Source organism: Macrosteles quadrilineatus, unplaced genomic scaffold, assembly GCF_028750875.1.
Source record: "Macrosteles quadrilineatus isolate MER2022 unplaced genomic scaffold, UCM_ALF_1.0 Scaffold_134__1_contigs__length_289700, whole genome shotgun sequence".
Taxonomy (NCBI): domain Eukaryota; kingdom Metazoa; phylum Arthropoda; class Insecta; order Hemiptera; family Cicadellidae; genus Macrosteles; species Macrosteles quadrilineatus.
In genome coordinates, this window is record NW_026542727.1 from 5,437 (window position 1) to 289,701 (window position 284,265).

A 284,265-nucleotide genomic window follows, 5' to 3' on the forward strand; every position below is an offset into this window, starting at 1 on the left:
AATTCGCTCATCAGTGGTACAATGTTAACATTGTCTCACTCTAATTAACTTTGTCTCACTCACTCCAGATTTGCAACGTGAAGGCACAAAATAGTGAGCGCGTAACATGCAGACAAGGTCGTTTGCGCGCGAAAAACGTTGGCAGCACTGGCTGTAAATCAGTTGGTCAGCTGTTGTACTGTTGTATCATTAAATGTAATATTAAAAGTTTACTTCTGTGTAAAAATATGTCACGTTTCTTTACCAATTTATTTGCTTTATGGTAACTGTAGGAAAAATATAATGTGCAACTCGAGTGCAAAGTGCAATTGCCTCTCTCGAGAAACCATTCCTCACTCGCCTACGGCTCGTGAGTAAGTATTTCTCTCGAGTGAGTCAATTGCTCCCTTTGCTCACTAGTTGCACAAATAACTATTTATTGAGGCAAACTTTATTACATGTCTAGCTCGGGATTTTTTTGCACATTACTTCAGGCTAGGCTTTGCAGAGTTGTGGAATTATCATTAAAATAATATAATCCGTTGGTGATTGGCGGGATTTGAACCCAGGATCTCGGGGACTAAAGTCCCGAGCTGTAGCTATACCACTATAACAGGTTATAAACCAGCTCGCTCCCCCAGTAGGTGAACATAAGAACCACAGGCTCTTACAATTAACGTTCTGAAATACTAAATTTAAACTATACAATGTACTTTTATTACAAACAATTTTTTGTACCTACTCCAAAATATTAACTAAAAAGTGTAGACTAAAGCAACAAATTATAGTCCCCAATATATATTCACAAACTCAATCACTATCCCCTACACTTAGGCCGAACGGACACCATCTTGCCAAGTCAAATCTTCTGATTGAGTTAGTTAGCCTACGCTTTCAACACGGTCATCAGTCTGGAACGGGATTCTAGGCAACCTGAACCTGATGGTGAATTATGGTGATGGTGGTATTAAGGTGATAGCAGGTATTTTTTGCGCCTCTTTCTTTCGAAAATCTAAGATGGTTCGCGAGATAACTTTGAATTGAGATTAATGTTTGGATTATTGACCTTTGTGAGGGCATCATTGATTGTTATTTACTTTACAGATAAACTTGTTGAACAAAGTGCTGGGCATTGTGGCGGGAGTGCTGCTTCAAGACCATGAGAGTCATCAACTAGAGTTCCAGCAGCTACCGTACCATCGTATCTTTATAATGCTCTTCTTGGAACTCAACGCACCTGAACCCATCTTGGAGGCTATCAACTACCAGGTACAATATTCTTTACCTTAGTTTTTTTATATTAGTAATATTTTTCCAAATCTTCCACTATAAAAACCCTTCAAATTTTTGTTGATATGCTATGGACTGAACCCTTCTCTGAACTCCCAAAACATAAGCTTAAAGATTGTGCATGCACATTCACATGATGTCCACTACCAGCACCGCTTTAAAAACACCTATTCAAATCTTGTATAATATCGAGTATGTGCAACTTTCCTATTTCAATAGAAGAAGGAAATCTTATTAATGAATTTCACCATATTCATGCTAACAATCGTTTAGTTTTCTTCGGTTAAAACTAACTGATGATTTAACCCACAGTTCAAGGAAATCTGATTTCACCAATGAAAATATGGCAAAATTAATGTTGGATTTATAATCGAGTGTAAAGTAAAATCCAGGTGGCAGTGAACTCAAACTGTTATAATACCGGGCTGTCATGGGACCAAGTAAACATAAACTAGAAAATTAATCAGTGTTTATGAGGTAGTGAAAAAAACTAGAGACAGCAAGATTACAAGAATACAATAGATTTTGAGCAACAAGAACAAGATAAAAACAAGAATAAATAGCAACACAATTCAATGTTGATAAAAACAGATACAATTGAGGAACAAATTGATTTAAGTTTTTTTTGTTGAGTCAAGTCTCAAAATCTAACTTTTTACAGGGAAGTTAAACATGTCTGTTTGTTAACTATTAACTAACCAGTTTGGTACATTTGAAGTAGTGAAAAAACTGGAGGCAAAAAGAGTTACAGACAACGTCACAAAATAATAGGGATGGATGGGTTCTGAAGAAAAATTAAGTTAGAAAAATTAAATTAAAATTAGGGAAATTTTCAGGGAAAAAATATTCCTGATTTTCGGGACGGGATTTAATCCAATCATCGGCGATTTATTTGGTAATGTTGGTAGAAAAACACTTTGCCATAGTTAAATGCAAAAACCTAGACGCTCTTTTCAGCCCGGATAAAAGAGTGGCTCTTGATCGCCAATCAGTTCAACGCGATCGTTGACGCTGATCACATACCTAGAAATACGCTTTTACTAAAAACCTTGTGGGATAACCTAAGGAAAAGGTAAAAGTTTTGATAATTCATATCTATTAATAAAATCAATATCTTCTGAAATATTCAAATCATAAGCCCAATACATTTATATTAATTGAAAATATGAAAAATATGCCGTTTTGATCCAGTTAAAAATAGCAGGCATCACAAATTCTCACATTATGGAAAAACATATCAGATATTATAAGTGAATGGTTTTCTGTAGGTATTGACAGCATTCTGCCACACTCTACATATCCTCCGACCTGCCAAGGCTCCGGGCTTCTCATACGCTTGGCTAGAACTGGTCAGCCATAGAGTGTTCCTTGGCAGACTCCTGGTGGTAAGTATCAATGTATAATCTTACTCCGGGCTTCTCATACGCTTGGCTAGAACTGGTCAGTCATAGAGTGTTCCTTGGCAGACTCCTGGTGGTAAGTATCAATGTATAATCTTACTCCGGGCTTCTCTTACGCTTGGCTAGAACTGGTCAGTCATAGAGTGTTCCTTGGCAGACTCCTGGTGGTAAGTATCAATGTATAATCTTACTCCGGGCTTCTCATACGCTTGGCTAGAACTGGTCAGTCATAGAGTGTTCCTTGGCAGACTCCTGGTGGTAAGTATCAATGTATAATCTTACTCCGGGCTTCTCATACGCTTGGCTAGAACTGGTCAGTCATAGAGTGTTCCTTGGCAGACTCCTGGTGGTAAGTATCAATGTATAATCTTACTCCGGGCTTCTCATACGCTTGGCTAGAACTGGTCAGTCATAGAGTGTTCCTTGGCAGACTCCTGGTGGTAAGTATCAATGTATAATCTTACTCCAGGCTTCTCATACGCTTGGCTAGAACTGGTCAGTCATAGAGTGTTCCTTGGCAGACTCCTGGTGGTAAGTATCAATGTATAATCTTACTCCGGGCTTCTCATACGCTTGGCTAGAACTGGTCAGTCATAGAGTGTTCCTTGGCAGACTCCTGGTGGTAAGTATCAATGTATAATCTTACTCCAGGCTTCTCATACGCTTGGCTAGAACTGGTCAGCCATAGAGTGTTCCTTGGCAGACTCCTGGTGGTAAGTATCAATGTATAATCTTACTCCGGGCTTCTCATACGCTTGGCTAGAACTGGTCAGTCATAGAGTGCTCCTTGGCAGACTCCTGGTGGTAAGTATCAATGTATAATCTTACTCCGGGCTTCTCATACGCTTGGCTAGAACTGGTCAGCCATAGAGTGTTCCTTGGCAGACTCCTGGTGGTAAGTATCAATGTATAATCTTACTCCGGGCTTCTCATACGCTTGGCTAGAACTGGTCAGCCATAGAGTGTTCCTTGGCAGACTCCTGGTGGTAAGTATCAATGTATAATCTTACTCCAGGCTTCTCATACGCTTGGCTAGAACTGGTCAGCCATAGAGTGTTCCTTGGCAGACTCCTGGTGGTAAGTATCAATGTATAATCTTACTCCGGGCTTCTCATACGCTTGGCTAGAACTGGTCAGTCATAGAGTGTTCCTTGGCAGACTCCTGGTGGTAAGTATCAATGTATAATCTTACTCCGGGCTTCTCATACGCTTGGCTAGAACTGGTCAGCCATAGAGTGTTCCTTGGCAGACTCCTGGTGGTAAGTATCAATGTATAATCTTACTCCGGGCTTCTCATACGCTTGGCTAGAACTGGTCAGTCATAGAGTGTTCCTTGGCAGACTCCTGGTGGTAAGTATCAATGTATAATCTTACTCCGGGCTTCTCATACGCTTGGCTGGAACTGGTCAGTCATAGAGTGTTCCTTGGCAGACTCCTGGTGGTAAGTATCAATGTATAATCTTACTCCGGGCTTCTCATACGCTTGGCTAGAACTGGTCAGTCATAGAGTGTTCCTTGGCAGACTCCTGGTGGTAAGTATCAATGTATAATCTTACTCCGGGCTTCTCATACGCTTGGCTAGAACTGGTCAGTCATAGAGTGTTCCTTGGCAGACTCCTGGTGGTAAGTATCAATGTATAATCTTACTCCGGGCTTCTCATACGCTTGGCTAGAACTGGTCAGCCATAGAGTGTTCCTTGGCAGACTCCTGGTGGTAAGTATCAATGTATAATCTTACTCCAGGCTTCTCATACGCTTGGCTAGAACTGGTCAGTCATAGAGTGTTCCTTGGCAGACTCCTGGTGGTAAGTATCAATGTATAATCTTACTCCGGGCTTCTCATACGCTTGGCTAGAACTGGTCAGCCATAGAGTGTTCCTTGGCAGACTCCTGGTGGTAAGTATCAATGTATAATCTTACTCCGGGCTTCTCATACGCTTGGCTAGAACTGGTCAGTCATAGAGTGTTCCTTGGCAGACTCCTGGTGGTAAGTATCAATGTATAATCTTACTCCAGGCTTCTCATACGCTTGGCTAGAACTGGTCAGTCATAGAGTGTTCCTTGGCAGACTCCTGGTGGTAAGTATCAATGTATAATCTTACTCCAGGCTTCTCATACGCTTGGCTAGAACTGGTCAGCCATAGAGTGTTCCTTGGCAGACTCCTGGTGGTAAGTATCAATGTATAATCTTACTCCAGGCTTCTCATACGCTTGGCTAGAACTGGTCAGCCATAGAGTGTTCCTTGGCAGACTCCTGGTGGTAAGTATCAATGTATAATCTTACTCCGGGCTTCTCATACGCTTGGCTAGAACTGGTCAGTCATAGAGTGTTCCTTGGCAGACTCCTGGTGGTAAGTATCAATGTATAATCTTACTCCGGGCTTCTCATACGCTTGGCTAGAACTGGTCAGCCATAGAGTGTTCCTTGGCAGACTCCTGGTGGTAAGTATCAATGTATAATCTTACTCCAGGCTTCTCATACGCTTGGCTAGAACTGGTCAGCCATAGAGTGTTCCTTGGCAGACTCCTGGTGGTAAGTATCAATGTATAATCTTACTCCGGGCTTCTCATACGCTTGGCTAGAACTGGTCAGTCATAGAGTGTTCCTTGGCAGACTCCTGGTGGTAAGTATCAATGTATAATCTTACTCCAGGCTTCTCATACGCTTGGCTAGAACTGGTCAGCCATAGAGTGTTCCTTGGCAGACTCCTGGTGGTAAGTATCAATGTATAATCTTACTCCGGGCTTCTCATACGCTTGGCTAGAACTGGTCAGTCATAGAGTGTTCCTTGGCAGACTCCTGGTGGTAAGTATCAATGTATAATCTTACTCCGGGCTTCTCATACGCTTGGCTAGAACTGGTCAGCCATAGAGTGTTCCTTGGCAGACTCCTGGTGGTAAGTATCAATGTATAATCTTACTCCGGGCTTCTCATACGCTTGGCTGGAACTGGTCAGTCATAGAGTGTTCCTTGGCAGACTCCTGGTGGTAAGTATCAATGTATAATCTTACTCCGGGCTTCTCATACGCTTGGCTAGAACTGGTCAGTCATAGAGTGTTCCTTGGCAGACTCCTGGGGGTAAGTATCAATGTATAATCTTACTCCGGGCTTCTCATACGCTTGGCTGGAACTGGTCAGTCATAGAGTGTTCCTTGGCAGACTCCTGGTGGTAAGTATCAATGTATAATCTTACTCCGGGCTTCTCATACGCTTGGCTAGAACTGGTCAGCCATAGAGTGTTCCTTGGCAGACTCCTGGTGGTAAGTATCAATGTATAATCTTACTCCGGGCTTCTCATACGCTTGGCTGGAACTGGTCAGCCATAGAGTGTTCCTTGGCAGACTCCTGGTGGTAAGTATCAATGTATAATCTTACTCCGGGCTTCTCATACGCTTGGCTGGAACTGGTCAGTCATAGAGTGTTCCTTGGCAGACTCCTGGTGGTAAGTATCAATGTATAATCTTACTCCGGGCTTCTCATACGCTTGGCTAGAACTGGTCAGCCATAGAGTGTTCCTTTGCAGAAAGTCAAAAGTATAGTTTATCATGTTCATCAATTTTAGCAAATTTCCCATATAGGGAATAAGCTATTACCGTAGTACTCGTGGTAAGACATGGATCCGGGACTAATCTACTTTTTCGTTTCTAGGTCCCTAGAGGCCAAAAACACCAACCGTTCAAATTCATATATTCATATATATATATATATATATATATATATATATTTATGTCTGTTGCACGATAACTCGAGCAAAAATGATCCGATGAAATTTGGTATAAACCTACATTTATTCAAACAAGCTTGTGAACCAGCATGCTTGGACAATGGGTACAGGGGTTTATGGGGTAAAAATTGGGTTTTCTCATTTTTGACCCTAAAAACATAACATTTAGCAATTTCTTTCCAAACCTTTCTCTAGCAATCTAGCAAATTTTGTAGATCTTAAAAAAACAAATGACTTAGTATATTGAAGCGTTATTATGCGCCTAATGGTTATGGAGAAAATTCAAAAAAATTGTAAACTTAAAATTCCCATGTTATTCTTATGGAGGATAAGTAAACCGTTGTTTGCTTTGAGCATATTTTGATCGCATTTGGAAAATGCATTTATTTCATACTAAACTATTAACATTTTACAAAAAACACTTTTTCCCTGTTGCAGCAAAACCTAGAGTAGTTGTTAAAGTAATGCTATTTAAATAGAGAATAAATGTGATATTTTTAAGGAGACATTTCAGTGTAAATCTAATTAAGCAAAAGGAAATTGGCTTAGTCTGCAGGGTTGCTGCAGCAGGGGTATTTTAATAATGACTTTTAATGGCAATTATTTTTCCAAAAATTGGCAAAAGTATACATTAATCAAACAAACTCATTAACACATATTCAACTCTTGAACTGTGTGAACAATATTTTAACTATTATAGTATGAAATGTTTTTGTATAGGTTGCTTGTAGCACTATTTCTGTTTGTCCGGCAGGTGACTCCGCAACAGAAGGGCTGGTCCATGTACGCTCAGCTGTTAGTAGACTTGTTCAGATACTTGGCACCTTTCCTGCGCAACGCAGAGCTTGCCAAGCCAGTCACTCTGTTGTACAAAGGAACTCTGCGTGTTTTGTTGGTGCTGCTACATGACTTCCCCGAGTTCTTGTGTGATTACCACTACGGTTTCTGTGACGTCATACCTCCCAACTGTATTCAGGTATTGATTTTATGTTTGATGTTAAGCAATCGTGGTTTTTCTTTATCGTAGATTAGTGTTTTCGATTTTTGTCATCTAACACCAATACGATTGCAGCACACTGATTGACATTAGTGTTTGTCAACACTATCTATACAACTATGTATACAACTTTCCACTTAGGTGTAGGCCTAAATCAATTTTGAACAAATTCATTGAGTGGAAATCACTCTGATCATTTGTTTCAAAAACTATAAGTTTAACAATTGGATTGAAATAAAATAGTACTGAACTCTAATTTTCTAATTATATTGTGTTTCAACACTTCTAATCCCCAGACAAAGCATTTAACATGTTAAGTTACGATGCAAACAAACTGTTTAGCTCTGTCATTATTATTCACATTGTTCTTGTTCATTGTGCTGATGGCAAATTTTCAGATGCGCAACCTTATTTTGTCGGCTTTCCCGAGAAACATGAGACTGCCGGATCCTTTCACTCCTAATCTGAAGGTGGATATGCTCCCAGAGATCAGTCTGGCTCCTAGAGTTCTCACCAACTATGTCTCAACAATTCAACCAGTCACATTCAAGAAGGTAACATTTAGTCATTTCAACCTGATTTCCAGGTGGTATCTCTAAAAATATTATGAAGTTTAATGGAAATTTTTTTCATCCGCCATGTCTTGGAGTACATTTTCACCCTACAAATACACTCTAGTTTCCTGGGTTTCTCATCGTTTGAATCTAATATCTAATATTTGTTTATATTAAAAAGAATTGATTTAGTTTTGGACTATCATGTAGCCAGTTTCATCCTGCAAAGACCAAGTAAGTTAAACACTTTATCCTTCTAATAAATTTAATTGTAGCCTATAGAATTCATTAACTAACAGATTTAAAACAGTTAGTGATGCAAATAAATTGCTTGTTTATGCTACCAGCTGATTATAGAAATCAAGATGCTCTTAGGAATAGCTTTGAAACTTACAAATTGTAGAACGGAGCCTTAAAAAAACTTTGTTAAATTTTTGAAAGTTTGTTATGATTGCTTATTGTTTTAGCTCTCCTAGTAATCAAAAGGTTGCCTGTCAAATCCTGAGAAAAGTCAGTAGGTAATTATTGTTCAACTTTTGAACAGATTGTAAATTAAATCAAGTAAAAAAAATAGTTAATTATTGATGGGAAAAAACTGGACACAGCTGTCCTTGATTATTGGGCTTATAATAAATTATCCCGACTAATGAAACAGCTAGTCTTAATCTGTAACAAAGCTGCACAGATCATCTCACTCCATTCTACACTCACTTTGCATTCATATACAGCTTGAAATACACACCCAAGTGTACATTAAGGAAATTGACAGGAAAGCAGGCTTACCTTTAAATAAGTCCATAGAGACACATAAAATATACAACACAAAAGTAGAAATTTTCACTGGAGAAAAATCGTTGTTTGTTCTCTAGTAGTTGAAGAAAATTTCTACTTTTGTGTTGTATATTTTATGTGTCTCTATGGACTTATTTAAAGGTAGACCTGCTTACCTGTCAATTTCCTTAATGATTCCTAGCAAATGACCTATCTTTTTATAAGACACCCAAGTGTACGTTGCTGTTCCAAAGAATTGATAATTAATCGATGAATACACCATACAAGGATTTAGTATTCAAAATTTTGTGCTTCTCTGCCATAGAGCCTGTGCGTTGATTTTGATTCCAATTAGATCGATTATAACTTATGTATAGATATCCTACTATGTCAGTGTTGTTTGCCAGGACCTGGACTCGTATCTGAAGCTGAGAGCTCCGGTAACGTTTCTGTCAGAGCTTCGCAGTAACTTGCAAGTGTCCAATGAGCCTGGCATGCGCTACAACATCCCTCTGATGAACGCTCTGGTGTTGTACGTCGGAGTCCAAGCTATCAGTCACATCCGCAGCAAGGGACTGACTCCTAACATGACCACCATCGCACACTCCTCACACATGGACATCTTCCAGAACTTGGCTGTCGACTTGGATACTGAAGGTATAAACAGTATATCTAAATTACAAAAAGAAGCCATTCGATCAATGTTGAAACAAACAAAAATAAAGGGCATTAAGGGTCAGCGGTACAGAAAATTAAGGTTGGTACGGTACATTTTTTTACCTTGGTTTTCGGTACAAAATTGTTATAATACCAGTATTTATGTCGTTTTCTTCATAGGATTGCATTCTATTTAAAAGATTCCAAGAGAGTGTTATTAAAAGTATTGTAGCAAATAACTTTATATATGAACTTGTGTTTACAAGTGGGTCGGTAAATTAAATCAAGATCATTAATTAATTAGTCAAATACATTCTACTAAAACTTTTCCTACGTTTTGGTAGTTTTGAGAATTGAGATTCAGTTTTGACACATCACTAGTAGGACCTATAAATATTTATTTAATGAAAATGTTTTTTCACAATGTTTTGGTGTGCGTTGTAGGCCGCTACCTGTTCTTGAACGCCATCGCCAATCAGCTGCGCTACCCCAACAGCCACACTCACTACTTCAGCTGCACTCTTCTCTACTTGTTTGCTGAGGCCAACACTGAAGCCATTCAGGAGCAAATCACTCGGTACATCAATTGGTTTTAAAACTATTTTGTTTAGAATATTAGATAGCAAGACTGTATTATTTATTAAAATAGTATATCAAACGCATAATTCAGTGCATATTTTAAACAATTTCTGTATTTGACGCATAATTTATTTTGTGATGTTAAATTTGCAGGGTTCTGTTGGAGAGATTGATTGTAAACAGACCTCACCCATGGGGATTGTTGATCACATTCATAGAACTGATAAAGAATCCTTCATACAAGTTTTGGAACCACGAGTTTGTGCATTGTGCTCCAGAAATCGAGAAGTAAGTAGTTACTTAGATTAGTAAATAAGCATCACAGTTCTTTTCTCTATGTTTGTTTGGTGATAATAAACAAGCTGTTAACCCGTCGTGCTATCTGCTTTCTGAGAATAAAAGTAAGGCTCGGTTTGATTTTCTGACTTTGTGCTCAATCACTTTTAGCCAATAATTTCCTAACACAGAAGGAGCCTATCTACTACAAGCGGCAACATCGGGAACATCACTGCAGTGTACCTACACCTGTCTCATTTGTCTCTTGAGATCTCCTATGACCTGCTGAGTGCTGAGATTCCGCCGCAATTCCTTCTCTGTACTCAACTTATATTTAGACCATTGGCCTATCAATTAACTTAAAAAATATACTATAGACAATAGACAAATTCTTTATCCCTTCAACAAGATACATATATAATAAACACAGGAATACACACAGGTTTATGAGATTTATGTAATATGTGGTTCATTTCAGGCTGTTCGAGTCAGTAGCTAGATCTTGTATGGTCCAGAAACATGTGCAAGCTCCGGCTGAAAATGAACTAACTGAATTGTAAGTTACAAGTGCAAATGGTTTAGATCAATTAACAAGATTTTGAAGTGTGTAACATTTGATAAATAATTAAGGAATTTACTGAAATATGAATAATTATAACTTTGAAATTGAGAATCACTTTGTTTTTACATCTGGTTCATTAATAAGATGAAAATCTCAAAAGATCCACCAATTCATTGTGTTATGAACTTGTGTTTATGTTTTTTGATCAATTATTGCTGACATTTTGCCTATTTTGACTAGTTAGTAGTGAAGTGTCAGTTAAAATTTTCAACCGGTCAGTTTTTGTTTTAATATTTGTCTGTTTTCAGTAATTATTTATATTGCAATTTTTGATCCAGAGGCTAACCTATCATGCAATTTATTTTAAGTAAGAATGGGTTTTAAGGAAATCTGAAATCAAATTGTTTATCTTGTGCTCTGGTAAAACAGTACTTGGAACTTAACAAGATTAGTACATAAAAGCTGGGAAATCATCAAAGAAACACTATTGAATACCTGTTGAAGTGGATTGCTCCTTGGTGTGTTAGATTCTTTTTGATGAGATAGTGATGTTGCATGGGAAGTGAGGTTAGTCTTGAAGCTTAGGCTATATTAAATATTGAGTAGAATTTCTTTTAAGGATGTGTCTTATATTTTTGCGTAAAAGAATGTTAAATGAATGGTAATATTGTTTTGTAATAACATATGTCTTCTGTTACAGGCAGAACCTGAACAATCAAACAGCTTTCTCTGTCGCCTAAAGTGTAAAAGCTTATCAAAATCTAACTTAAAAGTCATCATTGTTATTTTATTTGTTTTGATTTAAACCAAGTTTTAGTTACATAATATCAACAATTTTATTTTTTTAATGTGTTACATTTCCCATAGTGTAGTTACATAGTGTGTTAAGTGTGCCTTTTTTGTTATTTTTGAAAGGGCTCTAGTACAATAATATTGTTCATTACCTGTGATGGATCACAGTCGATTGTCAAGTGAAGATACCCAATATATTTAGAGAGAAGTTAATTTAAATCAAAAACTTGAGGATAATATGTCCTCCTCTTCCCATGTCACTGTAATTTGTGATCATCGTGGTTTTAAAACTAGTACATGATGCACAAAATGTATTTTTCCCGAGAAGGTGAATCATGTCCTGTGAAATATGTATGTATAATTAAATTCTTGTAAATGTATTTCTGTAATAAACTTCGTATTTAAATTATTAGGATATATTTTTAATCTTGAGTTATTTCCTCCAAGTCTATTTTGGTTATACGGTGTCTCCGGCTTAGTTCAGGCAGGATATCAGACCAGAGGATAAAACAGTAGTCAGACACACCCTGCCCCAGGATAAACACGGGCAATAGGGTCACAAGCCGGGACTGTCCCCGAGAGAAACTCTGCTCCCGACCCAAAAAAAGATATGCTTTACTTGATACAATATTTAACACATTGCGTGTCACCATTTCACAGGGTTGGGGGGGGGGGGGGCATGTCCAAGCAGACCAATACAAACTTCCATCGGAGTTTGTCCTAGCCATTCATGTTATAAAGATGGGTTTGCTCGCATTTTGAGGTTAACATTGTATTAGTGTACCCACGGCTCACATTGATTGTGGTTTTGAAAATTTGTTGTTGTGGCATGGTAATTCGCCACAGCGTTTTCCCTGTATTTTCCTTTGGGCCTGTTTTTGTTAGCAATTTGTTCAGTGCTGCTACCTATTGGTTACATATTGTGCCACCACGACAACCCGCCACCAACCGGTTTTTTTGTTTTTATCATAGGTAGCGGGTTGTCTTGAAGCTCCATGTTGTTTGATGGCGACAATGTGCCACCCCGTCAACTCGCCACCTCTCTTTTACGCAGTATATTGTACTTTGATTTAGTTATTTTGAATTGAATGTTGTAAATTAGTAATTTAATTTGTCAAATGATATATATTTTTAGACACATAGTATTATTTATGGAAACGTAAACGTTAGTGTAAAATTGCAAAATATGTCAAACTAACATACCAATAAAATGTAAATATTAAATGTAAAATTAACAATACAATTAAATATTATACTGTTCTTTAGCAAGCAGGCCAGCAGGGAATAATTAGTAGTGAGCTGTCGTCTGCTGTGTCCATCTTGGTGGCCAGTTATATTGTTATTGTAAAATTTCAAAATAAAAATATTATAGCTTGAACAATGCATTTCTGGTTCAGGTTTGGCAAATAACTACATAAATATCCGCTGATAACCTATTAAGGGCAATAATCAATGTTTTCAAATCAAATCAAATCAAATCAAAAATTCTTTATTCATATTGTATGTACATACATGAATAGTGTCAGACTATAACTAATTTGTATGCATTTTGATTTCGATTTACAGAAAAGTAAGAACCGCATACAGTTTCATTTTTTTATTTTTTTCCATCAGAGCACCTCAACCTTATTTATTTAGTCGTTTTTACATTGAAAAAACTCTTCAAATGAATAATAACTCGTTTGCAACAGATGATTCTTAACTAGTTTTTTGAAATTATTTTGGTTTATTTTACTTTTTAATTTTGTAGGAAGATGGTTTAAAAATTTTGATCCCATAAAGGTTCCCTTTTTTTCAAAGAAGCTGAGGTTATGTTTTGATAAATTTATATCATTCTTATTTCTAGTGTCATATGAATGGACATTTTTTCTAATTTCCAAATTGTGTAGTTGATTTTTGACACACATAATACATTCTACTATATACTGATCATAGACAGTCAAAATATGTAGTTTTGAAAATTTATCCTTCACAGTTATTCGTTTGTCCAAGTATAACATGATTCTTATAGCTTTTTTTTGGAGTTTCAGAACTGTATCTAAATTTTGTTTAGACGTTCCTCCATAGATTGCCAGACCATAAGACAGATGGGAATGTATATGCGCAAAATATATTGATTTTAGGGTGTCCAGGCTACATAATAGTGACATACGCCTCAAAACATATAACCCTGAAGATATTTTTTGTGTTATGAATTGTGTATGATAATCCCATTTAAAATATGTGTCTACGTAAAGCCCTAAAAATTTAGTATGCTTTAGATTTTCTATTTTTTCGTTTCCAACCAGGATGTTTGGTTCTATTGTTTCTTTTCTTTGTGAGGCTGAAAAAACGATTTGGTTGGTTTTTTGACAGTTTAAAAAAAGTTTATTTTTAAGAAAATATGATTGAACTTTACTCAAATTTTCATTACAGGCCAGTTCAAGATTTTGGTAATTTTTAGCTGAAATAATTAGGTTTGAATCGTCTGCGTACAATAGTAACTGGCTTTTGGCTTCTATGTTTGATTTTAAAATTGAGGGCATTCCACGGACATAGCAGAGAAATAATAATGGTCCTAAAATAGATCCCTGAGGAACTCCATGTTTAATTTTTAATGTTTGTGATTTATTTTTTACGATTTGGTTTCCTTTTTTTGAAACTATTTCAACATACTGAGATCTATCGGAGAGGTATGATCTAAACCATTTTAAAGGAACATCTGGCAGGCCCAAAACTTTAAGCTTCTTAAGTAGTATTTCATGAGACACGCTGTCAAATGCTTTTGACAAATCCATGAAGACACTGGCTACCTTATCCCCCTTGTCAATAGATTCAATTATTGTTTCCGCAAACCTCAGCAGAGCTGAAGTGGTTGATTTTCCTTTTTGGAAACCATGCTGTTCTTCGTCTAAAAGGTTATTATTTTGTAAATGCTCAAACAATCTATTATACATCACCCGCTCATATATTTTTGAAATAGCAGGTAAGACAGAAACAGGACGGTAATTACTTCTTTCAGTTTTTTCACCCTTCTTAAAAATGGGCACTACTTTGGACATTTTTAAACTTTGAGGAAAAACTCCGGTTATTAAGGAACTGTTAACTAAGTGAACTAATGGCTTTAACAAGGGTTTTACTGTATTTTTAATTAACTTTAAAGGAACTTCATCGTGGCCACTTGATAACTTATTTTTTAAGGACAAAATAATTTTTTCAATCTCTGCTTCATCAACTGGTTTAGATTTAAAAGGATTCAAGATTTTAATATGATTTATGTTGTCCTGTAAATTTATTCCATTGGGCAACGTTGAATTATTTGAGGTATCCTGAACAAGATCATCTATTACATTGATATAGTAGTAATTAAACAAGTTTGAGATGCTCAGAGGATCACATACAGCTTCACCATCTATTTTTATTACATTGATTGCTCCTCTTGAGCTATTAACATTTTTTCCTGTCTCTTCATTTATTATCTCCCAGGTTTTCTTGCAGACATTTTCAGATTTGTTAATTTTTGTATCATAAAAAGTTTTCTTAGCCTTAACAAGTTTATTCTTGTAATCTTTATCTTTTAATTTACAGTAATTAATTATATCAACATTACCACTAAGTCTAGCATATTTTGATAGTTCAACTATATCCTTTTTCTCCATCATCAGCTCTTTAGTAATCCAGTTACTTTTCCTTTTAGACAAGTATCTTTTGATTTTCTTTTTTGGAAAAACTAAATTAAAATTATATTGAAAAATGTTGTTAAATACATCAAACTTATTCTCTACTTTCGATAAATATAATGGAAGCCAGTTTTCATAGGAAAGAATATTTTTAAAAATATTCATATTATTATCTGAAAAATCTCTACATTCAACATATTCACTGGGCAAATTTAATTTCTTAGATTTGGGTAATGTTAGCTCTAAAATTTGTCCATCATGATCGGAAAGAGATGTTATGATTCCAGTAACATGTGTCAATGACTTATCTATATTTGTCAAAATATTATCTATAGCTGTGGCAGTATTACTGGTTACCCTTGTAGGAAAATTTACTAAATAATTAAAATTGTAGCTTCTTAGGATGTTTTTGAAAGTTTGAACTTCATTTGTTGTAATTAATACATTAAGGTTAAAATCTCCAGCAATAACAAAATTTACTTCGTCTTTTAAAGAAACTAAAAGTTCAATTAACCTATCTAATCTACTTAAAAATTCTAATGTTTGTAATTGAGGTTTTCTGTAAACTCCTACCAGCACAAAAGACCATTTTTTTATTCTATATTTAGCCAGACAACACTCAAAAAGCTTGTCCTCGGTCAGTTCATCAACTTTTTTTAAGGTTAGGGGTTTTGAGTTCAAACTCTTCTCCGACAGAATCATCACGCCACCGCCAGAGGTGGTTGTACGAGAGTATGCAGAAGTAACAGAAAAGTTAGTTAAATTAAATCTTTCTATTTCATATTCTTTCATGTTGTGTTCGGTCAAAACAATTATATTGGGTTTAATTTCTTCTAAAACAACTTCTAATGGTTCTTTCCGGGAATTTAAATGTTGAATATTTTGATGAAAAATTGAAAATGTGTTTATTTTGTTGCTATTTGTTGAGTTTTGATTTTTAAACTTTAGTCTGGATCCTTGAAAACTGTCGGCGAAGAGTTTAAATCCGGTTTAGGGTCAGGAAGGATCCGGTGTGGTTGATTAGTTGAAGGGGACTGGGTCGAACTATAACTATTGCTTATATTTAAACTATTGCTCGTATTTAAACTATCACTCATGACACTTTTATCACTGCTCTGCTTTAACGCCTCACAGTATGTGAGGTCGCCGGGCACCACTTTAACTTCTTCACCATGTGTTGACATCTGGTTTGTAAGTTGGCCGTCAGCTCCAGGTGCTTTACAATCAGACGAAACCATCTTAGTTGTGTTTGTTGAGTTACCAGAGCCCCGTGAGATCTCCAAAGACTGCAGATCCTCTGAAGGTGAAGCAGGCGGGTTGATGCAAGCATCAGTTAGAATATTTGGGGCATCAATTTCACAACAGCAACTGTCTATTGTCTTCCTTAGCTGATCCAGAAATGCAGTATGTGATAGTCCATTCCATAATTTTCGCTGAGCAGCTGGTTGATCACATGACACTACATATATCGTAGCATTAGTCACTTTGTGCAGCTTTACAATATTTTTTGCAAAGTGGTTGAGAGGTATTAAGTCACGCACACAGCCCATAGGAGAACATATTAAAGTATCAAATTGCTTTACTTTAAAATCCTCAATCAAGTGTTCAAACGCCTCATCATACGTTGGTAGTGTTGGCTTTCCTCTATATTCTTCCTTTGTGACAAGACTGTAGACTGTGGCACCCCCTGATTCAGTCTGGCTAGTCAATCTTGAGTTGATGAAGTCTGTGTCCTTAGGCCTACCAAATACCTTACGAAACACAACCGCTACACCAGCAGACATGTTTCTGTAGTGTTGTATATCTCTTGATATGGTATGCGCAAATGCTGTGGTAGGGGCTTTTTTGTTAGCATTAATCACTTCCCACATGTTAGCTTCAATGACATTAATATTATTGTTTTTTATGTAAGCAGACTGTGTTTGTTCTTTAGAACCAACAACAGTTTTAATCCTTGGAACAAATATTTCTTTAATCATTTTTGATATTATTAATTTGCCTTGCTTGTTAAAGTGTAGTCCATGTTGTGTATAAGACTGACGAGATAGTTTATTTATAGCCAAAAAGGTAGCATGGTTATACTCTGATACAAGTGCTTCAATGTCCATGTTTATGTAATATATTCTATTATTTAGACCAGGAGTGTGATGTCGGTAAGGGATTGCTGACACCACTACATTAGTTTTGGGTAAAAACATTGATTTTTGATAAATATTGTACCACTACATAAATCAATGTTTGAAACAATAAACATCGATGTTTGGAAAACATCGATATTCATTTGCCATCAATAGTTAAATATTAAATACCCCCACCGCAGCAAACCTGCAGACTAAGGGATTTTCTGTTTGCCTGATTGGATTTACAGTCAAATGTCTCCTTAAAAATGTCACATTTATTCCCTATTTAAATGGAATTAGTTTAATGAGTACTTATGTTTGCTGCAACAGGGAGGGTAAGAAGGTGTTTTTTATGTTAATGTTAATAGCTTACAAAGAAATAAATAAATCCATTTTCCAAATTTGATCAAAGTTTGTTCATAAATCATAAACAAGCATTCTACAACACTTTACTTACTTAAGCTTAATCTTAAACAAGATGATTCGACTAAAGAACATTTAAAGAAATTACAAATTTTTATAGTTTATGGGCAATATATTTATGAAACAATTCTTATCGCCAAAAAAAAAAGGAATCTGAGCAAGTAATAAATTCAGTACATTCTTATAATTTCAGGGGAAGTGAGAAGAGAAGAGAGTTTGTCTAGCCTTACAAATTCAATCTTTTTGAAAAAAAAAACCCTCATACGCTGGTAACGATTTTCTAAAATATTTCCCTGAATTCATCAAATACCCCCGCCGCAGCAAACCTGCAGACTAAGCGAATTTCCATCTTTTCACGGCTGGAATTCCACTAAATTATTCCCTTAAAATTGTCAGATTTATTTCCTATTTAAATATCATTAATATTAATGAGTACTTAGGTTTGCTGCTACAGGGAAGAAAATAGGGGGTTTTTATTTAAATATTAACAGCTTAGAATGAAGTAAACAAAATTTCATTAAAATATGTCTATAGACTAGCAAGCTACAACAGTGTATTTATTCTCCATAAGAATAACATGGTAATTTTAAATTTACACTATTTTGCGATTTTTCCATAACCGTTAGGCATGCAATAATGCTTCAATATACTAAATTATTTGTTTTTATACTAAATTATGGTTTGGAAAGAAATTGCAAAATTTTATGTTTTCAGGGTGAAAAATGAGAAAAAACCCATTTTTACCCCATAAAACCCCCCATAAACCCCTGTTCCCATAGTCTGATCATGGTGGTTCGCGAACTCGTTAGAATAAATGTAGGTTTACACGTTTATACCAAATTTAATCAAAATCGGATCATTTATGCTCGAGTTATCGCGCTAACGGACACATATATAAATATATATATTATTTTCTTGCATTATAAATATATATATATATGAATTTGAACGGATGGTGTTTTTGGTCTCTAGGGACCTCAAAACGAAAAAGTAAATCGGTCCCGGGTCCAGGTCTTACCATGAGTACTACGGTAATAGCTTATTCCCTATAGGGGAAATTCGCTAACAAGCATTTCAAAGTAAAGATAAAACATCTGATTACAGAAAAATAAGGTTTTGCTTATGTATTAACAGGTCACATAAAATATATTTAACATATTTACACATTAAAGACTAAAAAGTAGAAAATAATTTATAAATATGTGGACAGAATAAATACTTGTAAGATTTAAAACGAAAAAAGTGGGGTGCATGCAAAAGATAATAATAGTTCAATAGGTGAAGATAATTGTAAATTAGCATGCGCCCTGTAAAATCTTACAAGTTTTTATTCCCTCCACATATTTATAAATTATTTTCTACTTTTTAGTGCATTTAAAAACGTGGCATTTTTAAAAAGTTTTTTTATTTATAATTATTTGAATCTTTCTGACTCCTTGTGGGCAGACCCCAGCATGATAGAAAAACTTATAGTTGCTTTAAAAAGTTGGATTTTAGGATTTTAGGTATGGCAAATATAGGCAAAGCTTCGATGCATTATTTGCAATGGTTCAAAAAGTAAACTTCCGCTACCAGAAGTTAAAGTTTTTATGTTTTTTTTTAAGAGTTAAAAAACGATCAAAAGGTTTTTGATGGATCGAAACTAGACCCAGCTGTTCCTGATCTTTGGGATTTAAATAAACTAGCTGTTACCCACGGGCTTCACCCCGTTTGACTTCATAAGTATTAATAAAAAACTATTGATCGGTCAAGAATCTGAAATAAACAAAACAGAATACAGTAATACAAACAAAATCACACATGATTTTAATAAGGTAATTAATTGAAAGAATAACATACAAATAAGTACAGCTGAGGTATTTTTAACATTAGGTATATGGACAGTTCCCTTTGGAAAGCAATTACGACCTTAAAGGGCAATTAATGAAATAATGGATCGTTTTGCATATATATTGCAGGTTTCTTGTTGGTTTCTCATCATGACGAACATTTTAAGTAGGCCCTATATGGTTTATGGGGGTGTGACTTGTAGTTTTCTCAAAAGTTCATGGGTACTTTTGGCTTTATACATGGACGAGCTGTTTGCCCGTCCTACGTACAGGAATCGAGTAATCCATTAAAACTGTATATATTGTATCTATTACTAATTCAAGCATACTGTAGTTTATGCAGTTCAAAATTTATAGTAAATAAAAAGCTGCCAAGATGAATTAAAAACATGTGATCATTGTTATTTTCCAACCTTTCCTCAAAAAGTCGAGTAGTGAAATTATTTATAAGCTTTCTTTTGAAGATTCGTGAGCTTCGATTCGTATACAGCAATGGTTATACTGTAGAATCTTACTTATTTGATTTCCTATAATCAACGACAAAATCACAGAGTTGACCTCAAAATAACTAACCTCATAGTTCTATAGAATATTTTTTAATTTAACCAGCTGTTAGTTATAACAAATTATATTATTCATCCAAGTGCTGAATTTATGTCGAAAACGCTGAATGTTTACAGCTGTTACGTTAAGCAAATTATATCATACCAGATTAGAATGTTCAAACTGAGATAATATGTAAATTATCACTTAAAATAAACCTATAATGATCGTAGAGTTGTACTATGATCATGTCATTAATTAATGTCATTGTTATGGATAAAATTGTATTTTTATGAACATTAATTCAGCTTGATAAACTATCGATAGTTAAGGTACCGATAGTCTCACTATCGCAAAACTATCGATGGTAACAAACTATCGATACTATCGATAGTATTTCATCACTATGTTAGCGTCGGCTGCTAGACTTTTAAAAAATCAAAACTTAATTTCTAAAAAACTGGGACCCTAAACTAAAATTATGGCTTCAACATTCCCTAGTACTCAAAATTATCTTTCTTTCAACACAAAAATCATGAAAATCCATTAAGTGGTTGATTCAGAATCGTGAAATAAAAAAAACCCCCTGTCACGTTTTTAGAATGTCCGTGGTTTATAATGAAGATGGAAGTAAATAAGAACACATTTTACAGTTAAAAATGCCGCGGCCGATACGGGCGGGACTAATACAGGAGTTGGTTACATCACGGGAGCTGCTGGAAGACTGTGAGTGAGGAAAAGCCGGGAAAATAGGAGCGTGGTCAGGCTGTGTTGTGATTGGTCGGTTGAGGGTGGCGTGATGATCGGACCACGGCAACTGTTTATTCACCTTAACACTGCCATCATGATACATACATTTACAATGGTCATACTAAGCAAAGTGTACTATATGAAATACACTACATTTCCTCCCCCTTAACTTTGATGACTATCAAATAATACATACAATTGACAAGAAGTTTTTGAATTAGCACATGGATATAACACGATAATTATCAGCAAAATGCTCTTCGCACATTGTAAAAGAACACAACAATAATTACATCATAATATAAAAATCAATAAAATCCTACTGGTCCGTTATGATATCTGAAATCCAACTCAAACAAAAAATTGTACCATAATAATAATGATAATCAATTGCAACACACTAGTAAATGAATATAGAATCTGTTAAAACAATGAATAAACACAGCATACATAAATACATTATAACTCAAAACAATACCCAGAACATTTGATTTTAGTACATCTTTTACAAGTTAAGTTTCTCAGTTGGTTTACGTTCCCGAATAGGGTAACGTCGATCAACTACTGTTTGTTTTGGACTATCAGCTGTTACTATACTATGTGGAGTAGGAATGTCTGCAATGACGTCAGACTTCCGCCTAGTAGCGCTCGCGCGGTGTGGTGTATTTTGTTTTGGACTGCGCGATTGTTGTGGCGGTGTGCCTGGAACAGCTGTTGCCCCCACTACTACTACTGGCCGCTGCTCACCTGACTGACGGACCTGGTGGCAACAATGGTACAGACGCTTCTCTGTCAATACCAAAAGTGGGTGGTACACTGTTTACCCCTATTATTTGGTCAATATGACGCTTCCATATTACATCATTTTTCAATCGGACCAAATAAGATACTGCACTTAATTTTCTAACTACTACACCTTCTATCCACTTACTTCTACCCCTATAGTCACGAACAATTACTGGCTGACCTTCAAACAACATCGGGTCTTAGGTCTTACTTCCGCCATAATTCTGAATCTGTTTACTCTGTTTCTCATGGACATAACTTGGCAAGTTAGGTCTGATTAGATCAAGCTTTGACCTTAAGGGTCGTCCAAACATTATAGCTGGGGTTTCATTTGTTGTTGCATGTATGGAATTTCTATAAGCTAACAAATTGATATAAGGCTAAACTCACATTGTCATTATTCATCAAAGCTAATTTGATCCTTTTCTTTACATTTTTCACTGAGTTTTCTGCCAGACCGTTAGTCGCTGGATGGTATGGTGGTGATAGTGTATGCTTAACACCATTGCTACTTAAAAACTCTTTAAACTCGCCCGACGTGAAAGGTGGGCCATTGTCAGAAACTATTTGTTGTGGTAAACCAAACCTCGCAAACAAACAACCCAATTTTGAAATAGTCTGATTAGCAGATGTTGAGCTTACTTCTTCCACCTCCAACCATTTGCTATGTGCACCAACCACCAGATACAACTTGTTATTTACAGGCCCTAAAAAATCTACGTGTAATCGTTCCCATACATTTTTGGGATATTCCCACACATGTAAATTACATTTACTCGGATTTTGACGAACTGACAAACAAGGTGGGCAGCTATTGACTAGACCTTCAATATCTGCATTATCTGTATTATTATTTTGTAGTAACCCAGTTTTAAACCTCCACTTGTCGAACGCATTACGAAACTGGGTGAATGTTGTTTTTATGGTCTGAGTAGGAAAAATCTCCGAAGTTTGGTCTTAAAGTTTGCAGAAGGAAGTAACATAGCCTACATCCATTTAATGCTGAACATAAACTTGCTGTTGGTTTCTTAAAACATATCCTTAAGAACCCCTTCTAAAACAATTCTTGCCAGAATGACTGAATTCAACAAGGCAAAAGGTCAATGGTAATAAATCCACAGCGTTTTGATAATATATCCACCTATCAGAATCAATAATCTTATTCAGTTCGTATGTAACATACATGAATAGATTCAATACATACAAATAATTGTACAGAAATCTTAATCTTAAACAAATCTTTCATTGTCACTAAACACATATTTAGAGCTGTATACACATTCAAGCAAGGTGTTGTCTAAAACATGACAGTATAGGCTCAAAATACACTCAGGAATAACAATACCACATTAAAAACAGTAAGCATACACAACAAAATATGGAAATAGATACAAAACTGAGATTGCTGTCAAAAATTTAAAAATCCGTTCTATCGTCTGGTGGTTCAATAGAGCTTCTATGGAATATCAAGTTTTTGTTGAGAGTTAAGCTTTTACTTGATCTCTAAAACATTTTTTTCCATTTGAGTTTTAAAATTTAATGGCAATTTATTTATTTTTTCCCCATGTATGTAGCTTTTTTCAAAAAAGCTAACTTTATGTTGGGCGTTAATTAATTGTATTTCTATTTCTAGTATAGTAGGAATGTATATCTCTACAAAATATGTGATTGTGTGTGGAGCTGACTTTGGTACAAATTATGCACTCCAAAATATTGGTCATACACCGTTAGTATGTTGAAATTGCAAAACTGATTTTTTACTGATGCATCACACTCTAGATTTAGCATTATTCGCAAAGCTCTTTTTTGAAGTTTTAGGATTTTGTCTTAAGTTTTGCTTTGTAGTGCCAGCCCGTAGGATAAATGTGAATGAATATGAGCATAATATAGGCCTATTGATTTTAAAGTATCAAAATTACATAAAAATGACGTCCTATTTAAAATGTATAGTCCTGTGAAACTTTCATTAGGTACTTTTTGAACATGTACATCTCGACTCAAATTTTTATCAACTTCTATCCTTAAAAGATTTGTGACATTTTTAGTATTTATTTCACTATTATTAATGGTTATACAGGGTGGTCTTTGAATCGCACGTTTCTCGGTGACTGTTGGAGTGAGAAATTCGGGTTTAAGGTCATTCAGCTCCCCATCCATTTAGTTGTCATCATGCCGCTGTGGACGAAAGGTCATTAATTGCATGTTGACATAGGATACTTTTTTAAAAAGTGGTGGGTCAAGAGTGAAAACTCAACGATGTTTTAGACATTACTTTCGTATTGATCGTCAAAATAAACTTCAGTCAGAATACAATTTTAAGATGGGCTTCTAATTTAGAATTAAAAGGTCAGTTACGAAAACAAACACACCAGGAACACAGTTTAGTATGCTGTAGGAAAATGAGGGAATTATGGGCCATCAATCTTTGAAGAAAAAGAACTGCTGTCATTGTTAATTATTCTGCACACATGAACATGATAAGAGACTTTTTCATTCCTAACGTAAAGGGTAGAAAATCTGCATCAAGAACATACTTATCAATCAATAGTTACTGAACAAAGTGGAACGTTTTCGGGCAAGGCTTGAAAATATGTGTCCGTTTCAATAGCCGCAGTTTGAGTGAGGTAATTTTCAAAACTTAAAATAAGGTATTTTTATTTTGTAAATGGCATAATTTTTCCTTAATTTATTTGTCAATACAACTTTTTTATGTTTAAAACTTTAAGAGCAATAGCTTTTTTAAACCCATCCGTTTCCCGTGGACCACCCTGTACTTATGGTAGTTTTTCTTTGCTCTGTGCCTTTGAACAAAACATTTTGTTGGTTTTCTCTGCATTAAAAAATAAACAATTTCTAATGAAATAAGATTGGATATTTGTATCTGTTCCTTACATATTTCAAGACCTTGATATGTTTTAGATTAAATTTGCTAAAACGTCATAGACAAGTTTTGAGTTGGACGAAACAAAAGAATAAAACACATAGAATATTGAACAATTGTATTACAACTATGTATGAACTTTGACTACACTTTGATTGGAGCCAAGGACAAAGAGAACAAAAAGAACAAAAAAAGAAACAACAAGACAAGAACAACAACAAACAAGAAAAAGAACAAAGAGGACAAGGAGCCAAGTTAGAATGTGTTTCCATTGTTGTACTGGATTCATTTACTATATCTTGTGATGTCAAACAACATTTTTTTTAAATGATCTTCAACATCCTTAATTATACATTTTGCTTTGACATGACACCTGAATCTATGAAATGTCTTCTTTCATCAATTTCAGTTTGTAACTGTAGGAATTTTGTGTTCCTTCCTTCAAAAATCTGCTCAACTCAGAAACAGGAATGATAACACCACTTTCTATGTTTTCAGGTTCAGTTTGATCATCTAAGTTTACCGCTTTGCAAGAGTGCTCAAATTTGGAATCACCTTTTTCAAATGATATTACCATGTAGTAATCACAAGATTTCTTCATTGTTGGAACAGAATATAATCGATGGTAGGTATGATTTATATGACCTTTTGAATAAACGCATTTCCAAAAAATTTGATTTTGGTATATAATTGGCGTATAATAAGTTTCCTCTGTTAAAAAATAATTTAATTTGTATGACCTTGGATATTTTACATTTAAATTAACATAAATAATACCAGTCTCATGACTACTTTCTAAGTGTTCAAGTAAGTCTTTGACACACCCATTCCACTTACACAACGAAACTTTACACTCATTTGGTCGATATTCACAGTAGGTCTGATGCTCCTGACCTATGATCACTGAGTCACAACCTTTCTCAGCATAGGGACAAAGCATAGGAATCAAATCTAGCAATTGATTCAACAAGGTGTTCTGATGAAGTGCCAGGGAGAACTCTTCCTTACAAGTTGGACATTTGTCAATCTTTGAAGCACATGGTCTGCATACTCCATGTCCGTTCATGCATTTTCTTAATGTAGAGTCCATCTTCTCAAAGCACACTGGACATTCAAGAATTGTTTGTACCCCAAGCGCTATCTGTTTGTATCCATCCTTTGAATATTCCTGCAAAAATATAAATGCATAAGTACTTTTACTAGCATTTTCATATTGAATAGCATACAATCCTTGTTACTGAATTTCCTTGAAGAGAAGCTATAACCAATTAGGTAGCACAGAATGGCCTACTACTGGGACTGATTTACTTTTTCATTTAGATTTAGGCCTACCTTTAGAGAAAAAAAAACACAATTCGTCCAAATTTGTATTTACGAAATAACAAGAACACCTATTCTCCTTTTTACACACATATGGGGTGCACTATGGGGTGGTGAAAGCACAGGAACCCACTTCCTCTTCCACCTTCAAAAGAGAGCTATCAGAATCATCCTCAGCCTCCCTTTCAATAGAGCTGTATTTTAATCATCCGCTATACTAACATTTCCCTGTATAATGTATATACATTCTGAATATACTGTTTATACAGTGTGTTTCAGTAAAGGGTAGCAAGCTATGCAGATTTAGATTCTACATGCAAAAATAAGTCGAAAATGTAGAATACATTTTTTCTGATTTCGGCTTAGCTCAGCCGTAATACACCATTTTGTATTTTTTTGTTTTTTATAATTTATAGCTCAAAAGTCCTTGAAGATATTTTTATGAAACTTGGTATAAGCTTTAAGTCTACAGCTATAAACATTCTCCAAAAATATCTTTGATCAGGCTCATCGAATTTCAAAATGGCGGCCATTTAAAATCTTTTAAGTCAAATTCCATGAAAACTATATGATAAAAAAAATTCGCAAAACATTATTTAAAGTCCTTTTTGTTACAAATCGAATGACATTTTATTTGCGAAAATCGGATAATAAATAAAAAGTCATGTAAGTTTTATTATTAATAGCTTTTATCAAAATGGAGGTCATTTTAAAATCACAAAGTTGAATTCCATAGAAACTAGTGACAAAGACATATTATCAGATATTCAATTTCAAATTCAACTCTCTTGTGAACAAATAAGAGGTAAGTATGGATTAGTTGAATTACCAACTGCTTTAAATTGAATATCTGAGCCCGCTACGCTTTACTGAAACACCCTGTATGTCGTATGTGTATGTACATAAACACAATATTGTGTATATAATACAGTATATACGGTAACTTTGGCATTAACACGTTCACTGCTAAAGGAGATTAAAAAATTGAATCGTATTATAAAACTTTATTGCTGTACAACATTCCTTTTTGTGTCTTTATTGAAATACAATATTATGTAAAACGATCCGAAGTGAATATGAGGTCATAAAATGATGACCCATCAGGAGCCAGAGTCAGAAAAAAATGGACATGTAGTGACATGTCCATTTTTTCAACTACGTACGGGTGGACGTGTGTATTCAGTGGAATACATTACTTACCTTACCTAGCTGGCCACTCAAACCTAAGCAGGTTTTTGGCCTCTCAAATTTCCCAGTACGTCGTCGCGAGCGCCGCACCGAGCGGTCGCCTGCGCTAGCGTTGATAGTTCTAATTTTATATGGCAATTAAACTCTTTAATTGGTAAAATAAATAAATGTTGGGTAATATTTTGCCGTTATATATTATGGGCATTTATGTTGTAATTTTGTGATTTGTTTGGTCAAGGTTGAAAATATATTTTACAAGTTGAAACCGTTAAATCAATGATACCAATAATGTTTAACTTGAATTAAGTAATTGATGTTATACAAATTGTTTCAAAATTAATATAAACACAAATATTATTAAATGCTGTGACGTTCTCTCGCTCAAGTGAGGTCCGGGATAGCTCAGTGCTTGCTGGGTATCTGTTCCAGGGGTCGAAACAACGGGAAGCAAGAATGGCTCAGATTCGTGGCACACCAATTTTCAAACAGCCTATGTCATCACAGCCACAAAGGAAAGGTTGTGGATAAGGAACTGGTAGGATATCTGAATTAGTGCTAAACTTCCAACTAACAGGATCTATGATTATGCTAAGATTACTCTAGCAGGAACGGGTCGAGTGCTAAGATTGCTCTAGCAGGAACGGGTTGTGTGCTAAGATTGCTCTAGCAGGATCGGGTCGTGTGCTAAGATTACTCTAGCAGGAACGGGTCGTGTGCTAAGATTGCTCTAGCAGGAACGGGTCGTGTGCTAAGATTGCTCTAGCAGGATCGGGTCGTGTGCTAAGATTACTCTAGCAGGATCGGGCCGTGTGCTAAGATTGCTCTAGCAGGATCGGGCCGTGTGCTAAGATTGCTCTAGCAGGATCGGGTCGTGTGCTAAGATTGCTCTAGCAGGAACGGGTCGTGTGCTAAGATTACTCTAGCAGGATCGGGCCGTGTGCTAAGATTGCTCTAGCAGGACCGGGTCGTGTGCTAAGATTGCTCTAGCAGGGTTGGGTCGTGTGCTAAGATTACTCTTGCAGGAACGGGCCGTGTGCTAAGATTGCTCTAGCAGGAACGGGTCGTGTGCTAAGATTGCTCTAGCAGGAACGGGTCGTGTGCTAAGATTGCTCTAGCAGGAACGGGTCGTGTGCTAAGATTGCTCTAGCAGGAACGGGTCGTGTGCTAAGATTGCTCTAGCAGGAACGGGTCGTGTGCTAAGATTGCTCTAGCAGGAGTGGGTTGTGTGCTAAGATTGATCTAGCAAGAACGGGTCGTGTGCTAAGATTGCTCTAGCAGGAACGGGTCGTGTGCTAAGATTGCTCTAGCAGGAACGGGTCGTGTGCTAAGATTGCTCTAGCAGGATTGGGTCGTGTGCTAAGATTGCTCTAGCAGGAGTGGGTCGTGTGCTAAGATTGCTCTAGCAGGAACGGGTCGTGTGCTAAGATTGCTCTAGCATGAACGGGTCGTGTGCTAAGATTGCTCTAGCAGGATTGGGTCGTGTGCTAAGATTGCTCTAGCAGGAATGGGTCGTGTGCTAAGATTGCTCTAGCAGGAATGGGTCGTGTGCTAAGATTGCTCTAGCAGGAACGGGTCGTGTGCTCACCTTACAATCGAAGTGTACTGGTCAGCTGCCCGGGAGCGAATGAGAATGATGTCCCGAGCAGCCCTCCTTTTATGCGAAAACCTGGTCAGCCTGGTGGGGGTAGTCCGCGCATGCGCAGTAGTCCTGAAATGGTTAGTCATGTCTTGGACTTTTAGGGGTGAGGATCGGACAATCTATTTGCATTGGAAATTGATTTTTGGGAACATTTTGAGGTTATGTTTGGCTGAACAGGTTTGGACAGGAATGGAAACTGCTGAATGGTATCGGTGGTATCAGGGGGCGACGTAGGGCGATAGAAGGTGACGTAGGATAGGAGAAGGAGACATGTGGGTAGGGGGAGGTCGAGGGATGTAGCGGAAGGAGACGTGACGTGTTGGAAGGCGACGTGGGGCTACGGAAGGAGACGTGGAGTGTTGGAAGGAGACGTGGGGAAAGGGGAAGGTCGGACGATGTAGCGGAAGGAGACGCTGGGTCGGGGAGGGCGACGTGGGACTGCGGAAGGAGACATGGAGTGTTGGAAGGAGACATGTGGTAAGGGGAAGGCCGGACGATGTAGCGGAAGAAGACGCTGGGTCGGGGAAGGCGACGTGAGGCTGCGGAAGGAGACGTGGCGTGTTGGAAGGAGACGTGTGGTAAGGGGAAGATCGGAGGATGTAGCTGAAGGAGACGCTGGGTTGGGGAAGGCGACGTGAGGCTGCGGAAGGAGACGTGGCGTGTTGGAAGGAGACGTGTGGTAAGGGGAAGGTCGGGTAAGGGTCTGGAAGACGACGTGGGATAGCGGAAGGCGACGCAAGGTAAGGGAAAGGTCGGGTAAGGGTCTGGAAGACGACGTGGGATAGCGAAAGGCGACGCAAGGAAAGGGGAAGGTCGGGGAAGGCTCTAGAGGGCGACGTGGGATAGCGGAAGGCGACGCAAGGTAAGGGGAGTCAAGGGGACTGAGGGACAAATTAATATAACAAATTGGGGAAAACAGACAGGTGTAGTGATGTGTCGAATCCGAATCTCAAATCTCAAATCCATCGAATCTTTAGGAAATATTCGGATTCGAGATTCGGTCAACGAGATTCGACTTTCGAATCCTTCGAACTTCGACCCGAATAAGAATCGGCGTTAGTCAAAACACCCGCCGATGCGACGGGACGACTGTTCAAGGTCAGTTCGGGACACAGTCGTCTGCCCGTGCAATTGCGTAATATTTTGAAACAGCCAACTATTTTTGGTGAACGTACATAAGATTTTATATGTCCTTTCAATGTTAAAACTCAAGATAAGATCTAATAATTAAATTTAAGTCTCAGGTTTTGTCTTGTAATATATAATAAAAAAACACAATTGAATATATTACACCTGTTAACAACATTACAATTTACTAAATAAAAACAATCATAATAAAAAAATCATACAAAAGAATTAATATAATTGGCTTTAATATAAATTGGAATTAATATAATTCCAATTTAAATTTAGGCCATTGACCTAAATATCATGATTGTGCAATGTTTTATTTTAATGTTATAAATGCAAATCATGAATATATTTGTAGTTAATTCAAATTATATGTTTGATGATTCAAAGTTTCTACATGATAAAAGAGAATCTAAAGTCAAACCAGGCAAAGGATTCCCGAAAATACAACTTTTATCATATCATTGTCCTGCTAATTAGAATCCCCCCAAGCCAGCCCTCTAGTCTAAATATAGCTTCAAGGTTGCACCCTCCCCCGGCCATCACAACTCGCTGTGGCCCGCTCGTTTCGAGGTCATTGTCCAACCCCTCTCACCCTTCTATTGTTTTGCTTTTCCAGTATTATTATTCTGACTTTTTCTTTAAACATTAAATTAAATAAATCATGGAAGTTGCAAAGGAAAAAAAGTGATAAAACTTTAATGAACTTTGGTTTTGGGACTGCTGATGGGTTTTTTATTGCCCCATTACCCTAGTAATAAATAATGAAAATCCTAAACAAACATCTGATAAACCTTTTTATGTGCTCCAAACCAACACAGAGAATTGAAAGTAACTAATTGTTATAGTCTGTACCAAACCGAAAATGTACTGAGGAAAATACTGTACCGTGCCCGACTTTAACGGTGCAACGCAGACTCCTATTTTTTTACTCTTCTTTCTTGTCTCATTATCATACAGAGTGTATGCAATTTGAGCATCGTATAGAAAACGGGTGGTGAGTCGAGGGTCTTTGACCTTGAGAATGCCTGAGCCTTGCTGGAGTGGAAACAATGGTTTATGGTTTGTTTAAATCCTACTACCCTCTTTTATTTACTTCGATGACTTAAACGCGATGCCAGTCTATTATATTCTTTGGTCGCTGGTATTACCGCAGATTAATTTTCTCAAATTGTAAAGTTCATCAATATTTCTGGTACTTTAATTTAATGTTGATTGATCCATTTTTAAAAGAATTTGTTAATGTTTTACAATAATTTTGAGTGTCATGCCATGAAAAGTGTAATACAGTTTTTACATTAGACTCTTGACGAAAGAGGATGTTTTGAACGGTTTAAGTTCCTTCATTGTGTATTGTTCCTACTTTTGTTTGTTTAGTTGAGTTGTTATTGACTATTAATTGCTGAATATTTTTCCTTAATTAGATAACTATCCCTTGCACAAATTAAATAAAGAATTCATTAAGGACTTAGGATTTGTTAATTTTGTGGTTTGTTTAAGTTTTCATTTGTTAATTTTAATTTGTTTCCCCCAGCTTGTAAACCCAACTACTAAATTTCAATTTGAAAAAATTATGTTTTTGGCATTATTTAATTTTCTACACCTTGATTATTTACATAATTTGAATTGGCAAGATTGGTATTATTGGTATACTTGACATTTCATTGAGTGAACGTAGCCTAAACTGTAATAATTTTCTTAATCGCGCACAAAAAGATTTGATTTTTGAAAAAATCGAAAAGATTCGAGATTTGAGGTTTGATTTTTTAAGATTCGGATTCGGATTCGAGATTCGAAATTTCCGGATTTGACCATCACTAGACAGGTGTAATTCGGGCACGTTACAATGCAATTAAAATTATCATTCTGTAACATGTTATTTCATGGTTCCCAAGTAGCAAAAATCGTTGGCAAATCGTTGGCCCAACGTTTCTGTCGATCGTTGGCCAACGGTATGTTTTTGCACTCAGTCTTACGGTTGGCCAACCAACCAATTTTTGCGGAAGGGCCAACCATCCCATTGGGCATAAACATAAAAAACACAAAATAATAAAGATTTTGTATGCAAAGCATAATTATGAGTTGAGTAAATTGATTAAATAGTTAATAAAAACGTATTTTGAAAATAAAACGAAATAAAATTTTTTGGCCGGAACGGGTCTCGAACCCGGTACCTTTGACATGTTAGCATCACGCCTTACCTCTGAGCAAACTGTGCTTGTCGATTAAGAGTGTTTTCAAGTGGTGAAAGAGTAGCCGACAGGTGCAATGGTCACAATTAATACTTAAATATTTTTGATGCTACAGTATAATATGATTATGACCCCCCCAGGTGAAACGTGACGTCACAAACTGCCAACTAACCAATATGGAAGCCGTGTCCGCGACTGGAATACTACCCCCCCCCCCTAGACAAATCATGCTATGTAATTGTAATTTTAATTCGAGTAATTCTATTGGATAATAGAAAAGTCATGTGGTGAATATAAAACAGAATTTTGAAATGTTACAACAAGTTTGGTTGGTTAGGTTAGGTTAGATTAGAAGTATTTGTCAACTAAATTTGAGTGTCCATGACTAGAAAACTGCCCCCCCCGGTCTGTGACGTCAATATGACGTAGGAACCTGGTTGGGGGGGGGGGTAGTTTTCCGGGGGGCAGTCTTCCGGCGACCCAACACTATGACATCTAGAGAAGAAATAAATCATTTAAATAAACTAGCAAATCATCTGAGTTTTTATTGAAACTTCTAATATTGGTTTGAAAAATACATAAACTATCCCCCCCAGCACCGTGATCATAAAAAACAGAATATTGTGAAATGGAACTTAACTCTAAGCAGTGAAATGGTTTATCTAAAAATTATCATCAGCAGTGTCACACAGCATAGGTCATTGCCTTGTCTCCTGTCTGCAATTGTGTATTATTAGACTATTGTGCCATAATAGTAAGAAAAATAATGTAAAATCATATAAACAATTTAAAACTTTTATCAAACTATAATCAACACTTCTTGTAAATATTTTATCATTTTTCAAAAGCTGATCTGGCTTTAAGTGTATTGTACAAATGTTTCCCACTTATAGCCGCAATAGGTTGTCCATGTTGGTCTTTGTCAATGATAATGTAGTCTGCATGGTATCACCCATTGTCACCAGTACGTTTACAAATTTCAGTCTTTATTTTAATAGCACAAAATAACCATTAACTACCTCGATTCTCTGGATTTTCTGGAGGATTTTCTGCATAACCTCTCTGTCACAATTTTACAATTAACATATGTTCTTCTTCTCACTTTTAATTTCTGACAACAGCTGGAGTATCATAACCATGTTTGTTTCCCATGTTAATCTTATGGAGAAATACAAAACTTTAAAGGGCCCCAGGGCCTCACTCTCTAATTATTTCCCTAAAAAGAAAGTTTCTTGCACAACTTCACGTTACGCTCTTTCCAATGACACCAAAAACATGTCAATCGGTTCAGTAGTTTCGGAGAAGTAATTGTCACAAAAAACCTGCTTGCGTATTAAATAAGTAAATATAGAATATAGATATATATATAGATATCATGATGTTATAAGCTAATGAATGAACCTTATTTTTAGGATTATAATAACCAAAAGAGATTGAACTTTTAACTGGGTAAAATGATTGGAATATCTGATAATGATTGATCTAAGATTATAAATTAAATTATACTATAAGATTCTATATATAAAGACTGAACCATGCACCCGACCCAAGCAAAAAAGTTTCATAATATAGGGTCGTCGTTACACACACGTATAAATACAAGAAACATGGACATTAAAATGGTAAAAATGGTACTTTTAATCATGTTTGATAAATGAACAAATCGCCTAAAATGGCGTTAGAGGGGTGGATATTGGTTTATCTCCTTTTTGGCCCTCAAAATATAGGATTTCAAAGTTTCTCTCCAAATCATTTTGTAAAGCTAAACAAACCAAATAATAGTACTGTATTCTTGAAGTGTTGAAGTACGGTTATTTGGTAACAGAAAAATTCAAAAAAATTGTAAATTTCAAATTTTATGTTATTCTTATGAAAAATAAGTAAACTGATGTAGTTTGCTTGTTTATGGATAGGTAAATTTTGATCAAACTTGGCAAATTCTTTCCTTATATGATAAGCTATTGACAAACTAAAAACAAACTTTATTACCTTCTCCGTAGCAGCAATCCTAAGGTAATTTTTAAGGAAATATTTTAGTAAAAATTCAATGAAGATGGCAATTTGCTTAGTCTGCAGGTTTGCTGTGACAAGGATATTTTGAGATTGATACTTGCATAATTCTTTGTCATTCCATTGACTACCATAACGGTATATAGTCAATGGCTATACTCTTTTTAGATAACTTTTCAATCATCCTATTGCTTAGTGAGAAAATAAAACTTACCATCTCAGCTATAAGGTGGATGTGAGCACTGAGCAGCCTTACTTAAACTATTTTAATAATTCAGTCAAACAATCTACACAAGTTTGGTCTAATTTCAGTACAACATTTCAATAACTGTTTATTTACTCATTTTAACAATATTAAAACATATGATAATTAATCTTCACAAATAAATCATACAGCAGAAATATAAAGATTAATCAATGGTCATACTTATATATGAAATTAGAAATTAGTCATTAACATCTTTCCCCTCCTCAGGTAGAATGGCAATTTTTGTCATCGGAAGCCGAAAAGTACCTTTTGCTGTTGTGATGTCAACAACTCTTACTTGTCCATCTCGACCGGGGTATAGGGCAGATATTCTTCCAAGGGGCCAGGTGTTACGTGCATTGTCTTCGTCTACGATTATTGCCAAGTCGTCAACTTCAGGTGGAACAGTTCTTTTATGCCATTTGCACCTCCTTGTCAAGCAGGGTAAATACTCATGAATCCACCTTTTCCAAAAGTTGTCCAGTAGGGTCTTAACTCGAGTTAGTTGCGTCTTCATTGATATCTATTTTGTTTTTTCTTGTCTAAGAAAATGGTTTGGAGTGAGCGGGTCTGGATCGAGTGGGTCAGTTGGTACATTAGTCAGTGGTCTTGAATTGATGATATATTCTATTCGAACAAGAAAGGTTTGAAGTTCTTCATCCTTAGGATACTGGAAACGCATGACAAATTTTAATGCGGTTTTAACTGATCTGATGAGTCTCTCCCAGCATCCGCCCATATGTGGGGCTCGAGGAGGAATAAAGTTCCATTTGATACCTTGTCTGGATGTGTCTTAAAGGGGTTCCATATGACCCTCTGAATGTGGACATTGCTTAAACACTTAGTAGCATTCCTGTGCTCTTTGTCACTACCAACAAAGTTTGTCCCATTGTCCGAGAACATCTCCGATGGACAAGGTCTTCGGCTGATGAAACGTTGGATTGCCATGATAAAACTTTCTGTGTTCAAAGAATGTGGAACTTCCAAGTGGACAGCTCCAGTTGTCAAACATGTGAACAAAACTCCCCAACTTTTCTCGTGTCTCCTCCCTACAGTAACTTCTATTGGTCCGAAGTAATCTACTCCAGTGTAGAAACACAAATCTGAAGAACGGGTGGCTAGTTCTTGTTACTCTGAATTCTGGTAGAGGCGCCATTTGGGGGGGAACAGGCTTCACACAATTTAATCTGCACCTCATGCATTCTTTCCTAATCTTCTTTAGAAGTGGTCTTAGATTTGTTATCCAGAATCTTTCTCTTATCTTGCACCCAACTGTCTCGAGACCTTGATGGAAACATTCATTATGATACATTTGTCCTATCAATCTTGAAGTATAGTGTCAGCCATCTAATATTATAAGATTTTTCTGATCTTCCGTCAGTTCGGGTGAGTTTGAGGTTCTTGATGACATTCTTAAAATGTTGTTAGAATCCAAATATGGAGAGAATGAATAAATGCGGCTTGACTTCGGAATAGGCTTCTTTCTCATCACAAGTTTCCTTTCTTCACCAAAGGTTTCATCTTGTGCACATTTCAAAAGAATTTCTTCGGCAACATTCAGTTCTTTAGATTCCAGTTCAACGATGCTGTTGTAGTCTATTGGCCCAAATTGAATTTGAGTTTTGTCGTTTGATTTGCACCTCAATTTTAAGTTATTGACATATCTCAAAACCCAAGCAACAATTCTAGTCGGTTTCTCCCATGATGAGAACTTTGAAATGTCAATTATTTTTGCTTCGACATCTGCATGTAAGCCGGTAAACTGGCGTTTCGTTTCATGGTATTCTTTTACTTGTAGGTTCGGTGGTTGTGCGGGCCAGTGTTCACAGTTTAAAGATAGAAATTGGGGACCATGGAGCCATGTGTTTTGAATGTCAGAATTGAACCTTTTCATGCTTCTAGTCGCATAGTCGGCAGGGTTCAATTTTCCCATTTCCCATTTCCAGTCTTCTGCTGGAGAAAGTTCTTGGATTTCTCCAATTCTATTAGAGACAAACTGTTTATAGTTTTTTGGATCTGACTTAATCCAGTGTAGGACTGTTTGAGAATCAGACCAATACGTTTGTTTTTATTGAAACGCCCAAATCTTTTTCGACAGCAGAAGCTACTCTACATCCTAAAACAGCAGCTTGGAGTTCCAGTCTACGTATAGTCAGGTTCTTGATGGGTGCCACCTTGGCACGTGACATGATTAATGTCGTTTCGTAAGTGTCTTTGTTCTCCTGACGCAGATATGCAGTTGCAGCAAAAGCTTCTTCGCTTGCGTCAACAAATATGTGAAGTTCAACTGAGTCACTGACTCGTGTGTTGAAGTAGCACCTTTGTATTTTCAGTGTTCGAAGACTTTTGACTTCATCCATCCAAGCTTTCCACTTTAGACTAAGTTCAGGTGTCACAACATCATCCCAACCTAGTTTTGTTCTCCATATATCCTGAACCAGTAGTCTCCCTTTTACTGTAATAGGGGCAATCAGACCTAGAGGATCTAAAATTGACATAGCTGCTTTAAGAATCTCTCGTTTCGTCGGATACTCAGATTCGAGAAATTAAAGTTTTTCGACATTGCCATGGAACACAAAGCAGTCGGATTCAGCGTTGCACCTTAATCCAAGTACTCGTTCTGTTGGAAGTCGAGTATCGGGCATCAAATGTTTGGCTTGACTGGCTTTCAGGTTTTCAGGAATTTTCGAAAGTACTTGTTTTGATTTAAACATCCAGTTACAAATTTGGAATCCTCCAGCTCTATGTATCTCAATTATTTCTTGAACACGTCGTTTAGCTTCCTCTTCTGTGTCGGTCGAATCCAGCAGGTCGTCCATATATTCTTTAGTCAGTATGGAATTACTAGCTTCAGGATACAAAGAGTGAAACTGTCTTGCATTGTGGTGTAGTGTCTACTTTTCCTTCTGGTCTTTACCATCATATTAAATGTCAGTTATTTCTAACTACATATTTTACATATATGTTGATTTAATTATTGTTAATGTTTGCTTTTGTAAACAGTTCAGTTTTACATTGACCTTAATAAAAAAAACTTGAATTCAATACAACTATTGATTTTAATTACTTTATTGGTGACCCGGACCCCTTATAAGACAACATGAACATTAATGAAGATTTGGTTACCCAAGAAATAGCCAACTTGTCTATAAAAGTTCCTCACTTCTGGAAACCTGACCCAAAAATTTGGTTCGTTCAAATTGAAGCTCCAATATCGAAGATCACGAATTGTCTCAGATCAAGCCAAGTTTGACACGGTGGTAAGTTCTATTGATGCTGATATTCTATCTCAAGTCTCTGAGATTGTCACGGATCCACCAGCAGAGAACAAATACATAGCTATAATACCCCCGCCGCAGCAAACCTGCAGACTAAGCAAATTTCCACTTGTCTGATTACATTATTACTAAAATATTTCCATGAATAAGTCATATTTATTCCCAATTTAAATAACATTAGATTTAACGAGAGCTTAGGATTGCTGCTACGGGGAAGGTAAAAAGTGTTTTTTGTCAATAGTATAGGATGAAATAAATAAATTTGCCAAATTTTATCAACATATATCCATAAACAAGTAAACTACAACAGTTTTCATTTTCTCCATAAGAATAACATGGGAATTTTAAATTACACTATTTTTGAATTTTCTCCGTGACCGTAAGGCATACAACAGCGCTTCAATATACTAAATTATTTCTTTTTTAAGCTCTACAAAACGGTTTAAAAAGAAATTGCAAAATTTTTTTGTTTTTAGGGTAAAAAATGGGAAAAACCCATTTTTACCCCATAAAACCCCCCATAAACCCCCGTTCCCATGGTCCGATTATGCTGGTTCGCGAACTCGTTAGAATAAACGTAGGTTTACACGTTTGTACCAAATTTCATCAAAATCGGATCATTTTTGCTCGAGTTATCGCGCTAACGGACACACATATAATATATAAATACTAGCTGACCCGGCGAACTTCGTATCGCCTAAGTTATAGGTTTCCCCTAAGACAGACCGATGGAAAGAAAGTACCGTTACGTTTAATTTTCAAGATGATCTCGTTCGCATCGCTCAATCACGTCCTGGTTGAAGTTCGTTCGCTACGCTCACTCACCTTTGGGTTGGAGCTCGTTCGCTGCGCTCACTCACCTTTAGGTTGGAGCTCGTTCGCTGCGCTCACTTGCCTTCAGGTTAGCTCGTTCGCTACGCTCACTCGCCTCCAGGTTGAAGTTCGTTCGCTACGCTCACTCACCTTTTGGTTGCAAATTAGCTGTTGTCATAAATGTAAAAGAAATAATAGTGCTGCACTCTGTTGGTAATCCTTGTAACTTTAATGCTATTGGACATCATAGAACAGAACCAACTTGTTTAATTGAAACAGCTGTTAAGATTCATTAATTCCATTTCTCATAAGGTTAACATGGGAAACTCCAGAGCCACTGGGGCGGAGCCCTTTTAAGAATTTCGAAACAGGAAATAGTTTACGTCCGATTGCATACCTACAGAATTTACACACCAAATTTCATAACGATCGGTGAAGTCGTTCCGGAGGAGTTTGCAGACAAACACTGTGACACGAGAATTTTATATATTAGAAAGATATACTAATGCATTATTAAAAACTAAGTAAGGTGAGTTCTGGGACTGGGACTGCTGGGTGTAGAGAGAGGACTGGAGTGGAGAAGGAGAGAAGAGAAGATGCCGCCATTCGCCATTTTCTTTCTTTCTGATTGATCTGACTGAAGCCGGTGTTTGGTTTTTGTTTTGTTTACCTAATTTACGTAAGAAGTTCTGAAGTTGAAGTTATCATTATCATTTCAGAATCATCTTTATTGCCTAATTTGCCTCTTTTTTCAGAACTGTTGTACATACAAATTATTCGGAGCTATTGCATTTAAATAAAATATGAATCGGAACAATGAGACCAACGGACCAACACCAATAAAATATTTCATAAAATTAAGCTACATAGCTATGCTATCAGTCAAGCTTGCTGCTGATAAAGAAAAAATTAAGAAGGAAGAAGAAGTATGAAATTATTTTCGTTCCGTCGTATTCTTGGTTATGTTTGTTTGGTTGGTGTTGGAGTTGGGTTGGGATTGTTTCTGTTTGAGATTGAGTTATTTGATGTTCTATAGTTTTGTGTGTCTGTGTATGAAATAGTGTCAATACACAAATATGTATTTATAAACTAAATTAAACGAAAGATCATCCACGCAATACATTTTTACTTACATTACGGTATGTAACTTAATCTAATCTGTTGTTACCTTCAGTTGTATTGTTGCTGTGTAAATAAGGCTTAACTTATATTGTAGGCATTTCAAAGATTGTCTAGTTGCTATTAGCATTGACTATTGCATTTAGTCAAAGCTATTAGTCAAGAAAGATCTACCTCGGTCGTGCTATTCCAATAGGCCTAAACCATTCGGAGAACTTTAGTTTTTTTATGTTTTTAACGCTAGGGTGAATTAACTTGTACTTAGGTGTCTTAGCCTGCAATCCCTAGCCCATGTTTGTCCCTAACCCATTGTTTTATATGTGTGTCTCTGACGAGGTCTATTGTAATCATTGATTATTTAATGACCAATAAAGTACTTGATTACTTGACTTGATTACTTGATTACATGTAGGCTATTGAGGACTAACTTAGGCTACCTGTAATTTGAAGGTAGCCTGTTTAACACTCAAACAGGCTATAATTTGTTAGGCCTATGGCTAATAATTCGAAAACTTCTGATCAATAACTTATTTTAAGAATGTTGCATCTAGGTACTTAAATGCCTGTTTGTAATCTGCTCGTTAAGTTAGGCCTATTTCTGTTTAGATTTTAGCTAGCCCAAGTTATTCTTTCACTTTAAAACTAAGCTACAACGTTTTTAAATGATTTTTTGGGGGCGAGGCCTCCTTTTATTAATTTAGGCCTAGCCTACTAGCCTAATTCAATACCAGTAATTTACTAAGCGATAAGGGTAGAGAACCTGAGGAGGCTTTTGATGGCTTCTTTTCATTACTACATGAAGCCTTTAATTTTGGGTCAACCGGGGCTAATATGAACACACCAAAATATTGGGGCTAATATGAACAATTACTTAAAAAGTCATTTATCTGGGATTTTTAATCATGAAAAAAATATAATTAGAAAGGAAATTTATTGTATTTTTTGTGTCCATAATGAGAAAACTTCAAATTTGACTTTTAGGTAGGCCTACTTTAAAAAAATACTTTGTTAAAACACTTTTTTTCCGCCCAAAAAACTTTTCCGCGCAAAGTGAAAACTTTTGTTATAACAATTTTTACATTGGTTATAGGAATAATCTTAAGCCTGAATTTTGTTAAATAAGAATTGGGGATTATTTTTCTTTTCCCAAAGTTAAAATATATTAATAACAGCCAAAGTTATAAGCTTTCAAAGTTGGGGGGCTAATGTGAACAGTGAATGGGGGCTATTGTGAACAGTACCACCTTCCGCTATGTCGCTACAGTTTTAAAAACACTGGCTGACGGGGAGATCGAAGTGATGGGATTTAAATCCTGTGATGAGGAAAAAAATCATTCCTGAAAAAAGAAGATGATATATTTATTGTTTCTACCACTGACATTTTGGGGAAACTTCCAGCCCCTAATGTATGTGGAACCAGTGATAGACATAAGTATGTCTTCGACAAAATTGTCGAAGTTTTTGAGGCGTAAGTTCCTCAATAAACTTCTTTGAAGGCCTTACAGTGATAAAACAGTTTTAATTTTACAAAGACAACAGTTAAGGTGTTGAATAGGCCTAGCCTACATTTTTATATTTACCTAATAGGCCTAAAAGTGCAATAAACTGTCATTTACCTAAACGAACAATTTGCATTGTCTTAAATTAGGCTATTGTTTTTTTAAGTGCTTTAAACAATTTGTATGTTGAAGAAATTTTTAATAAATACTCAGGTATGTTGACAGATAATTTTTTTCTTGTTTATATCTTATTATTAGCCCTGTATAATATTTATAAATGGTTTAAAAAAAAAGGGTTACCGTAGGGCGACCCGCGGCTCTCCAAAGATACCTTCATATCTCAAAAACTATTTAAGATAAAATATTGAGACTTATTGCAACTGGTAGACTAGACCCTAGGCTTGTTCACAACAGCCCCCACATATGCCTAGTGTTGTAAATAACAGAGTTATTAAGAGTGTTCACATTAGCCCCATGGGCTGTTCACATTAGCCCCTTTTAGCGGGGCTAATGTGAACAGTGGTTTTTAATTTTTTTTTAAATAATGGTTACATTTATGGTTTTTGTTAGTAAATAAATATATTCAGCTAAAAGAGCTGTATACACTACTATTTTTTCTTTTCTACTGTCATTTACCATTTTTGAGTTAATGTCAAAAGTTTACTTTTTTTGTTCATATTAGCCCCGGTTGACCCTTTATTTTCCGCTACAAACTAGGTGTATTACGGATGAGACTAGAGGTAGGCTTGTTAGAAGATTGGATAAGTCCTGGTATACACCGGAACTGGCTAGGATCAAGATGTTTGTCTTAACTATTAGGGATAGGCTTTCCATTGAAACTTGTGAGCTGATCTAGAGGCAGAGCGTGGGACTTTGGTCCCAGGTTCAAATCCCACCAAATTACTAATGGATTTTATATAAGTTATAATGCCACAAGCCCTGGGTCTAGTATGAAGTAATGTGAAAGACTATCCTAGGACAAAAAACCCCTTTATTTGCTTGCTATCCTAACTCAAACAAAAAAAAAAACATTAGTAAAATAATGCAACACATTACCTGGATTTACTTAACTGAAAAGACTGTAACATACAAATGCTAATAATAGTTTTAAGGATTTATCTATGTAAAGTTAAGATAATAAAGAAATAAATCAACTATAATCACATAATATTGTTTTCAATAACCAGTCAATTTCTATTGTTAAATCTATTTCTGAAAAAATGAGTTTCTGCTCTAAGTATAGTTGCGAGTTGCGACATAACCAAATGAAATAAGTACAAGGGCTGGTGTGTTTAAGATTTTTTAAGGTGCTGACCGATTCTTTTACCAATCTTTGAAATGTAAAAAAAATGTAAAACCTATTATTATGAAATACTTAGCAACACCTACCTGCTACAAATGGAAAGTATATAATTGCTCAGGGATAAATGATACCTTGAAGTCTGAAATCACAATAGTTATTTGTGTAACTAGTGAGCAAAGTGGCACTTTGCTGCACACAAGAGAAATGTTTACTGGAATGTATCTCGAGTGCAGCAAAGGTCATTTGCGCTCGTGTTACACATTGTATTTTTCCTACAGTCACTATAGAGCATACAAATAATTAGTCTTTCAAACATTATTCAACAAGTGTTTAGGTTAGGTTAAACCCAATTGTTGAACGGAATGGGAAATACTGCACCAGATGATTGTAGTCGTAGTATCTTTAAGTGTTGCTTATTTTCAAGAGTACACGTATAAACAGTATTAATAACTAGGAAACAGAATAAAAAAGTAGATTGTTCTGAAAAATATGCCAATAAAATATTTCATGACAATTTTGTACATTTCTTTCTTACGCTGGAGAGGAAAAAGTTTGTTTGCTCGTTCATACTTCTTTTATGATTTATCAGGTAACAGGTTTAATTAAACATGTTTTGCAGTTTCTGATATTTCTTCTGGTCTACACATATATTCACAATCACTTTCACTGGTTAGTTATTTTTAAACATGTTAGGCCCACTTATACCTATCAGTAATTAATCTTTCAAAAACTACACTTTATGTATGTTCTAACCAAGTGTTGAACAAAAATAAAAAATAAACATAAAATCGCAGGTTAAATCGTAGTATAAATAGTCTTACCAGCTGATCATCGTAGTAGTATCTTTAAGTTTAAGGGTTGCCAACCTATTTCCAAGCGTACATGGATTACGTGCATAATAAAACCACACTGTTTTGTGTTGTTTGGTTTGAATCCTGGTGTGTGCCAAAGTATAAACCGTGCGACAAAGTAAGTAAATGCAGCAATTATCAGCTTTCTGTACTAATATCAGTGCAAGGAAGGCAACCTTGTCGGGTGACTGTAGGAAAAGAAATTTCTGCTTTCTGCATGGATAACCAAGCAAGCACTATAACCCCTCTGCACACGCCTAGTTGAAGGAATGTTGTATAAATATCTATCAGCATACTATTTACATGACCCAAGTTGTAGACTGTAGTACAGTTCAAAGAAATAACACCAAGAAATTCTGAAAATGTCTTCTTTATTTCTTACAAAGTTACTGATAAAATAAATAGAAAAATTATAATTGTTTTATACATAAAGAGTTTATTCAAGCAATAGTCAAGCAAATAATTATTACAAAAGTCATTAATAAATATGAAAATTCACTACAAAGTCTTTCATAACTGCATTCACCCATGATCATTTTGTTCATGGAGACTAGAGATCTGAAACTACACACACACACACAAAAACACCAGCGGTCCTTGACCTTGTTGGCATCTGTACATCACTGAATGTATAATACAAACATATACAAATTTACATGTAGTGGGATTTACAAAAACCTTAAGTATTGGTCTAAAACTCAATTATATTGAAATGTCTTAGGCCAAAAACTGCAGCTGCTGCCACAAGCCCCAAGCCGACTAAAAACTTGGTCGACCTATTAGACAACAAAGCAAACACTCCCTTAGGCTCCCCAGCTTTGGTCAGTTGTAATCTGAAAAAAAAAACAACAGAATTACTTAAATATTACAAATGAAACAATGGATCGGATGGATGCAATGGGATTTGAATTTTAACTTCTAACAAATATTATAATCATTTTACACTACTACAAACATGACCTGTATCAACACTCAAAATCACCAAAAATTAAACTGAAATAAAAATCAATGTCAACATTTGTTAATAACGTATTTGAAAATGGTAGAACAATTTGACTTATCTAGGCTGAAGTTTGATGCAAGTCCTCACTTAAGAGAGAGTGGATTTACCTGATCTTAAAAAATAAAAACATAAGCCTAGGTCAATCTGTCTACCACTGGTAACATGAACAAGTACCTACTATATCTAAAAACTAACTTCTTAGTAGTGATGTTGTGCAGAGGTCCGAATGCCAGAGCTACGACTGTGCAGGCCAAACAGATGACGTTGTAAGGCATGCTGAAGTCCGGAGTAGGTAGAGTGATGATTAGTGACTCTGTTCGCAGTCGCACCATATAGCCGTCCCGTGACGCATTGATACTGTAAAACAGGTGTTTTGGTACAAGGATTACGATTTTAAAATCAGACTACTCTTAACATAAAAATTCCAATTTTTGTTTAAGCTTTTCTGTTGCATATTTATTTTAATCTAACCTTAGGCCTATAAGATTAGTTTAGCTGATTGTTGGATGTGTATGCCTAAGTTAGGTACTATTTATTTCACACAACTTTTAAGTATTTAATTGATTACTTTTAGACTGACAATGGCAAAATTTATCTTGTTTTTAGATGCCAGCAATCTGTAGCGAGATTATAGATGACATTGAAGATCTAATCTCATCTCAAGAAATAACACCGAAAGATCGATATCGTAACAAGAAAAATGTTACAGTTAGAGTTAAAAAGCTAAAGTCTATATCTTCAGTGAAAAATGAACATAATGGAAAAGACGAATTTAACGTTCCTCACAGTATCATTCCAGGAACTCAGACTGTTTATTTGAAGACCTGGGGATGTACTCACAACAGCTCTGACAGTGAATACATGGCCGGACAGTTGGCATCTTACGGCTACACTTTGACTAGTAAGTTAACCTTTAACTACTTTATTAGCCATTAATTTCATTCGTGGGTGTAGGTAGGGACGTTCGGATACTGGCTTGCAACCGATATTTGGTATCGATACAGTATCGAATCAAAAGTATCGATACCGTACCGATATTATCAGACCTAAATTATCGATAGGGCCTACCGTCAGTATCGAATGGTATGTTATCGAAACAAAAAAGCAGTTTAAGTTTTGAGTGGATTCCCAAAAGAAGAAGAATTTTACTTCTACTTATTTCTTTTTTCTTCTTCTGTCCCGTTCATGGACTCTTGTGTCGCTGAATAGATCATATCAAACAAAGTGTCACCAGACTAAGAATAATATTCGTTGCTCTTCATAAGTACAAAATTGGCAATAATAAAACTGTTTAAACAGATTTATTTAACTCATTTAAGTAAGTTTGTAAGAAAATCCATTTATGAAAAAATTGGTTTAATGATTACACATTTAATAGGCCTATCAACTTGTTACATAGTTTTGTAACTTAAAGAAGTATTGATATGAAATTATAGCCTAAGATGATATTTTTAAACATTATTAACTCCGAAAAAGGAACAACAAACAATAAACGCACACACACAGTAACCAAACAATAACAATAACACACAACACTAACAATAAACAGTAAAGACACATGAAACGCAAGGCTTGGAAACTAAACGAGACTGCGGAACGCTAGGACTCCCAACCTGGAATCAATGAATGAAAGAATAAACAGAGATTAACTGTGTGTTGTTAGTTTATGAAAGATTATTACTAATTAGTTACAGTAGACTCCTTCTTATCCGGACTCCTCAGGACCAAGGCCAGTCTAGATAACGGTTTTTCCGGTTAAGGCAACGTCCCCATAAACTCGTTAAAACAGACCGTTGTCGGTGATATTCGACTTAAATTTAGGACATGGAGGTAAATTTAGGAGGTATTTGGACATGTGATCACTGGTTTCAAATCTTTCCCACAAGAACAGTCGTTTCAGTACCTCCCACTTCCTGCCAATCTAGTCCGGTTAAACCAATATGCTGATACAAATTGTCCGGTTAAAGAGATGTCATTTCCGTCGAGTGCAGTGTGTCCGGTTAAACCGATGTCCGGTTAAAAGGTGTCCGGATAAGAGGGATATAAGAGGGATACTGTAAGCTTAAGTCCAAACTGGAAAAAAATATGCAATAGAAGGCCTCATGAAAATGACAGTAATAATGATAGTTTTTAAATACTTTTCCTTATAAATTTTACCAACAGCTGTTAAAACTAGGAACAGCCTACTTTATTCATTCAATACCGATACTGATCAGGGTGGGTCAACGGTCCACAATTCGATACTGATTCAATACGATGGGTCAACGGCCAAGAAGATGGTAATAATAAGGTAATGATACTCCAACATTTCTTTCTATACGGTACCGCAATACTATATGGAATTCTATATGGATACTCGCATCCAGATGACACATCCAGACAGCCCCATCGTCCATTAGTACTTTATAGGGAAGGCTGCTTTCCCTTCTCAATATGATTCCAAAAATCCACACTTGTCTTTTGAATTTCTATAATTTCTGGCTTGTTCTCAGTTTCTCTCCTTAAAATGTTGTGTAGCTTGCTTCACATGTTCAGTTTCTTCTATTTTCTATGTTCTAGGATGTATAATAGCTAAGTTATGTGTGTTTGAATCTTCCTGTCAAATATCAAGTAGCCTAATACCGTGTACACTTTACATCTTGTTATATTTTGGCGAATTTCCCATGTAGGGAATAAGCTATTACTGTAAGTCTCATGGTAAGACCCAGGACCGATTTACTTTTTCGTTTTGAGGTCCCCAGAGGCTAAAAACACTGTCATATATTCATAATTCGTATATATATATATATATATATGTGTCCGTTAGGACGATAACTCGAGCAAAAATGATCCAATTTTGATGAAATTTGGTATAAATGTGTAAACGTACATTTATTCAAACAAGTTCGCGAACCAGCATGATCGGACTATGAGAACAGGGGTTTATGGGGGGTTATCCCATTTTTCACCCTAAATACATAAAATTTTGCAATTTATGTGTTAACCATTTTATAGAGCTTAAAAATAGAAATAATTTTGTATATTGAAGCGTTGTTATATACATAACGGTTACGGAGAAAATTAAAAACATTGTAAATTTAAAATACCCCCGCCGCAGCAAACCTGCAGTCTTAGCGAATTTCCATTTGCCTGATTGGATTTTACTAAAAAAATGTCTCCTTAAAAATATCACATTTATTCCCTATTTAAATAAAATTTGTTTAACAAGTACTTAGGTTTGCTGCAACAGGGAGGGTAAAAAAGTGTTTTTGTTGTAAAATGTTAATACTGTAGTTTTGTAAGATATGAATGTATTTTCCAAATTTGATCAAAATATGTTCATAAACAAGCAAACTACAACAGTTGACTTATTCTCCATAAGAATAACATGGGAATTTTAAAATAACAATTTTTTAAAATTTTCTCCGTAACAATAAGGCGTATAATAACGCTTCAATATACTAAATTATTTGTTTTTTTAAGCTCTACAAAATGGTTTAAAAATAAATTGTTAAATTTTGTGTTTTTAGGGTCAAAAATGGGAAAAACCTATTTTTACCCCATAAACCCCCGTTCCCATAGTCCGATCATGCTGGTTCGCGAACTCGTTCAAGTTTATCCCGCCTTACACCTTCAAACCAAATTTTATCAAAATCGGACAAAAATTACTCAAGTTATCGTGCGGATGGACATATATATATATATATATATATCTCTATAATATATAGATATATAAAAATTTGAACGAATGGTGTTTTTGGCCTCTGGGGACATCAAAATGAAAAAGTAAATCGGTCCCGGGCTTAGGTCTTACCATTAGACCTACGGTAATAGCTACTTCCCTATAGGGAAATTCGCTAATTCTCAAGTTATCCTATATAGGGAATAAGCTATTCTCATGGCAAGACCTAGACTCGGGACCGATTTACTTTTTCGTTTTGAGGTCCACAGAGGCTAAAAACACCCTCCGTCCAAATTCATATCTATATATGTCCGTTGGCACGATAACTCAAACAAAAGTGATCCGATTTTGATGAAATTTAGTACAAACGTGTAAACCTGCATTTACTCGAATGAGTTCGCAAACCAGCATGATCGGACTTTTTGAACGGGGGCTTACAGGGGATTTTATGGGGTAAAAATTGGAGTTTCCCATTTTTTACTCTAAAAACATAAAATTTCACATTCTCTTTCTAAACAATTTTGTAGAGCTTAAAAATAAATAATTTTGTATATTGAAGCGTTTGTATATTTGTTAGTAGCGACGCTACAGTAGCGCGCTACTTTTTTTGTAGCGTTAGCTGTAGCTACGCTACTTTTAAGATTTTGTAGCTTTAGCTGTAGCTAGCTACATTTTTAAAGTAGTTGTAGCGGAATTTTAGCTACTTTTCTCGCTACATTAACATTGTTTGAGATAGTGATTTTTATCATAACCTCAACCTTACGTGAAACCTTTCAAACTGAGATTTTCAAAAAAATTAGGCCTACTTTCTTGGCTTCATACAGCTGGTTGCAGCCGTTTCATTCCCTATACAACGTTGTGTGGACATGGAGGCCATTAAATGAGTGTTATCCACATTTTTGGCTCTCATTTCCTTAATTTACTACTCTATGATTACTGTCAGATTAAATAAAATCGCTAGATGCAGACGACTTTTAAACGTTACCGGTGACAAGAGAAGCTATTGAATGCTTGCAAGTGATTGACAGGGAAATTAATCAATTTAGTTTCTTTATTATATCGATAGTGTTTCAACTTGGGTTTCAATGGAAACCAACACTAAACCTTAAAATAATGAGAAAGCTGGTCTATCAACCTTTGCTTCAGCTGTTGATTGTGGTTCATCATAACAAGCCCTTCCTTGGTTATATTACGAAGATTTTTCAAAGGTTTACTAAATTAACAAAGAAGAAATTACCTGATGTGATTTAAGATATGCCTAGACTAAATGATAATTGTAACGAAAATCTCCATATAACATGAAACTTACATTGAAAAAATAGCATAGTTTGCTCCTGCTAACAGCTCTTGTATAGGACTATTCCTAGGCTATGCTATGGTTTAAGACGAATACCAAGTTCCAAGTTCAATTATTAGGAATATATCTCTTTAGTCATTGCAAAAACAATCCTACTAACTTATAGCCAACTTGTTACATAGCCAAGTAGGCCTATATGTTATTTTTACTTTACAAATTTCCACATGTTTAAATTAAAAGCCGATTTCAGGATAAGTTGCTGAATACTGTTTTCTGTACCAACTAGGTTGAAGCACAATTTGCAATTTGCCCTATGCATAATGACAATAAAGGACGATTTCTTGACATTGAAAAGTGTTATTCATTGAACAAGTAACTTATCACTATGGTTAAAAGTTATAACAATGTCGTTTTTAACATTAAAAGTTAAGAAAGGCAATAAACTCCAATTTCATTAGGCTAACTTAGGCTCTGTAACACCAACAAGTATTTTTAAATAATCGTTTTACAGTTTTATTGGTCTTAATTGTTTATACAAGACATCTATAAATGAATCTATATTAAAGAAATAAAATGAGTTTTTAAAATATAGTTTGGTTGTGGGCCTATGTCCTTTGAACTTAATGAAATTTACATATAAGATGCTTAAAAATAATGCAATATTTAAAAATAAGTACTAAATATGATGAGAAACCCAACTATTTGGTTCTGTTGTTTTAATGTTAGGTATATAATGCCAAGAAATTAAATACAATCTAGGAATAATTTGTTTTCCAAGTAATGTTAGACACAATCATTGACTATATATACCTGTAGGTATATAGGCCTATAGTCAATGATACAATACTGACATTTTTTGTTTGAATGTTTGTTGAATAAAAATGTAGTTGCAATTAATTTTACATTTACCTAATGTGCGTGGAATAAAAAGTAACGTCTTTGGAAAAGTAGCTAAAATTGTAGCTGTAGCTACATTTCATTGTAGCTGTAGTTGTAGCTAGCTACTTTTTCGGAACTGTAGCTAAGCTACTTTTTTGGAAATGTAGCAGTAGTTGTAGCTAGCTACATTTTAAAAGTAGCTTCCCCAACACTGGCTATACCTAACGGTTGCGGACATAATAAAAAAAAATTCAATTAAAAATGCCCATGTTATTTTTAAATGGAGAATAAATAAACTTTTGCAGTTTGGTTGTTTAAGGATATATTTTAATCAAATTTAGCAATTTTGTTTATTTCATAATAAGCTCTCAACATTTCAATAAAAAAACACATCTATAGGCCTATACCTTCCCTGTAGCAGCAAACCTAAGGATTCATTAAAATGAATTATATTTAAATTCAGTAGACTCCCTCTTATACGGATAACGAGGTTTCCAGTTAATCCGACGTCCCCAAAGACTCGTTAAAACGGACCGTTTAAATGCACACTGTATAGACCTACAGTAGTTGACTTAAATTTAGGAGAGCATTGTATTTAGACACGTGATCACTGGTCTAAAATCATTCGGTACCACCCACTTCCTGCCAATCTATTCCGGTTACCTGATGTGCTGATAAAAATGTCCGGTTAAAGAGATGTCATTTCCGCCAAATGTAGTCTGGGTTAAACTGATGTCCGGTTAAAAGGTGTCCGGATAAGAGCTGGAGTCTACTGTAGGAACTAAATCTGACAATTTTAAGGGAATAATTTAGTGGAATTCTAGCCAGGTAATTGGAAATTCACTTAGTCTGCAGGTTTGCTGCGGCAGGGCATTTAATCTAAATGATATTGTTGATCAAATCAACACCAAATTCTTCTTATTTGCTGATGATATCAAGGTATTTACTCCTGTTACATCAATTGAAGATTGCCATAGACTCCAGATTTGGCTAAGTAATATCAAGAAGTGGTGTCCTTCTAATCTCATAAAGATGAATATAAACTAAATGTTGAGTGTTATCATTTCACCGATCTACAAAGTCTTATCTACAATTACCTACCCTCTTGATGGAGAAATGCTAAAATGTATAATTATATATATTACAATAATATTAATTATAATTACTATATTAATTATAATATTGTATAATTATATTATAACTGATATGTATAAGTGCAATTTGGGTATAATGTCTGTCATAACCTGTTCCCTGTAGCCCTGCACTGCAGCAGCTTCCCAAGCCTAACTTCCAGAAATGATCTCAGTATTAAAGCTATGAAACACCTATATTTTTGAGTAGTCAGATCAGCTCTTAGTAGTATTAAAAAAACAATTATCAGGTGATCAATTGTAACACAGTATTATGTTAAATATATAAAACCACAACATATCATGGAATCCTTATATATAATACGTGAAGGCGATATCTACAAAACACTACTCCTCCATTAATAATGGACGGATTTTTACAAACGATGTGTCAGAATGAAGTATTGTTTGTGTAGATGCCCCCTTTCACCAATTCCTGTAATAAAAGTCCTCGGGCTTTGCCCCACAGGCCATCAAAATCCCAATGTATTTCTATGGATGAAATATTTTGTTTACTTAAACGGACAAATAAATTGTATTAATTACAGCTGTTAATAGTAAACACACGATACACACAAGAGCATTCGTTTTCAGTTTTGATAACTAGAGTGGAGTGATTGATTACATTATCTTTGAGTTGATTCTTTTAAGTTATCGGAAATTATAACTGTTATTCGTTTTGAAATATCGCCCGTAATACTTAGCAATCGCCCGTAATACTTTGCAATTGCTCGAATTCGAGCAACAGGTGCACTGGTAATAGTTAAAGACATGATTTACTGCATAATTATTTAAAAAGTATTTAAATATGCCTCATTTTAATGCAGATAAAATATGTGATTAAATTTTGTTTAGATGATAAAGGTAAAGCTGATCTTTGGCTACTGAACAGCTGCACTGTAAAGAATCCAGCAGAAGACCATTTTAGGTAAGTTTTTAACTAGATTTGACAAGCTTTCTAATTTACTTGGATTAAAATGCACCCTAGGTTTATTTAGGGTATATTGGTGTCCTGAGAATAGCAATCTTTATCAGTTAAGACCAAATTTAATAGGTACATTCTAGAATATTTGTTAGTTAGAAGGCTATTTTAACTATCAAGTGTTGCTTTTATAAAGGTTGTTTTTTTATTCCATACTGTAGCGGTTAGCTACAAATTGATGATGATTTGTTCGATTGATTGGCTGTCACGACATAATCATTCATGTTGAAAACAATGAATGAACCCTTGAATTTAACCAGAGGACACAGCTCACCGGGAAACACAGGCCTAAAGTGCCAGCTTTGATTATTAATCCACTAACTAAACCATTAAAACTATGGAAATACAATTAGGTATCCTTGAATGAATATAATAATAAATTACTGATCAAATGACTGGACACAACTTGAACTATTAATTAAAGTAATATTGCAATTGGGATATAGACACCGCAAGCGCGAGCACATTATACTTTTATACATTTCAATGAAATGGAGACCATACAAAGTAGGTATTTTAAGCCAAGTAGGAGATGAGTGTAGGATGAGTGGCGCGATCTTGTAGTCTTGTTAGTGACTAAGGCCGACATATCCTTAGAAACAGCTGTTAATTAATAGCCCATACAGCTAATGGAAACTAAGGGACCTACAGTTTATAGTGGAATCCAAACCACATTTCTGCCTTGGTATATACAAATTGGTCTAATTATCAGGACAGTACTGCGGATAGTCGTAGTACTCACTCGTGCGGACGTTAATCCACACCAGGGAGTATCACATCCACAGTGTATGCCTATAAATATTCACAATTCGCAACCTCCTAGTAGGTGGATTACAGGACAACGCCACCCGTCCCAGTTTTTTATTCCTGGGTTTTACAATGGCTTGACTAAACCTATTCAAACCTTCTTGGCGGGACATTTGAGTGGCTGTGGAGGTTAGGGTGTCTAGTAGTCGGGAAAATCGGGAATGTCGGGAATTAGTATTGAATTTCAAAATGGTCTTGAAATGTCGGGATTTAGTCTTAAATTTGATTTCAAAGTCGGGACATTGTTGTACTTACTTAAATATATATATGCGTATTCAGGATCATCACCTTCTTGATGAATTAGAGGACCTACTCGGTGGTAAAACGTGTCATGAATCTTGAAATTGTCAATCCCCTGTGGAATTTTCTCATCCTAATGAGCTTCGGAGCTGACCATGGTAAAGGCAGAATTGAATTGACGAATTTTATCCAAATAATTTCTGGATATAAGTCTCACAGTCCTTTTTTCAGATTGGGAGTTTCCAATAAGATCCTGAAGGTATGTATGGTGAGTTGCACAAATGAGGTAAACGAACCTTTCATTTGTGGCAACAAAGAGTAAAAACTTAACTGTCTCGGGCAGTCGTTTCTTGCTTAAAATGTAAGCCACTACAATGTAAACATTTAACGTTTATTTGTTCGAGATTGGATGTATCACCACGGCGGTACTACCACTATGTATACCCGTTAAATGTTCAATTGAGAGGTTGGTTGATGCAAGCGGTCATGTCAGGGTTCCTTCCAGCTACTCACAGTTCTTCGTCGTACTGGCGGCATTTGATTTTAAATTGAAATGAAATAAGAAGGTTAACCAAACAACAGAAAACACTATAAAGGAATTGGAATTTTGATACATATTGTAAATTATATGATGGTAATGTAACGGATAACTGCCCTGTGAATAATCACTTTTAAACATTCATCGCATCAAACTGTAACTACATGATAATCAGAAAAGTACGATTAAGGTAAAAATCAATTTAACTATAGTCAAAAAGAATGAAATATTTATTAAATATTTATTCTTTTTGTCTATGATTTAACTATTACAAACAATTTGTTGCCTAGTATTGCTAGGAAACTCTTTATTATGAACCTTAAGATTGAAACAAAATGTAAATTCTAGCTTTGCTCCCGAAGTTTTAAGTCCTGCAGTCTGTGGTTAACCTTAAAATCTATTTCAAACTATACGTCCATATGTTATTTGTAAACAAAAGGAAATGAGTTTGATCTAATGTCAACAGATAGCGCCACCTTCCAAACTTTAGCCCTTAAATGTACTTAAGTGGTGCCCTATCTTAATATTCTGAGACGCATTTGCACATCTACGTGAACATACCTTTGATTTGACACCTCAAACTTTAAAATCCATTAAGCCGTTATTGAGTTATGACTGTGAAAAGAAAACTGCTGCGTATTAATATATAGATGATATGATGATGATGATGTCTAAAAATAAATAAATAAGCAATGTTTTTGCTATTTTGTTGCTCTTGTCAGAGACTACCACCAAGGACTACATTCATTGAATGGCATTTTAAAAAGAGGGCTTCAAAATCCTCAAGGCCTCCAACCACACCATCAATTTTTTGAAAGATCCACCAAACATTGTTTTTAGACAACCACCCAAACTCCGATAAATACTAGTCCACCCAAAAGTTCCTGACCCGGCCAACAACAACCTAAACAACGCACGCCCTAACGGTTCATATCCCTGTGATAACAAGAGATGTAAAACATGTGAAATAAATCAACCCAGCCAAACATTTTCCAGTTCCACAACCAAAGAAAACTACAACATCCGAGGCTTCAACACTTGTGAAACGAAGAACATTATCTACCAACTACAATGTAACAAATGTGAGGCACAGTATGTAGGCCTATCCACCAATAGCCTCAGAACCAGGATGAATGGCCATAGACAAGATGTATCTACTGGATACAAAGACAAACCAGTTATACAACATGCCCAGAGCCACAACAACCCTAGTTTCAATGACTGCTATACAACCAAAATAGTCAATTCACTGCCTCCTCAATGTAACCAGTCATAACTGAGAAGATGGGAATTGTCTTACCAATGGTTTACTAAGTCTAGACAACCCCCAAACCTAAACCTAAGATAATACCTTTCATATAACCCACTCCACTTCAACATCCAACCCAACTAGCAGGCTTACATATTTATTCATATATATATATATTAATATTATATAGTGCATATAAGATAAACTAAACTGTGTTTTTTGAATTCATACTATTGGCAACACTGACTCAACAGCTCACTGGCCACCATTTTAGACATCTATAAAACTCTCTCTTCCTTAGTTGAAAATGCTGTCAGTGACAGTGAAATATTCTAATGTTTTGTGTATATAGTGTAAAGTTTTGTTTTGTGTTTCCTGTGCCAGTTTGGACTCTTTCCCATTCAGGTAAACCTGTTATCCTCTCAAAAAATCCTAAAAAATCTAAGGCCCTTGTGCTCTATGCTACACCCTTAACCTAACTTCTGTTAACTTTAAAATCTCATTTGATGAAAGAAAAAGCATGTAGGGGACTTGATGCAGGTTTGTGACTGTATTAAAACATTTGAAATTAGGTTAGATCAGGTAAGTTAAGTTTAGATTGTGGTTGTAATTAACCGAGTTATTAATTTATTTTATCTCAAGACGGGTTCTGCCTAATTTAAATAGTCGGTTGAACACAATAAATAATGCTTGTTTATTCACAGGAACGAGATCTCCGCGGGCCAGTCAGCTGGTAAACCTGTGGTGGTGGCAGGTTGTGTACCACAGGGAGCTCCACGAGCAGAATATCTCAAGGGACTCAGTGTCATCGGAGTCCACCAGATAGACAGAGTTGTGGAAGTTGTTGAGGAGGCGTTGAAAGGTGAGTGAGTTTGATTGTTAGAGTTTCCTGTAAGTTGTTAGAACAAATAAAATATAATTATGAAAGTACAATTATCAATGGTCTTTATTCAACACAACATAACAACTAGCTGATTATGGTTATACAATAAACAGGCAACAACTAAAGATAGACATAAGGGATGTAACACCTCCCCTTTTCTAAGAGTTTCATAAGTTATGTCGAGATCATATCACTGTTGTGTCATGCTAGTGTCTATAATGTCGCTGGTGCCACTGGATCATCCTATATGTCGTGATCATTCGCCTCTGGATCATCTGGTGTGTGGTGAATACTCGTTAGGTTGTTTTCGGTCAGTTCCTCTCTGACTTGTCTGAAATTCGTTGGTAGTGTGAGGTACCAAATTTAATGGGGGGTAAAAACGTACTGCTAGTCAACAAACACCATAACTTACCAGTTTTCATCCGCAATAGCCTACTCCTAGGCCTATGTGTTGGCCATAGCCTGGGCTATGGGCCAAAGAACGTAGGCCTATTTTTAATCACAGTGAAGTACATACACACGTTCACCATACATATTTATTCATATTAGCACTCCACTTTACCAAATAAAGTTAAACCGACTGATTTTACGAGTATTTAACGCCGACGACAACATGACATAACCTCGAACTGGTGTTTGTTGACCGATGACAGACGACAACTAGACCGGCTCAACAGGTGAATTTCCGATCAGCTGTTGGCTAGTTCTTGAACTCACTGCCAGAGCGCTTAAGCCTCGGCCGAGGAAATCGTGATTTGAGCCGGAGAAGATTATTCGCTGTTCGACCGTCGACTTGCTCACGAGAAGCCTCTTTGCGCACCGAAACTAACTTCTCCATACGGTACTACGTTATCCATTCAGGTTAGCTACGTTTTGTTTTAGACTTTACTACGTTCATTTAAATTTTCTTTTAACATACGCATACTCGTCTGCCACTTATTTTACCCGTTCAAGTTTGATTATAAAATTGTCTAAATTTATAACATAGACTTTGCCGACTTGTTTCATACCCGCTAGTTCCTGCCTGCCAGTGACTAGCGGCGATTATCGTTTGGTTTGATTTAAATCAATTAGTTTCAAAATTACGATTCCTACGAATGATTATTACGTACGTTTATTTCAATTAATTCACCGTTTTAACACCCGAGACTTGTGTAAACTAACTTCAAATATGAACCAATTTTCTAAAAAGTTAAATAAAATCAGTCTCAATTTAGTTGGAACAAATTTACTATTTCTTTTTCAACACACACTGTTTACATTCATGTTTCTTTAAATTATCATAATTAAACATCTGTTAATATATCTGAAATACAGGTCATATCTTTGCAAAGAGGATAATATTGAATTATATACCAATATTACATTTTATAACACACTCCCCCTTTTTTGCGAGGTCGCAAAATAAGAAGTCTTCATTCAGTCCTTCTCCGGTAACTTCCAGTGGGTACAGTCGTTGTATGGGTCTTAGTATTAAACCCTTTTTAGTTTTTACTTGTACCAACCGAACTTTGCCGTCTTTCCCTGGGAACAGTTTTATTACAATACCCAAAGGCCAAGTAATTCTTCTTCTGTCTTCAATTTGAACCAATACCACATCTCCAACTTTAATATCGTCGGATTTTAACTTGTTGGACGATTTCAGGAACCCCAAATACTCCTTTTTGAAACGGGAGTTCATATTGTCTCTTAGACTTTGAATATATCTCCATCTTGTTTTCAAACTGGTTCTCTCTAGGATGTCCAAGTCCGTGACTTCATTTCCCACAATGCTTTGTAGAAACATAGGTGGAGTCAGAGGTCTTAAGTCTCCCGTCTCCTCTGAGACGTATGTTAGTGGTCTTCTGTTCATTATTCCCTCACATTCACATACTAGGGTGTTTATTTCTTCGTATGTGAGAGATGAATTTCCCAAATTCCTCCGGAGGAGTCCTTTTAGGATCCTTATCAGTCTTTCCCAAAATCCTCCCCACCAAGGACTTGCAGGGGGAATGAACTTCCACACAATTGCATTGAGGCTGAATGTATTTTGGATTTCAGTCCAGTTCAGAGACTTCAGATTCTTGTTTAAACTAACAAAATTTGTGCCATTATCTGAATAGATAACACTTATCCGGCCTCGTCTAGCTATAAACCGTCGTAAGGCTCTTATGAAGGCTTCTGTATCGAGGGATTGTATGACTTTTAAGTGGACTGCACGATATACGGCACATGTAAATATTACCACCCAACACTTCTGATTATCTCTAGTGATCAATGGACCAGCCAAGTCAATCCCACATACTTGAAAACATGAAGAAGTCTGAGTGCGGTCTGTGGGTAAGGGAGGTGATGGCATCTCTAAGGCTTTTGCTATGTGTCGCTTGCATCGAACACAGTTGTGAACTACCTTTCCAACAGCCCTTCTGCCTTTTAGGATCCACACTCTGTCACGAAGGATGACAATCAACGCTTGCACTCCTGCATGTTTATTCTGTAAATGGTACTGCCTGATCATTTTCTCAACAACAGGGTGTTTGCTAGGTAGAATGGCAGGGTACTGGTATTCAAAACCTTCCTCCCGATCTGATACTCTGGTTTTCATTCTTATGACGCCATCTTCATCCACAAATTTTTGTACACCACTTAGCTCTTGAGATTTTAGACCTTCAGGAAAGCTCTCTCTTTGAATCAATTTAAATACAATCTTTTCTGCCTTCAAGAATTCTTCAGAACTGATGTTATTTCCCAAGTTCAATTTATTCTTGGGAGACATTCTCAAGATCCATGCTACAGTTCTTACTATCTTAGTATACTTGGAAAATCTATTTCCTATTTCTTCAATATCCATATCTTATCTATTTCATATTTCTCATAGTTGTAGTTGTTTTCATATTTCTATATCTTATCTATTTCTTCTGAGTTTTTAACCCCGTCTTTGGCGGGCGAGAGAACCTAGTCTTGGGAGTAGGCTGATTTGAACAATCAGCCATGAATATTAGTATTAAATTTATTTTAAACGATCTCACGATAAATTTTCCGTTCAATTGAGTTAATTAGGCCCTGACAACTCTGTAGGAGATGTTTTTTTTACATTGTATTCGATTTATTTATATTATTTACCAACGTCTTTAGCCAGATAGTTTAAAGTTTAATATGAGTAGTTTTATCAAATTGGCTAAGATAGAATACTCGTCGGTCCTACAGAGTCAATCCAAAAGTAAGGTAAAATTTATCAAAACACTTTGGCAAAGGGGAGGATGATATAACTCCAACTGAGCGTCTGCAGGATTTCCTGAGCGCTTCTAGAGCTCTGAGCCTTCGATTAAATTGAAATAAATTGATCAGTCAAAGCCGTGACAACCTCGTATCGACCCCTGGATTTTTCTCGGCTCCTTCTGAGCACTCCAGGGAAGAAATTTGAGCGTGGCTGGTTCTAGAGGTAGGCCTAGCCTGTATTTGGTGAACACTGGTTTATTCCCCCGCCTAGAATTTTGCGTCACAGTAGGAATACTTGGTTTTGTTCATTCTGCTATGAAGAATTTTGCACAAGTCCCTCCCTGAACGTCTGATTTGATGTTGATGTTTCGTAATTTCTTGGTCCTTCTTTTCTAATGATATTCCCAAAACCCCACTTGTTGCCGGTCCCATTGATGCGGTAGGCAACTGGATCTTGTGCTTTAAATGGTTTTTGCCTGTCACAGTCAAATTTTGAGTCAAACCTCTGGTTCATTTTTGTCAAATTAGGATACAATAAATCAACTCTTGATAGAATTTGATGTCCAATGAAGGGATGTGAAGAAAACTGACTTGTAGTAGTATGTGGAGCTGTTCGGAAGGCCATGAAATATCTCTGCAATTTCAATTCAATTGAGCCTTCTCCAAGATGTATGGTTAAGTCTTGCACATAGTGTTCTACTTGGCCATTAGTAGCAGGATGGTAAGGCACTGACCTCTTTTGTCTAATTCCATTTGATTTAAGGAAATTCAAATTTTCAAACTAATAAAACAAATTGCCTTCCGTTGTCTGACACTGTTATGTTAAGGATTCCAAAGGAGCCAAAGAATTTCTGAAAAGCTTCGAAGGTTTTATATGAAGTTGTAAGTGTTACAATTTCCAGCCATTTGCTGTAGTCATCCACAATTATATTATTTTAAGATAGCCTACGAAAAAATAGCCTTTGTTCTTGCAGGAAGATGTTTTTTATGTTACTCTCCAATATACTTCACCACAAGTGTGGCTTCTTCATAGAACAAGGCATGTATTTTACACTATTTACACAAAATCATAATATAAAACCACTGGGTGAGCAGAACTCATGGTGCCGCATCCTCATGTTGGTGCACACGCGCTGACACAGGTTTCGGTCACATGTAGTATAGTTAGTTTTTTTGTACTCAATAGACAATAGACAAAATATTTATTGAAATATTCCTAGAGAACTCACTGTTTAACTTCGGGGTAGGTTATTCGCTGACCTTCTGCGGGAGATAGTTAGTAATGAAATTGAAATTGAAATAATATTTTATTTCCCATCAACTATATACATATAAGTACATTGTATTTTTTTTTTACTTAAATATAATACAGCAAACATTAATAACTAGAAAAAAAAAAAAATTTATATTCTGTAGAAATAAAGCGGAAAAAGTGCAAAAAAAAAAAAAAAAAAATACCTTCTATAACAAAGGAAAAAGTCTACATAGGCAGGGCCTGTGCGTAGACTCGAGTTGCGAAAAGGTTAATTTAGATGGGAGGTAAAAAAATGTAAAGGAAAACAAAAAATAATTCGTATAAATTTAAATTTAAAAAAATTTTCTTGCTTGAAACTGAGTTTTTAGTGTTTTGGAATTAAATTGGCGATAAAAAACTCTTTATGCAAACTGAAGTAATTTATAAACATCTGGTGAAGGTTGAAGAGGAGAGGTGGAGTGTGGTGTATATAGTCAGTCAGTGAAGGTGGTGTATCAGTGATTGTGTAGTGAAGTGTAGGGTCAACGGTCAGGTCCGCCCAATGCGATAATGGCCTCGGTGTCCTCTGAACTCAGTCCCACAAGCCTACAACATGCTTCTTAAATAGAGAGAGAGAGAGAGGGTGAATTTAGAATATTGACATTTTGATATCTGTTACACATGTTACGATAAATGATTTGGGTTAAGTGAAAGCAATTCGTATGTGAAAATGATTTTAAAGTTTGTGGAACATTTATACCAACATTTCGAGAAAAGCGAGTATTGTGGGGATGAGTAATTTTTATAAAAATATTATCAAAGTTTTTGTACTTGTGAACTAAAATCTAAAATAAATTTTAAAAATAACTGCCTGACTGTCAAAACTCCCGATTCTACAAAAAGATCGTCAGTTGAATATCTAAAGTGTTTTTTAAAAGCAACTTTAAGTATTGTTTTCTGCACTACAAAAACAGGTTGCAAGATAGTTTTGTAAGCACCACCAAAAGCAATAATTCCAAAAGACAACAAAGATTGTACATATGCATAGTATGCTATTTTAATTTCTTGCTCTTCGAGAATATCACTAAGTTGCCTAAATACATAAATATATTTATTTACGTAATTTATTTTTTAGATATTCAACATGTTCCGACCATTTCATCTTTGAATCAAAAACAATACCAAGATATTTGTATGAATCAACTTTTTCAATTTTGCTACAAAAACAAGAGTTATTGGAATGATTTCCACAGACATGAATAGTTAGGTTATCAAGTTTGTATTCGGTTATCTTGCGTAATGAAATTGGCATGAATTTGGTTTTAGATATATTAAGAGACAATACATTTTGGTCAAGCCATTTTTTTTAGCAAACAGAGGTCTGATTCTGCCTTGTTTTTAACCTCATCCCAGGATGCTCCGGTTACAAATATTAGAGTATCATCAGCAAATAATGTTAATTTTCCTTCTGTTTGAATTTTAGAAATATAATGACAACATAATGGCAATAAATAGTAGGCAAATATAATGGCAGGTGTAGACAATCAGGGTTCTGTTAGGGTGGGAAACTTTCACTCTTGTAGTCTTGCCAAATCTTTCGGGAATTTACATTGTTGCCAGTTAGTGCTGTGTTTGCTATTCCTATATGGTTTTAAATTAAATATTACCGAGTCGTAATTTTCTCTTAAATTTAGTAGGCCTAAGGTGTCTGGTCCCTTGCTGTTCATCTGTTAGCTTTCTTGCACTCGAGCTATTGCTTTTTAGTGTGTGAGGTTTAATATTCTTGCACTGGAAGAATATTATTTGCGTTTGGAAAAATTGTTTGCGTTTATTTTCAGTTACTGTATTTTTGGGATATGAAATGTCAAATAAATGTTTAAATGTACTCTAAAATTCATAATATTTGCTCTCAACATGAGAGTCATGTAAAACACTCTTTTAAATTTTAATTTTAATTTTCAAGAGTTTTTAAAATAATTTTAAATTTGAATATTGTAGTCACTAGTTCTACGTTCACTTGATTGAACCTCTTTTTTTCTATTAGTACCAGGAGACCGAGCATTGCTTGGAGCGACTGGACACAGCTTGATAATGTCTTCCTCTGACAGTCTTGAGAGACAGCATCAGGCGAAATCTCATAAGTGATCAATAAAGGCTGAAGTTGATTGGAGATGTCATCACACAAATTCTTGATGAAATCGTCATATGTCTTCCCATTTCCAATCACTCTGTAAAATTTTTGTAAATGGGACACAATTTCCACAAAAGTTCATGTACTCCGCTGAAACCCACAAATACTGTCGCAAATTCGTCAGTTCCCATTTAATCTTGTACAGTCCCAATTGCACACCAATCGCTTTTACCCCGCTTTTTTTTTAAGTTGTCAGTGAGTTGCTGTTAGGTAGGTTTATAGTAGTCAATGTTTGGTTTTGCAAAGTACTGGGGCTTAGTCACAAGGAAGTAAACTGCAGCTTTTCCTGGTGTCGAATGTAATAAGGCATTTTGAAATCAAGTGGGGACTGTGGAGAGGAGGCCTATTAAATTTTGTTTAGCTTTTTGTTAGTTCCATCAGCTATTTTGAAGGTGTTGATAGATGTTAGCGTGGTTGTCTTTATATGTGCCATTTGTTCCTGCCAGAAGAACTGTTACATCTGTTTCATGTGTCGAAAATATTGCTGACCGAGCAGCTTGCTCTAGTGTGGCGTCAATAGTTTTAAGCTATTTCTGACTGTATCCTATTGCATCAAATTGTTCACAGAGATCTCTTCCTAGATTATGAGGAAAGAGTGATAGGCCTATGCTTGTTTTTTTCACAAGCTTTTTAGTTGATAATTTGGCTTTAATGTTCCCCGAATTGTAATGTCTTCGAATGATTGGAAGTGTATTCTGAGTTCTGACTATAGTTTGTTGTTTTTGATTTTGTTTCCTCATCACTGGAGAGGATACTAAAGTGGTTTGAGCTCCTAAAAAGGGGGTTTTCATGTCCAGATTCTCCCATACTTATGAATTTTGTGTGGTACCTAACCATGTTTTACAATGCATGCTACACATCACTGCAGAATTCTTTACCCCTTTCCCCCACACTCACAACAGGGATAGTTATTTTTTCTGTGCATTTTTAATTTTTATCTTTCAAATATGAACTGTTGATGATCAAATGTAATAATGTTATATAAAATAGCCTAACATAGCATGATGTTAAATAACCTGGTCAATATACATTGGTGTTATTATAAAAACACAAATTTACTTGTTTGTTACAGACATCATGTGAGCTTGTGTTAATTATTTATATACAATTTATTAGAATCATATTTTTTAGGTAACTCTGTTCGTTTACTTGGTTTGAAAAAGGCAGCTGGGAAAAAATTAGGAGGAGCCTCGTTGGATTTACCCAAAGTTCGAAGAAACCCTTTGATAGAGATAATAGCCATAAACACAGGCTGTCTGAACCAGTGCACTTACTGCAAGACCAAACATGCTCGAGGGGACCTGGGAAGCTATCCTCTTGGTAAGTCCCCTTTAAACCTAACTGCTACAGGTCGCAAAAAACCTGCCAACTAAGTGAACTTTTGTCGAATTATTAAATTTGTGCTTAACCCGGTCCATGAAACAATTCTTCCTTGATAGTACTGCTTATGGTTTATAATAATAGTTCTTTTATAATATTGTTATTACTGTCAATTTCATTTAAAAATGTATTGTCATTTAGTTTTAAGCTGTAGATTTAGCCAATTTTAGCCCTAATTATTTTTATATAAGCATTCGCCCAATTTTTTTGCTTGAATATCAATAGTATTATTGCCATCATTATCAATAGATCTCAAATACTTTTGTATAAAAACCAGTATTATTAGTTTTATTATTAGTATAGCATGTTCATCCTATTTACACTTGACTTTGTACATTGTACTATGAATTGTATATCTCTATAGGGTGTGTAATATGTATGAAATAATATCACCACTATATGAACGAATATTTTGATAAGTTTTATTTACAAAAGAATGAAGAAGTGTGTTGAATCATAACATAGTCAAAACTAAACATTTTAACAATCTAGCAACAGTTGTAACATAATAAATATTAAAATAAAGTGCAAGACCAAAGGCATCACAGCTGTGGCTAAGTTGACGCCACATCAGCCCCCCGCAGAGACTGGAAGTCCAGGAAGCTTGAGCTTTACATTTCGACCAGATCGAGTAGTGTATAGTTTCTGAACAATGATGCCGGGTTTGGAAGTTTGAGGGATGTGTCCGAAGATTGTATATTTTGAGGCTCTTTGATTGTTGGATGATTATATTTGTCAGGTAACACATATGCAGGTTTCACCCTGTCTAAGCTCACTCGCACTTGTTTGCCATTCTGTGATATTACTAAGGATTTTTCATCACGAGAAATTACAGGATATGGTCCGTTGTAGGGAGGCTGTAGAGCACGTTTCACAGAGTCATCTCTTAGGAAAACATCGGTGCACTTTCTAAGATCCTGAAATATAAAAGTCACGTGGCGTGAAGCTTGGACAGGTCTGATTGAAGACATGTGTTGACGGAGTCGTACAACATAATCAGTGGGATCTTCATGCCTGGGTCCGTCAACAGGGAGATCAAACAATTCTCCTGGAAGTCTCAACTGTTGTCCGAAAACAATTTCTGCCGCTGATGCTTGATGATCCTCGCGGTACGCACTTCTTATACCTAGGAGGACAATCGGAAGAGCTTCCAGCCAGGATGAGTCGTGATGACACATCAGTGAAGCTTTGAGATGACGATGGAATCTCTCCACCAATCCATTTGCACAGGGATGGTAACTGCAAGTCCTGATTCTTTCAGAGCCGAAAGTTTTTCCAAGGGACTTGAAGAGGGATGATTCGAATTGGCGGCCTTGATCAGTAGTTATTCTTGAAGGAGCACCATAACGAGAAAACCATACTCGAGCCATAACGAGCACGATACTAGACCTTCGGCGACTTCTTCTGCAGTAATCCCCTTTAAAGGATGAACCTCAGGCCACCTAGTGTAACGGTCTATTACTGTAAGACAGTATTTGTATGGACCTGCTGGTGGTAAAGGCCCAATAATGTCAACATGGATGTGCTCAAAACGTGATGATGGTAAAGAAAATGTTCCTAGAGGAGCATGAACATGTCGCGTTACTTTGCAACGTTGGCATCGCTCACAAGTACGAGCCCAATTACGACAATCTTTTTGAATACTTGGCCAGACAAATTGATCTGCTACAAGCTTTGCAGTAGCTTTAATGCCTGGGTGGCTGAGGTCATGTAGCGAATGAAATACCCTCCTCCGTAGTTCAACTGGAATATAAGGTCTTTGGGTCCCTGTTGAAGTGTCACAAAAAATGAATGAGTTTGTTCCAGGGATTTGTATCTTCTTTATTTTGAGAGATGAATTGTTATTGTTTATGAGGTTGATGAGTTCGTCATCTGAGCTTTGTGCTTTGGCGATTAACTCAGGATCCAATGAACATGAAATAGCCTCTACACGTGATAAAGCATCGGCAACAATGTTTTCTGAACCTCCAATGTGTTTTATGTCTGTAGAAAACTCGGAAATGAATGAAAGCTGACGTAGTTGAACAGGTGGAAGTTTCTCACGACGTTGATAAAAAGCAAAGATGAGTGGCTTATGATCCGTAAAAATGGTAAATGCCGTGGTTTCCAAAAAATGACGAAAATGCTGTACTGCTTCATACACAGCAAGAAGTTCACGGTAGTACGCCGGCCAAGAGCTTTGCTTTGGTGAAAGTTTCTTAGAGAAGAATCCAAGTGGCTGCCAGGAATTTTAAACAAATTGTTGAAGGCAAGCCCCTACACTAACGTCAGAGGCATCTGTAAACAGTCCAAGAGGGGTGTCATGTTTCGGATGAAATAGGAGTGTCACTGACGACAAACTAGACTTGCAAGCTTGAAACGTTTCCTCAGTCTCTGGGGTCCAAGGCACAGGAAGTGATCCTTTGCTATTTGCACCACCAAGCAGAGAGTGTAAAGTGCTTGGAGTTCTGCGGCTTTAGGTAAGAATCTACGATAGAAATTGATCATACCTAGGAACCGTCGAAGACCATAGGAATGGAGTCTTTTAAACAAAGTCCTAAGATGTTGCTCATGTTCTTCAATTGATCGGGAGGACACTAAAATATCATCAATGTAGCTGAACGTAAAATCTAGGTTTTGGGTTACTTCATCTATGAAACGCTGGAATGTTTGGCCAGCATTACGTAACCCAAAAGTCATGAATGGAAACTCTAAAAGGCCGAATGGAGTTGTGATAGCAGTTTTGCATATGTCATCTGGGTGTACAGGGATTTGTTGGTATGCTTTTACTAGGTCTATGACAGAAAATACGTTACAGCCTGAAAGATTATTTGAAAAATCGTGAATGTGTCGAACAGGATACCTGTCAGGAGTGGTGCGTGCATTCAATGCACGGTAGTCTCCACATGGTCTCCATCCATTTTCTCCTTTCGGCGCCAGATGCAGGGGTGAAGCCCACGGACTGTCTGATGGACGTGCTGTACCACATTTTACCATGTCGGAAAATTCACTCTTTGCAATGCTGAGCTTTTCAGGGGCCAGTCGTCGTGGTCGGCAGAATACAGTAGGTCCTGGAGTCGTGTGTATGTGATGTACTGTCTGGTGCTTCACTTCTCGAGGCAATCCTGGAGGGCGAGTAATTTCGGGGAATTCATGTAAGATTTTAGAGAGGGGAGAAGTAGTGACTACGGATTTTACGCTACTTTGAGTCGTAACGGAAAGTTGTCCTCCTGTAATAAGTCCAGTTTCGGCATCGTGAAGTCGCAACAAACGACAGTCAGGAAGCAAATGGTAGTAACTGAGGAAGTCCGAGCCAATGATTGGAACACTGACATCTGCAACCGTGAACTGCCATGCAAAACTACGGCGTAGGCCTAGGTCCAATGTCATAGAACAGGTTCCGTAAGTCTTGATAGTACTACCGTTGGCGGCACTTAGTTCAAAGTCTGTAGATGTGCGACGGTCTCGTAGAAGACGTTTGTGTTGTATCCGCTAGTGGGTGGGGTGTCCAGAATAAATACTCGGGCGTGATGTTAATTGGGTTCATTTATTAAGCGGATAAGCAAATAAATACAAATTATAATATCTTACTAATACATGACTACGCTAATATCACAGAGAAATCCCCATTATTAAAAGGGTATAATTTAGAGGGAGGGCTACCTACTACTGAACCAAGGGTCGGGCAATGTAAATCTCCTATTAGCCTATCACCACATACCTGCTAATATCAGCGGGAGAATCATGACCAGCTAGTTGTTGGCTGGACCGCGCCTGGACTGATTCTGACTGTAAGTTGGTGGTTCACAAGGACCGACCATATCTAACCTCAAGGTGGTGGGGGTTGTGACGCAAATGCTGGTTTCCAGAATTACCTCAAACCACATTTGGTACTGGATATAATGTTACAAAATCTCAAAGTTAAAAACTACTTTTGGCTGAGCTCCCTGCTCCAGATATAAACGGAATCAAACTGTAAACTAATAAATTAACCCATGTGGATACACAACATTTGGGATAACATGAAACGTCAGAGCCGGTGTCGATCAAGAACCGGAGAATCGACTTTTGATCTGAGACAAAAATTCTGCGGCTGGGTGCTTGACAGTCAGTCGCCGCTGTTACTGGCCGTCCTTGGAGTTTCCCGCGTAAGAGCAAGGAGAAATATATTTTGACGCGTGCTCACCAAATTTAGCATGATACCAGCAGATATGGGTTGTAGATCTGTGCTGATCTTTATTCGTATTCTGTGATGTTTTCTTGTCATGATTGGTCGAATGATTGTGTCGGAGGGATACTTCGAGAGCGTCAATCCTCTGCGTCAGTCTCGCAATAGCAGCAGTGAGGTCGTCAATAGACTGTTTGTGTTCACGAGATGTCGTAGCATTTACAGATACTTGTGGTGTTCTTGTAGAAACTTCAATGACTTTATCGGCTATGTCTGCAAGTTTATCAAGTGGAAGTTCATTTTGAGCTGTGATAATCGCTTGAACGTTAACAGGGAGACGACGTAGCCAGAGTGCTCGAAGGATGTTATCCTGTAGTTGGGCTGGACCGATCAGAGTACTTAGGTGGCGTAAGAACTGCGATGGCTTGCGATCTCCGATATCTTCATCGCTGATCAACTGGCGAACGCATTCTTCTTCACTAGTTGACAGTCTCTCAATTAGCTTCGAACGAAGTACTGCGTAACGATTTGTTGCAGGCGGATTTGTGATGATGTCCTCTACTTCCACTGCGTAACGTGTTTCAAGCTGAGAAACGACGTAGTGGAACCGAGTGTCATCACTTGTGATGCCTGAGATGGCGAACTGGGAATCTACCTGAGCAAACCATAGGATAGGTCGTTCGGCCCAGAATGGTGGAAGCTTTACTGCAACTCGATTCACTGATACATTACCAGGGTCGTTGCGTTGCTGAACGTTGGTGGATAGTTCATCTTGTTGCTCTCGTAGATTCGCCAATTGAGCTTCGATTTCTTCTAGCGACATTGGTAATATTGATGAAGGAATGTCGTGCTTCTTGTTGTCGTTGTTCGGGGTCACCAATATATAAGGTGTGTAATCTGTATGAAATAATATCACCACTATATGAACGAATATTTTGATAAGTTTTATTTACAAAAGAATGAAGAAGTGTGTTGAATCATAACATAGTCAAAACTAAACATTTTAACAATCTAGCAACAGCTGTAACATAATAAATATTAAAATAAAGTGCAAGACCAAAGGCATCACAGCTGTGGCTAAGTTGACGCCACATCTCCATTGACCTAGCCTCATGCGTCTCAAACCTCATGGACCTAAACATTAAAAAGTGTGTAGCCATATCGTTTAGCAAGAAGAAGTCTCAGCTTCAGTTCGTCTATAGCCTGGGTCAATCTAATCTGGCAAGGGTTAATGAAGTGAGGGATTTAGGCGCGACCTTTACCTCCTCCCTGTCATGGGAGCGTCACATTACCACTAGTTGCAGAAAAGCCCTTCAAGCCCTGGGTTTTGTTCTTCGAAGCTCCAAACATTTCCAAGACGTTTCTCTACTCAAAACCCTGTTCCTGGCCTTCGTATTGCCACACCTGGAGTTTGGCTGTTGTGTTTGGTCACCTCACCAAGACTATCTCAAGACGGAACTTCATATGGTTGTTAATCACTTCTTGAGAGTGGTCGGTGTGAGGTTGGGCTACAACTACAGAGAGGTACCCATCCAAGACATCTCTGTGGCCCTTCGTATCCTTCCATTGGAGTCCAGACGTGAGATCCAGGACATCTTGCTTATTTACAAACTGGTCAATGGCTTCATCGACTGTCCCGGACTTCTCAAACTTCTGAACTTTAGGGCGGGTAGATCTTCAAGATCCAAGGACCTCTTCTCTCGTGAGCATCTCAGCACCAACTATCATCTCTTCAGCCCATTGCCCAGAGCCTAACGTCTCGTCAATGCTCTACCTGATGAGATTGACCTTTTTAATATGTCGCTGGCTTCTTTCAGGAAAAGTGTGGTGATTTCGAAGTGGTGAAGTGAAGATCATTCTGTGTTTTGTGCCTGCGCCTCTCTGTTTACTAAAATTTCTCAACTGCCCTTTCTGGCTTTGTTTTATTATCACGGCAGTATGGCTCGCATATTTTCTGTTATGTTTGGTTTGTTTCTTACTTGTTTTGTTTCATGCATAATTTTTGTTTCTGTTATTACACCCAAATTCATTATCTAATTATTTTCTTGAATTAGAGATCGTTTATGTGAACTTAGTCCTGTTTGTTAACTTGTATTAATTGTAGCTATTTATTGTTGTATTTGTATTTATTGTTCAATTATTGTTATCTTGTAGCTTGTTACTGATCTAAATAGTTTCTCATTTTGCATCTAAATTTATCATAATCTTAATTATCATATGTATTGGTGTCAGTCGTTGGAATAATAAAATAAAAAATAAAATAAAATAAAAATAGCCTATTGTATGACATGTACTTAATGGCAATAAACTATTTGATTTTGAATTTGGTTTAATAGTGTTTCAGAAAAATTATACCAAAATGTTTGAAGATTGTAAATATTAACTGTACCCATCCAACACGACATCAGAAGAAATTGAAATTGACTCGACATAGGCTTTTATTCTATGAAAATTGTCTCAAATAATACTTAACTCGTCTATAATGTTGACCCATTACACCAGATAATTGGGAGTTTACTATAAACTTAAATTATTCTGTGATTTACAGAAGAGATTGTGGAGCGAGCTCGACAGTGTTTCAGCGAAGGTGTGAAGGAGGTCTGGCTGACATCGGAGGACACAGGCACTTATGGACGGGACATCGGCACGTCACTGCCCGAGCTGTTGTGGCGTCTGGTGGAGGTTATACCTGAGGACTGTATGTTGAGAGTGGGGATGACCAACCCTCCATACATCCTGGAACATCTGGAGGTTGGTTAGAGTAATTTTAACATATAAATAATGAACATACTATTTCACAGTCATCACAGTTATTATTACTATGTTATATGGTATCTCTTCCTTTGGAAGAACCTTTAAATAGTATTAAAATCGTATTGGTGGATCTTTTGTAGCTAAACACATCCGTGATTTCATCAGTGTAATATGTTTTTTATTTCAAAAGGCCGTATTTTTTGGGAAGACATATTCTAACTTCAAAGGGAGGTATATCCGTTACAGTATAAGTTTGATTTTTCCTGTTACGTCGCGTCAGTTCATATCGTACTTCTGTGCAAATGAATGAACCCTCTATCATAGTTTTGAGAAATTGATTGTGGGGTTGCTGTTAAAGCTGGAATTCCTTGACATGGGGGATGTCAGTTAGTTGCCTCAGCCTTATCAATAACATAAAGTTGTCAATAATCTCTCTATGGAATGTTAGGTGTAGTGGAATACTTGAAGTGAAGTTGGCTTTTGTTCTTGAAATGTTAGGGGCCTCCTAGTTCATATGGTCTTGTGGCTTCATTGGCAACAAATAATGCAAATTACATAGCAATGGGACATTTCCAAAAAGCAAAAATGCTGTAAATTGGCTGTTACGTATATATTGACTTTTACATATTGTTAATCAACGTATCTTATAAAGGATTATGTAATCTAGTTTAAAAGGAATATGACCTTTCTGTCATGACAGGTGCTGCTTAAATAGTATTTTCTCTTTGTACCATATTTTACAGCCAAGCCCAAAATGTAGTGTTATTTTCATTAATGTTACCAACCCAGTGTTCCAAAGTCCGTAATATATGCAGGTGCAAATAATTTGTCAAGATGGGTACCATTTTAGGCAAGGTTTCTATGTAGGGGTTTTATTAGATACGATAAGAGCAAATATTTCTACATAAATATTTGATATGTGTAGAATAATATGATAAAATGTAGGCAAAAGTGGTGAAAAAGGAAGACACCAACCCGTACAATAGATATAAGATAGTTCAATAAGAAATAATTTAAGAATTGCTGTGATAAAATAATTTATCACTGATTTCGTAATGGAGCGTTATATTGCAAAACATGACATGATAAAGAAGAAAATCAATTTTAAAATCGGAAAATAGCATTGCAAATACATTTGGGAGAATTCAGTAACTCCCAATAAATGAGTGTTGTTTGAAATACAATTTAAAAATGAACAGCTGTTTCATTAAAAAGCATTATTCACATGGCCAAAATGTAAACAACTCTGTGGAGGGATCTTTAAAGGCTTCTGGGGCAGAGTCCTAAGGGAATTTGCTTAGTTTTTCTTTTGATAACTCATCTACAGACCAAGGCCTTTCTTTGGATACCCCTATCAAGTTTCTACGCCCAGCCGTTCTCTCAAATTATTGGGGACAAAGTTTCCAATTAAATATCTCGTATTTAGATTCCCCCATGTTAATCTTATGGGAGAAACTCCAACTTTGATGGCCTGTGGGACAAAGCCTGAGGATTTTTATTACAGGAATTGGTGAAAGGGGGCGTCTACACAATAAATACTTTATTTTGACACGTCGTTTGTAAAAATCCATCCAGTATTAACGGAGGAGTAGTGTTTTGTAGAAATCGCCTTCACGTATTATATATAAGGATTCTGCCCAAAATACAGAACAATGATAACAAAGACAAACATCAACACATCTTCTAACCAAACAGTGCATACCTGTGGCCGCAGTAGTTACAAAATACACAACAATGATAACAAAGACAAACATCAACGCATCTTCTAACCAAACAGTGCATACCTGTGGCCACAGTAGTTACAAAATGCACAACAATGATAACAAAGACAAACATCAACGCATCTTCTAACCAAACAGTGCATACCTGTGGCCGCAGTAGTTACAAAATACACAACAATGATAACAAAGACAAACATCAACGCATCTTCTAACCAAACAGTGCATACCTGTGACCGCAGTAGTTACAAAATACACAACAATGATAACAAAGACAAACATCAACGCATCTTCTAACCAAACAGTGCATATACCTGTGGCCGCAGTAGTTACAAAATACACAACAATGATAACAAAGACAAACATCAACGCATCTTCTAACCAAACAGTGCATATACCTGTGGCCGCAGTAGTTACAAAATACACAACAATGATAACAAAGACAAACATCAACGCATCTTCTAACCAAACAGTGCATATACCTGTGGCCGCAGTAGTTACAAAATACACAACAATGATAACAAAGACAAACATCAACGCATCTTCTAACCAATTAGTGCATACCTGTGGCCGCAGTAGTTACAAAATATTTAATTTTATGTTATGTTATATGTCTTAATGTTCTTGTGTGTGTTAATTGGCTTGACGACCTCAATATGAGTGCAGCTTGTTATTCTTGACAAGGATCTGAGAAATTATCGTCACCCACCATTACAGGAGGAGGTTAAGAAATGACTAGATAAAATCACCTCTTGTTTATGCGTCATTATTGTATTATTTTTTATTACAATAATGCTGCATAAGCATTTAAAAAAGGCTTGTCCACAGCATTTCTTGTTATACCAATGTATTGTCCCTCCTTATCTTGACTCAGTGAGGCAGTGTAAAATGAATTAAATTATTATTGATTGTTTAAAATGTTAATATGCTTCCGCAGTCACAAGGAGGAACACTACAACGGCCCAATCTAAATGCCGGACTGTGTTTTTTCCTCACAAATGAATTGCTGAAAGCCCAGTCTCGATATGAGAACAACAACATATAGTACGGTGCAATTAGACCTAAACCGGGACATCCAAAAAAAAAGTTTCAAACCAGTGCCAAATTGTTGAGTACACTTCCCTCAATAAGTAAAAAAAAGTTACACTGATTTGAGTGTCAAGTTTGGGGGGGAGGGGGTGCAAATGGGGTGAAAATAGGACTTTTTTTACTTTTTCGCAAATACCTCAAAAACGGTGCGTTTTTCTTAGAATATAGTAAATTACAAAAATTATCTACATTAAATTTCGAACAAAATGATACCATACAATACCTATCTACTATGAACGGTTCAGGTAATATTGAGTGGTAAATGTGATTTTTTTCTTAAAATTCTAAAAAAGTTGTTTTTTAAATGGAGGAAACCCATGGACACCCATAAAAAAAGTTTCTAATGAGTGCCAAATTGTTCAATAAACCTCCCTTAATATGTATAAAAAAGTTACACGGATTTGAGTGTCGGATTTGGGAAGGAGGGTTAAAAGAAAAGGGGGGTGGATGGGACTTTTTTTACTTTTTTGCAAATACCTCAAAAACGGTGAGTTTTTCTCTAAATATAACAAATTACAAATATAATCTACGTTAAATTTCGAACAAAAAGATACCATACAATACCTATCTACTATGAACGGTTCAGGTAATATTGAGGGGTAAATGTGATTTTTTTCTTAAAATTCTAAAAAAAGTTGTTTTTTATCTGGAGGAAACCCATGGACACCCATAAAAAAAGTTTCTAACAAGTGCCAAATTGTTCAATAACCCTCCCTTAATATGTGTAAAAAAGTTACACTGATTTTCGTGCCGGTCTTGGGCAGGAGGGTGTAAAAACGGGGTTGGGAATTTTATTCATAAGTAATTTTGTAAATTTTGTTAAGTAGGCTAACACTTTTTATTTTCCATTTTATCACAAATATAACTACAATATAAATAAATATGACTTACCTACCTAAAAAAGACAAACCTACCTAGATACGGGAACACGGTGAACTTTCTACCGTTTGAATTCTTAAGAAGATGGAATAAAAAATAACTGAAGTTACAACGATTTTTAGTTGTAAAATTATTGTGATTAAGGCTACGCTATTCAGGGTTGCCTCATTTTACAAATAAAAATCGTAATATTTATTTATTTTTTATTATTTTAAAAGCTAAATAAAAGTATTACAGACATTTTTTCATAAAATTAGCCATTTCTAGCAATTTCAATTTTAAAAAATTAAATGGCCGCCATTTAAAAATTTTTATTGGATTAAGATATTTTTTTTTCTAACGTGGGTCTATTTTACCTCAACATACATACCAAGTTTGTTAATGATCGGTTAAAAAATTCAGAGATGAAATAATGTATTTGTGAAAAAAACAAAATGGCAAATATCTGGTTAACGAAGCGATTTTGGTAAAAAATACTCTTGATTTTCTTTTTATTTTCACCCATAGAACCATTTCCTGGGGTTTGGCTGTTTACTTACAGGACTCCCTGTATACAGGATGTCTCACCTAAAGTGAACCAATAGCTAACTTTTTTATCATGGGTTATACAGTTAGTTGACTTCTTATGGGACACTCCCCTTTATTTTTTTAGATGATTTGGAATGGTTTCCAATTTAAAAAACATGTTCGCCATTTTCCAATATGGCCGACAACTTTGTTATTTCTTATGGAACACCCTGTAGTTTATGATTGTTTTAGTATATAAATCCAATTTAAAAACATTTTTAATTTTGACATTTTCTCTTAAAAGCTACTCGTTTAGGAGTTACAGCATGTTACACTTATGGAAAAAGGCTTGTTGTGTACATTCCGCATCCTGTAGCTCATAAACGAGTAAGTTAATAGAGAAAATGCAAAGAACAAAAACTTTTGTATGGGTATCCATGGTTTTCCTGCATTTAAAAAACAACTTTTTAGAATTAAAAAGAAAAATCACATTTACCCCTCAATATCTTCTAACACGTTCATGGTAGATAGGTATTGTATGGCATCATCTTGTTTGAAATTTAATATAGATTATTTTTGTAATTCATTATATTTTAAGAAAAACGCACCGTTTTCGAGATATTTGGAAAATAGCAAAAAAAGTCCCATTCCCCCCCCCCCTTTTCTTTTAACCATCCTTCCCAAATCCGACACTCAAATCCGTGTAACTTTTTTATACATATTAAGGGAGGTTAATTGAACAATTTGGCACTCATTAGAAACTTTTTTTATGGGTGTCCATGGGTTTCCTCCATTTAAAAAACAACTTTTTTTAGAATTTTAAGAAAAAAGTCACATTTACCCCTCAATATTACCTGAACCGTTCATAGTAGATAGGTATTGTATGGTATCATTTTGTTCGAAATTTAATGTAGATTATATTTGTAATTGGTATTGAGAGAAAAACGCACCGTTTTTGAGGTATTTCCAAAAAATTAAAAAAAAGTCCCATCCACCCCCCTTTTCTTTTAACCCTCCTTCCCAAATCCGACACTCAAATCCGTGTAACCTTTTAGCGAATTTCCCATATAGGGAATAAGCTATTACCGTAGGTCTCATGGTAAGACCTAGACCCGGGACCGATTTACTTTTTCGTTTTGAGGTCCCCAGAGGCCAAAAACACCATCCGTTCAAATTCATATATATATATATATTTATATATATATATATATATACACGGCCGCGCCCGGGAAGCCAGTCACATAAAATATACACTGGAAGTCAGTCAGTTGCACCCCCCAATATATTTCAAGACTATGATATATATATAATATATGTTGGTAAATATCTTAAGCCTAGACATATCTGAACGTATATATCTCTTTTTTTCTTAAAAATACTAAAATATAATTACGTAAAAAATGCTATGCTAATGCAGTCACCACCGCATTTGCATGGGAAAGCCAGTCACGTAAAATTTGTGCTGCTAAGCCAGTCACTATATATTTTACCGCATACCACTGGAATCCAGTCACTGAAAATCCACCCGGGTATCCCGTCACTTCAGTCACTTTCACCCCTGCCCTTCTACTTTGTGATATTTATTTGTTCTACAAGCTTGAAAATCCGCACCTCAAACAAATGGATTATGCTTCAGGCATTGAGCACTCTCATAACCCATCTTTCGCACTTCATTTTAATTAGTTGTCTTCCAGATTACTTAACAATTACTATTCTACAGATTAAATACCTAAATGTCAATGTAATCTTTGGTCGTCTTAATAGTCGTCCTGGCAACTGTGGATACAAATATGTACCGTACTAATTCGCAAGCGTAAGGTGGGAAATTATTGCTTTATAGTCGCACAATTAGGCCTATTGTTGAGTCCTTGGAGGCAAGCGGCCATCTTGGATGATTTCAAAAAGCTGCAAAATTTATCGTCCAAAAATATTTTTCAAACACCAAAGTGTTTATAATTTAAATAGCTAGTATACTGTGGGATTAGAAATGTTCTTTGTAGTTTTGAATTATTCTCCAAGGGATTCCATAAAATAAGTTAACGGTCACGGTCATCTAGGAAAAAGGCCAAACTAATACGAAAACAATATCCTGTGTTGCGCGGGCCGTAGCACACAAATAGTTTTCCCGCCTCAAACAATCAAAGGCGTGTGGAACAAGGCAAAATTCTTGTCTCTGTTGTGGCGAGAGGTAGGGGCGAGCCTAACGGGTTCCATTGATGGGCTACCCGGCCACCGACCGACCTGGGGTAGCGACTAGCGAGCCAGTGGATGGTTAAAGGTTCTGCCGGTTATTTCCATCTTATTGCTGGTTCTCGAGCTTTTTGAGCTCGTTGTACAGTGAAATATTACTTCCCTATTTTATATAGCCACAATCAAAGCGATTTTTACAAGAAAGAATGAAGATATAGACTCAGTGATGTGTGGTTACTTAATTAAATCATGTTCCTTGATTGTTTACCCTTTTGTAAGAGCCAATAATCAATCAACTTATATTTCTTTATTTTTCGATTTATTATCTATATCAATTCAAGAGGTAGCCCTGTACCTGGTTAACAAATATACCGATTACATTTAACGTGTTTTCTTTGAGTTACGCCCCATGGGATTCCAAAGTTTCACAATGTTTACATTTTTGAAGAATGTAGATAACAGAATGTTTAACGAAGTCAGCTTTAAATGCTGTCAATAAAGTTCTTTGATTTTGCGGTCCAAAAGGTAGAAACGATTCGATTTGTGAAACTTTTAACTTTTGCTACGGGCCTGTTAATTGGAGATTCTGACATTCTTAATTTAAGGAAGTAAACGTATTAACATGACGTGTTTGGAGTGGGATTTGAAATATGTGACGTGTATCAAACTTTTTCTCTTCAAAATCCTCCCCGATGTAAAACACAGGTACGGCAGCTAGGTTTATTAGAATTCAAAAGTTTTTTAATTGTCCTCCAATGTTTAGAAATTATTTTTCGATCAAGTTGTTTAATGAATAAATAATTGTTTTGCCAAATTATGTTTCGAAAACAGGAACTAAAAATAGATCAGGAAATAGATATTTTAGTTCAGAAAACAAAGCCAATCAAATAGGCCTACGTACTTTTTAAATAAAAACACTGGTCAGATGGTTTTTAACTTTGCTGTTTATTTACTTCAATAAATTTCTAATAAAAATCACCACAGGTACTAATCTATATAAATAAAATTAGAGTTTTGTCTGTACATTGCTCAGAATCATCAACTTTTAGATTATTTTTACGTTTTAAACATTCAAGAATCCGAAAAAGGTTTCATCTCAATTCCGTTATTATCTCAATCATCAATTATTATCTCAATTCAGTTGTTGTCTATGTTCCGTCTGTCACGGTCCAGAGGCCATTTTACGCGGCCTTCTCCTGAAAACGAGAGTACCTATCAAGATCCTCGAATCATTTTAATGTATTCACTGGATTGGCGAAAGTGTCTTTAGCTATTAAAATATGGCCTCGCTACTTTGTAAAAAAAACTTACGGACGTTTAAAACCCAATTTTGTGCAATTTTTGTCAAGTTTTCTCACAATGTTTATCACATAATCATCATATGAAATAGCGAACAGCTGTTCGGATCAAGATTATTTTTCTCTAGCTGTCACTGATATGTTTACATTGAATATTGTTTACAAATACCGCAATCATTTCAGATCAAGTTTCAAAAGCAAATCCAAACCAAGTTGGATTAAAACCGTTTTTCCTTACATAACGGATTTAATTAATCGCAAGTGCAATAATGTGTAGGGTAACCGTAAATGAAAATAGAGCTTCTTTGTGTATAGAATTTCTATCGAGTTTTGGGTTTATAACCGGGGAAAAGACTTTGACTTAGTGTTCTATATGCCTGGGAAACTTATATTTTTTACATAAGCGTTACCAATAGCTTACATATAAGGTTTCAACTCGTTGACGGCACTTCAATGGTGGTTGTGTAAAGTGTTTAGAGACAATTGCAGTGGGTGATTGTAAAAGAGGTTTACGGATTATGCTCAAATCGTATTTCTAATGTGTCTTCTCAACGCTATGTGCTGCTCGCTGGACCATACGTCCAACAGACCAATTATCCATCTCTTGGGTTCGTAGGCTTAAACAATTATTCATAAGTTGGTAGCGCATATAACTCGGTGTTCCGTACGGACAGGCAAAGAGCACCTTTGATAGTGAAATTTCCAACCTGAATTTTTAATGGCGAGGTTGAGGTATAGTATTTTAACTATATATCGTTTGGTTAGTTAGGTAAGGTTAACCTAACCTAACTAACCAAACGATATATGGAATTAAACAATCGAATAATCAATATTACTAATTTAGTTGTTTGTGCCAACAGATATGGAAGTGTACCCCTCATAGATCTATTACGCATTTTTTTTACTTGAAACTGTCAGATACTGTATTTGTTTGTATATAATAGTTTGGCTAGCATATCTGAAAATATGCAAACCAATAGTTTTTCTTTATTTAGGAAGGTTTCAACTGACCACTAGAGGATCCCCGTGCGTAGAACGGGCACACAGCTAGTAATTAATATTTAATTAATACATCTTATCTTACTAATATTATAAATGTGAAAGTTTGTGTGTTTGTTTGTTTGTTTGAAGTTCAATCACGCATTAACTACTGGCAGAGAAGATATACTGTTTTTAATTTATAAATAATTTGTCATATTGTGCGAATCTTGGTGATTTGAATTTGGTGATTTGCTTTTTTCTGCTGTTTAGGTGCAGTGGTAGAACATTATTATGAATATGGTAGATGTTTTATACTATATTATACCGTAAATTAAAGAAACGACACAACGAGTGTCGTTGTCAATAATGTCGTCTGATTCTGACTGATGTCAGATGTTACACTGAATCGGTGACAGGGATAATAATTAGTTGTAACCTACCACTAGCTTACCTAACTAAGTTTGAGTGTTGCTATTTGCAGTGTGGGATGATTGCACTGGACAGTTTAGCTATCTATTTCAGGAAAATAAAGTTTAAAATAAATCAAATTCTAGGATCTGTTCTTAAGTTGTGGCCGTTTTGAGATGGATGCTTTCAGAGTGCAGTTTAGCCTAGCCTGAACAACTGGATTAAAGTCTATTTAAACTCAGGAGTAGGCGGAACCAGTCGACCGGACTAATACCCTCACCCCTTGAGTCTATTGTGCGAGTTCGGGTAGGGGCACGCGTCGTCGGCCTTTGTCGGTGAGTCATTGCTGCTGGTCCCAGTGTAAATATGCAAACTTTTTTAATTGAAAGAAAAACTTAAAACAAAGTATATCACGTGCTGTGTTTTGATCGCCTGATTATTTTGATACCAAATATGAAGGAAATCGGTTAATTTTGGGGAAGGCAAAGTAAATAATTAAATCGTATACGTGTTTTTCAAATAATGTTTAATGGTCATAAAATAATTTTTTTATCGAATGACTTTGATTAAATGATTGATGAGTTTTATAACAACCTCTTAATTACTACTTTACACAATAAATATCACCATACAGTACAGTGGACAGGCAGTTTTTTGTTCATTAAATTCATTATTAAATATAGACATAAAATTTATACTGTTATCAGTGTGCATTTATTTACACTTGTTCATTAACTTGATATTGACAACAAACTCTATTAAAATTAAATACATCTTAATATTATATATATACAAAAAAAAAGAAATAGACATCAAAGTATTTTTTTAAAAAATTTTAAAGACTGATTATTTGGGCCTAAAATTGGAAAATTCGCACTGTGTATTATAATTTATCAATTATCAATTTTAAAATTTCTAAAAACGTTAAAAATTTAATAAATACTTCTAATTATATGTTCAATAATTAAAAATGAGCCATATCAATTATATAACTAACTCACAAAATATACGTTGCAAAGGCATAACAAAATAATACACGAAAAACCCAAATATACATTATTTAAAACAATTTAAAAAATCTACTTACAGATGTAGTTACACTTTTATTTACAAAGGGACGGCCAACTCGTCATCAGATCCATCACTTTCTCTCTCACTGTACAAGTCCTCGTCATCAGTGTCCTCGTCGTCACCCGCGTTCGTCACGATGATTCTGTCTTGTATCTCATCGCATATGTTGTCCAACTCCCACATAGCTTGTTCCACCTTTTCGACGTGAGCAACGCATTTTTTCCAGTAGTCAGGAGAAACCTCGTTCAACGCGTTGTGCAGCAAAACCTCAACGGAAGACGTTTTGTAGTCGACATTGGTCGAAGCGACTTCATTTTTTACTTTGGCCCACACCAGCTCTATTGGGTTGAGGTCACAGTGGTAAGGTGGAAGTCGAAGTACGGTGTGACCACAGTCTTCTGCTATCTTGTCGATTTTGTACACCTTCGCCTGCGATTTCAGATGGCCAGGAATGCGAGCCAAAAGTTCTGCCTTCACATCTTTTGGGTCAAAGCTGACACCATTCTCTGTAAGCCACTGTTGTATCCCTACTTTCTTCCAGCTCAGGTTTGGTAGCTTTTGGAGAGTCTCACTGTGGTAGGAAGCGTTATCCATTACTATAACGCTGTCAGGGGGGAGTAGATGTAGTACCCCTGAAAAACATCCTTCAAATGCAGCGGCGTTCATCTCGTCATGATGTGTAGCACCGTCAATTTTAGCAGTTTTTTTGGCACGAAATACCCACCGAGCGTCGTCTGTTCCTGAGGGGTCCTTCAAAAAACCTTCTTCGCTGCCAATGTGAACAACAATGTGCCTTCCGCCTCTCCCGGGAATATTAGCCTGTTGTTTCGCCATTCAAGTGTGCTTGTTTCGCCGACTTTATATAGCTGGGCGTCCACGCTTTCTTGGTTGTATGCCCAGCGTTGCACCATGTCTCATCGAGATAAAAGATTTTCTTTCCTTCTTCTCTAAATTTCTTTATTTCAGTCAGATATTTCCTTCGCCAAAGTACGATGTCGTCTCTTTCGATGAGAATAGATTTGCGTTGTCTTTTCTCAAACTTGAATCCCAAGTCCTGCATCAGTCGCCAAGTAGTAGTCATATTCACATTTGGAAGGTCGGGGTCTTCATTGATCATTTTATTGACTTTTTTTACTGTGGGTGGAATATTCTGTCGCAACAAAGAATGGACTTTTCTTTTAATGTTATTTTTCTGGAAATCGTCATACCTTACCATTCTGCTTCTTTTTCCCACCTGATAGGGCCTTTTCTTTCCCGGAGTCACAGGAGGTCCGTTGTCAAATTCTTTTCTCAACCGCTCAACAGTCGCTCTACAACATCCTGTCATCAAACCTACTCTCTCCGCTATATCCCTCTTGGACATTTCAGGATTTTCCATCCGTAAAAACCCGTAAATGTTTAAAATAATCCGCCGTTCATCACTCGAGTAAACCGCCCGTTTCTCTCTTGGAATGACGTATTTCTCTGGAGACGAAGCTCTAACTTCTGCCATCGCACTCACTGGATTCACTTGGATTAATTCTCACTTCCACTTCAAAACTAAACTGGAACTTATCTGAACTGCGAGCTCAGTTTAGCCTAGCCTGAACAACTGGATTAGTAGCTTGACTTAGTGGTTCATCCATGTTTAGTTTATAAACACTAATCAATGCCTAATCTAGATTATAGGTGCCTTACTCTACTCTGTTTTAAAACTAATATACATAGGCATAAGCTTTAATTTTTTTATTAAATACTGGGTGCATCATTAAGGTAACTCCGTTAGGTTGCTTTTTATAAATAAATAATTTCATTAATCACTGATACCCTATATCATCTAAGTGTGCTCAGTACATAATGACACTCTCTCAAAAAAGTACTAATCCTAACCCAAAAAAATATATATAGGTAGCTTTAGGCCTACAGAGGAGAGTGTTTATATTTATATGTCTGTGGTTAGGTTTTGGTTATGTTTGCCTTAAGATGGCTATAAGCTTAGGACTAGATATCAAATAAACTCCCAATTAACTTATAGTGCAGCCTAGCCCTAATTTGTCAGTGTCAATGAAATAGTGCAATATCAAGGACAACCAAACTTGGATATACAACCATGTTTATACCTAAGGTTCCTTTTTGGTACTCACCAACAAGGATCAACCGTAATTATTTTCAGTCAGAAAGTGTCCTGAGTTTCCAGAAAATTGTAACTTATTACATTTTAAAAATTGAGGGTAAATTAAACGTTTCGGTTCTGGTTTTGGAGCGAGTCCAAGTTCTTGCAGTGACTAATACTTCAAAGGAAGGAAGGTGGGAAGATTTTCATACTACTAATAGCCTTCTTTGAATTCAGCGTGAAAAATACTGGGTAATTTCTATAGTTTCGGCCATTTAGGGGAACCAAACAAATTTTTAAAAACTCTTCTATCTCATCATTTTAGTAAACTATGATATTATTATTTGAATAGAAGTTAAATGTCAAGAAAAAAAATACCGCAAATTATTATTTTTGGGATAGCATTACATTGACCAAGGAATACTCTCAAAGTGTAAAGTTTCCCGAACAAAGCTCGGTCCCCAGCTACTTGTCAAACAACGCAATAATGTACGTTATTTCATAAAATTTGTACCTGAGAAATGTACAAATGGAAAATGCATTTCTCGTAAGTGTTATCAAATCTTAAAATGATAGGATTTGTAATGATACGATCTTAAAACGAGCAATTCAGTATTCTTATTCAAAACACCAAACACCCGCCACTGGATCAAAATATGCCCGCACGGCGCAATCCGGCACGGTGGGAAGCCCCTCTCGTACAATTTAAATTACGTACATAAGCCAAAAATAAAAAAAATTATGATTTAGAACATTTCACTTTTTGTATACAGAATCCACTGTTTTTAAACTAACCTGACCAAAAAATAAAATACAGTAGTAGCCGACAAAAAAAGTTCCGTGGAAATTTGCTATGTCACGTTTCATAAAACATTAAAAATAATCGACTTTATTTGAATATTTAAAATGAAAAGTACCGGGGGACCGAGCCATGGCTCAGTATGTATTTTTCGATTGTAAAATCAGTATAAAGGAAACTCGTGTTTTCTTTATATGTAACTAATTTCGGCTTTTATTGTTTAAGTTTCAGTGGAATTTTAATTTACTACTGTATGATGTAACTTTAAATGGACAATGCAACACATTAATTTATTTTAATCTTACACATTTCTGTTATTGTAAATAAATCATAGAAATTTAAAAAAAATAAAAGTAGTATTTTTTTTAAATACGTTCCTAATGAATGAATTAATATGCGATCACAGGTTAATACAGTAGCAATCAACTACACAGTATTAAAACAGCACAGTGTATGTAAGGGGTGTGATTTATTTCTTGGTACTAAATTAAGTCATTCTTCAAGTATAAGTAAAACTTCAGCATGGGCATACTCTCTAACTTATCATATGATGGATTAGCTGAAGGCAGATAAGTCCGATTCAAGCTTATATTGCTTACTATAAAGATTGTTGTAATACAATTAACTTTAACTAGTGGTCGTCCAGTGGTCAAAAACTCGACCAAAAATATGTAATGTACAGGTTTCAAATGATTTAGGCCTAAAACTTTTTTTCCCCGTGTGAGTAACTAAGGACTTCTGGATAATTTAAATATGATATTTATATGTTTCTTACTCAGGAACAATGCCGTTCCGGGACACTATATAAATGGACGTTAACGTGATTATAAATTTGCATTTTACATAGTCAAAATACAATAGGTATTGCGCAACCGTGATATGTTAAGTCATTAACCTTGGTTTACTAATAAAAACTACACCATATGCTTACTCAAACAAAACAAAACTTGCTTACTGTACATCAATAAATCACGTAAAGAACAAAACAAAATGAAAATGTAGACTAGAAGACTACTGATACCGTAGTCATCCTAGGCTACTACTACATGATGTTTCAGAACAGAAGTATGGGGATAAAAATATTAAATAACTCATAAAACACCATAAAATCATAGTACTGTACTTAAGTCTTTCTGGTAATAATAACAATGATAAAAATAAGATAAAGATAAAAATAATGTAAAACACCTCTTATTATTTCTCTTTGTTCTATTCTTTCTTTGGTTTCTCTACATCCACAAGTTGTGATGGTTACTAATCACCCAACGACCCAACCACAAAATATTGTAGTGTTGTGACAGCAGACAGAAGCAGACGATTGTCAGTATGTCAGTGTCAGTGCAAGATTGTCAGTCTGTAGGTGCGAGCGTATAGGTTGACCTTGACGATACTGATCGATATTTCTCCGTTTTGCTTCCATCTTATTTTTGTTAAATGAACTGTAATATTTCAATAATTGGGAACCTACTGCACATAAAAATTACCGTAAATAGTTAAATATATCGTTCATATCGAAATATTAGACTGAAAAACACAGTTAATAAAATATTTTCTTGGAATTTGTGAGGTTATATAATATATAGGCATCATGATGATGCGACTCCAGTTAAGCGAGGTTCTACTATATTTGCAAGTTAAAGTTACAAATAGAAAACCCATTATGGTTTGTATTCAATGACCGATGTATTATACAAAATAAATTATAACTTATTTTGATATTAATCAGCAGCATTTATTACAGCTTGCAGCACTTATTGGTATATATAAATATCCCAGTTACTATTAGTAAAAAAAAAATAAAACACAAAATGTGCGGCCATTCAATTTTTATAAACACAGTGTTAAACATTTGACTCTGCAGAATACCGGATGGTAAAGAGTGTTTGGTTTCAAGAAAATAAAATAAAAAATTGTTTAACCTGCTTTACTATTTATTTTGAAAAATAATAGATAGGAAACCATAAGGATAGGTATGGGATTGAACTGAAATAATTGCAGGAAAACTTAAATCGTCCACAATCTGTACATTGTTAGAGAGCGAGAGAGAGAGAGAGAGAGAGAGAGAGAGAGAGAGATTTGATAAGGAATCTGAAAAGTAAACAAATAATCGTTTCTGGCGTTCGTTATATTGTACCCCCCTCCCCCCCCGTATTTGCACTCGTGACCACTTTTTGTTGCTTCCTTATCATTCATCCGTCCCAAAATATAATTCCTGTAATAGTTTGTTTGTAAAATTGAAATTATTATAAAAATATTTTATCTTTTGAGTGTAGTTTCATGGTTATTCTTATCAGATAGAATAATATCGTTGTCATATGTAATAGTTACTCCTTCGCGTTACGCAATTGCGTAAAAAACAGTTCCAGTATCTCGGACAAGATTCACGTATATTTCTCGAGATAAAGAAAATCCGTATAGTTCCCGGTCCGTGGAAACACTGTAAATACTAGGATAAAAAATATTGTATAAAGGAGAAGTTGACTAAAATTTCAACTGAAGGTAAAAAAAATCATAATAACTTAAAATATGAGATGATGAACGGGTAGGATCAAGATTCAACCAATTATAATTAATTAATATTCGACGATCCTTATTAGAGGTGCATCATATTTATTTAGAGTATGAACATGTTTAAACATTAACACGTAGTTAATCACTATCCCAACACAAATAGTAACAAGGAGTAAACGAAGGTTACAGACCGCTGGGTTTTACCGCTACAAAGTAGGGTAGGGTGCCGTACTGGCTACACTACTCCACGATAGAACACACGATGAGACAGTCTCCGCATTGGTATTGGAGTTACGCTTATCGACACAGGCAGCAGCACCGGTTTGCTGTTTTCATACGTATAAAGTGCACGGGAAGCCATACCTGACTGGCTTATGGGAGAGCTGACTGGCTTTCGGGCGGGTGACTGCCACACCGAGTAAATTACCAGCGCACTGACTGCCAAACCGGGTGGGCACAAAAGTATATATTTACTAGCTGACCCGGCGAACTTCGTATCGCCTAAGTTATAGGTTTCCCCTAAGACAGACCGATAGAAAGAAAGTACCGTTACGTTTAATTTTCAAGATGATCTCGTTCGCATCGCTCAATCACGTCCTGGTTGAAGTTCGTTCGCTACGCTCACTCACCTTTGGGTTGGAGCTCGTTCGCTACGCTCACTCACCTTTAGGTTGGAGCTTGTTCGCTGCGCTCACTTGCCTTCAGGTTAGCTCGTTCGCTACGCTCACTCGCCTCCAGGTTGAAGTTCGTTCGCTACGCTCACTCACCTTTTGGTTGCAAATTAGCTGTTGTCATAAATGTAAAAGAAATAATAGTGCTGCACGCTGTTGGTAATCCTTGGAACTTTAATGCTATTGACCATCATAGAACAGAACCAACTTGTTTAATTGAAACAGCTGTTAAGATTCATTAATTCCATTTCTCATAAGGTTAACATGGGAAACTCCAGAGCCACTGGGGCGGAGCCCTTTTAAGAATTTCGAAACGGGAAATAGTTTACGTCCGATTCGCATACCTACAGAATTTACACACCAAATTTCATTACGATCGGTGAAATCGTTCCGGAGGAGTTTGCAGACTAACACTGTGACACGAGAATTTTATATATTAGATATATATATATATTTATATATGTGACCGTTAGCGCGATAACTCGAGCAAAATTGATCCGATTTTGATGAAATTTGGTACAAACGTGTAAACCTACATTTATTCTAACGAGTTCGCGAACCAGCATAATCGGACCATGGGATCAGGGGTTTATGGGAGGTTTTATGGGGTAAAAATGGGTTTTTCTCATTTTTGACCCTAAAAACTTTAAATTTCAAAATTTCTCTCTAGACCATTTTGAAGAGCTTAAAAAACAAATAATTTAGTATATTGAAGTGTTTTTGAATGTTCATTGACTACGGAGAAAATTAAAAAAATTGTAAATTTAAAATTCCCATGTTATTCTTATGGAGAATAAATAAACTGTTCTAGTTTGCTTGTTTATGGATATATTTTAATCAAATTTGGCAATTTGGTTTATTTCATACTAAGCTATCAATATTTCAATTGAAAAAACACACCTCAACATCTTCCCCGTAGCAGCAAACCTAACTACTCACTAAAATTAATGTTATTTAAAAATGGAAATAAATCTGAAAGTTTATAGGGAATATAAAATAAAAGTAGAAATCAAGCCGGGTGAATGGAAATTCGCTTAGTATGCAGGTTTGCTGCGACGGTTGTATTTATACATATCAAGGGAGGTTTATTGAACAATTTGGCACTCATTAGAAACTTTTTTATAGGTGTCCATGGGTTTCCTCCATTTAAAAAACAACTTTTTTAGAATTTTAAGAAAAAAATCACATTTACCCCTCAATATTACCTGAACCGTTCATAGTAGATAGGTATTGTATGGTATCATTTTGTTCGAAATGTAATGTAGATTATTTTTGTAATTTATTATATTTTAAGAAAAACACACTGTTTTTTAGGTATTTGCGAAAAAGTAAAAAAAGTCCTATTTTCACCCCATTTTCACCCCCTCCCCCCCAAACCCGACACTCAAATCAGTGTAACTTTTTTTTACATATTGAGGGAAGTGTATTCAACAATTTGGCACTGGTTTGAAACTTTTTTTTTGGATGTCCCGGTTTGCTCTTTTTTTAAGCTAATTGCACTGTACTAATAGTCATCTTGCAAGAACAAGATTTTCATTTTTTCCATACAAGTGTTAAAATGTATTGAGTGTTTACACAACTGGTGAAACAATTTGAATTTATTGAAACAGCTGGTCCTTGTGAAACTATTTTAATTTATTATCAGACAACTAATAGGAAAGCAAAACTGGTAAAACAATTTTAGCCTATTGACACAATTAGCAGAACTATTTAAATCAGGAAAATGATAAACCTTCATCACAGTGTTTTAATTTACAGGAGATGGCAAGAATATTGAGTCACCCGAGAGTTTATGCTTTCCTTCATGTTCCGGTGCAATCAGGAAGTGACTCTGTGTTGGGTGATATGAAGAGAGAGTATTGTCGTATTGACTTTGAAAAAGTTGTTGACTTTCTACGGCTAAAGTAAGTAGGAAAAACAGTTATTACTTTTATTTGAGGATAATAAAATTTTTAATTTTATGTTTACAGTCCGACCAAACGCGTGCACGCACCGTGACTGTACAGAAATAAATGTAATGTGTTTTTCTACGTGTGTTCAGTGTTTTATGTTTTAAATTAATGACGAATCTGAGAAGAGGATAATCTGAGGATGTGGCAGTCGCCACGAAACATGTAGTTGTCTATCTACCAACACTAAACGGATATTGTAAGGTAACAATAATAATTTAATTTAATAATAGAAAATTATAAAATTGTCTGTTTCTTCAGACGCAGCAGTTAGTGACGTCAGCAGTTAGTGACGTCAAACGGCACCTGAGAAATCTTCCGTGTGCCCCACCGATCCTCTTCACTCAGTACATTTATAAAAATGATCAAGTCACTCGTCTCTGACAGACTGAAAATATCAAATAAAAACATAGTAGGCCTATTATCTCGAAATAAAATCCCACATTAAACACTTAATTTAAAATTAAAACACATTTCACTGTAGCCTGGTATAGCCTATTTGGCCTTTCTTTATAAACTCACATTTTCTAGGTTAAGTTACAATTCAAACTGTAGTTGTCATGTTTCTGCCACCAGATTGAAAATTGCACAATCAAAATCACAAACAGAATATGTTTATTTTACTTTCTATTAAACTTCCACTAACAAAATCAATTTTAAGTTACAAATTCACATCAAAGTAAAAACATTCAAAACTGACGTTGACATAACTTCACTCCAATCCATTGTTTTGTTTTGTTCTTGTTGTTGCTATGCGTCACCATCTTTATCTCTCTCTCTCTCTTTCTCTCTAGTCGGTCTGCTCCTGCTGTCTGCTTCTGCTTTGTTTTCCCATCAAACAGCTGTTTTGCAGGGCTGACGTTGCCATATTTATCATTACACCATTATGGTGAATGTCGGCAAAATTATCATAAAATTGTTATAGCTTTTATTTTGTAAAAAAGGTAATAGTTTGACTAATTTAAATCATGTTTATGTAAACTCATTAGAAAATTATACTTATAGTTTGTTTACGCCAATACCACAGTTGTAAAAGTACAAAAATTATCGTCCATCTGGCAACACTGAGTTTAAAGTGGAACTGATCTTTTCTTTCTGCCATTTGCCTAGACCCAATGAGATTGCGTCATTCAGATGCATCTATGTTCCTTGCAGTAACTTATCGGTTTGTAAAACTAAACACCAATACCGATTAATTTGAAAAAATATTATGCTACAATAGGTTATTTTTATTTGTTGTATATCTATATTTTGGTATAAAATATTTTTATGGCAGTTCAAACTAAATCTGATACTGTACTTTATAATATCTTCAAGAATCGTCTGCCATTGTTAGGCCTACTAGTCACGAGACTCCCTTGTTGACTATCGACTATTGCAATTCGATAGATTCATTCAATGCTTTATTTCAACTTACTGTATCGTTATCGAGACGTATTGTTGACTGTTGTAGGAAAGTGAAAGTCTGTTGTTAGTAGTAGTAGTCCTCTTGCTAGCTCTGCCGAATGACGATGGGTGTTTGTTGAACATTTGGTTTACGCTGGTCTAACCTATATGAGGTTAGATAGTTGTTTTTTGTAGGAATGGGGATAAATAAGGCATCAACACAAAACAAAATATAATTTATTAAATATGGATGTAGAAAATCGTGAATTGGCACTATTTATAACTACTCGACTCGAAATTTTCGAGTAGTAATTTGAAAAAACTCGAGTAATTACTCAAAGGTCGAGTACTCGCCCACCCCTAGTACCCAATGCGTTTCGTTGAATTGAAAAATAAATAACAGAAATTAAATTATACAGCTGATCAAAATGTAAAAATATATGTTCTTCATAAGGATAACATGGGAACTTTAAAAGCCACTGGGGCAGAGCCCAAGGGACTTTTTCAAAAATGTTTGCAAATCTACGCAACACGCTCTTTACAATGAAACGTCAATGGATAAAATCGGTTAAGAAATGGCAGAGGAGTTCAACCGACAAAGTTTCATGTAGCGTATGAATTATATAGATTAGTAAATTTGTGACAGCAAAAGGCAGTCTAGGATCGATGTTTTTTTTATATGAACTTGTTTTAAGTGTGTGGCGAATGCGAGTAGGCCTATAGGAGTTCGGTATTTCATTCACTGATCCCTCACACCCCTTGCCAGTACTGGCGTTGCGTTTGATTGATTACTTTACTTACTAGTACTAGACAATAATTAGATATTAGGTAAAGACATTAATTAAATTAATGTATGAGTAGGTCTATTTAGTTTCACATTTAAGTCAGTCGTGTAGAATTAATTAGAATTCATTCCTACTACTGGAACGTCAGTTATTAATAATAATATACTGTTACCTTCTAACGTTTCAAAATGGTGTGGTCATACGACGCGTTTTGTCAACACAGTGACATCATCAGGTGATCCGCTATCGCTTCGTCTTGAACATTAACACAAAACACATATCATGAACACATAATTTTTACATTTAAGGACCGATCGGTATTGTCGTCGCTGTGGCCACAACTCGCGTACGCACATGATTCAAAAAAACCTTACTGGTACCAATACCTTTGAAATGTGTCTTTGTGTCGGCTACCTATATCTGTCTGTTTTATTTGTTAATAGGCCTACATAAAATGAAATGGCACAGGGTGTCGACCGACCTGGAAAACCGGGAATTTTGCGTGATTTTTTTTTAAGCGGGAAAAACCGGGATTCATGCAGGAATTTTCAATTCGCCGCGATCTCGCCTGAAAATTACATTTCAGTGACCGCAGGAGACGACGGAGACGTTTCCGTGATCGCGAGAAACGACAATGACGTTTCCGTAACTGCAGAAGACGATGTTGATGTCCAAATGGCCGTGGGATAATTGAGAGATTTCGCCACGATTGGACATGACGACGATGGTGTTTCGGTGACTGCGGGAGATGACAATGACGTTTCCGTGACCGCGGGAGACAACGATGACGTTTCTGTGATCACGGGTGACGATGATGATGACCAAACGGCCGCGTGACTTTTTAGAAAATTTGATGATAACTTTTCTGTGATTGTGGGAGACAATTATAACGTTTCTGTTATCGCTGAACAATATCAGGATTTTGTCATGACGACGGTAGACAGTGGTGATGTTTTCGTTAGCACTAAAACAGCATTACTGGAGTTGGCACAAAATCGTGTTGGAAAATTTAGTATGAAAATTACAACCTGAACTACCTGGAATTACTCATGAATTTTTTCTGTTTGGCCTGGTGGACACCCTGGGCAATTACTCTATTATCAAGGCAAAGTAAGGACTACTAATCTAACTCATATTATTTAAAAAGTAAAACCTCAGTAACTCGACACCCGATAATTCAACAGTTAACAGCTGACCAGGTATTTCTAGCTAGCTTTGTATTACTAGTCCGAGCGACTTTTCAAGCAAATTTTTCAGAACATTTAGTTTTATTGTTGAATATTTGACATTTCTTAAAAGATTGTTTACTCAATATGCAAGTAATACTCATGTAAGAAATAAATGTTTATGTACAAATTAGTCTGTTTTGTGTGCATTTATTAAAACCCATTAAAAATTTCTATGTTCTGGATGACTCGACAACCTCTGGGTCCACAAATTGTCGAGTTAGTGAGGATTTACTGTAAATTAGATCTGATATTTTCATAATTTACGAGCGGTTTCAGAGTCCATAACGTTCAAATATATACAAACTTCCTCTTTTATAAATATAGATTTAACAATAGAACATAACATAACAATTCACTATCTTTGCAGAGTACCTGGAATCACCATAGCTACGGACATAATCTGTGGATTTCCCACTGAAACAGAGAGTGACTTTGAGGAGACTATGAGTCTTTGTGACAAATATCGCTTCCCTTCGCTGTTTATCAACCAGTTTTTCCCTCGGCCTGGTACTCCAGCCGCTAGGCTTCCAAGAATACCAACAGACCAGGTGAGATGGTAACATATGTGTTTTAAAATATGATTTGAGGAATAGGTTAACTATTGTTAAACTAGAAGGTGTCATATGTAAAAAATATTTACGTACGGGGAATTGACCACTCCATTGCTGCATTAGCTCCATTGCATAGATTCAGGTGCTTGTATTGGCTAATTGACTGCCAACCCTCTGTGGCTGGTATACTTTAGAAGGGGATTAGCACGATTCTAAAACGATTTCTCTCGTTCTTCTACCAGAGAATCAATTTGGTGGAATGTATAGTTGGGTTTATTCATAAACCCATACCATTTCAGATTCCAATATTTTTAGTTAATACATGTTATAAATATTTCATCAAAAAAGTAAAGTAACCTTTTTTCAGAATTTTATAAGTCTAGACGTATGGCTCTAAACTAAGTGTTATTATCACATTATGTCTGTTATCCACAACAATGAGTGTTTAAGAATAATGTTTTTAGGAAAAAGCATTTAGCTTGGATTAAATAAATAAATATAGGATGGAGAGGACACAGCTAACTCACCTGATAAAAGGTTGCAGACGAGTCAAAGAACACATAAAATCACACACATAATATACTTAATATTTCGCCTCTTTCAGAGGCTTCTTCAGAAGTAGGCCTAGATGGTAGTTACAAAACCTTTGTAATTGTTTTGTTTTGCTGTGTCCTCTCCATCCTATAATTATTTGTTTAAGAATAATGTGAACTTAACCTAAAATGCCCAGAAAATAAATAACATTAACTTTTAATGGTAGTTAAAACTTTGGTACAAGCTTAGGTGACTATAAAACAACTTAAATTCAATTTAGATACCTTTCAACTTGTTTCACGCATATCGATTTATAAAACAAATAATATCCAAAGGCCTATGATAATATAATATTGGTAATTATTCCTATACTCCTCATGCTTAACATCTTGGTTGCCGTTTTATAAGGTTCATTACATTGCATAATATATTTTTATTTGGATCTTTTGTGATCGTGGTTAATCCACTTGTGGATAATTGAGAGTCTACTGTGTACACTTTTGTCGAGTGTACTGTCCTGTGTCTGTGTGTGTATTGAACACTTGGTGTGATATTGATGAGTTTGTTGACTATTGACAGGTGAAGCAGAGAACCAAGAGGTTATCGGAGTTGTTTCAGTCGTATGAGCCGTACTCTCACAAACTTGGCACGAGACAACGGATCTTGATTACTGAAGAGGCATTTGACGGGAAAAATCTTGTCGGCCACAATAAGTATTATGAACAGGTTTGTTGGTTTTGTCAAAGAATGGTTCTAGGCCAGGATTTTTATTTGTAAAGTGAAGGGATAGCAGTATAGACTAACCAACACAAGTAGACTTCTCATCCCATTGTAAATTTCAGGGTGTCTAGTAGCCGGGAAAATCGGGAATTAGTATTGAATTTCAAAATGGTCTTGAAAAGTCAGGATTTAGTCTTAAATTTGATTTCAATGCAGGGCCGGATTTCCCAATAGGCCCGGTAGGCCCGGGCCTATGGGCGCAAGCTCCCAGAGGGCGCACGGTCGAGAGAAAACATATTTTTTAATATCTAAAAATAAAACAAATAACCATTGCTTAACATATTTTGCGAGTTGATGTAAAAAAAAAACTCTTGCCAACAAAGCATTATAATTTTTAAATTCATTAGAAGAAATAACTGTTAGAAAAATATAAACAGTTTTTCAACATTACGCATCAATTTCGTTACAACATTGATAACGAACATTGGTTATACGGGAGTAGGCTGTAGGGATGTTGTCGAGCGCCCGAGCAGTACGCATCGTATTGCCACTGTAGGCCTACTCTTTGCACTGCCACTATGCTGGCTCAACGCCACTGATCGGAGTGATTAGGGGCGTATGCGTGTTAGACTAGACACCGTTACCACCCTTACCTCACAAAAAGAAAATGTATTAACTAATCTTTTGATCAGTTTACAGCAACCTGCAAGGTCAAGTTAAAATATATAATAAGTTTTGAATATTTAAAATACGATAAGTTTATCTTTAAAATTCAATAACGAAAAAAATATCTGAGTTTGCAACAGGTTTTAGAAAAATAAAATCCCCTCCAAAGCACCATTTGGTGTCATTTCCTCCTCAGCTCAGACCTGAGGATACTTATGGTTGGCCGGACTATTGCTTTGCAAATATAATCTGGATGCAGTACCACCATAGATTAGCCATAAACTCAAGTCGACTTGTTATCATATTGTTAATCCTAAATATTAACAAAAATATATATATAAAAAAAAAAAAAATAAAAAAAAAAATATATATATATATATAAATAAACCGCAGGGGGCTCACGCTTGCGTGGGTTCGTGGCCTGGGCGACCACGCGGACCCTAGCTCTCCCAGAGGGGAGGTAACTGCCCGGTGTCAGACCCGGCACTTCAGGTAGACCACAGTTATGGACGACTGGTAAGCGCCAGCCCCTTAGGGGGAGCCTCCAGTGACATTCCCTCCATTCAGGGTGGGGGGGGGGTGTTTAGCTCTCAGTGATGCCGTTAATTCCGCCTCTCCTCATCTACCTGTAACTGTGGTTGTGACTGAGTCCTACCTGCTGTGTTCGACTGACATTTTGTGAGGCATATCCTCGACTTTGGAAGTAGCCTCGTCCTGGGAGGTGAAATACCTAGCCCCCAGAGGGGAGGTAAATGCTCCGTGTTGGTATCGGCATTTTCAAGTTGGCCACAGACATGGTCGACTGGGCATCGGGTCCCAGTGACATTCCTTTATCCAGGATGGAGGGGTGTTTAGCTCTAGGAGAGATGGAAGTACATCATAATCTCTAACCTACCTGTGTCTGTGGTTCTTTGGGCTTCGGCCTGCTTGTTGTGTGCGACCAGCATTCAGTGGGCAGATCCTCGACTTTGGAAGTAACCTTTCCTGGAGGTGAAAACGGGCAAGTACCCGCAGCTCACGGGGACACTCAAGGGCAACGTAACTTTCCGCAGTGTGAGGGCAACGGTTTGTAGGTACTTATGCAAACCTATCCCTGTCTCTGAGCACGGACGGTATGGTTATCTTGAGTGTGGGGGGTTCTTCCCGGAACCTCAATTGAGTCAAGGGTGTCGCCACCTCTGGTGGATAGGTTCATCCGGGTGGGTCCCACTTCTATACCTGCCTCCTTTTGGGAAACCCTGATGGCCTGGCAGTGATGTTGGGTCTGACGGGCAAACGAAGTAGATCGGGTGCTGGGTCCGAGCCCGCCAGGGGTATCTGGGGATCTATCGCTCTGGATATCTCTGGTTCCCAGCAATGGGTCAGGCCTCGATCGGGCAGCGGTGTAAATGGGAGGTTGGGGTTCCCCCCGTCAGCGTGCTGATGGTCCCCTTCCTCCTGGCTATTGATGGCGGGTTCTGCCTGTCAGGGATGAGATAGGTCCCGAGTGTTGCTTGCACTAAATGCGTCGGGGCGCTCTACTATGGACCTCTAGGTTCCGACCTAGTGGAACCCAGGTGGAGTGACGCTTAAACAAGCAGCCGGAATCCCTGGTTAGGATTGAGGGGCAACCCTCTTTCCGAAGGGTCTGCTTCGGCAGCCGGCGAGCCTGATGACCTTAAGTCATCCGCCCATGATGTGCTAAAGGTTGATGCGTAAGCTTCGGCCTACATCATGGGGCCCGGGTATGTCCTGAAGGATAGGTACCGGGTAAGCAGTCAGGGGGCTTCGGCTCTCATGACAACAAATCTAAATCTAAATCTAAAATCTAAATCTAAAATCCTAAATATTGTTTTTCATGTCTAGTTCATATATGTTGGTGACACTGGAAGTTAGTTTTAACGTAATTTTGTTTCTATTAATTTAGGGATAGTTCGATGTTGTCGTTGTGAGTGTTTTAGTTTCTTGTAATATAACCAGGGAACGACCTATTGTTTATGATTAGATCGTTTTATTTTGGACAAACTAGGTTTAAAAAACATATAACTTAAATAAAAAGAATTGTTTTCAGCTAATCCCTAAGGATGACAAATCTACTAAAGGCCTATGGTTAACCTATGGTATCACGTACTGTTATGGAGTTCACGTTTTGGGGTCTGAAATTGGAATCAATGGACATGCTATTTTTTGCAGAAATGCTCTGTGGGTTGGATTGTTTTGTTTCAGTCCCACAAGCGTGAGCATTTGCTAAAAGCATAAAATTGCCAAAAGTGTTTAAGACGGCATTTTGTTAAGGCTAACCAAGACAATTCTTCAAAAAACTTGCAATGATAACATTCCGACGAGGAGTGGTGTTCAAGCAATTAACATAGGCCTCTAGACATGATATAGTTTTTAATAAAGGTTTGTGAGAAAGAAACTGTGACCAGAACAGGGGGCGGAAAAATTATTTGGGCCTAGGGGCGCCAAAATGCTAAATCCGGCCCTTCTTCAATGTCGGGAATTTTCATGATTTTGCCGCGATCGTCGTCTTGCGTTTACGTAACCGCGAAAGCCAATGATGATGATGTCTACACGGCCTCGGGAAATGTTCACGATTTAGCTGCGATAGTGGCAAATTTTGATTCAATGTTGATTCAAGAATCAAGCCAGGCCAAAAAAATATTTATTCTTCAAAAAAGAGCTGTAAGATTAATGGCCAGAGTCTCCCGTAGAACACATTGTAAAGATTTATTTATTAATTTTAAAATTTTAACTTTTTTTAGCTCTTATATTTACAAATTGGCATTAATGGTTAAAAGTGATTTCGACACATTCATGGACTGTCAACAATCTCATCCACATAACACAAGATTCAAAAATATTATAAAACTAGTTCAACATAGGCTTAAAATCTTTCATTTATCCCCTCAGTATATGGGGCCAAATATTTACAATAAATTACCCGCTGGGATTAAAAATATTGCCTCATTCTCTAAATTTAAACTATCTTTAATAAATTTCCTTTTGGAGAGGGCATTTTACTCGTTAGAAGAATATCTGGAAAATGAGTATATTTGAAAGACATTGCTTCTCCTATAGGTTTGTAGCTTATTATTTGCTTTATTTCTTTTGTAAGCTATTTTATTATTTAAAATGTAGTATAGTATTTTAGAGGTGTGCGGATAGTGAAATTTCATTTCGGATCGGATAGTTGAGGCTCTGTTCGGATCGGATTGGATATTGGGAGGTTCGGATTCGGATATTTTCGGATTCGGATAATTCGGCGCGGTTAATAATGAGCTGCATATGTATTTCTATAAAACAATGTAAAGCTGTGTAAATAAACTTAAATGACGATTTTGAACTATAGAATTTCAAATTAGCCAAGTTCACAGTTTTCTCTCTCTTGAAAATCACAATTCACAACATTCATTTTCAAAAGTTGGTTGCTTGAATTAAGTACACTAGCAGCCGAAATCTTCACACAACACCTTAGCTCAGCAGGACTGATGTCAAACGTTTGTGCTTGTTTACTACTTGAGGTTATGTTTTATCTTGTTTCCTGGTTCTCACAAGCCAAGGAGTTCGATCTCAAGTTTATTTTCACATTGTATTTCCTTACGTTTTTGGAACGGATTATTGGCCTTAAGTGGCATTTTGTGGGTTTGCCAAGTTTAGAAAACATCACTAATGCACTAAGATGGGCTCTAGCTCACGATTTGATGTTGGGCAATTAAATTAGACTTTATAACTGTGTAAAAGGTGTGTATCCCTGAATTTATAAATTGCATTCTACACTTATTCACTGCCAAACATAATTGAGTAGAACCTTGATGAACCGAGAATTACACTAGCCTACATAACTTCATTACCCCAAGTAAAATACCAAGATCATTTTTATAATTGTATTTGAATCGTATAATCTTAGTTTGTTAAAAATGGATTGTATGTTCAACAATAATTGCAGTCCATTATTGTTAAGCAGTATGGTCCCAAATTATTGTTTTTGATTTTGAAACATCACAGTTCATTTGACAAAATTATAGTTGAAGCAGCCCAATGTCAAGTCACGCTTGTGCAATAGTTTGTTTACAAGCTTTCTCCAGACCACGGGGGAGGGGAGGGTCTGATAGGGTCTGATAAGCCGTCTATTGTTCACCCCCAAGAAGGTCGACGCTCATTAGTGCCGCTCGGCTGCACTCAGTGGGGAACCCAATACCACAAATCAATCTTTTAAATGAATACAAATATTTGGTAATGAATGTTTTATTAATATTCACCTTGAAATTTCAATAAATTTGGTGTAAAATTTGACAAAAAACGGCCATTTTGACCGATTATTAATACAGTACCAAATATCAATAAAGTAGTACATTCATTGGTAATTAAATAATAGGTAAAAATTAACCGATTTTCGTCAAGTTTTACCCCCCTGCTGTGCGCTATGTCACAAAAGCTGATAACGACATGGGTGATTAGTAACCATGGCAACTTGTTGAATGCGTGAGAAGGGAAACCCAAGAAATAGAAGAACAAAGAGAAAGAATGACGTTGTTATCTTTATACCCTTTTTACAATTTCCGTTATTGTTATCTTTATGTAAGATTTTATGATTTTGTTTTATAGGTTTATAAAATAATTCTTTTTAACTACGGGAATATCAATTTATAATTTATCAACGTGCTTCTCTTCTGAATCAGCAATACCGGATGCATAATAAAGGTCAATGACCTAAAACATCACGATTGTGCAATATTGTATTTTGATGTTGAAATTAAAATCACTTCAAAAGTTTGTATATATCCATGGTCCCTATAGTTTAATCATTTAATATGTACACAATCAATGCTAAAAAATCGTGCTTAGTTCTAACTTTATTTTTTATTATTCAAAGTTTCTACACAGTAAGACAATCCAAAGTCAAACCGGGCAATGAATACCCAAAAAACAACGTATCTTGTCCTGTGATTGGAATACCACTCGCCGGCCAGTCCTTTAGGTTTAGGGAAGTAGTGCACGTCTATATATAGCTTCAAGGTCTTACCCACCCCTTCCCCCTCCGGTCCTACTTGACTCACTACCCGCGCTCCTTTCGAGGTCATTGCCCAACCCCTCCCACCCTTCTATTGTGTTGCCTTTATATTGTTTCTATTCTGACATTTTTTTGGGAAACATTAAATCTATTGTTTACGTAACATCACAGTAGTAGGCTAGATTTTTCTACTTTGAAACAGTACTGTAAAAAAAACTATTACGCAGCGCCCCTAGTATCAGGAGCGAGACAAGCACGAGTTGACTTTCATTTGACCATGGTAGTTCTTTTCTGCTTTATGTCTGTTCGTTCCAGACGAATCTAATCGTAAAGCAAAACAGCCGATAACGACTAAACTAGTTATCAGTATTGCATCATACGGCTTCTTTGCCGTTTGCTGTTAGGTTGTTGGAAACGTATTGCTGTAATTTTGTCCTGGGAAACTAATGGTGGCTATGGAGATTTAGTTTTCTGTCCAAAACGTCAAAATATATTGTCTATCCGAAAAAGTCGGATATATAACGGATAGTGTCGGATATCGAATTTGGACCCGGTTCGGATACGGATATCCGAACCGAACCGAATCCGACCCGATTTTTCGGATATCCGCACACCTCTAGTATTAGTATTAGACTTTGTGACAAATCATCTGTCAAGAGAATTGATGTAATGTGATGATGTTTAATAAATAAATAAATAAATAGTGGACGACAACGATGACGTTTCCGAAACCGCGGGAGACGACGATGACGTTTCCGAAACCGCGGGAGACGACGATGACGTTTCCGAAACCGCGGGAGACGACGATGACCTTTCTGTGACCGCTGGGGATGACGATAACATTACCGTGACCGCGGGAGACGATAATAACGTTTCCGTGACCACGAGAGACGACGATGACGTTTCCGTGACCGCAGGAGATGATGATGACGTTTATTTATTCATTACATCATTCGACAGGACATAAAGTCATATACAGGATAATACTAAAACTAAGAAATAACAAGAAAAGTCTTACTAAATTATTAATCTAACTTAATGTCCCTATTTAAATAACATTCGATAGAAAAAAAATGTTGTTTTTAACCAGGTCTTCAGGGTGGATCTGAACTGTGTATTACAATCAATATTTTTTATGTGGAGTGGTAACTTATTGTTAACTTTTGGGCCTATATATTGGGGAGATAAATGAAATTTCTCTAATCTATGGGTTTCAGGCTTAATATAACTCTTAAATCTAGTGTGATGGGAATGAATGGGTTGGGTTATGAATGAGGACAGATTGTCTTTAACCCAATTTGAAATTTCTAAAATATAGTGATCATAAAATGTTAAAACTGAAAATGTTTGAAAAAGACTTTTACAAGGAGTTCTACGAGGAACTCGCCCAATAATTCTAATTGCTTTTTGTTGAAGTTTGAATATTTTGTTGGGAGTGGCATGAGTTTCCCCAAACCAGAATACTATATGTCATTATTGAAGAAAAATAAGCATGATAAACTATAAGCTGAGTCTTTAAGTTAACAGCTTGTCTGATTGCGCGAAGAGAGAAAATATAGCGGTTTAATCGTTTGATCAAATTAAAAACTTGTGATTTACAGTTAAGATTTTCATTGACAGTTAGTTATACCTAAAAAATTCACATTTTGCTGCAGTGGCATTTTAGATTTTGATGTTGTAATTTTATCTGTTTTATATTAATTATTATTAGAACTAAACTGTATAAGCTGAGTTTTATCATCATTCATAACCAACCCATTCACCTGGAACCAGTCTCTGAGAGCTTGTACCTCCCTACCCTGTCGAGTGTGTGCCGCAGGGAGTCGATACTGGGTGCCGTACATAGCACCATTGTATCGTCTGCATACTGAAAGAGTTCCATATTTGAGACTTTGAGGTAGGTCATTAACATAGATTATGAACATACTAGGGCCCAGTATCGACCCCTGAGGCACACCACATGGTACATTTCCCCAAGTTGAATAAACAGTTTCATTATTTTTTGTTAATTTAGTTCTCTGAAACCAATTGGAAAGATAAGATGAAAATAAATTAATTTCTTTGCCTTTAATACCAATTTTTTTAAATTCACCAATGAGGATGTCGTGATCAACGCAATCAAAGGCCCGGGACAGATCACAGAGAACACCAGCTGCTCTCTGAGATCCATCTAGAGCCCGTGTGATGCAGTTAACCATTCTTCTACAAATAAATAAATGAAAAACAAACAACAATAAAAAAAAATTTAACAGGTGGCAGTTGTGTGCTCCGTATTCTTTTGAAGATTTTTTCTACCCATCAAAGTCATAATGAATACATTAATCAAATCAAATCAAATCATTCTTCTTTTTGTAATATTATTAAGAATAATACAATGGTGTCAATAAAAACACAATAATATAACTTGTAACTAGTAGGCTACAAGAGTTTTTTTTTTCTTTTTGCTTAACAATATCATGAAAAATGTATTGCAAGTTAATGGTTCAGATCGGATTCAAGGAATTCCTTCAAGGAGTAGGCAGGTCTGTCTATCAGCCACTTGTGAAGTTGTGTTTTCAGCGGTTTTCCCTTCAGTGACTTCAGTGATGGTGGTAGGCTATTGTGGACTTTGCGGCCAGTGTAGGATGGTTTTCTGGCGTACTGCGTGGTATGATGTACTGGCAGAATGAAGTCGTTTCCTCGCCTGGTGTTGTAAGCGTGAAAATTTGCGCTTTTTGGCAGATCAGACTCACTCACCAGAAGGACTACTGCTTTGATGTAAAGATTTACAACAGTTAGAATACCAAGCGATCTGAAAGCTTCCCTGCAGCTACCTGAGGGTTGAAGGTTGGCAAGTATACGTATGGCTTTTTTCTGCAGCTTCAATACTCTGTTAAGGTTGCTTTCAGTAGTCCCACCCCAGACAACAAGACCATATTGTATATGCCACTCCATTAAAGCATGGTACGCTGTTTTTGCTGATAATAAGTCACCAATCCATCTAATTCTTCTCACCACGTATACACCAGTGCTGAGTTTCTTACAAAGATCATCGATGTGATTGTTCCAGGTAAGGCCAGTATCTAGTGTAATTCCTAATAATTTGAAATTTTGTACAGTTTTCACATCTGTTAGGTCAGCTATTTGCTCTGTTTTACGGCTGAAATTAATTCGAACAGTTTTTGTATGGTTGAGGGCCAGATCATTTTGTTTGCAGTAGATTTTTGCTCTGGTGAGTGTGGTGAGAGAGTCTGTGTTCAGCTGTTCTGCACTGTTGTTGTGTAAGAGGATAGTAGTATCGTCTGCGTACATGATACATTCAGACGTACTGTTTTCCTTGATCATGATAGGGAAGTCATTTGTAAATAGAACTTACAAGACAGGGCCAAGCACAGACCCTTGTGGTACTCCTCTCTTGACCGGGTGTGGCTCTGATATGTATGTTTTCTTCCTTCCATTGGATGATTCTTGAGTTTCGACAACCTGCGTTCGTCCGTGAAGGTAGTTAGCAAACCATGCATTCGCCCTGCCTTTAATTCCAAGGGATGCTAGTTTTTTTGTAATTAGCTTGTGGCCCAGACAATCAAATGCCTTGCTGTAGTCAAGCATTACTGCTGAGACATGTTTGCGTTCTTCTAGCTGGTCGATGATGAACTCAACAATATTTGTAACTGCACTTGATGTGGACCTTCCCTTAATGAATCCATGTTGGTTTTGGCTGATGAGTTTTTCTTCTGCAAAAAAAAACCATTAATTGGGTTAGAACAATTTTTTCAATTACTTGGAGAATACGGATATGAATGAAATAGGGCGGTAGTTTTCAACATCTGTAGCAGAGCCTTTTTTTGTTTAGGGTATATTTTTGAGATCTTCAGCAAGGATGGGAACTGGCTTAGCGAAAAAGATTTATTGATGATAGTTGCTAACGGAATCACAAGTTGATTTGCACAGTGTTTTACAGCTTTAGCTGGGATCTCGTCAATTCCACACGATAGCTTGGGTTTTAAGGTTGCTATGGCGTCTTTTACATCTCTGATGGTTACGGGTTGAAACTGAAATTGACGTGGGTTTGAATCTATGCATGGTGAGTGATTTGAATGTTGATTTGTGGTTAGGGTTTTTTCGCCAATCTGAGAGAAGTAGAGGTTGAGATGGTTTGCTATAGTTTTAGGATTTTCTTCCAGCTGTCCGTCTATTTTTAGTTGAAATTTGTGTTCCAGTGATTGTTTGGTTTTACGCTCAGAGTTTACGACATTCCACAAGGCTTTGGATTTATTTTGTGATTGAGGAATATGGTTGGATATAGCTTTTTGTTGAAGATTTCTCAATTTTAGGTCATAATCTTTTTTTCTAGCAGTCATGATGGCTTTATCAGCAATAGACCCTGAGATCTGAAATGCTTTCAGGGAGTTCAGATAGATCTCTTTTAAGTGACTCGCCTGTTTGTCACGGTATGCGCTAGGTTTTGTTTTGATAATTAATAACTGTGTAACTTTCCAGTCTCCTGCATAGAAAGGATGAGATTGTCATCCTAGTTAGTTACTAGCTAGTTTGAGTTGTTGTACAACCTGACACTATTCAATGTATATATTGTACAAAATAATGAATATAGAAATTTGATTTGAATTGAATTGAAATGTGAATTTAAAGCAGTACCGTCCGGGTCGTCGGGTCATGTCATATGCACGCTTGAGGCAACCTCTTTTTCAGTAGCCTTGGGAATCGATGTCATAGGACACTATATTACGGCTAAAGCAACAAGAGATGCAAATTTCAAAATATTTTTTAAAAATTACAAAAGAATTTATAGAAAACTAATTAGAGCAGCGAAATCCTATGAAATTAGAAAAAAATTAAAAGCTAGTGACAATATCTCAAAATCAGCATGGGGTGTGATCAACAATATAAAAGGCCAGAAAAATGAAAAACCTATTCATGTAAGAATAAACAGTGGTGTAGTCACAGAACCTTTGATTGTGGCAAACTACCTTAATGATTATTTTTCCCAAGTAGCAATTTCAAATGTGACATCCTTGAGAAATATGCAGCCAGTGATAGGCGATAGCCCCATTATGTCTATGGGACTTTTCCCCGTAACAGAGGAGGAAGTTGCAACTGTCATAAAACAATTACCGTCGAAGAGATCAACAGATGTCGATGGCATGTCTGTGTGGCTTCTCAAGCAACTGTCTGAGCATATATTACGTCCATTGACGGAAGCAGTCAATGCATCTTTTAAGAGTGGGTGTTTCCCTGAAGATCTGAAAAGGGCAAAAATTATTCCAATCTTTAAAAAGGGGGACCCACTCAATGCCAACAACTACCGTCCTATCTCTCTCTTGCCTGTGTTTAGCAAAATCTTTGAAAAACTGTTCTTGATTCAGTTGTTAGCATTCCTCAATCATCACAACATTTTTTCATTTGATCAATTCGGGTTCAGAAGGGGGAAATGTTCAGTGGATGCAGTGCATAGCCTTGGCAGTAAGGTAGTTGAGAATCTGGACAAGCATCACCCGACACTCAGTGTCTTTCTAGATCTTACCAAGGCTTTTGACTGCGTCGACCACAGTATCCTCTTGTCAAAATTAGAACACTACGGTGTTCGAGGTGTTCCGTTGAATTGGATAAAATCTTACCTTTCAAACAGAACTCAACAGGTGCAGGTCTCAAATCATCTTTCAAAACCAGCTCTGTTAAAGTATGGTGTCCCGCAGGGATCCATTCTTGGTCCAATTTTATTTTTAATTTACGTTAACGATCTGTCTTCAGCATCTGGATCTAGCGAATTTTCAGTATGCTGATGATACGACTCTCTGTTGCAGTGCCAACAATCTTCCAAATCTAGAAATCAAAACTTTTGTAGATCTAAATTCATGTGTTCAATTTTTTGAAAACATCAATTTGAAAATAAATTCTCAAAAAACAAATTTCATCCGTTTTTACAGGCACCAAGTGAGACTGTAACGGTCATGATTGATGACTCACAAATTGAACAAGTCAATTCTTTTAAATTTCTGGGCGTCACCATTGACCGTGGGCTCACTTGGAGTAACCACCTTGACAACGTCTGCACGAGGATATCTTCAGGCTGTTTTGCCTTAAGAGTCCTCTCAAAATTTTGTCCAGAAAATGTCTTGCTAATGGCCTACTTTGGCCTTATTTACCCCCATCTTTCTTATGGAATTGCAATTTGGGGTGGATGTGCAGAAGCGGACTTCCACAGGTTGTTCCGTCTTCAAAAGAGAGCACTCAGAATAGTGGCTAAACTACAGGTGAGAGAGTCTTGTAGGGCCGTCTTCAGGGAGCTAGGCCTGCTTACTCTTGCCTCTCTGTATATCTTGGAAGCTGCCACGTTTTCCAAATTTAAATGCAGCCTAACACAAGGCCAGGACATTCACTCGTATTCAACTAGAGGCAGAGAACAATATAGGTTGGCCCAAAACAGGTCCCGTGCAGCCTCAAGCTTGCCCTCTCAGACGGGGGTGAGGTTTTTGAATAGTCTTCCTGAACAAATAAGGAAAGAAAGGAACGAAAAACGGTTCAAACGGATTTTAAAAAGATATCTGATTAATAAAGAATATTACACTGTGGGTGAGTTTTTTGATACAAATGAGTAGATGGTGTTCGGCTGCTCTGAGGTTCTAAACAATCAAATGACAAGTTCTGTGTAATTTTTTAATCATTCGTATTATTAATTGTTTTATGCTGTTGTATTTATTTGTTTTGCTGTTGCTTGTTATTCCTGTATTAAATGTTGACGGATGCCATGCAATTGTATATTTGTTTCACGGCAATAAAGATATTATTATTATTATTATAGGATGAAAGTTATATCTTGAAGTTGAGTATCAATAGGCATTTTAAGGATCTGTACGGACATTGTAAGTAACATAAAGAGAAGGAGAATGAGATGATCTGGGGTTGCGAAGTAATGAATCCCAATTGAAGAAAACAACCAAATGTAATTCTGAAGGAAGACGTCCTTGTTGGAGACCAATACAGACAAGAGATGGTCGGACCAGTCAAGGTCAGACACAGAGAACAGGTATTGTTGATGCTGCTCAATATCACCTTTTATATAGTAAGTAAGAGTAAGTAAGTAATAGTTATTTCGTTATTTAAGACCTATTCCAAGTTTTAATCCACCTCCTAACAAAACGATGATTTAACACTCATTGTTTTCCAGGTATTAGTGGAGAACAAGCCCGATCTGATGGGAAGAGCAATAGATGTGGACATAGTCGAGACTAAGAAACATTGCATGATAGGAAGAATTGTTACTGATTCATCAGTCTCATGTAAAGCATCTTCTCAGCTGTGCACTTTCTTGCCCTCTTCTATATATTCAATTGTTTTTATTGCTCTGCTGGCCAGACTGTTCTGGTCATTATTTGTAAATATATAAAACTTGTACATTTTGTAAAATTTGATTTCAATTTACATGAATTATTCTTTCCCTTTTTGCCCTCAAAGAATCGGTTCAGTTTGTTTGGTAAAAAATGTGATGCCTGTTTTGATTAAACCTAGATATTTCTTACAATAAAACTGTTGATTTTGAAAAGTGTATCTTTAATTTTACTTAATTCACATATGGCTTTTTGTGAAGGGAAATCTTTAAATCTTAGATAGGCCTACTGAAACAATTTTTCCCATCAGGTTTTAAACACTCTCCCCTTAGGACCGAAGAAGATTTTCACAGGTATTATGTGTGAATTTGAGAGATACATTACACTTGGGGCAGGCCACACTAGGGTGTACACGTTCATTGTCCGAGATGATGTGAGTGCAGTACTCGTGTATTCTCTATTGGAGCTTCATCAGCAGAATCTTAAACCTAGTAGCAGGGCATTGTGGCTATGGGAGTGAACATACTCCCTTTACAATAGAAGCTAAATTTTGCATACCTATAAATAATGTTGTAATTTTATAATCTACATAATAGTTGTCAAATTTATTTTATTTTATGTCAAATCTGTTTACTTTTCTGCGGTAATTGTTTTTTGTACTTTTCAGCCTGGTAAGTAAAAGTCTTTGTTTATTTGACTAATATTAATTGTATGCTGTAATTTGAGGGACTGTATAATATTCTAATATTTTAACTAATTTGTACTGTATTTATTTATTTTGATTTTCTTGGTTGATTTTAATCTTTACTTATTTCGACTAATAATTGGTTTTCGTTTTTATATTGATTTTGGTTGTGCATTGATTTATATGTTATACAATCTACATATATTATAATATGCAAGCAATTTTCTTTTACGGAGTCATAACTTGATAATGACTGGACAGGTTTGATTTTAATGTTTGATGTCTCAAATTAAAGGAATTTTCATGTAGATGTGCAAATACGTCTCGGAATGTTAAGAAAGGGCATGAAGTTTAGTTAAAAACTAAATTTTAGAAACGGTGGCGCTGATGCTAACTGTTGACATTGTAACAAACTCAAATTCACTTAGTTTACAACTAAACATATGGACATGGTTTGAAATAGTTCTTTAGGTTAACCACAGACTGCAGGGCTTCCTGCTTTACTTCCAGAGCAAAGCCGGAATTTTAATTTTATTTTAATATACGTTTACTAAGCCTGGTTCATAAAAATAAAGCATTTCCTAGCAAGACTTGAAAACAAATTGTTTGTAATAGTAGAATTGATTTACAGCAGAATTAAATTGAATAAATCATAAATCTGCTGTAATTGGCATTCATCACAATGTTGTGCTGACTATAATCCTTAATATCGTTATAATTTTCTTTATCACCAGGTCATGATCATCATCAGGTCTCAACAGTGGCGTAGATACGGGGGGGGGGGGGGGGATCAGGGGGATATATCCCCCCCTTCAACCTATAATGGGTAAAAAAGTTGTAATAACATTTAAAAAATAATGTTTTAACGTATGCAATGAAATAGTGAATCTTTTTAGTTTTACTTCTATTGTATTAACCTTGGTTTTCGTAAGTATACTTTCAATATCAATAAATCGTAAATAAACTGCAATTCCAGTGAAAGAAGAATGGTTTTTGCGCGCGAAACAGAGTACAGACACAAGTCACGGAAGGTCATCAGCCTATCCGCCCCTCCCCCTTCCGTCACCACTTCACCTTTTACACCTACCTGAAATTAATTCTTTTAACGTGAGCAATTAATATAGTTTATCAAATTTCATGCCTATTGTACTAAGCTTGTTTGTTTGTACGTATACTTTCATTATCGATGAATAAATGGAAACAGATGAACTACATGCCGGTAGCCGGTAGCAGTGGTGGGGTGGGATATTTGCGCGCCAAACAGACGTGAGTCACCGGACGTTCTTGTTCAACCGCCCATCAACACCCTCCTCTCCTCCTCCAACCCGGCACCCACACTACGCTTGATCTGTCGTCTGGTGTTAATTATTGTGCCAGTGTGTTTTTATGATTTTCGTATTCCGTGGTGTCTCATGAGGGTTCCGAGTGTCTGTGAAGTAAACTGATCGGGTTTTTTGCCCCGAAAAGAAAAATTTGAAGGCGTTAGCTGGTGTGGCAATGGGACAACGAAGTTAAGTGATTTTTATTACTCGCCTTTGAAATACAATTTTTTAAATAGGCCAAGTCACATTATAGTATATTACGTTACTAGTTCTGAAAATAAGTGTTTACCGGACGAGTGTGGTTGTTCCCGTGCGAGACAAAGTCAAGTACGGGATTACCATACAAGTCCAGTACACACATTTTGGACGAGTTATGTACAATAGTTTACGCCATACTACTAAATCTTTATGAATCTTTATATATGACCACCAACTAAAAGACCAAAAATCACTAGTCATAATCTCTTAGAGAGGTTATGTTTTTGTTTAAAAACACTCACTGCCACGCAAATACAGTATAATAAGCTGATTGGTGACCGATAAAACTCATTACAGTACAGTAGTACGCATTGAAACCCCATTTGATTAAGTTGGCGGCAAACAGCGCTGTTTTCTGGGGGACTGGGACGGGTGGCGTCGTTCGGTAATCCAGCTACTAGGAGGTCACCAATTGTGGATATTTATAGGCATGCACTGTGGACGCGATACTCCCTAGTGTGGATTAACGTCCGCACGGGTGAGTACTACGACTATCCGCAGTACTATCATGATAATTAGACCAATTCGTAAATACCAAAGGCAAAAATGTGGTTCGGATTCCACTATAAAACTGTAGGTCCCTTGGTTGCCATTAGCTGTTTGGGCTATTAATTAACAGCTGTGTCTAAGGAATATGTCGACCTTAGTCACTAACAAGGCTACAACATCGTGCCACTCATCCTACACTCATCTCCATTCATACTTGGCTTAAAATACCTTCTTTGTATGGTCGCCATTTCACTAAAAAGTATTAAAGTATTAAATCCTTGCGTGGGAAGTTCATCAAAATAGTGTAGTGTGGCGTAAACATATTAATCAAAATATTCAGTGTTAAAGGATAGAGAAACATAACGTTAAAATTATATCATATAACGAAAAGCCTAGCCTAAGTACTTAAAAATAAATGTAATAAAAAGTTATTTTTCTCAAATTTTCAGGGGGAGGTATTCCAGATCCCCCCCCTCCCTGTATCCCCCCCATGACAAGAGTCTATCTACGCCACTGGGTCTCAAAAATATCATCGTCTTCTGTGATCACGGTAAAATCCCCAACATATCCCGCAGTATCAGAAACGTCATCATAATTATCTCCCGCGATAGCAGCAAAAGCCTGAATATCTCTTATCGTTCACAAAATCATTATCATCAGCGGCATGATATCTTGATCGCGATTGACATTATCGTCGTCTCCCGCAAAATCTTAGTGATCGTAGTGATGCGGCAAAATCTTGAACTTCTCCCGCAGATCGTAGACATTATCGTCGTCTCCCACGGTCAGGAAAACGTCATCATAGTCTTCCGCGATCGTGACAAAATCATAAATCTATTGACCACGCGTATTTTGCAGACACATTTTACAAACCTGATCGTAAAAAGCTCGTCTCGAACTCGATTTTCCAACTTCGTCCTTGAGCTTGCAGGCTCGGCTCGGCTCAGCACAAAAATCAAGCCGCTCGCACACCCCTAAATCTTTTCCTTAACTTAATAAGTTTTTTCTACCATGGATTCACTGCCTATCTTCTACATGTTCTCCGTTATATGCTTGAAGAATGTTGAGTCAGTTTACCAACTCTGACCGCACATTGTGGTGCATTTCATTAGATATTGCACTGTGCTTTCAAGTGCACCTCTCTGCAACTTAATATTTTCAAACATGCTAACAACAATGGAACAGCTGATGAACCAAAAATAACTTAAAAACACAAGCTTTAAATCTAGCCATACTTGACTTTTCAACGACCCTTGGTAATTAAGCCGTAGATTTGATTTATCCTTTTGTGGACATTCTGTATTTATTATTATACATATCCATGTGTAGGTTGTCATCCCTAATTTCTGGTTTACTCCCTTTCTACTTTCATTCCCAACACCACCACCTAGGATGATTATTAAATCTAAGCATGGTGTAACTTTCCCACCAGCTCATCTAGAAGAGTATAAAATTGGTCTTTATCCTCATGCTCATCCTCCGAGTCTAATGTAGGTGTGTAAATACTGACTAGTGATTTATAAAATATATAGTGTATACAATATAGGTTAATTATAGTGTATACAATATAATTATCTAGTGTATTAACAATTTTACTCAACCCAATATTGCTCATCCTTTCATATATTGCTTAAAAATGTATCAAAACGTCTGCCACTTTCTTGTTTGGGACAAAACCATAGTACTGTAATAATATCATCTTATTGACTATAATAAATTAGACTTTTGATTGTATTTATTCTTCCTGAAAAAGGAAAGTGCAACCACAGCCATGTTAGCAGATGCACTTATTTGATTTAGTTCATCTGCTAACATGTCACTATGATAACAGCTACATCTGGAGCAAGTGACTCACTTGCTCAAGATGTAGCTGTTATCATGGTTTTGGACGATTAAATGCTGGGCACACACTAAATTTTTTTTGACCAATCATGGTTTATAGGTCTGTGTTTGACGTAACTAGAATAGAACCCATCACCTGTTTGCCCCACATACTGTCTTGGCATTTAATTGTGTATACTCTTGTCCTTAGATTTTATCTCTTGTTCTGTTTGTGACAGGTTGTTTCGAGGACGGTTTGTAATTTTGGATGTTAATTCTATTATCTGCCTATGAAGCTCTTTGGATAGGGAATTCTGTAGCGTGCGGGAATATTCAACAAAAACATACTTCTTACGCTTGTCCTTTAGTTTGACCTCTCTATTATGGTGTTTGGTTATAAGTTTGTCTACAAGCCCGCTATTGCAGCCATTATATGTGGCTATATGCTTGATTATATTGTATTATCTATATATTAATTTGAAACTGTTTTTCTTTGTGACAGCTATTTTGAGAGAACGGCTGGGCGTAGAAACTCGGTAGAGGTGTCTAAAGAAAGGTCCTGGTCTGTAGATGAGCCATCAAAAGAGAAACATGGAGAATTCCCTCGGGGCTCTGCCCCAGTGGCCTTTAAATTCCCATCCCATGTTATTCTTATGGAGGAAAACGAGGTTTTTGTCACAGCTAATTTGAGAGAACGGCTGGGTGTAGAAACTTGGCAGGGGTGTCTGAAGAAAGGTATTGGTCTGTAGGTGAGCCCTCAAAAGAGAAACAATGTAAATTTCCTTGGGGCTCTGCCCCAGAGGCCTTTAAAGTTCACTCTGCAATTTTGTTTACATTTCAACCATATGGATAATTTTACACTACTTTTAATGAACCAGCTGTTAATATTAAAATTGTATTCAAAGGTTTACTGAAACTGTCAAAATTAAATGTTTACATTATTATTTATGATTTTAAATGGATTCTCCACTGCATGGCAATTTTTTTTATAGTTTCATCAAAATGATGAATTTATGATACGTTTGAAATGTTTTGTTCAAAAATCTATGCTTTATTGCACTTAGAAAATTTTAAATTATGAAATAAGTGTGACAATTTCAAAGGAACATATAACTATTCCTTATCGGGTTAGCTTATACATATTGTAAGGTTGGCACTTGCCTTTTTTCCTACTTTCAATCACCATTTATTTTTAAATTCAAGAAGGAACACCTGAGATTCATTTATTGGTATAACAGTTTTTGATAATCGGGTTGAAAATTGTGTCATAGATGAGTACGTTGAGGATGAGAGCTGTGTTCAAGTTTTGGAATAGACTAACTACGGAGTCTATGGTTTTGGTAAAGTAGGTGAACTAATGTCAATTCAGGTATTTAAAAAAATGTGTACACAGTTTTTACTTTGATGTACACATGTAGCTAGGTTGAACAACGCATCTAAACCTCACTACATACAAAACATTCGGAAACACAACAGTGTCATCACATCTCATCGCATTTGCATAATTTGTTACCAATGCTGGACTAGGTTATGGAATTGGTTCCGCAAATGTTCAAGATTTGTGATAAAATTTCCTACAATTATGGTTCATTCCAATCCACGAAATACATGCACAGCTTTATGTGATCTAATAAATGGTTTTAAGTTACCTTTGTCAGTAGCTCAAATGGTCGTTAAAATTCTACAACCAGGTTTCGATGCTGAGTTGCACCATGATCACGTAAGTCAGCAGGATAACTTCTTGCTCACATGTCGGTCAAGTTGACGTCGTTAAAAGGTTTATAAAAACAATACATTACGTAAAAAACACATACATTTAAACACGAACAAGTACAAAACATATTACGAACGAGATCAATCTATCGAACGGGCCCGTCACGGTTATCGGCGGCAGGAGGACTGGAGACGGCACCGTGTGCGGTGATGTGACCTTGAAGTTACTGATAACCGAGATAGTGGACTCGTCCTTTGGGCTTCCTCCCCCGTAGATGAACTCGTCCGGTGGGTTTGGGATTCCAATATTTTGTTAAATATAAGGTGCGAACTATTGGACTATTGGAACTATTGGAATCCCAAACCCACCGGACGAGTTCATCTACGGGGGAGGAAGCCCAAAGGACGAGCCCACTATCTCGGTTATCAGTAACTTCAAGGTCACATCACCGCACACGGTGCCGTCTCCAGTCCTCCTGCCGCCGATAACCGTGACGGGCCCGTTCGATAGATTGATCTCGTTCGTAATATGTTTTGTACTTGTTCGTGTTTAAATGTATGTGTTTTTTACGTAATGTATTGTTTTTATAAACCTTTTAACGACGTCAACTTGACCGACATGTGAGCAAGAAGTTATCCTGCTGACTTACGTGATCATGGTGCAACTCAGCATCGAAACCTGGTTGTAGAATTTTAACGACCATTTGAGCTACTGACAAAGGTAACTTAAAACCATTTATTAAGTCTTATAGCTCAGGGGCAGAAAAAACAAAAATGTTTAAATTTATGTGATCTATATGGCCAAGGCAAAACTACCCCATAAGTTAATGAATTATCAAGTAAGAACAGGATGATTACATACATGGGTCGATGTGGCAAGAGAAGGATTTAAAATTGCTGAGATCGAAGTAAGAATGTTACTGCTTTCTGGAGAATCAGATATTTTTATCAAAAAAAAGATGAAGATTTACTTATAAATCGGATACAATCTGAATGATTTTCCTAAAGCAGATGGAATTAGTGGTTAGTAATAAATATTGACGCTTTCCGTAACATGATAGACTAATTATATGAACTCATTCTCCCATATAGTGAAAGTGGCTTTGGTATGGAACAAACTCATGAACAAACAATTATAAGACTCCTAAAAAATCTTTTGGGCAACCTAAAGCCGATAAAAAGAAAGGTAGGAAATATTGTGTTAAACGAATTCATCAATCACGTTTTTTAGGGAACACAATCGTCATACTTATTATTGCTTATCCTCCCTTCATATAACTAAGATTTTAATGACTTCACTCTATCCAACGCAGTTAGCTGAATTTACATAAAACCTCAAGATTAACCGTCGATTTCGACGGGGTTCCACTAGTATGTTGTAATTTGTGAGGGACCGTGAAAAGCTTATGAGTTGAAAGCTGCTATTTTTGTGAGTGTGGATGATATGAGGTCGTATGAATGGTCTACAGACTGAAAAATTGGACGGTTTCCTGTAAATTGTATACTAAAATCTGTGTTCATTTTACTAATGGAAATATCTAAGAAATTTATTGTGTTGTCTTCTTCAGCTTCTAAGGTAAACTTAAGTTTTTTAGCTATTATGTGGAGACAGTTTAATTAGGTATATCTAAATGCCTTTTTGCCTTTTAATTACCCTACTTAGTTTGGCCTTTTCATCTGTAATTTTCTTTCTTTGAAAATAGCTTTCAAATCAATTCATTCTCTTTGTAAGGTGTTTTTTGACCAACTATAGTTTGGTCAGTGTAAAGAATGGCTGCAACAGTGCTCTTACTTTTAGATAAACCTCTTCTACTTCAGCTCTTAATTTTCTCCTCTTGTTAAATTTAATCCTCAATCCTAAATGTCTTCATGCCGGAGTTGTAAATTTATGCCAAGTTTCCTCTCCTACAGCTCAGTGTCAGCAACATCATAGACCGGTCAACCTTTGTTCTTCAAAATGTGCAATCCCCTTTTAATTTAGAAATTCAGCACTCGTCTATGATGTTTCAGTACTTTATATAGCTCCATTTATTCCTTGTTGCTATTTTGTATGTTACAAGAAGTAATGATTCTAAACATTTGTAATTTATTTAACTGAAGGTTTCACTAATAATACGATTGAACAAATACATATTTGTAATACCCCCGCCACAGCAAACCTGCAGACTAAGCGAATTTCCATTTGCCTGATTGGAAACTAAAATGTCTACTTAAAAATATAACAATTATTTCCTATTTAGAATTAGTTTAGCAAGTACTTAGGTTTGCTGCATCAGGGAGGGTAAAGCTGGGCTGGGTTTTTTTTTTAATGTTAATACTTAGTAAGAAATAAAAACATTTTCCAAATTTGATCAAAATATGTTCATAAACAAGCAAACTACAACAGTTTACTTGTTCTCCATAAAAATAACATGGGGATTTTAAATTTACATTTTTTTTATTTTCTCCGTACAGTAACCATTAGGTGCATAATAACACTTCAATATACTAAATTATTTGTTTTTTTTTAAGCTCTACAAAATGGTTTGGAAAGAAATTGCTAAATTTTATGTTTTTGGGTCGAAAATGGGAATCAAGATTATTTCTTCTAGCTGTCACTGATATGTTTACATTGAATGTTGTTTACAAATACCACAACCATTTCCAATTACGTTTTGAAAGCAAATCCAAACCAATTAAGATTAAAAACTTTTTTCCTTACATTGCGGATTTAATTGTACGCAAAGTGCAATAATTTGTAGGGTAAAGGTAAATGAAAATAGAGATTCTTTGTGTATAAAATTGTTGAAGCTTGAATCAGTGTGTTGTATACGGCTGGGAAACTTTCATTTTTTAAATTAGCGTTTTCAGTCGAAACTCGGCACACGACCGACGCGCGTCATAGTAAAAATAAAAGTACCGGTAGGCCTACTAGTCCAGGAGCTGAGGGGGCTTGAGCATGCACGAAAGTAGTACGCAATGTTATTGCTGATTATTGTAATATGGACTGTGGTGATCAAAATTACGTATGTCGCTTATTTCAAAAGTGGTCAATATGGTGGGGGGGAGGGGGCAAACATGGCGATTTGCGCTATGCGTTTAAACGCTGATATTTCGGAAACGGTAAAAGATAGAACATCGGTTAAAACGTCGTTGTAATTCTAAAAATGTGGACTACAATAATGGTTATTGGGCCCGAGGTCGTATCTCTATAAATAAACAAGTTATTGTATAAAATATGTAAAAGTGGATTTTTCGTGTAGTTTTTTTTTACCGTAAGTAGAATTAATTTGTGAGTGTCGCAAAGAAGTAATATCAAATATCTTTGCTGATAGTTGTAATATGGACTGTAGTGATAAAAAATACGCATGTCGCCTACTTTTCAGGTGGTTGAGAACTTGGGGGGAGGGGGGCAAAGATGGCGGAACGCGCTATGCATTGAAACGACTGTAGCTCGATAACGGTACGAGATGGGACATCGGTTAAAACGTAGTTTTAATCCAAAAAATATGGCCAATAGGAAAGGTTATTGGGTAAAAAGTTGTATTTTAACTAATAAAAAAGTTATAACAATATCTAATAAGTTTAACAAAATCTACATTATACTACAGCTATTTTCTTCAAAAATCATATGGATTGTTGATGAATAATAGTTTTTTTTATCACAATTTTATTTACAATCTGTTCATTTTTTGAACATTCAGCAAATAAAATAACAGTTATTTATAAAACGTTAGTTAGTCTCTGTCCATTGGCAGATCTAACTTAAAAATATTTCAATGAAAAAATAAATAAGTAAATAAACAGGGGAAAATTAAATTGTTCAAACAAAACGTGAGCTTAGGTCCAAGACATGAATCCTTTTCAGCATGTATATACTGATACTGTTGTCCAAAAGGTTTAGAGCCAGGTGATTGGGGTGATTTTCAAGCTTCTTTAGATATTTTGTACTAAATTTGGTTATCTATCTATCTATCTATATCTATATATTAATAGGCAAGCATGTTTCTTTAAAACCTTTTTTCTCAGCTCGTGTGTATCGTAGGGAAAATCTACGCATACCGTTGGAAAGCTATTTTCCTGTAGGTGTGCAGAATCCCTTTATAAATTTAAATAGGCTCAAAGATAAGCACAAAAAATAAGTTTAAAAGTTGTAAAAAATTAACATGGATCTTATGCGTTGCTATGCTGGTTACGAAATAACAACGAAATATAAACAGAAAATCAAAACAAATGGAGGAAACTCCAATCACATGTTTTATTTACAGTGTGGGGTGAAAATAGTTAAGTGAGTACATTACATATTTTTGGTCGAGTTTCGACCACTGGACGACCTCTCGTTTACTTAATTACGTGGCTAAATATTAACCAGATGCATTTTCTTATAAGAAAAAAAATATTACGAATACATATGGTTTAAAATGTAAAACACGGCCTCCAAACTACGTATAATAAATACTTGGGGTTTCGCCGCAATCAAATGCATAATACTACAGACTACCACTACAAATCCAATTTTAATTATAATGTAGGTTATTACGATATGATTATGTAACAGATTCTTATTAAATACAGTTATATTAAATAAAAAAAACATAAATACAAAAGAACCTTATAATAAAAATACGGTAAATCTCTTCATTCTATCCATAACAATTACACTGGTTGTTCATATTATTGTTGAATTGCAATAGGTACCTAACTTTTGTAAGTTGGTGAAATTTTACTTTAAAATTGCCTAATCCACTAGTCACTAAGAACAAACGTATATAAAAACCAGCCACACGCAATTTAAAAAAAACGTAAGGAACTTAAAATAAAATATATTGACATTTAAAATATTTAAATAACTATTAAAAGTTATAAAAGTATGTTATTTGTATGAATAAAACCGTGTATAAAATAAATGTCAGTAGTCTTTCAACTGTACAAATACTTTCACAACCCCGATATCACTGAGTTGGAAGGCAATGATCTTTGGGGGGATTAACAGTTGTGCCGATATCAGCAGCACTGCGCAGCAATTATGACGCAACCTATCGGACGAACCCCAAAGCGTTTGGAGGCCTTTTTTTACATTTTAAACCATATGTATTCGTAATAATATATTGCTCAAACCCCTCAGCTCCTGGACTATACCGTGTATTTATTTTTTTTCTCATGTGTATAAGTGTACAGTTCGTGTATGTGTTTCAAAAACTCCAAGGCGCACCTAATGGGGAAGCTCAAGACCTTATATTAGGACTGATGATGGCTATTTAATTTCGCCGAAATGCATCTTCTGTAATAGGATACATTAGGATCGACCGGCGGACACAGGTAATTTAACCTTTTATTGATTGTCATACCGATCCGGAACAACATACAACATAAAATGAAGTTATGTATAATAGTTTGGCCAGTATATCTGAAAACATGCAACTGCTGTTCTTTATTCAACTGAATACTATAAGATCCCCGTGCGTAGAACGGGTACACAGCTAGTAAATAAATAAATATATGTATGAATTTGAACGGATGGTGTTTTTGGCCTCTAGAGACCTCAAAACGAAAAAGAAATCGTTCCCGCGTCCAGGTCTTACTATGAGTACTACGGTAATAGCTTAGCTCATTCCCTATATGGGAAATTCGCTAAAACCAAAACACAAATAATAATAAATAATGATCCACTAGTATAACAGAAACAAACCCTTTTCTGACACGACCATAAAACTTAAGAAATTATAAAAGTTGGAAGGAGTCCCTACATTTCAAATATCGCTCAAAGCAATTTCACTTCTTTCTCTGCATATATCTTTCTCTGCATTGTTAGAATTTCAATAATCCTTACCAAACATTATCCTCAATTCCTAATTGTTTAGATAAATGTTTAATGATTCATTTAAATTAATCTAGGATAATAACTTGGACCAATAATAAAGGAAAGCTCAGATAACCAAATATTCCTAGTATTGTATATTTTTAGGGGAAAAATATTAACCCTAACAAATGCACATTTTACTCTCTTGCTATACTCACAGTTCATACAGAAGTGAAGTGAATCCTCTCCAGTTCTTGGTCTTCAGCCTTTGACCTTTGAGCTTTAGCATGTATTTCCTGTTTCTTTCTTAGTAAGCATTAAGCATTGAATATAACTTGCAGTGACTTCGTATTGATAATTATTATTTATGATTTAATATACAACACTCCTTTCCCCTTTAAAAAAAACTTAAAACTCTTCTTGAAAATAAAATAAAATAACTCTTCTTTTATAAATGTTCGCAGCATCTTCATTTCAAAATAAAATTCATTGTTTGTCAAATGTAAAATAAAATTAACTTAATCTTGCTGCGAACTTGTTCTCTTGTCTACTAAAGATTAAGTTTCTGCGGGGCCATTATCATCCTTTTGGACCTCCGCAGGGGTTCTTGTTCGTGAGTTATACTTCCTTTAGGTAATGGAGATTTCCGAGGTGATGGAGATTTCTGAGGTGGTAATTATTTCCGAGGTGGTGGTGATCTCCTCGTGGGACTCTGTGATTGATCAACATGTATAGGAGGTTCGACCAGACTTTTGCTTGGTGATAGCACTGGTAAGGGTCGTGGAGGAGTGATTTCTGGTTCTTCTCTTCTCATAATGGGCAATTCACCTTCCAACTCTTTCAAATGATCGGCATGTACAAACCGTTTCTGTCCCCTTACGCTAACAATGTAAGTCACAGGACTGATACACTTGATAATAACTCCCGGCATCCATCTTGTTTCTTCGTTACGGATACTTTTGACCCAGACTTCCTGTCCTAGTGTGAACGACCTCCATTTTCCTCTATGTTGGTCACTGGATTCTTTTATTTTCTGTTTCTTGCTCTCCATGTTGCTTTTGAAATCTGGTTTTAGCAGAGTGAATCTGGTTCTAGGCTGAAAACCCAAAAATAGTTCTGAAGGTGTTCTACCAGTGATTGAGTGAGGTGTGTTACGGTAAGCGAACATGAAACAATCCAGTTTGTGCTGCAAAGTCCGATTTCGGCCCTTGAGGTTGTCTTGGAGTACTTGCTTTAAGAGAGATGTTTTAAAAGTACCCACCATAGACTCTGCTTGGCCGTTACTCGCCGGATGATATGGAGGGGAGAAAATGTGATTAATTCCATTGAATCTCAAAAAACTTTCAAATTCTTCTGACCTAAAAGGCGGTCCTCCGTCTGTGATGATGTTCTCCGGAACTCCGTATGCGGCAAAGCATGTACGTAATTTTTCAATAGTTTTTGAGGCGTTGGTACCATTCATTTGGTATACTTCGACCCATTTAGAGAAACTGTCCACTAGTATCAGAAAATAAACACCATCCTTCTGAGCGAAATCTAGGTGCACACCCTGCCATTTCTTTGAAGGCCACTGCCACGGCTGTAGAGGCAGCTTAGGGGCAGATTTACGGGTCATTTGACAAATCTCACAAGTTTTAACAACATTTTCAATTTGGTCATCAATTTTAGGCCACCACACAAAACTTCTGGCCAAAGCTTTCATTTTGCAAACACCAGGATGTTCTTCATGTAACATGTCTAAGAGGTGTTTTTGAAATTTAGTAGGAATGAGGACTCGATTTCCCCAAAGAATACAACCATTTTCAACTGAAAGTTCGTTCTTTCTCAGAAAGAAAGCTCTTAATGGCTCATCCTTATCTAAATGTGTAGGCCAGCCTTGAAGTGTCAAATCTAAGACTTTAGAAAACAACGGATCTCTTCGGGTTGCAAGACTTATTTCTTTTGCTGTGAGAGGTAGTTCTGGAAATGGAGCAAAAAAACTGAATAACTAAAATATCTTCAGAGTTTGGGTCGAGTTTCTTAGGAAGACGTGTAAGAGCGTCAGCTTCTACAATTTCAGAACCTTTACGATAGATGATGTGGTAGTCATACGCAGACAAAATTATTGCCCAACGTTGCATGCGGGCAGCTGCAAGAACTGGGATACCCTTTTTCTCTCCTAGGAGTGCTGTTAGAGGGGCATGATCCGTAATCAATGTGAATGATCGACCAAAAATATATTTGTGAAATTTCTTTACTCCGAATATGATAGCAAGGGCTTCTTTATCTAACTGAGCATAGTTCATTTTGGATTTTGTAAGACTTCGAGAAGCATACGCAACTGGTCGGACAGATCCGTCCGGCATAGTGTGAGACATAACACTGGCGATCCCATAAGGGCTTGCATCGCATGTCACTTTGATTTTCAACTTTGGATCATAAGGTACCAAAACATTACTTTGAGTTAAAAGCAGTTTACTCTCATTTAAAGCTTTTGAACATTCTGAATTCCATTGCCAGGGTTTGGCTTTATGAAGCAACTGATGCAACGGGTATAACACCGTGGATAGGTTAGGGAGAAAACGCCCATAAAAATTCAATAGGCCTAGATAGGCTCTTAGCTGGGTAACATCGGTAGGTTCGGGTGCATCCAAAATAGCTTTAACTAGTTTATCGGTAGGGTGTATTCCGAACTCATCAATCCTATGTCCAAGGAAATTCAAACTGGGTTTAAGGAACTCACTTTTCTGGTAGTTAGCCTTGATACCGAATTCTTTAAGTCGCACTAGAAGAGCTTCGGTTTTGTTTACTGCATCTTGCATGTTGTGGCCTACAATCAAAATATCATCCAGAAAACAGTATGTACTATTTAATCCTTTTAGGAATTAGGATCCGGTCCATGACCGCTTGGAACTGAAAAGGTGCACTCGTAATCCCAAAGGGTAGTCTTTTGTACCTGAAAAGACCTTTGTGGGTGTTTACCGTTAAGAATGGTTGCGATTTTTCGCCTACACCTAACTGCAAATAGGCTGAAGTCAAATCAATTTTTGAAAATATTTTCCCACCTGAAAGTTTTGTGAAAATATCTTCTGATGTAGGGAGTGGATAATGCTCCGAATTTTTCAAGACTCGGTTTAAGGTTACTTTGAAATCCCCACACAGTCGCACTGATTTTCCGTCAGGTTTTAAAACACAAACCAAGGGTGTACTCCACTGGCTATCTTTGACTGGATAAATAACATCAGATTTAACAAGATTATCAAGTTCTTTTTCGACTGATTCTCTTAAAGCATATGGAACAGGTCTAGCCTTACAAAAAATTGGAGTCGCCTCTTCATCTACAGCAATCTCCGTTGTGATACCTTTAATTAGACCCATTTGCCCTTCAAAAACATCCATAAATTTACTTTTCAAGTCATTTTCTACAGAAGCGGTAGAAGTAGAAACATTATGGCTAGACTTGCCTGCATTATTTCCAGATCCAACCTGTAATATCCTGTTCCAGTCCAACTTCAACTGATGTAGCCAATTACGTCCCAACAGTGCTGGCTGTCGATGATCGGTGATTCCTACAACCACTACAGGTAGATGGTAGTCCTTTCCTTCGTGCGAAACTGCGGCTTTGAACTCTCCCAAAACATCCAATGGGTGTCCAGTGTACGACTTCAGCTGCAACTCAGTAGGCCTTAAATTTATATGACTAAATTTATCATCATAAATATGTTTAGGTAAAACAGTCATAATAGCACCGGTGTCAATAACCATATCCAATGGTTTGTCTTCGACCATCAAGGTGGTTCGATAATTGTTATCAAAAGAAACTTCATTTATCAAAGAAACACACTGTAAATCATAGCAAGTATTTACATCTTCATCTGGACTATCAGTTACAAAATTTACTCTTGACCTATTACTAGTAGGTTTAGGCTTTCCATGTTTTTGCTTACAAACACTCGACAAATGGCCTATTTTACCACAAGAGTGACATCGTGCTCCTTTGAAGAAACACATATTACAATTATGACCAGTTTTGCCACACCTGTAGCATTTATAGTCTTTCTTATTTTCCATGAGGTTATTACCTTTGACATAACCTAGTTTTGGCTTTTGGAAATTGTTTTTACCCCCACTAGGCTTAGAACTGTGTCTGTACGATTTTACAAAATCTATTTCACCCACTTCTCCCTGTGAATGAAATCCTTTGACTTCCTTCCTTGCAGCCTCTAGCCTACAAGGAAGTTCAAAGAGTTGCGAAAAATTTGAATCGGTCTCTGTCATCAACCGTTGTTGAATATCCTCGTTTTTAATCCCACTAACAAAGCGGTCCCTCATGGCATCGTTTAAGAAATTACCAAAATCACAAGAAGCAGCTAAATGTTTAATCTCCACTGCGTACTGAGCTAACGTTTCCCCATCTTTTTGGAACCTTTTGTGAAATTTACACCTTTCAGAAATAATTGACTTTTCTGGTGTGAAATGACCCTTTAAAGCCTTAATTAAATTGTCATAAGTTTCATCAGCAAGCTTTTTGGGAAGCAATAAGTTTTTCAAAACTCCAAAAACTTTAGGCCCTATAACAGTAAGGAATAATGGAACTTTTTCTGTTTCCTTCACAGAATTAGCTTTTATGTACAACTCAAATCTTTCCAAATAATTACTAAGATCTTCCACTTCTTCATTAAATTCAGAGAATTTACCAGTAACTGACATTTTGCTATGGCAAATGTTTGTTTTAGGCATGAACAGTACAGTAAAAAACTTTCCAAAGTCAGGACTAGCCTAGGCCTATTCCAAGAAACATAAGTCCATTTCATTGCATTTGACTGATTTAATTTTACTTTTAACCTTTAATAAGATTATATATTACTAAAGTAGATCCATTTGCTTCAAAAGTTACAAAAAGTTGCAAATGATTTTCCAAATTTATAATATTTCCACTTGGGATTTCCTGCAAAATGCTTTGTCTGAACAGGTTTCTGCAAAGTTCTGTACTAACATGAAAATTGATGACAAGTCCTATATTTTACATAAATACCTTGCCTTTGTGTGTTTTTGAAATAAAATATTCCTTTTTCCAGATATCAATAAAAACTCAGCTTTAAAATTTAATCAACTTATAAACTTGCAATAGTTGACTTGTAACTTTTTGTGAAAACTGAACATGTGACTTGTCTCCTCTTGATGCAGATTTTACTAATATTTCACTTTTATTTGTAGAATTTGTACTAGAAAACACTGTTTTAATAACTTTTAAACTAATATTTAAGACTTCCACAAGCTCGTCGCCAAATTATTGTATATTTTTAGGGGAAAAATATTAACCCTAACAAATGCACATTTTACTCTCTTAAGTTTTTTTAAGTTAAGTGTAAGTTTTTTTTAAGTTTTTTTTTAAAGGGGAAAGGAAAAAAAATTAAAAAAAAAAAAAAAAAAAAAAGAGAGTAAAATGTGCACTTGTTAGGGTTAATATTTTTCCCCTAAAAATATATAATACTAGTAAAGTTAAAATAATAATTCACATATAATCAGTAGCCTAGTGTGAGTTGGCTTCAGAAGCCATTTGCTAGTTTAAATTATTGCCATACTTATGGTTTGATTCTAGTTTTTTTTACTTTTTAAACAAGCATAAATTATATATTTGGTCTGAAATAAAGTTCCTTATTCTTAGATGTACACAGAAGGCTATGGATGTAAGCATTGAACATCAAACAAAAATATCATTATGAGATAGGTAACCTGGATTTTAAAGCGAGATAGCAATTTAGTTTAATACCAAAAACCTGAAATAATGACTTTATTCCCCAAATAAAAGTTTTTTTACATTACAAATCAAATTCACCTTGGAACTATGTTGTCACAGTCTCCATTATTTGTGACAACATGAAAGAAAAAAACACAGTTATTTATAAGTAAAAAAATTGTACGAGTCCAGTCCTTGTTGAAAAAGGTGATTAATAACCATGCCGCTCTCCGTGGCGCCGTTTGACACTTAACTTATACAAATACAGTAAATATAAATAAAACTTATTTATTGTTATAACAAAAAATCTAATAATTACCTTGAGAACTTTGTTCGTTAAACCAAATACATTCATTACTAATTATGAATAACACAGACAAAATATGCAAGAAAAAACAGATGGAATTGAAATAAAATTGAAAAGGCCATACAAAAATATTTTGCTAACTAATAACCTGATTTAAAAAATCAATGACTGGAGTTTTGAAAAGCCAATGTTTCAATTTTAAAGAAAACTAATTTAAGGAAGAACAACGTCTGATTTCTCCCGGTAATTGATTGAAATATTTAGGTCCGTTGTACTGATAAGAATGTCTGAAGAGCGATTTGTTTGCTTTGGGTAATCTGAACATTCCTTGGTTGTGATTTCTAGTATTGTACAAAAGGTTACTTGTTCCTGTATTTCCACTTCGAACATAAAACGCCGTAAAACCTTGTAAATATATAAATGTTGAATCGGAAGTATTTTAAGTTCAAAATATAACGGAAAGGATTTTTTATGTCGTAATATGCTTCAGCCATTAAAATTGTCACTATGGGTAGAAAATCCAAGATGGCCGGTGGTCTTGCCGCTGTTAAGGAGTTTTTTTTTAAATCCACATGGCCAAAAGAACACAGAAGCTAGACCAGCTCATCCAAAAGAAAGAGCCTCTTCACTTGAAGGGCTTTGATTCTCTCAGCCTCTTTTGGTGGTCTTTGTCCTCAATGACGTCATGATGCATCACTTTCAAAGTGTTTCATTTCACCTACCAGTAAAATACATTCCTTGATATGAAAAGTTAGGCCTATTATAAAATTAAAAATAGTCTTTTCTTAAGGTTGAGTGAATATTGACGGTTTAGATTTTATTATAATATGCCACTAAAAACTAAATTTCCTATTTAGTATTTAAAATTTTAATATTTATCTGTGTTGCCCAGAGTAAAGAAGGATAAAACAAAGTTGTAAGGATTTTTAACATAAAAAAATAAAGATTACAATCCAAAATAAATATCAAGTTGTTTTAAAAAAGAAAAACCTGTGTGAATCAAATGCTTTATAAAATTTTTGTTTCATGTTGTTAGCCTCCGAATCATTTATGGCACACTGTAAATATAATAGTGGTATAAATAACTTTTACTGCCGTAGTGGTTCTTGTCTGGTTTCATCTCTCAAAGGAGTCTTCATCAGACCTCAAGTTAAACACGATGTATACATTTTGTAGGCAGTTTTTTGGTCAGTTCATCTGAGTCTTCCATCAAACCTGCTTTATGGGTTAACAAATGCAAAGTAATATTTTTTATGATTACAGATTTTACCGGTACATGCATATCCAAAGTATCACCGATGAAACATTTGAAAAACAATTTGTAATATTTATTTCAAATTTAAATTTGAGGTAATATCATAAGGTCAAAACGATAGTTGTATTGAAAGAGATCAACCGATAAATTATTTTTTTCTTTCATGTTCTAATATATTTCTGTTCTAAAACAACAATTAACGTTTAGCCAGGATCAACCGAATGGTTCTCATAAAACTAATCGTATTAATTTTGAACTAGCCAATTAAATCAGTGTTGAGGAAATAATAATTATTATATTCAGTATAACTTTTGATACTCCAAATACCCAAGTGTATAAAACCAAATTATGCATGCTTGTCTTCGCGCATTTCCAGTATGCTGGGACTGGGAAACTTGCGTATGTATGAGAAGATTTCTGTACTAACCCCGAACTTAAATTCCCATCTAGGGGTATATTTAGTAATCAAATAGAAAATCATAAATAGGTATCGCAAATATTTCGTAGAATGTAACGATACATTTGAACATCCCAAACCAACACTATTAATAATTATTGCAAAAAAGCAAGTTTTCCAAAACAATTGGTAATACTAGCAGGCATGAAGGCATGAAGATTTATTTTCACTATTCAGGTTTATAGCCGGTTTCAAAGAAGGCAGAAGCATAGATGAAGTAATATATTTGTATTTCTTCATCTATGGCAGAGGTATAAACCCAAGTGAAGTCTACTCAAGTTCTAAATTTGACCATAGATCGAATCTATCGAAGTGTCTCATTTATCTAGAAATAAATCTAAATTGTCTCATTTTCCTGCAGGATGACTCAAGGCTATTCTCAGACAGGAAATGATCGCATTCGTCTCTTTAGACATTTTTACGACTCCATCCAGTTCTGAACTCTAACTTAATTGATTTTATATCTCATATCGGAAAGGACATTTCACCCTACTTTAAAGCTTGAATGAGATGATGGATCATATTACTAGAATAAGTTGAAACTGTTATATTCTTCTTTCAACAGTTATGTGTTGAAACAAGATATTCAATGAATTTAATGCTGTATATTGTACACTTCGAGGTTTGTGTATAAAACGATAAATTTGTCTTTATAATAATACTTTACAAACATATGGGTAATGTATAAGGCCGATATAAAATAATTATACTTTTAAAAAAGCAAAATCTAAACTTTTATTATTATAAATGTGCAAAAACCCTTGCTCGAACAAATGACTTATGAAATCTAGCTTTCAATTACATATAGTGACATCTAACTGGACATAATGTCTAAGTATAGGCTGTATAGTGTATGAAATAAAACAAATAGTACTATTTTCAGGTTTAATTCAGTCTTAAACGTCTTGTTTCCCGGCGATTCACAGTTTTTGTAACTTTTCAATAAGTTTCCTTCAAGATCTCATTTTCTTACACCATCTTGATTTCCGTTTCCGTCCACATCCCAGGAAATGGTGTGACTCTTTAACTCCCAGTATTTCTAAACAATTCACACACTAAATAGAACAATGTTCCAGCGCTTCTTATGTAAATGGTTATGAATGGTATTTCTTTGTCCTGTTTCTAGGATTGTAGCCTAATATTAAAATTACTACCTCGCGTGCTTAGAAGAATGAGCAACAGAAGCACTCGTGCATAAGTAATTCTTAAAAAAAATTAAACCTTTGTGATTATCGCAGTAAAACTGAAAAAAAAACTCAATCATCGGGGTAATATATGAAACTAGTAATCAATATAACATGTAAACAACTGTAATGTATGTATGCATGGTATTCATGCTGTTTTGCATATTATTGACAGGCAAGCATGTTTCTTTAAAACCTTTTTTCTCAGCTCGTGTTTTATTTACAGCGTGGGGGATGGTACAATTTTGATTGTGATTTGCTTCCTATAAACAATGAGGGGTGTATTTCAGCAGTTTTTACAGTAGATTTTGTGCCGTGTTATTACCCTCCGCAGTCTCATCCCGTTGCAAAGCATGGACAGCGTATGGCGATTGCTTGCGTAAAAATTGTGGGCGACAGGGGGAAAATACTGAAAATATCTAGAAAGGATACCCTCCTTTCTATATAGATAGTTAAAATATAACAGACATTTTTGATTGGGTTTATGCCGAGTTTCAAGCTTTGCAATGTTGTCTTTGCTACGACACATGTTAAGCTACTGAGTATTTTTAATAATTGGACTATTTGACCAGGTATGTAAAACCTATTTTTCTAACTTAACAAAATAACCCAGGCACTTCATTAAATCATAATTTCGGAACAGCGTGTAATCTTTTTTAGAAATAGGAAATGACTTAGGCAGTTGTGAATATGTCTCGGAGACTAATTATGAAGGTGACCAGCAAAGACCACATTGGTAAAAGTCGAGAGTTAGATTTAAAAAGCTAGAAGTAGTTAAAAAAGAAAAATGACTCAGCACTAGTTCAGTTCAAGCTTTATTGACCGTAATGTTCTTAAAATGGTTTACCTTTAAAAACATAGTAAATAATTTTAAACATACGTGAAACCTTGAAAATTAAGTTAAAATATTGTAAAAATACAAAATGTAATTGATTCATGCATAGGAAGTAATTCAATTAAGTAAACTATGTATATACACCTAATGAAATAGTCTATTTCGTCACAAGTGTGCAAAGTGACTCTTTTCGGTCTGAGCTGAAGTTTAACGACCGAGGTTGGGAAATACAGCTCTGACCCATGTGATGAACAATATTTTTGTCATACTGAACCATTCTTTGAGCTACACAATTCACAAAATTCAAATACCGGAAAATAAAATGTACTAGGTACACAAAAACCAGATTTTATGATCATACGACAATGTTTGTTACGGTACTGTTTTCTTCGGCAAAATCAGCGGACATACTTTGCAGCAATAAAAATGTACGCACCACTATAAACTACAGCTTATATGGCTTTAGACATTAAGAGAAAAAATCTTAGCTTCGCATCAACGCGAAGCTTGATTACTTACGCATGCTGCGTAAATAAATGTGTTAAATTACAATTACGATCGCGTCGAAAGCGTTGATATGCTTAATCATACATATATAATTTATATTTTACAGACGGATTAAATAGCCCTTTTATACACAATGCTTAAGTTAGTACAAGCACTGTTGTGGTTTAACTCTTAAAAGATTTATCGCTTATATAAGTCATGACAAAACGCCTACGAATGAAGATCAATATTAGTTTTGAACATCTCAACAAAAGCGCCGCTCGCAGAATATATTAACAAAGTTTAACCGTCAAATAATTGCTCACATGGAACACAAATGTTCTGGCCATATTGGAACAGTATCTAAATATCATACTCCCGAGTCTCCCAGTCTGTGTTTCAATGTAACATGTCAACACATGCAATATAAAAAAATAATAATTAGGCATATGTAAAGAATTTTTTGTCATACTGCAGCGAAATAGCAGTTTTTATACGAATGCGTTGCGGGTCTAAAATTATTAGACTAACTCTAATAAGTACAATAATTACAAAAAGTAAATAAAAGAAACGTCTTATAACTTTTAAAACATTTACGCTTATACAAGACGGTATACCATTTATACTCACAAGACGGTAAATATACAAAAAAGATGGTAAGTAATGATCGATTTCGATTGGACACTCCAATCATCATCAGACCCAATAGGCGAATGTCATTCGGGCCAGACCAAGATATCGATCGGCAACCTTCGGACGGTTCGTATTGAAATTTCATGTTCACAGGGTCGGATGATAATATTCCACAAGTAGGTAACAGCGAAGCTAGCGTGTCGAGGCCCCGCCCTGCAACACGCTAGTTTTTGTGGTATAAATCACTCTCGTTTTCATCCACTCTCTTATTTCCCCAATTATTTACACCTTTTCTTTCGTCGTCGTCGGAATCCAAGATAGTGCTCTATTTTCCAAAACCTCACGCTTTGCTTTACTTTGGAGTTTTATTCTCAACACGTTTTTTTATTTTTTAAACCCCTTGGCTTGTGGAAATTAATGAAAAATATGTGACCAATCAATTTAGATAACTGTTTTATGAACGTTACAAAACTTGTCGTTCATAAATTTAATTTACTTAAAGTTATTATTTACTAGCAGAGTACCCGTCCTTCGTACGGGGTCGGCATATAAGTATAAAACGCTTATTGCAGTTATACTCGAGCTTTGCATTTGCATTTTCAATAGGGGAGGACACAGTTTGATAAAATTTGCTTATTTAAATTTACGGTATACCATAGTATTACACATCTACCATAGTCATAATGTTCTACCACTTCACCTAAACAATAGAGAAAAATAAATTAGCTGTAAATTGAGCTGTAGTTATGATAAATGCAAAACAAATAATAGTGCTGCACCCTGTTGGTAAAACTTAACTTTTTAATGCTTTTCATATCATAGAACCAACTTTTTAGTTGAAACAGCTGACAAAATTCTTTAATTCCCTTTTAATATGAATACTCATAAGGTTAACATGGGAAACTGCAGAGCCACTGGAGCGGAGGCTGAATTTTTATTTCAGGATTAGTGTTGCCTACAATATTATTTTGAGGCTTCTGATTGGCTAAAGGGAACATCATTACCGCGACGATACGTTGATGCCAACGGCCTCGGTGATGTAGTGGATAGAGTGCTGGGTTAATGATCCGAAGGATCCGGGTTCGATTCCCACCCGTTGCACAATTATTTTGTATTGGATTTTTTTCATTATTAACAAGTTTGGTTGGTTTGGTTAGGTTATGGCAGTTTAATTTGATAATTAAAACATTATGGAATTGAATTTGACCCATTTATAGTTTTATTTTATGAACAGAAATGTTTTTTTCGGTTAAACCTTCATTTGATTTTTCATTGTTAGCAAGTCTGGTTAGTTTGGTTAGGTTATGTAGTTTAATTTTATAATAAAAAAATGTAAAATAGGATTTGAGGCATTTATAATTTTATTTTATGAACAGAACCATTTTTTTCGATTAATAAACCTTCATTAGATTTTTTCATTATCAGTACGTTTGGTTGGTTTGGTTAGGTTATGACGGTTTAATTTCATAATAAAAAGATATAAAATTGAATTTGAGGCATTTATAATTTTATTCTATGAACAAAAATAATTTTTCACTTACTAAACCTTCGTTATAGTCAATCAGAAGCCTCTAAATGACACTGTTAGCAAAATTAATCCTGAAAAACAAATTGTGCGGAGCGGAGCCCGAAAGGATTTGTCAGGAAAAAATATGCCCATATGTTAATCGGGAATGTGAGCTATCATCATGCAAAATTTCTGCCCAATCCGTCCAGTCGTTAATGCGTGATTGAACTTCAAACAAACAAACAAACAAACACACAAACTTTCACATTTATAATATTAGTAAGATAAGATAAGTAAGATAAGATTGATTGAAATAACGAAGAATTTCAATATTGACATTGAGTATTTAATTTTAACATATTCCCAATATTTGAGTGTTTATTAACTTTCTTTCGTTAGTTAGATTGGGATGGGAATAAATGATAACTTACCATTGATACGTGAAGTTTCCTTTTCTTATCTGTTTATTAGATAAAGTTGTACAGCCCAACCGCTTGTTGTGAACGATTATAAACGATTTTGATTAACACAGTAAACAATCATCAAATTAAAAATATTGTTATTAGAAGTAAACCTTGAGATATATCTAAAACTAATCCACGCCGAGGTTCATATAGGATGCATTAAATAATGTAAACTCTGTTGAAAAGGAGATTATGGCGCACAGTTCAATTTATTTTACATTTGTATACAAGACAATAACGAATTGTGGATATTTATAGGCATGCACTGTGGATGCGATACTCCCTGGTGTGGATTAACGTCCGCACTAGTGAGTACCACGACTATCCGCAGTACTATCCTGATAATTAGACCAATTAGTATACACCAAGGCAAAAATGTGGTTCGGACTCCACTATAAACTGTAGGTCCCCTTAGTTGCCTTTAGCTGTATGGGCTATAAATTAACACCTGTGTCAAAGGAATGTCGGCCTTAGTCACTAACAAGACTACAAGTACGCCACTAATCCTACACTCATCTCCATTCATACTTGGCTTAAAATACCTACTTTGTATGGTCGCCATTTAATAAGGAAGTATTAGAGTAATCTTAATTTGGTGTAAATTACCATTTCGCTTGGTTATCTAGTTACTGGCTCGAAAGATAGTGCAAGAGTAACCTGAACAAAAATGCGATCACTATGACGTACAATAAACGTTGTTTTTGCCTACGTTTGTGTTTCTTCGTACATCACTATGTTTGGATCGCAACATTTTAAATTTTTGACTAAATATGTATTACTTTTTATTTTTTTATTTTCGATACCTATAGGATTAGTTTTCAAAGAACGTAAATTTGGAAGGTAAATTTGTTTACCTTAGAAATATGACCACAATGAAAAAATTCTAGTATGATCAGTAGTACAACGATAACGCAATATACTATCTAAATAAACAATTTATGTCGTTTTTGGGTTGAAGACAACTAAAATATTGGCACATTACAGTAAAAACAAATCAAGTTTAAATTCTATCTCGGTTAACCCAATCCTAAGACAAACACACTTTTATAAACAGTTGGCTGGTATTTTGGACGAATCCCAAATGGATATTAGATAATATAGACATAGACATCGACATAGACATATTTTATTTGCACATAACATTCTTTACATGTGTTACATACAGAATAGGTGCATTGTCAGAGTTAAAATTATCAGAATATAAAAAATAAAATAGTAATCAAGATAATAATATAAATTAACAAAATTGAATGATAAAACTATTCTAAACTAAAAGGGCATTGTGAAAATTTGCAATTAAATAAAAGGCTCTGTCAATTAAGAGGTCACCTGTTTTATCTTTAAAATTATTTTCATTTAACAGTTTATAGTTTGCAGGCAGCACATTGTACAGCCTGAGCCCAGCATATACTGGACTTATGAACTAGGACTTATAGTGGAATATCGTTACATAAATCTGTAAGTAAGTAAGGTGTTTTCCTAAAATGACAATTATCATGTATTTTTGATAAAACGGATTGAAACAAGTTTTTTCTTTAACTTCTGAAAAGTTACAGATTTGAAAATCTAAGTCAAATAGGCTTCCCAATAGAGATAAGCATTTGCGGTCTTGGCAACCCATCAAACCATAAAAAATATAATCATATGTTGGCAAATAAATATTGGGGCCACACAATAATCCATGATTAGATAATGGTGTAGGATATTTCTTTGTGAATTATTTTACCTAAAAACAATTTATGTACGTGCAGAAAGAAAACTTTGCCTCCTAAAACGTGGATATACAGTAATATAACGATGAATAAAAATATTCTAGTTTTTCATTAGTAAGTTTAGGCCGCTTGAAAGTGGCTGCCTTGTTTTAAACTATACAATAATGTTTACCAAAAACTTTTAAATATTTTCCAACACATTAAATACATGCTAAAACTCTGCATTAGATTTTAATTATACATAAATATATTTAATAAAAGTTCTTAAAGTATTAATATAGTAAAAATAAAACTAGTATTCCCATTTTCTTCCAGGCTTGATGCAATGCCTGAAACAAAGTAGGTTACATAGTCCACAGTTAGTCTAATATTTTTTACATAATTGACTAGTCTTAAAGCTTTGTTGCTCTATTTTAAAAATAGAAAATACCTGCAACGGTTTTGCTATGTTCACCGGCCATAAATAAGTGTATTTGATATATATTGTCTTTCGCAATCAATGTTTTTTTTTCAATTCCGTGACATTTTTATAGTTTTGAAATTGATATTTCAAATTGGAGCAATGAGGTTCCGAAAACAGTTGTTGATTGATTCAACAAATTCGTTATATATTATTGTGGTAATTTAATACACTACTATTTCAGTTTGAAACGAAGTAGCCAATTTTAAGCAGCTCAAAAAGCGTAACAATAATGCAGTTTACCATTATTATGTGCGAACAAATAAAATGTACTATTCGAGCAAATCCCAGAGTGCACGCCCGGGCCGGGGTAGAGAGGTGGCACAGTGTGGGGGTTGTAACGCCTGCGCCCCCAGCCTGCGTCTAGTCCAGTGTTTGCTGGAGTGACCTCTTGACAACATCTTTCCCTCGGTAAGTACAGCCATTCAGTCAATTCGAGGGAAATGACAGTAGTATCCAGGCGAGGGGTGGTTAAAACCCCTTGGTTAGAGCACAGACTAAAATTTGATTATGAATTCTTATTGTTTGAGTGTTTGGAATGAATAGTTTGATGACTGAGTCACATAAAAAAAAAACAATTAAGTAAATGATGATTTTATCATAAATAACATTTATAAATAAATTAAAGTTCAATTAATTTGATAGTTCAATGTTCAATATCAGACAATCACAATGTTCAATCAGACACCACACCAATAAATATTTAGTTTTAATTTTCCCCATTTACTAGTTGTTTTTGAGCCATCGAAAACTTTTTTTAGTCAATACAGTTTTCAACGTGTACGAGTTTACTTTTCCCCTTTACGTACATGATTTCGAATTCTATAATAACTAGCTGTTACCCACGGGCTTCACCCCGTTTGACTTCATAAGTATTAATACAACTATTGGTTGGTTCAGTTTTTTTTTTATTATTTATTTACAATCTGTTCAACAAAAATAGAACAGCAAGCAAATATGATAAAATTTAAACGCAGTAGTTAATCTTTATCTAACAATTAAGGTAGCACACAAACTTTGCATATTGGTACAAAGTTATAAGTCCATACATTTCTAAAAACTACAACTCAGGCCCAAAACATGGCATCTTTTCAATCTACGATACACAGTTGCTGTTGTCCAACAAATTTAAAGCAAGGTAGTTAGTATGGTATTATAATTTCTTAGTATTTGGCACTCAACCTTGAAATTTCTTCTTTGACCGTTGGGGTTCGACTGTCCCTATGAAGCACTTCGTTATTAACGAACCATGGTGCCTGGAGAATGTTCGTTAGAACCTTGGATTGGAATCTTTGGATGACGTTCAGATTTCATTCACTGGATATTAACAAACAAATTAATACTGCTGAGGTATTTTTAACATTAGGTATAAATAAAGTTCCCTTTAGAAAGGAATTACGACCTTAAAAGGCAATATATGAAATAATGGATAGTGTTGCGCAAGGTTTCTCGTCATGACGAACATTTTAAGTATATGGTTTATGGAGGTGTGACTTTTAGTTTTCTCAAAGGTTCATGGGTACTTTGGGCTTTATATATGGATAATAATTAAATTTAATTCCTAATTTTATAAATTAAATACAAGTTTTTCCAATTGTTAATCTATTTAACTAAACCAAAAATAAATGGCATCAGCTATCTGACACAAATTTTCTCCCATAAGCTTGTCAACAACATTTATCATGGGCAAGCAGTGAGAGTAACTATGATACCCATTTTATATTGAAAAATCACAAAAGCTGCAATAACTTTTGAACCGTAATTGTTACAGAAATGGTCACTATTTTGTTTAGAGTTATAAGGGCCATAACACATTAATTAGAATCAAACCCGGTTTTTTCCAAAGTTCGATTTCTTGTAATTTTAAGGTTTTTTTAAATGTTCTGTTAAATACTGTTCAACTAAAAAACTACATAAGTTACAAAAACTGTTGAACCGTGATCAGAATTTGAATGACCATAACACTTAAGTTTTAATCGAAACCGGTTTTTTAAAATCCAATTTTTGTTTTTTATGGGGTTTTTATTAAAATAACATAATTTGCAATAACTTTAAACCTATGATTTTTACGGAAATGGGATTTGTACAATTTTGTTCATAATCTAAAGGAATAAAACATACTAAACCTTCATCAAAATCGTTCAGGCCATTTTCGAGAAAATCCGTGTTTTCTGTTACCTAATTTTATGGTTTTCAATGGGAAAATCACCAAAGACAAAGGCACCATTAAAAATAAACATTTCAAACAAATAAAAAAAGCCTGGACATACCATGGATTAGGGGGTGAAAGTAAAATCCATTGTTTTTGGAATGATACTACAATTATTGGTGTTATAAATACCCAAATATTATTATTTCGTCAAACAAGACATTTTTGATCAGTAGGAAATAAGTTTGAATATTATATGGTTTATATGTTTTTTGTTTAGCTAGGCCTAGCTATGGCTAGTGATGCATTGACTAAAATTAATATAATGTTAAAACCAAAGAAAGTCATAGAGATTCTAAATAGTCTGTTTATACCAAAAAGATCATAATATAAGTGCAAATATAAATACCATCCAAGTATCATTGTAATAGTTATACAATATTATGCATAACATATGACTAAGGGACCAGAATGGCTATATTTTTATTTGATTGCTTTACAAAACTGAACGATTTGCAAAGAGAAATTCGTGTACTATTGAGGAGTTGTTTAGTTGTTAATTGCTCTATACTAATTGAATGCTTTTAGTGCTGTTTGGAGTCAGTAATGATGTTACTGGAGATAACTCTCTGACCACTAACTGTCAGGATTTTGCCCTTGATTAACAGTTCTTTTAAGTGCCCAACAAGATCACAACAATGTAAGTTTTCCTCTGTATAATGAAAAAGTAAAATATTTTGTGGTAAAAAAACGTTTTTGCCTTAGCAAATTAATTTTGTAAAATTATATAACTGAAAAAAAAATAAATATTCTAAAAAACAATAACGTGAAAAAGTTAATAGCTCAGGAAAGTAATTTGTGTGAAAAGTAAATAGGTAAATATGTTACTGTTTTGTTTCTACAAATGTTAGAAATTACAATGTTCAGCTTATTTTGTAAATAATGTAAATTCTGTTGGTGTGTAAATGGGCAAGTAAAATAAAAGCAAATGTAACAAAGGCTGTAAAAAATATAACTCGGAATGTATATTATATTACAGTTATAAGATCAAACTTTACACAGAGATGGGTGCTAAAAGATATAATAGTTATGTATTTTTCATGATCTTATAGCGAATTTCCCTTATAGGGAATAAGCTATTCTCATGGCAAGACCTAGACTCGGGACCGATTTACTTTTTCGTTTTGAGGTACCCAGAGGCTAAAAACACCTTCCGTTCAAATTCACCTATAAAAATATGTGTGTCCGTTAGCGAGATAACTCGAGCAAAAGTGATCCGATTTTGATGAAATTTTGTACAAACGTGTAAACCTGCGTTTAATCGAACGCATTCGCGAACCAGCATGATCGGACTTTTTGAACAGGGGGTTTTATGGTGTAAAAATTGGGTTTTCCCATTTTTGACTCTAAAAACATAACATTTCACAATTGCTTTCCAAACAATTTTGTAAAGCTGAAGAAATAAATAATTTTGTATATTGAAGCGTTGTTGTATGCCTAACGGTTACGGAGATAATAAAAACAAATTTAATTTAAAATTCCCATGTTATTTTTATAAATGAACTAGTGCAGTTTGCTCGTTTATGTATATATTTTAATAAAATTTGGTAATTTGTTAAACCAGCAACATAACAACATAAAATAAAACTAACAACATTTAATTAAAAACACACCTCAATACCTTCCCTGTAGCAGCAAACCGAAGTACTCATTAAAATTAATGTTTTTTAAATAGGAATAAAAACTGCCAATTTTTATGGAATGTTTTAGTAGAAATCCAGCCACGTAAATGAAAATTCGCTTAGTCTGCAGGTTTGCTGCGGCGGGGGTATTTTCTATTTACTGTATTTTTGCTTTTTCCTATTTATAATTTCTTTTTGGATTGCACTTGTTTAATGATCAACAAAATTATAGAATACAGTGCTTGAGGGCAATTTACTTTTACATTTCGTCCATATACGGGTATTTTTAGTAGGCCTAAAACATAAACACAAACATTGAACATAAATACCCCCACCGCAGCATATCTGCAGACTAAGCAAATTTCTATTTGCCTGCTTTGATTTTTAATCAAATCTATTTCTTAACCTGTAGAGCAACTTGTTATAATATTAGATATTTTTGTCTTGGTAAAATCTGTGATTTATTTTTTAATCTGATAAACTTTTCAAAACAAATAAATATAAAATCTTACAGCATGAACAAATCCAAAACCTAATTTTTTGCCACAATGTCTTTTTGTTGTGGTAATAAAATAGCGAATACTCTTTTATTTCTAAGAACCTGCCCATTTACTTTAAAATGAATTATTATTATCGTTGTTAAACTGTGTATACAAAGAGAAAAAGTAGAACTTATGTGACAAATGTTATTGCAGGTTTTGTCAGTGACAGCTCGCTATTACCACATGCGTTTTTTGTTACAGCAAACAATGGTTTGGTAAACAAAAACTTTTCATTGTTCAAACGTAACGCTGTTAAAGCACACAAGCGAATGCAAAGTACATTTTAATCTATTTGTTAGGATTATCCTTTCTTGAAAAAATCTTTTTAGGCATTTTTTTAATACTAGTAAAGCCACTTTTACATTTTAAAACTTAAAAATAACAGTTTTATAATTTTGTTATTTAACTTTGTGTTAATTTGCCAATTCCTTATTGTGATGTACACAGCGTGGCTGTACCGAAGATTAATTTTTCTTAAATACATAGTACATAGTAGTTACATAGTATACATTTATCAACATGATTTAGCGTTACCGGTAAATGTAATGATTAATACCGCTTTAAAATGTGTTTTATAATCCTAACAGTACCATATTAACAATACTTGTCCCAAATCAACACAAATCCTCATACAATCTGTGTCAATAGCGTGCCTAAGCTATTCGCTCAAATCGGTTGGAACGCTGGAAGCTGATTGGGTGCCATCTGGCAGAACTCCAGTCTGGTATTCCATTGAACAGAGCAAAGTGTGCATAAGTACTTCCTTTACTGTCCTGACACATTACGGCGATGGAGGAATATTCTAACTGTTAACTGTAAAATTAAGTTTTAAGTTCTAGCGGTGTACGGATGCTGTAAAAGTCTGTCCCTTCTTTCTCCAGCGTTGCAAATCGACGTTTAATTTGATGGTCATGTAATACAAATCACATTCAAGAAACTATGCGATTCTATAAACATGCCTTGGTATTTTCCCCATTCAAAAGATAAATATCTGCGGTATTTTTGTTGGATTAAAACGTACTAACTCCTATAACGATTTCATGATTACAAAATATACTAGCTGTTACCCACGGGCTTCACCCCGTTTGACATCATATCATAAGTATTAATAAAACTTTTGATTGGTTAAGTTAACCTGAAATAAACAAAATACAGTAAAAGAAACAAATAGTCACACTTGATTTTAATAAGGCAATAAATTGCAAGAACAACAAACAAGTACAGCTGAGGTATCATTAGGTATAAGGAAAGTTCCCTTTAGAAAGGAATTAAGACCTTAAAAGGCAATGTATGAAATAATGGATGGTTTTGCGCTAGGTTTCTCATGACGAACATTTTAAGTATATGGTTTATGGGGGTGTGACTTGTAGTTTTCTCAAAAGTTCATGGGTACTTTTGGCTTTATAAATAGATAGTAAATACGATATATCATTCCCCATTACATTTTGGGAGTTTTACAGATTTTTGAATTTTGATTGTATTTTGTATTTAGGGGATTTTGAATCTAAATTTCTATGACTAATCTAGTTTAATGTTCATTATTTTTTCTTGGTCGTTGAAGGCAGAAGTGTTTTACTACACTCTCCGTTTCTGTTTCATGCATGTCGCTGTGTCGCCTGCTTTCTTCTGCAGGCAATACTAGCGCTGCATTCATTTTGCTGTCCGGTTATTTCAGGGGTTAAACCTAAACATTAGCAATGAAACACACTACATTTATTATAAAATTGAGAACATTATATTTTATATTTGGAACAAAACTGTAATATATAAACATATATTTATAAATTTGATCTTTGCAGTGTTTGCGAGTTATGGCTGAAAGAGGAATCCTCCCTGAAACTTAAGTACCCAGATAAAAAAAAAATGTGAAATCCCTGTAGTATAACATAATTGTGATAGATTTAGTCAATATTTCCTAAATCACCGTCAAATTTGAGTGGAGTTGAAAGTATAACTGACTTTTTCCCGAGCTAATACCAATCAATGAAAAATGTATAATACCCCCGCCGCAGCAAACCTGCAGTCTAAGCAAATATCCATTTGCCAGATTTTTTTTTAAATCCTCACTTCAGAACTTTTAAAGCCGAAGGGGAAAAGCCTACAGTCAGTATCGAAGTGTGAATTACCATCGTTGATATGGTAGCTATATTTTTCCTAAAGTTTAAGCTGAGTCTGTTCAGTAGTTTTTACATTGTAGATTGTTATAATGTAATGGTAGGTATGGATGAAACCAATTATTGTAAACAAACTTTTGTCCAACTTACTATCACGTCCCTTGATCAAGTAAATCACAGCAGTTAAACAAGTCACAATACACAATTACGCTAACATTTGCATTTCGTTTTATCAACATCACTTTAATCAGAGTTACTGCAAATAGCTTCCCGAGTGAACCGTCAAAGTTTAGCGGAGTTGAAAGGAAGAGTGAAAATAGCAAATAAACAACTCAGTCAGCCGTTTAGATTTAATCCAAACTGGTGCCAAAATCAGTAAGGCGACTATGCTACAAACGTTTCTCAACTTTTCAACCTGAAGCCTAATTAGCGTTCTCATTACACGACATTCAGCCCAACTCTTTGCGTCTTAGGAAGACACAGTTTATGAAAACTGGACGGGTTATTCGTCTCCCATCAAACAACATTATTTTAGAGATTAGAAAGGTCGTTATAATTTCGCAATAATTCTATTTATTTATGTTTGACCTAACTTCTTGTCTGCAGTGAACTATATAGTTTGACTGCAATGGCCAGCCTCGAACCACATAGCTAAAACAATAGGTGATTAGAGGGATTTGAACTCGGTACGTCCGGGGGAGACGTTTCACTCTCCAATCACTAGACTGTTTGGGTCTTGAATGTTTTGAAGCTTTCGTGAGCAAAAAAATTTTATGCTTCTATACCAATGATAAAATCAATGTTTATGGCTTTTAGATACCGTAAATGAAAATTTAGAAATAATTAATCATAACCCCCATTTAAATAACTTGTAGCTGATTTAACACGAACAAATGTTTTTTTTTTTATATATTTAATGTTGAATACCACATAAAAAACAACACCACGCGCATCCTGAGTATTGGCTTTCATTAGACTATGTGATGATAGGAACCCGCCCGTTCTACTGACGGGGATCTGATAGTCAAGAAGAAACTATAGTGTTCGGCACTAGAACAGCAGTTTGTTTGAATACAAGTTTTATTTTCCAGATATACAGGCAAAACTATTAAAGGCTTGCGCATGACTGACGTAAACACAACACGTGACAGTTTCATGCCAAACCAAAATGCCTCGAAAATAAATGTCGGATGTTAAGTAAAGTAAGTATTATTTAGTCCATATTTGACATCCATTGATATACCTGAAAACACCCCCGCCGCAGAAAACCTGCAGGCCAAGCGAATTTCCATTTGCCTGATTGCGTTTTCACATCTATCTATTTAAATAGCATTAATTTTAATGAGTACCTAAGTTTGCTGCTACAGGGAGGGTAGTAAAATGTGTTTTTTTTTATATCAATAACTTAGTACACAATGAAAAAAAAAACAATCGCCAAGTTTAATCGTAATATATCCAAAAACAAGCAAACTACGACAGTTGACTTATTCTCCATAAGAATAACATTGAAACTATTTCTCCGTAATCAATACACGTACAACAACAGTTAATATAAAATTATTTGTTTTAAGCTCTAAGCCCTAGCCCTAAGGTAATTGTAAGCTTTTTTCCATTCGATAAAATGGTTTAAATACCTCACCATTGCACACTTTAAAGATTGACATTTCCGGTACTCTTGTCTTTTCCGTGAAACGTTGAGAAAAGAAGGCATAAATGCGTTACCAACAGACATACACACAAAAACACAGAATAAAGGACAACATTGAATTAAAACAATTACTACCTTATAACAAAATCAACGTACAGATTAAAATACCATTTGACATCTTTTTTAGCGGCATCCAAAATTACTATATCTTATTTACTTATCGTGCAGTGATTATACCGTTCGTAATAACAATTTATATTATTTCCCTAATCCCAAAGATGACCCGAAGTGTTGTCGACTACTTTATTTATTCCATGAAATAAATTGAATGTTGGTGACAAGTGAGACGAGTACCATAAAGACTGTTATCCCAACATGTTTTATGCAAGCAGAAGTGTTTTTGTCCCTCAAGTATAGGTTTGGAAGGAGACGTCTCCCCGGAACAAGGGATGGGGAGGTTTTTATAAGGGGATGCTGAAAACATTGTTAACATAACTCGCCGCTTATCGAGTTACAATGCCATGAAGTAAGAGCGTCCTTTCCTCTACATAAAACCGTTTTATGTCCTTGTAATGCCGATGCTTTGCTTTTTGGGGTTTTACTCATCAATACTGGGGGACCGAGCCATTGCTATAGTTTATTTCGATTGTAAAAGCAATATAAATGATACTCACGTTTTATTTACGATTAATTTTGGTTTTTATTATTTAAGTTTCAGTGCAATTTAAATTTATTATGATGAAAATGTTAACCTGGCAATCCACAACACATTAATTTATTACACAGTCGATGGTAAAAATCACTCGTTTATGCCTACTTTCATAAATATTGTAGCTGATTATGGTAAATTTGTTTTATGTCAAATATACACAAACGGTCTATTGCTTGACAACCGTTGGTTCTAGAGGCTTAGTTAAAAAACCCCAATCATTAGTGACTATTTGCTATATGATAATGTCCTGGCTTGGCATTAAAAAACACACCTTAAACTCCGTAATCAATTAAAAAAAAATATCTTTGGAAGGTGCGTTGGACTGTTTCCTTGTTTGTGATCTCCCCACATGACCATTCGAAATTTATATAGGAATAATTTGATCGATCTTTTAAAACATGAGATCGAAAAGGATATTGCCTTATGACTCCATTCATAATATATCTTATCCTGGAATTGCCTCATCAGTAAAACTACTTGCATTGTTAGTTTTCTTTTATCACGACCTTCAAAATTAGGGGTCACTCGATGGGGCTTAAAATGATGGGGGTTTAAAATCTTTGAGTTTCCCCCCAAACCCCCCAATTTTGGGTTTGCGAACCAAGTAGCAATTAGGGTCACAAAGCTCATAACATGCCATAAAGGTGTGCAGAGTTTTTAGTCTTTCTAGTATGGGCCGTTAAAAAATTTACAGGGGGTCTCCAGACTTTTTATTAACCCTGTATAATGAAAGGGAACCGGAGTTTTGCCAACGGGTGTCAGGTAGATGGGGGGGATGCCTTCGGCCACCTCTTGGTGCGGAGATTTGCCAACGGTGGTGGTGGGAGAAAGAGTGTGACGGAGGGAGGGAGAGCGATTGTCAGGGATCAGGGTTGTCTACGCTTGGCAGTTATGCGCTTGTCGCAGTGGGTTAGGTTAGGTTAGGTTAGGTTAGGTTAGGTTAGGTTAGGTTAGGTTAGGTTAGGTTAGGTTAGGTTAGGTTAGGTTAGGTTAGGTTAGGTTAAAAATTCAATACATTTCCTTTCACAGTCAGAGATGCATAACTCCATTACTTTGAATACAGTCAGCATCCTGCCTGGTTTGTCCACCCCTAGCGGAAGCCACTCTCACGGTCACGTGTAATCGCTCTCGCTCAACCCACAACCGTTGGCAAAACTCCGCAGTATGTGGAATTCATGGATGGGGACCCTTTCTACCTGATACCCGTTGGCAAAACTCCTACACTCATAATGAAATAATACATTCATAAGTTACAATCATAAAGTAATATTACTTGTAAATAAATTATACTTAATCATTTATATTTAATCTTGAACTCTATTTATTCACGTTTTGATAACATACGTGGTTAGAAGAATTAACTGTGTTGAGACCTCGTTAATTTAGCCAGGAAGCTTTAAAGGAAGTTTGCTGGGTCGTATACTTAGCTGAAACTTAAGAACCAAGCAGACTGACGTAGATTACTGTAATCAAAAAAATTGTAATGTATTTTAAATGGCGATATTTTACGTATGGGATCATTGTTAAACATTTCTTGGCTAAGTCAAACTACTAAGAAATCGTCACTCGTAGAGCTTTACAATACGTAACCAAGATTTACATCTTGAAATTAAGATGTAGTTTTACTAGCTCTAAACCTTAGTATTTCCTTACATAGTCATCTTCTGTATACAGGATAAAAGGCAAATACGACTCACTGACAGATGACCTCAAAACATATACGACATTATAAATTTGGTACGTGATGTGATGTGCAATAAGACGGGGTTTTGGGAAATTCGTAATTTAAGGGGGGTTTAGGTGGGGGGGGGGGGGTTAAAGCGATTTTCGGTGAAAATTTTCTAAGTTAGTCTTTATATTTGGGTATTTAAAAGCTAGCCACTTATTAGATGTTAAATCTGATGGAAAATCGTTAGTGCGTGATTAAATTATCCACAACTTTGATTTTTAAAGTTCTTTCTATCTCAAACTGGTTTCGAGTAAAATCAGTTTAATCAAAACTTTTGAAAATTTACTTCCACATGTTTGTTCCTTAAAACAAGGCAGTTCTCATTAAACCACGATTACCAAACTTAGTATATCTCCATATAACATGAATAGTGTTTTTGTATAAACATTATGTAGGTCGTCCTAGAGAGAGTAGTTCGAAGCTCCTAGTTCGCCCTGAGTTTGGCTTCAGTAGTTCCAAATGTTTAGTTAGTTTAGGTGATTGGGGTATATTCAAATGAATTTAATCCTTAATAACTGTTACTATACGGAAAATTAATGCAAATAAATGGTTATTTTAGCCCGTAGCGAAGTCATAACTTCAGCGGGTTCATAATAATAAAAAAAGTATGTCAGGCGAAGTATGTCTGGCTAGTGATGTATATTTTAAAGTAGATTTTAATAATTTAAATCGGTGAACTTTCGTTTGTTCCCCTATATAGCACTAATAGCACTAAACTTGTTTATCATTTGTCTCATGAATTCAACACTATTAATTCAATATGATTGTAAATACATTGTAGAGTATATTATACATTTTTATTGTTCGTGTTGTGCGCATATGATTTTAAACAAATTATATTTTAAGTTGTTAAAACTACATATACCTAACTGGGTTACAAAGCAATGGAAAATGCGTTGATGACTCATTATAACCTCTTTGTTATATCTGTATGTATGTGATTAAAGTTGTACCGATGGTAGTTAGTTTTTATTTGAAATAACAAAACAAAATCAATATTATTTAATCATTGGCTAGAAAGATTAAGAAAGAGTGACCAGCAGTTTAGAAGTTTTAGTTTTGTAGGGTTGGTAGTGGTTAGTGATAACTAGGTTCAAGTTTGTCAGTTTTAAGTTCACTGGAAATATGGTCATCTAAGTTGTGGTTGCTGTAGAAAATTGTAAGTAGTTTTAATATTGTTTAGTAATAAGATTTTAGCTGATTTATTGTATATAGCTTTGTAGAAATCACTTTTGGAAAAAGATGAAAAGGAATGAATAGTTTTCAAATCAATTTTAATGCTTTTCACAAGAAAAGAAAACAAGTAAAGTTTATACAGACCTGTTGAGTTTTGTTCTAGGAGAAGCACATTTTCACAAGAAGTTGTAAAGATCTTAAATCTACTTTTAATTATTAGAATTTATAGAGAATAGTTTTTATTGGGTTTGTGTGATGTTTTCAGACAGAAATCAACCACTTCTTGGTACTACCACTTCTTGTTCACCTTCTTATGATTGGTCCAGTAGCTTTTTGCACCACTTCTAGTTTGCATGGTATCTGCTAGTGCCTGTTCTGACCATTAAACCAGTGTCTCTGTTTAAAGTAAGATCTTTCCACTATTTTATTATTTAGTATAATTTTTGGAAGTAACATCTGGATATTTAATTTCATTTGGAAAGTGTATTTTGAGAAATTTGACGTCCGTAAAATAAATGCATCTTTGGTCTACTTTGTCTTTTAATTTATCTCACTTCTACTACCAGCTTAAATTAGATTCATCCTAAATTAAAGTATACTACCTAATTGGCTACAAGGTAGGGGTATAAAGTATTGTTTTTGATAAAGGCGAGGAAAACATTTATCTAAGTTATTTTACTCCTTTAATTACGGAGGGCACATGATGGGTTTTATCTTTTAGCAGGACACCAGACACTTGCTTCAATTAAGGTAAATAAATCTAATGAATTTATACATCTAAGCTTTTATAGTATTCGGTTACACGGTAAAAAAACCCCGGAATGTAGGCTAGCCTAACATCGAAATCTAATGCTGAGTTGAGATCACAAACATTGTCGACTCTTTGCAACAAAAACAATGTTGACATTTGGCCGGTTAAATGAGCTTTGATATTAGATGGGTAGCAGTAAATCCGCTCTTTGTTGTAGGCTACATTTGGTTTCCAGAAAGTATCGAATATAATTATATGAATATGGAAGAAGTAATGTTATATGTTTGCTCACGGCAAAAAATGGTTTATGTAAGCTTTGCCGGAGCTGAATATGCTGAATTCTAAAACCTAACTGAAGATACTTTTTTTCAATTAGAGAATAATTTAAAGGTCCTAGTATGTGGTATTCTTATTTTTTTTAAATAGTGAACTCACAATAAAAACAGTTTTTTGGGGAAGTCAGTAATTCTTCTCAGACTAACTCTTAGCGCCAGGACATCAAACGTTCAAGAAATCAATAACTGATCGTCAGCCTAGATAGACTACAATGTTTACCTTGAAGAAGTAATGTCTGTTTAACAGTTCCTAGATGAAGTCAATATCATCTCTGACTCACTCACTAGTGTCAGGACATCAAACATGCAACTAATCAATAACTGAAAGTCCTTAAAATATACAATATTTACCTCGAGGTAGTGATGCTTGTTTAACTGTGCCCAGATGAAGTCAACATCGTCTCTGATTCACTCAATAGTGTCAGGACATCACACATGCAGCCAATCAATAACTGATTGTCAGTCTAGAGAGAGTCAATCTTTATCTAAAGTAGTGATGTCTGTTTAACAGTTCCGGTGTGAAGTAAATATCATCTCTGATTCACTCAATAGCGTCAGGACATCACACATGCAGCCAATCAATAACTGATTGTCAGTCTAGAGAGATTCAATCTTTACCTAAAGTAGTGATGTCTGTTTAACAGTTCCGGTGTGAAGTAAATATCATCTCTGATTCACTCAATAGCGTCAGGACATCACACAGCCAACTAATCAATAACTCATTGTCTGTCTAGAGAGAGTCAATTTACCTTGAGAAGCGATGTTTAACAGTTCCGGTGTGAAGTAAATATCATCTCTGATTCACTCAATAGTGTCAGGACGTCAAACATGCAGCCAATCAATAACTGATCGTCAGTCTAGAGAGATTCAATTTACCTTGAGGTAGTGATGTCTGTTTAACAGTTCCGTTGTGAAGTCAATACTTCGTCTCTGACTCAGTTGTATTTTAGGACATCAAACATTTAACCAATCAATCGTCAGCATACAGCAGTCAATCGTTCTTCAGTTTGAACCATTAATGTCAAAAACAAATATTGTTTTTATGGTTTGCAAACTGTTTCCAATTAAACAGAAATAACCTTTGTTAATTTAAAAAAAGAAAGGAAAATTCATCGCTTGGTTTGGACTGTACAACTTAAAAATTCCTCAATTCCTGTTACATTTCGCCTGATTGCAATTCCTCAGACTTATATAGCTAATAGTTTTTATTTTAGATTCGTAATATCAATTAAAAAATCTTCTTTGAATGTATTATTAAAAGGATATATTGCCCACCATGTTTTATAATTGACGTGTCCTTTAAGTTGATTGACATCACGTTTAGGATGTATTAGAGCAACTAATTCCAAATGTATACAATAGTCTTGAATTTTGTTTGTTATACAATAAAATGTACCAAACCTATCTATCATTAAAATCGTATTCTTACACCACAGAGTCCAATAGAATACCAAGATGCCAGAAACATTAGCCTAAAAACGTTGGCCACACTCAGAGAGTTGAATGAGAAAAGTTTTATAATTGAACTTCAAGACAGTCAATAATAGTGGCCTTTTCGGTTTATAAACAATTATTATGAACACTGGCTTTTGTCATTTCTTTTAGGAAACCATTGGTCATATTAGTATGACCGCTTCCAAAACACAAGTTTTCCACACAAAAGTGCCGTAATAGTTTGTTTTAAAAATAATTCTCTATAAATGAAACTGTTTGTAAAACTAGTGTTTTCTATTGGAATTTGCGGCAATTCACTAATGGCAATACTTGTTGTGATACAGTGAGCTTGTCGTTAGGAGCTCACTATGAGTTGTAGACTAAGTAGTCTGAAATACAAAAGATGGAAAAAGTATGCCTCTGTGCAGGTGAACTATCTTTATAGTTGATATTTCCCCCAATTAACATTCATCCGATTACTTATGAGTATCGAACTTGGGAATAACTCGTGTATATTCGCTTGAATAATCCACCATAACTATGGGTCATTCGTTCATATTAAAGTGCAATGCAGTGCTCTTAAAGACTGCGACACAAAGTGCCTCTTCAGAAGCGGGTTTGAGTGCAGCTACTAAACTGCATAGATCGACTAAAGGCAGCGAAAAAACCACTTTTTACCCACGATTACTCCGACTTGTTGATATTGTAGCTTTCGATAAAAGCGTTATGTCTTAACTGTAAACTGAGAATAGTAGTGTTTAAGAGGTTTCCTACCCTTAGATTGGGATGCGTATTAGTTTTTGGTTGACGTTGTATTGCAATTTATTTATTTATAACAAACAATTATTGTTTATTATTCATTGTGACCCTTGGTTGGAATATATCATCGATAAAATAATAATTTGTAAATAAAAATACTTTTTAAAAATGCCACGTTTTTAAACGCACTAAAAAGTATAAAATAATTTATACAATTTTGAGAGAATAAATACTTGTAATATTTAAAACAAAAAACGTGGGGCGCATGCTGATTTATAATTAACTTCACCTATTGGACTATTATGATCTATTGCATGCGCCCCACGTTTTTCGTTTTAAATCTTACAAGTATTTATTCTCTCAAAATTGTATAAATTATTTTATACTTTTTAGTGCGTTTAAAAACGTGGCATTTTTAAAAAGTATTTTTATTTATAAATTATTATCTAGTTTTTAGTCTTTAATGTGTAAATATGTTAAATCTATTTAATATAGCCTCTTAATACTATAAAACACAAAACCTTATTATCTGTAATCAGATGTTTTATCTTTACTTTGAAATGATTGTTTTATATTTTTAGAATATCTTGGGAGCAGAACCTGTACCTCTTAACCTCTGCTCTTCTAACTGTCAAATTTAAGTATTTACAGCTGACTTAAATTAATTTATATGTTTACATCCTTTTAAAATGTAAACATGGAAAATTTTGAAGCCAAAGGGGCGTAGCCCAAGGGAAATATGAAAATTGAATGATATAATATTGCATTGTCTTCCATTTGTGAGCTATGTTTCAAGTTTCAAGTCTCTAGCTCGTCGGGAAGTTAGTATAAAATTGATTTCAAAATTTGTACCGGACAAGAAAGCGAGCTAATAAAAACGTTTTAAAATGACTACATATCCAACCACAGTTGTTGGTATGATGGTTAAATACGTTGGTAATCCGTTAAAATACAGTACTATGGAAAAATCAACAACGCCCTTTAAAAAAATATTTAATAGAAAAAATACGACGGTCGCACATTTTGTAATCAACACACTTGAAAAGTTTATCCACGCCAAACCTGTCACCACAAACAACAATGAAACATCAGGTATCTATAGAATTAACTGTGACGACTGTCCAAAGTACAACATCGGCCAAACTGTAAAATGTTTTAAACAAAGATTTAAAGGTCATATACCTAAAAGATCAAACCATCAACAATCCAGTTACGCTGAACATATTTAATATCGGAATCTCACAACTACACATCTATTGATAAGAACATGGAAATAGTTGAAGTATTACAAAAAAGTTTGAAGCTTGATGTTAAAGAAGAATTCACCATCTACAAAGCTAAAAAGTTCGACCCATTTAACATTTTAATTTATCAGACTTCTTTCCAGTCAAATATTATATTTTGATTCATACATTGACAAGTTACAAATCAAAGAAGAAGAACAAAATAAACTGAATTACAGGTGGCACTGGAGAGAAAGAGAAGAAACACCCATCATACACAATCAGTCAGTTTTATTTAGTCAGTGGCAGTGATAAGACAGTGTTGGACAGCCTGTGTAGGACTACAGTTTTATCAATTTCTATTCCATTTTAAATATATTATCAACCTGACAAGTTTTAGTTATTGCGATTGTGACAATCTTATAAAGTATCTATTGACATAGGTACCACAATCTATTAATACATTGATGATGTGGTTACCTACCATATGACCTGACGAAGTTCTATGAAACGAAACTAGTCGACATACCAAAAACTGTGGTTGGATAAGGTAATCATTTTATTTATCCATTGGTTGTTCATCTTTATATCATTAGCAGTGCTCAATGTTTACTTTAAGAGAACGATTCTCACGCTGTAACAAATCGACTTCCTTCAAAGGAAAAAACGGTATTAGACACAATAAGAATCGACCTATTTCTAGTTTACTTGTTGGTTAATTCGGGCGTAATTTTGATTTATCTATCTATATATTAATAGGCACGCATTCTTTAAAACCTTTTTCCTTAGCTAGTGTGCATTACAGGGAAAATATACACATACTGTTGAAAACATATTTTCCGTTAGGTGTGCAAAATCCCTTTTTAAATTAAAATAGGTTCAAAGATAAGCATAAAAAATGAAATAAAAATTAAAAAACAAATTAACATGGGCTTTATGGGTTGCCATGCTGGTGACGAAATAACAACAAAATACAGTATAAACAGAAAATCAAAACAAATAGAAGAAATTTCAATCACATGTTCAGTTCACAATCAGTTTACAGCGTTGGGTGAAAATAGAGAATTCGGTATAATAGGTATTTTTGGTCGAGTTTTCAACCACTGGATGGCCTCTAGTTTATATTAATAAACATATGTTAAGTCAAAATGAAGTGCGACAGAGTGGTAAAGAAATTGTAATTTTTTTCGCTACACTACTGTTAAATTAACTGTTCGTTACAGGTTTATCACCGCCGAAAATTCACCGTGACATTGTTAACTACGGAAAAAGAATGTTTACAATGCGAAAGTAATGTTTACAATCTTTCTAGATTTTGCCAACGTTAACAAACAAAGATTTGATTATCGACCATTTAAAGTGCTCGATGAATCTCGCACTTCAAACATATCAAATACGTAATGACTCACATTCTACTCCTGTTATGACATATACTATTAAATGTTACGTCAGGATACATCATGCAATAAAAGTACTATTAAAAGACGATTAAGACGGCGAGCCTACCCATCATTTCAACTCTTAACTTTTTTAAATTTAATTTTACTGTACTGTATTGGTAAGATGATTGTAAATGCACAATTTACTTTTATTTTGATGGTCTACAACTCATCAGTCAATTTAAGAAGACATTTATTTAGTAATCATATGTTCATGTAGAACTTTCTAGGTAGTTTCTAAATCTAATATCAACAATCTAAAATTGACATTGAAAGTAAAATCCAAATATAAAATTCTACTTGAGTATTCCCTCTCTCCATCACAGTAATACATACAGTTCCGAGGTGAACCTGCATTTTATTAGACATCATAAAAATGTTCCGAATATATTTCCCTCAGAACTTCCTTCACTTAGATGTATGAAGGTAATTTGAACTCTTTGCAGTATTTGTCTTTCATATATTGTAGGATAAATTTTCTACGAGTAAAACAACATTTTCACTCTCATTTTACGTAGGTGATTACGTTGTTGTTATAGAATTTCTGTAATATAAATATTTACAACTAAACAAGTAAGGAAAATAACTCCCAATAACAAGGCAAACACTCGAGCAAAAGCTTTATACTCCTTTTATGGGTGTAAAGTTGATTCCTTTTGCCTACTCACTTGGCAAAGTAGAACTACTGGCATAAAATAGATACGTAAAGATTCACTACTTGTTCGTTGTACTGTAATATTTATTGCGATGTCACCTTGCAGAACGTATGTGCTTCTACATCAAAGAATACAACCGGACATATCGCGCCATGAATAAAACAAAAAGGATATAGTCTTTTGTGTCTCTACCAAACATCATCTTTTTTAGATAGAAACGTTGCTCGTCTCTACAAAATTTAAAATGCAATGAAATGAACGGAAAAGAATTTTACGCCACACTACATTATTTTGATGAACTTCCCACGCAAGGATTTAGTCCAGAAAACAGCTGTTTTCCGCCAGCTTATTCAAATGGGGTTTCATTGCGTAATACTGTTCTGCAATGAGTTTTACCGGACACCGCTGATCAGCTGATTATACTGTATTTGCGTGGCAATGATTGGTTATAAGCAAAAACATAACCTCTCTTAGAGGTTATGACTGGTGATGTTTAGTACTTTAGTTGGTGAAAATATATAAGGATTTGTACGAATTAAGTAGTATGGCGTAAACTATCGTACGTAACTCGTCCAAAATGTGTGTACCGGACTCGTATGGTAATCCCGTACTCGACTTCGTCTCGCACGGGAACGACCACACTCGTCCGGTAAACATTTATTTTCAGGACTAGTAACGTAATATACTTTTCTTGAGAGTTACATTATTACGAGCTGCTTAATGTAATGCAATGTATCTTAAAACACTGTATGCAGTTGACATAAGCCAAGGAAGAAACCTTTAAATTAAGGTATAATAAGTATTTTAAGTTTGATAGTAACCATTTACATCTAACTTTATTAAATAAATATAAATATTATTTCTCGTAAAATATTTTATTGAGTTATAACTTACAGGAAATAGTTACAGTACGTAAATCAAAAACATAATTAGTAACCACTTGTTACTACCAAGATACTACTGCAAGAAGATTGACTGTTTTTATAGCTAAATCATTAGGGTTATCTACATAAAAAATACATAAAATTCCAAAAAGTTGAACAAAGAAACTAATAAAAAGGGATTACCTTATCCAACCACAGTTGCAACAAAGATTTAAAAAACATATACCTAAAAGATCACAACATCAGCAATCCAGTTATGCCGAACATTTAATATCGGAACCTTACTACTACACATCTATTGATAAGAACATGGAAATAATTGAGTATCACCAAAAAGTGTTAAGCTTGATGTTGAAGAAGAATCGACCCATTTAAAATTTTAAACTCCTAGACTTTTTTCCAGTAAAATATAATATTTTGATACATATATTGACAAGCTACAAATTAAAGAAGTATAAAATAAGAACAAAACAAACTGAAATACAGGTGGCACTGGAGAGAAGAAGACACCTCATGATTCAGTCAATTTTATTTAGTCATTGCCAGTGATAAGACAGTGCTGGCCAGCCTTTACAGTTTTTATCCCATTTTATCACTTTTTATTCTATTTTAATTATTTGATCAACATGACTAGTTTTGACTATTGTGATTTCGACAGTATTTTAAAGAATCTATTGACATACCACAATGTATCAATACATTGATGATGTGGTTGCACACAATGTCTTGACGAAGTTATTAGGAACGAAACTAGTTGTCATACCAGCAACTGTGGTTGGATAAGGTAATCATTTAATGTTTTAGATTATTTTTATGTTTTATACATTAAAGAAGCCGAAACAAATCTCATCTAAATTTTTGTCTGTAACACTCAAGATGGCGTTTTACGCAATATTCTCCAGGAAAACGAGAGTACCTATCAAGATCCAAGTCATTTTAATGTATTCACTGGATTGGCGAGAGTGTCTTTAGCCATTAAAATATGGCCTCACTACTTTGTAAATAAAATTACGGACGTTCAAAATAGTAGTTTTCATTACTAGACTGGAAAGTGACTCATTGCGGGGAGAGATGGCATTTTCGCGCGAGGCGAAGCCGAGCGCTGGAAACGCCATCGTGCCCCGCAATGACACTTTCGAGGCGAGTATTGAACATTATTTTTCATTACGATACCGAAAACTTATAAAAACATGAAAATTTTCGTTTATTTAACTTAGTATTAAGAGAAAAAACCGAACTAATGAAAAAAAACTCAACTCTGAATTATTAATAAGTGCACGGAAAAAACTCATAACGCTAACTTTCCGTGTGTATGTACCTCGACATAAGCACGGAAACTTAACGTTATGAGTTTTTTCCGTGCACTTATTAATAATTGCATGGCCAATAGTTTGAGGAAAAACAGACTATTTTGGGTAAAAAAAGTATCTTTATTAAATTAACTACAGAACAAGCTGATGAATAAACAAATAAAGAAAGAGACCTTTGATGATTACATAGGATCAACACGCTGATAAATCTTTATTAATGAAAATGAAAATGTATGTTAAAGTCGCAGTTTTGATTTTCACTTATGTTTAACATTTTTTGTGGTAGCTTTAGGTTTTTTCTCATTTCTGCAACATTGACTTCCGAGTGTGTTCCATCAACTTTATTATTTTCTTGAATGAAATTGCGATTTTGCACAGTATCTTCTTCTGATGAAATTACATCGTCGATTGTAAAATATTGTTTTGAAACCAGATTCACCTCTTCATCATTGTTAGAAATGTTATTGAGTGGCAGTGAATCCAAAGAGGAATTGTTGTAATTTGAAATTGAATTAGTAATGTCTCTGATTGGAAGTAAATTCAAAGAGGAATTGTTTTGATTTGAGATTGAAGTACTTGGTTTTGAAAAAAGTTTTTTAGACACATCAATTTTTCTATTTATGGACTCCTCAATGTAACCTTCAGCAACGGTTGCACTTTTCCAGCCTCCGTGCCTCTTGAGTGTGAGTAAATCCGCTCCCCCTTCCACCAGCATTGACGCGGATGTGCGTCGAATAGCATGACCTGTGTAGGATTCAGGCTGTTCTAGCTTAAGGTACTGGGCGACCTTTTTGGGAACATCCGAAATCGTATGACTCCCGACATGTTGTGCTACGCACTTGCCTTGCCTGAAGCCAACAAAAAGTCTAGGGCTCGTCATTTTTGATGGGCGTAAAGACAAATATTTACGTACTAGCTGGCAGGGTTGATACGTACATTCATCGTCTGTAATGATGAAACTTCTGCTAGCATGTGTTTTACCATCTCTCAATGTAACCTTAATGAAACTGCCATAATCTTTTACGTCATTTATGCTAAGGCGTAATAGATCATCTCGCCTAAGGGCTCCAAAAATGCCAAACGTCAAAATTACTTTACTTAACAACCATTCTTTGTCGGGAGCGTTGATCATGAACTGAGAAATTTGATCAGATGTAAAAACATTCGCTTTTTTAGGTTTGAAACCAACAGACTTTTTCTTTAAAAATGCAACTGTTTTTGGAAATTTTAAATTTCCAAGATTTTCTTTTACTTTTAAGACATTTTTAACCATTGAATACTTGCTCCACAAGGTGCTAGGTTTCATAGTTTTCGACAGTTCTGACATATAGACTAGAAGTATGTCATCATTAACCTGGCTAGGTTTAATGTTTTCTTTTTGACACCAAGTACAAAGCTTATCGTATTCTTTTTCGTATCTTAAACGCGACACATCAGGCAATAATTCGTTTGTTACACTTACCGCTCTGTTCATCAAAGTTTCAGGAATATTATCCATATTAGTACACATAGTTCAAAGAATCTATCTCAACAAACATAACCTAACTGACAATGTCAATATATAAGCGAGGAATGTGTTTTCAACAACAATACAATCAGCTGATCTGACTGCACCGCAAAATCCCATAGCGGTTACTTTCCGTGCAGTACATACGCACGGAAAGTTAACGTTATGTAACTTTTCCGTGCAGTAGCGGGAATTACCTATTTTCTTATCTCATTTTACGTTTAGAAAGTGTACTTTCGTGTGTAGAGTAATGAAAATGCAGTTTTGTGCGATTTTTGTCAAGTTTTCGTCCAATTTTTATCACATAATCATCTATGAAATAACGAACAGCTGTTCGGATCAAGATTATTTTTTCTAGCTGTCACTGATATGTTTACAAATGTTGTTTACAAATACCGCAAACATTGCGATCACGTTTGAAGGAAAATCCCATCCAAGTGAGATTAAAAACGTTTTCTAACATAAAGGATATTAATTAATCGCAAGTGGAATAATATAGTGTAACCGTAAATTAAATTAAATAACTAGGCATCATCCAGGTCAGGAACCAGAGATTCTTTGTGTATAAAATTGTTCTGGAGTTTTGATAACCAGAAAGAGGACATTGAATCAGTGTTATATACGGCTGGGAAACTTACATTTATAATGATCGTCGCCAATAGCTTAGAAACAAGGTTCCAATCATTGACGGCGCTTCAATGGTGGTTGTGTAAAGTGTAAAGTAAAAAATCACAACTGCAGTGGGTGATTGTAACAGATGTTTACGGATGACGCTAAACTCGATTTTCCAATGTGTCACTTTCTGTTCCTACAATTGAATATATATAGTCAATAGTTCCTGATAGTTGGCCAATTCGAAATTACCAAGGCAAAAATGTGGTTCGGATTCCACTATAAACTGTAGGTCCCTTAGTTGCCATTAGCTGTATGGGCTATTAATTAACAGCTGTGTCTAAGGAATGTCGGCCTTAGTCACTAACAAGACTACAAGATCGCGCCACTCATCCTACACTCATCTCCATTCATACTTGGCTTAAAATACCTACTTTGTATGGTCGCCATTTCATAGAACTGTGTAAACAGTATTAACATTATTTTATTTTATTTAACAATATATTCCAACCAAGGGTCACAATGAATAGCATAATAAAAAGGGCTTCCTTTATTTAGGCATCATACTCAAATAAGCTACCGATACTTTATTTATAGTGTATATGGTAGATAAAATTGTATAAAGCTTGTATAAAAGATGTATAAAACAAACGTTGTTCTTATAGAGTTAATTTTGATTTAAAATTGTTAGAAAAATCAGAACGAGGGGGCCGAAACCATCCCTTTATTTAACTAAAAAACTAAATCAACAAAAGACTTCATAGTGATTTTATGACGTTATACGAAGTGAATGAATTTTTATTTATGACAAACATTTTAAAATCCAGTTATAAAACATAATTAACAGCTTCATTTAGCATCAGTTGAAAGCATCACTAATGCGTTTAACCAGGGAGTGGCTCTTGAGAAACACCAACAAGTGTTTTGGCCATCGTCCATAACACGAAGGCTTAAACGGATTCATGCTGTTACTTATCATACTGTTGTGTTATTTTATATATAATTGCCTACAATTCATAATATTACAAAAATGTTAATCCAAACTTGTTTACGTTCCCCGAGTACTTTCATTGATTGAATAAATGATTTTTTTAACAGTTCATAGGCGCTATTTGGCTGTTGTGGAATAGTTGTAGGTCTTAGAGTTTATCTAAATCAAAAATAAATAAAAATACCCCCGCCGCAGCAAACCTGCCGACTAAGCGAATTTCCATTTGACTGATTGGATTTACACTGAAATGTCTACTTAAAAATATAACATTTATTCTTAATTTAAATAGAATTAGTTTAACAAGTACTTAGGTTTGCTGCATCAGGGAGGGTAAAACTGTTTGTTTTTTTTTGTAAAATGTGAATAGTTAGTAAGAAATAAAAACATTTTCCAAATTTGATCAAAATATGTTCACAAACAAGCAAACTACAACAGTTCACTTATTGTCCATAAGAATAACATGGGAATTTTAAATTTACAATTTTTTGGAATTTTCTCCGTAACCATTAGGCGCATAATAACGCTTCAATATACTAAATGATTTGTTTTTTTAAGCTCTACAAAATGGTTTGGAAAGAAATTGCTAAATTTTATGTTTTTTGGGTCAAAAATGGGAAAAACCTATTTTTACCCCATAAAACTCCCCGTAAACCCCCGTTCCCATGGTCCGATCATGCTGGATCGCGAACTCGTTCGAATAAACGTACGTTTACACGTTTTTACCAAATTTCATCAAAATCGGATCATTTTTGCTCGAGTTATCGTGCTGACGGACACACATATATATATATATATATGAATTTGAACAGATGGTGTTTTTGGCCTCTAGGGACCTCAAAACGAAAAAAAAATCGGTCCCGCGTCCAGGTCTTACCATGAGTACTACGGTAATAGCTTATTCCCTATATGGGAAATTCGCTAAAAACTAGAAACGTGGGTAAATTTTCATATTACAAATCGAAATAACTTTTTAACCATTATTTATACGCTCACAAAAATAATAATATGAACAGGTGGATTTTGACAATTTGAGGGAAATGTCGAGGGAATAATTTGGTATTTATCTATTTCCAGCTCACAAAATCGTGTCGCCGGCAATAATGTGATTTTGATTGACCGATATCACAGATACACGAACGCTTGTCTGGTCGATTAGCGTTGAAACTCGAGCGATCTCGTGGAATGAATATGTTATTGAAATTAAGTGTTGAACAATAGAGTTTGATGTGGGTTAGTAAATATACAACTAGTAGCTATTGTGCTTAGTAAAGGATGGGCACTCTGCTAGTATTTTGTATTTACAAAATTTAATATACTGTATGTATAAATGTGGCAAATCTACCCAAGTGCATTTAAAATCTACAACAAACCCCAAAGGTATCTTGTAGGATCATCTCTTATCTAACGTAATCATAAAAAATTGAATAGTTTTGAATAATGCTATTTTAATCTGTACGGTTTGGGATGGAAGTAGAATACGCCAGTTTTAGGATATCAATCCTTACATCAGTAGGGATTGATTAAATGAAAACAATAATGTACCATCATAGATGTATATTAATCATTATGTTCACATACTCTGCAGATACTGCAAACCAAAGGAATATCCCCCACCACTTTCAATATGACACTTTGTTTATATAACAGGACAGCAAAATGTTATCAATATGTCTCGTTGGCAAGCCCTAGGTTGTTATTAAAACTGGAATAGACGTATTATAATAATCCTTTGTTTGTATAAATTATATTTGTGCAACATTTCAGTTAATTCGATCCAGTAGTTTATGCATAGTGAAAACAAATCGTTTTACAGTCATTTAATTTTTATGATAGAGTAGGAAAATCGTAGATTTTAACTAAGTACATTCAAGCCTTAAGTAACACGATGACAGACTATGCTCCTGTAGTAAACTCGGCGTATATTCAGTTAGTACATGGCTTTTAAGCCACCAACAAGTGTTATTTGGCCACTGTCCATGTTCTGAGAATCAGACGCTAGTAATATGTCGTGCATGTCGCATATTACTCGTTTGAAGTGTTTTATATACCTAATAAATACAAGAATGCAACTAATCTCAACATTAAATAAACTTATCGGGAGTACAGATAAATTACAAGATGTGATATCAGTTGAAACTCGACTGAAGTAAAAGATTTTGTATAGTTTTCTGTACCAAGTATTATGAAATGCAGAGACCGTTAGTAAAAGTCTGTGAGTCGGGTTCTTAAAATAATAATGAAATAATATTAATTATAATAGTGGTTGTGTGATTTGAACCTGGGCGGTGGTTCCGTGATCTCGTCCATGTGACGATAACCATGCCAGTAACATTATACATTTACCTTTTTCTAAAAAATTTAAATTATTTCTGTAACTTCTAAAAAGATCCAACATGCCAAGGTAAAAGAAAACCGGTAACTATTAGCCAATTTTGTGCCAGGAAATAGGACAAATTCGTATACTAGAAAAGTAACGGAAATGGACTTATCCAAGTCAGTGCGCAAAACTTGGGGAGGAACTACTTGGCCTACTTATACTTGTGTTGCAAGGTAAAACTGCATTTTTTCAAGTTAAGCACGTTTTAAAACTTGACTTTAAACAAGACTATCCTCGCCTACTTGGGTATATAATTCCCCCCAGTATTACTATTACTGGTTCAAGTTAGAAGTTCTAACTTGTACAAACTTGTGAGGAATTTCAAAATTTATGCGCGCCTTGAGTGCTAAGTCCGTGTTTTGTTTTACTACGATAATACATTTTAGGCTTAGGCAAATAAATCAACACAATTTATGCAATTGTTTATTTAAAACTCACGGTTTTTAAAACTGTTTTTTTTTTTGCTTAATCATATCATTCGAAAATATTTTAGCAACAGTTTAAAGTAGGATAATTCCTCGAAACTGTGGTTTGGAGCCCATGTTGAAGACTCATCTACCTATTTATAAAACGAAAAGCGAAAGTTCCGTCGGGCGAAGAGGACTGTTTCTGTGTTTACGAACTCTCTCTATTACCTACCATATTAATGTCATTATTAATTAAATGGAATATGAAATTAATTGTTTCAGGAATACGTGTTTCTTAATAGTATTTTAACACTTTCAATAATATTTCAAAATGTTTTCAGTAATTTGTGTAATAACAAATTAGAATAACAAAGATTTCCATAATGCTATACCGTAGTTTAAATAGTTAAACACTGGGTGGGGCAGCATAACTTCCTTTTTTCAAAGCTTAATAAAACGCACTGTATGAGTCAGCCACCTTTATTTAGTTTTTATAGCGTTAGGATATTCCTAAAGTTTTATTTTACGTAGATTTGAAGAATAAATCATACAGGTAACGTCCCCCATACTAGATGTATTGAGTATACTGATTTCTGGTGTTTTTCATTACCTTTTCAAGCATAGCAGGCGTTATGTTGGCAATTTCTTCCTGGATCTTGTTTTTTTTTTATCTTGAAGGGTCCTTGGACGGTTCACATAAACGCGGGACTTTAAAAAAACCCCATAGAAAAAACCGCAAGGGGACAAATCGGGAGATTGATCCGGCCATTGCAAATCGCCCCTGATTGAAATAAGGCGTTTTGACAGATCCTGCACAATCGCCATCTTGTATGGATGGAAATGTAGGTCTCCTAAATGTAGGAAAATTCTCGTTACAGAACGATTGGAATATCCAAGGGCAGACTCATCTTTGAGCGCTGGGCGCCTTGGTGATCGCAACATTGCCTCAATGTCATGCTCTCACTACCTCAATGTTCTTAGGTGATCTAATGGGCCATGGGACTCCAGTTTTTATTGTTGCACTTGCAGTTTGTCTAAACGTATTGAACCACATAACAATTGATTTCCGGTCCGGAACAGGGTCAACGGGGCTAAATTAAACCGATTTCGAAAGGCACGCTGTGCTGCGATCACCGATCACTGAACATCCACTCGAAAAGTAGGCGTCAACAGCAAACGCACGCTCCTCCAACCCATAATGACAACTAAACTGTGCAAGGACAAAACTTTATAGCCTTGCCTCTCGAACGAGACTGCTAACTCTTCGCTATGATATGAACAAACAAAATGGCGCACATAAAAAAAATGAAGTTTTGCTGCCCCACCCTTAGATAGCTGATTAAATTAATTTAATCTAAGGGCTCATAATATGTTGGTATTTAAAAATTATCGTATAAGTAAAAACAATTAGAGTAAAATGTATAAGATGTATATTGTATATTTTAAATGCGAAAATTTAAGTTTCATATGTATTACTCACTAGTTACTATAGTTAAGAGCTTGTTATCTTGAAGTCAAAGGTCCAAACAATATCATTGGCATACGTCAAACCCTTGTTGATGCCCTTTAAAGGTCACTCTCTAGACCTAAATTGATCTTGTTATTGTGGCCTAGAAGCCTATATTTTAAGAGTTTGTATATAACAAGCTCTCGGTTGCGATATAGCCACTATGTTTTCATTAAATGAGTATACTTGGCTATACATTCGTAAACTTATAAATCATTGATACAGTTGACCATAAGAAGTAAAAATGAAATTTAATTTTTTACACTAATCTTTCATTTACAGAGAATATGTTGTCACATAAATGCATTGGTCTACTCTCTAAAATAACTATAGTGTTAAAGTAAGATATTATTCTAGAGATGATTAACGTACCAATGTATAATAATCCTAACGATATTCGGAGCAAAGCGGAGGATCCATTGCATCTAATGCTAGACCAACTGATTGCTACATACACTGACTCTTTTCTAGTGTCTATGCCAGTAGCATTTTGAATTAAAGCACGCAAAGGAAAACTGTTCAAAGCCCTTAAATGTTTAGTGGATATGACAGGAATTGCACCCGTTCACCTCGCACTTTCCACCTAACCACTAGGCACAATTAAGTCACACCCAAATTAAAATTGACCCCCAATTTAAAACAGCAATAGAATAAGCGTATACCGTTATGAATCTGCGTCACATAATCAGGAGAGTAAAAGCTGCAAAAAGTTTCAAGAATAGTATAACAGTAGTTTACGCAACGATTGCGTACAATGCTAATTATGCGAGTTGCGTACACTACACTTTGCCTACGACAATTTCTAAATTAATACAAAAAATCACTAATCATAACTTCCAAGAGAGGTTATGTTTTCGTTTGTTATCCCTTCCTTATAGTCACCGATTGGGATGCAACTGATGCAACTGTCCCAACCACTCACTTATTGTTTAATAAATTGGTCTTAACAGCTGATAAGTTGACGTTCGAATTATACAAATTTTACCTCTTTTCTCTTAATCCTCGAACCTCATTGGTCCGTTTCTCGTGTTGTAAAGTAAAACAACAATGTTGTTAAGTGAATCTTTTAAATTCTAAGAACTGAACCGGAACGGCTAGTTTAATAAACGGTCGTAGATAAAATAGTTTTCTGCTTGAATAAAAAAAAGCAACTTAAACGGGAATACACCAGGGGTCGATGCATATTAAAGACCCGTCAACATTGGGAATCCGCCGGAGACTGGCTGGTGTAAATGTTGTATTGGATTTCCATTTGAAACGTTTAGTACTTAGCAAAAGAATTACGGTACATTTATTTATGGTGATGGAAATGGATCCCGTGTGCGTAAAAACATGTTTCCTCCTCTTCATAAAAATAAGTGTTTATTAATAATATAATTTAACACGTTCCCTACCAACCGTCACACTACTCTGAAACTGAGGGATGAGTATCGTTGGTAGCTAATGTGTTAAGCTATAAACATTTTAAATAGTTTACTAAATTGTTGTTATTTTTTCAGATTAATTTGGTCAACCAATAAAAACACACACACACGTTTAATACACGACAGGATCGGTAAGTTATTCTAAATTTTATTTAATGGTGCTGGTTAGTTATTATAAAATGATCACACGATCATCTTACCTTATCTGGAGCTATGAGTGTACTATGGATCTAAATAGAAGTCATGCGCCCTGCATAACAATCAGAAGTTGTTTGATTTAGAGTTTACCAAGATTAAGACAAAATACAAATTTAGTGAAAACAAACTATATTTAAGTTAAATTAATCTTTCAAACATCAATTAATTGGTATAACATTATTCCAGCATAAATGCATGCATTTTAGCTATGATTGAACCCAAATAATTAATGAAAATGTAAAAGGTTAGGTACAACATTGTTGTATATTGTACTGAGCGTTCCCACTAGGCCTACTTTGCAACGCGGAAAGCTTTTAGATGTAAAATCGCGCCAAAACCAATAACGGATTCTGAATGACGCTCTGCTGCTTTTGGCACGGCTGGAATATTCGATAGTTACCATAATATGTACACGGTTTACGATTCAAACATGATATCGAATATACGCTTGTCAGGGTTGGTTGCTTTTCAAATACTATGAATAGAGTTTGGATCATTTATATAATTTTGTAAATAACTTCTTGATCAGCATTTTACGTGTTATTAAATTTACGGAAAGTAAATAAAAGAAATGTCTTATAACACTTAAAACATATATTTACGCTTATTTACAACGACTAAAAACTATCTATTCACGCAGTCTATCAAATTATTTATTGATCGCTTTCCTCATTTTGTTATTTTTAGCTTCTCTTACTAGGTATTAGTTTTTTCAATCTTAGTAGTTCAACATAATTTTAAAAGCAAAACCACGCCGAATGTTGAACACAATTTAAATAATGATTTTCAAATTGCTTAATATGAATGACAAAAATGAGTGTTTTTTTATGTTGACAGGCCTAGTTCAAATTACACGGGGACTATTGATTTGCAGCTTAACCTGTGAATTCGGTTAGTTAATAAATACATAATTAATTAACCTTAATTAATTACTTAATCTCTTTGAATAAATACAGGGTGGCTGAAAAGTAACTTGCACCTCCTCTTAACTTTTCAACTACTTGAATTATTTGAAATCGGTTTGCGGCAACCCTCTTAGTTATGAAGGGTTACAAAAATGATGGCTAATTTTGCAAATATTTCCCTTAGGCAGCGAGGGCAGGGGGTAGCTCAAAGGTTTTAAACCACAAGTATAGTCGAGTTTAGTATCATTTTACAGGTCTTGACAAAATTGAACGATTGACATAAAGCAAAGAAAAATCGGATCACGAATAACAAAATAGCGCCCTAAAACGTTTCAAATCCAAATAACCATGAGGGTGGCTGAAAATAAACTTGCACCCCCTTCAACTTTTGCTATTTGAGATATTTGAAATCGGTTTGTGGCAACCTGTTTCGATATGAAAGGCTACGATAATGATGGCTTAATTTTAAAATTTTGCTCTTAGATTGGGGGGGGGGGGGTTAGCTCAAAACTTTAAAGTAGGAAGTATGGTCGATTGTCTTATCATAATCTTATTGTAAGTATCATTTTACAGGTCTTGACAAAACTAAACAATTAACATAAAAAATATAAATTGGACAACTAATAACAACATGTTAGCTACAAATCATTAAGGCAATGGTTATTAAAAAGTAATTTTTTACAGCTATTTTGTTATAAGTGGTTCGAATTATACTTTCTTGATGTCGACCATACTTCCTATTTGAAAATTTTTAGCTACCCCCCCCCCCCCCACCCACACTACCCACAAGGGCAACATTTTAAAAATTAACCATCATTCTTGTAGACCCTCATATCTAAATAGGTTGCTGCAAACCGATTTCAAATATCTCAAATAGTTAAAAAGTTAAGGGGGGTGCAAGTTAAGTTTCAGGCACTCTCATGGTTATTTGGATTTGATACGTTTTAGGGCACCATTCTGTTATTAGTGGTTCGATTTTGGGTTTCTTTATGTCAATTGTTAACTTTTGTCAATACCTGTTAAGTGATACCAAACTCGAATATACTTGCCGTTTGAACATTTTGAGCTACTCCCTACCCCCACTACCCCTAAAGGCAAAAATTTCAATATGAACCATAATTATTGTAGCCCCTCATTTCTAAGAAGGTTGCCGCTAACCCATTTCAAATATCTCAAAAGGTTAAAATGTTAAGGGGGGGGGAGTGCAAGTTACTTTTCAACCACTCTGTATATTTACTAAACATAGCTCAACTTGTGCAATATTTTTGACTTATGGGTACAAACCCAAATTGCTAAGATCCATCCGATAGGGCTTCTCTAAGATGCTTTAGTCTATGGTTAACCAAAGAAGCGATATAAAGGCCTAAAAGCCGTGGTAACATTATTCCGGGTCGGATGAAGCTTACAACGTCCGGTCGTTCAGAGTTGGTTGAACTAACGTGATAACAAGTACGCTAGACTGGATACCTTGGTCACACCAAATATAACTTAAACATAACATAATACAGTAGTTACAATGACATTACAGTGTTGTGAGGGAATCAATTCTAGATTTTACAATTTTGTATGCCAAGTTGTAATATGTAGCATTATTAAATATTTTATTTGATCTCAGATACTATATACATTAAAAAAATATTTGTAGATGAAAACATTAGAATGAGAAAATATTTCAAATTAATGTAATATAAAATGCTAATACATAAGTGAAAGGTTTCCCTCATTTCGCATAGAAGGGTAAAATATTAATTATTATTTAACACATCAATATGTAACAAAACCATAAAAATCAGGACAAATGGAAATACGATGATCTAAACGCAATTTTTAAAAACAAAAATGTTTTGTGTAGTGACAAGCACTAAGCTAATATTTTTTATCAAAACATAAGTGAATTGTGGTCATGTAGTATTTTTATTTACTATTGCCTAGGAATTTCTTAGCCATTTTACGCTAGTTTACAAAAAGTACATGTCAATAATCAAAGTCAAAATAAGAGCCTGCATACAAAGACAACGTATAACAAAAGCGTGGGAATAAATAAATAATTAAGTATGAATTATATAACTTGTTAACATTACAGACAAGTTAATAAATGGTAACAATTAACATCGATAAACCAAAATATGCAGTACTTAACTAGTTTAAATGAGGACAAAAGTAAAATTAATGTTTATTGATGTTAATTGATTGATGTTGATTGAATATTTAAATAATGGCTCGTACATTCAAATATATGTACTGTATCACTTTTAAATTATGAAATGTAGGTTATCGTATGTTAAACAATACTTGTAAGGTAATATTCCCTAATTCTGTCCATTAACCGAAGGTTCTCGGAAGTTATAAATGTTGTAATTTACAAGTTTTCGTGGTTGTCTAGCCTTATTAATGTGATGTCTGTTCGGTGTTCTGGAAAACAATGACTATTTGACTGCACAATGTTTAGGAGACAAGTTCGCTTTTACCTCTAATAAAGTTACTTGGTTATAGAAATCATGGTTATCGAATACGTATAAATATGTTTTACAAATTTAAGTAGTGTTTGAATATTTATTGAAATGGAGACTTCTAGGATTCGTGCTGATCTCAGAATACTATTAAACGGTATCAACTATCTGATACATACTTTATCTTCTTAGTTTGTCAACAAACCTTATCCTGGCCGGGAGTAACTACAGTATGATATTTTTGCAATAACTTTTGAACCGTAATATTTACAGCAGTTGGGGGTGGTGCCATTTGGTTTAGAATGAAAAAGGAATATAACTTATTAAATATTGAGATATTGTAGGAGCCGTTTTTGTGAAACCCTGATTTCCCGTTATTGTATAGAATTTTAGGGCAAAATCACCATTAAAAATACATAAAAAATAAAGGAAACGCCTAAAACAAACACACACACTTCACTTCGAAAACCAATTTTGCGGGTTACAAAAGACCCAAAACAACAAAAACCCACTAGAAACTCAAATTATAAATTTTCTTAGAAAAAAAAAAAAACTTTATAACATACTATATATTAGGGGTGAAATTAAAAATATATTATTGCCTCAGAGAAAAATCGTCCATTGGAACTCCCTAACTCTTACGTTCAGTAGTATAAAGCTGAGAAATAATAAAACAAATGACCTCCGTAAAGTAATAATCCTACTCTAAACTCCAAGAAATCAGTTTAAAAGAAAAGTTTGCGGTAAGAAAAGTATGATGCAGTAGAGGTGCAAAAAGTGATGAAGAAAGTTTCAAGAGGAATGAGGTGTTTTAAATTGTTTATGATTTGCCAGGTAAAATGTTTGCTGAACATATTAAATTAGTTAAAAGCGCATTGAAATATCTTTTTTTCTTAGGAACGAGATTTTAATTTTGGTACGTGAGTGCAAATAGATTCGATGCTTCTTACAATCAATTATTTAACTTTACGATCTGTAAATAAAAGAAACCATTTATATTCGGTAGTTGATCCTAGTTGATCGGTAGTTGAAAACATATCATTGACTTTCCCTAAGAAGGCTCTTCTGTAATTCGTGTTTCTTAACCTACTATTAACTGAAGATTGTTTCTTCGATGCACTTATTTTAAATCCATATTGGTTACGATCGAGCAGCCTTCAAGTGTGATGAAGTGTTACAAAGTGTCATATTTTGGATTGGATTTCACAGTGTGTGATCTTGGTGAAAATACTAGAGAAGAATCAACAGGTTCCATACAATTAATAAACAGGTCTATTGGATTTCACAGCATGTGATCTTGGTGAAAATACTAGAGAAGAATCAACAGGTTCCATACAATTAATAAACAGGTCTATTGGATTTCACAGCATGTGATCTTGGTGAAAATACTAGAGAAGAATCAACAGGTTCCATACAATTAATAAACAGATCTATTGGATTTCACAGCATGTGATCTTGGTGAAAATACTAGAGAAGAATCAACAGGTTCCATACAATTAATAAACAGATCTATTGGATTTCACAGCATGTGATCTTGGTGAAAATACTAGAGAAGAATCAACAGGTTCCATACAATTAATAAACAGATCTATTGGATTTCACAGTGTGTGATCTTGGTGAAAATACTAGAGAAGAATCAACAGGTTCCATACAATTAATAAACAGATCTATTGGATTTCACAGCATGTGATCTTGGTGAAAATACTAGAGAAGAATCAACAGGTTCCATACAATTAATAAACAGATCTATTGGATTTCACAGTGTGTGATCTTGGTGAAAATACTAGAGAAGAATCAACAGGTTCCATACAATTAATAAACAGATCTATTGGATTTCACAGCATGTGATCTTGGTGAAAATACTAGAGAAGAATCAACAGGTTCCATACAATTAATAAACAGATCTATTGGATTTCACAGCGTGTGATCTTGGTGAAAATACTAGAGAAGAATCAACAGGTTCCATACAATTAATAAACAGATCTATTGGATTTCACAGCGTGTGATCTTGGTGAAAATACTAGAGAAGAATCAACAGGTTCCATACAATTAATAAACAGATCTATTTGATTTCACAGCATGTGATCTTGGTGAAAATACTAGAGAAGAATCAACAGGTTCCATACAATTAATAAACATATCTATTGGATTTCACAGCATGTGATCTTGGTGAAAATACTAGAGAAGAATCAACAGGTTCCATACAATTAATAAACATATCTATTGGATTTCACAGCATGTGATCTTGGTGAAAATACTAGAGAAGAATCAACAGGTTCCATACAATTAATAAACAGGTCTATTGGATTTCACAGCATGTGATCTTGGTGAAAATACTAGAGAAGAATCAACAGGTTCCATACAATTAATAAACAGATCTATTGGATTTCACAGCATGTGATCTTGGTGAAAATACTAGAGAAGAATCAACAGGTTCCATACAATTGATAAACATATCTATCATTCGAGATACTTATTAAGTTTATAAAAAAGTAGTTAGTAGTAATGATAATAATTAATAAATTATAATTAATAATTAAGTTTTCACTTAAATAATATTTTCTAAAATATTTAAGATTTGTTCCCTATTTAAATGAAATCATGTTTAATGTCTAGGTCTAATACTGTACTTGGGTTTGCTGATACTACTTGGGTTTCGTGAAATATTAATGGTTAGTATAAAGTATTTAAATTTGCCAAGTTTTATTAAAATATATTCATAAGCACAAAAAATGCAACAGTTTTTTTTTAAATTTATTATCTTCTATAAGAACAACATAAGAATTTTAAATTTACATTATTTTAAATTCATCCGTAACAAAGATACCGTACGAAAACACTCCAAAAAAGACTGATTTGATTTGATTTTATTTCCTTTAGTTCAGCAAAATGTGTTCGAGTGAAATTGGGAAATTCTATGTTTTGAGGTCATCAATTAGATAAACATCTTTTTGTCTCATAAACCCTGTTCCCATGGTCTGATCACGCTGGTTCGTGAACTCGTTCCAATAAACGTAGGTTTACAAGTTTGTACCAAATTTCATCAAAATCTGACGATATTTGCTCGAGTTATCGTGATAACGGACACACACGCTCCGTGCTTTTGAACGGATGGTGTTTTTGACCTCTAAAACGAAAACGTAAATCGGTCCCTGGTATATGGGTCTTACCATGAGACCTACAAGTTCGAGCACTTCAAAAATGTCTTCAGCTGGCCAATAAAGATGAATATTATTCATAAGAGGAAATTTAGGATTTTCAAAAAAAAAAAAGAAAAACATGTAGAAAAGTTGAATGCTGCCGCATTGGTAACTCTTGATAAGAGTGTTTTATTGCTTAATTCAGGAGTAATTATGGACTTGGCTATGTAATCTTCTGTCCTTGCTAAGTGTCTTTAGATATTATCGCATAAGTTGGAAAAATACGTCCAGGATAATAACATTCTCATCAGACCAAAATACGACGTGAGTGAAAATTATTCAATTATTCTGGAACTGTTATAAGCGTAAAAAATCTTTTTTTAAAGTTGTCGTGTAGTCACATAGGATTTTAAATTGTTTATGCTTGGTGAAAGTGGTAGCGGCAAATGGTCTCGGAATTATCGATAATAGAGGATGTAAAACTAATTTACTTAAGTAACAGAAAGTAAAAGTCATGAAATGAAGTAATTTCGAAAGCTTCAAACAAAAAAGAGCCTTCAAAAAAGAAGCCTATTCAAATCAATTTGCCTGATTTAGCTCAATGAATGTATGTTTTACAGCAGGAAGGCATCAAAGGAGGAGCTCCTAGCATTATCACTGACAGAATGGTTTTATTCAATCACACCTCTGTGAATTCACGTATTACTGTATTCTTTAAGATATCTTGGAACTTATTTGTGTCTGCCTTTAAAACATCTTTAGTCGATGTAGTACGACCGTAGACATAACATTTGTGTTGGTTATTGTATGTTATGGACTAAACTTGCCGTAAACATTAGAGGAATATTAATTTTAAAATGGGGATTGCTGGATTGTAAAACAGAATAGAAAACTTTACAGTCCACATGTTAGATCTCAGTCAAAATAGTAAATGTTCGGATCCTTCTTATCTTTTACCTCTGTGGAATAGTATTTACTTGTAAATTACTTTCGTTATAGATGTTGAAGTGTTCACTTAAATACAGTTATTACCTACTACCTATACAGGGTATCCCGGAAGTCAACAGCCAAACTCAGGGAAATTGTTCCATGGGTCAAAATAAAATGAAAATCAAGAATAATCTTTTTCAAATAATGACGCGTCAACGAGATATCCACCAACAATTCTTATCTTAGTATTTAACATTTTTATCTCTAAAACTATGAAAGGTATCGTAATTCAATTTGGTATACAACTGACAATACCAATAAAATATTCTAAAAATATCTCTATATTATCAGCCATGTTAAAGATATTAGAGAAGATAGCTATTCGCCCAATAGGAAGCCATATAGATAACAAAATATTATTATTACCTACACTTCAGTCTTGATTTAGACCTAAACACAGCACAAGTACAACATTTTTAACTGTTGACGTAAAGGTACCTTATCTATACCATTATAAAATTGAGGTGGTGTCTGTTTGTCTGTGCGGCTGCCACGACTAAAATACTAAACCGATACAGCCAAAATTAAGCACAAAGATGGTCCACATATCTAGGAATGTCATAGGCCTATTCACTTCCCACGGATGTCCAAAGTTTTGAGGTGACATTTTCAAAAGTAAACATTACTTTGTCTCCATGGAAGCATGAGAAAATTTACAATCTTTGTTTACCTTTGAGTTGTCATTTCAATGTAAACAGTCAGAACTGCTAAATGCCAATTTCAGACTATTGATCCATCAAATAAAATAAAATATTTCACACAACTATGTGGTAAGTTTATTTATATCATTGATTATGGAAATAAAGAAAGATTCTTTAACCGTAACTTATAAAAAATATGTTATTGATATATTTTAATGTAAACAATAGGACAATTGCAATGTAGGCAGGAACCTCAATTAAAGGACTGTAGTCAATCACATTAAAAATATTGAAGATATATCAGCTGTTAGATTTGTTTTAGTTTTAGTTATTTCGTTTACTTTTCCTTGAGTGGAGCCTTAATAGTCAATGCTTATGTGTTCCAACTGGGAAAAAAAAATCTGTAGACCTTTTCCTTGTCACAAGGTCATTGATAAGATTAATTTACATCACGAATAAGTGCTTAATCGACCAGAAGTTTGCCATGGACAAGGTATCTTCTCTGCGTTCTCTTCCCGTGGCGAAGCAAGGACAGAATAACTAGTATTTTGTAAGGAAACTTTCTTCTACATATTTTAAAATTATAACTACTCAAAGTTTTTCTAATGTATACTTACTACACCAAGTAAAATTAAACCTCTATATAAATAAGAGGAAGATAGTTTTTCACGCTGGGTTTATATCAGCCAGTATTACACCGGGCCTTGTAGGGATTGCTGTCTGATATATTGGGTTGTCTCGCACCCATTCGGAACGGAACATACTCCTGCTAGGATTATTTTCAATGCACATTTATATGATGTAAATGTTTTATTACTCTGTTTAATTATATATTATTATATTTAATATGCTTAAAAGGTAAATGCTTTAATATTATATAATCAGAAACTATTTCAAAATCTGCAGAGTAATATTACTATTCTGTTATAGATTAGCTTTTGTGTTTAATATCAGACAAGAAAATATATTTATTCATTGACGATAATTTTTTTGTTTGATTTAATTTCCTTAATACTCCCGGTTTGCTTATGAAGAAGTCAGAGTATTTTTAGGGATGTCGTTACATAAAAAATATGTTATAAACATCGAATCCTATAGTTATAATGCTATTATTAATTTTTGTCCTATGACGCTAGGCACGAGCCCGGAATCGTTTCTTACATTACTTCAGGCTACATAGGGGTTGCGGCATTATCCCTTAGATCAAATTCATTGGTGGTTTGGAGGGACTTGAACCCGGGACCTCAGGGACCGAAGACCCGCGCTCTACCTCTATACCATCTCACTCCCACAGTTATCTATACTATTATAAAGAAGAGGTGGTGTGCGTGTGTGTGTGTGTGTGTGTGTGTGTGTGTGTGTGTGTGTGTGTGTGTGTGTGTGTGTGTGTGTTTGTATGAGGTAATCTCAAAAACTACTGAACCGACTGGGCTCAAATTGCACACAAATGAAGCTATTCCCGTTTCGATATTATCCTAGGGCTCTGCCCCGTGGGCTTTCAAAAATTTGAAGTGAGAGATTTAAAAGTAAATATTGATTGATGGTATCCATGGTAACAAAGAACAAACCTACAAAGTTTAAAAATGTAAACAAGCAGAACTGTCAAATGAATTTTGATTTCATAATTCCACACAGCTGGTTCAAACATATTAAATACTGCACGAATATTAGAACAGAGAGGGTAAGGATTATAAATTTAAAATAATGATGTCACTAGCCCGAATGTAAACATTATTTAACATTACTTAAATGGAGCTTTCAAACCATATGTTAATGTAATTTGAATTTCTTTAGTATATGATTCTTTCAGTTACTTCATTTGTTTATGTTTATGATCTATTATAGGCCTACTGATTCTGTTCTAATATTTGTGAAATGCTGTAATAATATTTTACAGGGAAATATTCGTTGTAAAAAAAATCATTCATGGATATAGGAAATAATTAAGATTCTATAATCATTGCCGTATTAACCTAGGCTCTTATCCTGAGTTTTATAAGGTTTGTTTTTTTTCATTTATTTTTGTGTAAACAGTAATAACCCCCCTGCCGCAGCAAATCTATAGACTGAGCGAATTTCCATTTGCCTGATTATAATTTCACTAAAATATGTTATAAAATTACCCTTATTTTCCATATTTATTTCTATTTTCCTATTTTTCGGTTTGGAACTATTGTAAAGCTTTTCGTTTACAGTGCAAACCATGAAATACATTCTTTTATTATACCTTAAAATCAATCCTTGGTTTTGTATCGTAGGTAGCATAAATAAGTAATCACAGGACGAGTTAACAAAAACGTACTATTATCAAGTTAAGTAGTACAGTTAAATTTTGTTTCTAAATTTGGCATTTGGAAAACCATTTGGCATTTGGAAAACCATTTGGCATGTTTCTAAGAACCAACATTGTCTCTTTTGCATACTGACCCCGTTGCAAGGCACGGGTATAGCTGCTAGCAAATACGAATAGTAGCGCTGGTTTGCAGTAGCTGTTCAAATGGTGCTACTAATTGCACCAACGGGATTGATTTGTTTAGTATCTAATATGAATTAGAGTTAATCATGTTCTACCACAAAGTATTCTTTCTACATAAATTACAATTCCATAATACCCCCATCGCAGCAAACCAGCAGCCAAAGCAAATTTCCATTTGTGTGACTTTATTTTCGATTAAATCTAATTCAATAATATTAGGTTTAAGGAGTACCTAGGTTTTTGCTGCCTACAGGGAGGGTTACGAAGTGTGATTTTAAGGAAAATATCATTAGCTTACTATGAAATAAATAAATAAACAGTTTACTTATCCTACTAATATTATAAGTAAGAAAGTTTGGATGTACGGATGTATGGATGGATGGATGGATGTTTGTGACAAGTAAACGCGAAAAATACTAAACCAAAAAGGTTGAAATTTAGTATGATGATAGCTGACATTCCCGATTAACATATAGAAATATTCTTACCTCAAAAATCCTTTCAGGCTCCGCCCCAGTGGCTCAGGCTCTGCAGTTTCTCATGTAAACCTTTTTAGTATTCATATATAAAGAAATTAAAGAATTTTATCAGCCGTTTCAACTTCACAAGTTGGTTCTATGATATTAAATAGCATTAAAAAGGTATAAGGCTTACCAACAGGGTGCAACACTATTATGTTTTTTGGGTACTTTCCTGTTAAAGGGAACATTAATTATTATCGATGGTTTTTTCGATATATCGATTTTTTTCCCTTTACGATATATTACAAATTGACAGCTGATATTTAGGCTAAAATATAGTCTATTATATGGAAAGAAATGAATCTGTTCCAAGCTAACCTAACATAACCAACCAAACTTGCTGTACCATTTAAAAATTCCGTTTGATAACAGAAAAGGCGAGTGGAGAATATTAAATGGAGTTTTTAAATGTTACAGCAAGTTTGGTTAGTTTTGTTAGGTTAGTTTAGAACAGTTATATTAAAATATTTTTTTTTTTAATTTTTGTTTGTCGATTCTGAACAATATTTATTTATCGTAGTAACTACGATAAACAACTGTTGTCAGCTGATATGTTTCAATTTGTTAATATCGATATATCGAGAAAAAATCATCGATAATAATGAATGTTCCCTTTAACAGGAAAGTACCGTTTTTTGCATTTATGACCACAGCTAAGTTGTGGTACACAATGAGAACTTAACTTTTTTCATGGTTTAGGTGCAGTGGTTGAAAATTATGGCTATGGTAGATACTGTAGGACACTATAGGATACCGTATAAATTAAAAGACCAAATTTTCTTAAACCGTGTCCTCTCCCATAACTACAATAAGCATTTATACTTATATGCCAACCCCGTACGAAGGACGGGTACTCTGCTAGTGTATAATAAAAATAACTGAACATTAGAATAATATAATCTAATAAATATGATTATCATGCACTAATGTTCACTTCATTCAGGACCAAAAGAAGCACTACTTGAATGTTATTTTCCAATATACCGTAATTGTTCAATTTCTCACTGGGTTAAAAATGTGTTTATTTAGTCTATGTTGTTAGGGATTTGATTTCTAGTGTACCTCTCTAGTTGTTATTCTCTCAGTAAAGTTTGTAGTCTCCATTCTACACTCATATTTGGGTTAAAATACGCACCTAGGTGGCGTCCCCATCTCAATGATGCAATCAATGATTGATTGATAATCGTCTATTTGTGTTCGTAATTATAATTATACTATTCTCCTCTAGTTCAACTTATATCCAACAATAAACTAACTCCACAACAACAACAACACCAACAACAACCACAACAATGATTTAAAAATAATAAAACACGGTTGTGGATAGTAGCATGTAGCCTCCGGATTGCCAAATAATATTAAAAAGGTTTAAATACCTGCTATCAAGCAATCCATTTAATTGCAGTTGCAACTAGTTTCGACTCCTATGTGGAGTCATCATCAGGCGGTACAAGGACTCCTTCTTTCTTCACAGGAAGGGCGTCATATTTAACACGTAAAAATAAATAAACATTTACACAGGACACAAAACACGTTACGGACACGAAACATTTACTGATCAGTTACGACAACAGACGACGCTAACCCAGCAGAGTTTAAGTCCAGTCTGGATTTAATTGTTTATTTTCCCACAGTCACAATGTTTACCAAACGAAGTCCATAATTCTGCAAAATCCTGCCAACTTATTTATCTAACAGCTGTAGTTGTACGAAACGTTAACCATGAATTACTTCAATAATGTGCGACCTCTTGAAAACATAAAAAATAAACATTGAACAAATAGAACACGGCAAAAAGTTATATTTTTATCATCAGCGTATTTATTAATGTGTTTGATTAATATGAGACGTATAAGAAAATTTTTTCAATTGCTCTTTATAAAGTTCGATTCAGGATAAATTATTTAAGGGGAAAACAAAATTGTATCAGAAAAATAAAAATGATTGCTTATAAACATTAGGTTCATATCAAAATAATTTATTCGTTTAAAACGTAAAGTTAACAGTCAATAGTAATTAATTATGTTAAGCTAGTGATTTTTTGACGTCTAAAAATTTACACGTAATATATTTGCAGCAAAAAAAAAATAAGCACAAGATTGAATAGAATTCTTCCTTAGACATTTTTAGATTTTATAAATGCTACTGCAGATTACTGGGCTAAGGCAAGTATCAAAAACCATTTCACATTTTTAAGATAAGAGAGTCTCACTGTCAGAAGAGAGGTGATGTGTCCATTGAGGGCCGCGTACTCTCGGGAGATGTTCCTTTTATATCCCTCAAAAAGGCCCTTTCATGTACTTTGGGCATATCATGTTATTCAACCCTTCTGCCTTTATAGCCCTTAGTTCCCTTAGTATCAATATACTACGAGAGTTTGTGGCACTTTTCAATTTTTGTAAAAGTGTAAGGTTATTGGAGTATAACGAGCCAAATATATAACTGATATGCTGGAGAAATTAGGAAATATATGTTATAAAGTGATAAATGCTATCAAATGCGGAATCAAGGCTTATAGACTTAGCTTAGTGGCCACTGGCCATACAATCTGACGTGTTGTTTCATTATTTTTTTCATCCTGAAACACTAAAGCACAATGAGTGGTATTCAAATCAAAACTTAGTTTATAAAATATTATAACTAATTATTATTAAATTCATGACATTATACATTTTTAGTAATATGTAAACAGCCGGCTCCCACGACGATGCCATTAAATAGTACAGGCCTGTATTCCGTCACCGAGAACCATTTTGTAAACTATGTACGTGTCCCAGTGTGTTTGTGTTTATGTGAGTTTGACGACGTTCAAGCGACCGACTATGACAACAACGTGATACTTCGCGATATTACCATGACGGAACTGGCGTTGAAACCATACAAAAGTAGATTCATAATACAACTATTTTGAGCTGGGTCGAAAATAAAAGGTAATTAAACCACTATAAATATTGGTCCACTTCTCTTGTAGAAACAAAAGATAGCAAACTTGCATTCAAACATAACTGGTAGATGCAAAACGTGTGATCAAATAACACATTAGTTTGCATAGCTCCATCTATCTTGTGCATCGGACCATAAAACCAATCTAAAGGCGGAAGTTGATCCTCATACATCGTTGCAAAGATACATTGTCGAGTTTCCACACATTTGGTCACAGTAGAAAACTGTTACATTAAAAATAAAGTAAAATAAAATTACTAATGAAAATATAAATAAAACATTGTTTTATCTGCTGAGACACAATGTTATTTTCATTCTCTTAGGTAAAAAAAATATGCATCTTGCTATTGATACTGGTTAGCACTAATATTGATTAAGGGGTTCATTGAAATACAGATTTCAAGATTAGAGACAACCAGTCACGAAGTTTGAGCTATGTATAATAATAATTATCCGTCCAATGACATTAGTAAATGCATCATAGACCTTTTTGATCTATAACAAATTGGAAATTTGACGAATTGAAAATGTGATTTTGAGCTGTGAAGAATTTGCATCCAATAAGGAAGTATTCATTCAGCTAACGAATATCTAATAGTTAGCTCATCAATATTCTAATAGTTTAATGATTACTAGTGGCTTGTAAAGGGACACAAGTCCCTAAAAAGCTCAATAATATAAAACAAATTATTCTAAAATTCAAACAAACTAAGAAATATATTAGCTATGTGTCAGAATGTATATTTCTGTACGCCATATCTTTTGTGTAAAAAACTTTTTTGTTTTTGTCTTTGTTTGCTATTGTTGATGTTATTTATTTTAAATAAATCATTCGAATCACTACAAAAGTTTAACGCTAAAGGCAGCAATCATATAATTGTTTGTGAATAAAAATACTGATTTATTAAGGTAGCTTTGGTCTTGTGGTTGATGGTGATAAAAAAAGGCTTTCCTGATTGGAATTTAGCAAATCGTCTTCGTCAAATATGAAAAGGCAAATAAATAAATATCAATATTTAAATCAATGTGAAAAGGCAAATAAAGGTGTGTTGAGGTAAGCTTAGTTTCTTGGCCAAACGCGCTAAATTAGCATCCCTACCTAGTTAATATTTCTAAGTGTATACTCCATTTGTTAAGGTTGAACAACATTAGGGTAGAGTAAAAAGGCATCCCATTGACCAAACTTAACCCTAGATTTGTTCTGATCAACATAAAAAAAAAACTATAATTAGTGTAAGTTTGTGTGGTGGTAATCCTCTTAAAGGTGCGATTGACCGATAAAACATTAGTCCCTTACCGTTTTATCTATGGATTGAGTTACACATTCTATCAAATTAGGCATAATCATCGGCTGATTCTTAATTTTTTGCGAGCAACAGACAGTACCTGTGTAAATCTCCAAACAATATTTTTTTTTCCTCCCATTGGAACTTGTCATAGTACTTACTTAATTAAGGAATATATATCTCCTGTAAAAATCTATTCCATCTTTTTTCCCAGGTTATTTTTTAAGAGTAGCCGTTGAGGTTGATCCACTTCATACAAAATATTAATTAAACACTTCATTAAATCTCAAATTTAAAATAAGAAAATGTAGAATAAATCTAGAACATATGTTTTGAAAGAAAAACAAAGCGGAATTTTTTTTCATTTTATCTTGATTCGTTAATTATTTAGTCAATGTGGTTAAACGTTAAAAATACACAAATTTGAAAAGTTTCACAGTAAAATAATTTATTTCCACATTCTATAACGTAACAAAAAGTCTTAATCTTAGTCTAGTTAGTTGATAGGTATCCTTTTCCCTGGTTTTATATTATAGTACACTAGTTGAACCCGTGCGAATTCGCACGAATAATAAATTAGGATATTATAGCAACGTCGTTAGAAGTTGCGTCGTTGTATCGACGTTGGTCTTCAGCTCGATCGTTGGCTATACGCATTCAAGTTCTTTTTGCTGTTCAGTAGGAGTATTTTGCAGAACGGAGTTCATCATGCTGAAAACTTGCGCGTATGGATTAATATCAACCAAATGTTGAGTCAAAATGTGCATGATTTCAGTGCTGCAAGAGCCATTAGCTTTGTTTATCATTCTTTCTTGAACAGCGGTTTCGACGTCGTAGATATAAATTTGGGCATATGTGGGATGCTTCCCTTCTGACGGTTGTAAGGTGCCAATTGAGTGATAAATTGTGTCGTGCACCTTATACGTGAAAGACCCTCCACCTCTATGTTCTTCAATTTTAGCTCGAGTGCTGACCATTGCGAGCGCAGAGTTGTACTATCTAATGTTCTCTTTGTAGTTTCTGCTCAAATGATTTGCTCTATTAAGTAGGCTCTGGATATAATAGCTTTCTCGGTGTGGTGGTAGATTCACTTTTCCTTTATGGCAGCAGGATGAAAATCCTTCGTCTCGTCCTTAGTACAGTCAATCCGTATCCAACGTGGACAAAATTGGCGTCCAAGGAATTTTGTCTGAAATTTATGTTTTTTGGGGCGCTAAATCCGAATCTGAAGCTGTCCAACAAATAATTCTTGAGCGTTCCGAGATATTCGCAAAAAATAGCAAAATTTTAGCCCTTTTTTCAGTTTTTATATTATAAGTCGAAAACTATGAATTCTAGCGGATTTTACCCGGGTACAAAATTTAAGGTGAGAAAATTTCCTTCAAAATGCACTATTCACACTTGAAAATCGATTAGAAATAACCTCCACTAGAGTGCATTGAAAATTGGTTATTTTTCTGAATTTTATAAAATGCAAGCTTTTGGTCTGATTTTAATATTAATCAGCAAATAACCACACCCTTCCACCCTATAACTTTCTCATTCCCCCATCAAACCCCCCCCCCCCCCACCAAATGTACTATACCATTCTCCACCCCTCATTCCACAGCGTACTTTCTACTTTTCTTGGGCGGAATGTGATAAATAATGATAGAGAGGTAGGTTTCCATGGTTATGATTAACATGACAAGGCAGTAGTTATCAATACTTTACTTTTCATTGAAATGGCGACCATACAATCATTGTCCCAACAACACTACAACAAAGAATGACTATTATAAAGCAGTCTGAAAACGAGCTAAAGGAATCCTTGAAATTCAAGCCAAGTCTGTATCCTTCGTCATTATTTCAAGAAGGGTCCACAAGGAAAGGAAAGAAATCGAGGCTCTACAAATCTTTCCCTCATTTGCCTAATTCTGAAATACCAAAAGACACTCAAAATGTTATATATGGTGGGTTGCTACTGTACAAGGTGGTTTGGGAGAATAACTGGACCTTTGATGAGGTTGGTGCTCTTTCATAAGATAAATAAAACGGCACTACTCCAACCCCGTAGTATCTTTTGACGGGTACCCCGATTATCCTATGACTAAACAAGCTAAACGTTTGAGAAGGGCCATCAAAAACACTCTGTGGAAGTGCTGTTTAAAAAAGGAATGAAACCAGATGTTTCTCAAGGACATTTCTTGGGGAATGATCGAAATAAGAATCGTTTCATATATCTACTTATCACAACACATGTACGTGTACATCAATACAGCCATCGATCTGTCTGCTCAAAGCAGTTCAGTCACTGATGTTGTCGGAGAAGGTATCGACCTTCTGATGCTACTAGTGGGCTCAGCATCTAATCTAGTGGGGAAGGCTAAGGGTTTTAAGGTGCTGGACAAACACCCCCATCTGTCTTCCCAGCTAGCCCTTTTCAGGACACCTTTCCATGACTTCACCTTTAAACAGGACTCAGACAGGGGAGTCATTCTTAGCAGCCTTATACGGGGAAACCGTCAGACACCTGGACGACCTAAGGTGCAAGGTAGGCCTATACAAGACAGTAATTTTAAAGAACTTTTATAAATGAAATCCGGTTACTTTCCCAAACCACCTTGTGTAGAAGAAACCCTCCACATATAACATTTTGGGTGTCTTTTGGTATTTCAGAATCGGGCATATAATATAAAGATTTGTAGATGCTCGATTTCTTTCCTTTCCTCGTGGATCCTTCTTGAAATCTTGACGAAGGATACGGACTTGGTTAATGATAACAACTGCCTTGTCATGCTAATGATAACCATGGAAACCTACCTCTCTAACTATTAATTCCGCCCAAGAAAATTATAAAGAACGCTGTGGAATGAAGGGGAAGAATGGTATAGTACATTGGGTGGAAGGGGGTGTGTTTTGATGGGGGAATTCGGGTTGAGATAGTCATAGGGTGGAAGGGTGTGGGTGTTTGCTGATAATAATTAAAACCAGAGCAAAAGCTTGAATTGTTTTAATTTCAGAAAAATAACCAATTTTCAATGCACTCTAGCTGAGGTTATTTCTAATCGATTTTCAAGTGTGAATAGTGCATTTTGAAGAAAATTTTGTCACCTTCCATTTTGTAACAGGGTAAAATTCGCTAGAATTCATAGTTTTCGACTTATAATATAAAAACTGAAAAAAGTGCTAAAATTTTGCTAATTTTTGCGAATATCTCGTAATGCTCAAGAAATATTTGTTGGACAACTTCAGATTCGGATTCAGCGCCCCAAAAAACATAAATTTCAGACAAAATTCCTTGGACGCCAATTTTGTCCACGTATGGTTGATTTTTACAACGGATTGACTGGACTTTGTTCTTCTTTAAAATGTAGCGCACCACATTTCTGACATTTTCATGCCATCTAGCCGAGCGAATGCTGCTGAATCCTTGTATTTGTCAGTGTAATTTTGTAAATACACGTTGCCAACTAACTGTTCCACTCGTTACGTGTCAATATTTCTTTGTCGTCGGGTCCTTGGCATGTTAAGACGAAAATTAAATGTAAAAATGTTCTCCCGTCGTGTCCTATAGGTAACATTTCTTTGCCGGGCTGCTAATTATTTTAAAAACATGCAAACTGTTTACATTTCAAAACCAAACAAAACAGCTGGGATTTGTTTAACTAATGTTTTTTTTTAACTAATGTATTGACATCTGTTTCAGAATATAATAACATTCAAATCAATCCCAATGTCATCCTTATGGAAGGAACTTTGAGGGCAGCCCACGCCCTTAAAAAGATATATTTCGAAAATCGAGCCTTATTATGCGCGGCCACTCGAGTCGCGCGCGACCGCGACTGCCAGTCGCTTGGGGTAGCGACAGGTGTGGCGAGGCCACGCGACTGACCGAATTTTTTACAGACGTACATGTAGTTTCTTAGAGTGAATAAGTAAAGAAGCTGAACTATTTATTTTACTTTTACTTAAGCGTCGTAAACGTAGACGAAACAAAAGTATTGGGATGCAATCCGTTACTAAAAGTAAGACCTCAGGGGTATTTTTCAGTGTTTATGATGATTTCAGAGATGACGACAAGATGTATTTTGGTTGTTTCTGGGAGACGAGACGTCCTTTTTATAACCTTTTAGGAAGAATATAAGGCGACTTATCCGTATCGCATAGGAAAATGAATAATTTTATTTCAGCTAAGGAGAGGCTAGCACTTACCTTAAATTAAATATTATAATGGTTTTGATTTGATTTAATCATAATATTAATACAATATTAGCAGCAAAACTCGGTGTTGCCCGGGTCAACATTGTATTCACAATAATGGTAATAATTGAGTAATAATACAGCCAGTATCTTGAACTTAACTGATTCAAATGGTTAACATCTCGAATGAAAGCCTTTGTTTTGAAGGGTAGGCCTATCAAAATAAAAAAAATAAAAATCATTTATTCCAGACAAAAAATATGTTTCAAAAATTATAATATACATATAAAGGATGGTCCCCACATAGGCAAAGCCTGTGCGTGGGGAACGAGTTGTATCAGTCCATTTAATACAGAATCGTTGATGTCCATTCAACTTATAATCAATTTACAATACTTTATACAGTAGACCCCCTCTTAACCGACCTCGTATTAACCGATAATCGGATTATCCGCCTTCGATCGTAAAATAATGCAGTTTGTTTTAACCGACCTTTCTTTGAGAGCAGTTCGGTTTAACCGCCGCTTTCTAGGAATCTCGGCATTTCCGCTCCCACGCTGGGCGATGAGAACTGAACCATACGCTTATCTCCACAGGATATGACTAAGAATAAGTTATTTTGTATTGATAACAAAAAATATAGCATAGCCTATTGTCAGTTTGTCATCATCATTCGTAGCGCGAGCACATCTGATCTGATTTGTTATCTGCGCAGCAAATTTATAACATCATAAAGTGCGTTACAATTTTGAGAACTGATTATCTTATCGCTGGAGTAAACAAACAACGCAACTTGTAGGGAGGGCAGGGAAGGGGGGTTAACAACTCCAAGGTCAAGATAGTTTTTGTGCCTCGAGCCTCCAGTGAGAGGCTATAAATAAACATCCTGTCTTGTAACAAAATTGTTGCTTGTATCTTTAATTTCGACAAAAGGTTCTGTACTGTATTACGGTTGATTTGGAAAGCATCAGTTAATATATTTACAGTACTAAAGTTATTAAAATAGGAATTTTTATTGACTCTTGCCTAGTATTATAATATATTCCACTGAAAGTAGGCCTATTTGACTTAACCGTGTTTTGTGTTTATTTGTGACTTTTCTATCAATACGAAAAAGGAGATAAGAGTAGTTTATTTTATAAATAATGCAAGTATGACTTCAAAATAATGATTATATAATTACAAATGAATAGCACTTCATAATGCTATGACTTTAGGGATTGCCCGTTTTAACCGACCATTTGAGTTAACAAGCGTCTACAGCCTGACTGATCACTTATTGCAAACGAAAATAAACTGGCCAGGAGCCACTGAAGAAGAAAAACCAAATTTTGTCTGCTTGATTTTATGACGTGACGTATCCGTAATCCGTATCGTTCTGGCTGTCGGCTGTGCTGTTTTGGTTTAGCTGTTTGTTTCCATTACATCAAAAGTTAGTGTAGTATTTTGATTTTGTATATTTCTTTGCAATTATTCATTTTGTTTCCATGTAATGATTCAAAAGAAGTTCTTTTTCTTGTGATATTTATTTATGATCGCTGGACATGTAGATATTGTGATATTTACGTTTTGTTATCCTATTGTGTAGTCTTTTGTAAAATATTAATCTTGTTGGTAGTGTTATACATTTTGACTGCATAGATTAAAATCCATTTCTGTGAATAAACAGCATGTTTACTAAACTTTATAAAAATGTACTTTTATCCTTTTGTAATTTTGCCTCTTTAATGTTTTTTAGTGTATGCCTATGCATACTCAATTTTTACATTTTATTCTTAATGATAATTAAAAATAAGACATTAGGCCTATGTCTATCATGGTTAAACTCCCGGCCAAGCCTATGAATTCTTGCTCCTTAGCATTCTTTTACACTCCATAGCAAAGATCTAAACATTTAAAATGGCTGTTGAGTCTTTCACCATAGGCAATGCTATTTAACTTACATGAATGCAGGCTAAGTTACATAAGTTACAATGAAAGTGCAATGGATGAAACTGTAGAGAGATTGTAATACGATTTTTGGGAAGACTTCCGTATCTGTTGGCACAAACAACCAAATGAGTAATTTTGATTATTCGATTGTTTAATTCGATATATCGTTTGGTTAGTTAGGTTAGGTTAACCTTATCTACCTAAACAAACGATACATCGAATAATCGATATAGCCTATCAATGGATATTTTCATTCGGTTGTTTGTGCCAACAGATTTGGAAGTGTACCCCGAACGAAAATATTGATTATTCTATTGTTTTATTCGATACGGTATATCGTTTGGTTAACTTAGTTAGTTTAGGTTAACATTACCTAACTAACCAAACGATATATCGAATAATGGATACAGGGTATCAGTCGATATTTTCATTCGGTTGTTTGTGCCAACAGATCGATCGATAAGTATATTGATTAATCGATTTTTTCATTCGATATATCGTTTGGTTAGTTAGGTAAGGTTAACCTAACCTAACTAACTAAACGATATATCGAATGAAACAATAGAATAATCTATATTTTCATTCGAATGAGTGTAGGACCTAAAGTAAAGTGCAACAAAAAATATTGTAATGAAATAAAACTCTTAAACTAACCTAACAAACCAAACTTGCTGTAACATTTCAACTTTCCGTTAGCCCAGTTTGATAGCCTATTCCCCATATGCATTTTCTGTTATCAAACGGAATTTTGAAATGGTAACTTAGCCTACAGCAAGTTTGGTTAGTTATGTTATGTTAGTTTAGAAGATAGTTTCATTTCCTACTCCAATATAGGCCTATGGGCTATTATTTTTGCCTAAACAAGGTTAGTTCTTAATTTGTAATTTAAATGCATTTGAAGATATTAAAAAACAGAAGGAATACGGATCGTGAAGTAAAACAAAATATCGATAAATCGAAAAGAAATCATCGAAGAAGAAGAAAACAATGTAACTTACTTGTAAACTGTTTGTTATGACCTAATCACTCTAATAGTGGCCGTGGTCGCCATACACAAAAATTGCAGTTGGAATGAATTTCAAAATTTTTATCTTCTTTCTTTTCACTGTTACCAGAGGCATTTTGTAGGAGAGCTAATCACAAAAACATTCAAGGTAAAGTGGTCCAAACCCATCAAATGTTGTGGATGTGTCAGAAATCGAACCTGTCATTCTTGCTCTGAAGTCAAAGACACTAACCACTAAGTAGGCTAGCAACACACCACCTTGTATTTCCTTTCAAACATAAAAAAGGTTAAATTTAAATGCTTGAAATGTAATGTAAGTATGGAAGTATAAACAATAAATTAATGACAATAGTAATTACAACCCCCAATTCCAGTGAAGTGAATACAAGAGGCAACGTTTTCCAATCTACTTCAAAAATTTGTAATTTTAAGTTGAGAATTTGTGTTGTATTGATTTTTGTAGATACCACTTTAATGGGACATTTTCGTAGCTTTGATGACGGAACATTTACGCCAAATTAAATTTACGGGTACAGTTTCTTAACTGGGCTATGCTAATATCGATTGAAACTATCGAATTCAAAATATTGATCAAGGCTGCACTTTACTTTACGTCCTACATTCATTCGAATGAAATTAGGCCTATCGATTATTCAATTGTTTCATTCGATAAATTGTTTGGTTAGTTAGGTTAGGTTAACCTTACCTAACTGACCAAACAATATAACTTATTGAATAATCGATATTTTCATTTGAATGAGTGTAGGACGTAAAGTAAAGTGCAGCCTTGATCAATAATCGATACTTTTAAATATCTATTAGAAAATTAAACTATCATAACCTAACCTAACCAACCAAACCTGCTGATGGTGAAAAATTCGCATGAAGCATCAATCGATATTAGCATAGCCCAGTTAAGAAACTGTACCCAAATTTACTTAAAACAGTGATTAGCCTACTTAATTATTACAACCCATTCAGTTCCTATTTCCTAGCCAAGCCTAGCATAGAGGACAATTCAATTCAACACATTAGGACTAGTGTTATAGATTTGCCATTGGTTTAATCTAATCAGAATTAAATTTGGTTTGTTAACATAAAATTATACTATGATTATACTATCCTGGTAGGTTTAAACTAGATTAATCCTCTAACCCTCATATCCAAGAAAGTATGAACGTCTGTAGTATGTTAAGAACCTAACTTACTAATTTGGAAATCAAAGTAACAAATGGTGTAGCAATAATTTAAAGAACAATAAGATAAATAATAACGTCAAAATTAAAAATAGCTTATATTTATATAACATAATAGGATTCAAGGTGAAATAATATTCAACAAAATATTAGTTGGCTTTGAGGGTTGAGGTTATGTTATATCTGGTGGTCTGTTTGACTTTGTTTACGCTGCTAAGTAACAGACGACAGACCGCAGTCATCAACAAGATGGTTCTTCTTCTTCATGGGCCAGTTTTTTTCGTTTGCAATAAGTGATCAGTCAGGCTGTAGACGCTTGTTTTGAGTTATCCGACTTAGGTCCGGTCCCATTAGGGTCGGTTAAGAGGAGGTCTACTACTACTCTACATACCAATACATAATTAAAAAGGAAAAACACTTTCACCAGGGGGCTACAGCAGATAACTTAACTTAAAACCTATTTTAAGACCAAGACATGTAGAATAACTAAAATTGGAGTTACGTAAGTGCAATTGCAGATAAGTGTTAAAATAATTATTATTATTGTTGATTCGTGATTCAGTAGCGTATACGTCCGATATTAATAATTAATAGGTCAAAATTAAAGCTGACATTTCACTGAATGTTCTTAGACCAAAACATATAGGATAATGTGGTCAGAACTGGCGAGATACGGCTTTAATTGAAGTAAGAATTTGATAAAAAATCTGATTTATTTTTTGTCGAATGATACAGTAGATACATGAATGATGATGCTTGGTGGCGAATCTGTTCGTGAAATTAAGACCAAAATTATGAACATCGGTCAGGTAGAAGAGCCGAACCGACTCGGAAAAGAAAACCAATATTTATTGATATATAGGTAATATAATTAAATAAAATGTTGAAACAAAAATCAGGACTGAGGCGAGGGCAGAGAGTAGGGTCCGCTGTGGCCCGCGACTGTGGCCGCGCGTAATAAACAGCATATGATAACATGGCCCGCTGGTGGTGCGACAGTCGCGTGGGCTCGCGACTAGTAGCGAGGGTGCGCGACTGGAGTGGCCAGTCGCGGCGACTGTCGCGTGCCTCGCCACCGCAGTCGCGTCGCTTAATAAGCGCCATACATGGCCCGCTAAATGTGGCATTTGAGCAGTCGCGGTCGCGCGCCACTCGAGTGGCCGCGCATAATAAGGCTCTTAAAGCCTTATTGTTCACAAAGTTTCATGTCGCGTATTAAATATATATAGATTGCAGAATTGACTGGCAAATAAGTAATCCAAATGTTAACATTGCGTACTGGCTTGATGATTAAGCACGATCATATGATTTGAAGTAAACAAAAATCAGTAGTAAATGGCTTCTAATGCTATTCTTAGAACATTTTACGTTATATCTCGTTTTCTAGTAACATTATCCGATTCTGATATTTTTACCGAGTCCCTGGGGTCAAAGAGAGTCCCTGGGGTCAAAGACCTTTAATTTAAGACCCCTCGCACATTTCTGCGTCTTACCAGACGTACACAATTTTCTGGTAAAAATTTGGCAGAATTATATAAAAGGATTGGCGTGTTTTTAAAACTCGCGCCAAAGTAAGTAAAACTTTGTCTTTACAATAAAGGTAATGTAGCAGCTCACTTCAAGGGATTCTCAAACACAATTCAATAATTTAAATCAAGTTTAGGCTTAGAAACTGGGACGTGTTTCCGAGCAGGAATTTATTTACAAACCGTTTGTCTCAGAATATCCAACCCAGCTTGTGGGTTTATTTGTGCCTTCTTCAATTGAAGCTGTTAACATGTCGAATGTATAGCATATTTCACTTCACCAATTATTTTGTTCCTTGGCAAGTTCCCAGTGCTGCCATTATAGTCCAATACTTGGGTGGAACGGATATAACAAGTTGGCTCCGAGCCAGGTTAATATGGTGATTACTACATACCCGGCTTGTACCGTGTTCACTTGGTAGTTTTAGGTATTGTTTAACCACATAGTGAGCCTGCGGAACCCTCTACACACGTTGTAAAAACAAATTATTTAATTATTTGGTAGGGGAAATTCTCCAATACATGAAACCCGTCTTTTCAAACAAACATAACCTAAGAATAATATACAAAGCTATGCGGGGCGAAGCCGACGGGTAACAGCTAATTTAGATTTTGTTCTAAACTGCAACATCTAAAGTTGAGAATTCACATAGTAAATTAATTTGAATGCCTTTATACATGCTGAAGTATTTAACTGCCCATTTATGTGAAACATTACGTGGGTTTTATTTTAACTTCTTTATTCTTATGAAAAGAACCTATCTGCTACAATTTTTTTTTCAAATAACGATTCGGCGTCACCTTGTTTTTAACACAAGTTTCATTAGTTGGAATCTCTAAAGATTCCGAAGGCATTATACTTTATGTTATTTAGGTTATAATTAGACCATCCCTGTTTCATTATTAATGTGTGACCTACTTTTAGTATTCTAGTATTACAGTACAATATACCATATCCTACCAAGGGTTAAAAAAACAAACGTACTTAAAACGGCAACTCTAAAACTTTTCTATCTTGAGTTTATTACAAAAGTGGTATTGCATAACAATTCAAATAGTAATATGCCTACCATATCGACATCGGCTTTTAGCCTAAGGCACAGGCGAAATATAAACTTTAAAGATAAAACTTAACATGTATTTTAAATTTATTTTACAAACCATTGCAAAACGCGGGAAAGTTGTTGGCCGTTTCCCTTTTCCGTTCCTGGGAGGAAAGTGCTCAACTTCTATTGTTTGCTTTAGCATTTCTCCCTGAAACTAAATTAAAAGAAAATGTAGCTTTTGGGCTTACAATATTATTTAGTTTTATAAGACGATACAAATAATAAAACGGTCAACGGTCAGTTATTGCACCAAGACAACTGTAAAAATATATATTATTAAAGTATATGTTTGACCAATGCTAAGAGAACGTTTATTATATAAGGCCAGTAAAATGTTCCATAACCAAAGAAGTTTACCCTTGTGATTTCCCTAGACGACCATCTTGCCTTTGAGAGTGTTGTTGGGCTTAAAGATTTTCTATCAAAGTTTTCAAGTTGTGTTATTCTTTCCATACAAAAAAACATATTTATTTTTATTACTGCTTTCATAAGATTTTAAGGATTAAAATAAATACGAGTTAATAATGTTTTTTGTGTGATTAAACTATGAATCCTACAGACATATCTTGGTTTTTAAAACAACACATAATATATAGATTTTAGTTAACTTTTTATGTTTTCTTTATGCGTTTACGTCTTTTTTAGTGAATTTACCATAAAGTGTGCTTTAATCTATTACCGTAGGTATCACGGTGATACCACGACTTGGGACCAATATACTTTCTTGTTTCGAGTCTCCAGAAAGAAAAACAAAAGGCCAGGAGATAATAATCTACAAAAGGAAAAGAAAAAGTATGTATGTGTGGAATACTCCCATTCCATTCAACACACGCTCACGAAGGAGCTGAAGAAACACGACATTCAATTGACTTTTAGGACTAACAACAAAACAATTAACAAATTGAATGTTTCAAGTGGCGTAATTGATAAAGGTGAAAAGTCAGGTGTGTATAAGATTAATTGTGCAAGTTGCCCGAGCTACTACCTAGGAAAGGCTGGACGTTCATTCAAAACCAGATACAAAGAGCACCATCCATTTCCTAGAGCCGACAAACAAAAGTCATCGTTTGCACAACACTTGGTTTGACAAAAATCACGACATGAACGATCTGAACACTGGCTTAGAAATACTCCACACAAGTAAGAAAGGCAATATACTGGACACCCTAGAAGAGTATGAAATTTACAAAGCTTACACCGAAAATAATTTGGACGACATAATTTTAAATGACAAACTACAGTACAAGTCACACTTCATATTCAATAGTCTTTTTTATCAGAAAAGGAACAAGAAGCCAGGAGTACAAAGTTCAACTGATAACGCCACCACACCGGGCTCGACATAGAAATCTTCCAGTCGGTTTTTGCTCGGAACGGGAACATGTCACCCGTTAGTACGACAGGCCTGTTCGGTTTTTGTAAATATTTTAAATGTATATTATTGTTCGTATGTGTTACGTGTTTAAACTTCAACGACGCTACTTTAGCCGAGTTTGTGTTTTTGTAGTCTGACGATGGCATTGTAATGCCGAAACGGCCGTAACATAGTTACACCACAAGATTTTGAGCTGCAGTGACGAAGGTAAAGCCTATTTTTAGTTATTATACAGCTCAGGGGCTAAAACATGGACTTAGGATAACTTTGTAGTGGAGAGTCAGGTGATCGTTGACATAAAAGGGTTTTGATGCCCATGTGCTGCAGAGATTGGTATTATTCAAACGGTTTCTATGTTTACGAGCCTCCGTAACCCACAGCTGCTTGTAGTCACGACACACGAACTTAATTATAATAGATGGGTTCGGCCGATCTCTTGTCACTTGAAGTCTGTGCGCAGTTGAAATCTCTGCCCGTGAGAATCTGACGTCGATGAGTCCGGCGATATCTTCAATAAGTGCGTATATATTCTCGTTGTCTTTGAATGTTACACCCACGATCTCAATGTTGTCTTTCCGAGAATACTATTCTAAATCACACACACGCGTTTGCAAAGTTCTTATAAATTTATCAGTTTCCTCTTGTTTTTTTCCCAATTCCCTTTACATCGTCCTTTAATTTTACACTATCAACCTTGAGAGAGTTTAGAGAATCTTGCATATTTTTTATGGTATCATTGACTTTTCCATCAGTTGATCCCTACAGTTTCAACCACTAAACATCACTTAACTGTTTTTTTATATATATAACTAAACAAATAAAATTATAAATTGATAATTAATATAACCCAGTAAATGTGAGAGTTCGGAGTACTTTAATGCACAGAGCTCGTTATATTTGCATTTTCTATAACGAAGTCTGTAATTGCTTAAGTCGTTAAAGCCATTACTTACAACGGAATAGTCTTCATCATGCCATTATCCACCATAATAAGACTCTAGGTCGAGGAATATTATTTCTATAGTTATTTGTGTCTAAAGGGACTTTTCACACGCGTTACACATTAAGTTTTTCCTACATAAAGCATTAGGTTATGTTGAATCCAAGCGTTAAACGACATAAGAATGTTAACAAAAAACAACAGGTTAAGTCGTTGTATTAATATACAAAGGCTGGGAAACGCTGCACTAGCTGATCGTTCCGTAGTATCTTTATAAGGGTTTCAAACTTATTTTCAAGCGTACCCGTGTTACCTGCCTAATAAAAGGAAACTATTGTATGCTGTTTGTTGGAAAGTGGGCAGAGTAAGTGAATGCAGGAATAGCTACTTAGCGTCCTACAATCAGGCGACTGTAGGAAAAATATAATTGATTATCAGTCAAAGTCATCGGAAGGTCTTTAAACTCCTAACAAAACTATAAAAAAATCGTCCTATTAAATAAGTGTTTATACATCTCAGTTTACGTATAAAAATATTATTATGCGTTTCTGTTTGACAATGGGGTTTAATATTTCAGAGAATGAATAAATGAAGGCGGAAAGTCTTGCAAGAAAGTAAATTATAGGGTTGCGTGAGTTGAACTTGGCTTGTGAATAATTTGGTGGAAGCATTACAATGTTAACTTGAAGTATTTGCTACACGAACATACAGAAATGATAATCGAGCTGGAAATATGTAAAGGGATTTCGACCGAAAATATATTAATTATGGTAGCCTTTCTCAAATTAAAAAGAAAATTGAGTCTTTTTACTTTCAGAACCTATGCCTTTGTATTTGTATTACAAAGAATTAAGGTATGTTTACAGTTTCATGAGAAAAAGTTTAAAAATTAAATATGTGTAGAGAAATTAAATTATATCTCATATTGTTGAAACTCTTTTTACTACAATTTACTCAAAGTATTTAAAATGTCTCTCATTACTGGTAAATTGAAAGTAAGGCTTAGTTGCGGGTTTATATTTTTTCTAAGGAGTGACGTGTCCGAAATTGCGATGGAAAAGCTTTACTTTAAAATGGATTGTGATGGTAAAATGTACTTCAAAGTGGATATTTTACTTGTTTTTGTATTTTAATTTAGTTTCAGGTTTATCCTTGCACCGATAACCTGAAAAACTCCTAATATCCTATTAATATTTAAGGTGGGATTTTTCACTATAGCTTGATATAAGCATGGTTAAATGACTGAGTGAGCAGCGTTTCAGTGACAAATAAACTCAAAAACATCCTCTCCAAACATAGTTTCAAACATATTTTTTAGGTCCCTCCTTCACACTCTACGACACTAGTTTAGCCCGGAACTGTTTTGCACATTACTTAAGGTTAGTCGTAGAGGGTTGCGGCATTATCACATGGATAAAATCCGTTAGTGATTGGCGGGATTTGAACCCGGGCACTGAAGCATCGCACTCCTCCACTAGACAAGCTCTCTCCCCCTCTTCAAACATACTAGAATGTAAAATAAACTCCATTCATAGCTCAAAACGTTGTTTGTATATTATTGTACCAGAATAATATTATTTATCAAAATCTACGTGATTAAATTCTTCCTCACAAAACTGCGAATATTATTTTATTGAACAATATTCCTAAAAAGACATATCAGACCAATCTGATAGTTTCTTATCTCAAGAAACATCCTAAATCGTCCCAATTTCTATTTCCCCATCTCAGATTATGGGCGTAATAACTATGGAATAAATTGAGTTTCGCCCGGGGCAGTGATAGTTGGAGAGCGGTATCAGCCGCTTCAGCGAGCTCTGTCCGAGAAACCTCTTTTGGCAGAGACTATTACGTTAACAAGTTTTGGGTACCGCCGATATATCTGAATTAAAAATATTCTTCTTGGAATTGGTTTAAATATACACTTACTCTACTTTTATAAAATCACTTGGTCATTAGAGAATATTAATACTGTGATATAGAGACGTGATTCCTAATTCCTAACCAACTAATGAATAAGTTGCTGTGTTTGGGATACACATGGGACATAATGATGATTTACATATCGTTTGGAAGTCTCTTAGCCTAATATATAAAAATATACCCACCTTTTAAGGGTTTCAAGTTAGGGGCCAGAATTAAATACTCTCGAGATGACAAGATGAGCCTTTATAGACTAACGCTTTGACCCATTTAAATTATAATTAACAGCTAAAATTGTATTAATAATAGATCTAATTCACTAATGCAATCAGATAAGTTCGCCAACCAAACAGGATAACGTTATACGATAGGCCAAGGAAGCAAGATTCAAGTTTGGTGTAATAAATTAGACAATAATTATACTAAATTAATTAACAAGCCCCCTAGTAGCACAAATATGTATTTTATAAATATTTTATATATTTAAAGTTGTATTTGATAGAACCTCGAATAAAATATATATATAATATATTTTTAATAATAGTTTGATATATTCAAATATATATTTTAAATATTACCAAAAAGCAATGCAAAATATAAATTAAATATAAGTTTTGAATATATAAAATAGATTCATAATATCTATTGATAAAACAAGTATAGAATCTATAATATACATATTTTATATGTATATTTTTCCTATTAAATATTTAAAAAAATTGTGTGTTAAGAATATTTTAAATATATATATAAAATATTTTTGAAACTATATTATATATTTAAATTATTTATAAATATATTTTGAAACACGTCAGATATTTTTATTAATAAAATAATATTATATTTGTAGAATATATAGCCAATAATCTATATATTTAATACACAGTTGTAACACTGTTTTCCCAGTAATTACTGGACCGATCTTCAAGATTTATGTCTCAAATTAAAGGGGATATTGTGTAGGTTTGCCGAACTTCCTTAGAAATTACGTTTTTTCTAAGGGCTACGACCTACAGCCCTTCAAAGGTCGAGTCAATACAATTCTTATTGAAGAATATAAACACAGTTTATAATTTATTCGTCAGCTGTTTGATGTTTGTCGGACATTTGTTATTATTTTTATAACCTCACTTTCAGTATGTAATTATTAATCTAGGAGTTCCTGTTTATAAACACACGGTTTTGATCAAGAAAAAGTGTTTTATGCCACAATGTATTATTTATAAATGTATTTGAACATTATTTGTATGTTTTTGGTGAAAATTTTCTTTTTTTGGAATGTTTTAGTTTTTCTGTGAAGTGATTTAAAGGAAAATGGTAATTGAGTTTAAGTTTAAGTTTGAGTATGAAATGTGAAATAATACCCATAGTAGGGGACGGAAACTTATTGTGTGGATCAATATAATTTATTCTCTATAGCCACCAGAACAATCATAGGGGAATCCGCTTGCAAGTTGTACAGATAATTGCTAATGAGCGGGAAACATGCAAACATTTTGTAGTAGGTGATGCATCTTACTCAAGATCAGTGTTTGACGTTCAGCAGTACCAAATTATACCTTATCGAGATGGCGAGTACGCTGGGATACGTGGAACTACAATTTATCAGTTAACTATGCCCTAACTATTTTTTTCGAGTACACAGGGAAGTCACTGTAGTGCTTGAGAAACTGTGACTTACAATTTCATTTCTAGCGAAGAAGTATGTGACTTGATGTTTTATGGCAATGTTGACTCGGGTCATTATAGCTTTATGAAACTTGATCATTAACCCCAGGGTGTGAAAAGTACAAAAGAAAAAGAAAAGGTAACCGTGCGTAAAGAGACATACAGAACAAAAACACGTAGAGAACCATAGAAAAAAAGTGAAGAGTAGTGATGGTGTTAAATGTACTCTGAAAGTCCCTACAAAAATACACCGACTCTTTTGAATTGGGTCGTTAAATTGGATTTTTTACTACTGCAAATCTACGAACTTCGAGTCAGGACAGACTAACAGGGATACAAATATATTCTCCTTATGTTATCACAAGGGGAAGGTACAATTAGCTCCTTTATTAACATTTTGAGTTCACGGAAAATCTTATCAACGGGGCTACAGCGACTATAATAACCTAATAAAGTATTAAGGGTCAAAAATAACAAAAAAATAACTATTTGTATAATATAAGATCATACAACTCTGCATTTGAAATGGTGAGTTCTAAGTCTTACTTGAATCAACACCTTTCTGGTAGTCTATATAATTTTAAGATGCGGGACTCCTTTTACCATCAGATTGGACCGTTAATACCCTCTAACATTGAACCAAAGAATGTTCAACTTTATATATACGACGTAAACAGAATGGGATCAACGATAAGTGAAATACGACCGACTGCTGATGCGTTATTTACATGTGTCTATCTTTATTCCGTAAAACAAATGAACAAAACACAACGAATATAGGAATATACATGAACAAATTATCTCCATAGCATCAGTAGGTTATTAGGTTATAGCATTGCGCAGTTGTATACTATTTATTTTTCAAACGAAACTCGAATTAATGTAAAACATTAATTTGGTTAAACTAATATATCGGTTTGGTCAACATAAAACAGTTTATACAGACCAACTATCAGTTATATATTTCATGTAAAAAATTAAGCAGCCCCTAAATGAAATACAAATGTAAAACGTATTTGTTAATTATTATGTCTTTTATCGTTGATAATATTCCCGTAGCGGAGCACGGGCGGTTAACTAGTCTTTTATAATTAGCAAATCAATAATTTGCATCTTTTTGTTTTTTATAGTGTCTATATATTAATACATGCATTTTTTGTATGATAATTGCTATTGTGAAAGCGTTAAAATTAAGTTAATAATAATACGTACTCTTAATGGTGTCACTCTATCATACACGTAAAGAAAAAAATATCAAATAGTTAAGAGGCAGTATACATGTTCGACAGCTACATTTGGGTCAAACGAAAAAAAGTGTTGATGGGTTTTATTTTTTTAATTTGTAATATGTGACAATGAATGTGATCATAGAAATCTCGAATGATTGGCTAGAAAAGGGTGCTAGTGACTGGCGACCTTTTAAGAAACTAATTACGGTTGTATATGACGTTCTAAAAATAATTATTTGATTTACATAGGCCATAAATTACATAATATTTGTCATAGTATTTAAATTAATTTTTGTAGTTTACTGTATTTGTATTCGTGGAGACTACTCACTATTCACTACAGCACTATTCAACTCAACTACTTGATGCCAAAACAGATTAACAGAATCATATTATACTGTAGTATCAAAAATATTTCAAGTATTGCAACCAATGCAACTGAGGGCCACTCTTTGACCACTTGAAAACTAGTGCTAACAACAGTCCCAAGTAGCTCAGAGGTAAGGTAGGAGGCTCATAATTCGAAGGACCCAGGTTCGAGACCCACCCGGGCTGAAAAAATTTTATCCAGTAATTTTTTCAAAATTTGTTTTTATGAACTATTTAATCAATTTACTCAACTGATAATTGTGTTTTTCATACTAAATCTTTATTATTTTGTGTTTTTATGTTTAGGCCCCATGGGATGTTTGGAAGAGATATTAAATACAGTTTTTATTTAAATATTATTCACTAAAATATATTATTGGAACATATTTTTTAAATATTTAATAGATTCAAAAACATATTTTTTTTATATTTAATATATTTTAAATATTATATAAAATTGACATTAATACACACTTGAGATATATAAAATAGATTTTAAATATATTTATTCATATGTATTTAATATATATTTGTGCTACTAGGGCCAGTCTATTTGTATTGATTAAACCTAAAAAAATTACATGTATGAACACATGTTTACACTCACTACAGCCAAAAAGGTTCACCCTCAAAGATATTCCACCATACTTTACCGCTTCTAGCTAAAGAATTTCAACATTAGCCTACATATTTTTGGTCGAGTTTTCGACCACTGGACGACCTCTAGTATATATTATTACATTCTGTAAATATCTTAAAAACATTTAGAAATAGTTATTTGGAACTATATTTTAAATTGGAGTAATGGTGTTTGGTAGTCATTCTCTTCCCTTTGTCATAGTTATATTTTGACAAAAATCACATCGATCAAAATTAATTTTATTGTAAATGTACTTCGGGTCGACTCTAATGTATTTCGTAATACGCAAACTCCTACTACACAGGTGAAGCAATCATTCTCAAATTTCGCATGGTAATAAAGATCATATTGGCGAGTGCTAACATATATTGTGTTAACAGATTCTCCAAGGAATACACCACACGGGCCTTCAAATTTTCAATGTAATCCTTATCAAAGCAGTATTTGACAAAAACAAAGGCATAAGATCAACTGTTGACTTGAGAGTCCTTGGGGCCTAGACGTTCTAACTCGTAAAACTAACAGAGAACTACAAAGACAATTTTTAATCCCACAGTATACAAGATATTTAAATTACAATCACTTTGGTATTAGTAAAAATATTTTAAGATTGTAAATAACTCTTCAGGGGCTGTTTGAAATTAACGAAATTAACATTGCTCTTATGGCAGGCATATCCAATATGGTTGTTAGATTCCATGGACTCGCTTGGAGATCAATTCAAAACTGCAAAGACAATTTCTTATCTCACAGTATACTAGATATTTAAACTTTAATCACTTGGGCGTTTGAAATAGTTATTTGTGTAACTAGTGGGCGAAGTGGCACTTTGCTGCACACGACAGAAATGTTAACAGTTCTCGAAAAGTTGTTCTAGTGCAGCAAAGGCAGTTTGCACTTGTGCTACCCATTATATTTTTCATACAGTTACCATAAATCATATAAATAACTAGTCTTTCAAACACTGTACAACACAGGTTAGGTTAACCTAACAGTTACAAATCCAAACATCGAACATTGAAATGGGAAACGCTGCACCAGCTGATCGTAGTCGTAATTTCTTCAAGTGTTGCCAACTTATTTTCAAGCTTATGTGGATTACGTGCTTAGAATAAAAGCACACTGTTTTGTGTTGTTTGATTGGAATACTGGTATGTGCCAAAGTAAAAACTGCGTGCCAAAGTAACACTTTCTGTACGTTAATCTGGTGCCGTGCTGTTTCAGCGCGTGCTCGTACTGTGCAGCTCTCTTGTGGTCCCTATTTCTAGGGAGGACATAGCACTCACCCGTCTAATTTCCAGGAAGGACCTAGCACTCACCTGTCGAAATTCAACCCCTAGATTAACCTGCGGTAATTTGGAATTGCTGATGTCTTGCAGTAGATATTTTGAAGTCCGAATATTCAAACCACCAATACCTTCAGGAAGGTGGCAAAGGGGTCGGTGCACCTACAGTCAATAACCAGTTTCTTTCAAGATTCAAAATCCAAGTCAGGGATTGCCAGTACAAATTTTCGTTGTTCAGTTGTGGTTTGTGAATTAAGCTGAATCACTTAAATAATATTCAAGCAGTCTCCACAACTCGAGCATACTTGGCAAATTTGACAACAAGACCCCATGTAAGGTAGTTTTAACACCTCCAAGCTAAAAATGCAGAAAAATGTTAAACCATAGATAAAACACACTCGCTTGTGTTGGTTAGTTATTATGGTTAGTTATTAGTTATTATGGTTGAACAATGCGATGCGACACGTATTATTGACTCTCACAAGCCTTGAACATGAAGCGTACTGGATCCTTAAACTACGATCTTGGTGCTGGGGTTATCAGGGTATACGGTCATTCATGAATTATGCGAAAGCCCAAAGCCAGTACCGCTAGTTAATTGAAGTACAGAGCAGACAGACAGACAGACGGACGAGCGTTGCAGGCAGACAGCGCTGAACAAGCACGCGTTGTACGAGCACGTAATCCTATAATCTGCGCAAGGAAGCCCAATTTGGCGGGTGACTGTAGGAAAAAATTTTTTGGACAATTGTTATTGTTTATTGTTACACTTATTTTTTTTTTTTTTTTTAGAATTGAGTCTTGCTGCCAAAATACTCATGATAGGGTAAGAGCTAGAGTTATTGGCACTACCATAGTTATTGGCACCTTTTTTTCAAAGTCTCGTACACCTAAATGCAAAAGTCGGTGGAAGAGGGGAGTTAGTTGCTGAGATGCCCACATGAGTTCTCTGTACTTCAGTGTGTGTTTGGTTATTTCAGAGGCCATGATAACCTGCACAGAATTTTTTTTTCAAATGCTTAGCCGATTTGTATTGATTCTTCACATTTCCTTAAGAATGTGACAAGGACTTGCATACCTGTTTGTTGTTTCCTATTAAAACTGAGCGTTAAAAATTACGTTTTCATTATTTCATTAGTATTAGGAAGGACTGATATGTCTATTCCCGCCACCCATTTACCCAAATACTTAAAATTATCTAATATATGAGGGTGCCAACAACTGTGTCTAAAATATGTAGTGATTTAGTTATTGGCACTACCTTGGCACTGCCAATAACTGTGGTAACTGGCATGCCAATAACTGTGGTAAATACACTAATGCCGATTGGCACTGGTAATTATTGTGGTTATTGGCATGCCAATGACTGTAGTCACTGGTAACAGGTGACACTGCCAGTAACAGCATTTACTGTCATGGAAGTCTCTAAGTTATCGTAACATGGTTACACGAGTATATGCTGTGAAAAATAATTTATTTAGGCCAACATACTTAATTTATATATATAAAGATACAAAGCTTCGCATAAGTAATTTTTACCATATAAAAAAGGGTAAACCAAAAACCGATCCATCATTATTATGTTTAAAACCATTAAAATTCTGTCGAAAAGCCCCAATCAGGATCAAATACGTAACAAAGAGAATACAAAAATTGGCCTACAAAAGATAAAATGTGAACGTTGTAATGAAATATTTCACAGAAAATATTTTGATGGCATTGACTACGAGGAACCAATACCAATTAATATGTATAAAGACGGCATTAAGTTCGGTAAAGGTGTTGCCAAAGAACTGAAACTAGGCCTACCGTGAGCAATTTTAAGGATTTTAATTTTACTTACGGTACTGTATAATTTTAATTTTTTCTTCTATATACTATAATATGATTAGGCATACATCAAAGACAACAAAGACCACCTTAGGACGCTTAAAATGTAATATTTGTAGACTTTTTTATAGGTGCCAATAACTGTGCCAAGATGTGACAATAGCTAGATGGTGCCAATAACTATGGTTTTTGTATTTTTTAACATTTTCATTTTTTAATAAACTTAAGTAATGATATATATATTTTCTTTATACATCACAGTATTCTCAGTACATTCTGCTACATGATTAAAAAAACGTAGATATTAAAAAAAGTATTGCAAAGGAGCTGTGGTAGTTTTCTCCAAAGCTTACCGTTAAGGTGCCAATAACTGTAGCATTTACCATATAAATAAAATAAGTGCCTGACACAAACCGCCTTAGAACTAGTATCATAACTTTTTTGTACTTAAAAAAAAACTAAGGAAAAAAATATTGTGAACTTTGCCATTTTTTAAATCTATTGGTCCTCGCCGACAAGTTTTGTAAACTTAGCGAGGCAAGGCAAGTAAAATCTTGAATAAACATATTTGCATTTGACTATTTATCAATAACTCTTCAGCAGCTGTTTTAGCGAATTTCCCATATAGGGAATAAACTATTACCGTAGTACTCATGGTAAGACCTGGACGCGGGACCGATTTCTTTTCGTTTTGAGGTCCCTAGAGGCCAAAAACACCATCCGTTCAAATTCATATATATATATATATTTATATATATATATATATAAATATATATATATGTGTGTCCGTTATCACGATAACTCGAGCAAAAATGATCCGATTTTGATGAAATTTGGTATAAGACGTGTAAACCTACATTTATTCGAACGAGTTCGCGAACCAGCATGATAGGACTATGGGAACGGGGGTTTACGGGGGGTTTTATGGGGTAAAAATAGGTTTTTCCCATTTTTGACCCAAAAACATAAAATTTAGCAAATTTCTTTCCAAACCATTTTGTAGAGCTTAAAAAAAAAACAAATAATTTAGTATATTGAAGCGTTATTATGCGCCTAATGGTAACGGAGAAAATAAAAAAAAATGTAAATTTAAAATTCCCATGTTATTCTTATAAAGAACAAGTAAAGAACATATTTTGATCAAATTTGGAAAATGTTTTTATTTATTTCTAACTATTAACATAAAAAAAAAAAACAGTTTTACCCTCCCTGATGCAGCAAACCTAAGTACTTGTTAAACTAATTCTATTTAAGTAGGAAATAAATGTTATATTTTTAAGTAGACATTTTAGTGTAAATCCAATCAGGCAAATGGAAATTCGCTTAGTCTGCAGGTTTGCTGCGTCGGGGGTATTTAATTATAATTCAAGATTTCCGCTAGCCTCCAAGAACTCTTAACGTCATAAAGTCCACGGTCGCGTATACTTTAGCCCCCCCCCCCGGGGGGGCCACAAAAAATTAATGAAAAAGGACCAAAAAATTATGTTATAATAGTAAAAAATAAATTATAAAATACCATAACTAAAATGTTTATTAAAATTTTTTTTTATATCTTATAATGCCAAAATCTTCAAAAACACGGCCCAGGCATGTATATGGTAATATAATTACTTTAAAGGAACTCTTGCAACTGTTATCAAGGTTATTAGGACAGAAACTGTGTGGATCATAAACATAAACAAATGACGTTACTAGCTAGAACCAATAATAACATTAACACATGGTTTGGTCGGGCTTTGACAGTTAAATTAAAATATGAACACAAACATGACGTTTGCTTTTGGGCTTGGGACTTTATTTGGTAATGATTAATAATGTTTCTGTTATAATATTCAAAAACTTTTAAAGTTAACATACAACTGTTATGAGTATAATAGTAATGTTGACCTCACTAGAGAGTGCACATCTCGGTGCTCAGTCCTCCCACTATCCTCTGTGACAGGTCATTTAGTCTAAGTTACCGCCGGAACCTTAATCACACCTTTCCGGATGGCTTGAGATCTGGGTCTCTAAGGACCATTCTTAAATATTATTATCTTGATACCAGGTTATTTTACGGAAGTTACACGTTAAGGTAAATACTTAATTTGTATTAAACCCTACCAGTCATAGGAAAATACCCCCGCCGCAGCAAACCTGCCGACTAAGCAAGTTTCTATTAGTCTGAATTGATTTGATGTAATTTTTTTTAATAACATTATGTTTAACGAGTACATAGATTTGCTGCTATAAGGAAACTAATAAAGTGTGTTTTTTTTAGTAAAATAATAATTTCTTAGTATAAAATAAATAAATTTGGCAAGTTTGATCAAAATATATGAATAAACAAGCAAACTACAACATTTTACAATATTCTCCTTAAGAATAACATGGGAATATAAATTTCCAATTTTTTGAATTTTCTCCTTTACCAATAACCGTCAAAAACACTTTGATGTAACCACCATATTTATTGTTTTATTAAGCTTTTTAAAAGGGCTTAGAGAGAAAATGGGAAATTTTGTGTTATGAGGGCCTAAAATAAGAAAAACCAATTTTTACTCCATAAAATCCCCCTCAAAACCCCGTTCCCATGGTCTGATTATGCTGGTTCGCGAACTCATTCCAGTTTATCCCGCCTTACACATTTAAACCAAATTTCGTCAAAATAGGGCAAAAACAGCTAATTTGAACTAAGCAGCAACAAAACCCTGTGATATGCAATGAGAACTGTCGTGTTTACAGTTATGTTTATGTTTTTAATTTCACGAATGATTTGTGATATTTTGCGAATCTAATTTATTGTTTCTATTGTTTGGGATAAGTGGTAGAACATTATGGCTATGGTAGATGTGTAATACTATAGTATAACGTAAATTTCAAAAAGAAGCCAATTTCATTATATTGTGTACTGTGTACTACCCCATTGCAAACGCAAGTTGAAGTTGTACAGTTATACTCAAACTGTACAACTTCAACTTCAACTTCAACTTTCCAAATAATAGAAAGAAGAGTTTGATTTCCTAGACGTCACCATTACCAGATACAACAGCCAATTGCAATTTAAAATCTACAGAAAACCAACCACCACAAATTAGACGATTCATTCATTATCACATCACCCACATAACCATAAAACAGCTGTCTACAATAGTTTTGTCCACCGCTTACTCTCCATACCAATGAATCCAACTGATTACAACGACGAAGTAAATACGTTAAAACATATAGCAGTCACCAATGGCTATAATAGTTCCCTGATTGACAAACTGATAAATAAAAAATGCAATAGAAATGATAATAAGCCACAAGATAAGAGTAAAATATTCGTAAGTGCGAACTACGGTGTCGTACTGAACCACACCTTGACTAAAGAATTGGCTAAGAATAATGTGGTCGTATCTTTCAAAACGAACAATAAACTGTCTACCAGCGTCAAGGAAAGACAACTGCCTAGAAGTAATACAATGGACAAAACAGGAATTTACAAACTAAAATATGACGATTGTCCCAACTTTTACATAGGCCAAACATCAAGATCTTTTTCCACCAGGTTTAAGGAACATATGCCAAAGAAAAATTCCAAATCAGCGTATGCCAACCACTTAATTTCGACCAACCATAATTACACAAATATTGACATTGACAACAATTTAGAAATAGTACAACTCTGCAATAAAGTACGATACATGGATACAGTTGAGGAGTTTGAAATCTACAAGGCGCCAAAAGAACAACCACAGAATATATTAAACGAAAATTATCATTCGAATCAAACATTATTTACAACACCGCTATTCATATACACAACAAACAGAAAACAAAGGAACGAGATAAGGATAACATTGAGAGTAGGGGTAGGGGCAAGGCCCCACTAGAAAAAACAGGCCATGCTGCAGCGCGGGTAGCGCAACACTACGTCATAGTGGTGGATAGTTATACTAAACTCTTACCATTAAAATCTTACAAACAGCCAGCTTGTTTATTTACCTAAAACATATGGGAATGGTGATGGCAATGAATTTATCAATGAGGGGCCTTGGTAGGGGTCAACGCTGACGGCACGTGACAGTCGCGACGTATGTTGTTACCGTCGTCTGGTCGACCAATATTAAATGTTTCGTGTTTCCGTGTGTTATGTGTTTTTTGTCTATTTATTATTAAACTTTTGACGAACTCCACTGCGAGGAATATGAAGACTACTTGACATTCTTCTGACCTGATGATGTGCTCCATTCGAAGCATGAAACAACTGTAGTCTTACTAACTACAAAGGATCGTTTTGACAGTAACAAGGTAAATTAAACCACTATATAGTTAATTCAGACGATCCAGAGGCCATTCCATCATGATAACTAATAAACTTAAACATGGCTTCCATTTCTAGCGCCACAGACGTATAAACGATGATCAAGGTCAGCCCACTTGTTGTGCAGAATTTCTCTTATAACAATGAAGACAGCATCTCTGATCCTTTCTCTTAGATGGGCTGAATTTAGATTTTTTTTAGAATTAAGTATGTTTTTCATGACATTTATAAAGAGATAATAACATTGAGACAGGCCCGGGCTTCTTGGAGACCATGCTATAGGGCCACATCTACCAATGTACAACATGTTTAGTAACTTAAAATGTTTTTTTAACTGACCTAAGTGTTTATGAAATGCTTGCTCCAACGACAAATGTTATTTTAATGAAGTGGAGCTTTGTTAAATGTTCTTTTAAATGCTCGTTGTACTAGAGTCACTGACTTTAGTTTACTTAAAACACTTAAAATTTTTTTACGGAGAACATGTTTGCAAAGAAAATATAACTTAAAGTTTATTTAAATAATTGGTAGGTTGTCGATTATTGCAACAATCAACACATTTTTTATCAATCTAAAGAAAACTGTTTGGGCTGCCGGATGCAGGGATACCAATATAAAATATTTAATTAGTTTACAATAGTTTTACAGACAGTTAAAATCCCACCATTATTTTATGAAATACTGTATTTACTGTATTGTCAACTACAAAAGAATGACTATGAAACTGTATTCTGCCGCTGTCACTACCCCAGCTAGGTCGTACATCTTAGCAATTCTTTTCTCTTTGCAAGAAGGAACATGTGTTTCAATTTGTCTTATTACCAGACAATGTTCAGCGAAATTGGATTTCAAAAAACACTTTTCCAGGTGCCTACGCGTGAACACACATTTTTCATATATCATTTTCACAATTTTACCCGCAGTATATAGCACACAAATTTAAACGTACCTAGCTTAAAAAAGGTAGATAACGATTATAGGAACTACTCTGTTCTGCTTCACAGTTTGCAATGCTAGTTTATATAATATTTTATTAAAAACAAATTTGCTTTTGGATTCTTAGGTTTAAATGTTTAAGGGGTGCATTTAAAAATGTAAAAAATAGTATAAATATTTAAATACATAGATGGATTTTTAAAGTTAAATATGCATACTTCCCCCCATTCTCGGTTACACGGGTGTATCAATTATTGATATACCCTCGCTATAAAATTTTGAACAAGTAAACAAAAATTAAATGAAACAATGACACAAAGTAAAAATGTTATCTTAGAATAAAAAATCCTTATATTTTAGGCCAAAAATTATTGTCCCTCTAACTACTTCCCCAGTTGTGATTCCTACTGTACAACTATAAAATAGAATAGAGTCCAGTCCCGAGCAGTGTATTTGGGGTGGGAGAGGTAGAGGTGGAACAACCGTCCCAGTGAGCACTGCCCGAGAAATTTCGTCTAAATGGGTTATTTCGTTAACGAGTTTTTAGCACTGAAAATATCTTGATTTGCTTTAAAAACTACTTAAGTAAATAGTTATTTGTGCAACTAGTGAGCAAAGTGAGCAATTGACTCACTCGAGTGAATTACTTACTCACGAGCCGTAGGCGAGTGAGGAATGGTTTCTCGAGTGAGACAATTGCACTTTGCACCCGAGTTGCACATTATATATTTCCTACAATTACCATAAAACAAATACATTGGTAAAGAAACGTAACATATTTTTACTCAGAAGTGAACTTTTAATATGACATTTATTGATACAACAGTACAACAGCTGACCAGCTGATTTACAGCCAGTGCTGCCAACGTATTTCGCGCGCATACGACTCTGTCAGCATATTACGCGCTCACTATTTCGTGCCTTCGCGTTGCAAATCTGGAGTGAGACAATGTTAACATTGTCACACTGATGAGCGAATTGGCCACTTTGCTTTCTCAAATCAGTGAGAGAACATGTACATTGTTAGGTAACTGTAGGAAAACAAATTAAAAGCATGTCTGAAATCTGCATCCAGGTTACCTATTAATATTTAGTAGATTGACTGGTATATGATACGTTAATTATCAAAATGCTTTTATCCTAGTTTTCCAAATCACAACAAGATATATTATTTTATTTTTATTCGTAAGAATAATTCTAAAACAACAGTTTTTTTTATCTTCTCCGTCACTATTAAGCACACAACAACGGTTCAGCTCAACAAAATGGTTTGAAAAGACGTTTTTAAATTTTATGTTTTGTGAGTAAAAAAGCTGGAAAGACCAATCTGTACTCCTGAAAACCTCAATCCCGCAGTCCGCTCTTTCAATTTCAATTCAATTTCAATTTCAATATTTTGTCATGAGAGCCGAAGCCCCCTGACTACATACCCGGTACCTATCGTGAGACTTACCCGGGCCCCATGATGTAGGCCGAAGCTTACGCATCAACCTTTTGCACATCATGGGCGGATGACTTAAGGTCATCAGGCTCACCGGCTGCCGAAGCAGACCCTTCGGAAAGAGGGTTGCCCCTCAATCCTAACCAGGGTTTCCGGCTACTTGTTTAAGCGTCACTCCACCTGGGTTCCACTAGGTCGGGACCTAGAGGACCATAGTAGAGCGCCCCGACGCATTTAGTGCAAGCAACACTCGGGACCTATCTAATCCCTGACAGGCAAACCCGCCATCAATAGCCAGAAGGAAGGGGACCGTCAGCAAGCTGCCGGGGGGAACCCCAACCTCCCATTTACACCACTACCCGATCGAGGCCTTACCCAGTTGCTGGGAAACCAGAGATAACCAGAGCGATGGATCCCCGGATACCTCTGGCGGGCTCGGACCCAGCACCCGATCTACTTCGTTTGCCCGTCAGACCCAACATCACTGCCAGGTCATCGGGGTTTCCCAAAAGGAGGCAGGTATAGAAGTGGGACCCACCCGGATGAACCTATCCACCAAAGGTGGCGACATCCTTGACTCAATTGAGGTTCCGGGAAGAACCCCCCACACTCAAGATAACCATACCGTCCGTGATCAGAGACAGGGATTGGTTTGCATAAGTGCCTACAAACCGTTGCCCTCACACTGCGGAAAGTTACGTTTCCCTTGAGTGTCCCCATGAGCTAAGGGTACTTGCCCGTTTTCACCTCCAGGAAAGGCTACTTCCAAAGTCGAGGATGTGCCACTCTGAATGCTGGTCGCACACAACAAGCAGGCCGAAGCCCAGAGAACCACAGACACAGGTAGGTTAGAGATTATGATGCACTTCCATCTCTCCTAGAGCTAAACACCCCCCCCCCCTATCCTGGATGAAGGGATGTCACTGGGACACAATGCCCAGTCGTCCATGTCTGTGGCCTACTTGAAATGCCGATTCCAGCACCGGACAGTTGCCTCCCCTTTGGGGGCTTAGTTTTTCACCTCCCAGGACGAGGCTACTTCCAAAGTCGAGGATATGCCTCACAAAGTGTCAGTCGAACACAACAGGTAGGACGAGCCCGAAGAACTCAAGTCACAACCACAAGCTACAGGCAGGTGAAAGATCTATGAACTTAATCAACACTAGCAGAGCTGAACACCCCACCACCCTGAATGGAGGAAATGTCACTGGGAACTCTCACTTTGGGTACAACCCAAAGAGGCTGGCTTGCCCAGTCGTCCATAGCTTGTGGCCTACCTGAAGTACCGGTTCCAACACCGGGCAATTACCTCCCCTCTGGGAGAGCTAGGGTCCGCGTGGTCGCCAGGCCACGTACCCACGCAAGCGTGGGCCCCCTGCGGAGCCGCAGTCCGCTCTTCGTGAACTCGTTTGCTGTTTGCATGAATACCTGTTAGTTTGTTTACTTGTCTGTACCAAATTTAATCAAATATTGGGGTTATCGTGCCAACGGATATTTTTTAAATCTTTGTATTTATCATACGAAAAATAATTATAAAAAAAAAAATTATAAAATAAAATTAAATATTAAAATAAATAAAATATTAAATAATAAATTAAATTTAATTAATTATTAATTAAATATTAAATTAAATATTAATTAAATAAAATAAAATTATAAAATAATTTTCCTGTCTAATCAATTCGATCGGATGGTGTTTTCAGTCTCTGGGTAGTTCAACATGAAAAAGTAAATCGGCCTGGGTCAAATATAATTCAAAAGAGTAAGCTTAATCAAAACAGTAGATTTCCACGAAGACAATGAGAACCGTTTAAACTCGAAGCGGAAGCTGATGGATGATATTGTGTGTGTTTAAAGTAAATTTAACGACTGAAAAAAACGTTCCTTATCGTAGGATTGGAACGAAATCATTTGCGGCCTCAGGACATAAAGAGCTCCAAATCGTATGCCTCATTCAGGGCCGCAATGCAGAAAAACAAATGTAAATTGTGAATGTTTTTTCTTTGTAGTTATTTTGTATATTATATTTCTGTATATATTAGGTTAGTTTAGTTTTAGTTTGACATGAGTAAGTTTGAAAATCATGTATATGAAACTCGCTCGTAAATAAAGGCCTTTTTATTTATTTATTATTTATTTAGGATCTTGAGAAAATTGGTATCATATACTAATCATATCATTTCATACTAATATTATAAATGTGAAAGTTTGTGTGCTTGTTTGTTTGAAGTTCAATCACACATTAACTACTGGTCGGATTGGGCTGAAATTTGGTATGATGATAGCTCACATTCCCGATTAACATATAGATATATCTTTATCTCAAAATTCCTTTCGGTCTCCACCCCAGTTGCTCTGGAGTTTCCCATGTTAACCTTATGAGTATTCATATCTAAAAGGAATTAAAGAATTTTGTCAGCTGTTAGCTCTAGAGTTTTTAAAAACGAAAATACACGTTTTTATCTTGAATATTCAATATTGAGCCAATCTTTTCATCCTCAGATCAATGTCAGAATCAATGGTAGAACACAATGAAAATTTTTGAATCTATGAAATTATAGAACACGAAAAGAATTTTAGGATTAAACCGGCAAAAGGTAAAGCATAGGAATGTCGCCTGGCTTAGCTCCAAAACACCGGTGCTAAATTATCAAAAGCTTGCTCGGTTTTTACTGCATACTTCTTGCTATAGGCTAAATTAATTCTTTACTAAAATTCGCTACTGAAATTAACTAGCTACTTTAGCTACTGAAATTTGGAAAAATATCTATATAGTTTGTTAGGGTGGTTGCTATAATAACCCTCAAATAATAAAAATAAGTGTTTATAAGTAAACGTTGTAAAAAAATTGCTTAAAATGCGAGATGTACTCGTTTGACTGTGATTTTGCTGGCAGATAACTTTGTTATTATTTGTATAACAAGATCATAGATATGTGATTATCAGAAAAGAAACATAATCTGAGATGTTATGTCTAAAACTAAGTTGAAAAAAAAACCGATATCATATACATGAACAAAATGTATATTTTATATACTTATGCATTAAGACGCTGTCTATACAATCTTCGTTAAACAATACAAACTGTCCAACATCAACTGACCGTAGAAATGGACCTGCTCTTGAACCAGCTATTTTTAAACAATACTAATCAATATTTTTAATTATTTGGTAATCTTAATTTACATTTATGTTTTAATATATATTTATTCTAAAATTTAACCCACTGACGTAATTAAATGCAATAGTACATTGACATTTTATTTTTGGTCACATGAGAAAATATTTGATTTTCTTTAAAAAGGTGGTAGTAGTGGTTAACTCAATAACTTCTTTAATCAACCAAAGTAACAAATACAAATTTGCATTAGTCATGTCAAACAAAATGTATACTTACGTCTAAAATTAAAATAAAACAATGACGCTTTAATCAAACTAGATTAATGACAAGCTTCTTTGAAATAACTAAACCCAGTGATACAAGCACGGACACTGTAGAAACTCTTGGCCAAGAGTAATTTTGTACTTGCCCTTTGAAGCGGATCAAGTCCGACTCCAGCTGAAGGGAGGGAGGAAGTAGAATGAACAGTTTTGCCGATTCCAAACTTAGGTAAAACAACTAGATACACTGTAAAAAATCCCAGACACTTGGAGGTGTAAGTGGTGTGGAAAAGTCTTGAACATAACCCCAAACTATTTACATTCAACAAAGGCCCGCTTACAGGGAACCGCGGATAAGAAGGGTTTGTATAACAGAGGCTCCAAGTGAGGCTTATACAAGACAATAAGAAATGTTCCTTGTCGTTGCCTCCTCCCTCCCTTCCTCACCCCCCCCCCCGTCACACTTCTCCTCCAGCCATTGTTACAAGGATAAAGTGGTTATTCGCCCAATCTCATCAAGGGTTCAGTGTAATACCTCAGTATTTATTACACTCATAACTCCTCACAGGAAAAGAGTGGGTGTGCCTTCGAGTGACAAAACAAAAGATTTAATTGGATGTAATGTACATAAGAATAATACCCCCGTCTCAGCAAACCTGCATACTAAGCAAATTTCAACTTGTCTGATTACATTTTTACTAAAATACTTCCATAAATAGGACATATTTATTCCCAATTTAAATAACGTTACATTTAACGAGTGCTTAGGTTTTGCTGCTACGGGGAAGGTAAAAAGTGTTTTATGACCATACGTCAATAGCAAAGGATGAAATAAATAAATTTGCCAAATTTTATCAACATATATCCATAAACAAGTAAACTACAACAGTTTTCATTTTCTCCATGACATGGGAATTTTAAATGACACTTTTTTGTAAATTTTCTCCGTAACCGTTAGGCATACAACAGCACTTCAATATACTAAATTATTTCCTTTTTTAAGCTCTACAAAATGAGTTAGAATGAAATTACAAGTTTTATTGTTTTTAGGGTCATAAATAGGAAAACCCCGTTTTTACCTTAAATATATATGCATTTGAACTGATGGTGTTTTTTGTCCTCTGGGGACCTCAAAACGAAAAATTAAATCGGTCCCAGGTCCAGGAATTACCATGAGACCTACGGCAATAACTTAGTCCTATATGGGAAATTTGCTAAAACAATACGAAGAACATAAGTTTGTGTCTACGAATAATGAAGCTGGTGGAATTGATCTCGGGTATTAGTATTATCATATTCATATGTATAATTTGCTCTTAGAATTCCAAATAAATATGTAGCCCATTAAAAACTACGCAATACGCTCCCTTTGAGATACAGTTAATAGAATAGGCAAAATAAGTAATCATTTCGGTCGCAGTATTTAGTAGGTATAGTTTTGTAGACAATAATTTTACTTTCTGCACATTCAAACAACTGCCGATCGTGAAAATTACCTTGCTTGTATTTTAATTTAAAATAGACAATCAGTGAAATAAATGAGATTAAACATTCCATGAACTACTGAGGTTCAGGAATCATTACCACAACAAATAAGTTTATGTTCTATATTCAATATTTAAACGACAAGAAAGCTTTTTAAGACGATTTTGCTATTTCGTTAGCATTGTACGAACACAGCTAGTTACACCGGGAACTCCTTTATCAATCGCTCTACAAATAAAATTATAGAAGAAAAACATACTGCTCAACAAAAATGAATAAATCGGAACCTACAATGAACCAAATGAATTTATTTTTCAAAATTACAAAATGAAAATGACTACAAATGCTGACATACATTTCCGTTAGATTTGTAACGGTTACAGTTTAACTATATTTATCAAAGGGTAGTTTTAGTACCTATAAATACACCATAATCAGATTCATTACCTCCATTAACTTCCATTAATTAGCTGTAAACTTGTGGTAGTGATTATATGGAACAGAGGCTATCGTGGTTTTGTAACGTACGTTGGACCGAAACAGCGTGAAATATAATCATTCCGGTTCGATAAATGTAGGCCTATGACTATGTTGACCATTATCTAAACATAATTGAGCGAAGCTCTTATACGTCGACTCTTATGCTTTTCGTAATACGCAAACTCCTCCTAGACGGCTGAATCAATCGTTTTCAAATTTTGCGTGGTGATAAAGACCATATCGGTGAGAGCCAACATTTATATGGCGTTAAAAAAGTCTCTCAGGAATCCGCCCCACTGGGTCTCAAAGTTTCAATGTAATCCATATGGAAGCAGTATTTGACACATAAACAAAGACATATGATCAGCTGTTGACTTTTAAATGCAGTAGATAAAGAAATAGCTAATAGCATTATTCCACAGATATTAGAATAGAAGCGGTATGTATCATAAATATAATCAAATGACGACACTAGCTTGAGGTCCGTGACGTAGGAAGTGGTGCAGGAAGTAGTAAAGGTGAGCAGTCTGGAGTGTGGAAGCTGTTTATGACGATTATATTTAGGTATCTGCATTCCTAAAATTCTACGGGAAGGCAGGGAAACGGGTCCGCGACGTAGGAAATGGCGAAGGAAGTAGTCAAGGCGAGTTGTCCGGAGTGTGGGATCTGTTTATGACCAAAACATTAAGGTATTTGCAATCCAATAATGCTAAGGAAAGGGAAACAAGTCCGCGACGTGGAAATTGGTAAAGGAAGTAGTAAAGGTGAGCTGTTCGGGGTATTTGATCTGTTAATGACCATTAGATTAGGGTATTTGCAATCCTATGATGCTATGGGAAGGGAGGGAAACAGGTCCGTGACGTAGGAAGTGGTGATGGAAGTAGTAAAGGCAAGCAGTCCGGACTGTGGGAACTGTTTGTGACGATTTGATTAAGGTATCTGCAATCCTAAAATTATATGGGAAGGGAGGAAAAAAGGTCCGCGACGTAGGTAGTGGTGAAGGAAGTAGTCAAGGCAAGCTGTCTGGAGTGTGGAAACTGTTTATGACGATTAGATTAAGGTATCTGCAATCCTAAAATGTTTTGGAAAGGGAGGGAAACAGGTCCGTGACGTAGGAAGTGATGAAAGTAGTAGTCAAGGCGAGTTGTCCGGAGTGTGGGATCTGTTTTTGACAAATAGATTAAGGTATTTGCAATCCAATAATGCCAAGGGAAGGGAAGTAAACAGGTACGTGACGTAAGGAGAGGTGAAGGTAGTAGTAAGGTGAGCAGTGTGGGAACTGGAAACCGTTTGTAGCAGTTAGATTAATGTATCTGCAATGCTGAAATGCTATGAGAAGGGATGGAAGCATGCCCACGACATAGAAAATGGTGAAAGAATTAGTAAAGGCCAGCAGTGCGGAGTGTGGGCAATGTTTGTGGCAATTAGATTAACGTATGTAGAATACTAAAATGCTATGGACAGTGATGAAAACAGGTCCACGATGTAGAAAGTGGCTTAGGAAGTAGTAAAGTATGAGCATAGTGTGAGAACCGTCTGGGGCAGTTAGATTAATGTATCTTCAATCCTAAAATTCTATGAGAAGGAAAGGAATCATGCCCCACGACGTAGGAAGTGGTGAAGGAAGTAGTAAAGGATAGCAGTGCAGAGTGGGGGAACCGTTTGGGCAGTTAGATAAATGTATCTAATACTTAAATGCTATGAGAAGGGAAGGAAACGGGTCTATGACGTAGGAAATGGTGAAGGAAGTGGTAAGGCTTGCAGAGCAGAGTGTAGGAACTGTATTTGGCAATTACATTAATGTATCTGCAATCATAAAATGCTATGGAAAGAGAGGGAAACAGGTCCACGACGTAGGGGGTGGTGAAGGAAGTAGTAAAAGTGAGCAGTGTTGAATGTGGGAATGGATTAATGTATCTTCAATGCTAAAATGCTATGGAAAGAGACTGTAAATTGTAGGTTAAAATGATTACGAAGCACGAATCGATACATGCAATCGTTTACAATAGAAATTTACAACTGAGTTGACAACAGCTGATTTTTACTCCATAGATTCTAAAACGATTTTTACTCCATAAAGAGTAAAAATGCTACTTTAGTCCCGCAACGCATGCATTAAAAACGACTGTTTTTACTGCAGTAGGCTATGACAAAAACAATATAATATGAACCCTTGATGACTCCGCTCAATTTTTTGGATGCCCCTGCGAATGCCACCTAGTTTTAATTACAGAGAATTAAGATATTCTCTTAATAGTTTTAAAGGAACTGATAATTATTGTTTTGACTAACTTGTATTTATTATAACCAACATAGAGCAGAAAAATATTTAATAATATAATTATTATTAATTTATATAATAATTATTTATAATAAAACATTTATAATATAATAATTATTATTATTAATATATATAATAATTAATAATAATATAATTTAATAATAAGACGATTCAATCAATTGAATAGTCAAAAATATTTGGACATTAATAATAAAAACCAAAACCGGAATTCCCTTTTCATTTTCTCAGCGTTTATGCTGTTTTGCCATTTTTAATTACACGTTAAGTAGCCTATAAGTCATTTTGTAGAAATTTGAAATATAGTTCCTAATTCCTGGTTCAATAATGTTATTTTAAATACTTTCGATCTGTTGCTATAAAGTAGCATTGTCTATTATGTGTGTGTACATATTAATTAAATCAAACTTCAAGTTTCAAATTAAATCTAGTATAAATACTAGTTTCACACTTTTTGCCAGGTTCCTAAACTTAACCACAAATAAACCTACCAATTTCTGTTGATTAAAAATTGTTTTATTTTCAGAAATGACATCAGCAGCCGAAAAGAAGCTTAACCTGGAGCGGGCCACAAACTTCATGCGACAGTACCGAGACCCGCAGTCCCGTGAACTCAAGAAGTTGTCCGCCAACCAGTTCATGGAGGTCTGGAGTCATTACGACAAAGACGGTCAGTCCGAGAACTAGGAGAAATAGTAAATTATTGTAAGAAGGGTAGAAAGAACAACATCAAGGAGTCAAAGTTAGTGTACAAAACAATTTAAAAAAATAGCTCGATTGTCAATAAAATTTAATGAAGAGAGAATAAACCTAATGGTAAATGATAAGCGGTAGTAGAATGGTTGAAATTTTGAGGAAACTACACCATATTCGTAAATGAAATAAAACAAGTAGAAAAAAATAACATGATCACAAGGTAACTTGAAAAAATTGGAAGGCTTAATTAAGATAACCCAGTAATAGACTTAGGTAAACTGTAGTCTCGATTTTGTTAACTATTTTTTTTCTAGACAGGTAATATTTTTATGTAAATTATTTTTAAATGCGATAAGCAATTACAGTAAAATAATTTCCAAACTTACTATAGTCTTCAGCTTACAAAACTGTGTGATTCCATTGTTCGTAAGCACAATCTATGAGATGACAAATGGACTCGGTAGAATTGAAGGTCAAACATTTAAAGAAATTCAAGCTCTTAAAAGATACAAATGGAAGGTTGACACGTATGCATCTTCATCTCAAACTAATCCTTCTCAGTTTATTACAGTATCGTTATAAAAACATTATATAAAATATTATATTCTTTTGGATTCTTCGGTTTAAATAATTGAGGGTTGCATTTAATAATGCGAAAATATTATATTCACAATCTTCTTAATACCAAACGTTATAGAATTAAAACATAATATAATCATGCACATAATGCAATTATTGGCTAAGCCGTTGGCATGTATAAATAAAATAAAATAAAATGCATGACAATGTTCGTTGTTATGGACAGGTAGTGATATATTTTCATTATTGCAATATACAGATTGAGAGAGATTTTCATTTCAATTTCAAACAAACTCAAACAACCCTCTCGACAAGAGAGTGAAATAACTGACAGTAAAATAATTTCCAAAAGAAAGATAATACAATATTGATTAATGGATTGGTTCTGAAAGCTTCGACAATCTGAAATAATTCGTTTCTAAACGATTTCAATTAGTTAGGCTTTGGAAATCTTTCAAGCTAAATGCACCTGTTTAGTTAAATCTCTAGAATTGAAGCGAAAAAAAAAACTCCGCAGAATCAAACATCAGAGGTTATGGAATATGTCTATTTTAACATAATGATACTAGACTAACGACTCCTTACCGTAATTAAGTTTGTACCGCAAATCGTTGTTGTATAAAATAATAACAATGCTTGGCTTAAAAGTTACTATAAATCAACCAAATGTTTAGTACTTTGTGGTTAGTTTTTTTAACCAAATGTTTTGTCTAATTAATCGATGTTACTGGGTCAACTTGCCTTCGTTAATGCTTTAGCCTGAATAGTTTATGTATCATACACCTGAACCCAATTAATTTCAAGCCATCAAACTTAAATATAGCTTTTCTTAGGATCGAAACAACAGTTAAGTGAGCTACGTAACCAAATACTCAACTAGGCTACAATACAGTAAGAGATTCTTGCTTCTCAGTTTTAGGTTGATCTACATAATTAGAACTTTATCGATTCGTAACTTTAATGCTTTTAATTTAAAGTAACTATACATAAGAAGTTCTTTAATTCCCTGACGTTCAATGTCCATTATCTGTTACAGGCAATGGGTATATAGAAGGGACGGAACTAGATGGGTTTTTGAGAGAATTTGTATCCAGTGCCAACGCAGAAAACGTCAGCCCTGAGGTAGGTTTGAGCTCTTGCAATATGCTTAGAAAAGTTACCCAAAAACATTTAAAAGGATTCGAAGAATCGAAACTGAACAATTTATGGTTTAGGTTTTGATTAAACCTATTATTTTTTTCTATCTTACATCACAGTTATCACAATAGATACAGACATAACTTTGGATACCGAACTCCACAACTAGCCCATAGTTCGTTGGAAAATGACGTATTTTACATAGCTCACATCCTTTACCGCAACTTGCCGCCCAACATAACTGATGCTGAATCAGGCAGTGTCGCTGTATACAGTATAAAAGCAAGGTCTGTGAGTGGCTGATGTAGGACGAGAGGCTGCAGAGGCTATAATTCGCTCGCCTTACATTTAAATTCACCTCTTACCTCAAACACCGCCATAATGGCTATCAACATACACTTTTCTATAGAATAATGTACATATACTGTATTTTTATTGTTGTGCTTAAGGTTCTTTATTTGTTAAATAATATTCTAGTATACATTTATATTTTTAAGAGCTCCTGATATGTATCCAAGAGTTTAGACGTACACATTATTTATAAAATGTGCTCCTGTGTTTGATCTATGTACAATACATGTTTTCTGCTGGTAAGAGCTCTTCCCTCGAGCACGGACTTGTATTCTTACCAATGATTACGTATTCATGTATATTTCAAGCTGAATAAAGCGATTTTTGATTTGATTTGATTTGATTAATAAAGTAAAATATTGAGATGGGCTAGTAATATAACATTAAAAATTCATTTTTCTTAAGGTAACGACACTTTATATAAAAAAAAAAACAATAATAAAAATAAAAACTAAACGCATAGTGTCTATCAAATCAAATCATCTTTATTTCGAACAGAAAATCTGTATAACAGCGTCACAAAAATATAATAATTTATAAATAAAAAACTTTTTTAAACAAAACGTTTTTAAACGCCCTAAAAAGTAGAAAATAATTTACAAATAATTTATAAATATGTTGAGAGAGTATAAATACTTGTACGATTTAAAACGAAAAACATTGGGTGCATGCAATTAAATGATAATAATACATTAGTTCAGTAGGTGAAGATAATTGTAAACTATCTATTGCATGCACCCCACGTTTTTCGTTTTAAATCGTACAAGTATTTATACTCTCTCAACATATTTATAAATTATTTGTAAATTATTTTCTACTTTTTAGGGCGTTTAAAAACGTTTTGTTTAAAAAAGTTTTTTATTTATAAATTATTTTATACTTTTTAGTTTTAATGTGTGTGCATGTAAATCTATTTCAAGCGTCTATATCAGATTAAGACAGAGGCATGTGGGAAATCTAAGGTTTATTTGAGTTTCTTTGCATATAATTATGTATTAGATTGCATGTATGGCCTACCTACTAACTATAAATATATAAATCTATTTGATTTATTGTTTACTTTATAGAATACTAAATAAATAACAAATGTCATTATTAACAAACTCCTTTATATCTGCAATCAGATTGTTTATCTTGAAATATTTTATTTTATTTCATTTATTTATTTATTTTAGTTTATTTTGAAATGTTTGTTTGTATAAAGAATCTCTTGGGAGCAGAACCTGTACCTCTTAACCTCTGTTTTTTGAACTGTCAAATTTAAGTATTTACAGCTGACTTAAATTAGTTCATATAGGCCTATTTACATCCTTTCAAAATGTAAACATGAAAAATTTGGAAGCCCATGGGGTGTAGCCCAAGGGAAATATGAAAATTAAATGATATAATATCGCATTGTCATGCATTTGTGAGCTATGTTTCAAATTTCAAGTCTCTAGCTTATCGGTTACATCGTTTAAAATTGATATCAAAATTTGTAGGAAAGCGAGCTAATAAAAACAAGCCCATGGGGCGTAGCCCGAAAGGAAATATGAGAATTAAATGATATAATATTGCAATGTCATCCATTTGTGAGCTATGTTTCAAATTTCAAGTCTCTAGCTCATCGGGAAGTATCAAAATTTGCAAGAAATCGATTTAATAAAAACAAGCCCATGGGGCGTAGCCCAAGGGAAATATAAAATATAATTGTATAATATTGCATTGTCTTCCATTTGTGAGATATGTTTCAAGTTTCAAGTCCCTAGCTCATCGGGAAGTTAGTATAAAATCGGTTGCAAAATTTGTAGCGGACAAGAAAGCGACCTAATAAAAACGTTTTAAAATAAATCTAAATTCTAAAGAACTCAAATGTAACAGAACAGTCTAAAATTTAAATTTTTTCACTTTACATTCTGTTCAACAGGTACTTTGCTGCAGCTAGAGTACGTATTTCAAATTATACTAACAAAAGAAATACTAAGTGTAAAGATTTGATTCTAATAAAAACATTTTTTATCATGTCATTAAAATATTAACTAAGTAAAATGAAATCAAAGCATATGCAAATAATGCGTTGTTGTAGGCGGTGTCAGACGCCATGTTGGTGGAGCTGAAGCAGTGTTTCATGGAGGCATACGACGACAACCAAGACGGCAAAATAGACATAAGAGAGGTGAGTGATCGTGACAAGTAGGCCTATACGTGAAATAGACATTTTATGTAGCTTTTACAATTACTTTTACACTAAAAGGAAATAAGTTAGCTTATTTGATATTCAAAAGGAGCTACGTCTATTTTATAATTCACTTCATACAAATTCAGTCGATTAACCTATTCGTCATACTGCAGCACAATGCATTTTGCTTTCAATCCATGCATTTGGAGTTAATGAAAAAAATTGTCTTTCTAGGTAGAATAATGTTAAGCTTAAGTCGAAGACGCTCTAAATTTATTTGGTTGTGCTTTCAACCACGGATTTTTCTTAAGAAAACAGCCTGGTTTTGTTCAATAATGCTATATCATTATACACATTTATTTATGTGCTAACTTAAAGGTAGGCCTACGATAATTTCAGTAATAAAAATTAGAATTTATTGGTGGGGAACATATTTTGATCATATCTTTCAGTTGAACTTGTTTTAGTAGAACAAAAATTGAACAGATATAAAAGTTTGCCGGGTGTATCTTACACTGTTACAACGTCAAGTTGGATGCACGATGTTGTAATTTTCGTCACAATGTGTTACAGCTTGCCCAGCTGTTGCCGATGGAAGAGAACTTCCTATTGCTCTTCCGTTTCGATAACCCTCTCGAATCCAGCGTTGAATTCATGAAGGTAAAAACATCGATTACGTTTATTTTAAATGAACTTGCCTGGATGGAGGCCAGAGTGCGGGATTTTAGCACTAGAGGCCTTGGTTTAAATCGTTCCAAAGGCTTTAAATCTGTGATAGGTCTTTTAGTTTGCCATATTATTGTTTTATTTGATAGGTACACAAAATCTATAGTTTAAACTAGCTGTTACCCACGGGCTTCACCCAGTTGACTTCATAAGTGTATAGTCTGTGTATAGTCAGTGGCATTAACACAACTATTGATTGGTTAAGCTGAAATAAACAATACAAAATACAGTAATTCAAACAAATAATCACACCTGATTTTAATAAGGTAATAAATTGAAAGAATAACATACAAATAAGTACAGCTGAGGTATTTTTAACATTAGGTATATGGAAACAGGGGTGCCCACAGGGGGGTTTGATGTAGCAAAATGCTACATCAGAAATTTATTTGGGGGGGATTCTATGATTTTGAGGTGGGGGGGGGCCAGTGGTTGGTTAAAAGCACATACAAGATTAATCAGATAATTTTTACGACCTCCTTAATTTATTACTGGGGTAATTATGCAATCAAAATCCCGTTTGACATTTTATCTTGATTAATAAATCATTTTATAATTGCTATAAAATATATAGATACTTTTATGTGGATTCCCACTTTCTGACTCGTATCATGTTTGACAGTGAGAACAACTCCATGCCAACTGCTGTCAAAGGATTATGGTTGGCTTATTAAATTGTATCTGCAATTTGAGTTAGCTTTTACCTTTCATTATGAACTCATTCTCAAATAGTCTCATTGCCTTGAGGACCTATTGATGGTTTTTTAGGTTTGTTTATTATAATATATACTTGATTCATAAAATACCAGTATTATGATAATAATAATCATTTTGCTATTTTTACAACATGAACAACAACATGAAAGCTTGTGATAATATTTTGGCTCTCCCAAATAATTATGCCTGGGTCATTTATTCATTGGAAGAAATGACATACAGTACTGTGACAATTTAATTAAGGTTTTTGATAGGCTATGTGTTTACGTTAACTTCAAGAATTGAAACACATTATTCTGGATTAATTAAATTGTATTTGTTATTGTCTTTTCTTGAATCTAGAAAGAGCTTCAAACAAATTTTACTAGTATTAGAATAGATATATAATTATTTTTTACGCCACACTACACTATATTGACGACCTTCCCATGCAAGGATTTAGTCCAGGAAACAGCTGTTTGTCGCCATGAGTAGTTACAAGTTACAGAGTAAGTACTAATTCTGGGCAACATCTTGTACTTTGAGTCATTGGACACATCGAAAGTAGTCTGTTTAGTGTTTATGTAACTAGTTCAAACAGAATATAACTGTGCCGCAAGTTGTAAGATATTTCAAATAACTAACAAGCACACTTTACAAAAGGTTTGGGTAAATGTAGAGAGTTAACTAAATTATGGCTTTTTCATTAATAGATTTGGCGAGAATACGACACAGATGGGAGTGGATACATTGAAGCTGATGAACTAAAGGTAAGACATTTCTAAGAGACGAATAATAATATAAAAATCGTAAACACGCGAGTGAGGAGTTATCTCAGTTAAAATAAATAAAGAGAGGATTGGTTACAGTAACACGCAGTAAAATACTATCTGAATAATAATTAATTAATTAAATTTGATTTATTTTGTTATAAACAAAATAAAAAGATTATTCATAATGAAGATTTAACATATTTTTTTCTCACCGATTGGGTTAAAGGTCTGTTGACACATAGTATATTCTATAAATTGTAGTATGTAAATATGTTTTCCATTAGCTATAGCCATCAATGTTCGTAGCTTAGACACGAAAGAGTCCCATCGACGCGCATTAAATGTTTGTTTGTTTCGGTGTTTACAGAACTTTCTACGAGATCTGTTGAAGGAAGCGAAGAAGATTAATGATGTGTCCGAGGATAAACTCATTGAGTACACTGACACCATGGTGAGAATTACAATTTTGTATTTGAGGATGAGGGCGTATTTGATCACTTTTGGCAGTTTTTCTTAATTTTTTTAAAACTATAAGCTGTGTAACTTATAGTATAAGTTAGTTTAGTTGGAATAGCGAGGTGATGAACACTTCCGAATCGTACAGAGCATAGCTGAACCGTTCGCGGCAAATCGTCTGTCACTGTTGCTGTCAAAACGCCCGGGTTATTTCCTCATAATAGGTCAAATAATAGGTTAAATTGTTATGGTCCAGTTTCCAAGGTGAAGGAGATTGTAAATAGATTTATGTAAATAAATAGAAATATCATTGTTGAATTATTTGTAGAAGAAATAAGTTTTGAAGATCTTCAAGTAATTTAAATATTGGGCATAGATTACTATTTTTGTTTATGGCTCTATCTATATAGGCCTACCTGTATATTTAGAATGGCATAACATTTTTTTCTTCCTATATTTTTATTATTTTATAATGCATGGAAATAACGAGTAACATAGTTACAATATTAATTTAATTAATATTTATTATACATTTATTTATTTGGTCAATAAATTTAGATAATACTACGGATAGATACTAACAGTAATTGGAATAAGGTATGTGTTTAAAAAAGTATCTACTGACTTGTTAACATTATTTATACAAAAGTAAAAAAAAATTTTCACATATTGCATTTAATTATAAAGTATGTTTTAACATTTATTTAGAATGTTTGCCTAAATATAGGTAAATCTTTTTTTCATAATTTATTTTCCAGGATACAAATAAAGGATAATTTTTTGATAAGGATATTATATATTGAGAAAGATCGAAGGATTAGTTTGACTTAGGTATTTGCTTGATTGGATTTTTAATTAAATCTATTTAAATAACATTATGCCTAACAAGTACCTAGGTTTGCTGCTACAGGGAGGGTAATGAAGTGCGTTTTTTTAGTAAAATATCAATAGCTTAGTATAAATTAAGTTGATTTGCCAAGTTTGATGAAAATATATCCATAAACAAGCAAACTACAACACAGCTAACTTATTCTCCTTAAGAATAACTAGGGAATTTTAAAATTTATAACTTTTTAGCGAATTTCCCTATAGGGAAGTAGCTTTTACCGTAGGTCTCATGGTAAGACCTAGGCCCGGGACCGATTTAATTTTTCATTTTGATGTCCCCAGAGACTCTATATATATATAGATATATATATATATATAATATATATATATATATATATATATATATATATATATGTGTGTGTGTGTGTGTGTGTGTGTGTCCATCCGCACGATAACTTAAACTTTCCGATTTTGATAAAATTTGGTTTGAAGGTGTAAGGCGGGATAAACTTGAATGAGTTCGTGAACCAACATGATCGGACTATGTAAACGGGGGCTTATGGGGGGTTTTATGGGATAAAAATAGGTTTTTCCCATTTTTGACCCTAAAAACGCAAGATTTCACAATTTCTTTCCAAACCATTTTGTAGAGCTTAAAAAACGAATAATTTAGTATATTGAAGCGTTATCATGCGCCTAATTGTTATGGAGAAAATTAAAAAAATGTTAATTTTAAATTCCCATGTTATTCTTATGGAGAATAAGTCAACTGTTGTAGTTTGCTTGTTTATGAACATATTTTGATAGAATTTTGAAAATACATTAATTTCTTATTAAACTACAGTACCTTTTAACATTTTACATTTAAAGAAAAACTTGTTTACCCTCCCTGTTGCAGCAAACCTAAGTACTCATTTAACTAATTCTGTTTAAATAGGGAATAAATGTGATATTTTAAGGAGACTTTTTAGTGTAAACCCAATCAGGCAAATGGAAATTCGCTAAGTCTGCAGGTTTGCTGCGTCGGGGGGTATTTAATGTTCTTCGTAACCAATAACCGTACAAAAACACTTTAATATACTATACAATTTGATTATTTAAACTTTTTTAAATGGTTTGGAGAGGAATTAGATATGTTTGTGTTTTGAGGGTCAAAAATGAGAAAATTAAATTTTTACCCCATAAAACCGAATATTTACCCCATAAAACCCCCCTGAACACCCTTTTTATGGTCCAATCATGCTGGTTTGCCGACTCATTCAAGATCGTCCCATCTAACACCTTCAAACCAAATTTAATCAAAATCGGACCAAAATGACTCAAGTTATCGCGTTCATGGACACGTTTAAATAAGTCGCGCCCCCTCCCCCCCTTTATTTCGTTAAAACGGGGGAAGCACACAGGGGACTTTTAGGGTGTGATTTTACATACCATAACAGACATCTGTGCAAAAAATTAGCTTTATATCTCGCATTTCCGGGTAAAAACCTATATTGACTGGGCTATTTTGGGTGTAAGTATAAAATGCCTATTGCAGTATACTTTTACTGAGTTCAAACTAGCTGTTGTTATGATTGCAAACAAATTAATAGTGCTGCACCCTTTTGGTAAACCTTTTAAATTTTAATGCTATTGTTTTTTTTTTTAGAATAAACTTGTCTAGTTGAACCAGCTGACAACATTCATTCTTTAATTCCTTTTAAATATACTCATAAGAATAATTATAAGATTAACATGGGAAACTATAGAGCCGCTGGGGCGGAGCCCGAAAGGATTTTTCAACATGGCTATATGTCAATCGGGAATGTGGGCTATCATCATGCCAAATTTCAGATTAATCTGACCATGCGTCAGATCAGGTTAATGCGTGATTGTACTTAAAAAAAAACACACACACACTTTCACATTTATAATTTTACTAGCAATATACGGGTACTCACCCGTCCTTCTTACGGGGTTGGCATAAAATTCTTATTGCAGTTATACTCAAGCTTTGCGTTTGTAATCGGAGAGGACAAAATAACAGTTTGATAACATTTGCTTTTTTAAATTTATGGTATACTATAATATTACACATCTACCATAGCCATAATATTTTACCACTTCACCTAAACAATAGAGAAAAATAAATTATCAAAGATTCACAAAATATCACAAATTTTTCATGAAATTGAAAACATAAACATAACTGTAAACAATCCTACTTTGACAGTTCTCATTGCGTATCACAGTTTTTTGGTGTTGCTTGGTACAAATTAGCTGTTTTCATAAATGCAAAAAAATAATAGTGCTGCACCCTGTTGTATCTTATAACTTTTTTATGCTATTGCATATCATAGAACCAACTTTTTTTAGTTGAAACAGCTGACTAAATTCTTTAATTCCCTTAAAATATAAATACTCATAAGGGTTTTTTTTTTACTTTATTTAATTTACAATCTGTTCAAGTTGAACAATAAGCAAATGATATAAATAGTAATACAAAAATAACTTGAAGAACATGAGCTAGTGATTGACCACCGTCAACACTAACAAACAAAGAGGGTTAACATGGGAAACTCTAGATCCACTGGGTCAGAGTCCGAAAGGGTTTTTGAGATAAGAATATGTCTATGTTAATCGGGAATCTGAGCTATCATCATACAAATTTTCAACCAAATCTGACCAGTAGGCCTAGTTGATATAACACACAAACATTCACATTTATAATATTAGTATGATATAATTAAATCAAAACTAAATTTTATTTGAATATTTCCAACGGATTTCCAGTTGAGATATCTTTGGTTAAAATAGCAATAGTAGTGTATTTCCATAAGATTAGAAAAAATATACAAACCAGGCTGTGAAATGTAACCCAAGATTTACACAAAACATCAAATACTTTCTTGTGACCTGAGTTTTCACAGCTTTAAGTGTTTTTATTTAAAGTTTGTATACTTATTGTGTAACTAGTTAGTTTCAATATTGGCACGTTCAATTATTTATTTAAAGTTTACAGATTCTTTTTCAGGCTAACCTAAAATACAGCATGCACAATATCGAACAGCACTTGTTATAAACAATCACTATTTATTAGGAGTTAGTTATTGTATTTATCACCTTTAGCGAAAGCTTTTTGAACATGTTATGCAGATGAAAAAGTGCAACGCTATACATAACTTTGTACCATTTTGGAGATTTAAGCTCATTATGCGTATGTTGCAGCTTCAAGTATTTGATGCCAACAAAGATGGACGACTTCAACTTTCAGAAATGGCTAAGTAAGTAAACATTGTATTTGAAAAAGAACACAAAACACAGACATCCATTCAATTATCTTAAGGAGTCTATTTCAGAATTTCCTAAACCTGAGAGTTAAAAAAGAAAACAGTTATAGATATTCTTTATTAATTGATAAAAATGAGCAAGTTTTAAAATAGTTTAGTTATATAGTCTTCAGTTATTCTTATTATTAATTATTGTCATTCTTTGAAATATTTACTGTTCACTGATTACATGTGAACTAGTTATTTGTGTAACTAGTGGTGAAAGTGGCACTTTGCTGCACACGAGAGCAATGTTTACGCACGAGCCGCAGGCGAGTGCGGAATGATCTCGAGTGCAGCAAAGGCCTTTTTCACTCGTGTTACACATTATATTTTTCCTACAGTCACTATAAAACATAAATAATTAGTCTTTCAAACACTATACAACACGTTTTTAGGTTCAGCTAGCAACACAATTACACAAATGGTGCCCTGGAGAAAGTAGTACCCGTGGTCCGTATTACTCCGCTATTTTTCCTCGGCAAGAAATGTGCTCCGTCTTTTGAGAATATAGTTCCGTATGTTTTTGTAATTTGAAGTGGTTTCCGCGCCTAAAAAAATTGCTTTAAAGGTATTTTCTTGTTTATTAAGACCGTAGGAATGTTTTAAAAACGTTTAAAAGAAAAGTCCAGAAAGTTCAGAAATACCAAAACTATAAACACGAAATGACAGGTTAAATCGTAGTTATAATAGTCAATCAGCTGTTCATAGTATTATTATCTTTAAGTGTTGCCAACCTATTTCCAAGCGTACACGGATTACGTGCATAATAAAACCACGCTGTTTTGTGTTGTTTGGTTGGAATCCTGATGTGCGGCAAAGTATAAACCGTGCGGCAAAGTATAAACCGTGCGGCAAAGTATAAATATGCAGCAATTAGCAGCTTTCTGTACTATAAACAGTACAGGGAAGCCAACTTTGTCGGGTGACTGTAGGAAAATATTATTTGTTAGTTACTAGCCTATATTAAATATTAATCAATTCCATACAGTACTTACAACTATTAATTTTAAAATATTTCAGCTATGTGTTACCATTCAAAATAGATAATAAGTAAAATAATATATTGTTTACGATTTTGAAACCTTAAGCAAACTGTCTCGAGTATACGTTACGAAAACCACAACTCGATGTTTATTTATTGTTATCGCTCTGCTTTAGACTTTTAACAGTAATATGTGTTAAAGTTGTTATTGTGTAGGCTGCTACCTGTGAAGGAAAACTTCCTATGTCGGCAAGTGTTTAAGGTATGTTCTAGACTACAATACTGCACTGTTTTTTTTTTTTTTTGTGTACTTGAACAAAATAAAACCTTCCCTGTCCAGCTGTCTTAGTAATAAATGCTTTCCAAGCATTATTTTTCATCGAACAGTAAAAAAAAAAACATTGTAAAATATAGTTTTTATTTCTGTGGTTTTATTTCAAATCAGTTTTCCACAACCAGGTACCGAAACCTTCTTCATACATTTTGAAAACATCATTTATCGAGTTTTGCAGTTATTAAACAGCTGGCTTATAAACAAACGCCTTTCCCTATATGAAAAATCTTTGGTTTAAACTATGAAAATAGTATATTAACTGTCAACCATAATTAATTATCATGTAATGCTTTATTAAATAATCATTGTATTAACACATTACCACAGCAGTTAGGCTTTCAATACACACACACTTCGTTGTTTATTGTTTAAAGCAAATGAAACTGTTTTCCCCGTGACCATTGTTTGCTTGTTTGTTCTTGTCTGTCAGGACGGGATGGAAGTAAGTACACGAGTTGGAGTGTTCAAGTTTATGAGATGCCGAGTTGCTGTATATATCAGCCCTAAGTCCACCATCAATTCTCACATTTTTTTTTCAAAAGGAAACAGTGGTAACCATTTGTTTCACGAAGGAAGTTTTACAAAAGCTAGTCAAATGTTTTGTCACATCAAATTATTGGCATTTTTAAAACCAACCATTGACATGTTTTGTATAATATATGATACAAAACAAGTCGTTATTATTAAATGGAACTACGTTGATTTTTGCTATTGGGGTATTTACTAAATTCATTTTATTGTTTGCATAAATTAATTTATGAAGTATTGTTCGAGTTATGGAAATATAAAATTCAATGGAGTAATAAAAATTGTAGTTTTTGACTATCCTATTTTAACGTCTTTGATATCATGAAAGTAGTTTATTTTCATGGAATTTTATTGTTTTAAAATTCTTTTTAACAAGCATAGGTTTGTCACGATTAAGAATATGTAAGAAAAAACGCGGGAACTGTCAGTATTGCAGAGAGAAATTAGGATCAAAGTAAAAACGATAAAAGTAATATTACTATTAAGATGAAATTTCGGAAAATATTTAATATTTTTACTGTTTATTGTGTAGAAAGAATAAAAAAGATTATACGTTATAATTAAGGCCCCTTAGACATTACATTTTATTAAATTAGTTGTGTAAATTAGAAAAATGTATTTTCAGTATATATAGCGGTACATGTGTGAGTAGGTGAATGTGTTCACTAAAGAATTTAAATATCTCAATATATATTAGCGTTAAAACACAGTTATATTTTGAACTCAAGGCAGGGATATCTGCGTAGGATCATGGGAATTGAAGTGGACTTTGCCAAATTAGGCTTGGCTGAAATGCATGGCTCTTAATGCGCAAAACTTGTGCGTAATGTAACAGTTTTGAAGAAAACGACATAAACTTGATAAATTCAAATATAAATAAAACGTTATAACATTCATACCTCCTTCCTTTACCTAACCTAATTTGCCCTCCCTATGATACATCGTCACTGTACAAATATGTAGCAAATTTACGTTTAACAAAACCTATTGTCATGTTACTATCACTTTAAGAGTAATAGTTTTTCCTAAGAAGAATGTTGTAGCAGTTAGTTCTCTTACTTTTCCAAATATTTTATTTTTTACTACACATCACCTCTAGGTACAAAAATATATTAATTAAACAATATACACGTTACAACGTTTTTCGTTTGGTTAAATTTCCAATACATTAAAACCTATTGAAATTGTTTACTATTTATATTCTATGACTGCATTGGTCGCTTTATACAATGTGTAAATTAAGTATTGAATCAAATCTGTATTTTTTAAACCAAAATATATAGAAATATTCTGTTTGTAGCACTGATTCTTAACAAAGGTTCCGCAATTTTTTACAAAACAAAATTGTTTAACCACTCAACTGGGTAGGGGGTGACTTTTTTTCCAAATAGCAACCTCTATTGAGTGACCCTCATTTTGAAGGGCTTTGTTCAAACTACCTCGGGTTTGCGTCATTTTATTTCTTTTGACAAACCCTTCAAAAAGATGAGTCACTCAATAGGGGTTATTATTAAACTAGGTGTGCAATGCAATTGTTTGCTTGCAATATTGAGCTGAGCTAGATTAATCCAATACTTTTCTACAGTCAATGCTACATCTGTTTCTCGCAAATGAAATATAATATATTTCATTTACTTCACTTTACTTTACTTTACTTCATTACTTTCATATTATATTATACTTGCAGTATCCAAAGTCAATTATAAGTTTGGTTATCGTAAATGAATTGTATACTTGCAGGAACCAAAGTTTATGTTTCATTTGGTTCTCATAAATTAAATGTCTACTTGCAGTATTCAATTTCAATGATATACAGTATTTGGTTCGCATAAATAGAATGCCTATTTGCAGGATCTGAAGTCAATGGTATGGTACGTCTGGTTCACTTAAATGGAATGTCTATTTACAGGTTCAAAAGTCCATGGTACGCCTGGTACACTTAAATGGAATGTCTATTTAAAGGTTCTAAAGATAATGGTACGTCTGGTTCACATAAACGAATTGTTTATGCAGTATCCAAAATCATGGCACATTTGATTAAAGTAAATTGAACTGTTCATTTGCAGTGTCCAAACTCAATGGTACATTTGGTAAAAGTAAATAAATTGTTTACTTGCAGTATCCAAATTAAATGGTACATTTGGTAAAAGTAATTAAATTGTTTACTTGCAGTATCCAAACTCAATGGTTTATTTGGTTCTCGTAAATTGCCGTAATTGTCCACCTGCAGCATCCTATTATAAGTCAATGGTTCATTTGATTTATATAAATGGAGTGCATATTTTCAGTATCCAAACTTAATAGTATCTTTGGTTCACATTAATAGAAATCATATTTGCAGTAGGTAAGTCTGCAAATATGATTTTCATTGCACCCCTTTGAATAGGTATTCAAAGTCTGCATTAATTATTTAGTCTAGTTCACGTGTCTAAATGGAAAGTCTACTAGCAGTACCCAAACTCAATGGTAGGCCTATATTTGATTCACATAAATGGAATGGCTATTTGGAGTATTTAAAGTCAATGATGCAGCAGTCTAATTCGGGTGACCCTAATTATTGGTTACTCATTTTGTAGTAAATTATGCTCCATGCTATTAATCGGATTGTTCTTTCCTTTTTCTCTGTACGGTATTTGTAATGTGCTATTTTAGATGATTCGTTGACTAACATATGATACGATTCTTGTTTACCTTTTGTTGTTTGTAATCTTGCAAATAATGGCATGGTAACCAATTAACCCATAAGGCCCATGTTAAATCTCTACATTTTAAATTCACGTAGGGAAAAGCCCTGTGGTCCGATTTGTACAATTTCAGATTTATACCTTCCCATGGTTAGTTAATATGACTGTGCTAAATTTCGTGCATATCACTTCAGCCGTTTAGGAGGAGTATTTGTAAAACAAAAGCAGGAGTGTAGTTTAAGAGCTTCGCTCAAAAATAAATCAACCGCACCCCTTACCATGTTAAAGGGGTTAAAAATTATTGTTGATGTAAAAAATTGCCAACCTATGTTAACAATCAGTTCCACAAACAGAATATATCTATCTACAGATTTGTTTCCATATGTTTGTGAATTGGTGCTTTTTCACATACATTAAATAAAATTTTGGAATACCGGTACCTGCCATTTTGGCTAGGGACCCACCTCGGGTTTGCGTCATTGTGTTTCTTTTGACAAATCCTTCAACATGAGGTGTCACTCAATACGGATTGCTATTTGAAAAAAAATAAGTCACCCCTACACTCTGTTAGGGGGGTTAAAATATTTTTGATGTAAAGAATTACGGAACGTTTGTTAACAATCAACGCCACAAAAAGAATATTTCTATCTATTTCGGTTTAAAAATTACGAATTTGTTTCAAGACTTAATTTACACACTGTATATATGAGTAAGTAAGATTTACACCCAATTCTTTTGTTAACTGTCTCAATCAACTTCTAAAAGTCATAGAATAAAATTAGTCTTTAAAGTTCTGACGGTTTTATTATAATGATATTAGTTGAGTTATAAATTATCGTTGTATGTAATAGGTACTGTTTAACTCTATTGTCATTATGTTGATATATATGTAGTGGCCAAGTTTAACGATTTAGGTAAATATAAATTCTATTAATTTACATCTTGATTTTTTTTAGATTTGTCTGTGGCTTTACACAAAACCCACGTATATACTACACACACTATCCAACTGTAAATATGTAGTTTAACGCACCAACTAGTAAAATACTTGGATCTAAAGTATGATTGTCATTCAAACATGAAAATATCACAAAACACTATATACCCCATACTGTATATAGTGTTTTGTGATATTTTCATGTTTTAATGACAATCATTCACTTACTGATTTAGTTTATCTTTACTAGTACTTGACTTCCTTCAATTTTCTTGTTTCCTCTTCTCTTCAAAACTGTCTTGTAGATTAGGCAATTTATGTTCAGTCGTATTTGTAGTGTTATGGGTGCTTTGTAGTTTTTTAGAGAAAGTGTTGAGAAAATAATTGAGTGGTATGTTTTGAGTAACTTAATCTTTAATACCTGTGTTACATTTTTTTTTGTGCAACAACTTTTTGTAAATAGAAATTTATGTAAATAAAGTTTCATCTTTTATTCTTGGTTTAATATTACTTTCATATCAGTTTTATTATATAATTATTGATTGAAAATTGATTATTTATTTATACTACATATTTCTAGTAAATATTTTGTAGTTTTGTTTGTTTACTATTTGTTGTACAGTTCATAAACCCTGACCTCTCCAATAAATAATAAGTTTAAACAATTATTTAAATATTCATCAGATACATTTATGCATCAAGTCATCAAGACATTTCCATTTTGTGCATTATGGGCTTATTATCTACATCTGTACTTAGATTAAATAAATACTAGATAACATGTTGCTCGATATCGAGCAAAACTGAAACTTGTATAAAAAAAAAACATAAACAGCAAGACATTAATCAAAGAGTCACTTTTTTCCCCCCCCTTTTCCTTTACACTGTGCCTACCTAAAAGTATACCAGTGTTCAATTTTCCTTGCCCTTAATCTTTGAGTGCTCTCTTATTCCTTGCCTTTTCTCTGTTTTTTTTCTCTCTCTTGATTTGTGGTCTTCCTGTCTCTGTCCCTACCTTATTCCAATTTGTGTGAGTCATTTTTGACCGTTTGATTTTTTTATTTTTTTTTCGCAATCTTCATAACAATGACATCAGATAACAATGAACAAAAACTTAACAATGATGAGTTCCATGAATTGTTTTGGTAACTTTAAGTTTGTACTCTTTGTTGCCAGTTGCCATAAATGAAAGGTTCGTTTACCTCATTTGTGCAATTCACCACAATAAACTTCGGGTTCTTATTGGAAACTCCCAATCTGAAGAGTCACTCTAAATGAATGTATATGACTGATTATAGAAATATAAAAATATTGTGACGTTAAAAAATATAAAAACAATCTACAATATTTAAATTTGGCCAGGTGGTGCTTTGGTATCAGCATTAAAAATTGCTGCGAAATCTACACAGGCAGCACCATTGTAGCGAGGGAAGACACTTCTGTCTCTTATTATGTACATAAGAATCTCACTTGACTCCTCGGAGCTCTCGTCTCTACATAAGGTCTGCCACAGTCTTCAGAGATTTGCAAATGGGTTGGCATTGTGACCCTATTTCTCGCATATTTTTTCATTGCATTTTTTTTATTGTGCTTAGTTCTCCTTTGGGTTCTAGTGACATTGTCGTACTTACTTATATATCTGTGCGTATTCAGGATCATCACCTTCTTGTGGAATTAGAGGACCCACTCGGTGGTAAAACGTGTCATGGATCTTAAATTGTAGATCCCCTGTGGAACTTTCTCATCTTAATGAGCTTTGGAGCTGACCATGATAAAGGCAGAACTGAATTGACGAACTTTATCCAAATAATTTCTGCATATAAGTCTCACAGTCCTATTTTCAGATTGGGAGTTTCCAATAAGAACCCGAAGTTTATTGTGGTGAATTGCACAAATGAGGTAAACGAACCTTTCATTTATGGCAACTGGCAACAAAGAGTACAAACTTAACTGTCTCGGCCAGTCTTTTCTTGCTTAAAAATATGTAAGCCACTACAATGTAAACATTTAACGTTCATTTGTCCGAGATTGGACTATCACAACGGTGGTACTACCACTATGTACCCATCAAATGTTCAATTGTGAGGTTGATGCAAGCGGTCATGTTCGCGTTCACTCCAGCAACTTACAGTTCTTCGTCGTGCTGTCGGCATTTGATTTTAAATTGAAATGAAATAAGAAAGTTAACCAAACAACAGAAAACACTATAAATAAATTGGAATTTTGATACACATTGTAAATTACATGATAATATGGTAATGTAACGGATAACTGCCCTGTGAATAATCACTTTTAAATATTCACTTCATCACATCGAACTGTAACTACATAATAATCAGTAAAATACGATGTAAGGTATATCAATTATAGACAAAAAGAATTAAATATTTATTCTTAAACACTTTGTTGTCTAGTATTGATAGAAAACTCTTCATTATGAACCAGAACCCAGACTTATTTAACAGATTAAAACAAAATATAAATTCCAGCTTCGCTCTGGAAGTTTTAAGTCCTGCAATCTATGGTTAACCTTAAAAACTACAGTATTTCAAACTACGTCCATATGTCATTTGTAAACAAAGGGAAATGTGTTTGATCAAATGTCAACAGATAGCGCCGCCTTCCAAACTTTTAGACCTTAAGTGTACTTAAGTGGCGCCCTTTCATAATATTCTGAGACGTATTTGCACATCTACGTGAATATGCCTTTAATTTGACACCTCAAACTTTAAAATCCATCAAGCCGTTATTGAGTTATGACAGTGAAAAGAAAACTGCTTGAGTATTAATATATAGATTCTTACAAATGTAGTATTAAATGTGGCGTAGTTTTTGTAGACTGAGGGTTTTAAGTTCTTGTATTTGTTCGAGTAGTCATTTTAGGTTGAATAGTCTGTCATTTCATTTTACAAGTACAGTAGGGCATAGATAATTTGTTACAGACATAGCTTTATAGAGATGGTTTTTACGTTACATGTATGGATCAAAATGAAAGGTACAGTATGTTCAATGAATTTCAATTTTACGTACTTTTATTCATCAACTTCTTTATAATAATCTTGCACGTGTTGTAAGTACGCACTAAGTAGAAACACTATATCTGCCATACAAAGCTTTAGTATTTACAATATATTAAGGTCACCTGAAACTCTTATAATTCAAAAAGTCAGACTTATACAATTTACATGTAAACTATAAGACATTATACAACGGCGGTATATGTAAAAAAATGTATTTTTAGGAGATTATTCATTTTTAAATCAATAAATTGTTCATGTGTAGGGCCTACCTTAGAGAATAAAATAAAAGAATATGCCTATGTGTATCACTCTAGCCCTTGTAAATAGGTCTAATGTGATATAAGCATGGGACTAAATTGTGATACAGAATAATATTCTGATTCGCTGCTAGGGGGGTAAGGAAATGTAGAAACGAAAGAATATGTAAGAAAGAGAAAAAACACACTATTCTAATGGCTATAAAAGAACAAATAACAGTTTTTTTTTTACTTTTTTAAAATAAATTATGTTTTAACAATAGTAATATAAAATGGTTTTGGCAAATGTTGCTAGGAACTACAGTAAACTAAAAAATTATGGTAATATATTTCACCAAGAAAATGCTTCAGTTAGCTTGAAGATGGCAACCTAGATTTCCGATATATAGTACCATAAATTATAACAGAGTATTATATTGTAAATATTTATGTGTTATATGACAGAATTTATATTTTCAGTGCGTACTTTTATTAATTTAAAAGGTCAAAATTGTTAAATATATAAGTAGTAGACTAATAAATATGAAACTAAATGTGTACGAAATAACAACTCTTTCTAAATTGCCATTGTTGCAGGGTGCCACGAAGTTAACTAAGGATGATATTGAGAGAGTCTTTTCCCTCTACGATAGGGTAAGTTAGTCAGATTTTATGTTGAATTTCAGACCGTAGTTAAGATTTTGTTCGCAGCCACATAAAATGTGACGTGCGAATAACTTTACATGTATTGCATTACAGCATTCACCGATAATATTACATTTTGAATAGGTTAAATGTTCACAGTTTACTGCTGTAGAACAAGTTTTTTTTTTGTAAATATTTTTGGTGAGTACGTTACTTGTTATAGGGCTCTGTATTTAATTATTTAAACTTCAGTTGAACCATATCGTAAACATTTACTATAGTATCAATGGTTATTATTTGTGTATTATTTGCAAAGTGACACTTTGCTGCACATGAGAGAAATGTTTAAGCACGAACCACAGTCGAGTGTGGAACGTTTCTCGAGTGCAGCAAATGAATTTTGAACTCGCATTACACGTTATATTTCTCCTACAGTTTCAATGAAGCATATAAATAATTAATCTTTCAAACACCATACAACATGTTTTAGGTTAGGTTAATTCCAAGCATTGAACGAAATTGGAAACGCTGCACCAGCTGATCGTAGTCGTAGTATCACAACCACCTCCAATACATTATTACTCTTTATTTTATATATTACTCTTGCATATTTACTCTTTGAATTTTTGCTTTAAACTTACTCGTTTACGAGCTAGATGATGCAAAATGTATACAGGAAGTCATTTTTTCATAGGCTGTAACTCTTAAACGAGTGGGTTTATTGAAAAGATTTCAAGAATAAAAAAGTTTTGGAATTGCATGTTCTATCTAGAAACCTGTTAAAATATAGGGTGTTCTGTAGGAAATTTCAAAGTTGGCCACCATATTGGAAAACGGCGGCTGAATAGCAAAAAACTAAAATCATATTTTTAACTGTCACATCAAATAAAGGAATGTCCCCCATTTTAAGTTTTCTTTAATTCTTACCGTTTCCGATATCTTAATGGTGGTCTCCTTGAGTTGATCACCCTGTATATATGTATACAGGGTGTCCATAAAAAAACATTTGAGGACTTTTTTAAAATTTTTTATTATTTAGCTATTTTTTTACCTCAATTAGGAAATATAGATATAGATATAAACTATACAAACTAGATGTACTGTGTGAATTTGTTTGTTTCCTATCAACAGCTACCCCCTCCTTATACATTGCATGCGCCCCTGTTTTTCTTTTTGAATCTTACAAGTATTTATTCTCTCAACATATTTATGAATTATCTCCTACTTTTTAGTGCGTTTAAAAACGTGGTACTTTTAAAAAGTTTTTTATTTATAAATTATATACTACTTTTTAGTCTTCAATGTGTAAATATGTTACATCTAATTTAAATGGCCTGTTAATACATGAAAAAACCTTTTAATCTTTAATAAGATGTTTTATTTTGAACTAGCTGTTGTACACGTGCTTTGCAGCAGGAAGAGGGCACGATATAGAAACATTTTGATCTGTACATCTGGTATAAAATAGTTACACATCCGCCAACGCCAACGCTTTTAGAGATAACATTCAACCTTTATGGCCTTTATAGAAACTTGTGGCTTTTTAATCTGGTAAGAAGTGGAAACCTCCATTTTGGATTGGATTGATTTTAAATCTTGCGCAAGGCTGACATGTGAAAATCTAGCAAATTTTCAAATAACATTTTCACATACATGATTTACCCTCAACTCCCTTAGTTACATATATTTGTCTTTAATCTTGAAGTTGCAAAACTATTAATTATTAAATTTAAATGATCAATTTCTTTAGTTCAATTTTCTTTACATTTAATCACAAATCCTTCCAACTTCACTCGCAATAAATCATTAGCAACACTAACATCAGCTGGTATTCGTAATTTAGAACCTCTCTTGAGCAGAACATGTACCTCTAAACCGCTGCTCTTTGAACAAACTGCCAAATTAACGTATTTACAGCTGACTTCAATTACACTATTTGTATATACTGTATTTGACTATTTACAAGCTTCCAAAAAGTAAAGATTGAAACTTTGGAAGCCCATGAGGCTTAGCCCAAGGGAAATATGAAAATAACATTATATAATATTGCATTGTCATCAATTTTTGACCTATGATTCAAGTTTCAAGTCTCTAAGCTCATCTAAAAATTGATTCATTGGTTAAAATTGATTCCAAAATTTGTACCTGACAAGAAAGCGAGCTAATAAAAACAATTAAAAATAAGGCAAAGTTATTCGGGGAAAAACTTACTTTAGTTATTTGTCGTCCGATCTTTTTGATCTTGTTATCGTTTGATAGGGAATAAGGAATGCTAAAGTGAGTATTCCTGACATTATTTCATATAATTAGCCGTTTTTGAGTTATTCAAGTTATACAAATTCAAACAACCGCTAATTTAAAATTTACAATGGAACCAACTAAATTATTTTTTCTATATTAGGTCTTTCATGTTAGTTAACATGCTTGCCAAATTTCATAATCATCTAATGAAAAACTCCACAAATAAAAATATTTTTGTATAAAAATCAAAATGGCAGATATCTGGGTAAATATGCATTTCACAGGTACTTTTTACTTCCTTTTAGTATGAGGATTCATTTCCCAAAGCCCTGAAAAGTTTTTGTGGACACCCTGTATATACCGGTATATATATTTTTACATACATAGGTTTTTTGCCTCTGGGGACATCAAAATGAAAAAGTTAATCGGGCCCGGACCTAGGTCTTACCATGCCACCTACGGTAATAGCTACTTCCCTATAGGGAATTTGCTAAAATGTGGTTTTGAACAACAGAATAATAAAAAAAAATACACATGACAGGATTTATAAAATATATTTATTTGTGTTATGAAAATTGTTTAAGATAATGATTACGATAACCGGATTATTTAACATTTGATCTGTGAAATCTGCGGTAACTGATGCGAAGATCCAACCCCAGCTTCCAACAATCTAGTTTATTCTTGTGTATTTGAATTTAATCATGTAATTTGATATTTTTCCCCTCAAATTTAATCTGATCTTTTTTCAACCAGAAACCATTTTTTTTTTCAGGACAACAACGGAACGATCGAGAATGAGGAGCTAAGAGGATTCTTAAAGGATCTCCTTGAACTTGTAAAGAAGGTAATTGTCTGAAAAAAGAATTAACTTGAAATATTGGAGGGATTTTTTTTATTGTTACTTCATATTTTGTAATTTTCTTACAGGACTACGACGCACAAGACCTCCACGAGTTCGAGGAAACGATTCTACAAGGAGTCGACTACAACCAGGACGGGAAAATAAACAAGAAAGAGCTCACAATGATATTGTTGGCACTGGCCAAACACAATCAAGAAGAAGAGACCAGCGCATAAGCTTATCCGTAAACGGATTTGTGAACATACAAGAGCGGTTCCGGTTCCGCCACGTGTCCAGCTTGAATGTCGTCATTGTTTCAAGGCCATCTGTCCCAGAACCGGATTTTTGCATACTCAAAGACTGGTGATCCCGGGCCTGTTCTCGCGTTTTTATTTCATATTATCGGTAGAGTAAAAGTAGTAAGCGGATGCCAAATATTGTGGGTAGTCCATTAGGGACAGGAAGTAAAACAGGAAGTAAACTATTCTTCAGAGACACCTTCAACAAGACATATTTCTGTGACCATCCAACTTAAGTGTTTATACTGGTACCTACTACCCCTCATATAAAAACAACAGCATTTTTCGTAAGGCTAGTTACATTGTTACTTCTGTATAGCCGAAATACCCCGTATAAAAGCATAATCTGATCATTTCTTTTCCATGTCAATATTCTCTGTAATTTAATTTTGATTTTTCACAAAAGAGAACAACTGTGTTAAAACGTGTTAAATATTCAAATATTTATTTTTAGAGAACATATCAATTTGAATATATCCAAACTACATTTATTTTTGTATAGGTCTATTTTTTTGTAATCAATAGTTCCAGCTGTGTTTTTTTTAACTTATTTGCTGTACTATTAACCTGAACGTAAACAAATAAACTGTTGGTTAACTAATTAGGATTAACAAAGGAAGGAGGTCGTTATGGATTCAGTCTCTCTGCTTGCCAAACCTGTACATCCAATGTCAACATAAAATATTGATAGTTATATATAGTACTGTAGAGTGGAAGTTATGCACGTATGTTCTTTACCTAATGCACTTTAAGGCTTATATTCACAAGCACATGTTTGCTCACATACTCTTCTGAAAAGGGATTAGACTAGTACTTCATTCATCAAACTTAAAACAATTTTAGAAAAGCCAATAAATATACAACATAACTTATTCACACTATTTTTTTACGATTTCACTTTCTCTAGTTTCATATTGTTTAAAACACTATTATTAGATGATGAATCCTTATCTAAAATAACTCGCAGTAGGCAGACTAACTAGCCTACAACAATAAAGTATGTATAAGAAATAAAAACAAAATAATATTTTTGTTAAGTATAAATGATTTTTATTAATGATATTTATAATACAGTAGGCCTATGTGATTTTCATATTTATGTTTCCAATAAAATTAAACTGCCTACAAGCCGCAATGAATACTACTTATTTATGATGCTTTGTACTGATTTTACAAAAGCATACTAATCCTAATCTTACATACGACTATTTCATCTTTAGTGCGTACCAGACTTAGGCATTTTAACTTTGTATAAGTATCTTAGCTTAGAAGTCTTGACAATTCTCCTGTAGGAATGTAGAAGGTTTGTGGCAAAAAAAATAAGCTGGAACACTTTAAAGCCTAATAGAAAAATCTAACATATGAGGGAATATTTGTTTTTTAAACGCACAATTTCTTACGATCGCTGGGTATTTTTTGCTAGCTGAGCAATATGATTACAAAATTCTTACCACGCGTGTTATACTCGTATTTAACATGATCACGGATTTTGTACTTCCACAAGAAACGTTTGTGACTGATATATGCCAGATAAATAAATTGTATGATGTTTTAAAATCCTTAATCTTATTGTATGTTTGCCAAAATCATTTTATAGTTTAGAAAGTTTAGATTGGGTTTTATTTTAAAAATTTATAAATAGACTTGTGTATATATTTAATATTTTATATTGATGTTATGAGTGTTATCGTTGTTTAGCATAGTTTATTTGGGAATGCTTATTTAAAGATAAATAGAGTGTAATTATAAGTTAATAATTTAAAGCTATATTTCTGATTTTTACGCATCTGGATGCTCTTTTGTCGTAACTGTGATAAGTGAAATTTTGACATGTTTCTTTAGTTCCTATAATTATAGTTTTACAAATACATAATTGACAAATCATATTCAGCCAGTTGAATAAAACGATTGTATAGGCCAAGTCCATGTTTCGAAACTGGCAGTTAAAAAACCATTTTTAGAATACACACCCTTAACAGGTATGCATTCTACTAAAACCAATATCCGAAACATAAAATACATAAATTACTTTTTAAATGTGTATAAATTGTTTTTATCTTAGCAACAGTTAAAATTGTTAGTTTTAACGAATATCTTAGAGTCTGTTTACAGTCCATTATATTAGTTTTGGGGTTAAAGATGATTAATTTTAGATATCTCTGTTAAGCTTTGGACTTTATGGATTTGTTTGAATAAAACGTAAAAAGATATATGGAAAATCTTCATTATCCTCCTACATCCAGAAATTGTAACTTTAAAATCAATACGAAATGTAATTTTGATACTCTAAGGGTTATTGATTATTGATCTTAAAGTATGGGATGTTATTTTTTCAATGCATAAAAATATATAGTATTGAAAATTGTATAGGCCTACTTATAATTCATTAATACTCTTTTAACGGACACAATTTTGTAAACACTCATTAATTAACCTGTAACAGCATGCACCAAGACTTTCTGTTACACGGGTCCCCGGTAGCTCAGGTGAGGGGCGGGGTTGACTGAGAGCAATCTTGCCGATGACACTATTAATTATTTGTATTTTGAAGGCGCCACCTTGTTGAGGGTGGTTCAGCAGGAGGGTAACAAGGAACCCCAAATCCTTCCCAGAAGTCAAGTTAAACGTAAGATGTTAATTGGCCGTGTCTTAACAAACCTTGAATTGTTCAAAAAATCGTCAAACTAAACCATTATGTTAAATTGAAATCTTTCTTTGTACTTCCCAAGTAATAATCTTATGCTACCTGTTTAAAGCCAAAGGTAAACAAAAGTACTCAAAACTGAATGCTGAGACACAAATTTATTATGTTATAAAAAATTCCAAACTCAATTGTCTCAGTGATAACAAAAGAATAGATTCTTAATCAGTTAATCGTGGCTCTCCGTTGATTTAGAATTAATATCAAAACAACAATCTAAATAAATTCAATAATCTCCTAGGATATTAAGGAGCAGATAGTTCTCAACTAAAATAGTTCCCAAGAATTTTTAGATAGGCAAAGATATTCTTATCGCTAAACAAACAAATTAAAGTATCAGAGAACACTTAATTACTTCACAATTCTTTAAATTATTTACATAATAGACATGTCCTGACGGTGGCCACCGGAACACCTAAACAAAACAAAGTAGACATAAATATCTTATAAGCTAGAAATAGTTACAACAAAGGATTCGTTGAACGAGAATCCAGATTATAAATCCATTGTGCTGTATCGATGACAGTCCCAGTTTCCATTGCCGAAAATAATCACGAGATATTGAAATCTGAAGTCACTCACCAAGTTATGGGGCCCCAATCACACAGTCACCTCGACAATACACATCCGGTCGCGATACCGTGCGGTTCAGTGTGACAGTGGCAGCCGCAAGTCGATCACGTGTGATACACGCAGGTCGCAGGTATATAGGCAGTGGTAGAGTCCAAGTGTGTCGCTCATCCGACAGAATTCACAGCCTCCAGTACCCAGGAGCGGCGAACAGCAGTAGGGAAGGCAGTAAAACCCAGTTGTAAAACCCTGTTACACAATTATATTATAGCCTAGTGCCATTCAAAATTGTTTCAATTAATCAGATAATTAAAATGGATTGTCCCTATTTTTGTACAATTTTGTAAATAATCCCTGGTAAAATGTCTAAATATTATGTAGGCCTACACTTAATCACATTAGATTCGTAAATCATTAATTTATTCTATTTCATGATTCAAATATAATTGATTTTTAATTCACACAGTACTACTTTTCTTTCATCTTAAATAATTGATTGTCTACAATAATTAAAGTACTTTTCAGCAATAAACTGGCATCTTAAAAGTAGCACACGGCTTCAAAATTAAGCTGATTTAAATACTGAATTGATTTGTCATAAACTCAGATAAATGCTGTACAACAATTATTTAAACATAGATTAAACGTTTGAGCATAGATAAAACATACTGGAGTTATGACTGAGTCGATTTTCGGGTAAATGATTTCTTTGTTGTCTTATTTTTTCTGTTGCATTCAATTGTTTTTCATTAAACACATATACATATGTTCTGTGTGAAGAATGTGTTTATGTTTGCGTCCAGATCAATTTTAAATTATGATAACAGAGATTTGCCAGCTTCTATTAATACAGCGTAAAGTCGGATAAGTTTATTCCTAATAACCTTCATACATTTATTTTCATTCTTAGTTGACCGTTGTTTGTAAGGTATCCTGTGCTTTTACTTTGATATAACATTTTCTAATATATTAGCAACCAAATATCGTAATTTATTTAATTGAATTTTAAATATGATATTGCAAATTCAATGGTAATTTGTTATTTAATTAGTATTTGTAATATAATGGCTAAAACATACGTTAGTCTATGGTAATATTACCTGGAGGGTAATACTTTGGGCAATTACCAAAACTATTAACTTAGTTTTTTTTTATCAAATGATACATTAGTCAAACTAACCAATCTTGGATACAACGTATTCCGTTCCTGGTCAGAACTATTTTCAGGGATTATTTACGCCTGAGTGTTTGTAAGGGGCTTAACTATTTTGTCTAAATATGAAATTACCGTTTAAACGATAGGCGTATTGTTTACTTCTGTGTGTACATACGTGTTTGTAAATACCTGACAAATATCACATAGTTGGATTTATCTTACTACAGTATTATAAAGCTGGGCTCAAATTGACCAAAAATAAAGCTACAGTTACGAGGATACTTATAGAACTGTCCCCGCTCCGATATTGACCTAGGGCTCTGTCCCGTGGGCATTCAAGTTCTGAGGTTAGAGTTTTAAAAGTAAATATTGATTGGTATCAATGATAACGAAGGACAAACCCACACAGTTTGAATGTAAACAAGCAGAACTGTCACAGGCAAATAATTATAATATACAAAAATAAAAAATTAATCCAGGTTTTATGAATTAATTAATTAATTAAGGTTCAGAGTGTTTTAATTAACCCTGTGTGATAATTTTTTTATATTCCCAAATTATAATGCTGCTATTACCACTGTACAATAAATATTGATTTTATTCTATATGTTAATGTCATTAGTATAGGATTCTTTAAGTTTGTTATGTTTTTAGTCTATACTGAGTCTGTTCTAATATTTGTGAAATGCTGTAATAGTATATTAAGTTTCTGGTTCTGGAAATAGGTTTTTACCGGACGAGTGTGGTTCAATAAACACATTTTAGCCGAGTTGCATACTATATTTTATGTCATACTACTCTAAGTAAACGTAACAATAAAAATCTGTACAAGTCCTGATATATTTCCACCGACTAAATGACTAACAATCACTACCCATATCTCCTAAAGAGAGGTTATGTTTTTGTTTATAATCACTTGTTCTTAAATATAATCAGCTGGTTGGTGTCTGGTAAAAACTCAATACAGTATAATAGTGTATAATGAAACCCCGTCCGATTAAGCTAGTGGAACAGCTATTTCCAGACTAGATCCTGCGTGATAAGTTTATTCATGGATATTATATTGATTAAAATTTTATAATCAATGTCGTATAAACCTAGGCTCTTATCCTGCGTTTTAAAAGAATTAATTTTTATGAAAATCAATTCAAACAAATGGAAATTCGCTGAGTCGGCAGGATTGCTGCGGCGGAGGTATTTATATATACTAGATAACACGTTGCTCGAAATCGAGCAAAACTGCTACTTGTAATAAGAGAATATAGAACCAATCATTAACAGCAAGAGCTCAATCAAAGAGTCACTCTTAAGTAATATCTATGACGGATTATAGAATTAGAAATATGTTGTAAAAGATTATATAAGTAATCTACAATATTGAAATATAGATCCGGTCTCATATTGCTATGGTTATCTCTTATGTACAGAAGCCAGTGCACTCTATGAGCAAGTAGATGACAACCACAACCACACACTGTAAAGTGAGCTTTTCAGACCTAATGTGGTAAGCTAAATACATCTCTTGACGCCAAACAGTACGACACACACGTTCTATAGCATTGTTAAATTATTTCTACGATATGTTCGGTTTGATGTGTGTTTAAATTAGGCGCCCCAACCAAAGTCTCCGGTTGGGAACGTGAGAGGGCAAATAAGTGGATCTAACGAAAAAAACTATGATTTATGGCCAGGTGGTGCTTTTTCAGCTTAAAAATAGCTGCGACATCTAACAGGTAGCATCATTGTACCGAGGGGAATCACTTCTTTTGTACATTATGTACACCTTTATTATGTACATAAGAATCTCACTTGACTCCTTGGAGGTCTTGTCCCTACAAATTGGGCAAATGGGTTGGCATCGTGACCCTGCTTCCCGCATATTTTTTAATTGAGTTTTTTGTTTTAATTAATTGTGTTGATGCTCTGTTAGGTTCCAGGGCGAACGTCGTATTTATACATCTGTAGGTATTCAGGATCATGACCCTCTTGAGGAATTAAAGGACCTACTCGGTGGCAAAACGCGTCATGGATCTTAAGATTGTCGATCCTCTCATCTTAATGAGCTTGAGAGCTGACCATGGCAAAGGCGGAATTGAATTGACGAATTGTACTGTATTCAAATAATTTAGGGATCTAAATCTTACATCCCTGTTTTTGGATTGGGAGTTTCCAAATAAGTTCCTGAAAGTGTGGTGAATTCCGCAAAAAACTAACATTTCATTTATGGCAACAATTTAACTGTCTCGGCCAGTCTTTTCATGCTAAAAATGTAAGCCACCACAATGTTAACTTTTAATGTTCATTTGTCCAAGGTTGGATGTATCACCACAGTGGTACTGCCCTCTGTACCCGTCAAATGTTCCGTTGGGAGGTCGATGCAAACGTTCACGTTCGCTCCCTCCAGCCCCTAACAGTTCTTGGTCTTTCTGGTGGCATTCAAATCAAATCAAATCAAATCAAATTATCCTTTAATCATTTAGTACACAATATACATAAATAGCGTCAATACAGTAATCGTGATAAAACAAATATCTTAAAACTAATGTATAAGAGTCAATGGAAAAAATCTTTTACCTTATAACAGCATTTACTACATAAAAACTTAAATAACTGTTTTTTAAACGACTTAACGGAAGCTGCAGATTTAATCGAATCAGGCAGGTTATTGTAAAACTTAACACCAGAGTAGTGGGGAGAAGATTCTAAAGTTGAGGATTTATGTTTAGGGTATAAAAGGCAGCTTTTGTGTCGGGTATTATAATTATGATTGTCCGAATTAACAGCAAATTTAGAAATATTTTCTTTCATAAAAATTAATAAATTGTAGATATACAGACTGGGAAAAGTAAGGATATTATTGCTTTTAAATGCATTTTTACAAGAACCCCTAGCTTTGATAGAATAAATTGTTCTAATTATTCTTTTTTGCAATTTAAAAACTTTTTTATTTTTGTCGGAATTTCCCCAAAAAATAATTCCGTAATTGAGAATAGGATAAACATATCCATAGTATACCATCATAAGAGTGGAAATATCAACTGATCTAGAAAGAATGAGAGTTACAAAATATGCTTTATTTAACTTTTTGATGACGTCTGTTATGTGAGTTTTCCAGGTTAATTTATGATCTACTGTTATTCCTAAAAACTTGGTGGAGTTAGCAAGGTTGCAAGATAGAGTGGTGTTTTCGTGCGAAAAATTGTTACTAAAATAATTTTTTTTTTAAGTTTATTAAAAGAGACTTGGATTGATTTAGTAAAAGTCCATTAGCTTGAAACCGACTTTCCAGCTTTTGGAATTCTTGTTTTATAAGCTGTGGAAACATTGATTTATCAGGATGGGTGAAGATAGCAGAAGTATCGTCAGCAAACATAACCAATTTAGAATTTAAGGTCATGGGCAAGTCATTGACATAAACCAGGAAGAGTAAGGGTCCAAGAATGGACCCTTGAGGTACACCATCTGTGATTAATCTATAATCAGATTTAATTCCCAGTGAGTGCAAATTTATACACTGTTTTCTGTTGGATAGAAATGAAACCAACCATTTACTGGTCCTGCCCGATAAACCATAAAACTGCAACTTCCAAATCAGTATATTATGGTTTACACAGTCAAACGCTCTTGACAGGTCACAGAAGAGGCCAGATACATTCTGCGACCTGTCAAGAGCATCAGCAACCTCAGATACAAAGCTGAATATGGCATCTACAGTGCTTTTACCCCTTCTAAACCCATACTGATTCATGTTGAAGAGTTGACATTTATCAAGGTAATCATACAACCTATTAAAAACTATCTTTTCAAAAATTTTTGAAAATGTTGGCAGTAATGAAATGGGCCTATAATTAGTTAGTTCTTTTGGATTGCCTTTTTTCATAACTGGTATCACGTTTGAGAGCTTTAGTACATCCGGAAACACACCGGTATAGAGTGAAGTGTTGATTAAATGAGCAAGTGGGATTGAAATAAAAGATGAACATTGTTTTAAGATGAAGGGTGATATTTCATCCCATCCACACGATTTGGAAGGTTTAAATTCGTTAATTATTTGCTGAATTTCTTGAGGATCTGTAGTTTTGAAAGATATTAACATGGAATTAGGTCGGACCCCTTGTTGTGATAAATTTATTGAGCTTTCAGGATCAGAATTAACATTTAGAATTTTGCAAGTTTCTGTAAAGAATTTGTTAACATAATTTAACTGATTTTTGATGTTTACGGATTCGGATAAAAATGGAAATTTATCTATTTTACTGGCGGAAGTATTAGTTTCTGTTTTTACAATTTGCTAAGCAGTTTTAGTCTTGTTGAACGATTGTTTAATTTTATTTTTATTATGTAATATTTTAGCAGTTCTTATACATTTACTGAGCACTTTGCTGTACTTTTTAACATAGTTTTTAAAATGCCGGTTTGTGGATTGTTTGCTGAGCTCAAAAAGTTTCCGTTTTAACCGTTTCCACGTTTCCGTTTCCACATTTAATTCTAAATTTAAATAAAATACGAAAGTTAACCAAACAACAAAAAACACTTTAAAGGAATTTTGATACACATTGTAAATTACATGATAATATGGTAATAGGGTAACTGCACTGTGAATAATCACTTAAACCTTCACTTCATCACACAAAACTGTAACCTAAACTACAATATGACAATTAAGTAAAATACGACGTAAGGTAAATCAATTCAACTATTACAAACATTTTGTTGTCTAGTATTGCCATGACTTAGTTAACAGATGTTGAAAAAAAAACAAATAAATTCCGGCTTGCACAATTTGTTTTTCAGGATTAATTTTGCCAATAGTGTCATTTAGAGGCTTCTGATTGACTATAACGAGGTTTAGTAATTGAAAAATTATTTTTTTTTCATAAAATAAAATTATAAATGCCTCAAATTCAATTTCATATTTTTTTATTATGAAATTAAACCGTCATAACCTAACCAAACGTGCTGACAATGAAGAAATCTTATGAAGGTTTATTAATCTAAAAAATAGTTCTGTTCATAAAATAAAATTATAAATGTCTCAAATCCTATTTTAAAAGTTTTTATTATAAAATTAAACTATCATAACCTAACCAAACTAACCAGACTTGCTAACAATGAACAATCAAATGAAGGTTTAACCGAAAAAAATATTTCTGTTCATAAAATAAAACTATAAATGGGTCAAATTCAATTTCATAATGGTTTAATTATAAAATTAAACCGTCATAACCTAACCAAACCAACCAAACTTGTTGATAATGAAAAAAATCCAATACAAAAAAATAGTGCTAAGGGTGGGATTTAAACCTACCCCCCTTACCCTTACCACCCCCTTACCCTTACCTTACCCTTGGATCATCAGCCCAGCACTCTACCCATTTCACCACCGAGGCCGTTGACATCAACCGTATCGTTGCGGTAATGATGTTCCCTCAGCCAATCAGAAGCCTAAAAATAAACCTGTAGGCAACACTAATCCTGAAATAAGAATTCAGCTTCCGGCATTACTCTGAAAGTATTAAGTCCTGTGGTTAACCTTAAAAACTATTTCAAACTACGTCCATATGTTAAGTTGTAAACAAAGGAAATTGAGTTTGATCTAATGTTAACAGATAGCGCCACCCCCAAATTTTAGCCCTTAACTGTGCTTAAGTGAAGCCCTATCTTAATGTTCTGAGACGTATTTGCACATCTACGTGAAAATACATTTAATTTGACACCTCAAATGTTAAAAATCCGTCAAACCGTTATCGAGTTATGACTGTGAAAAGAAACCTGCTTGCGTATTAATATATAGATTTTATTTGTAAACAGTTAACACTATTGCGATATTTTTTCGTTTACAGTACAAACCATTCACCATGTAATTAGATTATACATTAAAATCTATCATTAGTTTTGTATCCTAGGTAGGTTATATTAGTTTTCACTGTCTGAGCAAACAAAAACATACTACTTTATTATCAAACTACTCAATACAGTTCAATTTCGTATCTAAATTAAATGGTGTATGTGAAACAAATTTTTTAGACATTTTAAAAGACAACCAAAATTGTCTCTTTTGTATACACTGACTCCGTTAAACAAGGCACGAGTAAAACTCCTACTAATGTGTAAACTAGTGATTTGTAGGCACAAAAGTCATAAAAACTCTGATGTGTAACAAATTATTGTTATATTTCCAAAATAAGAACTAAATTGTCTATGTGCCAGAATAAATGTCACTTGGCAAAACTACTACAATACTGAGTATTTATTTGTTTAATCTTATACTCCTTTGGAAAAAGCCAAGCAAAACTCTATAAAGTTAGGGTATCAAGCAAACATAACCTTAGATTTATGTTTCTGGTTAACATCAAAATGGAAATTAAATTCTGTATAAGTTTATGTGGTGCAATTCCTTCAGATAGTGTTCTTAAATTAACTCGCTCCAAATGAATAGACTTATTTAAAATTTTAGCAGGTTCATCAATAATAGATGCCTAGTGATAATGTTGAGCATACAGTACTGAATTATTAATTTGCTTCTTAATCCACATTTTTAACTATTCATTTGTAAATAGTATTGTGATTTTCTTTCAACGGGGCCATTATTATATCGTTAAAAATCTTTAAAATGTATTTGATAATTATTGAAATAAAAGTTTTGGTTGAATAAATAAGAGTATTTCCTAGTTGTTGAAGCCACCCACGGAGTTCCTTTTCATTAATGTTGACACACGTATTTTTTAGTTAGCTTAAGAAGCGCAAAGGAAAGAAACACCCTTTTGGGTTTTACAGTTATGTTTGAATGCTCTCCTTAAATTCATAAATACAATTTTAGTATTCACCCTGCATGTTAGGTAACTATTTTACGTTTTATTTAACAATTTGAGCTGACACTGTGGCGTCACACATTTACTTACTGAATGACTATCAAAGATTTAAACACTCTTAAACTTAATTCATACTTAAACAAAAGTTTTATTCGAACAACTTTTAACGATCTATACGTTTATTTTACTAATAGCAGTTTACCTTACAAATGGAAAAATATTTCCTCTAAATATTTAAGTGTAAGGTAATTAAAACCACATAGTAATAAGAACTGAAAAACGTACACATTTAATACATTTGTATGCGTTTACTCTACCAATAGAAACAAATCAACAACTAGTGGGTATATGCCGTTTGCTTGGTTACAGGATTTAAATGTGATATTGTTATGTCACAGATTTGAAACAACCTTAATGACCTTTTATTATTATTGCAGTCTTTGATACATATTTAAATACAATTATTTGTTATTGATGATTTTCATTAAGTACGGGGGGTTTAAATGTTAGTTGAGATTCCAACCTAAAGATGACATTGAAAAGGCACTTGATTATTTTTAAATATTTCGAAGAGATCATAATCTAAAAGATATCTTTCACTTTTAGGTTTTGAGGTGAAGGAAATATGAACTTAGTTTGAAGACTAAACCCCCTTAAAGAAAGCCCCTAAACCCCTTAAACATAACAAGTTATTTGAAAGTACGAAGGATACGTCAAATAACACTTTTAATGATATATTCACACCCATACGGTTTACTTACAAGTCGGTAAATCCATAAAAGGTGGTAATGGCGATCGATTTCAATTGGACCCTCCAATCATCATCAGATCCAACAAGTAATTTACCTTTCATATGTACTTATCGTCTTGCAAAGTTATTTATCCAGTTATTGCAATAAAAAAAGTAAAACAAACTTTATATTATCCATGATCAATCAATAACAGCTAAAACCCTTATTAAAAACTTATCTTTGTTAGTAGTGCAAAAAACAGCATTAAAGCTTTCACACTACACTGTTAAAACAACGTAAATATGTAAAAAAAAAACATAAAAATGGTGTAAAATCGCACCGTTTCCAACAAAACGGGGAAAACCGTAGAGTGGGAAAGAAGCGTTACTTATTATCGCAATATTATAATTCTACACTACTTGACTTGATGAGTTATTTGCAACCTGAAAGTTTGGTGTAGGTATAACTAACACGTTTGGAAAATTCAAAGATGAAATCAAAGGAAAAATCATCTATGAACACGCAGGGTTAAGATCAAAGATGTATGCAAGCAGATCTGAAGATGAACATCTCATAAAAAAATGTATAGGTATAACCAAATCAGTAGTGGAAAATACCATATCTTTTCAAGACGATAAGGATAGTTTATGAGGTTGTCATTTACTACTATAAACACAGGACCTGTAACTGGCACCGTAACCCAATGGATAACACTTCAAACCCTTACCTAGGAGACCGGGGTTCGATACCCGGTCGAGGCACGCACTTTTTATCCACAATTTAACAAATAAACAAATAAAGTTTATAATTTATGGTATACCTACGTATACAGTACGTAAAGTGAGGTTATGGCGGGAATGCAGACAACCTACGTATGCAGGACATTAAGTAAGGTTAGTACGTACACAATACGTAAACCACACCCGCATACCACCTGCCCCCACATCTCAACCAATAAGTCACCTCGCCCAAAGAGGGTCCTCTTCGGGCGATGTAGAATCCCCATATTCCCCCTACTTAAATCAAATAATTATTTTTAGAACGTCATATACAACCATAATTAGTTTCTTAAAAGGTTGCCAGTCACTATTACCCTTTTCTAGCCAATCATTCGAGATTTCTATGATTACATTAATTGTCACATATTGCAATTAAAAAATAAAACCCAACAACACTTTTTTCGTTTGACCCACATGTAGCTGTCGAACATGTATACTGCCTCTTAACTATATGCCTAACTTTTCTTTACGTGCATGATAGAGTGACACCATTCAGAGTATGTATTGTTATTTACTTAAATTTAACGCTTTCACAATAGCAATTATCATACAAAAAATGCATGTATAAATTGATAGACACTATACAAAACAAAAAGACGCAAATTATTTATTTGCCAATTATAAAAGATTATATATTTTACAAACATATTATTATTTTATAATAAAAAATATCTGACGTGTTTTAAAATATATTTATAAATACTTAAAATATATAATATAGTTTCAAAAATATTTTATGTATATATTTAAAATATTCTCAACACATAATTTTTTTAAATATTTAATAGGAAAAATATACATATAAAATATGTATATTATAGATTCTATACTTATTTTATCAATATATATTATAAATATATATTTTATATATTCAAAACTTATATTTAATTGTTATTTTGCATTGCTTTTCGGTAATATTTTAAATATATATTTGAATATATGAAACTATTATTAAAGATATATTATTTATATATTTTATTCGAGGTTCTATCAAATACAACTTTGAATATATAAAATACTAGCTGTAACCCGCGGGCTTTGCCCCGTTTAACTTCTTAATTTTCAAGATTATCTCGTTCGCTACGCTCACTCACCTTTAGGTTGGAGCTCGTTCGCTGCGCTCACTTGCCTTCAGGTTAGCTCGTTCGCTACGCTAACTCGCCTCCAGGTTGAAGTTCGTTCGCTACGCTCACTCACCTTTTGGTTGCAAATTAGCTGTTGTCATAAATGTAAAAAAAATAATAGTGCTGCACCCTGTTGGTAATTTTTGTAACTTTAATGCTATTGAACATCACAGAACAGAACCAACTTGTTTAATTGAAACAGCTGTTAAGATTCAATAATTTCATTTCTCATAAGGTTAACATGGGAAACTCCAGAGCCACTGGGGCGGAGCCCGAAAGGATTTTTGAAATAAGAATATGCCTATATGTTAATCGGGAATGTGAGCTATCATCATGCCAAATTTCAGCCCAATCCGACCAGTATTTTTCGCGTTCACTTGTCACAAACATACAACTATCCATGTTCCATGTTCCTTGTTCCATGTTCTGTGTTCCTTGTTCCATGTTCCATGTTCCATGCTCTATGTTCTATGTTCCATGTTCCATGCTCCATGTTCTATGTTCCAAGTTCCATGTTCCTTGTTCCATGTTCCATGTCCTATGTCCCATGCTCAATATTCCATGTTCCATGTTCTATGTTCCATTCTCTATGTTCCATCTTCCATGTTTTATGTTCTATGTTCCATTCTCTATGTTCCATGTTCCATGTTCCATGTTCCATGTTCTATGTTTTATGTTCCAAATTCCATGTCCTTTGTTCCATGCTATATGTTCTATGTTCCATGTTCTATGTTCCATGCTCTATGTTCCATGCTCTATGTTCCATGTTCTATGTCCCATGTTCCATGTTCCATGTTCCATGTTCTATGTTCCATGTTCCATGCTCCATGTTCCATGTTCCATGTTCTATGTTCCATGTTTCATGTACTATGTTCCATGTTCCATGTTCCATGTTCTATGTTCCATGTTCTATGTTCCATTCTCTATGTTCCATGTTCCATGTTCTATCTTCAATGTTCCATGCTCCATGTTCCATGTTCCAAATTCCATGTTCCTTGTTGCATGTTCCATGTTCCATGTTCCATGTTCCATGTTCAATGTTCCATGTTCCTTGTTCCTTGTTCCATGTTCCATGGTCCAATTTCCATGTTTCAGGTTCCATGTCCTTTGTTCCATGCTATATGTTCTATGTTCCATGTTCCATGTTCCTTTTTCCATGTTCCATGTGCCATGTTCAATGTTCCATGTTTCATGTTCCTTGTTCCACGTTCCATGTTCCATGTTCCATGTTCAATGTTCCATGTTTCATGTACTATGTTCCATGTTCCATGTTCCATGTTCTATGTTCCATGTTTTATGTTCCACGCTCTATGTTCCATGCTCTATGTTCCATGTTCCATGTTCCATGTTCCATGTTCCTTGTTTCTAGTTCTATGTTCCTTGTTGCATGTTCCATGTTCCATGTTCTATGTTCCTTGTTCCATGTTCTATGTTCCTTTTTTCATGTTCCATGTTCGATGTTCCATGTTTCATGTTCCATGTTCCTTGTTCCATGTTCTATATTCCATGTTCCATGTCCTATGTCCCATGCTCTATGTTCCATGTTCCATGTTCTATGTTCCATGTTCCATGTTTATGTTCCATGTTCCATGTTACATGTCCCATGTTCCATGTTCTATGTTCCATTCTCTATGTTCCATGTTCCATGTTCCATGTCCTATGTTCCATGATCCATGTTCCATGTTCCATTTTCCATGTTCCAAATTCCATGTTTCTTGTTCCATGTTCCATGTTCGATGTATTATGTTCCATGTTCTATGTTCCATGTTCCATGTTCCTTGTTCCTTGTTCCATGTTCCATGTTCCATGTTCAATGTTCCATGTTCCATGTTCCATGTTCCATGTTCCATGTTCCTTGGTCCATGTTCCATGGTCCAATTTCCATGTTTCAGGTTCCATGTCCTTTGTTCCATGCTATATGTTCTATGTTCCATGTTCTATGTTCCATGCTCTATGTTCCATGCTCTATGTTCCATGTTCTATGTTCCATGTTCCATGTTCCATGTTCCATGTTCTATGTTTCATGTTCCATGCTCCATGTTCCATGTTCCTTGTTCCATGTTCTATGTTCCATGCTCTATGTTCCATGTTCCATGTTCCATGTTCAATGTTCCATGTTCCATGTTCCATGTTCAATGTTCCATGTTCCATGTTCCATGTTCCATGTTACATGTCCCATGTTCCATGTTCCTTGTTTCATGTTCCATGTTCCATGATCCATGTTCCATGGTCCATGTTCCATGTTCCATGATCCATGTTCCATGGTCCATGTTCCATGTTCCATGGTCCATGTTCCATGTTCCATGTTCCATGTTCCATGTTCCATGTTCCATGTTCCATGTTCCATGTTCCATGTTCCATGTTCCATGTTCCATGTTCCATGTTCCATGTTCCATGTTCAATGTCCTATGTTCCATGCTCTATGTTCTATGTTCCCTGTTTTTTGTTCCATGTTTCATGTTTCATGTTCCATGTTCCATGTTCCATGTTCCATGATCCATGTTCCATGGTCCATGTTCCATGTTCCATGGTCCATGTTCCATGTTCCATGTTCCATGTTCCATGTTCCATGTTCCATGTTCCATGTTCCATGTTCCATGTTCCATGTTCCATGTTCCATGTTCCATGTTCAATGTCCTATGTTCCATGCTCTATGTTCTATGTTCCCTGTTTTTTGTTCCATGTTTCATGTTTCATGTTCCATGTTCCATGTTCCATGTTCCATGGTCCATGTTCCATGTTCCATGTTCCATGTTCCATGTTCCATGTTCCATGTTCCATGTTCCATGTTCCATGTTCCATGTTCAATGTCCTATGTTCCATGCTCTATGTTCTATGTTCCCTGTTTTTTGTTCCATGTTTCATGTTTCATGTTCCATGTTCCATGTTCCATGTTCCATGTTCCATGTTCCATGTTCAATGTTCCATGTTCCTTGTTCCTTGTTCCATGTTTCATGTTCCATGTTCTATGTTCCATGTTCCATGCTCTAAATTCCATGTTCCATGTTCTATGTTCCATGTTCCTTGTTCCATGTTCCATGTTCCTTGTTCCATGTTCTATGTTCTATGTTCCATGTTCCATGTTCTATGTTCCATGTTCCTTGTTCCATGTTCCATGTTCCTTGTTTCATGTTCTATGTTCCTTGTTGCATGTTCCATGTTCCAAGTTCCTTGTTCCATGCTCTTTGTTCCATGTTCCATGTTCCATGTCCTATGTTCCATGCTCTATGTTCTATGTTCCATGGTCTATATATTTCATGTCATATGTTCCATTCTCTATGTTCCATTCTCTATGTTCCATGTTCCATGTTCCATGTCCTATGTTCCATGATCCATGTTCCATGTTCCATTTTCCATGTTCCAAATTCCATGTTTCTTGTTCCATGTTCCATGTTCCTTGTTCCATGTTCTCTGTTCCTTGTTGCATGTTCTATGTTCCATGTTCCATGTTCCATGTTCAATGTTTTATGTTCCTTGTTCCTTGTTCTATGTTCGATGTATTATGTTCCATGTTCTATGTTCTATGTTCCATGTTCCTTGTTCCTTGTTCCATGTTCCATGTTCCATGTTCAATGTTCCATGTTCCATGTTCCATGTTCCATGTTCCATGTTCCTTGGTCCATGTTCCATGGTCCAATTTCCATGTTTCGGGTTCCATGTCCTTTGTTCCATGCTATATGTTCTATGTTCCATGTTCTATGTTCCATGCTCTATGTTCCATGCTCTATGTTCCATGTTCTATGTCCCATGTTCCATGTTCCATGTTCCATGTTCTATGTTCCATGTTCCATGCTCCATGTTCCATGTTCCTTGTTCCATGTTCTATGTTCCATGCTCTATGTTCCATGTTCCATGTTCCATGTTCAATGTTCCATGTTCCATGTTCCATGTTCAATGTTCCATGTTCTATGTTCCATGTTACATGTCCCATGTTCCATGTTCCTTGTTCCATGTTTCATGTTCCATGTTCCATGATCTATGTTCCATGGTCCATGTTCCATGTTCCATGGTCCATGTTCCATGTTCCATGTTCCATGTTCCATGTTCCATGTTCCATGTCCTATGTTCCATGCTCTATGTTCTATGTTCCCTGTTTTTTGTTCCATGTTTCATGTTTCATGTTCCATGTTCCATGTTCCATGTTCCATGTTCAATGTTCCATGTTCCTTGTTCCTTGTTCCATGTTTCATTTCCATGTTCTATGTTCCATGTTCCATGCTCTAAATTCCATGTTTCATGTTCTATGTTTCATGTTCCTTGTTCCATGTTCCATGTTCCTTGTTCCATGTTCTATGTTCTATGTTCCATGTTCCATGTTCTATGTTCCATGTTCCATGTTCAATGTTCCATGTTCCATGTTCCATGTTCAATGTTCCATGTTCCATGTTCCATGTTCCATGTTACATGTCCCATGTTCCATGTTCCTTGTTTCATGTTCCATGTTCCATGATCCATGTTCCATGGTCCATGTTCCATGTTCCATGGTCCATGTTCCATGTTCCATGTTCCATGTTCCATGTTCCATGGTCCATGTTCCATGTTCCATGTTCCATGTTCCATGTTCCATGTTCCATGTTCCATGTTCCATGTTCCATGTTCCATGTTCCATGTTCCATGTTCAATGTCCTATGTTCCATGCTCTATGTTCTATGTTCCCTGTTTTTTGTTCCATGTTTCATGTTTCATGTTCCATGTTCCATGTTCCATGTTCCATGTTCCATGTTCCATGTTCAATGTTCCATGTTCCTTGTTCCTTGTTCCATGTTTCATGTTCCATGTTCTATGTTCCATGTTCCATGCTCTAAATTCCATGTTCCATGTTCTATGTTCCATGTTCCTTGTTTCATGTTCCATGTTCCTTGTTCCATGTTCTATGTTCTATGTTCCATGTTCCATGTTCTATGTTCCATGTTCCTTGTTCCATGTTCCATGTTCCTTGTTTCATGTTCTATGTTCCTTGTTGCATGTTCCATGTTCCAAGTTCCTTGTTCCATGCTCTTTGTTCCATGTTCCATGTTCCATGTCCTATGTTCCATGCTCTATGTTCTATGTTCCATGGTCTATATTCCATGTCATATGTTCCATTCTCTATGTTCCATGTTCCATGTTCCATGTCCTATGTTCCATGATCCATGTTCCATGTTCCATTTTCCATGTTCCAAATTCCATGTTTCTTGTTCCATGTTCCATGTTCCTTGTTCCATGTTCTCTGTTCCTTGTTGCATGTTCTATGTTCCATGTTCCATGTTCCATGTTCAATGTTTTATGTTCCTTGTTCCTTGTTCTATGTTCGATGTATTATGTTCCATGTTCTATGTTCCATGTTCCATGTTCCTTGTTCCTTGTTCCATGTTCCATGTTCCATGTTCAATGTTCCATGTTCCATGTTCCATGTTCCATGTTCCATGTTCCTTGGTCCATGTTCCATGGTCCAATTTCCATGTTTCGGGTTCCATGTCCTTTGTTCCATGCTATATGTTCTATGTTCCATGTTCTATGTTCCATGCTCTATGTTCCATGCTCTATGTTCCATGTTCTATGTCCCATGTTCCATGTTCCATGTTCCATGTTCTATGTTCCATGTTCCATGCTCCATGTTCCATGTTCCTTGTTCCATGTTCTATGTTCCATGCTCTATGTTCCATGTTCCATGTTCCATGTTCCATGTTCCATGTTCCATGTTCCATGTTCAATGTTCCATGTTCCATGTTCCATGTTCAATGTTCCATGTTCCATGTTCCATGTTACATGTCCCATGTTCCATGTTCCTTGTTCCATGTTTCATGTTCCATGTTCCATGATCTATGTTTCATGTTCCATGTTCCATGTTCCATGTTCCATGTTCAATGTTCCATGTTCCTTGTTCCTTGTTCCATGTTTCATTTCCATGTTCTATGTTCCATGTTCCATGCTCTAAATTCCATGTTCCATGTTCTATGTTTCATGTTCCTTGTTCCATGTTCCATGTTCCTTGTTCCATGTTCTATGTTCTATGTTCCATGTTCCATGTTCTATGTTCCATGTTCCTTGTTCCATGTACCATGTTCCTTGTTTCATGTTCTATGTTCCTTGTTGCATGTTCCATGTTCCATGTTCCTTGTTCCATGCTCTTTGTTCCATTTTCCATTTTCCATGTCCTATGTTCCATGCTCTATGTTCTATGTTCCATGGTCTATGTTCCATGCCATATGTTCCATGCTCTATGTTCTATGTTCCATGCTCTATGTTCCATGTTCCATGTTCCTTGTTCCATTTTCCATGTTCCATGTTCCATGTTCCATGTTCCTTGTTCCATGTTCATGTTCCATGGTCCATGTTTTATGTTCCATGTTCCATGTTCTATGTTCCATGTTCTATGTTCCTTGTTGCATGTTCCATGCTCCATGTTCCATGTTCCATGTTCCATGTTCCATGTTCCATGTTCCATGTTTCATGTTCCATGTCCTATGTTCCATGCTCTATGTTCTATTTACCATGTTCTATGTTCCATGCTCTATGTTTTTATGTTCCATGTCCCATGTTTCATGTTCCTTGTTCCACGTTCCATGTTCCATGTTCAATGTTCCATGCTCTTTGTTCCATGTTCCATGTTCCATGTTCCTTTTTCCATGTTCCATGTGCCATGTTCAATGTTCCATGTTTCATGTTCCTTGTTCCACGTTCCATGTTCCATGTTCCATGTTCCATGTTCTATGTTCCATGTTTCATGTACTATGTTCCATGTTCCATGTTCCATGTTCTATGTTCCATGTTCTATGTTCCATTCTCTATGTTCCATGTTCCATGTTCCATGTTCCATGTTCCATGTTCCATGTTACATGTTCTATGTTCCATTCTCTATGTTCCATGTTCCATGTTCTATCTTCAATGTTCCATGCTCCATGTTCCATGTTCCAAATTCCATGTTCCTTGTTGCATGTTCCATGTTCCATGTTCCATGTTCCATGTTCCATGTTCCATGTTCCATGTTCAATGTTCCATGTTCCTTGTTCATTGTTCCATTTTCCATGGTCCAATTTCCATGTTTCAGGTTCCATGTCCTTTGTTCTATGCTAAATGTTCTATGTTCCATGTTCTATGTTCCATGCTCTATGTTCCATGCTCTATGTTCCATGTTCTATGTTCCATGTTCCATGTTCCATGTTCCATGTTCTATGTTCCATGCTCCATGTTCCATGTTCCTTGTTCCATGTTCTATGATCCATGCTCTTTGTTCCATGTTCCATGTTCCATGTTCAATGTTCCATGTTCCATGTTCCATGTTCAATGTTCCATGTTCCATGTTCCATGTTCCATGTTACATGTCCCATGTTCCATGTTCCTTGTTTCATGTTCCATGTTCCATGATCCATGTTCCATGGTCCATGTTCCATGTTCCATGGTCCATGTTCCATGTTCCATGTTCCATGTTCCATGTCCTATGTTCCATGCTCTATGTTCTATGTTCCCTGTTTTTTGTTCCATGTTTCATGTTTCATGTTCCATGTTCCATGTTCCATGTTCCATGTTCAATGTTCCATGTTCCTTGTTCCTTGTTCCATGTTTCATGTTCCATGTTCTATGTTCCATTTTCCATGCTCTAAATTCCATGTTCCATGTTCTATGTTCCATGTTCCTTGTTCCATGTTCCATGTTCCTTGTTCCATGTTCTATGTTCTATGTTCCATGTTCCATGTTCTATGTTCCATGTTCCTTGGTTCCATGTTCCATGTTCCTTGTTCCATGTTCCTTGTTCCATGCTCTTTGTTCCATGTTCCATGTTCCATGTCCTATGTTCCATGCTCTATGTTCTATGTTCCATGGTCTATGTTCCATGTCATATGTTCCATTCTCTTTGTTCCATGTTCCATGTTCCATGTCCTATGTTCCATGATCCATGTTCCATGTTCCATTTTCCATGTTCCAAATTCCATGTTTCTTGTTCCATGTTCCATGTTCCTTGTTCCATGTTCTCTGTTCCTTGTTGCATGTTCTATGTTCCATGTTCCATGTTCCGTGTTCAATGTTCCATGTTCCTTGTTCCTTGTTCTATGTTCGATGTATTATGTTCCATGTTCTATGTTCCATGTTCCATGTTCCTTGTTCCTTGTTCCATGTTCCATGTTCAATGTTCCATGTTCCATGTTCCATGTTCAATGTTCCATGTTCCTTGGTCCATGTTCCATGGTCCAATTTCCATGTTTCGGGTTCCATGTCCTTTGTTCCATGCTATATGTTCTATGTTCCATGTTCTATGTTCCATGCTCTATGTTCCATGCTCTATGTTCCATGTTCTATGTCCCATGTTCCATGTTCCATGTTCCATGTTCTATGTTCCATGTTCCATGCTCCATGTTCCATGTTCCTTGTTCCATGTTCTATGTTCCATGCTCTATGTTCCATGTTCCATGTTCCATGTTCAATGTTCCATGTTCCATGTTCCATGTTCAATGTTCCATGTTCCATGTTCCATGTTCCATGTTACATGTCCCATGTTCCATGTTCCTTGTTCCATGTTTCATGTTCCATGATCTATGTTCCATGGTCCATGTTCCATGTTCCATGGTCCATGTTCCATGTTCCATGTTCCATGTTCCATGTTCCATGTTCCATGTTCCATGTCCTATGTTCCATGCTCTATGTTCTATGTTCCATGGTCTATGTTCCATGTCATATGTTCCATGCTCTATGTTCTATGTTCCATGCTCTATGTTCCATGTCCCATGTTCCTTTTTCCATTTTCCATGTTCCATGTTCCATGTTCCATGTTCCTTGTTCCATGTTTCATGTTCCATGGTCCATGTTTTATGTTCCATGTTCCATGTTCTATGTTCCATGTTCTATGTTCCTTGTTGCATGTTCCATGCTCCATGTTCCATGTTCCATGTTCCATGTTCCATGTTCCATGTTCCATGTTTCATGTTCCATGTCCTATGTTCCATGCTCTATGTTCTATTTACCATGTTCTATGTTCCATGCTCTATATTTTTATGTTCCATGTTCCATGTTTCATGTTCCTTGTTCCACGTTCCATGTTCCATGTTCTATGTACCATGCTCTTTGTTCCATGTTCATGTTCCATGTTCCTTTTTCCATGTTCCATGTGCCATGTTCAATGTTCCATGTTTCATGTTCCTTGTTCCACGTTCCATGTTCCATGTTCCATGTTCCATGTTCTATGTTCCATGTTTCATGTACTATGTTCCATGTTCCATGTTCCATGTTCTATGTTCCATGTTCTATGTTCCATTCTCTATCTTCCATGTTCCATGTTTCATGTTCCTTGTTCCACGTTCCATGTTCCATGTTCTAAGTTCCATGCTCTTTGTTCCATGTTCATGTTCCATGTTCCTTTTTCCATGTTCCATGTGTTATGTTCAATGTTCCATGTTTCATGTTCCTTGTTCCACGTTCCATGTTCCATGTTCCATGTTCCATGTTCCTTGTTCCATGTTTCATGTTCCATGTTCCATGATCTATGTTCCATGGTCCATGTTCCATGTTCCATGGTCCATGTTCCATGTTCCATGTTCCATGTTCCATGTCCTATGTTCCATGCTCTTAGTTCTATGTTCCCTGTTTTTTGTTCCATGTTTCATGTTTCATGTTCCATGTTCCATGTTCCATGTTCCATGTTCAATGTTCCATGTTCCTTGTTCCTTGTTCCATGTTTCATTTCCATGTTCTATGTTTCATGTTCCATGCTCTAAATTCCATGTTCCATGTTCTATGTTCCATGTTCTTTTGTTTTTTATGTTCCTTGTTCCATGTTCTATGTTCTATGTTCCATGTTCCATGTTCTATGTTCCATGTTCCTGGTTCCATGTACCATGTTCCTTGTTTCATGTTCTATGTTCCTTGTTGCATGTTCCATGTTCCTTGTTCCATGCTCTTTGTTCCATGTTCCATGTTCCATGTCCTATGTTCCATGCTCTATGTTCTATGTTCCATGGTCTATGTTCCATGCCATATGTTCCATGCTCTATGTTCTATGTTCCATGCTCTATGTTCCATGTTCCATGTTCCTTGTTCCATTTTCCATGTTCCATGTTCCATGTTCCATGTTCCTTGTTCCATGTTTCATGTTCCATGGTCCATGTTTTATGTTCCATGTTCCATGTTCTATGTTCCATGTTCTATGTTCCTTGTTGCATGTTCCATGCTCCATGTTCCATGTTCCGTGTTCCATGTTCTATGTTCCATGTTCCATGTTCCATGTTTCATGTTCCATGTCCTATGTTCCATGCTCTATGTTCTATTTACCATGTTCTATGTTCCATGCTCTATGTTTTTATGTTCCATGTTCCATGTTTCATGTTCCTTGTTCCACGTTCCATGGTCCATGTTCAATGTTCCATGCTCTTTGTTCCATGTTCCATGTTCCTTTTTCCATGTTCCATGTGCCATGTTCAATGTTCCATGTTTCATGTTCCTTGTTCCACGTTCCATGTTCCATGTTCCATGTTCTATGTTCCATGTTTCATGTACTATGTTCCATGTTCCATGTTCCATGTTCTATGTTCCATGTTCTATGTTCCATTCTCTATGTTCCATGTTCCATGTTCCATGTTCCATGTTCCATGTTACATGTTCTATGTTCCATTCTCTATGTTCCATGTTCCATGTTCTATCTTCAATGTTCCATGCTCCATGTTCCATGTTCCAAATTCCATGTTCCTTGTTGCATGTTCCATGTTCCATGTTCCATGTTCCATGTTCCATGTTCAATGTTCCATGTTCCTTGTTCCTTGTTCCATTTTCCATGGTCCAATTTCCATGTTTCAGGTTCCATGTCCTTTGTTCCATGCTATATGTTCTATGTTCCATGTTCTATGTTCCATGCTCTATGTTCCATGCTCTATGTTCCATGTTCTATGTTCCATGTTCCATGTTCCATGTTCCATGTTCCATGTTCTATGTTCCATGTTCCATGCTCCATGTTCCATGTTCCTTGTTCCATGTTCTAGTTCCATGCTCTATGTTCCATGTTCCATGTTCCATGTTCAATGTTCCATGTTCCATGTTCCATGTTCAATGTTCCATGTTCCATGTTCCATGTTCCATGTTACATGTCCCATGTTCCATGTTCCTTGTTTCATGTTCCATGTTCCATGATCAATGTTCCATGGTCCATGTTCCATGTTCCATGGTCCATGTTCCATGTTCCATGTTCCATGTTCCATGTTCCATGTTCCATGTTCCATGTTCCATGTTCCATGTCCTATGTTCCATGCTCTATGTTCTATGTTCCCTGTTTTTTGTTCCATGTTTCATGTTTCATGTTCCATGTTCCATGTTCCATGTTCCATGTTCAATGTTCCATGTTCCTTGTTCCTTGTTCCATGTTTCATGTTCCATGTTCTATGTTCCATGTTCCATGCTCTAAATTCCACGTTCCATGTTCTATGTTCCATGTTCCTTGTTCCATGTTCCATGTTCCTTGTTCCATGTTCTATGTTCTATGTTCCATGTTCCATGTTCTATGTTCCATGTTCCTTGTTCCATGTTCCATGTTCCTTGTTCCATGTTCCTTGTTCCATGCTCTTTGTTCCATGTTCCATGTTCCATGTCCTATGTTCCATGCTCTATGTTCTATGTTCCATGGTCTATGTTCCATGTCATATGTTCCATTCTCTATGTTCCATGTTCCATGTTCCATGTTCCTTGTTCCATGTTCTATGTTCTATGTTCCATGTTCCATGTTCTATGTTCCATGTTCCTTGTTCCATGTTCCATGTTCCTTGTTCCATGTTCCTTGTTCCATGCTCTTTGTTCCATGTTCCATGTTCCATGTCCTATGTTCCATGCTCTATGTTCTATGTTCCATGGTCTATGTTCCATGTCATATGTTCCATTCTCTATGTTCCATGTTCCATGTTCAATGTTCCATGTTCCTTGTTCCTTGTTCCATGTTTCATGTTCCATGTTCTATGTTCCATGTTCCATGCTCTAAATTCCATGTTCCATGTTCTATGTTCCATGTTTCTTGTTCCATGTTCCATGTTCCTTGTTCCATGTTCTCTGTTCCTTGTTGCATGTTCTATGTTCCATGTTCCATGTTCCATGTTCAATGTTCCATGTTCCTTGTTCCTTGTTCCATGTTTCATGTTCCATGTTCTATGTTCCATGTTCCATGCTCTAAATTCCATGTTCCATGTTCTATGTTCCATGTTTCTTGTTCCATGTTCCATGTTCCTTGTTCCATGTTCTCTGTTCCTTGTTGCATGTTCTATGTTCCATGTTCCATGTTCCATGTTCCATGTTCCTTGTTCCTTGTTCCATGTTCCATGTTCAATGTTCCATGTTCCATGTTCCATGTTCCATGTTCCATGTTCCTTGGTCCATGTTCCATGGTCCAATTTCCATGTTTCGGGTTCCATGTCCTTTGTTCTATGTTCCATGTTCTATGTTCCATGCTCTATGTTCCATGCTCTATGTTCCATGTTCTATGTCCCATGTTCCATGTTCCATGTTCCATGTTCTATGTTCCATGTTCCATGCTCCATGTTCCATGTTCCTTGTTCCATGTTCTATGTTCCATGCTCTGTGTTCCATGTTCCATGTTCCATGTTCAATGTTCCATGTTCCATGTTCCATGTTCAATGTTCCATGTTCCATGTTCCATGTTCCATGTTACATGTCCCATGTTCCATGTTCCTTGTTCCATGTTTCATGTTCCATGTTCCATGATCTATGTTCCATGTTCAATGTTCCATTTTCCATGTTCCTTTTTCCATTTTCCATGTTCCATGTTCCATGTTCCATGTTCCTTGTTCCATGTTTCATGTTCCATGGTCCATGTTTTATGTTCCATGTTCCATGTTCTATGTTCCTTGTTGCATGTTCCATGCTCCATGTTCCATGTTCCATGTTCCATGTTCCATGTCCCATGTTCCATGTTCCATGTTTCATGTTCCATGTCCTATGTTCCATGCTCTATGTTCTATTTACCATGTTCTATGTTCCATGCTCTATATTTTTATGTTCCATGTTCCATGTTTCATGTTCCTTGTTCCACGTTCCATGTTCCATGTTCTATGTTCCATGCTCTTTGTTCCATGTTCATGTTCCATGTTCCTTTTTCCATGTTCCATGTGCCATGTTCAATGTTCCATGTTTCATGTTCCTTGTTCCACGTTCCATGTTCCATGTTCCATGTTCCATGTTCCATGTTCCATGTTCCATGTTCCATGTTCAATGTTCCAAGTTCCTTGTTCCATGCTCTTTGTTCCATGTTCCATGTTCCATGTCCTATGTTCCATGCTCTATGTTCTATGTTCCATGGTCTATATTCCATGTCATATGTTCCATTCTCTATGTTCCATGTTCCATGTTCCATGTCCTATGTTCCATGATCCATGTTCCATGTTCCATTTTCCATGTTCCAAATTCCATGTTTCTTGTTCCATGTTCCATGTTCCTTGTTCCATGTTCTCTGTTCCTTGTTGCATGTTCTATGTTCCATGTTCCATGTTCCATGTTCAATGTTTTATGTTCCTTGTTCCTTGTTCTATGTTCGATGTATTATGTTCCATGTTCTATGTTCCATGTTTCATGTTCCTTGTTCCTTGTTCCATGTTCCATGTTCCATGTTCAATGTTCCATGTTCCATGTTCCATGTTCCATGTTCCATGTTCCTTGGTCCATGTTCCATGGTCCAATTTCCATGTTTCGGGTTCCATTTCCTTTGTTCCATGCTATATGTTCTATGTTCCATGTTCTATGTTCCATGCTCTATGTTCCATGCTCTATGTTCCATGTTCTATGTCCCATGTTCCATGTTCCATGTTCCATGTTCTATGTTCCATGTTCCATGCTCCATGTTCCATGTTCCTTGTTCCATGTTCTATGTTCCATGCTCTATGTTCCATGTTCCATGTTCCATGTTCAATGTTCCATGTTCCATGTTCCATGTTCAATGTTCCATGTTCCATGTTCCATGTTCCATGTTCAATGTTCCATGTTCCATGTTCCATGTTCAATGTTCCATTTTCCATGTTCCATGTTACATGTCCCATGTTCCATGTTCCTTGTTTCATGTTTCATGTTCCATGTTCCATGATCTATGTTTCATGTTCCATGTTCCATGTTCCATGTTCCATGTTCAATGTTCCATGTTCCTTGTTCCATGTTTCATTTCCATGTTCTATGTTCCATGTTCCATGCTCTAAATTCCATGTTCCATGTTCTATGTTTCATGTTCCTTGTTCCATGTTCCATGTTTCTTGTTCCATGTTCTATGTTCTATGTTCCATGTTCCATGTTCTATGTTCCATGTTCCTTGTTCCATGTACCATGTTCCTTGTTTCATGTTCTATGTTCCTTGTTGCATGTTCCATGTTCCATGTTCCTTGTTCCATGCTCTTTGTTCCATGTTCCATGTTCCATGTCCTATGTTCCATGCTCTATGTTCTATGTTCCATGGTCTATGTTCCATGCCATATGTTCCATGCTCTATGTTCAATGTTCCATGCTCTATGTTCCATGTTCCATGTTCCTTGTTCCATTTTCCATGTTCCATGTTCCATGTTCCATGTTCCTTGTTCCATGTTTCATGTTCCATGGTCCATGTTTTATGTTCCATGTTCCATGTTCTATGTTCCATGTTCTATGTTCCTTGTTGCATGTTCCATGCTCCATGTTCCATGTTCCATGTTCCATGTTCCATGTTCCATGTTCCATGTTTCATGTTCCATGTCCTATGTTCCATGCTCTATGTTCTATTTACCATGTTCTATGTTCCATGCTCTATGTTTTTATGTTCCATGTCCCATGTTTCATGTTCCTTGTTCCACGTTCCATGTTCCATGTTCAATGTTCCATGCTCTTTGTTCCATGTTCCATGTTCCATGTTCCTTTTTCCATGTTCCATGTGCCATGTTCAATGTTCCATGTTTCATGTTCCTTGTTCCACGTTCCATGTTCCATGTTCCATGTTCTATGTTCCATGTTTCATGTACTATGTTCCATGTTCCATGTTCCATGTTCTATGTTCCATGTTCTATGTTCCATTCTCTATGTTCCATGTTCCATGTTCCATGTTCCATGTTCCATGTTCCATGTTCCATGTTACATGTTCTATGTTCCATTCTCTATGTTCCATGTTCCATGTTCTATCTTCAATGTTCCATGCTCCATGTTCCATGTTCCAAATTCCATGTTCCTTGTTGCATGTTCCATGTTCCATGTTCCATGTTCCATGTTCCATGTTCAATGTTCCATGTTCCTTGTTCCTTGTTCCATTTTCCATGGTCCAATTTCCATGTTTCAGGTTCCATGTCCTTTGTTCTATGCTATATGTTCTATGTTCCATGTTCTATGTTCCATGCTCTATGTTCCATGCTCTATGTTCCATGTTCTATGTTCCATGTTCCATGTTCCATGTTCCATGTTCTATGTTCCATGTTCCATGCTCCATGTTCCATGTTCCTTGTTCCATGTTCTATGTTCCATGCTCTATGTTCCATGTTCCTTGTTTCATGTTCCATGTTCCATGATCCATGTTCCATGGTCCATGTTCCATGTTCCATGGTCCATGTTCCATGTTCCATGTTCCATGTTCCATGTTCCATGTCCTATGTTCCATGCTCTATGTTCTATGTTCCATGTTCTATGTTCCATGTTCCTTGTTCCATGTTTCATGTTCCTTGTTCCATGTTCTATGTTCTATGTTCCATGTTCCATGTTCTATGTTCCATGTTCCTTGGTTCCATGTTCCATGTTCCTTGTTCCATGTTCCTTGTTCCATGCTCTTTGTTCCATGTTCCATGTTCCATGTCCTATGTTCCATGCTCTATGTTCTATGTTCCATGGTCTATGTTCCATGTCATATGTTCCATTCTCTATGTTCCATGTTCCATGTTCCATGTCCTATGTTCCATGATCCATGTTCCATGTTCCATTTTCCATGTTCCAAATTCCATGTTTCTTGTTCCATGTTCCATGTTCCTTGTTCCATGTTCTCTGTTCCTTGTTGCATGTTCTATGTTCCATGTTCCATGTTCCGTGTTCAATGTTCCATGTTCCTTGTTCCTTGTTCTATGTTCGATGTATTATGTTCCATGTTCTATGTTCCATGTTCCATGTTCCTTGTTCCTTGTTCCATGTTCCATGTTCAATGTTCCATGTTCCATGTTCCATGTTCCATGTTCCATGTTCCATGTTCCTTGGTCCATGTTCCATGGTCCAATTTCCATGTTTCGGGTTCCATGTCCTTTGTTCCATGCTATATGTTCTATGTTCCATGTTCTATGTTCCATGCTCTATGTTCCATGCTCTATGTTCCATGTTCTATGTCCCATGTTCCATGTTCCATGTTCCATGTTCTATGTTCCATGTTCCATGCTCCATGTTCCATGTTCCTTGTTCCATGTTCTATGTTCCATGCTCTATGTTCCATGCTCTATGTTCCATGTTCCATGTTCCATGTTCAATGTTCCATGTTCCATGTTCCATGTTCAATGTTCCATGTTCCATGTTCCATGTTCCATGTTACATGTCCCATGTTCCATGTTCCTTGTTCCATGTTTCATGTTCCATGATCTATGTTCCATGGTCCATGTTCCACGTCCATGTTCCATGTTCCATGTTCCATGTTCCATGTTCCATGTCCTATGTTCCATGCTCTATGTTCTATGTTCCATGGTCTATGTTCCATGTCATATGTTCCATGCTCTATGTTCTATGTTCCATGCTCTATGTTCCATGTCATATGTTCCATTCTCTATGTTCCATGTTCCATGTTCAATGTTCCATGTTCCTTGTTCCTTGTTCCATGTTTCATGTTCCATGTTCTATGTTCCATGTTCCATGCTCTAAATTCCATGTTCCATGTTCTATGTTCCATGTTTCTTGTTCCATGTTCCATGTTCCTTGTTCCATGTTCTCTGTTCCATGTTCTATGTTCCATGTTCCATGCTCCATGTTCCATGTTCCTTGTTCCATGTTCTATGTTCCATGCTCTATGTTCCATGTTCCATGTTCCATGTTCAATGTTCCATGTTCCATGTTCCATGTTCAATGTTCCATGTTCCATGTTCCATGTTCCATGTTACATGTCCCACGTTCCATGTTCCTTGTTCCATGTTTCATGTTCCATGATCTATGTTCCATGGTCCATGTTCCATGTTCCATGGTCCATGTTCCATGTTCCATGTTCCATGTTCCATGTTCCATGTTCCATGTTCCATGTTCCATGTCCTATGTTCCATGCTCTATGTTCTATGTTCCATGGTCTATGTTCCATGTCATATGTTCCATGCTCTATGTTCTATGTTCCATGCTCTATGTTCCATGTCCCATGTTCCTTTTTCCATTTTCCATGTTCCATGTTCCATGTTCCATGTTCCTTGTTCCATGTTTCATGTTCCATGGTCCATGTTTTATGTTCCATGTTCCATGTTCTATGTTCCATGTTCTATGTTCCTTGTTGCATGTTCCATGCTCCATGTTCCATGTTCCATGTTCCATGTTCCATGTTCCATGTTCCATGTTTCATGTTCCATGTCCTATGTTCCATGCTCTATGTTCTATTTACCATGTTCTATGTTCCATGCTCTATATTTTTATGTTCCATGTTCCATGTTTCATGTTCCTTGTTCCACGTTCCATGTTTCATGTTCTATGTTCCATGCTCTTTGTTCCATGTTCATGTTCCATGTTCCTTTTTCCATGTTCCATGTGCCATGTTCAATGTTCCATGTTTCATGTTCCTTGTTCCACGTTCCATGTTCCATGTTCTATGTTCCATGTTTCATGTACTATGTTCCATGTTCCATGTTCCATGTTCTATGTTCCATGTTCTATGTTCCATTCTCTATCTTCCATGTTCCATGTTTCATGTTCCTTGTTCTATGTTCCATGTTCCATGTTCTATGTTCCATGCTCTTTGTTCCATGTTCATGTTCCATGTTCCTTTTTCCATGTTCCATGTGCCATGTTCAATGTTCCATGTTTCATGTTCCTTGTTCCACGTTCCATGTTCCATGTTCCATGTTCCTTGTTCCATGTTTCATGTTCCATGTTCCATGATCTATGTCCCATGGTCCATGTTCCATGTTCCATGGTCCATGTTCCATGTTCCATGTTCCATGTTCCATGTTCCATGTCCTATGTTCCATGCTCTTAGTTCTATGTTCCCTGTTTTTTGTTCCATGTTTCATGTTTCATGTTCCATGTTCCATGTTCCATGTTCCATGTTCAATGTTCCATGTTCCTTGTTCCTTGTTCCATGTTTCATTTCCATGTTCTATGTTCCATGTTCCATGCTCTAAATTCCATGTTCCATGTTCTATGTTCCATGTTCCTTGTTCCATGTTCCTTGTTCCATGTTCTATGTTCTATGTTCCATGTTCCATGTTCTATGTTCCATGTTCCTTGTTCCATGTACCATGTTCCTTGTTTCATGTTCTATGTTCCTTGTTGCATGTTCCATGTTCCTTGTTCCATGCTCTTTGTTCCATGTTCCATGTTCCATGTCCTATGTTCCATGCTCTATGTTCTATGTTCCATGGTCTATGTTCCATGCCATATGTTCCATGCTCTATGTTCTATGTTCCATGCTCTATGTTCCATGTTCCATGTTCCTTGTTCCATTTTCCATGTTCCATGTTCCATGTTCCATGTTCCTTGTTCCATGTTTCATGTTCCATGGTCCATGTTTTATGTTCCATGTTCCATGTTCTATGTTCCATGTTCTATGTTCCTTGTTGCATGTTCCATGCTCCATGTTCCATGTTCCGTGTTCCATGTTCTATGTTCCATGTTCCATGTTCCATGTTTCATGTTCCATGTCCTATGTTCCATGCTCTATGTTCTATTTACCATGTTCTATGTTCCATGCTCTATGTTTTTATGTTCCATGTTCCATGTTTCATGTTCCTTGTTCCACGTTCCATGGTCCATGTTCAATGTTCCATGCTCTTTGTTCCATGTTCCATGTTCCATGTTCCTTTTTCCATGTTCCATGTGCCATGTTCAATGTTCCATGTTTCATGTTCCTTGTTCCACGTTCCATGTTCCATGTTCCATGTTCTATGTTCCATGTTTCATGTACTATGTTCCATGTTCCATGTTCTATGTTCCATGTTCTATGTTCCATTCTCTATGTTCCATGTTCCATGTTCCATGTTCCATGTTCCATGTTACATGTTCTATGTTCCATTCTCTATGTTCCATGTTCCATGTTCTATCTTCAATGTTCCATGCTCCATGTTCCATGTTCCAAATTCCATGTTCCTTGTTGCATGTTCCATGTTCCATGTTCCATGTTCCATGTTCCATGTTCAATGTTCCATGTTCCTTGTTCCTTGTTCCATTTTCCATGGTCCAATTTCCATGTTTCAGGTTCCATGTCCTTTGTTCCATGCTATATGTTCTATGTTCCATGTTCTATGTTCCATGCTCTATGTTCCATGCTCTATGTTCCATGTTCTATGTTCCATGTTCCATGTTCCATGTTCCATGTTCTATGTTCCATGTTCCATGCTCCATGTTCCATGTTCCTTGTTCCATGTTCTAGTTCCATGCTCTATGTTCCATGTTCCATGTTCCATGTTCAATGTTCCATGTTCCATGTTCCATGTTCAATGTTCCATGTTCCATGTTCCATGTTCCATGTTACATGTCCCATGTTCCATGTTCCTTGTTTCATGTTCCATGTTCCATGATCCATGTTCCATGGTCCATGTTCCATGTTCCATGGTCCATGTTCCATGTTCCATGTTCCATGTTCCATGTTCCATGTTCCATGTTCCATGTTCCATGTTCCATGTTCCATGTCCTATGTTCCATGCTCTATGTTCTATGTTCCCTGTTTTTTGTTCCATGTTTCATGTTTCATGTTCCATGTTCCATGTTCCATGTTCCATGTTCAATGTTCCATGTTCCTTGTTCCTTGTTCCATGTTTCATGTTCCATGTTCTCTGTTCCATGTTCCATGCTCTAAATTCCATGTTCCATGTTCTATGTTCCATGTTCCTTGTTCCATGTTCCATGTTCCTTGTTCCATGTTCCATGTTCCTTGTTCCATGTTCCATGTTCCATGTCCTATGTTCCATGCTCTATGTTCTATGTTCCATGGTCTATGTTCCATGTCATATGTTCCATTCTCTATGTTCCATGTTCCATGTTCCATGTTCCATGTTCCTTGTTCCATGTTCTATGTTCTATGTTCCATGTTCCATGTTCTATGTTACATGTTCCTTGTTCCATGTTCCATGTTCCTTGTTCCATGTTCCTTTTTCCATGCTCTTTGTTCCATGTTCCATGTTCCATGTCCTATGTTCCATGCTCTATGTTCTATGTTCCATGGTCTATGTTCCATGTCATATGTTCCATTCTCTATGTTCCATGTTCCATGTTCAATGTTCCATGTTCCTTGTTCCTTGTTCCATGTTTCATGTTCCATGTTCTATGTTCTATGTTCCATGCTCTAAATTCCATGTTCCATGTTCTATGTTCCATGTTTCTTGTTCCATGTTCCATGTTCCTTGTTCCATGTTCTCTGTTCCTTGTTGCATGTTCTATGTTCCATGTTCCATGTTCCATGTTCAATGTTCCATGTTCCTTGTTCCTTGTTCTATGTTCGATGTATTATGTTCCATGTTCTATGTTCCATGTTCCATGTTCCTTGTTCCTTGTTCCATGTTCCATGTTCAATGTTCCATGTTCCATGTTCCATGTTCCTTGGTCCATGTTCCATGGTCCAATTTCCATGTTTCGGGTTCCATGTTCCATGTTCCATGTTCAATGTTCCATGTTCCATGTTCCATGTTCCATGTTACATGTCCCATGTTCCATGTTCCTTGTTCCATGTTTCATGTTCCATGATCTATGTTCCATGGTCCATGTTCCATGTTCCATGGTCCATGTTCCATGTTCCATGTTCCATGTTCCATGTTCCATGTTCCATGTTCCATGTTCCATGTCCTATGTTCCATGCTCTATGTTCTATGTTCCATGGTCTATGTTCCATGTCATATGTTCCATGCTCTATGTTCTATGTTCCATGCTCTATGTTCCATGTCCCATGTTCCTTTTTCCATTTTCCATGTTCCATGTTCCATGTTCCATGTTCCTTGTTCCATGTTTCATGTTCCATGGTCCATGTTTTATGTTCCATGTTCCATGTTCTATGTTCCATGTTCTATGTTCCTTGTTGCATGTTCCATGCTCCATGTTCCATGTTCCATGTTCCATGTTCCATGTTCCATGTTCCATGTTTCTTGTTCCATGTCCTATGTTCCATGCTCTATGTTCTATTTACCATGTTCTATGTTCCATGCTCTATATTTTTATGTTCCATGTTCCATGTTTCATGTTCCTTGTTCCACGTTCCATGTTTCATGTTCTATGTTCCATGCTCTTTGTTCCATGTTCATGTTCCATGTTCCTTTTTCCATGTTCCATGTGCCATGTTCAATGTTCCATGTTTCATGTTCCTTGTTCCACGTTCCATGTTCCATGTTCCATGTTCCATGTTCTATGTTCCATGTTTCATGCACTATGTTCCATGTTCCATGTTCCATGTTCTATGTTCCATGTTCTATGTTCCATTCTCTATCTTCCATGTTCCATGTTTCATGTTCCTTGTTCCATGTTCCATGTTCCATGTTCTATGTTCCATGCTCTTTGTTCCATGTTCATGTTCCATGTTCCTTTTTCCATGTTCCATGTGCCATGTTCAATGTTCCATGTTTCATGTTCCTTGTTCCACGTTCCATGTTCCATGTTCCATGTTCCTTGTTCCATGTTTCATGTTCCATGTTCCATGATCTATGTTCCATGGTCCATGTTCCATGTTCCATGGTCCATGTTCCATGTTCCATGTTCCATGTTCCATGTTCCATGTCCTATGTTCCATGCTCTTAGTTCTATGTTCCCTGTTTTTTGTTCCATGTTTCATGTTTCATGTTCCATGTTCCATGTTCCATGTTCAATGTTCCATGTTCCTTGTTCCTTGTTCCATGTTTCATTTCCATGTTCTATGTTCCATGTTCCATGCTCTAAATTCCATGTTCCATGTTCTATGTTCCATGTTCCTTGTTCCATGTTCCTTGTTCCATGTTCTATGTTCTATGTTCCATGTTCCATGTTCTATGTTCCATGTTCCTTGTTCCATGTACCATGTTCCTTGTTTCATGTTCTATGTTCCTTGTTGCATGTTCCATGTTCCTTGTTCCATGCTCTTTGTTCCATGTTCCATGTTCCATGTCCTATGTTCCATGCTCTATGTTCTATGTTCCATGGTCTATGTTCCATGCCATATGTTCCATGCTCTATGTTCTATGTTCCATGCTCTATGTTCCATGTTCCATGTTCCTTGTTCCATTTTCCATGTTCCATGTTCCATGTTCCATGTTCCTTGTTCCATGTTTCATGTTCCATGGTCCATGTTTTATGTTCCATGTTCCATGTTCTATGTTCCATGTTCTATGTTCCTTGTTGCATGTTCCATGCTCCATGTTCCATGTTCCGTGTTCCATGTTCTATGTTCCATGTTCCATGTTCCATAGTAGATATAATACCAGAATATGACCCCACTTTCGGCGTTTTAGAGGCACTTTTAGGGCACTTTTTATAGGGGAAAAATGAGAAAAAAATGGAAGAGCTTTTTTTGGCCACTTTTTTTAAAGACCCAGCTCTCGACCTATACACCCCTATATAAATTTTCTACTTTTGTTAATACTAAAAATCACGTCTGGAAATGGTGAGCTTTTTTTGGCCACTTTTTTAAAGACCTGGATCTCGTCTAATACAAGCCTATATAAATGTTCAAACTCCATTAAAATTTCAAATCCACATCCATTCCCATGTATATTTTCAAAATCATGTGAGGTTTGTGCGTGAACTCGGGCATGCTCCCGGCTCATGATGTGCTCCCTTGGACATCCTTAGTGGAAATCCATGAGTTCTGGCTACTTGGGAACCCAAGCCATTTGACATACAACGAATCACCCTTTCTCCTAATTACCTTCTCTACCAAATACATGTCCTTATACTTGGTCTTTAACAACTCCTCTGTATAGAAGCCTCCCCTGATTATATTGCCATTTTCATCTTTCAAGATATAAGTCACAGGCTTTGTATTCTTAACTTCTGCTATTGTAAATAGTTCCCCTGTCCAATTTGGAGTATAACCTTTACTAAAAACATGTTTATACTTGGAAATCCTTACGCTATCACATACCTTATATCTTGGCTTTTTAACTTGCACTACTTTAGAAGTCAACCTCTCATGCACATATTTACTATTCTTAACATTCACTTGGTTAGGCTTCATTCCTATAGATCTATGCACTTTATTATTATATTTTCGAATTAACTTTGGAAGTAAATCCAACCATTTATAACTCCCCTGAGCACTAAATTCTCTATATAACCAATTCTTTAAAGTTCTCTGAAACCTCTCCACAATTGCAGCCTTAGTTGTAGAAAATGTGTGATAGTGATTAATATTTAATTTTTTCATTAGTTTGCTAAAATATTGATTAAAAAATTCTTTTCCATTGTCAGATTGAATGTTTTTAACCCCCTTTGGTAGAATGGTTTTAATGGCTTCTGTAACCACTAACCCTGTCTTATTCTTTAGTGGAGCAGCATAAGCTTTTTTAGAAAATGTATCTATTAAAGTTAAAATATATTTATTGCCAGAATTTTCTCTAGCATAGTTTTGCATATCAACTAAATCTATTTGTATGGTTTCGTTTATACCCAATACTTTAAAAGACCTTCTAATGAAATTCTTTCTTGCAGGCTTATGAAGCTCGTATGCAATTTCATTCATTTTTTATAACATCATCCTTTCCTGTAACTCTAAATACATCACCATTAGCCCCAATCAATAGATTATCTTCCATTCTTTTAAATACATAGTTTTCTGGTATATATGGTCTATTATCTATATACTTAAATCCACTCAAAGATGTGGGGTCAGCAACTAATAAATCAGGATTATATTCCATCAAATTAAAATTTTTTTCTCCATATACAAATTTTGATCCATCGTAATGCATAGATTGTGACATTAGACAAATATCATCCAAATGTTCCCCCTCTGGTAGATTTCTTATGAATTGTTTTTTGGCATCCCAACATTTTTCTTTTTTATCAAAAGTTATAGTCTGTTCTTTTATAACACAGTCAGTGTCATCAATGGCAGGTTTAACACGTACTAACCTTTTACTATTAAAACTCCAATAGCCTGCTTCCATTTTTGGAACTTGTGAAACATTCACAGCATCTTTACTATCTGTACCTTCCATCAAATTACTAATTTTCTGTTTCTTTGCATTCCAAACACCATTCTCTGATTCTAAAAATTCATAATTATTATCGTCTTGTACAAATTTACCATCTTCTTTTCGTATTAAAGTCTGTTGTAAAGTGGGCACATCATCTAAACTTTCACCCTTTTCTACATTAGTAATTTTCCGTTTCTTAGCATTCCAAATACCATTCTCTGATTCTAAAAATTCATAATTATTATTCTCTTGTACAAATGTACCACCATCTGTTCGTATTAAAGTCTGTTGTAAAGTGGGCACATCATCTAAACTTTCACCCTTTTCCACATTAGTAATTTTCTGTTTTTTAGCATTCCAATTTTTATTCTTGGATTCTAAAAACTCATATTTAGTTCTACCTTGTAAGAAGACATCACCTTTTCTAGTTAATGTCTGTCCCAAAGTTGATACATCATCTACAAACTCCCCATCTTTAACGTTACCAATTTTACGGTTTAAACCATTCCAACTATCGTCTTGTAAATTTAAAGTAGGTTCACTACTAGCCCTGGGTTCTGCAGGCTTATTATATGGATTATATAAACGATAAAATTTATCTATAAACATATTTTTATTTAGTAAATAATTCCACTTTCTCTCAATTCCTCAATAATGGAATCTATTTCATTATCCACTCCTGAGTTACCGGCTTGGCGACTTAGCCAAAGAAGTCTTAACCTATCTACAAGCTCATTAGGATCATCCCAATAAATATAGTCTATTTTATTACCAGTCACTTGTCTCAAACCTTCACCAACAGATTTAAAAAGAGGTTTAATTATATTAAGATATTTAGTATGTCTATTACTTGAAATTGGTGCACCATCTTTGTAACTCTTTAAATGTCCATTTGTAGCTTCCAAAATTTCTTTATAATTTTGCAAATCAGCCGGAGTATAATCCTCAGGTTCTTTTAAAGTTAACAATTGCCACAAACCTTTTGTCCCCTTGTAGGTTTTATTTGCAATTGTAACATCATCATTGGCAATGTCAACTTCCTTATTTCCAATAAAAAATTTATTTGCTTCTCGTCTAATACCATATGTAGTGTCTGTCATACTACTTTTACTGAGGTAATTTCCTAAATAGTCTGATGCTAAAAGACCAAAATCTAATTTCTGTGGGGTGGATTGCTGTAATGGTTGTAATCTTGGTATTATTGGTATTCTAGATGGAGTCATTGGGAGAATCTCCATTCGAGGCCTCTCTGTTTTGGCGATTTTTTTTAATTCTTGTAATGGCTCTATTAAAGGTTGGAATGTTTGAAACCTCTCTTCAGCCTCTAGAAACTTGCCACGTTTTAAAGCTCTATATTTCTCTCGTATTTGATTTGCAGAGTCAACCAATTCTTGTTGAATGTTTTTCATCTTTTATTTACATTTTATTTATCTCATTTGACAAAGGATTGTACTCAAACACTTTATCATGTATTATTAAACAATATGCAGATGTATTTGCTGGTACATTTTCTGCAGTTTCAATCTCTAATTTAATATCAACAATTCCTTCCTTCACTGTTTCGTTCTGTCTAGAACAGTCTATTACAATTAGTGGATATTTCTTCATAAACTCAGCCCTACTAATCATAGGATCTGGGATAGTATTATAGTAAGTCTCTCTAAACCTCATAAACATCTCATAAGCTTTAGAGACATCTCCATTTTCAAAGTCGAGATTTAAATCACTATAAGGATAATATTCAGAGTTTAGAAATACTTTGAGATTTTTTAACTTACAGTGATCAAATTCATCAGTTCTTTTTCGTGCACTATTATCCCTAGCTGTTTGGAAACCAAATATAATATACCTAGGCTTCTCCAAACTTGAAGATGTCTTTACTGACCATGTATGTCTTGTAGTATTGGGATATGATGGAAGTTCATGCAACTCTAAGCTTCTAAATGCAATTTGCAAATTTTTATTTTGCAATAACATCTTTTGTAATTGTAACTTCTCCCCATCTGATGGTATTACATGTGGCATCACCCATTGAATTGAGTTAAGTATAATTTTGGGAATTGCATCAGCAGTACCACTGGCTGGAGCACTAGTGGTTGTTAATATACAATTCAAATCATTTTTGGATCTTTTCAACACCAATTCTTGTTTGACATTTACTAATACCTTATTAAAATCCTCAAATACACCCATTAACAGTTCTAATGGCAAACAAGTACTAAACTTGCCACTTTTATGGAACTCTTTTAAATTCGTGTCAGAATCAAATGCCACATTTGACAATTTAGTTGTTTTATTGTAAGAGCTCAATATTTTCATAAGACTAGAAATTCCTGGGTTTCTTACAATGTCTATTTCTTTACCTGCGACTTCATATCTAATTTCATCAAATAAGAATGCAAATGCATTATTTATAAAATGACCTTTATCATGATTTTCAATTTCTCCCTTAATATACAGATAACTCCTACATGGGAGAGTTAGCAAATCTTGATTATTAATACATATTCGAATTTCATCAGAATTATTTATTGCTAAAGTGTTATGGGGAACATAGGAGTGATTTGTAATTTTAACCACACTATCGTCGAATTGGGATTTCCCTGTAACGTCTAGAAAATCTTCCATTTTTATTAATAGAAAATTTTAACTTTAGTCCTATTGATCGTAGGAACCTAGCATTTTGTATACTTATAGATAAATTCTTATAAATTCTCATATCTTTTTTATATGACAAGTAATTGTAGTTTCTTCTCCATTAAAGTCAATTGTCTTGTCATGCTGATCGGCAAATGTAATACTGACAACATCTAAACTTCTCTTATTTACAGGAAAATATATAATATTTCTTGGAACTTCAATAATTTTGTAGCCAGGAGGAGCTTCTGGATAAAAGCTATGTATGGTGTGTGATTTGTTTCCATTTAAATAGGACCCGTTTGCAATATTACATTTTACTCTAATCACATTTACATTATTAATGTTTATTTTATTTGTAGATTCAAACTGTACACCAGGAGTAGAAACACCTTTAAATCCCAATAAAACAGACCCTAAACATGGTTTTGTAAAATCAAACACGTGGCTAGAAAGTAATGTCGCTTTCATAGTTTTATTATTAGCTGTAAGGAAAAAGTCTGGGATTTGCTTTTGAATTTCCTTTGCAAGCTCAACCACCTCATATGTTCCTTCAGAAATTTCTATTGTAACTGGAGCTTTGTGGTCATAATAGAAAACATCATCACCTTCTCCAATGGTTAATTTGTTGCCTTTAAGTTTATTTAATTTTGGAATAAGCCCTTTGAATAAAAGTTTGACTTTAGTATTAATTAATGCTTCTCCATTTTTATGTATTATAACTTTAAGTTTACCATCTAATAACTGGTTTAAATCATCAACTAAGATCTCTCCCTTTGGTAATGTTTTTTTCTCTACTTTGTAATATGTTAAAGTATTTAGAGGTTTTTTCACATTAAATATAGAATTATAACTTTGAAAATCAACTAATCCAATTACATAATCATCATTTAATTCTATGGGAGGAAAGAACACTGACTTTAGCTCTGGCTCTGTACCCGAAAATGTTATAGTAAATGAATCCATTTTTATAAACAAAAATTTTTTATGAATGATAAACATAAAATTCCACAAATAGAACTATTTAAATCTTGTATTTGATCGGTTGTATAGAATATTTTATGTCCCTCAAAATATTTAATTACTTCTTTTGGAGGTTGGATTCCAAATGGGTCAAAATAAATTACAATATCTTTATTTTTACGATATGCTGTCCAATGTGTGCCAGATGAACTGTCTAAATTAACTATTCCGCACTCTTTTACTTTTGGTGTTAGATTTTTTAGCTCGTTTTTTAGGTACACCCCCCGGAAGTGAGGCACGTCTTTTGCGGCCTCTAACAGCTGGTAGTTGTCCATCTTTTTTATTAAATTTTAATCCCATTCCCATTTTTGCTTTTGCCTTCATCAAATTTGTCACCGCATAAGCTGCAGCTCTTTCAGCAAGATTTGCGTCATTCGCCGTTACTCTAGTCCAAGCTAAGTCTGCTAATCTCATGTCTGCTTTGTTCCGAGCAGCGGTATCGGGATTATTCATGTAGAATATGTCATGCTCTTTACAATAAGAGTCTAACTTATTTTTTGGAGGTACATTTTTGGCTAGATTTTGACGTATATTCGTTCCAGGTCCACAGTACCGATATGATGGTATGTGAAGTGGAAATGGAAGATTATTTATAAGAGTATTCAATAGCCCTCGACCCCTGTAAGGCTTTAAGAATAAACCTTTGCCTTTTTTACATGTTTTCTTATTATCATTTTTCACCATTTTTATTATATAAAAAATGTCTTTTATTCAACAAAAACATAAATTTAAAATAGTACATACTAAGGAAAATATACCAAAGAAGTTGGGTCTATTTCCTACCAATATTCGATGTGTTATTTGTGGTCCAAGTGGAAGTGGGAAGACGGTTGTAATTTACAATTTAATTGTAAGAAAGGAAGGATTAAAATTTACAAACTTATATTTAATATCTAAATCTTTAGAACAAGAAAAATATAAAAAAATGATTGAAATATTTAGTTTGTGTGACGAAGTGAAATTACACACGTTTACTGACTGTGAAATCACACCAAATGATGTAAAATCACAGTCAGTTGTTGTATTTGATGACATAAATAGTCAAAATATTACACAATTTTTTTCAATGGGTCGACATAAAAATATTAACTGTTTTTACTTGTGTCAATCTTACAGCAAAGTACACAAACATTTACGTGATAATGTAAATTTCCTAATATTATTTAAACAAGATGATTTAAATTTAAAACATGTATATAACAATCATGTTGGTAATGACTTTTCATTTAACCAATTTAGAAATCTCTGCCACCAATGCTGGGATAAAACTAAATATGGCTTTTTTGTAATAGACAAAGAAAGGTCAAAGAATAATGGCAAATATAGATTTATGTTTGATCAATTTTATAGTGACCAAGCGCAAGCGTATTGATGCCATCTTCTAGAATAAACCTCTTGTCATCGTCAAATGATAGTACTTTCTTGTTCATGGTTAAGGTTTGAAGATGATGATTTGTAGATTTAATTCTTGTCACATTCTCATAGTAATCTTGCCCAGTTGCAAGACAGTTCAAATAATTTTGATGTCTAAGGAGATGTTTAACTGTAGCACCATCAGCTCCTTTAGCTTTCTTCACCTCTAAAGCTTGCTTGTCTTCTTCATATAACCATTTTAGAGGAATATAAGAATATAACTTTGGTCTTAAACCACAATATTCATACATAATATGACCATCTAATTCGTCTTTGAACTTGCCTGTGACTTTTTTATTTTTATCAGAGTATAAGAAATGGTCTTTACTATATCCAGAGGTATCAAAATAGTGCAAGTCACTTTCTATTTCCTTGTAAAAGTCCTCTGTAACTATAGAATACATTAAAGAATCTGTATCAGTCATAAGAAATCTTTTGTTCTTAAATTTTGACATATAATTATAGTGGAAATCATACATTATTACTTTACTAATATCCAAAATGGTCATTCCCAAATATATCGGCTTATTAAACTTTACAACTAATTTATTTAAATGTATAGCATGTAAATTGTTATCGAACTTTTTGCTACAGTCAAACCTTGGATTAGTGACATATTTTGTTAATAGTGACTCATCCTTGAGATATATATCATGAAACTTGCGTTGGTTCATAATTGTTCGACCAAAGAGACTATTATTTAACAATTTGTAAAAGTCTTTTTCAAAATCATTTTTAGCACATTTGCGTTTTTCAATATTAAAATTAATATAGGGTGCAAGCCATTTTGATTGTCTAAATTTTAAAATTCTATAGTATTTTGTAGCAACCAAACCTAATTCCTCATATTTTTGTAATGCTTTATAATGTAAAATATATTTAGTTTTGTCATTTAAATTAGGTATTAATTTGCCATTCATTTTCTCAGGTGCTAATGGATAGTCATTATGTAAATCATGTAAGCTTTTATCGTATTTTAAATCAACTTCTAAGATATATCCAAACTCATCATTTTGATTGTTTTTGT

General features: G+C 34.9%; 5 protein-coding genes across 7 annotated transcripts in view; 3 read left to right on the forward strand and 2 right to left on the reverse strand.

Annotated features, from left to right (window-relative positions):
- LOC128982144 (CCR4-NOT transcription complex subunit 1-like) overlaps positions 1 to 11,991 on the forward strand; it is a gene marked incomplete at its 5' end in the record, with an annotated part of 12,399 nt that extends 408 nt beyond the window's left edge. The window contains 9 exons of the mRNA XM_054401199.1: positions 1,084 to 1,248; positions 2,538 to 2,654; positions 7,149 to 7,370; positions 7,790 to 7,945; positions 9,124 to 9,373; positions 9,818 to 9,950; positions 10,106 to 10,240; positions 10,707 to 10,784; positions 11,491 to 11,991. Of these exons, the coding sequence (XP_054257174.1) occupies positions 1,084 to 1,248; positions 2,538 to 2,654; positions 7,149 to 7,370; positions 7,790 to 7,945; positions 9,124 to 9,373; positions 9,818 to 9,950; positions 10,106 to 10,240; positions 10,707 to 10,784; positions 11,491 to 11,530 (1,296 nt within the window). The remainder of the gene's footprint in view (positions 1 to 1,083; positions 1,249 to 2,537; positions 2,655 to 7,148; positions 7,371 to 7,789; positions 7,946 to 9,123; positions 9,374 to 9,817; positions 9,951 to 10,105; positions 10,241 to 10,706; positions 10,785 to 11,490) is intronic.
- Positions 11,992 to 39,375: 27,384 nt separating this feature from the next.
- Positions 39,376 to 107,303, forward strand: LOC128982148 (threonylcarbamoyladenosine tRNA methylthiotransferase-like). The gene is made up of 10 exons (XM_054401207.1): positions 39,376 to 39,530; positions 44,773 to 45,067; positions 51,989 to 52,061; positions 55,654 to 55,811; positions 63,587 to 63,775; positions 70,531 to 70,733; positions 88,709 to 88,854; positions 92,667 to 92,847; positions 93,964 to 94,110; positions 106,929 to 107,303. The coding sequence occupies exons 2-10, from the start codon at positions 44,773 to 44,775 to the stop codon at positions 107,145 to 107,147; spliced, it is 1,611 nt and encodes a 536-aa protein (XP_054257182.1). The 5' UTR covers positions 39,376 to 39,530; the 3' UTR covers positions 107,148 to 107,303.
- Positions 43,539 to 44,528, reverse strand: LOC128982147 (GPI transamidase component PIG-T-like). Its single transcript, XM_054401206.1, has 2 exons — positions 44,362 to 44,528; positions 43,539 to 43,996 (listed from the first exon to the last, which is right to left on the reverse strand). The coding sequence occupies exons 1-2, from the start codon at positions 44,496 to 44,498 to the stop codon at positions 43,855 to 43,857; spliced, it is 279 nt and encodes a 92-aa protein (XP_054257181.1). The 5' UTR covers positions 44,499 to 44,528; the 3' UTR covers positions 43,539 to 43,854.
- Positions 107,304 to 119,831: 12,528 nt separating the features above from the next.
- LOC128982145 (uncharacterized protein K02A2.6-like) lies at positions 119,832 to 120,890 on the reverse strand. The gene has a single exon (XM_054401200.1). The coding sequence runs from the start codon at positions 120,888 to 120,890 to the stop codon at positions 119,832 to 119,834; it is 1,059 nt and encodes a 352-aa protein (XP_054257175.1).
- Positions 120,891 to 134,540: 13,650 nt separating this feature from the next.
- Positions 134,541 to 242,281, forward strand: LOC128982146 (calbindin-32). 3 transcript variants are annotated; one of them, XM_054401201.1, is made up of 14 exons: positions 134,561 to 134,585; positions 163,618 to 163,673; positions 216,137 to 216,280; positions 217,922 to 218,007; positions 220,439 to 220,528; positions 221,105 to 221,191; positions 222,667 to 222,723; positions 223,094 to 223,177; positions 227,218 to 227,273; positions 228,520 to 228,565; positions 229,068 to 229,079; positions 236,640 to 236,696; positions 239,704 to 239,775; positions 239,859 to 242,281. In XM_054401201.1, exons 3-14 carry the CDS (start codon positions 216,139 to 216,141, stop codon positions 240,006 to 240,008), a joined length of 939 nt encoding a protein of 312 aa, XP_054257176.1. In that variant the 5' UTR covers positions 134,561 to 134,585; positions 163,618 to 163,673; positions 216,137 to 216,138; the 3' UTR covers positions 240,009 to 242,281. The 3 variants fall into 3 exon arrangements, with proteins under 3 accessions (XP_054257179.1, XP_054257176.1, XP_054257180.1); XM_054401204.1 differs by lacking the exon at positions 163,618 to 163,673 and having other exon boundaries at positions 134,541 to 134,585; XM_054401205.1 differs by lacking the exon at positions 229,068 to 229,079.
- Positions 242,282 to 284,265: the final 41,984 nt, after the last annotated feature.

Bases quoted from the DNA above. Each gene is read 5' to 3' on its own strand.
- LOC128982147 (XM_054401206.1), bottom strand. From the start codon at position 44,498: ATGGTGCGACTGCGAACAGAGTCACTAATCATCACTCTACCTACTCCG. The intron at 43,997-44,361 runs GTTAGTTTTTAG...TTTTTTTTTCAG, and splicing joins CACAACATCACTACTAAGAA to ATTACAACTGACCAAAGCTG.
- LOC128982145 (XM_054401200.1), bottom strand. From the start codon at position 120,890: ATGTTACATGAAGAACATCCTGGTGTTTGCAAAATGAAAGCTTTGGCC.
- LOC128982148 (XM_054401207.1), top strand. From the start codon at position 44,773: ATGCCAGCAATCTGTAGCGAGATTATAGATGACATTGAAGATCTAATC. The intron at 70,734-88,708 runs GTTGGTTAGAGT...TTTAATTTACAG, and splicing joins ACATCCTGGAACATCTGGAG to GAGATGGCAAGAATATTGAG. The intron at 88,855-92,666 runs GTAAGTAGGAAA...CTATCTTTGCAG, and splicing joins GTTGACTTTCTACGGCTAAA to AGTACCTGGAATCACCATAG.
- LOC128982146 (XM_054401204.1), top strand. From the start codon at position 216,139: ATGACATCAGCAGCCGAAAAGAAGCTTAACCTGGAGCGGGCCACAAAC. The intron at 218,008-220,438 runs GTAGGTTTGAGC...GCGTTGTTGTAG, and splicing joins CAGAAAACGTCAGCCCTGAG to GCGGTGTCAGACGCCATGTT. The intron at 227,274-228,519 runs GTAAGTAAACAT...GTTATTGTGTAG, and splicing joins CAACTTTCAGAAATGGCTAA to GCTGCTACCTGTGAAGGAAA.